General features: G+C 34.1%; 24 protein-coding genes, 1 non-coding gene and 2 pseudogenes across 47 annotated transcripts; 13 read left to right on the top strand and 14 right to left on the bottom strand.

The window, feature by feature from the left end:
- Positions 1-20,121: 20,121 nt before the first annotated feature.
- On the top strand, positions 20,122-25,504 carry LOC108222665 (pyruvate dehydrogenase E1 component subunit alpha, mitochondrial). The gene is made up of 9 exons (XM_017396551.2): positions 20,122-20,436; positions 20,637-20,717; positions 20,796-20,870; positions 21,992-22,087; positions 22,720-22,791; positions 22,968-23,021; positions 23,141-23,206; positions 24,609-24,893; positions 25,242-25,504. The coding sequence occupies exons 1-8, from the start codon at positions 20,389-20,391 to the stop codon at positions 24,633-24,635; spliced, it is 519 nt and encodes a 172-aa protein (XP_017252040.2). The 5' UTR covers positions 20,122-20,388; the 3' UTR covers positions 24,636-24,893; positions 25,242-25,504.
- A 16,562-nt stretch (positions 25,505-42,066) lies between these two features.
- LOC108223434 (uncharacterized) lies at positions 42,067-51,638 on the bottom strand. 4 transcript variants are annotated; one of them, XM_017397701.2, is made up of 13 exons: positions 51,497-51,638; positions 49,960-50,099; positions 49,388-49,811; positions 49,236-49,307; positions 49,067-49,156; positions 48,662-48,786; positions 48,286-48,564; positions 45,726-45,859; positions 45,437-45,560; positions 44,589-44,681; positions 43,022-43,087; positions 42,851-42,939; positions 42,067-42,503 (listed from the first exon to the last, which is right to left on the bottom strand). In XM_017397701.2, exons 2-13 carry the CDS (start codon positions 50,080-50,082, stop codon positions 42,464-42,466), a joined length of 1,659 nt encoding a protein of 552 aa, XP_017253190.2. In that variant the 5' UTR covers positions 50,083-50,099; positions 51,497-51,638; the 3' UTR covers positions 42,067-42,463. The 4 variants fall into 4 exon arrangements, 3 of the variants coding, with proteins under 3 accessions (XP_017253190.2, XP_063949242.1, XP_063949241.1); XM_064093172.1 differs by lacking the exon at positions 44,589-44,681; XM_064093171.1 differs by lacking the exon at positions 51,497-51,638 and having other exon boundaries at positions 49,960-51,243.
- A 2,759-nt stretch (positions 51,639-54,397) lies between these two features.
- Positions 54,398-56,540, top strand: LOC108221141 (pleiotropic drug resistance protein 1-like; annotated as a pseudogene).
- An 11,795-nt stretch (positions 56,541-68,335) lies between these two features.
- Positions 68,336-77,739, top strand: LOC108222829 (pleiotropic drug resistance protein 1). Its single transcript, XM_017396755.2, has 24 exons — positions 68,336-68,811; positions 70,013-70,133; positions 71,219-71,307; positions 71,412-71,496; positions 71,582-71,741; positions 71,870-71,946; positions 72,404-72,457; positions 72,550-72,640; positions 72,732-73,033; positions 73,130-73,411; positions 73,498-73,814; positions 73,914-74,074; positions 74,159-74,262; positions 74,351-74,507; positions 74,584-74,655; positions 74,772-74,878; positions 74,992-75,324; positions 75,548-75,838; positions 75,930-76,013; positions 76,103-76,236; positions 76,323-76,550; positions 76,631-76,802; positions 76,889-77,143; positions 77,267-77,739. Exons 1-24 carry the CDS (start codon positions 68,444-68,446, stop codon positions 77,528-77,530), a joined length of 4,308 nt encoding a protein of 1,435 aa, XP_017252244.2. The 5' UTR covers positions 68,336-68,443; the 3' UTR covers positions 77,531-77,739.
- A 479-nt stretch (positions 77,740-78,218) lies between these two features.
- Positions 78,219-91,149, bottom strand: LOC135152659 (uncharacterized). Its single transcript, XM_064093190.1, has 3 exons — positions 91,099-91,149; positions 80,977-81,836; positions 78,219-78,225 (listed from the first exon to the last, which is right to left on the bottom strand). Exons 1-3 carry the CDS (start codon positions 91,147-91,149, stop codon positions 78,219-78,221), a joined length of 918 nt encoding a protein of 305 aa, XP_063949260.1.
- Positions 90,611-93,221, top strand: LOC135146794 (pleiotropic drug resistance protein 1-like). Its single transcript, XM_064094124.1, has 5 exons — positions 90,611-91,256; positions 91,369-91,514; positions 91,636-91,712; positions 92,550-92,756; positions 92,853-93,221. Exons 3-5 carry the CDS (start codon positions 91,638-91,640, stop codon positions 92,862-92,864), a joined length of 294 nt encoding a protein of 97 aa, XP_063950194.1. The 5' UTR covers positions 90,611-91,256; positions 91,369-91,514; positions 91,636-91,637; the 3' UTR covers positions 92,865-93,221.
- Positions 93,015-93,916, top strand: LOC108221140 (pleiotropic drug resistance protein 1-like; annotated as a pseudogene).
- LOC135146797 (pleiotropic drug resistance protein TUR2-like) lies at positions 93,761-95,736 on the top strand. The gene is made up of 6 exons (XM_064094123.1): positions 93,761-93,912; positions 94,014-94,173; positions 94,788-94,859; positions 94,942-95,048; positions 95,175-95,372; positions 95,555-95,736. The coding sequence occupies exons 2-5, from the start codon at positions 94,053-94,055 to the stop codon at positions 95,199-95,201; spliced, it is 327 nt and encodes a 108-aa protein (XP_063950193.1). The 5' UTR covers positions 93,761-93,912; positions 94,014-94,052; the 3' UTR covers positions 95,202-95,372; positions 95,555-95,736.
- A 749-nt stretch (positions 95,737-96,485) lies between these two features.
- On the top strand, positions 96,486-98,195 carry LOC108220965 (probable 2-oxoglutarate-dependent dioxygenase AOP1). Its single transcript, XM_017394868.2, has 3 exons — positions 96,486-97,069; positions 97,162-97,483; positions 97,662-98,195. The coding sequence occupies exons 1-3, from the start codon at positions 96,699-96,701 to the stop codon at positions 97,914-97,916; spliced, it is 948 nt and encodes a 315-aa protein (XP_017250357.1). The 5' UTR covers positions 96,486-96,698; the 3' UTR covers positions 97,917-98,195.
- A 4,501-nt stretch (positions 98,196-102,696) lies between these two features.
- LOC108222298 (probable 2-oxoglutarate-dependent dioxygenase AOP1) lies at positions 102,697-105,069 on the top strand. The gene is made up of 3 exons (XM_017396218.2): positions 102,697-103,133; positions 103,650-103,971; positions 104,643-105,069. The coding sequence occupies exons 1-3, from the start codon at positions 102,748-102,750 to the stop codon at positions 104,886-104,888; spliced, it is 954 nt and encodes a 317-aa protein (XP_017251707.2). The 5' UTR covers positions 102,697-102,747; the 3' UTR covers positions 104,889-105,069.
- A 2,650-nt stretch (positions 105,070-107,719) lies between these two features.
- On the top strand, positions 107,720-109,740 carry LOC108220956 (probable 2-oxoglutarate-dependent dioxygenase AOP1). The gene is made up of 3 exons (XM_017394855.2): positions 107,720-108,142; positions 108,235-108,556; positions 109,115-109,740. The coding sequence occupies exons 1-3, from the start codon at positions 107,769-107,771 to the stop codon at positions 109,361-109,363; spliced, it is 945 nt and encodes a 314-aa protein (XP_017250344.1). The 5' UTR covers positions 107,720-107,768; the 3' UTR covers positions 109,364-109,740.
- A 191-nt stretch (positions 109,741-109,931) lies between these two features.
- LOC108222193 (gibberellin 3-beta-dioxygenase 1) lies at positions 109,932-112,089 on the bottom strand. The gene is made up of 2 exons (XM_017396098.2): positions 111,463-112,089; positions 109,932-110,649 (listed from the first exon to the last, which is right to left on the bottom strand). The coding sequence occupies exons 1-2, from the start codon at positions 111,954-111,956 to the stop codon at positions 110,076-110,078; spliced, it is 1,068 nt and encodes a 355-aa protein (XP_017251587.1). The 5' UTR covers positions 111,957-112,089; the 3' UTR covers positions 109,932-110,075.
- Positions 112,090-115,880: 3,791 nt separating this feature from the next.
- LOC135153022 (uncharacterized) lies at positions 115,881-117,690 on the bottom strand. The gene is made up of 6 exons (XM_064094618.1): positions 117,546-117,690; positions 117,313-117,459; positions 116,587-116,664; positions 116,358-116,486; positions 116,177-116,260; positions 115,881-116,058 (listed from the first exon to the last, which is right to left on the bottom strand). Exons 1-6 carry the CDS (start codon positions 117,661-117,663, stop codon positions 115,976-115,978), a joined length of 639 nt encoding a protein of 212 aa, XP_063950688.1. The 5' UTR covers positions 117,664-117,690; the 3' UTR covers positions 115,881-115,975.
- A 1,375-nt stretch (positions 117,691-119,065) lies between these two features.
- On the bottom strand, positions 119,066-124,426 carry LOC108219765 (aromatic aminotransferase ISS1). The gene is made up of 9 exons (XM_017393273.2): positions 123,992-124,426; positions 123,803-123,850; positions 122,977-123,105; positions 122,698-122,757; positions 121,894-122,050; positions 120,887-120,993; positions 120,738-120,796; positions 120,370-120,478; positions 119,066-119,805 (listed from the first exon to the last, which is right to left on the bottom strand). Exons 1-9 carry the CDS (start codon positions 124,052-124,054, stop codon positions 119,353-119,355), a joined length of 1,185 nt encoding a protein of 394 aa, XP_017248762.1. The 5' UTR covers positions 124,055-124,426; the 3' UTR covers positions 119,066-119,352.
- Positions 124,427-128,211: 3,785 nt separating this feature from the next.
- LOC108222038 (auxin-responsive protein IAA1) lies at positions 128,212-129,349 on the bottom strand. The gene is made up of 2 exons (XM_017395921.2): positions 128,833-129,349; positions 128,212-128,539 (listed from the first exon to the last, which is right to left on the bottom strand). Exons 1-2 carry the CDS (start codon positions 129,273-129,275, stop codon positions 128,464-128,466), a joined length of 519 nt encoding a protein of 172 aa, XP_017251410.1. The 5' UTR covers positions 129,276-129,349; the 3' UTR covers positions 128,212-128,463.
- Positions 129,350-134,994: 5,645 nt separating this feature from the next.
- On the bottom strand, positions 134,995-137,002 carry LOC108220830 (auxin-induced protein IAA6). Its single transcript, XM_017394694.2, has 3 exons — positions 136,403-137,002; positions 135,487-135,580; positions 134,995-135,222 (listed from the first exon to the last, which is right to left on the bottom strand). The coding sequence occupies exons 1-3, from the start codon at positions 136,800-136,802 to the stop codon at positions 135,147-135,149; spliced, it is 570 nt and encodes a 189-aa protein (XP_017250183.1). The 5' UTR covers positions 136,803-137,002; the 3' UTR covers positions 134,995-135,146.
- A 5,308-nt stretch (positions 137,003-142,310) lies between these two features.
- On the bottom strand, positions 142,311-156,431 carry LOC108223443 (N-terminal acetyltransferase A complex auxiliary subunit NAA15). Its single transcript, XM_017397715.2, has 26 exons — positions 156,176-156,431; positions 155,163-155,241; positions 154,126-154,208; positions 153,887-154,036; positions 153,189-153,304; positions 151,938-152,043; positions 150,946-151,017; positions 150,753-150,868; positions 149,404-149,536; positions 148,679-148,756; positions 148,546-148,599; positions 148,363-148,433; positions 147,431-147,485; positions 147,216-147,311; positions 146,464-146,592; positions 146,246-146,328; positions 145,909-146,139; positions 145,557-145,689; positions 145,370-145,474; positions 145,126-145,257; positions 144,266-144,322; positions 143,773-143,870; positions 143,614-143,672; positions 143,418-143,529; positions 143,210-143,298; positions 142,311-143,004 (listed from the first exon to the last, which is right to left on the bottom strand). The coding sequence occupies exons 1-26, from the start codon at positions 156,224-156,226 to the stop codon at positions 142,802-142,804; spliced, it is 2,691 nt and encodes an 896-aa protein (XP_017253204.1). The 5' UTR covers positions 156,227-156,431; the 3' UTR covers positions 142,311-142,801.
- A 3,619-nt stretch (positions 156,432-160,050) lies between these two features.
- LOC108221139 (uncharacterized) lies at positions 160,051-161,055 on the top strand. Its single transcript, XM_017395037.1, has one exon. The coding sequence runs from the start codon at positions 160,051-160,053 to the stop codon at positions 161,053-161,055; it is 1,005 nt and encodes a 334-aa protein (XP_017250526.1).
- Positions 161,056-165,189: 4,134 nt separating this feature from the next.
- Positions 165,190-175,327, top strand: LOC108222949 (SUPPRESSOR OF ABI3-5). 6 transcript variants are annotated; one of them, XM_017396942.2, is made up of 16 exons: positions 165,190-165,377; positions 166,117-166,189; positions 166,267-166,307; positions 166,552-167,308; positions 167,402-167,473; positions 167,583-167,675; positions 167,754-167,833; positions 168,479-168,632; positions 170,783-170,867; positions 170,943-171,034; positions 171,115-171,183; positions 171,989-172,159; positions 172,828-173,017; positions 173,216-174,169; positions 174,519-174,706; positions 174,976-175,327. In XM_017396942.2, the coding sequence occupies exons 2-16, from the start codon at positions 166,142-166,144 to the stop codon at positions 175,153-175,155; spliced, it is 3,174 nt and encodes a 1,057-aa protein (XP_017252431.1). In that variant the 5' UTR covers positions 165,190-165,377; positions 166,117-166,141; the 3' UTR covers positions 175,156-175,327. The 6 variants fall into 6 exon arrangements, 5 of the variants coding, with proteins under 5 accessions (XP_017252431.1, XP_017252432.1, XP_017252429.1 ...); XR_010292077.1 differs by having other exon boundaries at positions 165,217-165,377; positions 174,293-174,706; XM_017396943.2 differs by having other exon boundaries at positions 165,236-165,377; positions 166,552-167,305; positions 168,476-168,632.
- A 1,480-nt stretch (positions 175,328-176,807) lies between these two features.
- On the bottom strand, positions 176,808-180,465 carry LOC108220135 (DNA-repair protein XRCC1). Of its 2 annotated transcripts, none has more exons than XM_017393813.2 (8): positions 180,352-180,465; positions 179,911-180,064; positions 179,635-179,823; positions 179,137-179,248; positions 178,607-178,692; positions 178,357-178,470; positions 177,588-177,674; positions 176,808-177,252 (listed from the first exon to the last, which is right to left on the bottom strand). In XM_017393813.2, exons 2-8 carry the CDS (start codon positions 180,061-180,063, stop codon positions 176,908-176,910), a joined length of 1,086 nt encoding a protein of 361 aa, XP_017249302.1. In that variant the 5' UTR covers position 180,064; positions 180,352-180,465; the 3' UTR covers positions 176,808-176,907. The 2 variants fall into 2 exon arrangements, with proteins under 2 accessions (XP_017249302.1, XP_017249304.1); XM_017393815.2 differs by having other exon boundaries at positions 178,655-178,692.
- A 1,083-nt stretch (positions 180,466-181,548) lies between these two features.
- LOC108220297 (uncharacterized) lies at positions 181,549-187,166 on the bottom strand. 2 transcript variants are annotated; one of them, XM_017394030.2, is made up of 5 exons: positions 186,918-187,166; positions 185,320-186,459; positions 183,960-184,723; positions 182,891-182,947; positions 181,549-182,163 (listed from the first exon to the last, which is right to left on the bottom strand). In XM_017394030.2, the coding sequence occupies exons 2-5, from the start codon at positions 186,257-186,259 to the stop codon at positions 181,918-181,920; spliced, it is 2,007 nt and encodes a 668-aa protein (XP_017249519.1). In that variant the 5' UTR covers positions 186,260-186,459; positions 186,918-187,166; the 3' UTR covers positions 181,549-181,917. The 2 variants fall into 2 exon arrangements, with proteins under 2 accessions (XP_017249519.1, XP_017249520.1); XM_017394031.2 differs by having other exon boundaries at positions 185,320-186,356; positions 186,918-187,116.
- Positions 187,167-187,980: 814 nt separating this feature from the next.
- LOC108223321 (protein MLN51 homolog) lies at positions 187,981-195,875 on the bottom strand. Of its 8 annotated transcripts, none has more exons than XM_017397510.2 (11): positions 195,266-195,874; positions 193,889-193,994; positions 193,533-193,801; positions 192,626-193,449; positions 192,326-192,434; positions 191,825-191,950; positions 190,354-190,409; positions 190,220-190,265; positions 189,948-190,104; positions 188,550-188,619; positions 187,981-188,273 (listed from the first exon to the last, which is right to left on the bottom strand). In XM_017397510.2, the coding sequence occupies exons 1-9, from the start codon at positions 195,733-195,735 to the stop codon at positions 190,077-190,079; spliced, it is 2,034 nt and encodes a 677-aa protein (XP_017252999.1). In that variant the 5' UTR covers positions 195,736-195,874; the 3' UTR covers positions 187,981-188,273; positions 188,550-188,619; positions 189,948-190,076. The 8 variants fall into 8 exon arrangements, with proteins under 8 accessions (XP_017252999.1, XP_063949428.1, XP_063949429.1 ...); XM_064093358.1 differs by having other exon boundaries at positions 188,550-188,612; XM_017397507.2 differs by having other exon boundaries at positions 188,134-188,273; positions 193,880-193,994; positions 195,266-195,875.
- Positions 195,876-197,495: 1,620 nt separating this feature from the next.
- Positions 197,496-197,910, top strand: LOC108223151 (uncharacterized). The gene is made up of 2 exons (XR_010292089.1): positions 197,496-197,639; positions 197,755-197,910. It is a non-coding gene; the product is annotated as an uncharacterized LOC108223151 (transcript).
- A 994-nt stretch (positions 197,911-198,904) lies between these two features.
- Positions 198,905-212,608, bottom strand: LOC108223150 (coatomer subunit beta'-2). Of its 4 annotated transcripts, none has more exons than XM_017397262.2 (25): positions 212,467-212,608; positions 212,359-212,379; positions 212,193-212,254; positions 211,127-211,181; positions 210,895-210,931; positions 210,472-210,797; positions 210,261-210,392; positions 210,032-210,180; positions 209,414-209,482; positions 208,637-208,787; positions 208,463-208,528; positions 207,946-208,134; positions 207,508-207,648; positions 207,319-207,393; positions 207,022-207,198; positions 206,831-206,922; positions 206,632-206,748; positions 206,226-206,340; positions 206,034-206,105; positions 205,456-205,652; positions 205,288-205,381; positions 202,543-202,649; positions 201,168-201,297; positions 200,124-200,317; positions 198,905-199,044 (listed from the first exon to the last, which is right to left on the bottom strand). In XM_017397262.2, exons 1-24 carry the CDS (start codon positions 212,467-212,469, stop codon positions 200,168-200,170), a joined length of 2,727 nt encoding a protein of 908 aa, XP_017252751.1. In that variant the 5' UTR covers positions 212,470-212,608; the 3' UTR covers positions 198,905-199,044; positions 200,124-200,167. The 4 variants fall into 4 exon arrangements, with proteins under 4 accessions (XP_017252751.1, XP_017252750.1, XP_017252753.1 ...); XM_017397261.2 differs by having other exon boundaries at positions 198,922-199,061; XM_017397264.2 differs by lacking the exon at positions 212,467-212,608 and having other exon boundaries at positions 198,922-199,061; positions 210,895-210,975; positions 212,359-212,380.
- Positions 212,609-214,675: 2,067 nt separating this feature from the next.
- Positions 214,676-228,447, top strand: LOC108220001 (regulator of telomere elongation helicase 1 homolog). 3 transcript variants are annotated; one of them, XM_017393628.2, is made up of 23 exons: positions 214,676-214,923; positions 215,810-216,042; positions 218,296-218,444; positions 219,005-219,086; positions 219,177-219,324; positions 219,665-219,821; positions 220,124-220,300; positions 220,426-220,553; positions 220,637-220,682; positions 221,616-221,757; positions 221,833-221,987; positions 222,172-222,263; positions 222,345-222,449; positions 222,553-222,621; positions 222,714-222,800; positions 222,986-223,051; positions 223,161-223,276; positions 224,130-224,187; positions 224,267-224,384; positions 225,353-225,420; positions 225,517-226,059; positions 226,874-227,019; positions 228,056-228,447. In XM_017393628.2, exons 1-23 carry the CDS (start codon positions 214,822-214,824, stop codon positions 228,111-228,113), a joined length of 3,045 nt encoding a protein of 1,014 aa, XP_017249117.1. In that variant the 5' UTR covers positions 214,676-214,821; the 3' UTR covers positions 228,114-228,447. The 3 variants fall into 3 exon arrangements, with proteins under 3 accessions (XP_017249117.1, XP_063950496.1, XP_017249118.1); XM_064094426.1 differs by having other exon boundaries at positions 214,690-214,923; positions 220,441-220,553; positions 228,056-228,260; XM_017393629.2 differs by lacking the exons at positions 214,676-214,923; positions 215,810-216,042 and having other exon boundaries at positions 218,392-218,444; positions 219,005-219,091; positions 228,056-228,260.
- Positions 228,448-231,678: 3,231 nt separating this feature from the next.
- Positions 231,679-232,625, bottom strand: LOC108221137 (transcription repressor OFP14). Its single transcript, XM_017395036.1, has one exon. It carries the CDS (start codon positions 232,534-232,536, stop codon positions 231,679-231,681), a length of 858 nt encoding a protein of 285 aa, XP_017250525.1. The 5' UTR covers positions 232,537-232,625.
- A 710-nt stretch (positions 232,626-233,335) lies between these two features.
- LOC108220494 (uncharacterized) lies at positions 233,336-236,382 on the bottom strand. Its single transcript, XM_017394278.2, has 3 exons — positions 235,750-236,382; positions 233,823-233,894; positions 233,336-233,639 (listed from the first exon to the last, which is right to left on the bottom strand). The coding sequence occupies exons 1-3, from the start codon at positions 236,323-236,325 to the stop codon at positions 233,637-233,639; spliced, it is 651 nt and encodes a 216-aa protein (XP_017249767.1). The 5' UTR covers positions 236,326-236,382; the 3' UTR covers positions 233,336-233,636.
- Between the last annotated feature and the right edge of the window lie 5,815 nt (positions 236,383-242,197).

Genomic DNA, 242,197 nt, shown 5'->3' with positions numbered 1-242,197 from the left:
AACACTACAACACCTACCACGCATTTAAATCTCTGGAATGTCCCCCAATTTTAAAGAATTAAATAACTACCACATGCTTGTTTACTCGAGAAAATCACACAAGTGTAGAATATAATCTACGGCTCATTATAAACTAAATACACAATAAAAATATTATCAACCGGTTACTACGACGATGCTCTGCACCCAAGGACTTCTCACACGGGGTGACAAAATCATCATCTCTTTCGCTCTCGTCCCCTCTCTTTCGCCTATCAGCAACAATCATTTCGTTCCTTATATCCAGCTTTGGTAACGTTAACGTCCTCGAATCCAAATTGTTAATACCTCTACTTCCTACCCTTGAATCTTTCAATGCTATGTTCTGCCCAACAAGATGGCTTATGCTGTTATTATTGCCATCATCATCCAAGATTACAAACACCAGTGCTTTCTTCTTCCAGTTATAAACCCAAGGACTTTCTATCAACCGGTTAGTACGACGACGCTCTGCACCCAAACACACACAAATATTATCAACCATACACAACATGGAAAGTTTTAATAGATCACCATATCTACCATATGCAGGATAACAAAATCAAACGGACACAAGCATAGATCCCAGTCAATTACAAAACATACACCAGATAATCTTCTTGCACTGCGTAATTCATATTCAAAACAAACATTTTACTTCCCACTGGATATTAAAAAACTTAATTATCCCACACTATAAACAAGTTTTAGATCGATAAACACTACAGTACCTCTATACCACAGCTACCACACATTTAAATCTCTGAAATGTCCCCCAATTTTAAAGAATTAAATAACTACAACAACAATGTAAAATACTATCACTTGTCTCCAATATCCTACTGCGATCAGCTCCTAAACCTCCTCTCTTGTTTTGGTTCCCAGAATTTTTCTCTACGCGCATCTTAGTCATACTCTTAATATTTTCATCTTCAACTAAATTTATAAACACAGGCTGCCTCTTAGGCCAGTTAAACACCCAAGGACTTTCAATAAGCCTGCTACTACGCCTTCTGCCTGCACTCAAGAGACACAATGAGGAAAATATACATGTTTTATGCAGGACATTGTAGAATATTACGCGGTACATACAAGCAAGCGAGGAATCTACACAATAAAATACCTACTTACAAAAAAATTAATGACTCAGGGACTTAATCAATTCTTTCTTATGTCTCCTACGCTAATATTCCACATCATGTGCAGTACTTGATTAATTTAAAGGTGCAAGACTCTGCACTATAATGCATCACTCTGCAGGGCCATACTCTGCGTCAAATTTAATGGTGCGAGACTCTGCAATGTAATTACCTATTGCTTTTAAACTGAAAATGGATGCCCTGGTTAGAGTTTAGAAGTTTATTTTCAGTTCTTAATAAATATAATTACAACAACAATTCAAAGATGTACACAAAATATACTGGTGTCCCCTAAGACCCTGGTTAGAAAATATATATAAACTAGACTACTATTATTACTACACTTGACATTTTTCCAAACTTTAACCTTTAGGTCAAGCAGATCAAATAGCACTTTTGTTAAAGGTGCTACTAATTCCGCACATCATGCATATTATTCTGCCTAATGGCTAAATATGCTAAACAACATTACACTTTAAAAAACCCATAAATTGCATGAATTTAAAGGACCCTACTTCGTTTCCAGTGGGAAACTCATAAAATCCCCATTCCAAGACTTGAAAAACTTTCGTCCCTCACATATTGATCATGCAGACATACAACTAAAATTTTCTTACAATTCCATTCTGGCAAGAGTTTCACACAAATCACAATGCATAATAGTCAACAAATTGAAATGCTTTAAAAATGCAGGACCTCACAATATAACAAATACATTTGTTCCGCACATTTACAAACTAAGCGATTAACCAGGAAGCCCTTTCATCACAACAATGAACACCCAACACCGTCATGCAATCCCTTGTATTACCAAACCCCCAAAAATCCCCAATCAAACAAATTTATTGCAGTGGGTATCACAGTTAGAGATAAAGCAACACATATCCTACTCAGAACTAACTCCAAAACCGACATGCAGAACACAATCAAACATTACACTAAGAGAAGGAAGATGTGCAGTACCTGGACTGAACTTTGACTTGCTCGTCATTTGTTCCGCAGTGATTTATACAAGACAAGTCTACACCAATTCCAAATCCTCTAAAGATCAGATAGAAACCCAGATCCTGCGCATGAATCGTAACGGTAGATTACTAGGAGAGTTGATTGTGGGATTTGATATACTTCTCAATTCGGAAACTGCGGAACCGTAAAAACCCCAGTTTCTATTTTCCTTTTTTGTTTTAAAAACTGTCAAAGAATATGTAAGCGCCGCTCTAATATGGGCCGCTGGATTTGTTTTCATCCGATGGTTGTAAGAGGGGTCTCCAAGACTCCACCTTTTTTAATCCCCACAGAACTCCACTCTATATATATATATATATATATAATCTAGTTTTTTTTAAAGATAATTTAGAATAGTTTACAATATTCAATCAAAAAATAATTAATTTAATAGGTAAAACTAAAAAATGAATAAATAATTAGATACGAGAAATCATATTTTTTTTATTTGTATCACATTTACATATACAATTGTGCAATGTTTTATCAGATATCACAAGCAATCATCAATCAATATACTTATATAAAATAGAAGTGATGGGCGTTAAAGGTGGAGAGCTCCCTATATTTTTCTAATTTTTTGAAATTTCTGAATTATAAATATCAAAAACAAAAATTGTCTTTTTTTAGTTTCGCTATATTGGAAAAAAGTTCATGGTTATCTTTTTTTGATTTAAAAATATTGGAAGGAAGTTTTAATTAGTATCTAATATATTAAAAAAAAAGTTTCAAAGTTGCCCTTTTTTCGAGCTTATTAAGAAAAGAAATTCTTAAATAGTAGTAAGATAATATTGTAGTGAACTTAATGGAATGAAGTTTTCAAATGGTAGAAATTGCAATATTGAGAAATTCAAAATATTTTTATAGATTCGGATTTATCGGAAGAAAATTTTTTTAGGTGACGCCTATCAAATAACTATTTTTCTTCTATGTTTCTTAATTTTGAATTTTAAATCTTGGAAAAAAAACTACTTTTTACTGATTAAAAATGTTGGAAGAAAATTTATCGATAATATTGTAATATATTTATTTCAAAAAGTTTCAGATTTGTAGGAATTACAATATAGAAAAATCGGAACTACTTAATAAGTTTTGAATTTATTCAAAAAAAGTTTATAATGAATAGAAGAGTCAAAGTAAGTCAACAGTAAAAACTAAAAAAACATTAATAATTATAAATTATATATTTCATATTTTATTTTAAATTCCCGATATATAATATAATTAACGAGTGTAGTTTATTCAAGTTTGATTATAATCTCAAATTTAGTATAATATTACATAATGATACAATTATCCACTAAAAATATATGAATATATTAAATTATGTGATTTATTCATATAATGATCTAATTTGTAATATATTATTTTCAATAACCTATTTTATATAATATAATAAGATATTCAATTGATATACTTATAAAAAAAATGAGGGGCGTTTACGTGACGTCTCTTATGTTTATTTTCTAAATTAAATATATATATATCCATTTTAGGGATGTCCAATCAACCTCTATAAATTGAAGTCAGATATTATAAATTTCAATAAAAACAGATTTTTTTTTTAGTTCTTCTCTAATTTCCAATACAATAATGAGTTATATTATATTAAAATAATTTCACAGTTAATGAATTTTTGAGCATGAGAAACTTTAGAACAAGAGTATTTGAAACAATCAATGATGGTGTATTCTAAACTATTATAATTTGTATACACATAAATTTCACCTCTTTAACGCAAAGTGTAATATAATATTTTATCATACAAATATTTATTTCAAAAATATGTTTTGATTGTTTAACTGATCATTATATTATTACATGATAAATTATGTTTTATTGCACAAATAAATTTGTTTATATGGGACAAAAAAAGAATAAATATGAAACAAGATGAAGACAACAATAAAGCCGGAAGAAATACAAGTGATGAAATCGGGTACACATTTTGCATTACACTATATGTCGGAAACAGAATATTTTATTATAATATAAATCATTTCTACGTATTATAATATTTCAATATTTTTTATAGTCCAATTCTGTACTTTTATGTTAATAAATATTATAATATAATATTTAATTTTATTAAAATATTATCTTTTAATTGTTTATATATTTTAAAAGTCACTGCAAAGAACGGCTTCTCGACTAATATATATATATATATCTGCTAATAATAAACGGAGAAATTAAATGTATACAATTGTATAGCCCACTTTTACAACTAACAAATCGTGATCGTTACTTGGGTGAGATCTACGGTACTTGGTGCGTACATCAATGACTTAAAGTCACTGAAACTGTGACTTGATATCACAAATGTCCTTTCCATAATCCCTTTTCCTATCATACCCTTGCCGCATTAATAATAACAGTGAGTTCAAGTCCCTGATGGTGCACACATTAGTAACAGCAGTGAGTTAAAGTCCCTGATGTTATTTACATTTTTACTCAATAATCCAACCTTACGCATGTTAATGTCTAAATGTATCAGTGATATTATATGAATTTCAGAAAAAAAATAACTCTATTTGTATTGAAATTTTTGCAGTCGAGTAATGGTTTGTTTGACTTGTACTAATATCGAGTATTTTATCATGTATTGTTATTTACATTTTAAAAAAAATATTGTTCGATGATCCAACCGTACGGATGTGAAGATTTATATATTTTGATGCTATTAAAAAGTTTCAGGAAAAAATTATTGTATTTGGATTGAGATTTCAGCAGTCAACTAGTGGTTTGACTTGTAATAGTACGAGTGTTTTATCATATATTGTTGTTTACATTTTTTGAAAAATATTCATCGATGATCCGATCATACGCAATTGAAGATTTATATATTTTGATGATATTAAATAAGTTTTAGAAAAAAAAAATTATTTGAATGGAGAGTTTAGCAATCAACTAGTGGTTTGACTTGCACTAGTACTAATGTTTTTATCATGTATTATTGTTTTCATTTTTTCGAAAATATTTCTCGATGATCCAACCGTACGGATGTGAAGATTTATATATTTTGATGATTTTAAAAAAGTTTCAGAAAAAAATAATTTTATTTGGATGAAGAATTTAGCAGTCAACTGGTGGTTTGAATTGTACTAGTATCTAATGTTTTATCAAGTATTGGTGTTTTCATTTTTTTGAAAATATTTGTCGATGATCCGACCGTACGACAGTGAATATTTATATATAATGATGATATTTAAAAAGTTTCAGAAAAAAATAATTTATTTGGGCGGAGAGTTTAGCAGTCAACTAGTAGTTTGACTTGTACCAGAAAACAATGTTTTATCATGTATTGGTATTTTCATGGGAAAATAGATTTTTTTGCCACTCAACTTATAGTGTTTTTAGAAACTTACCACCCAACTAATTTTTTTATTTTTTTAGTCACTAATGTTAGGTTTGGTTTTATTTATAACCACCAACTTAGGTTTGGATTTGATTACCAGCATTATGATAATTTTTTTGTCACTAAACTTATTGCGTTTTTAGAAACTAACCACTAAACTATAATTTTTTTTATTTTACTCACTAGTGTTAGATTTAGCTCTTTTTTTTGTCACTGAAGTTAGGTTCAGATTTGATTATTAGCATTACATTTTATGTGTATCATTATTAAAATATAGTGGTAGTCGGTAATATTTTGATGATTTGATATATGTTTGTATTTTTATATGTAGTACTTTTTATGTCTTCAAGGTCGCTTACCTTGGATGATAAGAATTTTACACGCATTATATGGCCTTTAAAAGATGTTGTTTCATATATAACTTTATTTTTTTCTTCCGAATGAAAATTCAGCGTTTGAATTTTTACACACAAAAATAAGTTATGAAACTATGTTTTATAAGAATCTTAAATACATGCTAAGCACTAGAGAAATTTTGTAAACTGATGAGAGGGACGGAGGGAGTAATAATAATATAAAATGATGCATTATATATAGAGGACAATCATCGAAAATTAAGTTTTCCTCTCTATTTATTTATCTCGAAAATTGTAATAAGATTAAAGTTATTAAAATTTTTGAAGATAAATTTAAGAAAGATCTTAGACTGAGCTAGTCCATTGAAAGTTTAATAGCGAAAGATGATGCGTCATATCACTCAATTACATTTTATCGGTGAATTGTTTGAAGTCATTGATTTCATATTCATGATTTATTGAATTTTTAGAATCTAATTACTATTATTCCTGATTTTAATTTTTCATCGGCTCATTTTATATTATTATTGCTATATATAAGGATATAAACATACGACACATCATCAAAATATTAGATACTATCACTATGTATAAATGATGATACAAAAAATTATCATAATGCTAGTAATCAAATCCAAACCTAAGCTGGTGGCTAAAAACAAAACCAAACCTAACATTAGTGACTAAAAGAATAAAAAAATTAGTTGGGTGGTAAGTTTCTAAAAACACTATAAGTTGAGTGGCAAAAAAATCTATTTTCCCTATTTTCATTTGACTTCTACTAGTAACTAGTGTTTTATGATGTATTGATGTTACTATTTTTAAAACAATATTTTTCGATGATCCAAACGCACGGATGTCAAGTTCTATATATTTTGAAGATATTAAAAAAAATTAGTGAAAAACAATTTTTTTCGTCTGAGATTTTAACAGTCAACTAGTGGTTTGACTTGTACTTGTAACTAGTATTTTATCATGTATTGTTGTTTCAATTTTTTTGAAAATATTTCTCGATGATCCAACTGTACGGATGTCCAGGTCTATATATTTAGATGATATGAAAAAAAGTGTCAAAAAAAATATATTTTTTTCAGTTGAGAATTTGACAGTCAACTAGTGGTTTGACTTGTACTAGTAAGTAGTGTTTTGTCATGTATTGTTGTCTTCTTTTTTTGAAAATATTTCTGCACGATCCAACCGTACGGATGTCAAGATCTTTATGGCTTAGTGATATTACAGGAATTTTATAAAAAAATGTTTTTATATGGACTGAGATGTTAACAGTCAACTAGTCAATTAAAATTCTACTAGTAACTAGTGTTTTATGATATATTGATGTTACTATTTTTATGAAAATATTTTTCGATGATCCAACCGCACGGATGTCAAGTTCTATATATTTTTATGATATTAAAAAAAATTCAGTAAAAAACAACTTATTATCGTCTGAGATTTTTTTAACAGTCAACTAGTAATTTGACTTGTACTTGTAACTTGTGTTTTATCATGTATTATTGTTTCCTTTTGTTTGAAAATATTTGTTGACGATCCAACCATACGGATGTTAAAGTCTATATATTTTGATGATATTAAAAAAATTTCAGAATAAAATTACTGTTTTTCTATATATTTTGATGTCCAGTTTTGGGAAGTTACTGTCACGATTTCATCAGTGAATAAAATTATTACTATTATTATTATTTTAAATAAATGATCGAAAGTTGTCAAACTAAAATTTTCTATGTCGGTTTATATATAACAGTATAAAAGTATGTGACTGGTTAGAAAAAAGGAAACTGATTATTTATTAATGACTATAATAATTTATTTAATTTTATTAAATACAATTGTCTAAATATTTTTGAAAAAAAGTAGATGTCTTTGTTGGAGAAAAAAAAAGTGCCCGCAAGGCTAGTTCAGCTGGTTAAAAGAGGGGACTTGTATCCTCTTGGTCACTGGTCTGACTTCCAAAGAGAGCAGAATTTGTGATTATGCCTCCTAAATTAGATGATTTAGTTGACTTTGTGCACGTAATTTAAGATGCATTGACCATCTAGTTCCAAACTTTATTTTTTTAATTTTTTTTGTATGTGAAAATTTCATATTTAAATTCCTATTTGCAAAAATAAAATTTTAAAAATAAGCAATGTAGCTATGCGGTCAATGGATTTTAAAGTGCGAGCCTGACAATTTTGAAATTGGATAATTCAAAAATATTTAAATTTGAATTTTATAAAATCCGGTTCCAACCCGACTCGTTGCCATCCATGTAGTAACATAGTGGATAATTAAGAAATGGAAAAGAAAAAAAATAAGTCAATGGTAATTAGGAAATGAGGAAAAAAAGTAAGTGATGAAGGAACAATCAAGAAACGGGGAAAAAAGAGAATAAGCGGAGGATTGATTAATAAATAGGGAGGTGATAGAATGAGTGGGGTTGTTAATTAATTGGAAGTAAAAATAAAGCTGAAAATGACAATAATGACCTTGGTTATGATTAAGATTAACTACGATCAGACTTAAGTCAATGGCATAGTTGGTCAATTGGAAGATGGGTTACTTCACGAATTAGATAAATATTGATGTTCACACTTTCAGTCGCTTCCGCTCCTCTATCTCATGATGCTAGTTACTAGGGTGAGGAAAAAACCGAATACAAACCAAAACCGGTAAAACCTATCAGAAACTGAATCGCATAAAACTGATCTGAACCCTGAAAATTTTAAAACCGAACAGATTATAATGGATGCGGTTCCGGTTTTAAGGGAAAAACGAACCGAACCGATTATTAAAAAATAATAAATAATATTTATTTATATAATTTTATAAGAAAGATATATAGACTAAATTAATATCTCATAGTATACTATGGTTATCAACTATTATATTAATTGTATATCGTAGAATAGTATATTAATAGTGGAGCATAAATTACAAATCTCATAAGTTTAAACATATAAGTATGATTGTCAGAGTGAATAAAGCGCAAATAAATATCTTAGTTATTATAAGTATGGTATCATTAAATTAATTTATATGATTAGGCTTTTGTTTATATTATCATTCATTGTATGCAATTGAATATATTATAAATAATTTTTTGTTCAAGCAATAGTTAAAATTTCTCCTCAACCATTAATCTAGTTAGCTAATTTATTTATTAAATTGAAAGTATATTTCTTAATTTAATTTTTTGAGGTTTTAAAACCAAAATCGCACTGATTAAAATCAAATCGGAGTTTCAAAATCAAAATCGCCGGTTCAATTGCGGTTTTCAATTTTTAAAATGAAGAACCTTCGGTTTCGGTTCCGATTTTACCAAAAACCGCGTCAAACCGAGGTATGCTCTCCCCTTTTTGTTACTCATATATGTATGTGGAAGTTGGCCTTCTGTTACAGAAATGCGTAAGTCGACTTTATTAATTGCAAGGCGTAGTCAATACTCAATAGTCGTAGCACTTTGTACGTGATCTGTGAGGTCACTGTAGGCCTGTCAATGGAGCGGATCTCCGACCCGATCCGATCTTGAGGTGTATTACTAAGTTTAATTAGTTAATAATTTTGGGAAATTAACCACTTCATTGATTTAACACTTTTATTTCTTAATCTATTATTAAAATTTTATCTTTTACTATTCTGAAAAACATTCCCCTTTCACATATCTGCATGAAAAGGACACTTGTTGCTTTTCTAATTCTCTTGATGTGTGGTTGTGACTTGACTTTGATTTCTGGGGAGAAATACAGAATCATAAAAGCTGAAATTTATTTACCCCAGCTACCTTCCGCTGTCTCCTTCGGCCGAGGTGTAACATTAAATTTATCTTTTAATTTGAGAAAGCCATTCGCTTTCACCTCAAATATCAAACCTCTCTCGCTATTCCCTTTTCTCATTAGATTCTTTACAATTTTCTTTTTTTAATATCTAATTCAATTCTTTTAATTTCAAAACTTATCAAAAATATTCAATTGATTCCACTACTTCTCAACTTTTCCTTTATTTTCGCATCACTTTTAATTTCTTTTCACACTATTTTTACTCCACTAACTCAATTTTATACATTAAAAATCAATGGCTCACACCACTTCACCCAGTTTTTTTTTTCCATACTATTTTATACTCCCTCCGTCCCAATGAATAATATACGTTGGAATTGGACACGGAGACAAAAAAAAGTGTACGAAAGCGGTAAAATTAGATGAAAAGTGGGTAAAATGGTGAGACCCATTTATTTTTAACAATAGATTTGTGATAGTGGAAAAAAGTAGTGGGTGTAATAGTGTTTTTATTATTATAGAATAGAGATAGTGGGAGAAAATAGTAGGTGTAATAGCATTTTATATTATAAAAAATTGTTAATTTGAGAATGTATAGAAATGATGTGACATCCAAAAGGAAAACTGTACTGAAATGAGTGGGACGGAGGGAGTACATATTTCTTAACCTTCATGCCCAAACAAAGGTAAAGAATTGGATGGGACGGAGGGAATATAATTTTTATTCTAATACTCCCTTTGTCCCCCTCATTCCTTTACGTTACTTTTTGACACGTTTTTCCACGCTCATTTAAAGTATAGTTCTATAATATATTTTTTTCCCACTGAATAAAGTTTGATTTTTTAACTTTTATTCAAGAAAAGAAAATTTTCAAAAAAGAATTATGAAACTATATTTTATAAGAGTCTCAAAATGCGTGCAAACATTGTACGTAATCTACTGAGGGGGATGGAGAGAGTATATTTGTGTGTATTAGGGCAAACTCAGCAGTGATTCAAAAATCCAAATTTGGGGCAGATTACCCCAAATTCTCCTCGAGCATTGATCCAAATTTGGATCACTTATTTTATTATGAAATAATGATTCTTTTATTTCTATATCTTTCGTTTATCGGATTTAAATTAATTTGTGATTATTATTATTTAATGAATAATAGTTTATAATTAATAATTAATAAAATTAATGTTTTAGTAAAAACTTAGAATAATAGGAAAGCAAATTTCATTGAAATTAAAAAAGAGTACATTACATGCATAAAATAAAAAGTACATTACATGCATAAAATAAAATTACAATACCGTGAAATGACTAGAACACTGTACAATAAATATAAATTTTGATTTAATCAAATAGATTATTTCTGTTTCCTCCGAGATAATCAAAATATTGTCGTAGCTATTCATATCATTTTGAGCTTCTTTCTTTATTATGAAATCAACAAGCACATTATTTTGTTTAAATACTTTGATCGAAGTTAAAAATAATTAAATTAATACAATATAAATAGTTAATAATGATTAAACATTAAATTTAAGATTATATAATTTAATTTAAATTTATGTATTTAATATACAAAAAGTATTTTGGATCAGAAATTAGATCACGCTGCTGGAGTTGGTCAGAAATTTAGATCGTGTTGATGATCCAAATTTAAATTTTTGAATCACTAAGGGCAAACCCAGCAGTGATCCCAAAAGTGGACATAGACATGTAGTGTCGTATCTTAAAAATTAAGAGTCTGTTAAGACATGAGTTAATTAATTTGCGCATATTTTTAGATTGTGATTCACTGTTATGTAGGGACGGACGTAAGATCATAAAAAAATACGTACTCTTTATATTCTGATTTTGTCCCAGAAAATTTTCAACCTATAAATCTTACGTATAATTGTTTACTAGTAATTAGCGCAGATAAATTACAAGTCAAAACATGTCCGCATTACTCAGAATCATATTCAAGAGGGTTCAAAAACTCATAAGAATTAATTGATAATTAAGTATATAACTAAATTAATTAATCTTGTAAGCGGTTGGATGAGATGAATTAAATTTTTATAAATGCGTGCGAGGAAAAAGAAATAAATTGATTTGCCAGAAGTTGCTGATCAAAAGTTAGATTAGGAAATCTAGTGCTATGTAATATAGAGTCGATTTAGTATTAAATAATAATAATAATATTTATTATTAATATATTTCCTTTGCTTTTCAAAAAAATAAAATAATAATAATAATATAGAGTCGATTTAGTAAAAATACCACGAATAATTGATCAACCAATTATTAGGGAAATATGCATTTATCAACTTCTTTATCAAATTCCAATTATAATTTTAGTACAAATATTTTTAGAAAAAATTAAAAGCAAATATTGATATAAAAATATAAATAAAAGAGTTGATTAATGAGCAAAAGACCATTCTCAATGAGCAAAATTTAAATAAAAATTTCCTCATTTCCCCTCAATTTAAGATTTTATTTGAAATCGAGTTTGGTCGAGACAAACACATAGAGCAAGTCTAATGGTGATGCTAAAATGTATATACCTGTTACTATAATTTGAAACCAAAAATGGTTTTTGGAATTAAAATAGAATTTATAGTCCAATGGGTAGATTCAAAATAGAATCAATTAGATGTATATTTAATTAAACTTCAACTACCCTCCCATAAATATACATAACATCTACATATAGCATTTCATTGGAGTTGCATTTTTTCCTTGGATGCTATATTATAGCAATAACAACATCTGTACTTGGTTCCATATTTAGCACCAAGTATAGCATTTTGCATCTAAATATAGCATCCCATTGGAGTTGCATTTTTTCCTTTGGGTGCTATATTGGCAATAGCACCCACTTTAGCTCCCCCATTGGACTTGCTCTAGGGGTCGTTTGGGTGTGCTTAAAATAAGTGCTTCTTGCTTAAAATAAATAAGTGGAGTAAAAGTTAGAAGCATAATAAGACTTATCTATGTATATTATAAATCCTGAACAGTGCCACGTCATCAATGCCACATATTTCAAAAAAAGTCCACCTCAATGCCACATATTTTAGATTTTGCCATGTCATTATACTTTCCCTTATTTATTTAACCATATCAGAATAATCAATCACATATCTTTGAATTCCTAAAATTGAGCGTAATCAATGATTGACAATTATATTAAATTTTTAATGGTAATGCAATAACTACATTCCATAATCATAGCATTTTTTGAATGTTAAATTTGTACGGAACTAATTAAAATTGAAGAAGATAATTATATTGAATATACTGCCACAATTGTTAAGCTTATCATGTATCACATAACTACGCTTTAATTATATTAACTTATATATAAATAAATGAAATGTTTAAAAATTGAAATTGAAATTTATAATTATATTTTTATTTAACATTTAATATCCGAAAGTCGTCTAAAATTTAGCTATGTTACAAATATGTTGCTTTTTAATTTTCGGAATAATATATATTACATTTTCTAACATAGTGATATAAGTGTTATAAAAAGTATTTTTATATTAGTATTACGTCATTAATCAGTATGTATTAATCATTTTATGTAGGCCAACTTAATCATAGTAGATATGTACTATTACTTAGAGACAGCAATCGGGTCGATCGAAACGGGTTTCGCAAATTCCAAAATCGAATCCAAACTATATTATAATTCCTGAACAATGTCAAATCATCAATGTCACATATTTCAAAAAAAAGTCCAAATCAATGGCATCTATTTTAAATTTTTCCATATCATATAATATTTCATATTTATTTTAGACCAATCAGATGTCCTAAGATTACAATTATGTTGCTTTTTAATTTTCGGAATAATATATATTACATTTTCTAACATAGTGATATAAGTATTATAAAAATTATTTTTATAATAATATTACGTCATTAATTAGTATGTATTAATCATTTTATGTAGGTCAACTTAATCAAATTAGATATGTACTATTACTTAGAGACAGCAATCGGGTCGATCGAAATGGGTTTCGTAAATTCCAAAATCGAATCCAAACTATATTATAAATCCTGAACAATGCCAAATCATCAATGTCACATATTTCAAAAAAAAAGTCCAAGTCAATGGCATCTATTTTAAATTTTGCCATGTCATATAATATTCCATATTTATTTAGACCAATCAGATGTCCTAAGATTCCTAAAATTGTGCATAATCAATGGGTCGGTCAAAACGGGTTTCACAAATATCAAAATCGAACCCAAATTATTATATTATAAATCCTGAACAGTGCCAAATCATCAATGCCACATATTTCAAAAAAAGCCGACGACAATAACACCTATTTTAAATTTTGACGTGTCATATCATATTCCATATTTATTTTAGACCAATCACATGTCCTAAAAATCTTAAAATTGGACGTAATCAATGATTGACAATTATATTAAATTTTAAATGATAATGCAATAATTACATTCCATAGATCATAGCATTTTTTGAATTTTGAATTTGTACACAACTAATCAAAATTGAAGAAGATAATTATATTGAATATACTGTCACAATTGTTAAGTTTATCATGTATCATATAACTAAGCGTTAATTATATTAATTTATATATAAATAAAGTGTTTAAAAATTCAAATTAAAATTTATAATTATATTTTTATTTAATATTTAATATCCGGGAGTCGTCTAATATTTAGCTATGTCACAAATATGTCAATTTTTAATTTTGGGAATAATATATATTAAAGTTTCTAACATAGTGATATAGATATTATAAAAAGTATTTTTTATCAATTTTAATATTACGTCATTAATAGTACGTATTAAACATTTTATGTAGGTCACCTTGATCATAGTAGATATGTATCACTGTTACAGATAGCAATCGGGTCGGTCGAAATTGGTTTCACAAATACCAAAATCGAACCCAAACTTTGAAAAATTCAAGAATTTTAAACCTGAACTTGAAGGATATTACACGAGTAATTATTATTTATTCAACAAATAATATTAAATATATATAAAATATTAAATATAAATATTTTAATTTTGTTTTAATTTTATTATATATTAAATAATAAATATATTATGAAATATATTATGTATATATGTATGTATGTATGTATGTATGTATGTATGTATGTATGTATATTCGAGTTCGGATTTGAAATGAGTTCCGGGTTTTCAGGTCGGGTTCGAATCAAATCCGATCTTGGCCCGAAAATTATTCGGGTTTAAAAACAAATTTTTATCCGAAATCCTATAATTTGGGTTTGGTAAAACACAATCCGCTCGGTACGAGTTAGGCTCCGGTTGGGTGGAATCATGACTGCCCAATCCCTCATGAAACAATAATGTAGTATAACTATCATTATAGTGGATAGTCATTCAAATCTATTTATTCGATTTGACGTATAATTTTGATGTTCTTATTAACATAATGTTTTGTTTGATATATAATTTTAGTTTAATATTCTTTGACATATAATTTCACTTGAATTTTCTTGATATATAATAAACTTAAGTATAAGAGAGTTATGTGTAATATAATTTTTTTCTTCCTACTTTATACTTTATTTGAAAATTCAAATATAATTATTTATTAAATGTATTTGTGAAATAATAATAACAAAATTTAATAAAAATTTGAAGCCCGTGCGCGGAGCGCGGGCAAAAACACTAGTAAGTGATTAAAGTGTTTGGAAAATAAGTAGAAGCCCTGAAACAAAAAGTAGGATTCCTAGCTTTTTATAAGCGTTTCTTGACTTATTACACAAACGGTACGAATAAGTGCTTCTAACTTATAATCCAGAAGCTGGACTTATACTTCCTCTCCCTCTCATTTCTTTACAGTTGCTATTCTGGGATGTCCCTCTAATTTATTTACGTTACTATAAATAGTAAGTTTTTCTCATCATTACACCCACTATCTACCCCTACTATCTCATATTTAACAATAAAAACTACTATTACACCCACTACCACTATCTCAAATCTATTATTAAATATTGATAGGTCTCATCACTTTACCCACTTTTCATCTATCTTTACTCATTTATCATACATTGTCTTGGTCTCCGTGTCCCCCTCCAATGTAAACAATTGAGAGGAACGGAAGGAGTAAGTCTTTACCAAACACCCACTAAACTTTCTTCAGAGTTACTTAATTTAATATATATATATATATATATATATATATATATATTTTGACAAGCAGACAAATTATATTAGAATCTCGGAACATCTTACACCAATGGCACAATAAGTCCACCCCAAAAAGGCACAACGCCTACCTAAAACAGAGGTAATGAAAGAGACCGCAAGAAAAACCATATGAGACCAGCCTGAATTTAAATGCTTAAAAAACTAGAAGCAACCTAACTAGACCAAAAGAAGAACAATACGAACTGGCTCGAACTGGGGGATCAAACACTGACAGCCCTACGGCCTCTCTGAACATTAATTTATATACGTACTCTAAATATGACAAATGAATATTAAATTATTTTAGTCATCTTTAACTATTAGATGAACTTTTATGTTAGATTGGGTCCTGGTCCCCAGCAACTGACTGCTGGAGGACCGCTATCTGGCATATGATTTTTTCACCGTTAGATCTTGTCATGGACGGCCTGGATTAGAAATCAAATTTTACATGTCTAGCGGTTTTTAAGCGCTAGGCGCTCTACGTCTAGCTGTTAAAAAGCGCTAGACGGTGAGAGATTTTTTATGCGTCTAGCGCTTAAAATTCGCTGGTAGGACATGACTCATTTCGGCATTTCATCAAACATCTTAGCCGCAACAAATAAAACAAGCATCATCCTAGTTAATTCATGATTCCTCTATCTCTTTTGCCGTGATTACACAATGTTTAAAGACCCACAACAATGCATATTAAACCATCCAAATCATACAATGAAAATCATTTATCAAAATCATGATCTTATAAAAAATAAAGCTCGACAAAAGGCTGTATTCCATTGAGTAGTGTTAATGGATCGCACAAACCAGTTGGAAAGTTAAAATCACAGAGTTTCGCATTGTAAACATAGGGAGTATTTTGATCCTGTGATGTGTTGTTTTTGGCCCGTTGTGTTTAAAGTATGTCTGTTATCAAGCGCTTTTTAAGCGCTGGACGCATAAAAAGACTCTCACCGTCTAGCGCTTTTTAACAGCTAGACGTGTAGCGTCTAGCGCTTAAAAACCGCTAGACATATAAAATCTGATTTCTAATCCAGGCCGTCCATGACAAGATCTAACGGTGAAAAAATCATATGCCAGATAACGGTCTCCCAGCAGTCATTTGCTGGGGACCAGGACCCTAAATTTAGAATGTGTTTTTAAATATAACTAGATATATGTGTTTGATTTAAAAAATAAATTAAGACCACAAATAATTAAAAAATGAAAGAATTAAGACAAGAAAATTACTTTAATACTAAACAAACACCCGTTTTATCATATTATTTTAGCATAATTTGAAAAAAAAAAGGTTTTATTATTTCAGTTGGATTATAGTGGACAAGATCGTACCGTTGATATAAATATATATTTATTACTATGCAAAGTTCGTACTTTCTGCAATTTGTGTACTTGTATTATTAATTGTACATAACGTGTACTTGAAGTTTTTGATTTCGTGGGATTCGTGTACTGCCACGGACTGCTGTCACTTTCATTTAACTTCTATTAGTATTAGTATAATATTAGTATAATATTAGTATAATAGTATTGGACAAGATTGTCAATTGGGGGCAATACGCCCAAACCAAGTTATTGCATATATTTAGTGGTGCTGAAATTAAGAGGAAAAATTCACATTTTGTTGAACAAAATTGATTGGGAAAAAGAAAAACGATTAATAAAATTCCTAATAATAAGTTATTTTTTTCATTAAACTTTGACATTTACAAATGAAGGACTAGTAGATTAGTGCGAAATTTTATATAGTTGCACTTTATAATATTTGTGTATTAAATTAAATACACAAATTAAGTTTATATAATAATCTAAAATATCAAGAATAATAAGAAAATAAGAATTGTATGTTATAAAATGAATAGTTGTACATAATATTATTTTGTATATTAATACATTTATAATTACAAAATTTTAATATTATCAACAAAAGTTTAAAATATCATTTTTATTAAATACTAAAATCATACAAAATAATAATAATATAATAATAGCAAATCTTAACGGTGTTTAAAAAGTAACAGTAATACACAATTAATACAGGGATGAAAATTTCAGGCACATAGCGTGCATAATTGATACTAGTTCATAGGATACACAATGTGCATATAGCCTAAATCTCAGGTACACGTATATAACTCTTATTATATATTCCAAGCATCACACTGTTCATCTTCTCCAACATTTCTCAGCAGCTCAACATTTCCCTTGTAAAACCCTATCTAGCTGTCTCTTAAAACCTCAACCAACAAACATGGTTTCACCATTTTCTGGCTCCACAGATTTAGGAAAACTCATCAAAGACTCTACCGTGAAGATGGATCTTGATGGTTCAATATGGACAGGTTTTGTGATCGGTTCAGTCCGTAACCGAACACTTGTCTTGTCGGTGGCTCATGATTTTTTGCGTGCTGGACAATGGTTAACTGTGGACGAGATTCAAAAGAGGGTGAAGGTGTATTTTCACAACGATTCATTTGCCTATCCAGCTATAGTTGCTCGTTATTTGGAGCGTTCAGACATGGTTGTGCTTATCGTTCATGGGAAAACAGCTACTTCGAAACTGACATTCCCTCCTCGTTCGAGAAATCGTGAGTTATTAACTGAGTCCGAGTTATTAGGGACTCGTGGTCATCCGAAGGATGGGCAGGAATGGACCTTCGTCCACGGCTTGTGAACAATAGAAGGCCTAAAAAGGTGATGAAAATGTACGATGAAAATATGATTTATTTTGAGATTAGGGGGGATATGGGTGTCGGTTACTCTGGTGCACCCGTGGTTAATTGCGGGGGATTTGTAGTAGGAATGGTCACCGGAGGAATGACCGAAGTGCATCATGTCATGGGCACCGGGCCTTTCGTTCGATATGCCGGACCTCATATGGACGAAATTATATCGGAAAATCCTGAAGCTGTTCGGAACCAAATGCTTGACGAATATACTTGCCAGATTTTTATGTATGTTTACTTGTATTTAACAATGGTTTTGTTAGGTACCTGCATAAAGATGTAGTTTCTTACTTTCTAGACTATGCTCAGTTGATGTATGATACCTTCTTTAATCAAATGTGCAACATATTATCTAGTGTAATTTGAGCCATCTGTTACAACAATTCCATCAGTGATGTAAGAAGTGAAAGACATTTATCTGACCAGAAAATTAGCCAGAGTAAAAAAGTGATACTGTTTACAAAATGCTCCTCTCTAAAAGTAGTTAGCTGCTTGGTTTTGAATTCCTTGTTTGATAGTAGCAAATTGCATTCGAAGCTTAAAAAACTTATTAATATCACGATCATCTGGTGAATTTTGGTTTTACAAATTTGCATGAATCTTGTTAATCTAGTATAAGGATGACCTTGAACTTCTGAACTTATATTTAGTTTACTGTTGATGTGACTGTCATTGATTTGATTGACGATTTGAGATGCCTATATCTACCAATCTACATTTGTAAGAGAAGTGCATATGTTTTGATTAGCTCTAATGTTTGTGATCTTTTCTAATGTTTGATTTTGTTTTTTAGGTTGATTCTGCCTTGACTGGTCCAGTCATCGTTGATGATGTTATCTATAAAAATCTTGATGATGATGTTAGTCGTCTATTTCCATCAGAAGAGTTGATATTTCGTCGTCTTACATTCGAAAGATCTATGGGTTTAGTTCAGTCAGAAGCTTTCCTAACAAGAGAAGAATGTAAAAAACTGTCAATGAGAAAGAGCCCAAAAAATCTGGTTCATCTTCGAAATCTAGAAAGAGAGGGAATCAGAAAGGAAAATCTTCCAACATGTCACCTGTAAATGGTAATGGCTCTTGTTCTTCTGTTATGTATGTATACAGCTATAATTTATGTCATTGGGTTGAAGATAACACCCCGTTGCCAGGCTGGTTTTTTTTATTTTCTATTAACGGAGGATGCAAATATCTTTTTCTTTCTTGCATTTAGCTTTGCAAAATGCTCGCCTTTGTCGTAATCAGTAAATAGATATGTACAACGCATGGTCCCTTTTGTCGATTATTGTTCAATCAATCAACATAACTACGAGGTTCTACATGTTCCAAAGGTGGATATGTTTTTAAATAAAACTTCAATATATTGTTCCTGCAACATTTGTATATACTGATAGTAGATACTAATTTAAGTGTATCATTTATCAAATTTATAATATTATATCTCAAAACCAGTTCTGTCGGTGTCCACCTCCGTATCGAGTAAGTACCTAATTGTAAGAAATTCTCTTTAACTAATTAATTTTGGACTAGGGGATAGGCTGTCTTTGGAAAAAGATTTGATATCCACCCTTCAGTTGCTTCCGATCCCCTCTTTTCTTATATGGGAAAAAGAAGTTGAGTGAACATCTATGCCAACACAAATAAGTGTTTCTATTTGTTGCCCATAAATGTTACTGCTAAATATCTGTCATCTGATTTGGAAGTATTTTCACATTTTGTATTTCTTTGCTTTGTTTAATAATGTTATTTAAGAAAACAGTGCTCCGGAAATTGATCACGACTATTTGGCGAGTTCCTATCACACTGGAACAGTTTCTGGGCTTATGTTGATATCTTCCTTCCTCGAAACCGTGTCGTTTAGTGGAGGAAAGGTGAGGATCAGTTTGAATTGTTTTTTTGTCTATGTCATCACATATAAACAATAATTTAAGTATGTAACTGCTTGAGAGTTATAAGAATCTCAGACGACCACCTAAACTTCGAAAAATTGTGCGTATAGGGTTCATTTCTACGAGGGAGTTTTATTTTCTGGTTACCAATGATTTGATTTTGAGATGCCTTGTTGTGGTAGGTGAAAGCAGCTGTAATTGGTCTTGGAGCAGGGTTGCTTCCTATGTTTCTTCATCAGAGCCTTCAATGTTTAAGCATTGAGGTATTTCCCGGCCATATTGCTTTTTCATAAATATTGTGTTATGTGATTTATTATATATGTATTTTCTAATGTTTTCAGGTAGTTGAATTAGATGCTGTTATCCTTGATCTTGCTAGAGATTACTTCGGTTACAAAGAAAGTGATCACAAGAAGGTATTTTCTTGAATTTGTACATCTTTATCTGGATGTTACTAGAAAATTAAATTTTGTGGCCATGAAAGTTTAGTTAGAGTAATAGAATGAAGAAACAGTTGCTTATTTTAAGCTTTAAAAAATCATTAAGAAACATATAGGCATGTATTTTAGTATTCAACGCGCTGGTTTTGTTGTTGACTAGTCCGATAACTAAATTATGTAAATCGGACATATGGCTTTTGGTTGTACTGTGTTTGACATGACAGTTATTCTGTGCGTGATCCTTTGACTAGAGTGAGAACACTCTGACCAGCTTAGAGACGATTTCATTGCCATACTCGGCGCAAGTAAAAATATGAGAACAAAAAAAGGGGATATGTAAATTATTTTACAAAATCATGTTTAACTTAAGTTTTATGGTTATCTTTTGCTACCAAAAGAATTTCTTCACAGATAATTTATTTTGTGTCCTTTTAGGCATCTCAAATAATAGGATAAAATCTCCATGTTCCTAATGTTTAATAGTTTGACACTCCAATCTCCGACAAGTCAAGAGACTCAACTAAGTGACTAGCAGTTTGGATTAAGGCAGAAAATTTCATATTCCAAATAGCCCCCCTTACATTTTGGGTTCTCATTCAATAAAACCTTTTCACTGAAATTTAGTCCATCAAGGCTTAGTATTAGATTATGTAATAACTTAACTGAATGATGAATGTTTTGTAAATTGGAATAAAATAATAGAATATCATAAATGTTGTTTTGTTTTTTATTCTATAGGTTATGTTGTTCACCCAAACAGACACACATATTTATCATCATTTTGGAACTTATCCCTAGCGGACTGCTCGCCTGGCCAAACTGTCAATTGACTCGCCTTTCCTTGCTTCCACCCTCATAAGTTGCATATATGTTGAAATTGACACTGTAATACTGTAGAAAGATGATTAATATCTGTGAAGGGGCATTTGATAATGTGAGCTGAACCTGTTCTTAAACATAGTGGCTTTTCAGCATTCTCCTTTATGCACTTGCTGCTCACATGTCAGTATGAGTGTATTGATTTTTGTGTAATATTGAATCATGTCACATGTCAGTATATGAGTGTATTGATTTTTATCCTCTGTCTCTCCATCCAGATCCTTGAAATGGATACTTATAGGAACCATGATCACTTTATGTCCGATCCTGGCAGCACATATCGTACACGTGATGAGATCAGTGGTATTCGACAGGTTAATATGCTCCAAAAATATCTCCTTGATGTTTTTATTATGCCATGTTCGTTTATTATGCAAAAAACAATTGTTCGGGGGGTATAGGGACTAAGTGATGTTTGTATAGGGTGATAAATTTCTTGGTCCACAGACATTGCTACCTTAGGACTAGACCCGAATACCTTGGCAGCTAACTTAAATGTCATGCAACAAGACATGTATCGGTTTCCTTGCTAGGTCTGAGCGTGATGTTGGAAAATTAAACATTTAAGCCCTATGCCTTAGTTTTGATCTGGCATTATTGAAAGAAATTGAGGCCTTAGGATCTAAATTATTAGATTAGCCATTTCATGCAGGGATGAAGAATGTGTACCACTGGGAACAATGTTTTAATCAGTTTTCAAGGTTAATGTGTATATATCTTGAGTATTAAAAATGAATGTCTGAGAAGTTTATTTTCTTGAAACATAAGTGGCCATGTGATTATGGATGTAGTTAAAAATGTGAATATGCAAGTTACTTTTTTCCTTGTTTGGCACAATGGCTGGCTTTGGACGCTTGGTGTTAGGGTTATTTAGTCAACAAAATATTTACCATTTTTCTTAAAACTCAACCGCTCATGCTTTTTGAATGTTATATATTACCTGCAGGAGCGTGATCCAATTGAAAGAATACGAAAGCTAATACTAGCTCATGACATAGCTACTGAGAAAGAGTTGGAGGTAATTATGGATGTTTAGTTAGAATCTCTTCCATCACAAATCACCTTATTTTTTATATCTAGCTACCAGACTTGCTGTAATGTTCATGATCATAGTTTTGAGCTGTGCACTGCTGCCTTTGCAATATCAAAAGTACTGTATGATGAACTCACATGTACATTCGGTTACTTATTCAGGATATTGAGAAGGAAAAGCGAAAAGAAGTTGACGAAGCTATTGCTCAAGCCAAGGTATAAATCATGGTTTCTTCCTGTATTCTTGAGGTTATTCTGAACTTATTTTAACAGTCCTGGTGGCTTGTCGGACTCAAATACTAGTATTAACTTTCTATTGTTCTATGTGGTTGAAGGAAAGCCCTATGCCGGATCCTTCCGAGCTATTCACCAATGTCTGCGTGAAAGGTTTTGGAATTGAGGTATAATTTTATCATATTGGTTACGAAAATTATATGTTTTGTCTCTCATTCTTTCCTCCACCCATCATCTATTGTCTTCTGCACCTCTTAGTCTTTTACTAGTACATTTTGTGCTGAAGTCGTGTTGATCTGGGTGTGTTTATGAATAAATCTTATCCCTCACAAGACTTCTTAGATAATTCCCTTATATCTTTTTTTTTTCTCCATAATTTTCTCTGCTATAATACAAAAAAGCTCAGGAGCTGTAGAGAATTTTTTTGTCCCAAAAGTTGTTGCTTCTTTTTTTTAACAAAAACCTCTGGAGCTCAGTGTAATATTTGGCGAATCAAACAATTCGGCTACAGTCTTCTTATAATCTTGAATGTGAACTCCAATGATAAATTATTACTCCCTTTTCGTCCCCATTTACATGTCCATTTTGCTTTTCGAGGAGTCAAATTGACCAATTTTTGATTAGACATTACAAATTATCTACTTGTTATTTTTAAAATCTGAAAGTTGTATATTAAAGTAGACTAAATATACTTTCTAATGGTATAATTTTTATTATTTTTCTCAATTATCTAATACATGTAAAATTCAGTCAAAATATAGTCAATTTGACTGGTCAAAAGTCAAAATGGACATGTAAAAGGGGACGGAGGGAATAGTTTATTACAAAGTTGACCCCCAAATTTAAGCAAATAGACACAACCGCCTAAAGTTTCCGGGTAATGTTCTCATCAATATTGTTATTAAATATAGACCTCTTGAAATAGAAATGGATCAATCATGAGTTTACCACAAGTTTGATCAATTATGTATTGATTATTTGATTCCATGCTACTTAGGAAGAATGTGAAGTTTACAATGATTCAAATACATTGCAATGATACTGATCCAGACACCTCCATTCTACATGATTATATATCACACTGGCACTTTTAATTCTGGCAAAAAGTTCTTTATGCGATGTAATACTACTTGGTGCCCGTCTGGGAAGAGCCTTTAAGTGGCTTTTTTATGTGAAAGAATACATAATATTTCGGAACCCTGCAAACATTTGTGAGCTTTCTGATCCACTAGCTAATAGCATAGTGTATACAGCTTGGGAAGAGCCTTTAAGTGGCTTTTTTATGTTAAAAAAAACATAATATTTCAGAACCCTGCAAACATTTGTGAGCTTGCTGATCCACTAGCTAATAGCATAGTGTATACGGCCTTGTGTAGGGTGTTGCACCCAGCACACCTGATAATTTTCCTTTGGATGTGTGTTATATTTTCCAAAAAATTAATTGGTATGAACATAAATTATATAATCAATCAACAATGTAAAACAAGAAATCTTTAAAAAACAATATGGAACCATAATTCTGGGTAATCAGCAGTTTGTAGCTTATACTCTCAGTATTGCTTTTTGCAGAGGTTGTGGTATGGATTACATGCTTAAAGTATCAAGGGGGTGTTTGGTCAGGGGTTTATGGGCTTGGTAAACGGGAATGGGCTTCCCATTCCATAACATTGTGTTTGGATTAAATTTTTAAGAGAGGAGAATGGGAACCCATACCTGTTAACACACACCTGGCCTCTACCCCGGGTTACCAAAATAGAATCGCAGTCCTCTCCGTCTCTCCTCTCCATCTCTCCCAATCTCTCTCCACACTCCGTCTCTACATCAGATTGCTCGATAGTCAAAGCTGATTCCAAGGTAACTATTTGCACAAAACTCTCATCATATCTATACACTCATCAGAAATATATGCATATATTTGTGTAAATTGGCTCACCATTTATGCCAGTCATTTATGCAATTTATGAGTCTGTGTGTGCTGTGTGTTCATGAAAACTGGTATCAAAGTGTTTGATTAAATGTCTAAGTGATAATATTATAGCTGAATTGAACAAGTTATGTTCTTCAATGTTTTGATTTGAGTTAACCAGTTCATAATGTGTTTTTATTGATTAAAATATCACTTTGTTACGTGGGTCATTGTCCAATTATTCACGACAAACTTTTTAAATGCTAATATGTCTTTTCCTGAATTTTTATGTATAGTATGAATACTGGAAGAGGGTAGAACAAGAGGAATTGGAGTGATGAGGAGGATCGTGCACTCATTGAAACTCTTCAAGAAGTGGCTATTGATATAAATTGGAAGAGTGAGAAGGGATGGCGGGATGGTTACTTGGTCCGGGTTGAAGAGTTGATTTTAAATATTTATATTCAATGATTTTTTAATACTCCCTCCATCCCAATTTAGATGAGCCTTTTGCTCATTTCACACATATTAAGAAGTATTAAATGGTTGTTTCTTTTTCTATTTTTGCCCATATTTATTACGTTGACTTCTTATTATATATTAGCTAGTGGCACATTGAAATAATAAATATGAGAGGATAAAGATGTAAGATGGTTGATAAATATGCATTGAAAAGGGAGCTATTTTGGGATAAATTTTTTTTTCCAAAAGGCTCGTCTAATTTGGGATGGAGGGAGTAGAAATTTTTTATTTTAACCAAAAAATAATAATTTCATTCTCATTCCCATTCCAGAGTAATCCAAACAGTTTCATTTTGTTAATGGATTCCGATTCCAGCGCAATCCAAACAACTTCGGTAACCTCATTCCCAAATCCGATTCCCATTCCCATCAGCAATCCAAACGGCCCCTAATATTTATCAACGATTATTTCGAAATTTATCAAAAAATTGTGTTTTCTTAAAATTCGTTATGGTTTTATAATATATTAGCCCATATATATTAAGTAATTTGTTACGTAATTAAAGATAAATTATTAAATTTTAAGTTTTAGATTGTTGATTGATTTCAATTACAAATATAATTTTAACAAATCATATTATTATATGTCTTTACAGTAATTTCCTACAAAGATAAATTTTTTATGTTTTCATAAAACATTTTAGAAAATACTGTATATTTAATTTAAAGAAAAGGATTTTACATCAAATAATTCTTCCCGCCTTTCGTATAAATATGTACAAGTACTAATGTACGAAAAGTATAAAACCCATATCTTCGGTATTAATTAGTGAATAAATTTTTATTATTCATTTAAGAAAATACTGGTAAACAGTATCTCTATCAAATTTTTACCAATGTCGTGAGGTAAAATATCTTCAAAATAAATCACATGTGCGAATATTTTTAATTTCAAGACAAAAATGATATTAAATTAATTATACATGATATTTGTTAGGCTTGGTTTGTTTATATATATATATATGTATGTATGTATATATGTGTGTGTGTGTATGTATGTATATTAATATTTTCTACTCCCTCTCCCCCTTCTTATTTGACTTTTTATGATCAAATTAACTAAGAGGGGTGTATTGGATTGAGATTTTAAAGCATTTTTTTACATTCATGAAATCCGAGGGTATTCGATTGGGATTGTTTGAAATCCATTCAAATCTTGAGGTATTCAATTGGGATTTTAAATTATGCTACAAAATCTGGTGGTATTCGATTGGGATTTTAAATTATGCTTTAAAATCCGATGGTATTTAATTGGGATTGTTTAAAATCCATTAAAATCTGATGGTATTCAAATGCTGATGGATTTTTTTGGATGTCATAAAATGATGGATTTTGTGGCATTCTTTAGTGTATTTTAAGTTTTTTGAAATCCCACCAAAATCAATGGGATTTTGAAGCATTCTCGTTAAATCCTATCAACTCTGCGACATTTGATCAAGAATCCGCACAAAATCAAAATCACATACAATCCATTAAAATCCATAAACTAAAAACAATCGATTAAAATCCCAATCGAATACACCCCCGTAAATTTTGACTGATAATGAGTAATTGTTCTTATATGATCTCTAAAAATTAAAAAATACATCTCAGAATAGAATAAATATAGATTTGAATAATATATTTTTATAATTCTTTTTCATTATTTAAATATATAAAATTTCAGTCAAAGTTTTGTCACTTTAACTACAAAAAGCAGTGTTATGAAATGCGTATTAAGCGGACGCTTAAGCGGAAGCGGGAGAAAGACGCACTGATTAGTGCTAAATCAGGTCATTGTGCGTTTTAATAGATTAAGCGGGTCAAAACCCGATTAAGCGGGCTTTGACCGATTAAGCGCCGCAGTGTTTAAAAAACACACTGAGCGGCTAATTCCCCAAAAGACAAAAACATTACAGAATTGATAAGATCAAGGAGCATCGACCGAAAGCTAGAATTAGTGACCCGCTTTAAAAACCGCTTATGTTAGGAATCAATAATTTTTGATGATAACATAAACATTTTGTAACATGTCTTACTTAGAACCTTTATCAAATTTCAGTTGTAATTGTTATGTTTCTTGTCTTTGGGAATTATCAACGGATGGGTAGAATAGGATGGCTAATTGTAAATATCCAATGCCATGTAATTTTATCTAAGTGAAGGATATTCAACTGATGAGATGTAACTATTCAACTGATGAAGACTGGATGATGTTTCAACTGATGAAAATCAAGCATTCAACTGAAGACAAAGTGTTCAACTGATGATGCTGAGGAATTCAACTGATGAGACTGGAACAGCATTCAACTGATGAAGTTTGTAATTCATTCAACTGATGAGCCGGGCATTCAACTGATGAAGTCAAGAGCAGTTGAAAGTAACCAGAACTTTCAACTGATGAAGCAAAGAGCAGTTGAAAGTGACTAGAGCTTAAGTCTGACAAATCACATGGATCGAATTACACTAAAATAGACATGGAAGCCTAATTAGGAAAATAAAGAAGAAGCAGAAACATACTTATCTCATGCAGTGCAATCTGGATCAAATCAAGATGATGGTCAAAGATGAAGACATCTCAGAAAGCATGCATAAGACAAAGTTGTGCAGCATTGTTTTTAGATTAGAGTGCATTTTGTAATCTAGCTAAAAGCTTTGTAAAACTTGGAGTATATAACCAAGTTAGTAGCATCAGTTGAACTTGTTCAAATTACTTGAGAGAAAAATCTGAGAGTTAGAACTTGTTGAGTGATGAACCAGCAGCTGTGCGAATTGTAAACAATCCACAGATTCTTCTATATAAAATCTCACGGGTGGATCATTCAATCCACCCGTATTTTTAATACTTGGTGTTTTTCTGTTTACTGTGTTTTTAGTGTATCATTCTTGAATCTTTTAAATTTGTAAAAGATTGTATTCAACCCCCCCCTTCTACAATCTTTCTCATAGTTGGTGTAAAATAACAATTGGTATCAGAGCGAGGTTCCCAACAAACAGGGAAAAAGATCAACACTGCTAGAGAAAGATGGGAAAGAAGGATGCTGGAGTGAAGATTCCTGTTCTTGACAAAGACAACTATTTTCACTGGAAAGTGAGAATGCATCTGCATCTGTTGTCCATTGATGAAAGCTATGTGAACTGCATTGAAAAAGGACCTCATGTCCCCATGAAGGTCTGCACAAGTATGGGAGCTGATGGTGAAGACATGGTAGGTAAGATGATTCCAAAACCTATCCATGAATATTCTCAAGAAGATACTGAAGAAGTGCACAAGGACAAGAAAACCATGAACCTTCTGTTCAATGGTTTGGATCAAGAAATGATTGACAGTGTTATTAGCTGCACAAGTGCTAAAGAAGTTTGGGACACCATCAGGACCATCTGTGAAGGAAATGAGCAAGTGAGAGAGAACAAAATGCAGCTTCTGATTCAGCAATATGAGTCATTCCATTTCAAGGCTGGTGAAAGTTTGAGTGATACATTTAACAGATTTCAAAAACTGTTAAATGGTCTAAAGCTCTTTGGAAGAGTATATCAAGTTAAGGATTCAAACTTGAAATTCTTAAGAGCTCTTCCCAAAGAATGGAAACCCATGACAGTCTCTCTCAGAAATACACAAGAGTTTAAAGACTATACTCTAGAGAGACTGTATGGAACCTTAAAGACTTATGAGCTTGAAATGGAGCAAGATGAAGAGATTGAGAAAAGCCAAAAGAAAGGGCATTCATCTGTGGCTCTAGTTGCATCTCTGGAGGATACTGTCAAGGACAAGGGAAAGTCTCAAGTTGAAGAAACTGAGAAGTTGGTCAAAGAGGAGAGCTCAGAGTCAAGCAAAGGAAGAAGAAAGGAGAAAGAAGTAGCTGATTCTGGTGAAGAAAGTGATGGAATTGATGAACATCTAGCCTTCCTGTCAAGAAGATTCTCCAAACTGAAATTCAAAAAGAATTTTAATTCAGCAAAATCTTTTAAAGGCAATCCCAAGTCTGATAGAAGCATGGTTGATAGATCAAAATTCAAGTGCTTCAACTGTGGGAATGCAGGTCACTTTGCAAATGAGTGCAGAAAGCCTAAAGTTGAGAAGAAGTCAAGTGAAAACATTGACTACAAAAAGAAATATTATGAACTTCTCAAACAAAAGGAAAGAGCATTCATCACAAAGGATGATTGGGCAGCTGGAGATGATTCTGATGAAGAGGAGGAGTTTGTCAATCTAGCTCTAATGGCCAACTCCACAGATCAAGAAGAAAACACTGGAAGCAGTAGTCAGGTATTCACTACAAACCTAGTTGAGTTAACTAAAGATGAATGCAATGCTACCATTAATGAAATGTCTACTGAACTGTATCATTTGCATGTTTCTTTAAAATCTCTTACTAAGGAAAACAGTAGAATTAAGGAAGCTAACACCTTTCTTAGTGATAGAAACAGTGCCTTAGAAGCTCAATTTATTGAATTTGAGAAGATGAAGATTGAGTGTCAGACAGCCAAGGATGATCTCTTGGTTGTTCTGAAGAGAGAAGAGATCATAAGAAAGCAGCTTGATAAGGAACAAGAGATCATTGCCAAATGGAAATCTGGTAGAGATGTTTCCACCAATATCATTAACATGCAAGGCAGAGAAACCTTTGTGGAGAATGAATGGAAGAAGAATAAGAAAGTGCTTGAGATATCTGAGAACAGTTCAGGTGATGAGAATACTGATGATGATCATCAGTTGAAAGGCAAAGTCTCAACTGATAAGAGTCATCAGTTGAACAAAAACTCATCAGTTGACAAGAGTGTTCTCAAGAAGCTTAACAAGAAATATGGTCCTGTTAAAAAGAATTTTGTTAAAGGTGAGAATAGTTCTTCTGAGACCAGTAATAGTGTTAATAACACTCTTAATTCCAGTAACAAGAACAAGAAGAAGTTGGATACTAGTGAGCATAAATCTGAGGAGACTAAAAAGAAGAAAGGAAATAGAAATGGCAAAATAGGAGTTAACAAGCACACCAATTACACTCCCAATGCTAGTGCTCTTAGGAAAACCTGCAGTAAGTGTGGTAGTGTAAATCATTTATCTGCTAATTGTAAAACTGTGATTGCTCCTAATTTGTCTTTGCCTATTCCTATGACATCTGTTCCTCACATGAATTTATCTGCTATGAATATGATGCCTGGTTTATTGCCTCACAATCCTTATTCTCAGCCTAACATGCCATATATGTTCAATCCTTATTTCAATGCCTTTAACATGCCTCAATTTCATTCAAATTTGCATGGAATGAACAATGTATGCATGCCTCAAAGGCCTGTGTTTGGAAACAAAGTTGATATTCCAGTTTCTCAACCAAAACCAAAGATTGAACCTATTCAATCCAAGGAAAAGGTTGAGAAGGTGGAAAAGGCTGCTAAGACTAACAAATCTGGACCCAAAGCAATTTGGGTACCAAAATCAACTTGATCTGTTTGTGAAATGTGTGCAGGGAAACCACAAGAAGAATTTGTGGTACTTGGATAGTGGATGCTCCAGGCACATGACTGGTGATTCCTCCCTGCTCACAAAGTTTGTGGAGAAAGCTGGCCCTAGCATTACCTTTGGAGATGACAGCAAAGGATATACTATGGGATATGGCTTGATTGCAAGAGAGAATGTCATCATTGATGAAGTTGCATTGGTGTCTGGTCTTAAGCACAACTTGCTTAGCATCAGTCAGCTCTGTGACAAAGGTTACAAAGTAAATTTCACTTCTGCAGCCTGTGTTGTCACCAAAGGAGATGACAACAATGTGGTTCTGATTGGACAAAGAAAAGGAAATGTGTATGTAGCTGACTTCAATTCTGTCAAGTCTGAATCTATCACTTGCCTTCTCAGCAAAGCAAGCTCAGATGACAGTTGGCTATGGCATAAGAGATTGTCTCATCTAAATTTCAAAACCTTGAATGAGTTAGTAAAGAAGGACTTGGTAAGAGGTCTACCAAAGCTGGAATTCTCAAAAGATGGACTTTGTGGAGCCTGTCAGCTAGGAAAGCAAAAGAGAAGCTCTTTCAAAAGCAAAACTCTTTCATCAATTGTGAAGCCCCTTCAGCTCTTGCATATGGATTTGTTTGGACCAGTTAACATCATGTCTATTTCAAAGAAGAAATATTGCCTAGTGATTGTTGATGATTTTTCAAAATTCACTTGGACTTTCTTTCTGCATTCTAAGGATGAAGCTGGGAAAATCATCATCAATCATATCAAGGCATTAAACAACAATCCAGATGTCAAAGTTGGAAGGATAAGAAGTGACAATGGGACAGAATTCAAGAACTCTGTGATGAAAGAATTTTGTGAAGAAGAGGGAATTACTCATGAGTTCTCTGCACCAAGAACTCCACAACAAAATGGTGTTGTTGAAAGGAAAAATAGAACTCTTATTGAGGCTGCAAGAACCATGATTAATGAAGCTCAACTTCCAACCTATTTTTGGGCTGAAGCTGTGAACACTGCTTGCTTCACTCAAAACATTTCACTAATTACCAAACCTCATAATCTAACTCCCTTTCAACTCTTCAAAGGAAAGAAGCCAACAATTAGCTTTCTTCATGTATTTGGATGCAAGTGTTATGTTCTAAGAAATCAAGGTGAAAATCTTGGAAAATTTGAGGCCAAGGCAGATGAAGCTATTTTTGTTGGATACTCTGATGGAAAATCATTTAGAGTATATAATCTGAGAACCAACATTGTTATGGAATCAATCCATGTGGTTTTTGATGATAAGAAGATTCAAGGATTCTCAGATGAAGGATTTCATGATAATCTCAGATTTGAAAATGAAGGTGAAGGTGATCTGTATGACAGTGATGATGATGATGACATTATTCAAAATGTTGGAATTAATCCTGGAATTAATATTCCAACTGATGACTCTCTAGTGCAAGGAACAACTGCAACTGGAAATTCAACTGAAGCATCAGTTGAAACTACATTGGAGGGATCAGTTGAAACACCTCAAGGATCATCAGTTGAAAGAATGTCTCAAAGTTTCAATCAGTCTAGAAATAATGAGATGTCAAATTTAGGGGGAGCTTTCCAACATGGAAACCTGAACTTCAACAATGAAGCCACATCATCAAGACAATCACTTCCCCCACAAAGAAAGTGGACAAGGGATCACTCTTTTGAGCTAATTATTGGAGATGCAAATGCATCTGTACAAACAAGAAGAGCAACTCAAGATGAGTGTTTGTACAGTGCATTCCTTTCACAGGATGAACCTAAAGTCATAGAAGATGCTCTCAAAGATGCTGATTGGGTTCTTGCTATGCAAGAAGAATTAAATCAATTTGAGAGAAACAATGTTTGGAAGCTGGTACCCAAACCTAAAAACAGAACTATTGTAGGAACAAGGTGGGTATTCAGAAACAAGGTGGATGAGAATGGAGTTGTCACCAGAAACAAGGCAAGGCTTGTTGCTAAAGGGTACTCTCAATCTGAAGGAATTGATTTTGATGAGACCTTTGCACCAGTTGCAAGACTGGAAGCAATAAGAATCTTCCTGGCCTATGCTGCTCATGCAAATTTTAAAGTTTATCAAATGGATGTCAAGAGTGCTTTTCTAAATGGTGAACTGGAAGAGGAGGTATATGTCAGTCAGCCTCCTGGTTTTGAAGATCCAGAATTTCCAGAGTATGTTTACTTTTTATTAAAAGCACTCTATGGACTAAAGCAAGCACCAAGGGCATGGTATGACACTCTGTCTCAATTCTTGTTAGATAATCATTTTTCTAGAGGAACTGTGGATAAAACACTATTTTACAGGAATGTAAATGGTGCCTTTATTCTGGTTCAAATCTATGTAGATGACATAATTTTTGGTTCTACAGATGAGAAACTTTGCAAAAAGTTTGCTAATCTAATGAAAAGTCAGTATGAAATGAGCATGATGGGAGAGCTCACCTACTTTCTTGGTTTACAAGTTAAACAAGTAAAGGAAGGTATATTCATAAATCAAACTAAGTACATTTATGATCTACTTAAAAAGTTTGATTTATTGGATTGCAAAGAAGCTAAGACTCCCATGCCAACAGCCACTAAATTAGAATTAAGTCCCAATGAGAAATCTGTGGACATCTCTAATTATAGAGGCATGGTTGGTTCGCTTTTATATTTGACAGCTAGTAGACCAGATATTATGTTTTCTACATGTCTCTGTGCTAGATTTCAATCTGATCCTAAAGAATCACATCTTATTGCTATAAAAAGAATATTCAGATATCTTAAGGGAACACCAAATCTTGGTATTTGGTACCCTAAAGACTCTGGATTTGATCTAATTGGATATTCAGATGCTGATTTTGCAGGATGCAAAATTGATAGAAAAAGTACAACTGGCACCTGTCAATTTCTTGGTGACAGATTGATTTCTTGGTTTAGCAAAAAGCAAAACTCTGTATCAACCTCTACAGCTGAGGCTGAGTACATTGCAGCTGGAAGCTGTTGTGCACAATTATTGTGGATGAGAAATCAATTACTTGATTATGGATTAAATCTCTCAAAAATCCCAATATTTTGTGACAACACCAGTGCTATTGCTATAACTGAAAATCCAGTACAACACTCAAGAACCAAGCACATTGACATCAAATACCACTTCATAAGAGAACATGTGATGGCTGGTACTGTTGAAATGCATTTTGTTCCAAGTGAAGAACAGATTGCAGATATTTTCACAAAGCCTCTTGATGAATCCACATTCACAAGGTTGGTAAGTAAATTAGGTATGTTAAATTTCTCCTAATTTAGAGTGAATTTTTCTGTATTTGGCAGCCAGAATTTGATTAATTTTGATTTATCAAAATTGAATTAATTATAATTCTGGATAAAGTCTATAATATTTCAACTGATGAACTAGTGAAATTGTTTCAACTGATGCTTGAAACAATATCCTCTTGCGTTGTTTTTCATTCAACTGATGACACCAGTTGAAGACGCCTTCAACTGATCTTCATCAGTTGAATAGGAAGTTTAAAGAGGCGCTTATCTCATCCGTTGAAAGCATTATCAGATCTGAGCCGTTGAAATTTCTTTTGTCTCTCACTTACTTTATACACACGATCGTGTGTGTAATTTTTGTAGAGATAAATAAGAGTAATTTCTTCTCAACGGTAATTTCTCAGCCAATCACAGCAATTTTCTGAGAAAGTATTTAAGTGTTTTAATCTATTTTCATTTCTTTTCATCTTACTCTTTCGAATTCTCAAAGCTCTCTTCTCTCTCTGTGCAAAAACAAGTTCTAATTCTTCTTCAAGCTTTCTCTGTAACTGCAATGGCACCAATGAAGAAGTACACTGCACCAAGTGGGTTTATCTATGAGAAGAACAACTTTGCGTCATTTGTGGATACCAAGGCTGTGGAGGAGAAGGAGTATCACAGGATGATGGAGTTCATCAAGTCAAGTCAGCTCTCTTATGCTATGACTGAAGCTCCCATCATCTACCATGAAATAGTTGAGGAAATGTGGACCTCTGCAGAGTTTAATAGTGAGCATGAAACTCTAACTTTCTCTGTCAATAATAAAACTTACTCTGTTAATGCTGATGTTATGAAAGCATGCTTTAAGATTCCTGAAAATACTGTTTTATCTTTGCCTAGTGATAATCAGTTGGTTAATTTACTTTATGCCATGAATTATGTTTTGCCAACTGATGCCTTAGGTAAAATAGAAAGAAGGGGTCTTAGGAGAGAATGGAGTTACTTATGTGATGCATTTATTAAAGCATTTTCTGGTAAAATTAGTAATTTTAATGCCCTTACTTCCCAGATCTTACAAATGCTTTACATGTACCTGACTAATGAATATTTCAACTTTGGTGGTTTGATGATCCAAGAAATTGGGGAGAAACTAGGTGATAAAACTGATAGACCTAGGAATATATATTATGTCAGATTTCTTATGATGCTAGCTAATCATCTCAATGATAAGCTAGTTATTACTAACAAGGAAGCCAAGCTTCCCAGTTTTGTGCAGGAAAAGAGAGTCTTTAAAGACCTCTTTAGGATGAATTTATACCCCTCCTTGGAGGTGGTGTACCTGCCAACAATGGAGGCTGGAAAGCACAAAGAGGTACATGGCTTTCCTACTACTCTCTCTCAACCCTCAACTTCTTTGCTTTCTGCTATCAGGGCTGTTGAAGAGGCCCATCAACAGCCTACACAAGTAGCAAAACCCTCTAAAACCAAGTCTTCTAAAGCAACCTCAGATGCCTCCCAAAAGGCATCTGTTGTAAAAACTAAGAAACACAAGCCTGAGGGGAGTGTGATTGGAGGAAGTGAGGGGGAGGGAAAGGGTGATCATCAAAGAAACCCTAAGGATAAGGATGGAGAGGTGAGTGCTAACCAGCCTAGCCACTCTGCAGTCTCCCAAAAGACTGTAGATGTTAATATGGATTTAAGCACATCCCTAGCAGCATCCTCCCAAAAGGATGTTGTTATTGAAAACAGTCCTCAGCCAAGGACACAGTCAAAAAGGGGGAGGGACACCACTTCTTCACCAATAAAAGCCTATGGGAGAAAGAAGCTAAGAAGTGACAAACTGAAGCACTCTGCACACACACAGGCATCCATTCTGGATTTTATGCCTTTAACTTCTCAAAGTCAGATTGATGTGACTCCAATAAATGTGGAGTCACAGCCCCCTTCTTCATCTCAACCAATCACCCATATTCATGATCTTACCATCTCTACTGCTCAAACACAATCCCCAACCTCCTCTGTGGATGTGGAATTAATTCACACCACACTTGTAAATTCTCCATCTTTGGATTTCATGGAGAAGCCCCCATCTGAGATTGATCATCATCATTTTGATGATTTGTTGGATCTTTCTCTTCCAATTCCTTCTTTTGTGAAAGTGTGCTCTGTGGATATACCATTAAAATCAATCACCACAGACTCAACTATCACAGCCTCTAAACCTATTTCTTCATTTTCTTCAACTGATCTCCCTCATCAGTTGACAAGTGTTTGTCCTTCAACTGATCTGCTTAACAGCTCTCATCAGTTGAATGCATCCCCTACTCATGTTTCAACTGATGTCTCTCATCAGTTGACAACTGCTGCTACTTCAATTACTTTACCTTCTTCTACAGCAGTTGATCACATGGTAGCACAAACACTTTTAGGATTGAGTGGAGTGAGCTATGGAGTGGAGAGGCAGCCTAGTGAGCTGGCAAAAGGAGAGGGTGTGGAGAGTCTGGCACTTTCTTCTAGCCAGGAAAAAGGAGAGGATAAGAGTGACCCTTTAGTAAGGGTAAGTGAGGGAGAGGTGAGTTGTGTGGTGAGCCAAGGGGAGCCCTTGATGCAAGAAAAGAGAGAAATTGAGAGAAATGCAGGTGTCAGTGAAGGGTTTAGTGAACAAGAGTTTCAAGCTGAATACAGATCCATATTGGATGGTGTTTCACTAGACCCTGAGACTTTTACTCATGGAATGTCTTCCATTCAAGATTTTGCCAGATTGGACAATCAAGCAGCTGAGAGGCACCTTAATCTAATTCACACTACATCTTCTATGCTTAGAGCAAAGGAGGCATTTACAGCTCTGCCTGCCAATGCTGGAGATGATTTTCAATATGATGATAGTGATGAAGACCTCAATGATGCTCTTGAGGAATCCCTTGGTGAACAACCTACCACTTCTCTACCTTCATGGCTCTCCATGCAGTCTGCAAATGCAATGGTTGTCAGCATGGAGCTGGAAAGGCAAGCCTCCACCATTCTTCAATCACAACCTGGAAGCTCATCCTCCTCTCAAGCCATCTCTGCCACCATTGCCAGTCAAGCTTTGGAAAACCTCAAGCTTCACAAATATCAATCTCTCCACTTTCAGAAAGAGATAGAGCATCTCAATTGTCTCATTGCCTCTGTTAAGACTGATCTGACCAAACAAATTGATGAAAAGCTTCCAGCTCAGGTCAAATCAGCTATTTCTGGTTCTGAGCAAAAACAACTGCAATTGGAAAAGCAAGTAGAAGCTCTGGAAGGCAATGTCTATATCTTAAACTCTAGGATGGATGAGATGTTGCAGCATCAAAGAATTCAGACTGGACTCCTTCAACATCTTCTTCTTGCCTCTGGTGCTTCTCTTCCCAGTCCATCCCTTACACTTGCTGCTAACAAAAAGGGGGAGAAAGAATTACCAACTCCTGCAGAATTAATCAGTCAAATTCCTCCTCCTTTCCACACTGAAAGGGAAAAGCAAAAGATTGAAAGGATGAAAGAATTGGACTCCATTGCAAAGAGAGTGGCTCAATTGGGCAAGAAATCATCTACATCTTCTACAGCCACCACAGCTCAAATCTCTTTTCCAACCACAACCACTATTCTCAGGGTAATCACACCTGAGATTGTTATTCCCTCCAAGACAGAAAAGGGTGAGCCATCATTTTTGAATGAGTTCAAGCCAATTCTGTTTCCAAACAATTGTGGTTACTCCAGGCCTGGAAAAGACTCAAGCTCAATCTACTTTCCACTAGCCAGGCCTGACAAAAATGAATACAAGCTTTTGGGCCAAGAAATCAAAAGTTATAAAGATTGTGCAGATGTGGCCTTAAAGGCTCATTTTGCCATCATCCACAGAGAAGGCCAGAAGCTGTTTATTGGAACTGGCCATCCTCACTACTCATTTGCAAAAGCTGAAGAGGTGGCCAGAGAATGTGAAAAAGAGGAGTTTGAATCCCAACTCTCCTTGAACCAGATAGAGGTGGATGAAAGGTATGCTATTGAGCTGGAAGAGGAGTTGGCAGCTGAGTTTTTAAATGAGAAAGGATTGTCTCTTGAATCTTCTCCCAAGAAAAAGAGAGTCAAATCTAAAACTAAGATGCCTGAGGCAGCCAAGAGAAGAGAAGAAGTGCCAGAAAAGCCTATCTCAAAGCCTTCTTCTCCAATCAAGGATACCACAGTAGTACATCCAGATGTCAACTTCCATGATGAGCCAATAATGCCAAAGGAGGAGCCAATTGACTTGGAAGATATTCCAATTCCAGCTTTTCTTGTCCAAGAATCTTCCAAGCCAAAGAAGAAGGTCAAGTCTGTGGCTAAGAGGATGGCTAACCCTCCTAAACCTCCAAAAGAACCTGAAAATCCTGATGACTATCTGATCATTGCTAACATTGAAGAAATTTCTGAGTTGGAGTTGGAGCTGGATGATCTTCAAGAAGTAAGAGGAATAGAAGCAACTTCAAAGTTACCTGAAAGATTGGTATTCTCTTACAAAAACAAGGGTGATGTCATCTGGCCTCTTCACAGAGTTCTGAATTCTGAGGGATTCAGTTCTCTAACAAAAATATATGGATCTATGAAGAGGACTGGAGGATTTACACCACCTGCAAAGCAAATGGTACTAAAGAGAATCCTTGAGATCAGGAAGGAATGGAACTCAGATGCTAGTCTACAAAGAAGGCTGAAAATTCCTTACACTGGAAAGAAAATTCATCATGAACCTACTCCAGTCATGGAATTTAGGGACAATCAAGGTGTTAGGAGATTTTTCAGACCTAAAGATCAACTCAAGGTTGCTAGCTTAAATACTCTGAAGACTCTCCAATCCAAACTCAACAGACAAGATAGTGATGAAGAATGGTTCTACAGGATCTTTCAGAAGCAAATCAATATTCTTGAAGAAAAACTTAAGTCCAGAAGAAGAAGATCTTCTAGGAACAAGTAACTGCTCAGTCTAGAGGAGCATAATCATCTGTAATCTTTTCTAACTCTTGTATTTAAATTCTGCATTTTATTTTATTAATGTTTTTGTTATCATCAAGTGTAGAATTTATGTCTGCATCTTCTCCAGTCATAAATTGGGGGAGATTGTTAGGAATCAATAATTTTTGATGATAACATAAACATTTTGTAACATGTCTTACTTAGAACCTTTATCAAATTTCAGTTGTAATTGTTATGTTTCTTGTCTTTGGGAATTATCAACGGATGGGTAGAATAGGATGGCTAATTGTAAATATCCAATGCCATGTAATTTTATCTAAGTGAAGGATATTCAACTGATGAGATGTAACTATTCAACTGATGAAGACTGGATGATGTTTCAACTGATGAAAATCAAGCATTCAACTGAAGACAAAGTGTTCAACTGATGATGCTGAGGAATTCAACTGATGAGACTGGAACAGCATTCAACTGATGAAGTTTGTAATTCATTCAACTGATGAGCCGGGCATTCAACTGATGAAGTCAAGAGCAGTTGAAAGTAACCAGAACTTTCAACTGATGAAGCAAAGAGCAGTTGAAAGTGACTAGAGCTTAAGTCTGACAAATCACATGGATCGAATTACACTAAAATAGACATGGAAGCCTAATTAGGAAAATAAAGAAGAAGCAGAAACATACTTATCTCATGCAGTGCAATCTGGATCAAATCAAGATGATGGTCAAAGATGAAGACATCTCAGAAAGCATGCATAAGACAAAGTTGTGCAGCATTGTTTTTAGATTAGAGTGCATTTTGTAATCTAGCTAAAAGCTTTGTAAAACTTGGAGTATATAACCAAGTTAGTAGCATCAGTTGAACTTGTTCAAATTACTTGAGAGAAAAATCTGAGAGTTAGAACTTGTTGAGTGATGAACCAGCAGCTGTGCGAATTGTAAACAATCCACAGATTCTTCTATATAAAATCTCACGGGTGGATCATTCAATCCACCCGTATTTTTAATACTTGGTGTTTTTCTGTTTACTGTGTTTTTAGTGTATCATTCTTGAATCTTTTAAATTTGTAAAAGATTGTATTCAACCCCCCCCTTCTACAATCTTTCTCATAGTTGGTGTAAAATAACAGCTTAAACGCCCGTTTTAACGCTTAAGCACTAAAAGGTAGGGCTGAGTATTCGGTAAAAACCGAACCGAATTACCGAATACCGAAATAACCGAAATACCGAATAAGCTCAAAAACCATAACCGAATAGTGAACCGAATTTAATTCGGTTATTTTACCGAACCGAATTTTTTATTTCGGTTAAAACCGAATACCGAAATAAAAAACCGAAATTTTATAACAGCGAGCAAAAATCACAAAAATAATGGAAAAAATTCACAAAAATAATGGAGAAAAATATCACTACATCATTTAAAGTTTTAAACCAGTACATCAATAGCATCATTCCAGTAAGTTTAGACTTTGGTACATTAAACTTGGAGCAAATAAAATACAAGTGGAAAACAATTCAGCAAAAACAAGTCAGGCATATATATATATTAAGATCTATTATCTATTAATCTGAAGTCAGGCATATATATATATATTTTTTAGTAAACAGCAAAATACAAGTCTGAAGTCTGAGTTAGTTTTAGTTTAAAATGGTATATATTTTAAGTTCTATTATCTATTAATCTATAAAAAAATAAATGTTTATGTGTATAATATATATATATATATATATATATATATTTATTTATTTATTTATTTTATTTTTTTATTTTAAATATTTCGGTTTTTTCGGTTAATTCGGTAAAAAAACCGAAATACCGAAATAGCCAGAAAACCATAACCGAATTAGGTACCGAAATATTTCGTTCGGTAATTTCGGTTCGGTATTCGGTTAACCGAACCGAATACTCAATCCTACTAAAAGGTCATCCCACCGCTTAGCTCCGACTTGCGCTTTTCACAACACTGACAAAAAATGAAGACAAAAGAATAGAAATGGAGTTACTACTTATAAACAAAACGCCACCATAATTTCACCTCGTCAAACTTCGCCATTGCATGGTTGCAACTTTACACTGTTTCAACTAAATCATCGGAAGAATAACAACATTCATTTCTAAAATTTGAAGTGTTAGAAGCTGAATTCAACTATTTTGAAGGTTAGACCTTGTGCAGATAGTTGGGAGACTGATAAAATGAAGACCAGTAAGGATTCCAATTAATATAACTTGTTTACAGTGAGTATTAAAGTACACATTAACAACACCATGCCCAGAAGAAAATTTTGAAATAATAATTTGGCCTAAACAGCGTATACACCCCCATTTCAACTTTATTCTCACCCTCGACCTCCTTCACTTCCACATCTTTGTATAAAATCCAAAATATAAAGTGCTCAGAACTGCAAACAAGTAGAAGTAGTAATTTAGTTTATCCCTGTTCAAGTTATTGCTTTTAAACCATCCACCACGTTCACTATCACCGTGCTTAAGAAGTAGCTGACTGAAAACCACATGAAGGCGGTGCCCAATGACTTTATTCCAGCTGAACTCTCCGAATAGAAGAAGTCTAGCAACCCTACCAATGTATATTAGTCAGCCACTCCGAATACACGGTACTGGAACCGAAACCATAAGTCCACAACACATTCATGGGGCACTGTTGGGAGAGTCCATCATGACTACTCTAGTACGCCGTCTCAAATCTACACTGAACTTCACAAATTCATTACAACTGCAATTCGTGCTAAGATTTATAATGACATCATATCTAGATGAATGTGCTAACTAGCGCGCACAAGATCGTGAAATCAAGAAAAGATCATAAAAACCAGCCACAGTAACTATCGAAGACGGGGGTTTAATTTGGTAAATGATACAAACAAATATGAATCAAAGCAATGAAATCGCTTCCTCGGATATACAGCAAAGTTTCTTGTAGATGAATCCAGCATAAACAGATTCAAATATAGAAGTTAAGGGTTAAGGCTTAATATGTCGCAAGCCAAGATTCAAATACTCTTATAAACATATCAGTTGAGTGAAAAAGGATTTAAATACATATCTTACCAACAAAATAATCTCACGGATTGATAAACTAATTCAATAATAAAATCATGTTTTTTCCCGAGCACGAAACACCCCAAGTGCATTAAAAGTTGTTTATAAGTCTTGCATGCAGCAAGCAGTCCAAATCCAACAAATGCGAAACTCATCTGCAATTTGCCTCTTCGACTTTTTACAGCTTCATCAACAGAAAGCCAATACCACAGATACTTCAATAATTTAATATATGTAGTCTTCTTCCGGCATAGGCAGCCAGGGATTTCTTTGATCAGTTTAACAGTTGTCCCAATCATCAGAAACAAGTAGCGGCCAACTAAGCAATAATGGAAGCAAATTTTACAATACAGATTAGAAAATTGTTTGCTGAAGTCCAAAAGTGAATTTAAAAAAAAAAAATCAATACCCAACATTGCAATTCTCCGTCTGATCTCATGTTATCATGAAATGAAACAAGCACATGCATCATGCAAGATAATATTACAATGCGATAGTGACAAAATACTAAAGGAATGTTCTGTTCGAACAAGATAAGTTCAAAAAATATATATATATAATCATACTGATATTAGTTTAACTTTTAAGACACACTTATGCAACATACCATTCTTTTGATCACTTAAAAATATTGGCAATTACAAAACATTGATTATAGTAAATTACCAGCTAGAGAATCTCTTGTCATCAACCGATATGTTGTTGGCCTCAATAATTATATCATCAGTAGGACGATCAAATGGATTTATGACGGCCTGATGCAAATTCAATGATGTCACCTTCACATTTAATACAAAGGTAAACTCAAAGAAAAAAAAAATACAATTTTATGCTCACCATTAAACGATGACCTGATTCACAAGCAGTCGCTGCTCGCGATGCCTCAGACAATAATTGGGAATACTGCAAAAGATAGAGAAAAGCATATTAATCACCGACCTGAAGCTTAAAACTTCAGAAGCCCAATGGTGATAATACAGATGAAATTAGGGGGAAAAAAATGGACAATTGGTTCTAAATCAAGAACAAAAGATGGGTAGTCATCCTTGTCACAGCATCTTATAACATAAAATCTGGAAAAGAAGATAAAAAGATATTAGGTTGGTGAATTGAAACTTGGATATAACATTAGCTATAGGCATTTTAGCATTAGCATTAGGGCACAAGTTCTATTTTAACACCAAATGTCACTTTCCGGTCTAAAATATAGCAACAACTATAGCGATTTGGCATAGGCATTAGCATAGGACTTTCTCTTATAAACTCAAAATTAGTCTCCCCTTTCCCCGTTACTCATATATAACATCAAGCTAGTGGTCCGCCTGTCCACGAAGTTGTTTCTCTTTTTCTTGCCCGTGTGAGGAGACTGGGGAAAGTCGAGCTTTAATCCTATTATCATATATAAAACTGAAAGAAGGCTACTAATGTCTTAATTTTGCCACTTCTGTATCTAATTTCTTTGGAGTCTGGAAGGAGGGGAAAAACTTCATCGCTCACGGTTTCTCTTTTTCGACTTTCACCACCCTCTCTGTCGTACAATTCATGAAGAACAGTTATTAAGACCCTCAATTCCTTTTTTTCCCATCGTGCATAACTCTTGGCATATCATAGGCAGTTCCAGCAACATAGGATTATTTTCACATCAGGACCGTAACTTGGGATTAATTCGCATCACTACAAAGCCAATAATACTATTTTACGAACATCACTACAAATTTTTGGAATATTCAAGTTAAAAATAACAATCAAGCTTAAGAATGAAAATTTATGCAACCACGTGTTCCTAGATTACTTAGGCCCACATGGTATGGTACACAAGATCTTCATTGAATACTTATCAGCCAAATTTGGTCAACTCACATTAAGTTAAGAATCAAGGTAAGACAACTAACACATCGACTTTTTTTAAACAACCGAAAGTCTGGAGCTGTACTGGATATTGGTTGCTCATTCTGCCAACTCTTTTGTAAGAGGTGAAAGAAAAACCAATTGATAAGAGCTGGAAAAAGCTTGACTCTCTTGTTTCACCGCGCGTTGAAATAATGTGGAGAGACTCCAATGAGACCACCACCCATTCTGTTAACAATTTAAATAATACTTCCTCTGTTTTTCCCAGAATGAGCTTGACAAAAATTAAACTTGCGAAAACCAATTGACTTGTTAAGTTCCTTACAAAAGATTACTACTACCTCCCTTGATGCTGAAATTCGCGAAGGCAGTAAAGGAGCAAATGAAATCTGACAAGAGCCTGAAATTGGGCTTATAAATGACTAGTGACTCAGCAAGTAGGTGTGGGTACTAGAGGTTAAAATTGTAAAAGTGGAATAAAGTATAATTAGAAAGAACAAAAGGAATGAACTTTGGGGAATGTGTCAAAGAAAAAGGCATTTCATATACAACGTACCTGCTTGACAGTTTCTATTTTAGTTCCATTCAGAGTAGCAACTTTGTCTCCTGACTTCACATTATTTTTATAAGCAACTGATCCTTCATGGACCTGATCACGTTTAGCACGTTACTTCGCACACATACAATTGTAATAATAGTGATCATGCAAAATATTTTGAAAAGATTAAAACTTTATAACAATCAAAGTGTGGAACTTTACTAGAATTACCTCACTTTTCCTATGTACTACCCATTTTCCACCCCAACAGTGAGAACCCAAGTTACCCGAACTCGGATACGGGGAGTGGGGACAAATTTAAGGGTCAGATTTTTAGTTTTATAAAATTTAGGTTTTGTGTATATGTATCCGAATTGGACACGGGCCTGGGAATTCAACATATAACCTGAAAAAAGTGAAAATTATACATTTTTTTTATTTATTTCACATTTTCAAAAATAGTTTCATTACCAATAGAACATTTACAACATGTAGATAGTTATATAAATACATAACTTTCACAAGACAAGTTGCGACAACTTGTCACATGAAGGATCTGCCTCAAATTCCATACCCACGCCAATGTCATGCCCGGTTGACATGCGTACGAGGGAGACTCCAGGTAACGAGGATAAGAAACCTTATATTTTAATTAATGTCTTGCTCACAATCCCTCCATTTTCTATCAAGTGCATCAGATGGCATAGCAGAAATCCTCATCGTGTCTGGAGCTAATTTTCACATAGTTTCTTGTAAACACTAAAAAAGAAATCCTATGGAGCTCACTGATTACATGACTTTAACTAGAATATAATCAAGAGCCTACAACAACATTTGGATTTTAGTGCATGTATTCAATAAGTTACCTCTTTGACAGAAACAGATAAATCTCGATTGGATGCATCTAGTTCCTTTCCTGGATTTGATACTAGTTTCCGGTATTCTTTCACATCAATCACTCTGATTCCAAACCAAGGTCGCAGAACAGTACTACATTTAAAGAAAACGGAAAAAAAATAGTAAACAAGTAAATAGTGATAAAAATCATTTACAAACAGATAGTTATCCTTGACATGTAAATATATAAACATAGGAGAGTCTTTTAAAGAGACTCCACTTCAACAATGGCAGAAGTGACTAATTTGAGTGTCTTACCTAAAGGACTTCCACATCTCCAAGCAAGATAGGATAGTGGGAGTAGGAAGTGCTTGAGCACAGCGATAATGACCAAAAAAATTAATCCCAACCACATATCCCTCATCATTGACAAGTGGTCCACCTTCACCAATCTAATCAAAACATTTGAAATGAGAAAGATAAGGAGGCAAAAATTACCAACTAAAATTTAACTACAACGTAATTTAAGTGAGACAACATGCTAAACATTTTCACCAGTAACATCGAATACAAAACAGCCAAGAGGACTGAGAGTCTGAGACCCCCACCTAGAAATAAAGATAAGGAATTTAAGTAGATATCATTTTTTTATGAAAGTAGATATTATATTATCATATGAAAGTCAAATCCTTAAATTTATGAGCAATGTGACAAACGATGAAGGAAAAAATAACACTTAAATGCAATTCTAAATCTGTGAGAATATAAATATACATATACATATACATATATATACATATATATATATATATATATATATATATAGAGAGAGAGAGAGAGAGAGAAGTTCTATAGACCACTATTTCTTCGGAGACATCAGAGACCATATACGTTCGGTAATCAAAATATTACAAAACTTATTATTGTGTCAGACCGCTTGTGATACGATAATTCTAAAACTACTAGTTGCTATACCAGAAGTCCAAATTTTTTACAACATGTGTATGTCCGTAAATTTGACCAACTCCGTTTGATTTTTTAAGGACATTTCAGTCTTTTCAAAGATTGCATCCAATTTATCCCCAATTCAACATAATTCACCCGAATCAACAAAAAAAAAGGCCAATAAAACACCCTATTCTTCTGTTACAATCCATGTGTAAGTTCTCCTTTTGTTTTTGATTTGCAAGATTCAAATCATGATGAACTTGTCATACGAACTTCCCAGGAATTGAAAGAAAAATCAACGAAACTAAATATTTAGAATCATATATTTGAAGCAATCCAACCTCAAAGATGAAGGTATTCAAAAGGACCATTTGGATTGAAGCTCACTCTTTCATTTTTTTTGTAGTTTCTCTCTTTAAAGGTATATGGGTTCTTCAAATTTCACATTTAAAATGATATGGAGATGTGAGTTGCTTGTGGTGGTGAATTGTGCATCAATGCTAAAAATAGAATGAGGTGAGAATTCAGATAATTTATAATCGTATATTTATTTACTGTTATTATATGTATACATGTGTATATAAACAATATACATGTAGAAATGGAAAGGGAGATGACTTGCAATATTATTGAAGTAGTAATCCGGTTTCCTCCGGTAGGAAAAGAAGAGTGTATGGGTGCAATTAATGATAGTATATAGATGATTCATGACCAGTGGGATTGTACTACTAGAAGTCTAGAAGTTACAGTGAGAAAGATGAATTGCGTATTTGGAATTATAATGGTGAACGGCAAGGTGGGTTTGAGGTGGGTTTAGAGAGAAAGAATGGATAATGTCATGATATTTTAAATTAATATATGTTTTATCTGTATTTAGTTGTTGTAATAATGCACAAACATAAATGCCCTTGAGCCATGGTAACAGTGTTAGACCTATTTGACAGAAATACACGAAATGTAATTATATAAGAAGTGAAGTATAGTAAGCGTTAGTTCTGTAAATCTAATATCCTAAGTGGTCTGACACCAAAATAATAAGTATACAAAATGTTCTTTATATTCTATAAATATCACTATTTCATTAAAAATGTTAAAGTTTATTTATGTTCAACAAGAAACATGCATGTTCCGCAAGCTGAGCATATGTTCTGCAAGCTAAACATGGTTTTGTAGAATAATATGTTTTGTAATATTCTCCTTGCAGAATATATAGAATTTTCAAGATTTTTTTATATAATAATGATCTTTGTAGAGCATGATTCTCAAAACAATACATTTTGTAATGTTTCTATGCAATAATTTATTTACTGAACATAAGTGCTCTCCAATCTCCATAGAACTTAACTCTCTCTCGGGAAACATCTCATGGAAGAATTCGACAAATCTTCATACATGTTGACTTTTTATTTTGTGGACAAGCAACTTAATTAGGTCTTCAAATAAGCTTAAATTTGAATGATTTTTTATGTGGTTAAGTACTAAACATTATAGAAGATGCAACAATGATCGTACCGAAGTAAACAAGCTATGCAATGTTAGTAAGCATAATTCAAATCACAAGGCAAATTATTATAAATATATTTATAATTGCATATGGTTATTTATATGAAGATAAAAAATAAAGCACTACCAGTCGATCTCTATGGTTCGTCAAATGACACATACATATAGTACACCAAATGACACATACATATAGTACAATTTATATAATTTTCCCACCCAAACACTTTCACAACATACATCTTGTTTCCACAAATCACCTTATTTGATTCTCATCACTTAAAGAGCAGACATAATAAACTAAGCCCCAGAAACATCATCTTGATATATCATTAATGTTAATAATTAAATTACATGTTATTGATGAGCTAATGACAATTTTATTCAACAAAGGTTATCCTACATGGGACAGAAGGAACAAAGAGGTTACCTCAGGGATGCCACAATTAGTTGCTGAAAGCTCATAACACCCAAAAGATGGAGGATACTCAGATAGCTTTCCCCTATCGCCATACAAGGTGAAGGTTAACAAAGAACGACCAAATGAGATCACATTCATCCCATCAACAATGCCCGCTTGCCTAGATCTCAAATCTACTACTTCCGGTTCCACTACGGGCTTAACTTTCAGAGTAAGAAGATTGTAGTAGTAGTCGACGTGATCTTCTTTAGCAAGAAGCAGAGTTCCATCTGCCATCCTTACAATTAGCTGAATGAAAAAGTAAAACATGTGATTTCATCAAGTGCGTAATGAACACAACTCGTACAACAAAAATCAAAACAAACCAATCCATTATCTAACTCACATGAAATTCAACTTCAGAACCCTTTGGATAATAAAGGAGTTTTGCAGAAGTCAATATAATTGCTTCTTTCTCACTTGAACTCCAATGTATTATGAGGCCTGAGCAATCAAATTTAATTTTCGAGCCTAATTGAAAGTAGGTTTTTAGTCAAGCAAATATACAATTGTTAGATATATGGATTTGAAAATGAATTGACTGGCTTAGTACTGTCTATATTTAGACATTAAAAAGAAAAAAGTCCATGAAACCTCGAGATAGTGCTAAATAGTATATCTTGCTTGCTTCACCAGAAGACACAGTAATAAACAAGTACATCCTCAGTATGACATGGTTAAATTACACAAAAAAGGTCATTTTTAGAGAAAATATATAGAAAAGGTGTGCCACCATTGATATTTTAGTTACCGTAGAAAGAGGAAACAGCTACAACCGAAGGTGCAATCTTGGAAGCTATGACCTCCAAATCTTCATTGTCGAAAGCAGTGTTAAAAGTACCTGTGAGAAATCATGACATTAAAGGAGTGATAACTGAAAAGTGCACAAAGGAATGATAAATGGAAAATTCAAATCCGACCTACTCCAAAACGTTTCATTTCCTGATGTATATCTTGTGGAGAAGCTATATAATCCCGAAAACTAAAAATTTCTGCAGTAGAATAATAAAATACAGTTACTAAATATAGTTGAAAAGGTAACTAAAAACGAAGCAAGGGGAGTAGTATATACCTCGTAAAACAGGAGTTTGAGCAAATCCAGCGTCTAAAGATAAAATCTCCCTATGTTCAGGAAACCGAGGACATAGCTGAGGTGGCTTGGGTTTATATCTAGTACCGTATGTAGGATCACAAATGGAGGAGCTAGATTGGCCAGATTGGCTACCATTGTCTACATGATTCCAGATACAGTAGCCAGATCGGCCACCATTGTATGTAGGATCATGGATAAAGTAGCCAGATTGGCCACCATTGTCTATAGGATCGCAGATGGAGTAACGAGATTGGCCACCATTGTCTGTAGGATCGCAGATGGAGTAGCCAGATTGGCCACCATTGTCTGTAGGATCGCAGATGGAGTAGCCAGATTGGTCACCATTGTATGTAGGATTGCAGATGGAGTAGTCAGATTGGCCACCATTGTATGTAGGATCGTTCTTCATGGTTATAATTAAGAGTTAATTGTGAATTATTAACACACGATTGGGGATAATTCTCGTAAAGTAATAAAATTAATCTTCCGAATTACCAGCAAATTATTGAGGACAAATATGTTAGAGTAATAATATTAAACAAAAAAAGTACCTGTTGTTTCAAGCTTGTGATTTCTCTGAGGAGGATTCCGTAATCAGCTTTGAGTTTTTGGTATGCTTCAGCAATAGCCTTGTTCTTCTCCCTCTTCCTTTGGGACTTTGTTTTACCCCCCATTGTTTCACAACTTTAAACTGGTTTCACAAATTGATCACAATCGAATATTAAGATATATACACACACACACACATACATGTGTAAAATCAAGGTAGAGAAAACAGGCTTAACAGTTCAGCATTTATGAAATCTTAACCAAAAGTTCTTTTCAGGGAAATCAGTTCTATAAAACACCAGTTGATAAGATATCGTTGAGCGTATGTAAGTGTACACATGTCAGAATAATGATTTAATTGAAAGGGTTTTGCATGCTCGGAATAGTATAATGCAATTCATGCAACTAATATACTTGTATAAAATACAAGTCAAATAGGACAGAGTAATTTAAAATCTCAAAACAACCATTTTTAGAGTTTCTCAGTTCATCTTTTCTAATCAGGAAAATGAAAACAATATTTGTTAAAATCTTTCGAAGGTTAGAAAAACCCGTGTGCGAACAAAATATTTATCGAGTGAAGAGAAATAAAATATTTTTGGTTATAAAGAGATGTAGAATAGAATACTTGCAGTAGTTACAGGAGAAAAATAATAATTCATAATTGTGTACACACACACACACACACACACATATATATATATACTCAATTATTATGTACACATAATATTCATAATTTAAACACATAATCACATCCTTGGCATGCTTTAATATATATACATACAAGATAAATATATATTCAGAAACATAATTCAAATCTCTAACTAAGTCCGAATTTCAATAATAAAATGAATATAAATTCGGACAACATTTGCCCTGGAATAGAGTAATCCCGATATCCCAAGTCACAACACAACCATTTTTTGTTTCAGGATAACATTTATATTTGTCAAAATGTCAATCTGTCACAACGTCAATATTATAACTGAGAATGTTATTCAATAACAATAAATATATGCGATAATCGACGACATCACATTGTAACTATGATCATTTCCGGATTTTAATTTATACACACTCACGACAAGGCTATAATCAATTGGAATCTGGAGTTTAAAAAATTGGCTTGCGGCTCGCAGTTTTTAGATAGTCAAGTTTCCGGAATTGATCCTTATAATAATACACACTACAGAAATAAAAGTAGATAATTGCTGATAATAATAATAATAATAATCAATTATAAGCAATTACTACCGTTAATTGCTTATAATAATAATAATAATATTAATAATGATAATAATAATAATAGAAATAAAACCAATATTATTTTTGCTTTTTCTTTCCCGAAAACTCAAGCCCGGCAGCCTCCTCCTCGGACCGCCAGTCGCAACCCACACCCGGTAACCACCGCTGCCACAGAATCCGGTCAGCCCTCGCTGCCGAAACCACTCCGGCCACCGCTAAATCAGCCCATCACTTTCAATCCCAATCACAAACAAACAGTACATATACATATAAGCATATAAACTCGATCCTCACCGGTTGAAATGATTGAAACCCTAGATTGCTCTATTTTCCTTTTGGACCGACGGCCATGTAGGTTTTGTAACAGATTTTTGCAGAGATAAAACGATTTTATCGGACTATGTATATTAAACAAATCAAGTCCCCTGCTGTTTAAATAAAAAGCTTTTAGCAATAGAAAGAATTTAGGGATTTTTTTTTTATATTAAAACACAAGAATATCAAAAATCAAAAATTTTCTAAAAATCCCAAATGGCCAAATGGACTATATCTGCACAAACTAATATTTTTAAGAGCAAGTCCAATGCTAGATGCTATATATCTATTGCTATTGCTATAATATAGCATCAAAAAGTGTTTTTTGGTGTTAAAATAGAACTTGCACTCCAATGCTAAGTTCTATAACTAGTTTCAAATTTAACCAACTCATTAACTTTTACCTAACTTTTATATAGAACCAACTCATTGACTTTTACCTAACTCATTAACTCATTAACTAGTTTCCAATTTCTAGCTATCAATGATGTGGCAACATGGATGGATCCATCCTTGGTTTCAAATATAGAACCAAAGATGCATCTATGCATGGATGCATCCAAATATAGCACCCCTTTGGAGTTGAGTTTTTTTACTTTTGATGCTATAATATAGCAATAGAACCAAGTATAGCATTGCATTGGAGTTGCTCTAAGGGAAAACATATTTTTATGCCACCCAACTTTTTGTGTTTTTAGAAATTTGTCACTCAACTAAATTTCTTTTCCTTTTAATCACCAATGTTATGTTTGGATTTTATTTTAGTCATCAATTTAGGTTCAGATTTGATTACTAGCATTAAAATAACTAGTTGAGAAACCGCGAGTTGCGGCGGCCTATAAAAATTATATTAATGATTTAATATTAATATTTATAGAATAAAATAATTTTGTGGTTGTCTATAAAAAGTATATTAATGTTTCAAAATTAATATTTGTAGGATGAAATAAATTTATATTATAAAAATCTAGTTGTAAAACCAATACTGATATATAAAATTGCAAAATTGGACTATAATTCAAGGTGAAAAAATGAAAATAAATTTATACACGTCATAAACAATTTAAAGTATGACGAATCTTAATTTTTTTTTTTGAAAAGTAATCATGTTTTTACATTGTCACTTTCCTCCAATATTATAAAAGAATAACCAACAAACATACATCACTAATAGTTTATTTGTTGATATCAACCATCAATATAATGTCAATATTATATTCTTTTCCCGTGTTTGGATTTGTCGACTCCAATATAACGATCTATACCTACCTTTGCTTCCAACAACCTTTGTTTTTTTAATACTGTATAAACAGCCTTCACTTATCGTTGTAGAAGAACGGCACCTCCGAGTTAGAAATCGAGCAAGAGAAAGATAGTTCTAATTTTTGATATTTTTCAGAAAATTAGAAAAATAGAACGGAGCGATGTGAGAGGCGCCACCTACATGCCCCTCGCTTTTCCTTTAAAAATCGAGTAAGAGAACTATCACCAGAAAGAGGTATGTTTGTGGTATTGTAAAAGGAGGTTGTGTTTAGATGATCCAAAACCCTACGTTCTAAACGGGTATTTATAGGTGCAGAGAGACTTGTTTGCTACTCTTTCCCATAATTAGATAATTTGAACAAAATCAGATTAAAATTTTCAAGCTACCATATTCCATAAATAATCTGTCTTTCCCATAATTAAATAATCTGAAACAAAATCAGATTAAAACTTTCAAGCTATTATATTTCATAAATAATCTTAAACAAAATCAGTATCTGAAACTTGCTTCTAATATATCCGAAACTAAAAAAGGTAGTTCTAATTTTTGATATTTTTCATCCGAAAATTCCAGAAACTTTCAAGATATTATATTCCATAAATAATCTGAAACAAAATCAGATTCTGAAACTTGCTTATAATATACCCGAAACTAAAAAAGGTAGTTCTAATTTTTGATATTTTTCATCTGAAAATTCCAGAAAATTAGAAAAATAAAACGGAGCGATGTGAGAGGCGCCACCTAGACGCCCCTCGCTTCTCCTTTATATAAGTATATTGATGATTGATTTTTTTAGTATTATTAAAATATTAAAATATAGTGGTAGTATATAATATTTTAATGATTTAATATATGTCTGTATCTTTATATGTAGTACTTTTTATGTCACCAAGATTGTTTACCTTTGGTGATAAAAATTTTACGGCTTCTAAAAGATGTAGTTTCATAAATAATTTTTTTTTTCCCAAATAAAAAAAATCAGCATTTGAATTTACACACAAAAAAGAAAATCACAAAAATAAGTTATGAAACTATGTTTTATAAGAGTTTTAAAATATGTGCAAAGCAGTATAAAATACCGTAAACTACCGTGAGGGACGGAGGGAGTAATAATAACATAAAAATATAAAATGATGCATTATAGAGCAAAATTATCGAATATTCAGTTTTCATCTCTCTATTTATTTATCTTAAAAATTGTAATAAGATAAAGTTATTAAAATTTATGAAGATAAATTTAAGAGAGATCTTAGACTTAACTAGTCATATGAAATTTTAATAGTGAAAGATAATGCATTATATCACTCAATTAAATTTTAGGGTTGGTGGTTTGGGGTTAAGTTTTAGGGTTTGGGGTTTAGGGGTTAGGGTTTGGGGTTTAGGCTTAAGGGTTTAGGGGTTGAGGGTTTAAACTTTAAGGTTTAAGGTTTTGTTTTTTGGTAAATGAGGGCGGCACCTCATATGACCAGGACCGCTTGATATTCATTGAACGGATCAAAATTTAGTCAGTTAACAGGTTCCTAGGAACCAAAACCCATTGGTTTAAGCTAAGTACTTTGGTTTTAAATAATAGTCCAGACTTTATGCACGTATTTAAGGGTGTATTGATCGGATAATTACATGCACTTGAGAGAATATCTTGAAAGTGAAACTAGACAATTATCTTGAAACGGAAGGACGGATAATTAGTTTGTAGTGAATCATGATTAGTGATTGTTATTCATCTTGAGAGATTCTTTGTTAGGCAATGTTGGAAACTCTGCACTTACTTCCAAACCGGAAAAAACGCCTAACTATCCTTGAAGATGTTAGCGGGATCATTAAACCTTGCAGGTTAATTTTAAAATTTTAGCATGAAGCCTTGCAATCTCGTAATGTTTTGAATTCTTTTGAGAATTTGTTTCATACATATGATGTCATTTGTAGGATGACATTGCTTTTAGGCCCTCCTAGTTCAGGGAAGACCACATGACTGCTCGCTTTGGCCGGGAAGCTTGATCCTGCCCTTGAGGTCGAATCTGGACTTTTTTTATTATACATTAGATATTACTGATCTTCAATATGGTAGATAAAATTTACATTGCACAATACAGTTTTCTGGAAGGGTGACGTACAACGGCCACAGAATGAATGAGTTTGTGCCTCAAAGAACAGCTGCCTATATTAGTCAGTACGATGTTCATATAGGAGAAATGACTGTAAGAGAAACCTTGGAACTTTCTGCTAGATTTCAGGGAGTCGGATCACGCTATGGTTAGTTGACATACGATCTCCTGTATTCTCAGTGCTAATGTACTACGTGTAACACCAGGACGTGACCATGTATATCTGCCCGTGGCCTGATTTTCTCATTTTATAAATGGTTGTAAATTTTTATGCAGAAATGTTGGCTGAGCTGTCAAGAAGAGAGAAGGATGCAATTATTAAGCCTGGTCCTGATCTTGATATCTTTATGAAGGTAATGACATATATGTGATGTAAAAATGTACCGAAACAAGCTATCAAAAGTTTATAAATTGCAAAGCCATTCTCTTTGAGGACATTATTGATATGTACAAAGATAACCAGTGACCTCTACTCTCTATATTAATAACTAAAACCGTTCTATCTTTATCAGACATGTAAAAGAATTATGCATCCCCTTTATCACAGCAATACCTAGTATCTATCACTCTATAATCAGAAAATCTAAAACGAATTGCTTATATATAAGATGTGCTGATGCCTAATCCCAACTATGCAAACGCAGTCACATTACTCTGTGATCTTATCAGTGTTTGACAATTTATTCTTACTACTTAACGAATAACGATACATAATGAATCCCTTCAACAATAACGGATCTGCATGTGCTTATATTATATACAATCTATAGAAATTTTATTCTTTAATTGATCAAATTTTGTTTTTGTTTCCTTCAGGCTGTTGCAACAAAAGGTCTAGAGACCAATGTGGTGATAGAATATGTTATGAAGGTAGCACAACTAACAGAAAAACAGAATTGCCACCACCTCATAGCTAGTAAGAGAAAATTGGATGAACATATGCTCCTCTTGATTGTAGGTTTTAGGCCTTGATATTTGTGCAGATACTCTGGTAGGAGACCAAATGATCAGGGGGATATCTGGAGGACAAAGAAAGCGTGTTACAACTGGTTCATAACTTATATTCTGCCACTAATTTATTTAATGTTTTTCTTGTTGAATATTTTTGCGACAATTACATATAAAACTGATCAATTACAGATGAGATGTTAGTTGGACCAGCTAGGGCACTTTTTATGGATGAAATATCTACGGGCTTGGATAGTTCAACAACTTATCAAATGGTAAAATCGCTCCGACATAGTGTCCACATTCTCCAGGGAACTGCTCTTATATCTCTCCTCCAGCCAGCCCCTGAAGCATATGATTTGTTTGATGATATTATGCTCCTGTCAGATGGATATATTGTGTATCAAGGCCCACGTGAAAATGTGCTTGAGTTTTTTGAGACAATGGGTTTCAAGTGCCCAGAGAGAAAAGGCGTGGCAGACTTCTTGCAAGAAGTAAAGATCTGTGTTCATAACCTTCCACCACTTGTTAAGCTCATATATAAAATATAAGCATTATTAATCTGATTGGAAGTTTTGCAAAATATACGGGTGACATCAAAGAAAGATCAGAAGCAGTACTGGTTTCACAATGATGAGCCCTACAGATTTGTTACAGCAAAAGAGTTCTATGATGCTTATCAGTCATTTCCTCTGCTTTTTTAAACAGAGGCACACAAACCAATTTTTATATTTATTAAGGTGTTTATTTGAATACTTTTACATAGCTACCCCTTATAAAGTCAAACTAAACTATTATTTGTATTGCATAGAAAATATAAGCTGCATTAATGAGGGTTAAAATTGAAATTCACCTACCAAATAGTATATGAAAACAAGAAAAAATCACTTATTTTGGAACAACAATCAAATTCTAAAAAGGCAGTTAAAATGAGACGGAGGGAGTAGGACTTAAACTACAAGATGAACTTGCAAAGCCATATGAAAAAGGTAAAAGTCACCCTGCTGGCTCTAACTGCTAGAGAAATTTTACTAATAAAGTGGAACTCATTTGTGTACATATTCAAAACATTCCAAGTGAGTTTTTCGATCTTAGCTGAAATACTAAAGTTGGTTGTAGTATTATTGATTGTCTTTAGTGATCTCTTTCATCTCTTTCTATATATATATAAATATATATAGAGTCATGCTCCAATGAGAACCAATCTTATGGTGAAATATGAAATCTAATCTCATCCACTTATCTAAATACATTATATTCATCTTTCACCATTCATTTAATATTTTAATATTTTATCATCTTTTAATTCAACTACCTATCACCTTCAACCACCGTTGACCACCACCACCTCCGGCGACCACCAGAAAATCACCGCCGGCAAACATAAAATCACCACTGGAAAACTAAAAATCACCGTCAGAAAACCAAAAATCAACGCCTGAAAATGAAAATCACCACACTTCCACCATCTACAAACCACCACCACCACCCCCAAATCCGAAAAACCACCAACTATAAAATAAAATCACCATCGGAAAATCACTAATTTCAGACCACCACCATCACCATCTACAAACCCCCAAATATGAAAAATCATTAATTACAATCAATTGACCCCTCAATCTGATAATCACCAGCGTCGTTTTGATGATTCCAATGGCGGCGATTACAATTCTACCTTCGTTGACTCACATGCGACTACGGCACCGGAAAACTAGAGTGTTCGAGATCCGTCCTTACACCTCCAACGATCTGGATGAGTTCACTCGATCTTGACGGCTCTGACGATCTAGACTTCTTCGACTGGTGGAGGAGGGCGACGTGGCTTGGGGCTAGAGATGAGAGAGAGAGGGAGGGAGGAGCAAATCTGGTGTTGCGGAAGTGGTGGCCGGGGCTGCTAGTGCATGGTGGTGGTGGCCACGACTACGATGACGGGAGGAGATGAAGAGATTGGAGAAGAAAGGAGCGGGGAAGGAGGACAAGTGGGGCTGAGACAGATGCTATCAATTTATATTCAGTTATACTCAATTGTTTTCAAAACAAACGATGATTGAAAGAATATTTAACTAACTAAATTAACACTACTAAAAAGGCACGAAAATATTATGTTAAAAGTCCAGGGCAATCAGGTACACCATGCTTACACAATGACTGGCTTCTAAAGTTCTAAGCTAAAGCAACTAAAGTGATCATGCAACTAGATTTTGTTAATCTCTCTCAAGTATCAACACTCTCGAAACATGATTATACATATATTCACTTTTAGTAATTCAATTGATCAAGTAATTAAAACAATGTTAATCTATCTCGAGTATTAACGTTTACAGACTCAAATTCAATTCTGCTAACCATATGTGTGCCTCTAGTAGTATATCTCTCGATCATACTCCTATTCGCATAGAATCAATTCATGATATCGGCCGATTACACAACTCAATATTAAAGCATATCAATTAGAATTAACCAATCAATCAAATCAATATGAAATCATGCCAAGATCATAGTGCAAACATGACTTCCCCTTAAACCCTAGAACACACTACTCAATAATAATTAAACAAGTAAAACAATCAAGACAATCAAAAGACATAATAAAACGAACAAGGAAAGAAGAACACTAGTGAGAAGAAAATCTTTAACCTTCAATGTTGTCACATTCATGAAAGTTATGTTTCTTCCATTAGTCTCTCTAACCCTAATTCTAATTTAAAAGTATACAATGATTAAAAACTAATCCTCTTTCTCATAATAAAAATTCTTTTTATAATATTTTCCTAATATACAAATAAACTCCAAAACCAAGTAGGATTTTGTCTCAAAAATTCGTAGCTTTCCTTGCTGCTATGTTTTTGGGCTTTTCTGATTGGACTTTGCTTGATGAGCCACTTATAAAATAAAGAAAATTTCAAGGGCTTCGCGTGGGCTGTAAGAACGTCCAACTCCGACATCCGGAACTCAAAATATGGCCCAAACAATGTAGAAATTGGGTAGAACCCAATAAATCCGAATTTCAATAAAAATTAGCTCCAAAATAGCTAATTTATCTTCAAATCCTTCTCACATGGAATTATTTATTTCCCACAATAAAACATGATAATATATTAAATAAATATCCAAATCAGTGCACAATATAATTATATATGAGAATAAAATTATATAGAATATATATAAAAATATATTCTATCAATATCGGATCGCGCTCAAGAGAGAACCAGTCCTTAAAATGGAACCATGGAACCACTAAGATTCTGCTGCAGAACTCTAAATTTTAAATAGATTTTTAGGATCTAAATCTAAATACATGTTTTTTTCATGTTTTTTCATCGTTGTGTGTGTTCAAAAATAATTTTAAAATATAATACATAGACATTGAGATTTTTTGCATGTGAAGTTCTGTTGCTGAATCTTAGCAACAACTAGAAATAAGGTAAGGTTCTATGGGTTCTCTCTCTAATGGTTCTCTCTTGAACATGATATATATATATACATATATATATATATATATATATATATATATATATATATATTATAATATCTATTATAAAAATCAGATCGGTTCAATTTTTTTCCAGATCTGTTCTTAACTATAACCGCAACCGAAGAATCGGTTTCGGGTTCAATTTTTAAATTTTCGATTTCGGTTTTATATATTGGGTTTTTAGCGGTTTTTAACGGTTCAGATTTATTCGATTTTTTTGCTCATCCATAGTCTTTGTATTTTATGTAAGTAATAGTGATTGGCTATTTATGTATGATAGTCAATGACACGTAAGAGAGAGATGTATTCTTTATTGAATATTATACTTACTATCGGTTTAGTCGTGTCTAGTCCAAAACTCTTTCAATCATGAAATTATTGGGTGTTGGCCCTGACTATCACTATATCCATCATTAATATCCTAAATATCAAGATCCAGAAAAATGGCCCCCATATATCATTTAGTAACGTTACTGCTGTAGCGTTTTGATTATTTATCAAAAAAGCTACATAGTCTAGCGTTCTGTTAGGTTATTCTAACATAACGCTACATCGTGTAGCGTCTAATTAGGTTAACCCTGATAGACGCAACATGGTGTAGCGTTTTGATGGGGTTAAAATAGCAAAACGCTACATGATCCAGCGTTTTCATTCCAAGATTGAAAACGCTAGATTATCAGGCGTCACTCACTGGTATTTGGGGCCAATTTTTCCAACTTTGTTATTTTGGGCATTACTTCAAGAATATTTGAGACTTGGGACCATTTTTCAAAATTATTTGTCATAGATATTGTTTTTAAGTTTTCAATGAGGTGATCTTCGTTCTAAGACACAGGCCTAGACTAGCTAACGAAAAGTTAATCGTCTTTGCATCGCGAGGAAGAGGAAAGAACTAAGACCTAAGGAGTAAGGATTAAGGACCATAAAAGCCTAGAAGTTTAAAAACTACACTAGGGTTTCTACAATGACTAGGAGGAAGTGACGGGGAGTCACGTTCCAAGACAAGTCACAGTCACGTAGATTTGTATACATTTATAGTGAGATAGTAACGGGGAGTTACGTACCAAGATACATATTTGTAGGATTGTCAAAGACTTCTCCGCCTGCTGTAAGGAGTACTTTTCTTTTGTAGTGCAAATCTCGGGTGCGGGGAGGAGTTCGGAGATTGGACAAGGGTGAGCGAACCAGGATAAAATCTATCATGTGATATTTCGCTTGCTTTGCTGTTTACTTCCGCACAGACTAACTGCTTAATTACGCTCTTAATAAAAGCTTTTCAAAAAGAAGGATAAATTTCTTGTTACCCTTTACCAAATTTTAAATTGATGATTAAGCTATTCAACCCATTTTAGCTTAGTTAACTTTAAATCAAAACTTAACACTCATCTTTTTAAAATTCTCACCTTTTAAAATAGATATTATTTGTGGCTAAGCATGAAGAGAGAGCTCCAATTAAATAATTAATTAAGAATGTGATGATATTATAGTAAAAAAGCGACCCCATCCTTCAACCTAACTAACAGAAAATTAAAGATATTAGATATATAATGTGCCTTTTTGGCTACAAAATTTAAGTGCTTCTTTTTACGAGAAGTCAACTTCTACTTTTCTTGAACCGTTTGTGTAAAAGGTCAAAAGTACTTTAAAAAAGTTGAGAATGCCACTACACCATAAAAGGGCTATAGCAACGCCAAGTCTGAATTTTGCTCATAAATCGTTGCTATTTCTTATCAAATTTTGACAGATCTATAGTTGTTGCAATATTTTTATAATATACTACAAATGAGTGTAATTTTTCGAAAAATTTAAAACAATTGCAATGGGTTTCTAAAGTTGTTGCAATAGAGTTCAAAATTTTGGACCCAAAATTTCCCGGGTTCAAAAAAAAAGCGTGGTTTCCTTTTTTTTCTTTTGCCGGGCTTTCCACCCCAGTCAACACACATACATTATTGTACTAACACTTTGACTTGTAATAATATTACATACATACATTATTACAAGCAGCTCATCAAGGAGAAAGAGACGATCGAGAAGGATGAGAGAGAAAGAGGGGATTCAAGCAGCTAGGTCATCTGGGAGATTCAAGCTAGAGAAAGTATCAAGCTCGAAGATTCAAGCTCAGACAACAGAAGCTCGTAGCTAGCAGGTAAATAACTGAACTGTATAAGTCGATTATCTTCCCCAAATCAATTATACACCTTCAATCGATGTTTATTTGTTAGTAAATCGAAATGGGTGTTTCAATTAGTGCTTGTTTGTTGAAATGGATTCGGTAAAATGACCGAATTAAATTCGGTTCACTATTCGGTTATGGTTTTTGAGCTTATTTGGTATTTCGGTTATTTCGGTATTCGGTAATTCGGTTCGGTTTTTACCGAATACTCAGCCCTACTTATAAGTGATTAAAGTATTTGGAAAATAAGTAGAAGTCGTGAAACAAAAGCTAACATGTTGTTGTCCTTTGAGAAGAATGCCTCACATACCTCACTGCATTTCTCACTTTATCAATATATTCATTGTACACTTGCAAGCCATCTTGAACAATCAAATTTAAAATATGTGCTACACATCTCATATGAAGGTTTTCACAATCTAAGATTGAAGTAGACCAAGTAGACATTTATTCTTTCAATTTTAACAATGCAACATCATTAGAGCTAGCATTATCAACCGTGCAAGTTAACACCCTAGTAATATCCCAATCCCTTAAGCAGAACTCAATTGCCAACCCGATTGATTCACCTTCATGACTATTAATTGGACAAAAATTTAGTATTCTTTTATGTATTATCCAATTTTTGTCTATAAAGTGACCCGTCAAGCACATGTAATTAATTTTTTGATTAGATGTCCATCTATCCGTTGTAAGACAAATACGTTGGGTTGGATCACACAATGCACTCATTAAAGCATCTCTCCTACTAACATACATACTAAAGCAATCACGTGCAATCTTGAATCTTGAAGGAATACGAAACACAGGACAGACACCCTTCATAAAATCTTGAAATCCCATATTATCCCCAAACTTAAATGGCAACTCATCAACAATTGTCATTTTGGTGTACAACTCATTACAAAAATCTTTGTCGTGTGTCCAATTTTGAATTGAAACCCCATCACTCTTACTAGCTTGAAATGAAATTTTAGCTTGATTAGAAAGAAGATTGTATACTTTACAATGTCTCACATGAGTTGCTAAACCACTTGTACCATTTGATGTATCCCCGCTATAGTCTCTTTTACAAAACTTGTACCTTGCCCTTAATTCACCAAGTTCATTCTGAATTTTGTCATAATGCTTCCAAACTTCACTCCTCGGTTTCATTGCTTTGCGTTTCTTGTGAGTTGAAGCTGCACTGTCCACGGGAGGGTCATTGCTTGTCCCTCTAGTAGGTTCAATAGTTTGCATATCATTCTCTCCTTCCATTTTACTGCATAAACAGAGTGCTTCAGTGCTATGTGTATGTGTTATATAAAACAGAGTACTCACTGTGAGTCAAATAAAATAGAGTGCTGCAACTGCTGCCTATACTTAATAAACCTGTCTAAAATCTAGATCAACACTTTAACACAACAAATTAAGACCAACCCATGAATCACTAAAAGATCAAGAACTGAAATGAAAGGTGAATCAACTTATTTCCCCAAAAATCAGAGATGTAGTGCAATCGAATTGACAACATACCTTAATCGAAGATGAAGAAGATGTTGGTGAGTGCTGGTGAAGAAGAATCGAAGTTGCTAGTGAGTGACTGAGTGCTGGAGTGGTGAGTTGAGTCGGTAGTCGGGCTTCGGGGTGAGCTTTAATTGAACTACCCAGTACCCGACTAGGTTAGTCTGAGTTAGTTTAAGTTTTAAAATGGTACATATATCACATATAAGATATTAAGATCTATTAAAGAATAAATGTTTATGTGTATTATATAATATACATATTTATTTATTTATTTTAAATATTTCGGTTATCGGTTTTTCCGAAATTCCGAAATAGCCAGAGGACCATTATTGAATTAGGTACCGAAATATTTCGGTTCGGTTAACCGAACCGAAATGTTTCAGTAATTTCAGTTCGGTAACCGAACCGAATGCTCAGTCCTAAGTTACTTTTAACTTCTACTTCACTTTTTTTTTTACTTTAAGTAAGAAACATTTACTTTAAATAATATAATTTAAATAAGCTCTTTCAATATCATAAAATTTTCAAGCCAATGCATAGATTCTCATATATTACTGTTAAAGTGGAAATCCCAACGTTTCGGAGAAAAAAGATTTCTTTAATGATATAATTTAGTTTAAAATTCATTGTTGCAGTAATATGTATTTTGGTATATTAAACGTTATAATCGATATTCATTATAGGTTTGCCAAGTGACACACCGGGCCATGGGTCATGAAAGTGTATAATGGTATTTAATCAAACATTTCCATTTCTACGGATTTAATTTCTTAAGCAATTCATGAATGGTTGAATTTGGAAAATAACAAAAAGTAAGGTCGGCGCGTCTAGAAGGAGGCGCAAGTCCATTATTCAAAGTACATACGTTTCTATATATATATATATATATATATACCAACAATTCAGAGAGGCTCCTTGTATAGAGTTACATAGTGCGCCACTATAAATCATCAATTTTATTATAAATAAATTCTGTTATAGAATACATATAAAACGTGATTTTAATATAGAATACTATAAAATATATCTATTTTAAATAATTTAACACTTAAAATTTGATAAAAAAAGTATATTTTTGAAACTGACTCTACAACCGAATAATTCTGGATGATTATTATTCTGTTATAAAATCATGTTAAGATATTGCATAATTTTAGATGATCTGTGGAATAAAAAAAATTGTATAACTTCGTTTTCGGTTTAATAATCAAAATTTGCAATTATATTTCATAAAAAAATATAATAGAATATATATTATGTATATAGAGGGTTACTCCAGTGAGAACTTCTTAAAATGAGAACCGTGAGAACTTCCTTAATTTATCATATTTTGACTAATCTAAACATCAAACTAGTGGGTACCCAATATAAAAAATGTATATAAAACTAGTATCTACCTAGCTAGTCAAAAAAAAAAAATCGAAAAAAAAATCCACTGCCACGTCATCAATGATTTTTTTTTTTCCGGCTAGCTAGGTGGAGACCTTAATGATATACATTTTTTGTGAAGGTGCCCCTGGCGGGGCCCTTCAAATGAATGAGATTTTGATAAATTAAAAAAGTTCTCACGGTTCTCATTTTAAGAAAGTTCTCATTTGATATATTTATAATGGTGTGCTACATAACTTCATATAAGAGGGTATGCTATGGAGTGCTACCCATCCATATATATATATATATATATATATATATATATATATATATATATATATATATATATATATATATATATATATATATATATAGGGTAGCACTCCATAGCATACCCTCTTATATGGAGTTACGTAGCACACCATTATAAATATATACATAATATATATTCTATTATATTTTTTATGAAATATAATTGCAAATTTTGATTATTAAACCAAAAATGAAGTTATACAATTTTTTTTATTCCAAAGATCATCTAAAATTATGCAATATCTAAACATGATTCTATAACAGAATAATAATCATCCAGAATTATTCTGTTGTAGAATCAGTTTCGAAAATATACTTTTTTAATCAAATTTTAAGTGTTAAATTACCTAAAATAGATTTATTTTATAGTATTCTATATTAGAATCACGTTTTATATGTATTCTATAACAGAATTTATAATAAAATTGATGATTTATAGTGGCGCACTATGTAACTCCATATAAGGAGTCCCTCTTTGGAATGTTGGCCTATATATATATATATATATATATATATATATATATATATTATAATTTCTTAAAAATTAAAAAATAATTAGTTTAAATAGACTTTAAAGAAATTTAGATAAGTGATCCAAAAAGTTATACAAGAAAATAACTATGAGAAATTCTAGAGCTCGATCTCAAACAAATTTCTCAAAAGTTGAATGGTCGGGGGCATCTCCAATCATATAAAATCCATAGCTAAAAATCATTACTATGTATTATAAATAAAAGCTTTGTAAAAAAAAAAAAAAAAAAACTCCAGTGACTACTTTCCGTTATCTATAAATATAGTTTACCTGTTGTTGTTGGCTAAACTATGTAAAAACCTATACGAATATATAATGTCATTTATCGGTGATATATTCTATTTATAATAATTTAACATAATAATAATATATAATTTGTAAAAAATAATTTATCAAGATAGTCAATATCATCAAGTACAATATTTTACGGATTTAACGAATTTCGCACAATACCCTACATATCTGATATAGTTTAGAGATGTTCTCGATTTCTAGTTGAACTTTTATATATAGCCTTAAACCGTGCAAAGCACGGGCGGCTATATAATTTTAAACTAATTATTAATTATTATATAATGGTAATATATATTAATGATAGTAAATTTATATATATATTATAATTTCTTAAAAATTAAAAAATAATTATATTAAATAAACTTTAAAGAAATTTAGATAAGTGATCCAAAAAATTAAACAAGAAAATAACTATGAGAAATTCTAGAGCTCGATCTCAAACAAATTTCTCAAAAATTGAATGATCGGGGGCATCTCCAATCATATAAAATCCATAGCTAAAAATCATTACTATGTATTATAAATAAAAGCTTTGTAAAAAAAAAATAACTCCAGTGACTACATTCCGTTATCTATAAATATAGTTTACCTGTTGTTGTTGGCTAAACTATGTAAAAACCTATAAGAATATATAATGTCATTTATCGGTGATATATTCTATTTATAATAATTTAACATAATAATAATATATAATTTGTAAAAAATAATTTATCAATATAGTCAATATCATCAAGTACAATATTTTACAGATTTAACGAATTTCGCACAATACCCTACATATCTGATATAGTTTAGAGATGTTCTCGATTTCTAGTTGAACTTTTATATATACTAGCCTTAAACCGTGCAAAGCACGGGCGGCTATATAATTTTAAACTAATTATTAATTATTATATAATAGTAATATATATTAATGATAGTAAATTTACTTTTTTAATTAATTATAAATTATATTTAAAAAAAATAATGATGAATTTTTTATTTTGTAGTATATCAAACTATTTAGAGATGTAAGATTACGAGAACTCCTTACAGTAGCATACATTTAGTTATAAAGGGAATAACCAAACCAACATGACCAAACCAAATTTTTGTACGACGGACAAATCATACCGATGTTGGCTTATTATAATATAAATATAGATAATATTGATAATTGACTCGGCTTACATATAACAATCTCATGAATTAAAACATGTAACTTATTTTTTGATAATTATTTTCTTATCTCTAACAATAGTTATTATAATATAACTCCCGTAATCCAGACCCATGGTTACATTTGTTTTTCGTTCAGCACATCGTATAATATTCGCAGTAGATCGACATGCATACACGCAGTCCTCGTAAGTACCAAGTGAGCGAATTCACAAATTTATTAATTCTTCTTTTCTATTTGTTTTCTACGTTCCGCTTTCAAATGGTCTTATAATTTTTTAGCATAAATAAATTCTAAAGAGTTTGGATAAGTATATGAGATTGGGACTCGGTTTCGGCTACAGTTTGAACTTGATTTGGCCACAATTTTTAAACCCGGATCATTTAAGTTCGAACTCAATTAAATAGTTCAGGTTCCGACTCAAGCCTAAATTTTATTAATCCATATAATTTAAGTTTAATCTGAAAATGACCGACAAGCTTGAAAATGTTCAAATACAGCCAAGCAAGAACTATAATCACAAACATTTTCGTATAATAAATCGGAAACTGATTTAAAATTAAATAATAAAAAACCGACTTAAAATTACAAATTGGTATAATATATTTTTCTAACAACTTATCTTATTTTATGATTCTTTTAACAAAAATCAAATTAATGACTCAAATAAACTATTTATCAACTTCATCTTCTTTATTATTCTTTTAATAAGTCATAATTAGATATAATATAAATTTATTCAGACAAATAATTTGATGAGACACGCATTTATCACATTAAATTATTATAAGTTATTATCTCTGTTCTAAAAGTCGGTGACTAATCACGATTAATCATCGATTAATCTATGTTCCGTAGCTCGCCGAACTCATTAAATCTCTGATTTATCACCGATCAATCTGATTAATTCCCGATCAATTCAATTAATCTCCAATTAATCTTTGTTTCGTAACTTCACCAATTAAGTCTGATTGCCGCTTTTTACAACACGGGTTATTATAAATTAATATTTTAATCTACCAAAGCAAGTAACTCCGCCCCTTGACCAATGACCAGGGTGAAACTAGTGATTTGTTAATGTCTAGAGATGTGGGCTTAACTTTATTAGATTACTGACCCACTGCCAATAATACATGCTGACAAAACCTTCTAGAATATACAAACTACCAACCGGCTACTGCATGCATTTCAGAAGAACCAGGTGATCAGTCCAAATAAAGAAAAAATCTCACCCCACCTGTTTTTTCGGATGTTCTTAAAAAATATCTTCTCTATATAATTGTATTTCAATAATTTACAATCACACAATTCATAAATTATTTAATATTTACTAACTCTATTTTTGTACGTGGTTGGAATTGAAACTAAACTTCCATTTCCTATAAAAAGTATTAAGTATAAAAAGATCATACAAAATGGGACGGAACGAATATTTAGTTTACATTGAGAAATTAATTAATTTCATATGGGAGCAAAGCGATATTCCCTCCCTTTATATATATATAAGGGACGAGGATATGTCACGCACCTTAATGTTTTTATAAAAATAATTATATAAGTTATTTTTAGATTTCTTTTTTGAAAATAAATTATAGAACTATTAAAGGTATAGAATTAAATAGTTTTGGATTACTATTTACCAAGAATATCAGTTATAAATACACATGTTGAAGAAGCTACTCATGTATTTGCTGCATGCAAGATAATTAACAACTCTCATATGTATAATATATACAGTATATTTTAGTTTGCTAGGGCTGAAATATTAAGGAGAAATCAGAAAAATGGACGGGAGTAATCTATACAACTTAAGCAACAGTGTAAGAAACAGCTTGAGCAGAAGAGAAGGGCTGGGGAGTCTAAGAGCTAGCAGCTCATCAGTGTGGAGAAACAGCGGAAAAGAAGTGTTCAACACATCAGGCCGCCATGAAGATGATGAGGAAGCTCTCAAATGGGCTTCTCTGGAGAGGCTTCCGACGTTCGATAGACTGCGAAAAGGCCTGCTTTTCGGATCACAGGGTGCTGGAGCTAGTGAAGTTGATGTTTATGATCTGGGGTACAAGGAGAGGAAGAGGATTCTGGATAGGTTGCTCAATGTTGCTGATGAGGATAACGAGAAGTTGCTGTTGGCGCTCAGGGAAAGAGTTGATAGGTATATATATATTCTCAGTGACACTTTAATTTTTTTTATCAGAACTAAGTTCATGCTTCTTTTATCCAAACTGATAATCCAGTCGTAAGTTCGAAGTTTGATTCGATTTATAAACGAGTTGATCTTGAATACAATATCACAGGTCGATTTATAAATGATTTTGATGAACATGATCATGGTGTAGTTCGAATAGATTGTTCGTGAGTAAATTTGTTAATGTGTTTGTCCTGTAGTTCGTGAACTACTAGTAAACTCGATCGTGAATAAGTTGAATAAATTCGTGAATAAATTGATTGGTCAGTAGTTCGTAAATAAATTGAATAATAATTAAGTTTGTTTATATATTCACATTCAAATTATTTACTAAAATATAATTATTGTCATTATTATTTGAACTATATTATATAATATGGGTCATTGTTGAAGATAGAACCATTAGAGATAGAAAAATAGAACCTTAACTTATTTCTAGTATTAGTTAGGGTCATGCAAAAAATGTCAATATCTATATATTATATGTAAAAATTATTTTTGAACACACACAATATTGAAAAAACATGTATTTAAATTTAGATTCTAAAAATTTATTTAAAATTTAGAGTTCTACAACAGAAGTTTAGTGATTTTCTAATTCTATTTTAGGGACTGCTTCACTCTTGAGAGCGACCTTATATAATAATATATTAATATTAATATATGATTAGTATTTTATTTCAAATAGATACAACATATATCAGTAGTAATTAGTAATCGACTTAGTTGTATTATTAAAATGATTAGTATATAAATATTTATATAATATACTTTTTAATGAGAAGTAGAATAATGTTTATGACTTATTTGTGGCTATAAATCGTAAATATACTAATTGAAAAACTCGTAAATAACACTAATAATTTATTTATGAGTATCAATGAAGAAATTGATATATATGTTCAATAACTACGCGAAGCCGCGAAAAATAATCTTTTTAATGAACAATCTCAAACAAGTCTTTTGATTTAATTGAAATCCAAGCTCAATTTTGAATTTGACATTTTTTTGACAAACGATACATAATTTTTGTGTAGTTGTAAATATCTTCAAACTAAAACCTCCGGTGAAATGAACTTAGATACCCTATTCCTATTCAGGAAGTCGAGAAATCAAATGAATAATATACAGTTGTTTAATATCAGAACTGATTCAACTAAACATGCAGAGTTGGAATTGATCTGCCCCAAATCGAAGTTAAATTCGAGCATTTAAAGGTTCAGACAGAAGCTCACGTAGGAAGCAGAGCTTTGCCTTCTTTGATCAACTTCAATCTCAGTGTGGGCGAGGTAAGTCCCCGCTCCCCATATGCTTCTTGTTCTTACCGTATTTGTATTCATATGTAAATTAGTCTAGGATACTGGTCCCTGGTAATCGGAAGCTGTTAACCGGTTTATGGATTTTGGGCATTCGGTTGATATCCAGTGACCAAAATTATATTAAATTTTTAAATATGTTCGGCGTTTTTTAACCGGGACGGTGACTCATCCACCACTTTTTAAATGCTAGTGGCCAAAATTATAATAACTACTCCCTCTGTCCCATTTAATTATATACGTTTCTTTTTAACTGCTCGACACGCACTTCAATGCTCTTGTAAAATATAGTTCTATAACTTATTTTTAAAATTTTCTTTTTCTGAATAAAAATATAACATTCAAACTTTTATTCAGAAAAGAAAAATCTTAAAAATAAGTTATAGAACTATGTAAAACAGGAGCATTAAAGTCCGTGCCGCGTCCCCGTCCCCCAATGTATACAACTCAGGGGGACGGAGGGAGTAGTATTTAAGCCCGACTTGCTGGGCCTTTGCATGTTCTATTTTATTTACAGATAGAAGTTTTTAATTCAAAGCACAGTATAGTGTCACTTTTTAAATGCTAGTGGCCAAAATTATAATAATCTTTCTTAACATGTCCAACTTTCAGGGATTCGTCCCGCGCTTTTTAAACGCTAGACGGGGTTATTTTACCCGTCCAGCGATTAAAAAGCGGTGAACATATTAAATTTTTTTATTATAATCCTTATTGCTTGATATTTATTGAACGGATCAAAATTTAGCCAGTTAACAGGTTCCTAGGAACCAAGACCCATTAGTTTAAGCTAAGTATTTCGGTTTTAAAATTAATAGTCTAGTTTTGACTTTATGCGCATATTTTAAGGTGTATTGATCGGATAATCACATGCACTTTAAATTAAGTACGTAAAATTTAAATTGGACAATTGTTTTGAAACGGAAGAACGGATACTTAGTTTAGCAGGTAAAAGTAAAACTGGACAATTATCTTGAAACAGAAGGACGGATAATTAGTTTATAGTGAAGCATGATTAATGATTGTTATTCATCTTGAGAGATTTTTTGGATGTTTGTTAGGCAATGTTGGAAACTCTGCACTTACTTCCAAACAGGAGAAAACGCCTAACTATCCTTGAAGATGTTAGCGGGATCATCAAACCTTGCAGGTCAATTTTTATATCTTAGCATGAAGCCTTGCAATCTCGTAATGTTTTGATTTATTTTGAGATTTTATTTAATTCATATTGATTGCATGTGATGTCATTTGTAGGATGACATTGCTTTTAGGCCCTCCTAGTTCAGGGAAGACCACATTACTGCTCGCTTTGGCCGGGAAGCTTGATCCTGCCCTTGAGGTCGAATCTGGACTTTTTTTTGTTATACATTAGATATTATACTGATCTTCAATATGGTAGATAAAGTTTACATTGCACAATACAGTTTTCTGGAAGGGTGACGTACAATGGCCACAGAATGAATGAGTTTGTGCCTCAAAGAACAGCTGCCTATATTAGTCAGTACGATGTTCATATAGGAGAAATGACTGTAAGAGAAACCTTGGAATTTTCTGCTAGATGTCAGGGAGTCGGATCACGCTATGGTTAGTTGACGTATATTCTCCTGTATTCTCAGTGCTAATGTAGTACGTGTAACACCAGGACGGGACCAGGTATATCTGCCTGTGGCCTGATTTTCTCATGTTATAAATGGTTGTAAATTTCTATGCAGAAATGCTGGCTGAGCTGTCAAGAAGAGAGAAGGATGCAAATATTAAACCTGATCCTGATCTTGATATCTTTATGAAGGTAATGACAGATATGTGATGTAAAAATGTGCCGAAACAAGCTATCAAAATTTTATAAATTGCAAAGCCAGTCTCTTTGAGGACATAAATGATATGTAGAAAGATAACCAGTGACCTCTGCACTCTATATTAATAACTAGAACGTTTCTATTTTTATCAGACATGTAAAAGAATTTAGCATCCCCTTTATCACAGAAATACCTAGTATCTATCACTCTATAATCAGAAAATTTAAAACGAATTGCTTATATATAAGAGGTGTCTGATGTCTAATCCCAACTATGCAAATGCAGTCACATTACTCTGTGATCTTATTAGTGTTTGACAATTTATTGTTACTACTTCATGATACATAAAGAATTTCTTCAACAATCACGGATCTGCATGTGCTTATATTATATACAAACTGTAGAAATTCTATTCTTTAATTGATCAAATTTTGTTTTTGTTTCCTTCAGGCTGTTGCAACAAAAGGTCAAGAGACCAATGTGGTGACTGAATATGTTATGAAGGTACGCAGCACAACTAACAGAAAAGCGGCATTGCCACCACCTCATAGCTAGTAAGAGAAAATTGGATGAACATATGCTCCTCTTGATTGCAGGTTTTAGGCCTTGATATTTGTGCAGATACTCTGGTAGGAGACCAAATGATCAGGGGGATATCTGGAGGACAAAGAAAGCGTGTTACAACAGGTTCATAACTTATATTCTGGCACTAATTTATTTAATGTTTTTCTTGTTGAATATTTTTGCGACAATTACATATAAAACTGATCAATTACAGGTGAGATGTTAGTTGGACCAGCTAGGGCACTTTTTATGGATGAAATATCTACGGGCTTGGATAGTTCAACAACTTATCAAATTGTAAAATCGCTCCGACATAGTGTCCACATTCTCCAAGGAACTGCTCTTATATCTCTCCTCCAGCCAGCCCCTGAAGCATATGATTTGTTTGATGATATTATGCTCCTGTCAGATGGATATATTGTGTATCAAGGCCCGCGTGAAAATGTGCTTGAGTTTTTTGAGACAATGGGTTTCAAGTGCCCAGAGAGAAAAGGCGTGGCAGACTTCTTGCAAGAAGTAAAGATCTGTGCTCATAACCTTCTACCACTTGTTAAGGTCATATATAAAATATAAGCATTATTAATCTGAGTGGAAGTTTTGCAAAATATACAGGTGACATCAAAGAAAGATCAGAAGCAGTACTGGTTTCACAGAGACGAGCCTTACAGATTTGTTACAGCAAAAGAGTTCTATGATGCTTATCAGTCATTTCATGTAGGACTTAAACTACAAGCTGAACTTGCAAAGCCATATGAAAAAAGTAAAAGTCACCCTGCTGCTTTGACAACTGACAAGTATGGAGTCAGCAAGAGGGAGCTATTTAAAGCTCTAACTGACAGAGAAATTTTGCTAATAAAGAGGAACTCATTTGTGTACATATTCAAAACATTCCAAGTGAGTTTTTCGATCTTAGCTTAAATACTAAAGTTGGTTGTAGTATTATATGATTGTCTTTAGTGATCTCTTTCATCTCTTTCTAGCTTACCACACTAGCAATCATTTGCATGACACTGTTCTTAAGAACTGAACTGGATCACGATACAATCACGGATGGAACCTTATACATGGGTTCCTTCTTTTTTGGTGTGGTTCTGATGATGTTCAATGGAATGGCTGAGCTTGCCATGACAATAGCAAAGCTTCCTGTGTTTTACAAGCAAAGAGATCTTCTCTTTTTTCCAACATGGTCATATTCTCTTCCTGTGTGGATTGTTAAAATTCCGAGTTCAATTCTCGAGGCTGCAGTTTGGACATGCCTCACATACTATGTCATCGGATATGATCCTAATGTTGGGAGGTAATAATTTAAAGAAGTTACATGCTTGTTCTTTTTCAGAGACTTGCAACTATTGTTTCTTCTGCATGTGATGCTAAAACTCATTTTGTCTAATTGCAGATTTGTCAAACAATTCGTATTAAACTTTCTAATCAATCAGATGGCTTCAGGATTATTTCGGCTTATGGCAGCTTTGGGCAGGAACATGATTCTTGCAATGAATTTTGGGGGATTTGCCGTACTTATACTTTTTGCATTAGGTGGATTTGTCCTAGCACGGGGTATAGTATTTATTTGAACGACTAGATCTATTATTCTTATATTATAAAATTGCTTATACATGCTTATGTTGAATGATGCAACAGATGATGTGGCTAAGATGTGGATATGGGGTTACTATACATCACCAATAATGTACGCGATGAACGCGATTACTGTGAATGAATTTCTCGGGCATCAGTGGAGCAAAGTTAATATTAAGTTGATATTATGTGTGTTTGTTGTTTTTACATTATCTTATCTGACTTCTGAAATCATTTTGTTTTTGCATTCCGAAGTTAACTCCCAACTCAACTGAGACAGTAGGAGTTGCAGTTTTGAAGTCTCGAGGTTTCTTCCCATATTCATACTGGTACTGGATTGGAGCGGGGGCGTTAATTGGATTTACTTTGATATTCAACTTCCTTGTGACAATGGCACTTTCCTATATGGACCGTTAGTATTTAGTATTTTAATTTTCAAAGTTACTTATTAAGTTGAAAGGATATTTACCTATTTCATAATTCTGCAGCATTGGGAAAACCTCAACCTCTTATTCCAGATGAGGATGATACTAATGAAGCCACGGAATTATCAACCAGAGGTAAAACCATTGGAAGTGCGAAATTTTATGAGGGATAATTATTCATTTCATAAACACATTTGTAAGTTTACCAAACATACTATGTAAAATGTTTATCTGAACTTTTAATATCGCAGAAATTAATGTTGAGGCCAGTCAGTCCAAGAAAAAAGGAATGGTTCTTCCATTTGAACCGTATGCCATTACGTTTGATGATGTCAAATATTCTGTTGATATGCCTCAGGTATATAACATAATTTATTTCTAGATTTGTTGTTGAAATAGTCTAGAGTTTGTGAAGTTTTTTTCTAGTAGCAACTTTATAAGCCTGATTGGTAACAATACGACTTTTCGAAGGAAATGAAAGAGCAAGGGGTTGGTGAAGATAAGTTGTTGCTTCTGAAAAGTGTTAGTGGAGCATTTAGGCCAGGTGTTCTCACAGCACTAATGGGGGTCAGCGGTGCTGGTAAAACAACTTTGATGGACGTACTTGCTGGTCGAAAAACTGGTGGCTATATTGAAGGCAACATTACAATTTCTGGGTTTCCAAAAAAGCAAGAAACTTTTGCTCGGATTGCTGGATATTGTGAGCAAAATGATATCCACTCACCTCATGTTACTCTGTATGAATCATTGCTCTACTCGGCCTGGCTGCGGTTGCCAACAGAAATTACTGCAAATACCAGAAAGGTTAGTATTTTTGAATCATTATGGTGCATCTCTGTTCAAACACGAATGGAGGAGATCCTTGTTAAGAGTTTCGTACATGTGGTAGTTTCCGGTGACTGTACTACCTAGGGATTTCATTTTATCCTACTGATTGTTAGAGCCTTAGAGGTTATTATCATGGTGTGGCATTATAGAACTGCTATGGTTGGTAAAGAAGTTGAACCTTTAAGATGTAATTTTGCAGATGTTTGTTGATGAGGTTCTGGAACTTGTTGAAATAAACAATATAAGGAATGCTCTAGTTGGGTTGCCGGGGGTAAATGGACTGTCAATTGAACAACGTAAGAGGTTAACCATTGCAGTTGAGCTGGTGGCGAACCCTTCCATCATATTCATGGATGAGCCAACCTCGGGGTTAGATGCAAGAGCTGCCGCTATAGTGATGAGAACTGTGAGAAATACTGTTGACACTGGACGAACAGTTGTTTGCACCATCCATCAACCTAGTATTGACATATTTGAAGCTTTTGATGAGGTAAAAAATTATCAGCAAATGTATAAAATTAATTGGCATTATATTTTGTTATATTCTATTTAAACGCTAAACTGTATAAACACTGTGACAGCTTTTTCTTTTGAAACGTGGAGGACGAGAGATATATGTTGGACCAGTGGGTCGACAGTCTTGCGAGTTAATCAAATACTTTGAGGTGATATTAGAAACATAATATACAAGCTATATATACACACTTACTCCTAATTATCAATGTGTCTCCTATAACATGACTTTTTCTAATAGGACATTGATGGAATAAGTAAAATAAAAGATGGATATAATCCTGCTACTTGGATGTTGGAAGTTACAAGTCCAGCACAAGAGATGGCCCTGGGGATTGATTTCACTGAAGTGTACAGAAATTCAGATCTCTTTAGGTAGATTCGGAAGCGACAAGTTTGTAGGTTTTGATACCTTCGCTTTAGATTTCTTTCTCATTTAACTAATGCATACTTTGATACAGGAGAAACAAGGCTCTGATTGCAGAACTAAGTGTTCCTCCCCCCGGTGCAAAGGATCTCTATTTTCCTAGCCAATATTCTCAAACGTTTATCAACCAGTGTCTGGCTTGCTTATGGAAACAAAGATGCTCATACTGGCGAAACACAGCATATATTGCTGTGAGACTTATATTTGCTACAGTTGCAGGATTGTCGCTTGGATCAATGTTCTGGGATCTTGGTTCGAAAATGTAAGTTACAAACATAAATTATACTCCATGTCTTGAGCATATCTTGTATGTCATCTTATATGGTAATTAATTTATTGCAGGCGTACAAGACTTGATCTCTTTAATGCAATGGGTTCCATGTACGCTGCTTGCCTCTTTCTTGGTGTCCAAAATTCAGCCTCGGCGCAGCCAGTAGTGGATGTTGAGCGAACAGTATTTTATAGAGAAAGAGCAGCGGGAATGTATTCAGCTGTGGCGTATGCCTTCGCACAGGTAATTTGTTGTCTGCACAAACAAACTAAGACGACAGATCCTGTTCATATCTTATTCGTTTATCAGAGTCTGTTCTCATATTGCAGGTTTTGGTCGAAGTACCTTATGTCCTTTCCCAAACTCTAATATATTGTCTCATAGTCTATTCAATGATTGGGTTTGACTGGACAGTTGCAAAGTTTTGTTGGTATTTGTTCTTCACATTCTTCACGTTGTTATACTTTGCCTACTTTGGCATGATGACCGTGGCTGTAACTCCCAATGCTGACATTGCTGCTGTTATTGCTGCGGCATTCTACGGCTTGTGGAATCTATTTTCAGGATTTATCATGCCACGACCTGTAAGTTTTATGAACAGCCTATTTTCCTCCAAGATGGTGTGCGTGAGATAATTATATTATTTTTGATAACAAGTGTGTTCTAAATTCACTTTTTTTTTTTTTTTAAATTTCCCGACAACTTAGGCCATGCCTGATTGGTGGAAATGGTTTTCTTGGATCTGCCCGGTTGCTTGGACTCTTTATGGTTTGATTGGATCACAATTCGGAGACATTGACGACAAGATCCTTGAGGATGTGCACCAGAACGTTAAAGATTTTGTAGACGATTATTTTGGATTTAAACACGATCATGTTGGGCTAGCTGCATTTGCTGTCGTCACAGTTGCAGTTCTTTTTGCATTAGTCTTTGCTGTATCTGTAAAGTCCTTAAACTTTCAGAAACGGTAACATATATATCTCTTTCATATCCTTTTACTTTATATCAGAAAATGTTGAATGGAGCATTGTGGATGCTACCTTATATCTCAGACATTAACAGCTATGCAGAGGTTTGTAATCATCAGCAAATGTATTTCTTTGTTTTGGGAACTTAAATATTTGTAAATGTACGAGTTTTGTCATCATCAGCATATAATGCAGTCGCTGGATTTTCAATATTTTCGGGCTTGTTTGTTTTCAAGAAGCTGAAGCTGCTTCTGGCTTTTTAAGAAGTTGAGAATGTTAGCTTCTCTCTCAGAGCTTCTGCTTCTTTTCGAAACAGTTTAATAACTTATTTACTTCTCACTTCCAATCCACTTTTTCTAAATGCAAATGAAAGTTACTTCATTCCCATTTATTTTGTTAAATTATGTGCTATATATGTTATTCTTCACTTCTAGCAAGAGTGTATAATGATTGTTGTTAAATTTATGTGCTATGTTATTCTTCACTTCTAGCAAGAGTGTATAATAATTGTTATTATATCCTCAAACTAAAATAATTTTCAGCCAAATCACTTATTTATAGGGCATTAATTTTAGTTAAACCAAAAAAAACCGGCTCGGCTTGAACTTGTATACAATCCAGACTCAAAAACACAATTTGAAAATGCTATATGTTAGGTCCTATATTTTCACTATATAGAATGATATAGTGATCACAATCTGTAACACAATAAGACAATATAAGAGATCGAAAGCAATAAACTCTTATATTCACAAAGCTTTAATAGTTACAAAAACTCTCTCAGTGATTTATATTGTATCACTAAGAGCTGCTAGGGTTCTTAACAATGTACTCGATAACTCAACTCATATAGAGTAACCCTAATCTGTGTTTATATAGACACAGTTACAAAATCAATCTCTGATTTGATATCCTATAAATCAGCTAATAAATCTATCAATCAAAGATTGCTCCAGTTTTCTGTTTAGTTTCCATAGTCAGCAAATCACTCCTCAGCATCTATCCTTCCTTGAAGTATATCCGCTTCTGAGCTCTTTCCACGTGTAAACTCTGTCGAGTCTTGACTATGTAAACTCTGATCAGACTTTATTAAACTCTGTCAGACTTTACTAAACTCTGTCAGACTTTACTTAACTCTGATCAGCTTCTAGCTTAAACTCTGATGATTCCTGTTCTAAAACAAACTTTAAGAACATTAGTAGTAATCATCAATTATATCTAACAATCTCCCCCAACTTGTGCATAAATAAATTATGTGCAAGTTAACAGATAATTGATGATGTCAAAACATTTAAGTCAAATGCAACAGAGTTTAACTATATAACAGAAAACTTTTAAAACTTACAGATACTTTATTCCTTAGCTGCATAGACACCATTTGCTGTCTTCAGATACTCTCTGAGGAGTTCTTTTTCAGCATCATCAAGCACTGTAATCATTTGTCTCTTGATCTCCCTCAATTCTGGATCTGAAACTCCAGTTTGGTAAATTGCAGCTCTGAGATCATAGATCTTGTTCTTCTTCAAGTCTCTATCCAGCCTTATATTGTAAGCTTTATCAGACTCTTCATTGAATGCAAGAGTTCTGATTCCAGCTATTGTCACTATCTTTGCTGAATTTTTCTTCATCTCAACCAGCTTTCCCTGATGGTCAAAGTATTTAGGAATGAAAGGTCCAGCATTTTTATTTCCTGTAATACCCATCTTTCTTCTGATTTGATCTTTAAGCAGGTTGGAGATGTGTTGTCCTGACTTGTTTTTCACTTGAAATATGTGTGATACATATCTCAATTCCTCCCAGTGTTTAGCATAGAGATCTGCTTCAAGTACTCTAAACACTGTTCCATCAGACATGAAGTAGATAAGAATATTATCTCCTCTGTCATTCTTTACCAACTGAACTGAATCAAGTTTTTCCATTTTGTCTTGCAATACTCCAGTCTTGGGAGCACAGAGAGATGAGGGGTCATCTGGTCTTGATCCTATACTCTGATCAAATTTTTCATACTTGGATCCCAGCCCTCCTTTATCTCTTCCTACCTTTTGATGAGAAAATGGTTTAATTGAGCCTTTTTCAAAACTTATTTCAGTCATCAGAGTAGGCTTTGCAAATCCAGCCAGTGGTGTAGTTGTTGGTTTGAACACAGCTTGAGCTTTGTCAGAGACTGTGTCTTTCATTGTTTCATTATTGACTTGAGCTGTGTCAGAGGTCAATTTTCCTTGTTGTGATTCTGCAACATGAGCTTTGTCAGAGATTGCAGCTTCTGTTTTCTTTTCCTGTACAACTTGATCCTTGTCAGAGGTTGTAGACTTCTTCTTATCCCAGCCTTTCTCCAGATTTTCATCTACTTTGCTTTTTCCTTTAGTTGTATATTCATCTTCAGAGAATACCTTTTTGACTGGTAAACTCTGATCAGCAACAGTAGCTTCTTTGATCAGTATCCCTTTTTCCTTTGGTCTGGCAGTTGATTTTGCAGGCTTTTGGATTTTTCCTGACTTTATTGCTTCAGCATGTTCTTTCTTTAGTTCTTCTTCTTCTGCAGCAATCAACTCTAAGTCCAAATTGGCTTCTGGATTTTCTTGTTCAAAAATTAACTTAGCAAGTTCTTCATCAGTCATTGGTTGATCTGATCCAGCCACTGGTCTCTGCTTTGACCCAGATGTGACATTGTGTGTTGGGACTGGAACAGACTTTGAACTTTGCTTAGGTTTTGACCTGTCAGAGTTTGAAACTCTTCCACCAGTTCCTGCCTGAAATCTCTTGTGCTTTGTGAAGTCATCAGCATCATCATCATCATCCTTTTTCTTCCTTTTCAGAGTTTGTCAGAGTTTGAAACTCTTCCACCAGTTCCTGCCTGAAATCTCTTGTGCTTTGTGAAGTCATCAGCATCATCATCATCATCCTTTTTCTTCCTTTTCAGAGTTTGAGTAGTAGACTTGCATTTGACTTGAGCTACTCTCTCCCCCTTTTTGGCATCATCCTCATCAGGAATCAGAATTGATGTGATCAGAGAAAGTGATGTTTGGATAGCTTCCAGCTGCTTTGACATCTTTTCTTGATTTGATTCAATCAAGGTCATCCTCTGGTCCAGAGATTCATTTGCAGTGACCAGCTTCTGTACACTTTCTTTTATAGGATTGATGGTCCTTTTCTTTTCCAGTTCATTGGTCTCCTTGACCTTTGCCACCTCTGTTCTTAGACCATCTATTGATTTAGATGTCTGGGCATGAGCAGGATGAAATGTCTTTAGATAGAGAATTGTGCCTTTGAGGCTTGACATAACATCAGAGTTTGTAATTTTCTTCTCTGCCATAGCTAAGAACTCTTCAGCTTTAGGTGTTTCCAAGGAATGCTGGTGGCTCAACCAGAGTTTATCCCAGACTTCACTTGGTGGATCAACCTGAAGATCCCTTGGGAGTGGCTCAGAGGCTGTATTCAGAGTTTGTAGCCTGGCATTGAACTGGCTAGTAGACTCCCATTTTTGTTGTGTCAGAGGGACTTCAGCATCTTCATCCTTGTCAGTATCTGAACTGGCATCATCCTCAGTATCAGAGTTTGCTTTTTCATCTTCAAGAACAGGATTAGCAACTTTCTCCACAGTATCTTGAGCAGATTTTCCTTGGGCTTCAGACTGGGATTTGATAGGTTCTTCACCAGTCTGAGCAAGAGACTGCAGAGCTTCCACAGCTACCTTGTCTGATTCATCAACTACATCAGACCTGTAGTTTTCTGGAGCTGTATCATGAACAATGGCATTCTCAGGTATTTTCATTGGAGAATGAGGAATTGGAGTAGAATGGCCATGATCAGATATTGGAGATTTAGAATCAGAAGTTTTTGCTCCAGCTTCATTTGTAGCTTGTGCATCACACTCTATTTCTTCATCTACTGCAGATGCTGTAGGAGTTGCTTTAGGAGATGTTGTAGGAGATACTGTAGGAGATATCAGAGGAACAGCTTGAAGAGGGTCCACCATCAGAGGTTGAGATGAATCATCAGGAATTGAACTGGATGGTGCTTGCTCTTCTTGAATGGTGAAATCAGTAATTTCAGATTCTGGAATCTTGGCCCTCTTTGGCTTGTGTGCCCTTCTTTTGAATCTAGCTGGTTTTGGACTGGGCTGAGCAGGTTCATTTGTTGTTGTAGGAATAGGTTCAGAATTCACATCTTGTGCAGGTTCAAGATCATCAAATTCATATGCTGCAACAAGTCTCCTCCTTCTTTTCTGCTTTGGTGTAGAAGCAGCTTCGGTATTCACTGGAACATCAGAGTTTGGAGCTTCAGAGTTTGTTGGTTTATCAGACTTTGTCTGTAGAACTTGTGTATCAACAGAGGTTCTGGTTTGTGTTGTAGAGGGTTGGTCATCAGATTTTGTTGATTTGGATGGTTTTGTAGTTGATGATCTGGATTTTCTGGTGACTGTGGGAGAGGTTGGATGTTGTGGTTGAGGTTGTTGAGGCTGTGGTAGTGGTTCCTGAGGATGATTCAGCCTTGCTCTGAATGGAGCTGGGATTTGCAGAGGCCTGAGAACTGGTCTCTTCTCATCTTTAGATATGAGATCCTTAAAAGCCCTTTTATGAAGTTTAAAGGGTTTGATCTCATCTGCAGCATCAAACTCCACTTCTCCAACAGTGGCATTAAACAATAATTGGCAAAATCGGGAAAAATATATAGTCTGACGATTTTCATGCATTCTTTCACCAATATTTCTAATCACTAATCTACCAAAATCGAAATTAGTAGAATAGATCAGAGAATACCCGATCTGCAGCATGTCCATTGGAATAGCATCCCAGTTTGTAGATTTCTTCTGGAAAGCTCTGGTAATACAATCGAAGAAGAAACTCCACTCCTTTCTGAGTCCTGGACGCTTCAACTGACCCAGTTTGTCCAGAGATTCGTAGTACCCCAATTCAAGCATCATTGTTCTGAGATTTGCATCTCCATTTGTAATGTACGCAGAGTGTTCTGGCAAGTTGAGTGCCTGACGAACTGTTGCTGGAGTAACTGCATACTCCTCCCCGTCATAGGAAAACACAATTGATGGTGATCCATCTGCACCACCATTGTCATATGTACCCGACCTCCAAAAGCTGATGATTTGGCTTCCTGAAAGTCTTGCAGGAGCGGTGAGAGCTGTACCGATGACACTCTGTGCCAAGAATCGCTGAAAGGGATGATAATCCCTTGGGGCTTCAGCAGTATCAAGAATGGCTGCATAGTTGTTGGGAACAAATTCAACACCTGCCAAGATAAACGCTGTAGTGGCCATTATATCAGAGATTGTGTTTGAGAAAATGTGTGTGAGAAGATTTGAATATTAGAGAGAAGAGAGCAAGAGTGTGTTGAGAGAGTATGTGTAAGTGAAGAAGTGAATAAGTGTATTAGTGAATGATAAGAAATAAAATCTGAAGTGAAAAACTCTTCAGATTTTGTTTCACTGAACACGCATGAGCTGTTTGTTCACTTGGACACCTGTCACAATACAACTGGTTTGATGAAAGTTAGTGGGATGGAGAAACGATATTAGTAATCATGAGTGCAGTAAAACACGCGCAGTAATAAAGGCTGATTACACGTTTTCCTATTAAAATGTTTTTCATGTAAACCCACTAACAATACACCCGTTTGAAAATACTCTCTTCACATTCTCTGAATATTTGAACTCCTGAAATGTACAAGATTTTTAAAAAAATCAAGAACAATTCACTCAGATTTTAAACTCTGAGATTTAAATCATAGAAAATAAATTTCTAAATACCTCAGAATAAAAACATAATTGTCAGAATATTCATCAATAAATCAGAGTTTGTTCTAAAATCCATAGCTCAATAATGTGCTTGTGAAATCTGTGTGTGGACATGTGAGATCAGAGAATATAAAATTTCACAATTTCGTAATTATAAGGTAGACAAAAATAATTTATGCAAACTCTCAAAATTTAGACTGGGACATACTCTGATGAAAACAATAAAATAATATAACCCCCTTTTTTTTTTTTTTTTTTTTTTTTTTTTTTTTTTTTTTTTTTTTTTTTTTCTTCCAGGACGCTTCTCAGTGTAAGTGAGGCACGACCTTTAAATATAATATGGCATTGGTATTTCTCCAGTAATCAGAGAATGTGACTGGTCACCATAGATTATAAAATCTTAGCAATTACTTAATACCAGCAAATGTTTGGTTCTTCCCAGTCACTGTCATCTAAGATCTCAAAGGAGTACCATGCTTATTCTTCAGGGGGTTTTGGCTCAAGGTAACAAAACATCAGAGTTTATAATCACTGTCTAATATATGAGAGAAAATTCAAATTAATCAGTCTCACTTATAATTAAGATATGTGAAGTAGTAGAGTCTCAATGATATCAGCATGCATAGTGTGAACTAATGCAGCACAAAATTGAGATCAGGATTAAGGAACTTAGCTGAGATTCATGATTACTCATTCTGAACATGCTTCATGGTATCTTCATAGGTGATTTGTCTCAGAGAAGATAAAAATGAGATCATTTATCAAGATTTAGAGTTTTATAAGCATCAGAGAATACTATCAGAGAATGTTATCAGAGTAAAGCAATCAGAGTATAACATCAGAGAATGTCATCAGATTTTAACAATCAGATTATATCATGGCAAATGTGTGAGTAATACATATGGTAAATTTGACAATTTAAATTGTAAAGATCTAACCAATATGTTTACTCAGTTCCTGATATCATTCCTAGCTCATTCACCAGCCTAGTAAAAGTTGCTTCACTTAATGGTTTGGTGAAAATGTCTGCTAGCTGCTGTTCAGTAGGAACAAAGTGAAGTTCAATTGTTCCTTCCTCCACATGTTCCCTTATAAAATGATATCTTATACTGATGTGCTTTGTCAGAGAATGTTGAACTGGGTTTCCTGTCATAGCAATAGCACTTTGGTTATCACAATAAATAGGAATTTTAGAGAAGGATAACCCATAGTCCAACAGTTGATTCTTCATCCAAAGAATTTGAGCACAACAGCTGCCTGCAGCAATATACTCTGATTCTGCTGTTGATGTTGAGATGGACTTCTGCTTCTTACTGTACCAAGAAACTAGTCTTCCACCCAGAAATTGACAACTTCCACTTGTGCTTTTCCTGTCAATTTTGCAACCTGCAAAATCTGCATCAGAGTATCCAATTAGATTAAAATCTGATTCTCTAGGATACCATAATCCCAATGATGTTGTTCCCTTGAGATATCTGAATATCCTTTTTACTGCAATCAGATGAGGCTCTCTTGGATCTGCCTGAAATCTTGCACATAGACATGTGGCATACATAATGTCTGGTCTACTTGCAGTCAAATAAAGCAATGATCCAATCATTCCTCTATAGTTTGTGATGTCCACTGATGCACCAGTATCTTTTTCTAGTTTGGTTGCTGTTGCCATAGGAGTAGTTGCAGCTGAACTGTCTTGCATACCAAATTTCTTCAAAAGATTTTTGGTATACTTGGCTTGATTTATAAAAATCCCATCTTCAGTCTGTTCAACTTGTAAGCCCAGAAAATAACTGAGTTCCCCCATCATGCTCATTTGGTACCTAGACTGCATGAGCTTGGCAAATCTTTGACAGAGTTTAGCATTAGTGGAGCCAAAGATAATATCATCAACATAGATTTGAACTAAAAGCAGATCATTACCATGATTCAAATAAAACAGAGTTTTATCTATGGTACCTCTAGTAAATCCACTTTCAAGAAGAAATTGAGCTAGAGTTTCATACCATGCCCTTGGAGCCTGCTTTAGTCCATAAAGTGCTTTGTCCAACCTGTAGACATAGTCTGGATGTTTTGGATCCACAAAGCCTGGAGGTTGTTCAACATATACCTCTTCATCCAGTTTCCCATTTAGAAAAGCACTTTTGACATCCATCTGAAATACTTTGAATTTCTTGTGTGCAGCATAGGCCAGAAAGATTCTAATTGCCTCCAATCTTGCAACTGGAGCAAATGTCTCATCATAATCAATACCTTCCTGTTGTGAATACCCTTTTGCCACAAGCCTTGCTTTATTCCTTGTAATGACACCCTCACTGTCAGTTTTGTTTCTGAACACCCATTTTGCACCAACTATGGATCTGTCTTTAGGTCTTGGTACTAGGGTCCAGACTTTATTTCTCTCAAATTCATTTAACTCTTCTTGCATTGCTTGAATCCAATCAGCATCTTGAAGAGCTTCCTCCACCTTTTTGGGTTCTGTTTGTGACAGAAAGCAATGATGTAAACTCTCATTGGCTGTAGCTGTCCTTGTTTGTACACCTGCTTCTGGATTTCCAATAATTAAATCAGGTGTATGAGATTTTGTCCACTTCCTAGCATGTGGAAGTTGACCATTTTCATCATTGGATCCTCCCCCTTGATCCATACTCTCCTGATTCTGCTGATTATTCTCTGTAGCTCCCCCTGCAATTGTGCTATCAGAGTTTGAATCAGCATTCTCTGATGAGTTTGAGTTAGTATTCTCTGATGAGTCTTGAGTAGAGTCTGAAACATTTTGATGCTCCCCCTCAGCAAGTGCTTCACCATCATGAACTTGTAAGTTTTCATCAGAGTTTACTGTATTCTGTTCACAGTCAGAGTTTGACTGATCATCAGAGTTTGTTGAATCAGAGAAAATTTCTTCATTTTCAAAATGCAGTTCTTCATGATTATCCATATCTGTTAGACCCATTATTCTTTTGTCATCAAATGACACATGTATGGATTCCATGATCACCTTGGTTCTCAGATTATAGACTCTGAAGGCCTTTGTTATGATAGGATAACCTACAAAAATGCCTTCATCAGCTTTTAAATCAAACTTGGTAAGCTGTTCTGGATGAGTCTTCAATACAAAGCATTTGCACCCAAATATGTGAAAGTACTTCAGATTTGGCTTCTTTTTCTTCACCATCTCATATGGAGTTTTGCCATGCTTATTAATCAAGGTTGCATTTTGAGTGAAACAAGCTGTTTGAACAGCTTCTGCCCAGAAATAAGTAGGCAATTTAGCCTCATCAAGCATAGTTCTGGCAGCTTCTATAAGAGTCCTGTTCTTTCTCTCAACTACACCATTTTGCTGTGGTGTACCAGGTGCAGAGAATTGTTGCACTACACCTCTTTCTTTGCAGAACTCCTCCATTGTTGAATTTCTGAACTCAGTTCCATTATCACTTCTAATGATTTTCACTTTGTCATCAGATCCATGATCCAGTTGTGTCACATGATCCATCAGATGCAAGGCTGTTTCATCTTTAGAGTGAAGAAAATATACCCAGGTGTATCTGGTATACTCATCAACAATGACAAGAGCATATTTCTTCCTTGCAATGGATGGTACATTGACTGGTCCAAATAGATCAACATGTAGAAGATGATATGGTTTGTTTATTGAGAATTCAGTCTTACTCTTGAAAGATGTCTTTCTCTGCTTGGCTTTTTGACATGAATCACACAATCCATCAGATGTTAGTAGTGATTCAGGGAGTCCTCTCACAAGCTTTTTCTTTATAAGCTCATTTATTGAATTGAAATTTAGATGTGAGAGCTTCTTGTGCCACTTCCAACTTTCTTCTGCAGAGATTCTTGTAGATAAGCAAATTGCTTTTCCCTCAGAGTTTGTAGGCAGGTGAATTTCATAAATATTTCCATGTCTGTGTGCAATCACTGCCACCTTGCCTGTAGACTTACTTACTATCTCACTGTGTTCTTCATAGAAATCAACATGATACCCTTTGTCACAGATCTGACTGACAGAGAGTAAATTGTGCTTTAGCCCTTGAACAAGAGCTACATTTGATATGATGACATTTCCAAGATTGATATTGCCATATCCCAGAGTCCTTCCTATGTTGCCATCTCCATAAGAAACACTTGGGCCAGCTTTCTCCACAAACTCTGATAGCAGGGTCTTATTTCCAGTCATGTGTCCTGAACATCCACTGTCCAAGACTAGGATATTCTTCCTGTTGCCCTGCAATCACAAAGACCACTAGATGTTAGTTTTAAGGACCCAGACTTGCTTGGATCCCTTGGCCTTATTAAGTTTGTTAGCTTTTGCAGCGGTGTTATTATCAGAGTTTGAGCTAACAGACTTTGCAACAGAGTTTGTACTGGAAACAGAGTTTGTACTTGCAGAGTTTTTATTTACCTTTAAAGAAGGTTTCAATTGATAATAATCATAATACAAACTATGATATTCTTTGCAAGTATAAATAGAATGCCATAAACTACCACAATGAAAACATGGATCTTGTGGTTTATATCTAATACTACTTTTTCTAACTCCAGACTTTGTAGGTAAAGAGTTAATGTCCTTGTTCTTCCTGCAAAAATTAGCAAGATGATTAGTATTACCACAGTTATGGCATGTCTTCCTAGGTGCATTTGGAACAGGCATGTAGTTATTACTCTTGTCTATGCCAATCTTGCCATTTCTGTTTTTCCTAGGCTCCTTGTTTTTGTCATCAGACTTTACCTCTTTAAGCTTATGTTTAAGCTGTTTCTGAGTCATCAGTCCTATGTTAACCTGTTTGAGCTTTTCAGATTTTAAATTGTTGTTAATCTCTGATTTTGGTCTACTCTGTTTAGACTTAGAGGATTCAGCAACAAATTTAACAGGTTTAACCTTAGGTTTTTGAGTTTTGACAAACTCTGTTTTTGATGACTCAGCTTCTGAGTTATCAGTGTAACCTAGTCCCTTTTTCCAATTTCCACTACCTAAGATATCCTGAGTAGTTTTGCCTGAACTAGTCCATGTCTTAATAATCTCCCTCTCCTTAGCAAGTTCTGATTGAAGAGATGCATACCTTTTTAATAATTCATCTTTGACAATGACAGCATCATCTCTTTCTTTCTGAACTTCTAGCATTTGAACTAATTCTTTTTCTAAAAAATCATTCCTTTTCTTTACACTCAGAGTTTCAGATTTTAATCTTTCATTTTCTAAAGTCTGATCTCTAAAGCTAGTGTGCAAAGTTTTAAGAAATAATCTTAACTCAGTTATATCTTCAGTATCAAAGGCAAGTGTAGAATGAGGTACCTTTGCAGTAGATTCAGAGTTGTTGTCAGTGTTTGCCATTAGAGCATAGTTGACTTCTTCTTCTGAATCAGATGTATCTGTCCAGTTTCCTTTCTTGGTGATAAAGGCCTTTTCTTTTTCCTTTTTGGCCTTCTTGCATTCAGATGCAAAGTGACCCTTTTCACCACAGTTGAAACAGGTATACTTGTCAGCTTTTCCAGCTTTCCCTTCTTTGCCCTCATTCTTCTTAAAGTTTTTCTTGTCATAAACTCTGTCAGAGTTTCTGTCTTTCCTTGAAAAACTTTTGCCTTTGTTGAACTTTTTGTAGGCCAACTTCTTGAAGCTCTTCACCATCAATGCTGCTAACTGCATCATCTCATCATCACTTTCTTCAGAGTCTGAGGGAACATCAGAGTTTGAGTCATCAGAGTTTGATGTCTCAATGTCAGACTTTGTGACATGAGCTTTTCCCTTGCTCTTAGCAGCTTCCTCTTGAACTTTCAGAGCAACAGACTTTGATTTTCCTCCATGTCGTTTGCTCCTCTGTTCCATCTCAAGTTCATGAGTCTTCAGTCTTCCATAAACATCATCAAGAGACATTTCTCCAAGATCAAGATTGTCTCTTATTGTAGTGACTTTCAAATCCCATTTTTCAGGAAGAGCTAGAAGGAATTTGAGGTTTGAGTCTTCAAGATCATATTCCTTGTCCACCAGAGATAAGTCATTCAGCAGTTTGACAAATCTGTCATACAGATCTGTCAGGGACTCACCAGATTTTGAGTCAAAGTGTTCATACTCCTGTGTAAGGATTGTTTTTCTGTTTTTCTTAATGGCCTGAGTTCCTTGACATCTGGTTTCCAGAGCATCCCAGATTTGTTTAGCAGTTTTGCACCCAATCACCCTATTAGACATTGCATTATCAAGGGCACTATGCAACAGATGCTTCACCTTTGCATCTTTACTGATAGATGAGATGTCCTCTGGAGTATAATCTTTCTTCTCTTTTGGAACCATCTTTTGAGGTTCATCTGCAACCCCAACAGAGAGCTTGGTGGGCATATGTGGTCCATCATAAATCCTGTCAAGGTATTCTGGATCGACAGAGTCTAAGAATATGATCATTCTTTCTTTCCAGACTGGATATTCAGATGCCTTAAGGGTTGGGACTCTAAAGGATGAAGCTTGTGATTTTTCAGACATGATTGTGTTTAAGATCTCACTGTAGTAATCTTAACAGAGCTCGCTCTGATACCACTTGTTAGGTCCTATATTTTCACTATATAGAATGATATAGTGATCACAATCTGTAACACAATAAGACAATATAAGAGATCGAAAGCAATAAACTCTTATATTCACAAAGCTTTAATAGTTACAAAAACTCTCTCAGTGATTTATATTGTATCACTAAGAGCTGCTAGGGTTCTTAACAATGTACTCGATAACTCAACTCATATAGAGTAACCCTAATCTGTGTTTATATAGACACAGTTACAAAATCAATCTCTGATTTGATATCCTATAAATCAGCTAATAAATCTATCAATCAAAGATTGCTCCAGTTTTCTGTTTAGTTTCCATAGTCAGCAAATCACTCCTCAGCATCTATCCTTCCTTGAAGTATATCCGCTTCTGAGCTCTTTCCACGTGTAAACTCTGTCGAGTCTTGACTATGTAAACTCTGATCAGACTTTATTAAACTCTGTCAGACTTTACTAAACTCTGTCAGACTTTACTTAACTCTGATCAGCTTCTAGCTTAAACTCTGATGATTCCTGTTCTAAAACAAACTTTAAGAACATTAGTAGTAATCATCAATTATATCTAACACTATACACTAACCATAAAACCCTTACCATAACAAATTTTACAGATCTACTTGTTCATTAATTAAATATTAAATTTCATAAAGCCCTTGCCATAAACAATGTCTTAGATAACACAAAAAAAATAATAGAAAATGTCTGGAAAGTCACTATTTAAGTGTCAAATAGGCTTCAATATCATTTTCTGAAAAAATGGCATCAACTGTCACTTCAAAACACGACTTGAAGTTGTATTTTGATTTTTTTGAGAAAAACACAATTTGAAGTTGCGTTCTCAATTAGAAAACATGACTTAAAGTTGCATTTTTGTTAACACAATATGAAATTATGTTTTGAATTGACAGTTGAGGCATTTTTTCGGAAAATGACAATAGATACCTTTTACTGCTAAACAGTGACATTTGGCCGAACACCAAAAAATACAGAAGGGTTTTTCAAATGTCAGCAATTATATACCACAATGCATTCACAACTAGCTTCCTACATACATATATGTGCTTCTGTCTGCAAGTACTATTCATGCTGAAGATTCTTCTGATTTTTGCTAGGCAATGTTAGAAACTGCTAGGGGATTTGGTTCATGATCAATGAGTCCGGTTAACGGGAATCAGAATCTCATACTCATACATTATCTTTGGATTAACAAATTTTTTGGGTGGGATGGGAAGCTCATTCGCTCTTGGAGGTAAATCATTCCTTCCGCACTCCTCCCTTGGGTTACCCTTTCCCCTACCCCATTCCCATGTCCCTCGCGCCCATTCCCGATTCTCATTTCCGCCAACTATCCAAACACCCCCTTACACCCCCTTAGCTTACTTCCAAACAAAAAAAGGGCCTAACTATTCTTGAAGATGTTAGTGGAATCATCAAGCCTTGCAAGTAAATAGAATGCAACTTATCTGTTCTTATCTTTTCTTGTTGAATATTTTCAATTATCTTGATTTTTAGATTTTCAATGTGATTGATCAAATTGTGCATTATGCTATACTAGTTTGGTGACATACAATGGCCATAGAATGAACGAGTTCGTGCCTGAAAGAACTGCTGACTATATTAGTCAAGATGATATTTATATCGGAGAAATGAGAGAAACCTTGGAATTTTCTGCTAAATGTCAGGGTGTTGGATAGCATTATGGTTAGTTTAAGTAGACTCTTTTGTATTCTCTGTGTTTATTTACTATGTTTAACATGTGGACCATACATTTGATTATGAGCTGAGGTGCTTCATATTATAGATTGTTGTTAATGTGTCGCAGAAATGTTGGCTGAGCTGTCAAGACGTGAGAAAAATGCAAATATTAAGCCTGATCCTGATCTTGTTATCTTCATGAAGGTAATGGCATAGTTATGTACTACAGATGTGCTTCAATATGGGTAATCGAATTGTGTGTATGCCATGAAGCTCTCTGATCTAGGACAAATACCTGAAATGTATAGAGATGAACATTAAATTTTGAGGTTTGGAATCTATAGTGATTATTATAAATTTCCTCCATTTTTCTTTATTTTCGAAAGAGATGAGGATATTAAAAAATGGAACTATAAGCTTCCTTCATCATAAGTTCACAACATAAAAGTCAAGTATTTTTCAAAGTGGTGGCTGAACTTCATTGATGCAGTGTAGCAATTTGGTGCCTGAATTTCAATTTTGCAACACGGGGGCCAAATTTTCAAATTCGCCACAGAAGGGTGGTTGCTTAAACACTAAATAATGGTGACCATAAATTGCATTCCTTTTACAAAGAAGTGGCCAACGTTTACTTTTTGGAACATGAAAGTAAATTCCGGAAACCAAATTGAGAATTTGAGAATTCAGCAACTAAAGGGCTACACTACGTAAAATTTAGCTTTGCAATTTTCTTGCAAAAGTCCAGTGTCTGGAAAACTAAAAACTTTGGACAGAATAACTAAAACATAGGAGTTTCTGGCAAAAAAAAAAAACATAGGAGAGGTGTCTGATGCTTAATAGCAACTCTGTGAATGCAATGTAAATAGAACTTTGAGAACTTTGTTATCTTATCAGCGTGTAAAGTTTTATAGTGATTATTTAACTGTACGATGCAACTCCCTTTTTAAATTATGAATTGGGAAAGGTTAACTCATATAGGGTGTTCCTACAGTTAAACATCTTACTTTTCGATTGATAATTGTCTGTAATTGTTTCATTCAGGCTGTTGCAACGAAAGGCCAAGAGTCTAATGTGGTCACCGACTATGTTTTAAAGGTATATCTAACCAGTGGTCAGCAGCACCACCTCATTGTAAGTACCCAAAAATATAAAAAAATTTCCCGTTGCTTGCATTTAGGGCTTGATACTTTGGTTGGAAACCAGATGATCAGAGGTATATCTGGAGGACAAAAAAGCGTGTTACAACAGGTTAAAACCTTTTAGTCCTGGTACAAAGCTGTAAGGTGTTACTTCTTTATATTTGAATTTCTGTGTAATAATTACATATAATCTGGTCAAGTACAGGCGAGATGTTAGTTGGACCAGCAAGGGCCCTTTTTATGGATGAAATATCTACTGGCTTGGACAGTTCTACAACTTATCAAATTGTGAAATTGCTTTGAAATAGTGTGCACATTCTCTAAGGAACTGCTCTCATATCTCTCCTCCAGCCAGCGCCTGGAGCGTATGCTTTATTTGACGAGTTATTCTCCTATTGATGGTTATATTGTGTATCAAGGTCCACGTGAAAATGTGCTTGAGTTTTTTGAGACTATGGATTTCAAGTGCCGAGAGAGAAAAGGCATGGCAGACTTCTTGCAAGAAGTGATCTGTGGTCATTACCTTCTGCTACATGCAAAAGTCATACGTAAGCGTGATGAGTCATTGTTAAAATTTCATGAAATATACAGGTTACGTCAAGAAAAGATCAGAAGCAGTACACAGAGATAAGCCTTACAGATTTATTACAGCTAAAGAATTCTATGAGGCTTATCAATCATGCCATGTTGGACTTCGACTAAGTGATGAGCTTGCAAAACCAAATGATAAGAGCAAAAGCCACCCTGCAGCTTTGACTACTGATAGGTATGGCTTTACTCATTAGCAAGATGGAGCTTTTCAAAGCTCTGCTTACAAGAGAAATTGTGGTAATGAAGAGGAACTCATTTGTGCACAAATTCAAATCATTCCAAGTGAGTTTGAGTTTTCTATACCTCTGCTGAATTATATAATTGCTTGTATTGGTTTTCTCTAATTGTCATTCATGCTCGCTTTTTAATTTTCATCTAGCTTACGGCACATGCAATCATTAGCTTGACACTGTTCTTTAGAACTGAAATGGATAAAGAGACTAAGACGGATGGAACCTTATACGTGGGTTCTCTCTTTTTTGACGTGGTTCTGAAAATGTGCAATGGAATGTCTGAGATGGCCATGACAGTAGTGAAGCTTCCTGTCTTCTACAAGCGAAGAGATGTTCTCTTTTTCCTGACATGGATCATCAAAATCCCAGTTTCACTTTTTGATGCCGGACTTTGATCAGCCCGGCCTACTATGTCATCGAATATGATCCATATGTTGGAAGGTAATCAATCTTAAGGAGTTAAATGTTTGTTCTTTTACAAAGACTTTACTCGGTTGTTTCTTCTGCCTATGATGCTGAAAGTCATTTCATCTACATTGCAGATTATAAAACATTTCCTGATATTATTTCTAGCCAATCAGATGGCTTCAGCATTATTCCACCTTATGGCGACTTTGGGCAGGACCTTGATTCTTGCAATGAATTATGGGGGATTTGCATTACTTGTACTTCTTGCATTATCTGGCTTTGTTCTGGCACGAGGTATAACAAATTATTAGAATGAGAAACACAGTTATTCTTATTTCATAAATTGACCGATTATTGTGCTTAGACTTTATAATGCTGCAGATGATGTGGCTGATAAGTTTTATAGATTTATGCAACAGTCATGAGAGAAGAGAGAATAGAGAGAAAATCTGAAAATTATTTCATTCAAGATACTTCAACATTACACTTATATCTTCTATATATATATTAAAACTGAAGCCTAATAAACTTGTCTCTATCTTCCAATAATGCCCCTAGTATATTCAGAAATGACTAGATAGTCACTTCATATTTATTCCTCTAATAGTGGCAAAAGTGTGGATATGGGCTATTACGCATCACCAATGATGTACGCGTAAAATGCAATTGGAGTGAATGAATTTCTTGGGCATCAATGGAACAAAGTAATTATAAATATATGTTATATGAGTTATTAGTTTTTCTTTCAATCATTGATCTGACTTTCAATATCATCTTTTATGCTGAAGTTAACTCCTAACAAAACTGAGACAATAGGAGTTACAAATTTGAAGTCCTGAGGTTTCTTAAATTTAAGAGTTGGTTCATAAATGGGAAGTTATGTAACAGTGTGCTGCTTAATTCTACAGCTTTAGGAAAATCTCAACCTGTAATCCCTGACAAAGTTGATAATGACAAAACCACAGAATTATCTCCCAGAGGTAGATATATCCCTCCCGTTATAATATGTCGAAGCTACTTGAAACACATTATGAACTGTTCAGTTAAATTTGAGTATTGCAGAAACTACTGCCGAGGCCAGTCAGCATAAGAAAAAAGGAATGGTTCTTTCATTTGAACCGTATGCTATTACTTTTGATGATATCAAAGATTCGGTTGATAAGCCACTGGTATGTTAAGTAGTTCAGTTCTATGTTCGTGGTTGAAATTGTCAAGTGCAAAAATGTCAAAAAAAAATAAATAGCAGCAACCTCACGGCTCACGAGCTTAATTGGCCTCAATTTGACTTGTCAAAGGAAATGAAAGAGCAACGGGATTGGTGAATATAGATTGTTGCTTCTGAAGGGTGTGAGTGGAGCTTTTATGCCTGGTGTCTCAGATTATATTCACGGACGAGCCAACTTCATGCAAGAGCTGAGGCTATAGTGACGAGAACCGTGAGGAATACTGTAGACACTGGAAGAACAGCGTTGTTTACACTATCCATCAACCAGGTATCGAGATATTTGAAGCATTTGATGAGGTGAAAAAAGTACTTGCGCATATAATGCAGCAGCATTTGTTATATGATTATATCCTTTTTCAGACACTAAAACGGTAAAACACATATATATGCTCCAAGCCACAAAATGTTACTAATCATTTATTTGTGTTCCCGTCTTATAATTTGATACAGGAGAAACAAAGCCCTTATTGCACAATTGGGTGTTCCTTCCCCTGGTGCAAAGGAACTCTCTTTTACGTTCATCAACCAATGCTTGGCTTGCCTGTGGAAACAATATGCTCATACTGGCGAAACACATCATATGTTATAGAGAAAGAGCAGCTGGAATGTATTCAGCTCTGTCATATGCCTTAACACAGGTACTTTCCTGTCTCAACAAACTAAGCGTAGGTTCATTTTTTTATTCGTAAAACAGGCTTGTTATTGTATTGCAGATTTTGGTAGAAATACCTTATGTTCTTACCCAATCTATACTACATGGCCTCATAGTCTATGCAATGCTTGGCTTTGATTGGACAGTTGCTAGATTTTCTTAGTATTTGTTCTTCAGGTTCTTCACCTTGTTATACTTTGCCTACCTTGGCATTTTGTATAACTATATATTTTGTTAGTAAATACTCTAGTTTGCATATTTTTTAAGTTTTATGTTTTGTAGAGATTTAGATTGCGTTTGGAATTCTAAAGTAGGTACAAAACTGTTTGGTAAATATCGAAAGTAGCAGTTAAACGTAGACTTGTCATATTGTTGTCATTCGCGTTCATAATTGATGTTGATTTTACTTGAAAAATATTGTAACTTGTTAGAATATTTTATTTTAACAAGTGCAACCCAGAAAATGTTTTTTTATATTTTTAGGTTTACTTGGCTCTTTGCAGATCATTATGGTTGCAGTATTAGCTGTATATATGATTATTGTGTATGGACCACGTGTGTTAAAATATAAACCAAATATATAATTTCAAAATTTGTGACCATAATTCATAGAGTATGTCATTTCATGATTTTTATATGCATACATTAACATCCAAATTTCAGTTCACCCTGTGTCCTCCTGGTCTTCTTTTTCAAATATTGTTTATTGATCCCTTATTAATAAATCTCAAGGTGAGCGAGAATCGAACCCATAGTTCAGGAGCGTACAAGTCCTTTACCTCCCAGCCTTCTTTAAGTAAAGACCATCATGGATTATATACAATAATCCTGTTAAGAAGCAAATGGTTGGAGATACAATTTTCCACTTAATTAATTAGAGCTGCACTCTTCCTTAATCAAACTGTCCATTTCATAATAAACCAGAGCAAGACTAACCAAATTATGGGCTCCCAAACATTAATGTCCAAGCTCTTCATTGTAGATTTCACCGAGCTAAACCCTACTGCGGCTTCTTGGACCTCTACATGTCAAGATATTAGGCAATCTCTGGAGAATCATGGATGTTTTATCGCATTGAGTGACAAGGTTTCATCTGAGCTCGACAAAGCAATCTTTTGTGCAGCAGATGAGCTGTTTGACCTTCCTGTTGGTACTAAAATGCAGAACATGAATGACAAGCCGTATCATGGCTATGTCGGGCAAATCCCATTTGTTCCTCTTCATGAAGGATTAGGGATTGATTATTCGACAACTGAAGAAGGTGTTACAAATTTCACTACTCTGATGTGGCCAAAAGGAAATGATTCCTTCCGGTAAATTAATAGTTCATTAGCATTCTTTCTTCATATTGTAGTAATTCTCTAATTTTTGTTAATTAGTTTTGTTTAAATTTTGATTTTGTTAGTGAAAGTTCATTGGCGTTTTCAAAGGCAGTGGCGGAAATTGATAGAATGGTAATAAGAATGTTGTTCGAAAGCTATGGTGTCGAAAAGTATGCAGAGTCTCATGTTGAATCAACAACTTACCTTCTTAGGTACTTGAAATATAGAGCTCCGGAGGTGAATGAGACTACTATGGCTTTCCCCTCTCACACAGACAAGAGTTTCTTAACCATACTTCATCAGAATCAAGTCTCGGGTTTAGAAATTCAAACCAGAGATGGCAATTGGATTTCTGTTGAGTTCCCTCCCTCTGCCTTTGTTGTCATGGCTGGTGATGCATGCAAGGTACTTAATTGTTAAATAATATTATAAACCTTAATGAGCTGTTGATTTAACATGGTATTAGACTGAGCATGATTGGATAGCCCAAGTGATTAAGGTTTATCCTATGTTGTCCCAGGTCGATGCTTGTTAAAAATTTATATTCATTGCTGATTACTAATCTGTCGATGTTCATATGTAGGCCTGGAGTAACAACCAAGTACTGTCTCCGAATCATAAAGTGACCATGAGCCTGAGCGGAAACAAAACACGGTACAATGTTGCACTGTTTTCATTTCTCAACGACATGAAATTGGTGGAAGTGCCAGAAGAGTTTGTGGATGAAGAACATGCCTTGCAGTTCAAGCCCTTTGTGCATGTTGATTTGCTCAAGTTCTACGACACTGATCATGGCCGTCGATCGCAAAACATTCTCAAGGACTTTTGTGGTGTGTGATGAAATTCTCAATGCTGGTTATGAGATATGATTAAGATCCATGAAGGCTCAGCACAATCTGAAGTTCTGTCTATATTTAAGTTATTGTTTTTGTTTTTGTGTGGGAAGTGGGGGTTTGTAATTGTTGTGGAATGCGCAATTGCTAATAAGATGCATTCTTAATATTCAGATGCAGGGGATAAGTTGTATTGGTTTGTGATTGTATTGTAATTGTGAATGATTGTAAAATGTTTGAGTTTATTATTAATAATCGAGATAACTGAAGTTTGTAAATTTTAATTTTGGTTCAAACTCGCGTGAGTATTAATATTTATGTGTTTGATTACATAATTTCGTAACTACCCGATTTTCCGTTAAAAATTATCATTAACATTATCTGTTTGTATTTTACTCTTATAATCTTGATTTTCTTATATTATTTTTCAGATTAAGTCATTTATCTCTTAAAAACATGAAAATTATTTTATTTTTTTTACGTTTACTCAAACACATTTCAGATAAATATTTTTCATATTTTTAAACTTTTTTTCTAAAATTATTATTCGTATGGAGGAAAAAACATTTTTATTTTTTTAAAAAATAATAACTTTTTTATGAAAAATAAGATAACACAGATCGAGTCATAAAAATGACTCTACAACTACAGTAAGGATTAGAAACTGAATAATTTCTCCGTCTCAGTTTCTTTTGAGAGAATATATTTGTTTCAAAATATTTGTCTCTCCCGTTTTCCAAAATAATGTTTTAAGTAATTTTTCTTAAAATTCTTTTAAATCACCATTTTCAATATTTAACTAGTATGTATATCCATAACACATTTTAATTTAATACAACTATCAAGGATAGATAAAAAATCAACCGATTGATCCGAAATAACGCGAAATTAGAATTTCATTTCTAATAACTTCAATTTTCAGTTTTATTCAATTTTATATAATTTTAATTTTACCCAAAATCGACATAATTGCTAAAACGAACACGACCCGTTACTCGAAATTGACACAGGGACCAGGAGCATTAAGTAGCGGCAAAATGAGAAGTCGCCCAACCAAAATCAGGTCCACACTAAAATTTAACAATAATTCAAATATACTGACTGATTCTGGAAGTCACAATTCTATCGAATTTTAATGTATATAATTATCGTAGACGAAAATGACTGAAAAGAGACAATTTCTAATGATTTCGCATCTGACAATTTCTATATATATAAATATAAATGTATGTTGATCATCCATGACCATGACTAGGATCGTTAATTTATTAGCCAATAATCACATAGTATGTGGTCCGTGATTAGAGCAACTCCAGCAGCTAGGGGTGTCAAACGGATAATTCGGATACGGATCTACCTGTATCCGGATCCGGATCCGAATCCGAAAATTCATATCCGTATCCGTATCCGAATCCGAAATTTTTTAAAGGATGATATCCGAATCCGGATCCGACGGATACTATCCGGATTCGGATAATATCCGGATCCGAATCTGATTTTTAATCAGAATTTTTATTTTTCTATTAAAATTTCTAAAAAATCATAAAAAATAGTAAAAATAAAAAAATAATTTTTAAAAAATGAGTAAAAAATTTAAAATCATTAAAGAAGGTTTATATTAATTCAAAATTTAATTCTTATTAATCTTTCAATATAAATTTGTTGTCTTTAAAATATTAAACTCAAATAAAATTATGATATATGTCTATAATATTTTAAAATTATACAAAATTTATATAAATATATTATTTTATGTATACATATATAAATACACACATTATATAGTTATTGAATAATATTAATAATATTTAATATTTAATATCATATATATTTAATTTCGGATGCGGATATCATCGGATACGAATATGCCTATATCCGTATCCGTATCCGGAATTGTCGGATTCGGATGCGGATAATATCCGCTTTGTCTCGGATACGGATAATATCCGCTTTATCTCGGATACGAATGCGGATTTTTCGGACGGATATCGGATTTTTCGGACTTTTTTGACAGCCCTACCAGCAGCTTCCCTATTTGGAGTCTTAAATCAAAATATGAGGAATATGGGAAAATAATCCATTCCAACAGTATCCTAGTAATTCCCTAAATCACTAAGATCCACTAACCATGCCTTATCTTTAGGTAACCTCTCTCCTCTCCTAAGAGCATCTCCAACCATCTAAAACCCTTGGCTAAAAAGTGAGGTGGCATACTTAAAATAAAAAAATTTAGCCAACAGCTCCAAAAACCCAACTCCAACCATGCTCAGCTGTTGTCTATAAATTTAGCCAACCTCCTATGGATGGCTAAATTTGTCGAACCTCTACAGGTCTGTAAGAAAATCTGTAGGAAGATTGTACATCATTTATTACCATATTGAACTGATATATTCTATTTTAACAATTTAAAATATTAATAACATACTATTTTTAAATTATAGCCAACCAATATAGCCAATACCATTGAAACAAAATGTCTTACAGGTTCAGCAAATTTTACATAATGTCTTACAGGTCCAATTTAGCCAACGATTATAGACAACGCCGTTGGAGATGCTCTAACTCTTATTTTATAATAAATTTTGAATACAAACATGTTCTCTCTCTTCACCTATTGCAATAATGGCAACTTTTAATAATAAAATAGTATATAAGGAATGAATATAAGGAATATTGTTGGAGGTGAGAATAGCTATTATTATCTTAAGTCACTAGGATCCAATATTTTATATTATATTTAAGGAATGGGCTAAGATGCTGCTGAAGATGCTCTTAGGGGACCATTAGAAAGAGATTTACACTGATTTAGTACATACTCCATACTCGTAATCATGCAAGCAAATATATACTAGTTAAATATATAAGCAAATTAAAGGTAATACAAATTGGGACCAGCTCCCAGCTTCTGACAGGTTTAAGCTGTTTTTTTTAATATTGTCGAATCGTACGGTCTTTGTTATTTTATATGTATCGTATCGGCATCTACGCTATATCGAATAAGACTTGATGAGCTAAACTAACGAGCAACTACTTGACGATAAAGTGATAAACTGACAAGCAATCATGCACAGGATCAAATGACAATTATCGAATTCATTTCAGTGTTAACTATTTGCAATTCCGTTGTAGACATTTTGTCGTCTCATGACGAGAGTTTTTTTGGTGGTGACACGCGATTGCAATTTACAATTTATTTGAATCGATCGTTAGATGTTGTATGATTTTTTATTATTAGATTAACACTTTCATTTCAGAAAAAAAAGTAGTGACAAAATAATTTTTGGTTGCTAATAGTTTTTTCATCATTTTTTCTCGTGATTATTCTGGATTAAAAATGAACTTAATTATTATCAACGAAATTTTCTGTTACAAGAAATTCTTGGATGATCATATTACATTTATTATAATTACAACAATTTAGCCTGATTATTTGCGAAAATTTACATATTTTAGCAATATAAACGAGAACCAGTCTAAAATGTGAGATCGATTCGACAATGCTAATCTTGATTTGGAGGAATCTTTTGTTTTTCATTTAATTAATAAATAATATTACGTGTACAAACTAAGGAAATTTTCAAGAAAATCAGCAGAAAGAGACGCTTTGTGTTGATTTCGCACTTGTCTTCGAGTATATGAATTTATATTGCTAATCAGTCATCCATGACGATCCTTAATTAATTAGTCAGAGACGCTTTGTGTTGATTTCGCACTTGTCTTCGAGTATATGAATTTATGTTGCTAATCAGTCATCCATGACGATCCTTAATTAATTAGTCAGTATGTCACAAGAATCATATAATTTGTATGTGGTCCTTAATTAATTAGGGGACCATTAGAAAGAGGTTTACACTGATTGAGTACACAATCACGCATGCAAATATATAATTAAAATAAGCAAAGTTAGTACAGATTTGGACCAGCTTCCAACTTCTAAACAAGTTTAAGCTGTTTTTATATTATTATTATTAGTGGCTATTTAATATTTAATCCTATCAGCATCTACACTATCTTTTTGATTAAGACTTGATGAACTAGTTTAATGAGCAACCGTACCCTGTTACTGTGCAGTGTGCATGCATCGAATGAGGATTATAATACTTGCCAAAATATAAAGGAAAAACAATTTATGCAATTTCTGATTTTGACAGGGTTTTTTATACTGAATATTCCATCTTCCGTTACTAAGACATTATCTCATCGTCATGATAATTATGATAAATTACTTAAATTTGTTGTATCTAGCACAATATCTCATCATTTTGATAGTGACGGTCACTTAAATTTGTATCGCACCTCTATCATGTATGATAATCATTAAAATTTGTATCGCATTATATATAGGAATATGAGAAATGAAAATTTTTATCGGATTGTCGGAGTACACACATCGTATTCGTCCTTGACATATGAACTAGTGACGATGATGATGAGTTTCTTGCATTTTATGTAAAGTGGAGAATAATTATAGGAAAAACCAATTTTGATCGTTTATTCTGATCGAAACTATTCATTTTCGATTGACAACAGATCGAAAATATACTAGTCGAAAATAATATACTTAATTTCGATTTTGGGTTTTAAGATCGGGTTTTCCAAGTCGATACAAGATATATCTTCGATTATGTATTTTTGACGAATTCTTTTATGATTATATTCGATCAAAAATAAACTCGAAATATATTTTTGAAAATAATCGTTTTTTCTTGTGGCACTAGTTGTCCTAGTTTGGTTCACCTTAAGATACACTAATATTATAATCCGTGTTCTTAAATGTTGCATTGCAGTGAATTAGTTAAGAAAGTGTCAAGCAAATCATCAAACCAGCTCGCAATAATGAATTCCTCCCCTTTAACAAAACAGCCCAATCTTCCCTGTATAGATTTTTCACAAGAAAACACAAAGCAAGGCTCAACTTCTTGGTTAGCAACAAGCAAAAATGTGGTGAGTGCACTTGAAGAATATGGTTGTTTCCTTGCAACATACAATGACAATTTCTCACCAGACCTTCACAATGCAATATTCGAATCAACCAAACAGTTATTTGATCTCCCACTCGAAACCAAACTGCGAAACACATCCAAGACACCTTCCCATGGCTATGTTGGCCAAGAGCCTGTGGTTCCTCTGTACGAAGGCTTAGGTATCGAAAACGCGACCACTCTGCAGGGAGCTCATGCTTTCACTAATCTCATGTGGCCCTCCGGAAATGCAACTTTCTGGTAAGAGTTTCCATCATTGACACAGGTCGGCTTTTGGGTAAGGCGATCAAGGCGAACGCCTGGGTCATCGGCCACTGTCCCAAAGACACCAATAAATCTATGTATATGTAGTATATAATGATAAATTTATGCATTTATATATTTACATGCATTTGAATTGATTGTGTTGTTAATCCTAAAACAATATTTATGATTATGTCGTTGTATATTGATTTGAATGTATGTAAATTTTTTCTTTACGATCTTGAAAAATATGAACACCATTTTTAAATTTCGTCTAGGACACCCAAATCTCTAGGGCGGGTCCTAACAAATGGTCTATACAACACAAATATTCAAAATAGTGATTAAAATGAGTCATTTTTATAATCAGCGACTCACTTGATACATCGGGACACAAGTAGTGATGACTTTGATAATTAACCAGTTTCATTGATCCCTAATTTTTTTTCTTTAAATTACAAAATCAGTACTCTAGCGCTGATCTGACGAGAAATTTGTTCTTGTTGTGGCTAGTGAAACAGCACGTTTGTTTACTGAAGTTGTTGCTGAATTGGATCAAATAGTAATGAGAATGGTTTCTCAGAGCTATGGAATTGAGAAGCACTATGAACGTCTTCTGGAATCAACCTCTTATCTTTTTCGACTCATAAAATATCGACAACGCCACGAGAAGGAAACCTCTTTAGGAATCGTGCCTCATACAGACAAGAGCTTCATGTCAATTCTGCATCAGCATCAAGTTCCAGGTCTGGAGATTAAATCAACAAATGATCAATGGATTCTTGTCGATCCTTCCCCTTCATCTTTTATCGTCATGGCAGGCGATGCATGCATGGTACGTTTGAAATTTCGCAAACTTATACTCCTTCTTGTCTCATTTAATTTTATATGTTTTTCTTCACTTCTCGACATAAATTTCAATTACGTAACTTCTTGTTAAGATTTTCTTTCTTTAATAAGAATTCAGCTAAAAAAAATTTTAAAAAAAGGTTACAGCAGGATCATTAAAGTGCTTGTCGTGTTCCCGTCCTCCTATGTATACAACTCATTGGACAGAGCAAGTATTGTTTCCCTATATTTACGAACATTAGTCAAAACAAGTTTTCGAAAATTATACTCCCTTTGTCCCTCTCATTTCTTTACAGTTACTATTTTGGGATGTCCCTCTCATTTCTTTACGTTACTATAAATAGTAAGTTTTTTTTATCATTACACCCACTATCTTCCCCTACTATATATCTCATATTTAACAATAAAAACTACTATTACACCCACTACTTTCCTCCACTATCTCAAATCTATTATTAAATATTGATAGGTCCCACCACTTTACCCACTTTCCATCTCACTTTACTCATTTTTTATACATTGTCTTGGTCTCCGTGTCCCCCTCCAAGGTAAAGAATTCAGGGGGACGGAGGGAGTATATAAAAAATCGAAAATGTTAAGAAGGTTTTGTCGGTTTATGATCAAGATTATTTACGAGTTGCTCCCAAAATATTGTAGGCATGGACAAATGGGAGAATAGAAGCTCCCCAGCATAGAGTGATAATGAAGGGAACTGAAGAGAGGTATTCGCTTGGGGTATTTACATTCATAAGGGATGAGATTATTCACACCCCGGAAGAGCTAGCGGATGAAGAACATGAGATTCAGTTTCAGCCGTTCGATCATTACAAGTACATCGATTTCTATTACACTGACGAAGGAAAGAAATCAAAGTGTCCTATCAAGTCATACTGTGGGGTTTGAAATTGGCTTTCACGTCGATTAAGTGTAACATTTGTACGATGTGTGTGAGTGAAATGTGTGGTGAAAATGTGGAATTAACGTATTTTCAATTCAAGGTTTATGTGTATGTTTTTAATGATGCTTTTAGATATGTAATTGTAATATTATTTAGTGAATAAATTTCTCAAAATTATCTTATAAAGTTTCGGGGATTAATATATCAAAACTATTTTTCTTTTTACAGTTTTTTGTAATTTTACTATATATTGAATATATTTATTAAAATATGATTTGTAAAATCAACTAAATACAACTTTTACCTAAAAAGGTGAAATTACTTTCGGTTTCCATTCTATAAGAGATGTTGATATTTGATTGTATTGGATGCATTTGATTACAAGATCGCAAGTTTGTAAAAAAAATCAAAAAAAATCAGAAAATGACAAAAATCTAAATAGCAAAAGTTGATAATGTAGCGGATGAGATAGTATAAAACTAAAAGACAAATGAAACAAAATAAGAACCATGATAAGTCATCACAGAAATTCGTCACCTAAATTCTTATTCGAAAATTTTGAGTCATAGAAAAAATCTAGTCAAAATTCAATTCCGTCCACAAATCTTATCTATATTTTTTGTTTGCCAAATTACCCGGAGTCATGGTTTTAATTTATTTGAATGAATCTTCAAACAACCTCGAAATCGCTATGATTTATTTATTTATTTTTGGAGAAATTGTTGTAATTCATTTATTTTTTTCAAAAAAGTGGTTAATTTAATAATATAATGTCATACATCATCTACAAAACAATCCAATTTTAACTGATAAAAGGGATCATATCACTGATTAATCTAACTTTTACAGAAACACAATCAAATGATTATTAAAATTGATATATATATATATATATATATATATATATATATATATATATATATATATATGTATGTATGTATTTCATCACTACATGTTTGAACCATCAACACTAATTGCAATCCTGTATAAATTTTTATCACAATTTCAAACTCTTGAAAATCCAACCGGTGTAAAGTCCTAGATATTGAAGTCACACCAAAACACACAAAAAAACACTCAAAGCCCTCACATAAAGCATCATCAAAATCCAAATAAATTTAAAACAAAACTTATCCTGAATTATTTTATTAAAAAAACAAAACAATATCTAAAAATACGTATACAGGAAGGAGTGTCTTTTAAAAAGCAAGAAGAAAAATGGAAGTCCCCACGAAGGCTAGTAAAAAAAAAGAAAGGGTGAAAGATTATTATTTTTCGTTAAATTTGGAGGGACACCTAATTTATTGATGGGAAGTATATAATATTTATAGAGATGAGAATATGATTATGCACAGAGACTTGAGATTAGAATTTACTAACGTTAAATAATAAAATTTAATTGTCAAAAATTAGAATTTACTAACGTTATATAATCCACACGACAAATATGACTCGTACTGACAATCATTGTTCAAGATGCTCGTTTCATAGTCGCTATATTGACAACTTTCATTAATGATACCCATTTTTTAAGTTGATCAAAAATGCTCTTAATTAATCAAAAAACATGTAGTTAGGACCACTTGATGCTAGTTATCACATTATATCATTTAATTATCAAAAGAAAATCACATTATATAATTCGACAACTGAATCAATAATTATGTTTAAAATTGAAGTAAGATCACAGGTTTGGAGTTCACTTGATTTTAAGATAGCGAGAGATCATTAATTACGTTAGTCTAAATCATTATGAGGACCACTTAATTTATTAATTATTTGATTAGTCCATGACTTCACAAATAGAGACATCTTAATTCGTACTTAAGCTTAGCAATTTGTCTAATTAGGACCACCAATAAATTATTAGGACCACTTTAATTAGCCACTATATTTAGTTTAAGACTTCCTGAAAGAGACTATTAAATTAACACATAACTTTGAAATTTGTATAGTTAGGACCACTTGATTGGCCAGTAAAATTTACAGAGTAGGAAAAAACAACTAATTATCGACTAATCACGAGATCAGAACCATCTTAATTAGTTAAGATTAATTTTTGTAACAGGACCACTTGAGCTTGTACAAGTCAGTATTACAATACTCCATATTACAAACCGACGAATATTACTAGATTTTGTGACAAATTTCACGATCTCATAGTCATAGTTTATTATATATATCAATTTATTTTGCATGATAATCGTTTCTTAATTTTGCTGCTTAAGCTTTTTTGTTTTGTAGTTGATACATAGCATTTTGTGATAAGTTTTTGGCGGTTTAAACTGTTGATTGTGCATCCGACTTGGCCTCTTTTAAGGAATAATCGGGCAGTTCTTACTCATTTTTTATAAAAAATTTATTGTTAGATAGATATTTTAAGATTATATAAGATGTAATTTTATAATTTAATCTTAATAATTAAAATTTTTATTTAGAATAAAATTAAAAATAATTTATGAAATCATATTTCATAAGAGTCTTAAATGCATGCCGGACCTTCTATATTAAACATATACAATTAGATCGTTTTCATGCAAAATTAGTAATTTTATTAATTACGAGTAAAATGTAATGTGATAGCTAAACTATAACTACATTTGGTTGACTGAATTTCAAATTTATAATTAAGTATATGTTAAAAAATAGTACTTGAGGACCACTTTTTGCGATATTCTGCTCAGCCAATTTTTCTGGGTAAAAAATATATCTAACAAATATTTGGCAAATTTGAAGTTTCGATCATAAAAATGTTAAACCGCGTTAAATATCTGTAATTTACCTTTTAATTATTTGTTCACATGCAATAATTAAATTCCATGAAGCTATATACCTATTTGTACGCGCATAACGTTTTAAACAGCTTAGATTTGTAACTCGAATTAATGGGATCTCAAAATCTTCTCGCTCTGCCTCTCATTAATTTTTCCGGGCATGAACTGAAACCAGGCACTTTCCTATGGGACTCAATAAAATCTCAAGTCCATCAAGCTCTCCAAGAATTCGGGTGTTTCGAAGCCTCATTCGATAAAGTCCCGTCTGAGCTTCGAAAATCTCTGTTCACCGCATTGCAGGAGCTCTTTGATCTCCCTTTACAAACCAAAATACGAAACTCCTCCAAAATCCCTTTTCACGGCTACGTTGGACAGTACCCCATGGTTCCCCTTTACGAGAGCATGGGTATCGAAGGTGCCCCCTCTCTCGAAGAATCGCGAAAATTCAGTAACGTTTTGTGGCCTCAGGGGAACCCTGCATTCTGGTAGGTCTCTATAATTCATGTTACAGTCCTTTCGATTGTGTTTTCTGTCGCTAGTGTACTGACGTTTATTGAAATAATGAAAATTCTGTCAGCGAGACTGTACAATCGTTCTCGGAGCAGCTATCTGAGCTAGATCAGATGGTTAGGACAATGGTGTTAGAGAGCCTGGGCTTGAAAAAGTACTTAGATGAACATTTGGACTCCACGAAATATCTTCTTCGAGTTATGAAATACAAAGGACCCGAAACAGCTGAGGCGAAGCTTGGTTTAACTTCTCACACTGATAAAAATATTGTAACGATACTCTATCAGAATCAGGTCTGTGGATTGCAGGTGCAAACTAGAGACGGCGAATGGATCACTGTCAAGCCTTCGCCTGATTCGTTCATAGTCATGATCGGTGACTCTTTTCACGTAAATCATTCTCGTACCTTAAATTTGATTAAAATCTCTATCTGTTACTCCCTCCGTCCCATTTTATATGAATCATTTTCCTTTTTTGATGTACCAAAAGAATGAATTTTTCGTTGGTTATTACAACCACACATTCATAAACTACACTTATTTACTCCCTCCGTCCCATTTTAGTTGTCACATTTGGTTTTGTGCCGGTCAAATTGACCAAAGTTTGACTGAAATTTATTAATATTTTATCAATTGAAAAAATAAAAAAAATATGTCACCGAAAATAACTTTTAATCTACTTTAAGATGTAATTTTCAGTTTTTTAAAATGATAAAAAAGTGACTTGTAATCTTTGGTCAAAAATTAGTCAATTTGACCAACAAAAAAGGAAATGTGACAACTAAAATGGGACGGAGGGAGTAACATTCCTTGACTCTTTTTATGTGGTTAAGATTAAGTCAAACATTCATTTCTTAAAAACTGTGCTAGTCAAAGATGCTCATACAAACTGGGACAGAGGGAATATACTTTTATGATGTTTATTAAATTTAAAATGATTTTATGAAGGCTTGGAGCAACGGGAGAGTATATTCCGCTTATCACAGGGTGATGATGAGTGGATCGGAGCCACGATACTCGGTTGGATTGTTTTCAGTACCGAAAGAGGGGTACATAATAAAAGCCCCGGAAGAGTTGGTGGACGAAGAACATCCTTTGCTGTTTAAGCCATTTGATCATGTGAAGTTTCTTGGCTTTTACTATACAGAAGCTGGCCAGAAATGTGAATCTGCTCTTAAAACTTACTGTGGTGTTTGATTCTCGGCTGGCTTCCAACGCGCGTAGGGCCGATGCGAAACAACTTGAGTGTGTTTTATAAAGTATCTTGTACTCGTTTGTGTGTGTTTATTCATCTAGCATCGTCCGTTAGTTTGTAGGCCGTTAGACCCTACCTATCGATTGTTTGTAACCATCTTTCAAAAATATTAGAATGAGTCGTTTTTCGCTGATAAATGTCTTCGAGCGGAAAAAGTCGCTCGTAGATGGTTGCATCAATGGTTTGTCGGACCGGCACTGGTTTGTATTTGTAGTACCTGGTTTGCTTTTGTTTTCAGTGCTTGGGTTGTTTGTACTTTGATGGAACATATTTCACTGTTGAGTTTGATATATAAGCACTAAATTTAAATTATTATAAAGATTTATGAGCAGTATTTTTGAATTATTTGATGTAGTGTCAAAAATGTCTAGTAAAAGTTCCCACAACTATGATAATCTTTGCTTTCGTTAGCAGACAACTTGCCCAGAATAATAATGGATGACTACCTGATTCGAAATGCTCTAGAAATTACGAAATTTGAACAATAAAATTAAGAAATTAATTAAACAAGATCAAAACGTGCAGTCTTATATTAATTTGTTCTTGCTGAGAAACGGTCTGTCAATACTAACGACTAGATAATGATATAATATCAAGGAGCGGGATACGGTCTGTCAATACTAACGACTAGATAATGACATAATATTAACGAGCTCAGTGGCGAAGAGCTGAAAGGGCCTCATAAAAGAGTTTAGCTTTCATTCCAAGATATTCGGTCCAAGTCACTGGCCTATAAAGAGGAGGATGATAACGATCCACCAGTTTCGACAAAGGAGAAATCTCAGCATTATTTGGAGGACCAAACAGATAGGCCATGGACAAGCGGTGCTGATCACGGTTCACGACAACGCGATGGAGCACAGAAGGGTATGAGCCATTGGAGAGTATGTGGAGCAAGTCACCTATGTTAACTACTAATGCACCTTGGACAGGAGGGACCGTGACCCACCCGAACCCCTCCCTGAACACTTGCAAGCCACTCTGGTTGGTTTGGTGGAGAATGGTAAGAAGACTAGAGTCTGTATGATCCACTATGCCTATGGCACGACTCGGGTCGGGACAGATCGGGTATGAGTTCAGCTGCAAGACACCTCCACAGGGTCCGAATTCTCCATCCGGGCCTGCCCATTGGATATCTTCTTTGGTTATGCCAAGTGACTCCAGCACTATCCACATAAGCTTTCCAGCTAATTTTTTCATTTCCTGCTGGTATTCTTCTGTGGCATCACTACAATTATAGAAAGAAAACAAATTAAATAGAAAAAATTAAAAAAAAAAAAAAGCTGGTTTGATTTTATGTGAATGCAATATCTCCATATCTTGTCCTGGTCCACAGGTTACTAATAATTCATTCCTTGCTTTTTTTGGACAAGGCAACTAGTAAATATATAAAATCTTTTCACCTTTATATATTAGATAGATAGGATCTACTGCATAGCTATCTATATCTGTGTACCCTACCATCACAACGTTTGTGTGGCCTTGTTTTGTTTCAAATTAGTACACATTACACACTGCAGACACCCCCTCCAAACAAGCTTAGCTCAGTATCCATATCAGTATCAGCCTGAGTCAGAATATCGGTTAGGCTAATTAGTCCTGGTTGGGATGTCCGGAAATTACACCTTTTGACCCGAGTATCAATGTGCCTGTTTGGCTATTGCCACTTCAGGCTTCTTTCGACGAGAAGTCGGCTTCTACTTTTCTTGACCCTTTTAGTAAAAAACCAGAAGCACTTATAAGAAGCTGAGAATGCTAGCTTTTGTTTCAGTACTTCTACTTTTTTCCCAAACAGTTTAATCACTTATAAGTCGTAATTTACTTCCCACTTCTAGTCCAATTCTTTACTTTGAGCAAAAAACACTTTTTTTTTAAGTTTACCCAAACGATCTCAGTATCAGTATCGAGTTCTGATGATCTAACTAAAAGTTATATTTTGGTATAATAATTTGTGACACGGGTTAAGTATATTTACAAGAATGCGGGCTGTTTTACTTGAATATATGCATGCATTACAAGATGCGAAAAAGGAGAAGAATACCAGAAAGCAGTGTAATCCTCTGGCCAAAGTTTGCGAGCATGTTGAACGGGAGAACCAACAATGGTAAACCCCTCAGACCACATACGTTTCGGAAATAGGGACGAGATTCGAATAGGACCATATCCCACAGCTCCATCTTCGCATCGCTGAGCCTTGAGCTTCTGTTCGAAAGGAAGATTGAAGAGGCTCTTCGCCGCATCCTCCATGCGGTCCACAACTCGGTTCGACACTCCGTGGTTTATAATCTGGAAAGCTCCCCATGTTTTGCATGCATGAACCACATGCTTAAGGCCATTCACTAGATCATTTAAATCAATAACCGGTGGCAATTTAGAATGACTTTTTTCACGGCTTAAGGAGTAGTCGTGTGGCTCGGAATAAGGCCATGCATGAGAATCGGGTAAGTCTTGAAACGAGTTCAAGTCGAGGCTCTGGTTGTGGTGGTGGTGGAATGGTTGAGGAGTTTCGAAGCCATCGGCGAGTTTGTGAGGCATGAAGGAAGCTGAGAATGTGTGAATGAAAGAAGGTTTTGTACTTGGTTGCTTGGTTTTGAAAGATTTTGGGGTGCTGATAGTGTTGGCTAGAAGGTAGGATATTCTAAACAAAATTATGACGAGGAAATAACTAGATAGGATACGGAGGGTTTATATAGGGTGAGATGTAGAGGGGGCAAAGTGACTGGATCTACGTCAGTACTTCCTCCGTATCTTATTACTTTTCGTGTTTATCTTGATACGTTTGTCAACACACACTTTTTATCGTTAATATTTCATATTAATATTAAATATAAAGTATTTATTGTAATACGAATCCAACAAGATCACTCGTATGACTATATTTGGTCCTATAGATTTGACGTAAATTAATCATTTGTCTCATGTTATGAACAGTCCCGACATTTCAAACGAGCAAAGTTTAAAGAAACATATGGGTAGTTGATTTTTAGAATCCCTGTAATTACCAATTTAATCAATTAATCATATAATTATTATAAAAAAATTTAACAAATTTATTTTCGTAAATTTGACAAATTCACAGATTTCACCACCTCTCAACAAAGCAACGAGGGGTTGCTCGGGTACATAATTTAACGTGCGAAAGTGTCGGAAAGAGTGTTGATAAGGAGACAAGAAATGAAATGAAAAGAAGTTTGAGGTTAATTGTCATTAGACAAGAGAATATTCCACATTTACATAACCAACTAACCAAGCCAAACAATATCCCTAAACAATTAAACATGCACTATCGTCTTGTCTTAATTCTCATAGACACAAACAAATTCTCTAATTTCGCATCTTAAGCTCAAGGAATTTTCTGTCCCTATGTAGGGCAATTATGGTACCCTAATCACATGCTAATACAATAATTACCTGTCACTTCTCTATAAAACAAAATGCTCAATTAAGGTCGCCTAGAGCCTTTATTTGTACTACTCTTTTGAATTCGCATCGGATCTTATGTGAAGCTCAAAAAGCCACGCACAACGTTTGATCAACAATGAGATATTTTCAACTCCCTCCGTCCCAAAATACTTTCCTCGTTTATTTTTATCATGTTTGCCAACACACATTTTTTATCGTTAATATCTTTAGTTTCGTATTAGTACTAAATATAAAAAGGGTTTGTCTAGTGTGTGCCTATGGGCGGAAATTTTTGCATTTAGATCATTTTGATTGGTGTGGTTGGTGTATTTGCAGGGGTCCACCATTATAAAGAAATAGGAGCCCGTCAAAATGTTTAAAACATAAAAATTTTCGCGCTTAGCATGTGCCCATGGGTACACAATAAAAAAACAATATAAAGCTTCACCGTATTAAAATACTCATAAATACGAAGCCAACAAGTCATGACTATATTTAGTTTTATAGATTAGACGTAAATTTGTAATTCTGTCTCATGTCATGAATAGTCCCGACATTTCAAACGGGAAAAGCTTTTTGACAGGGAGGAAGTATCATATATTTTATGTGATATTTGTGTTGGAAATTTGTCATTTTGAGCACCAATTTGAGTGAGGCTCGGCTACGTGCTCGTGGCAGGTTATGCTTGGATTATGTTCTCCTCCGAGAGAGCTTTCCAATGCATGTTTATTCACTCAAAACGACTAAGGAATGGATGAGTTATGATGATCCAAAGTTGTTTCCTTGGTAGTGGAAAAATTGGAATAAAAAGCTTGAATCCCACATAGATTCAATAAAGAGCCTTTAAAGGCTTTATATAGCAAAACACTTTGGTAGTGTCCAAATGTGTTACTAGTGTTATGCTCCACCACCTACGTGCGCGCAGGGGGGGTGCAAATCGTGGGATTTCGAGGGAAATTTCGTGGCTTCGCAAGCCTCGGGCTTTTCCGCGTGTGCGACCTGCGGACACGAATGCAGCAAAATCTGGGCCCGAAGAATTACGGACTAGTTTTCGGATTAATTGTTTGGTTTTAAATTAATTCGATTTGATTTCGGATTTAATTTATAACCGTGTAAATTAATTAACGCGTTTTAATTAATTACAAAGCGTAGCGCACAAGTCTTGCATTGCCTATATATATTCATTATAGTTTAGGGTTTGCACTCACGAAAAAATACACAGCCTCTCACGTCCAAAACCCTAGCCGCGTCGGTGATAGTTTTCAACCTTGTTCTAGTTCGTCGAAGGTGCTTCTCGCATCGTTAATCCGTTTTATCCTGGGAGGCGATCGTTCATCACATACGGTGAGGGCGAAATACGCTTTAAGGAGACAGTTGCGCACTGGACTCGGATTCTCTTACATATATCCTTCGTTTCGATTCTGTCTCCTACGCTTTGCACACATAAACACTCTTTGATTTTTGCACAGATTGTATAACAATCTTAAAGCGTAGTTTTTATTCTGTTTTACATCTGTGGTTGATCTGATTTGGTTTGTTTGCGTGTTGATTCACAGTATAATGGAGAATGTTAACAATGCTATCCCCACGAGCGGTACGGCTGTTGATCCCAACGCACTGGTTAATCCAGATGGGGGTCAGACGCAGCAGTCGCAGGCTAACCCCAACGCACTGGTTAATCCAGATGGGGGTGTGCCATCTGGTTCTGGACCTACGCCTGCGGGCTCTGGTTCTGGACCTACACCTGCGGGCTTCGGCTTCGGGACTACGCCTCCGGGCTACGGTTCTGGGACTACGCCTCCGGGCTATGGTCCTGCGGGACAGATGATTTTTGGTCAGTTCAGTGTTCCACTTACACATTGTCCGGCAGGACATGTTCCTCAGCCGAATGGGACTGCTGTGCATACAGCGCCTGTTGCGCCCTTTGTGCCACCTATGCCTCATGTGCCTACTTCTCACACTGAAAGGCCGGAAAAGTTCAACGGAACGAACTTCAAACAGTGGCAGCAGAAGATGTTGTTCTACCTGACAACACTGATATTAAGTTGTTTTCTTATGATTTCGGGGTCTATTGGCAATGTTCATCGTAAAGTAGAATCGTAAATGATGAACAACTAGTTATAGAACCTCGATTCAAATCAATTCGTTACGAGATTCAACGGAATCTGTTGATTAAAATATAAAATTAATCTTAATCCACAGAGAACCTCCGGCTATAATTTTTAATTTTTAAAAATCAAAATTTTCAGTTATGAATACAACTTCATCTAAAAATCGTACCAAACCGTCTCTCTCTCTCTCTTACTCTCCATAAATATTAACGAAAGTATCATATCGATATCATTTAATGTTGCAGCTCCTCTGGACATCCCGAGCTCTTACAAGCCGAGTTAGAGAGTATCATAATAATAATAAAAAATTAACATACGACCTGCAATGCCATATTTCTTTGAAATAATTGGAACATCAGTTAATAACATGCTACCAGCACCGAGGTCCGAGTTTTAGCAGAGTAATTACTTAAATATGCAGGCAAAACATCAATTCCATTAAAAAGATAACAAAAATTACACACATTTTGTGTTAATTTGATTTATTTTAACGAAACGAGATATATCATGTATGAGATATATGAACTATGAAGTATGTTTAATATCATTTTTAAATTAAATCGAAGAAAAGATGACGTGTAATGTAATTGTCTAGAAAAAATATGTTTTCTTTTCCTTTTCCCGAATACAAAAATTAGATATAAAAAACTCATCGACATATTTAGACTTCAAGTACCACAAATTTAGTTGGTGTGGCCCCCAAAGGGCTCAAAACTACATGCATTATAAGCGATGTCAAATTGATGTACATTCTGTCGACCAAGAATAAAATAGATATTCTCTGTTTGAAATACAAAATGCTTAATTTTTTGACATGAATTTATAAAAAATTTGATCGTATAATTTAATATTATTTTTAATTAAATATATGATTAATATTATATTCAGAACTTTAAAATAATGATTTCTGACTATATGACCAAAAATTTAAAAATATGTATCAGTGAACGACCTATATTTCAAAATAACTGAAAAATAAATGTATACAAGTTAGCGAGGCATAAAATGTGTGCCGCCTATTTTCACCTCCCTAGAATTTATCTACTTGCTAAAATTATGTAAAAAAACTAATGCCAGAACCAGTGCTAGAAAATTCTTCATGTTGTTGGATGCTCCATTAGAACCTGCAGCCCAAAAAAAAAAAAGATACAGTGTTATCAGGTGTTTTTAGCACAAATTGTACGCAGAAAAAATACTCAACAAAACAGGGCCATATGCTTCGTGTTCCTTCGTAGTTCGTACCGTTTATTGGCGAGCCGGAACTAGTACTGGGTGGCGGTGGAGGCGGGCCTAATCCCAGGTTCTTACAATCTGCACCCAAGTAGCCTGAAAACAGAACCCGATATTCGAGTTTCAGTAAAGACATGTATACGTCGTGTACTTAAAATTTTACGTAAATGTAATGGAAAATAAGGCAACTTACATTGCTCAAAACAAGCAAAGGAAGGGTTATTAAACAAATTGGCAAACCCTTCGTTGCATTGGCAGGAGTGACTGTTGCTAGTTTCGTTAGCCACGCAGGATCCAGTGCCACACCACACAAGATTACAAGCTGCACAATATTAATTATTCATCATTTTTTTCTCGTATTGTGTAAAACATAGTGCCTTTCGATTAAATATTTAGTAGATAAAAAAATGATAAATATTTACGGTTTGAAGCGTTGAAGGGTGGGAGTGGAGGGGATGGCGGTAGTGGCGCTCCGTTTCCACATTGAAAGTCCACTGTGCCTGCAAGAGGGGGGGGGGGGGGGGGAGAGTTTATAAATCAATTACTATGAGAGAGATGAGAGAGAGAGGGAGGGAGGGAGGGGAGAGAGAGAGAGAGACAGAGGGAGAGAGAGCGAGAGAGCGGGAGAGAGGGAGAGAGCGGGAGAGAGGGAGAGAGAGAGGAGAGAGAGAGAGAGAGGAGAGAGAGAGAGAGAGAGAGAGAGAGAGCGAGAGGAGAGAGAGAGAGAGAGAGCGAGAGAGAGAGAGAGAGAGAGAGAGAGAGAGAGAGAGAGAGAGAGAGAGAGAGAGATGAAATTCAAAAATCAAAAATTCAGACATCTAATTTTCAGAGAGAGAGAGAGATGAAAATCAATAATGCAGACATCTAATTTTCAGAGAGATTGGGCTTAAAATGAGTGGTTGTATGACAAATAGTGAAAACCAAGAACAAGCAGCAATGAAAATATGAACCACATTGCGACACTGGCCTGACACAAAAAACTAATAGTACAAAACAGAAAACTTAAGCAACCATATGATCATCAATTCAAAAACACAACTTTCATTTCTCTGCATTTACCTATTTTTCTGTACTAATTTCCTCAAAAAACTCACTGAACAAATTTCAGAAAAATTATACTACAGAGACAGAGCTAGAAATGGACTTACAATTCGGAAGAGCACAAGAAGGGAACGCAAAAGAAACAGCAGGAATCTGCTTCCAACCAGGATTACAATCACATTCGATCCCGAGCAGCGTCTCATTCGAACCTCTGCATGTTCCCTCTCCGCAGTTCACTATCGCGCATGCTAGACCTGCATATAAGACCGCAGCAGCTAGCATTACTCGAAAGAAACCTCTGTAGGGTGCGGCTCAAATGAGAACCTGAAAAACTTTATACCTTGGAGAGGTGCTAGCAAATTTTGAGAAGTAGTAGTGATAATGTTAATGCAGCAGAAGCAGAGGAGGAAGAGTTTGAAAGTTGAAGACAGAGAGAATTTCAAAATGCAACTTCCCATGACTTCTGAGACTTGCTAGTAATTGTCGTAGCTGTTGTTACATTTATACTATACGGCTAAAGCCTAAAGGGAAATGGATCTCCCGTCTTTTCATTAATCTCAAATAAAGAATTGAATTATAATTACGGGTTTTCGAGATAAACAAGATAAACGACCTCTTCGTTCATTGATATACTCCCTCCGTCTCAATTTACACGTTCATTTTGCTTTTTGAGAAGTCAAAATTGACTAATTTTTGACCAACTATTAAAAAATATTTATTTGTTATGACAAAAAGTTACGTATTAAAATATACTAGATTTACTTTTCGATGATATTTTTTCTAAAAAAAATTATAATTATATAATACATATAAATTTCGGTCAAAATTTAGTCAATTTGACTAGTCTAAGAGTCAAAAGGAACATGTACATTGAGACGGAGGAAGCACGTTGCTTCGTGTTCCCGGGTGATTTTAAAATTTTGAGTGTTGAGGAAAATTGATGGCAATTACAATACACAATGTACGAAAAATGGGTATGGAAACGTTGGTTAGTCCATCAAAGAATAACAATGCCGTACATATCAAATTGGCCTGACATGTTCTTCGCTGATGCTTTTTTGTAATTTCTGCCACTCGAAAAATTACTAAAAATCATAATATTTTTTGTTTTCGGATTTGGAACGGTCTAGTTTTATTCTACAAGAGCGAAATTGTGTATATCTCAGTTTCATTTTCGGAATTGAAATGGTCTAGTGTCGTTTCAGAATAAATAAGTGAAATTGCGTACATCTTAACTCTCTTGACCGGCCAAACTCCGCGGAGTTGGTTTATTTCAGAAGGGAAAGGAAATGACGCAACAATTTTCTTTGAAGATATAATCAGATTTTCCATCTTTACTGCTAAAAACTGAAAAGAAATTAATGCGAGCAACTGGGGTAGAATTGCTAGCATTCTAAAGATAGAACTTTCTTCGCGGTGATCGGATCCTCTGGGATAGATTATGCAAAGTATTACTGTCTGCTATAATCTGACAAATACGGAACGGACGGAAATAGCAAAGAGGTGTTTAACGACCATCTGTGAATACAAAACAAATCTGAAAATGACATGATGATCGTTATTCTAACGTATAATTTTACTACGAGCCTTTTGTGCTGAAGAACGACGTCAAAGACAATATACTCTTTAACTTATTCCTTCAGGAATCAGTCCCTCTAATAGTCTAATAGTATAAACAATAGTACTGCATAGTGATCTAAGAAGCAAAGGCTCGCAAACCTGTTATATGTCTTTCCTGCTATCTTACGTTGCATCGTGACAGACACTAGTTCGATTGTCTCCACTGCTTCCCTCTGTTTGAAGAGCCACTTCATTACTGTCAACATCAGCAGATTCTAAATAACAGTTAGAGACTAGCAGTTTAAACTAAACAGACCCAGTTTCACTTCAAAAGGGTGTGAATCACAAAAGTCGACAGCAATTCCAATCTTTTCACAAGTTCACAATTCCACAATTGTTGTATAGAGAGGGCTCACATTACTTATGGAGCTTCTTTTTTTCTCTATAAAAACACGGCAGGAAGTATTTCCCTTTCCGAATAGATTTCTGCAGTAACAGCAGTTTATGAAATAGCAATATACTAGTTTGTAGTACCACAATCTGGTGAATATATATTTCAATATCTATGTTAATTGTTGGACGAACAATCACTCCAACATTCCACTAGTTACCAGCTCTTCTAATCCTTTCTTGAGCCTTTTTGAAGCAAGCAAGCAGTCATTCTCCAGCAGTCCTCCAAATGAGATCCTGACATGTCCAGGACAACCACACGCACTTCCTGGAATCAAAACAACCCCGTGTTTTCGAGCTAGCCATCGAACAACTTCAAAATCTTCAGTGTGTTTCTCAGGAAGCTTCGCCCACAAGTATATTGCACCTTCTCCTCCTTTAACAGCACCTTCTCCTAAGGGAGCCAATGCTTCTTGAATAATTGTTCTATTCTTGACAAGTTCTTTCACCTGATCAGTGACCCATTCTGGTCCCACTTCTAATGAAAAAAGTGCAAGCCGTTGTGAGATTATAGAAGCACAAATGGGTATGTTGTCCTGGACTTTGAGAAGTTGAGCTGCAAATCCTTCTACTTCCGAAGGATATGCTATCTGCATAATGAACATATATATCACTATAATTAGTCTCAAATCATAATCTAAGATAATCATATATGCTGATACAAAAACTGATGAAATTCTCAGTAGAAGGTGTGAAGCAGGCAAATTTGCGTGACGAACAAAAAGGGGTTTTTAGCACTAGGTTTTGGCCACTAATAGATTACAAATGTACATGTTAAAAGTAAAATGACTAATAGGCGAACCCCGATTAACTACAACCCAAAAATATATTGTAAATACTTTAATCAAGTATACACACTGGCCAAGAAGTGCAATATACTTTTTGAAGAGAAAAGAGCAGGAAACGTATAGCTAGTAGGGTGAATGATATGGTTCAGTTTATTAATCTTGTAATTCAAGTAACATCAAAATGCTGAAACAAAATTCAGCAAACAGATGTAATTTCTTACATTTTGGGAGATATTAATTACAATATTTGATATAACTAGGTAAGCATATCCACTACTTTTTGAAGCTCCACCATCCCCAATTAAGATGAAGACGGTACATTTGATAAAACCACATTACTTTCAAAATTTTAACAGCATGACTTACATATCCAACACGCCATCCCATCATGCCATAAGCCTTAGAGAAGGAAAATATGTTGACAATATGATTGCCCTCCACACATGAGTGCTTTCGACCATCAAACATAAAGTACCTGAATGTGCAATAGGTAAGCCTTCTTTAATGAAGAACATGTAAATATATAATGAAAATTATATATTCTGCTAGAACTTTCATATATAACACACTATAAATGATTCAGGTGTAAAGAACTATTAGTCATATTATATGAATGCAATGGGACTGAATCTTCCGATATGGATTAAGATTAGCTTCTCAGAGTTAAATAATAATAATTGTATCACTAAGAGGATACACTTTTGAATAGATTTCTGGCAAAAAAGAATTCTTACTCGTATGTGTTATCCACCAAAAGCCAAGATCCAGCATCTCTGCAGATATCTGATAGCCTCTACTTGAGTAAGAAAAGAAAAACACATAAGAGAATTGAGATGGCAAAAATCCAAGATTAAAGATCTTCAGAATGAGAAGACAGACAGACCTTGAGCAGGGCATCTGGAATGTAGGTTCCAGATGGGTTTCCTGGGTTCACAACAGTAACAAGCTTGGGTGTTGGTTTAGTTTCCTGTAGAATCCTTTTCAACCAGTCTGGAAACCAAGATACAACAATAAGCATGATATTATGAAAGTGAGCGTCTGCCTATTTTGAGAGGAAATATGATACTGAAGAAAGATCTCTCATACCAACATTGAGCATTTTGGGTATTACAAGATACTCAATTTAACACCCATGCAAAAGTACAAAACTTGACAGAATACACACACAAACATCCCATTTGAGATTACTGACAGAAAAATTTTAATTTCTCTATGCACACTTGCATATTTATATGATGTCAAGTCTCAACTAAATGATATATGCACAAAATGCATTAAAGAATCACGTAATATACAGAGAGCATGTCATTCATCTGGAACCCTAAGGTATATAAACCAAGATGTTCTTGGTGAACTGCAACTCATGTATCTCCAACCTCGAATCAACCTTTAATTATCTACCTTAATGAAGATTACACAGCAATGACATATACATGTGTGTGTGTGTGTGTGTGTGTGTGTGTGTAAGGAAAGAGAATAGAAACTCCTGACACATTCACCTTAAGAGTGAAAATTTGCCAAAACACTGCTAAATCCTTAAAATACAAGATCTTACTTTCCATTGTGGAAAGCTGAACCTAGTATGGAGGGGCTGAAAATGAAAGCAAAAGTACATCATAGAAACTTAAGTAAAATACTATTATTAAGAACTCTACAGTTGGAACTAGATATAACTTGAAATAAAATAATGAAAATCTTCCCTATGAAACAGATTTAACAAGAACCTGGCTGTCTAATGCACAAGGTAAATGACAGGCCATGAAGATAATTTAACATTCAAAACCCCCTAATACACATAAATCAACTAAAAATTCGTTGACACTAAAATCGCTTTTCAGAAGCTCTAGTTTTAAGAGTATTGCATAATAAACATGCTATCAACCTTCTCACCTGCATCTGGGTGAAGCGTCTCTGGATTACCAGGACCAACAAGAATATTAGTAACACCTGTCATCTGGAATGACATGTATGCATTGAAATAATAGGGTGCAAACATAACTACAGAATCCCCAGCATCGCACAATGTCAGAACGATATTTACAAATGCCTGCAGGATCGATTTTGGCATGATTAGTCGAAAGCAGGCCAAAAACATTTATTACACACACTAATAGATATAATGTATTAGCAGCAGTGCAGATAGAACTGAAAATGTAAACCACGGAGTATTAAGTTATTAACCATAAGGTCAGCGAAACGTCCCACTTCAAGTTAGTGCTTATCACTAAACTTGCATCGGCATATATGAAGTAGAGGTTTAATTGAACAACAGAGGAAGGAAGGACATACAAGGGAATAAAAATTATATAGAAAAGGAAGACTCCTAGTGACAAAAATTGTGCTTATACACTGTTTTCAAAATAAAAGGTTTGGTGCAAAATGATCTTTTTTAGTGACTTGAAGAATGTACCAAAAAGCAACACAATATATAAAGCCTAATTATATCAAAACCGGATGCAAGAACCTTATTACCCAGAAGTGCGCAGAGCGATTTTTTGTTGCTTATATCTGCTAGTCAGATCTAGAAAAATGTTTCATTTCTTCTCTTTCCTTTTCTGATGATATTAGAGAATGTCCTCCCACAATAACATTGTGAGTGGGTACTGGGTAACAGGTACTTTTCTGATGATATTATGCTCCTTAGTAATTTAGAACTAATTCCATTATAAAACATGAAAATCTACCAGCTATTACCTGATTCGCACCAGCAGTAACCATCACAGAAGATTTGCAAAGCTGATTTTCTTCACGCAACTGCATAAGAAATTAAAAAAACAAATCAACAGCTTTTTAGACATTTCGACGGACCAGAACAACCAAATGGTAAGCCTAAATCAACTATCTTTTTATAAAACATAAACCTTGATGGTATACAATTAAGGTTTTTGTCGTATAATATAAAAAGCCACCGAGCGGTTAATTTCTACAATACACAAATATATATCTAACCAAGAAATGTATATAATTGCAAACCTTTTTAACCAATGCTTCCCTGAGCTCAGGTAGACCTTCATCCGCACCATATCGACTAACTGAAGGTTCCCAAACAATCTCTTTCACTTTTTCTAATGCTGGCTTAGGTGGTAGCCAATGCACAACCCCCTAGACAATAAAATATTCTAAAGTAAGAAATTGCCAGCATCCTGAGACCCAATAAATAAGTACATACGCAAATGCAAAAAGGGTGATAGACTAATAGATAGCAGCTTATAATGCATATAATAGAAACACACAAATCCAATACAAAAAATCATCAACTGGACCCATCTTCCACATTTATTTGTGCCCAAGACATCAGTTCCTTTTAGAAATAGCATATTAAGGAAATGTACCACCGAGCATCAGGTCTAACACAATTGTAACTGCTATTTCTAATCATGAGTATATGAGTATATATATCAACATTGATCTAACCAAAATTATGATTGCAGAACACCGTCCTCAAGTACATTATGAGCCTACTTAGCACTATTCAGAGATAAGTGGTTCAGTGACCTTCCAGTGGTCAATCCTTCTGATTAGAATCTTAAGCAGTTAAAAGCCCGATAAGTAAAAGACCTTCTAGCTTAAGCGAATGATTAATTGGCACTCCAAAGCGCAAACAGTGAAAGTTTTCGACTTTCAGAATATATTACAATTGCAACCCGCAGATATGACTGGTATCAGAGGCATTGTCAATAACAAACTCACATAAGCCTCAACAGACTAATCCTATATAAATGTTAATACATACAATCTTTCCTAATGAAAAACCCAACTACATATATAAAGTTTGTAGCTTTGTGGACAATAAACAAACCTGAGCCAGGGACATCACATCTTTTGAACCACGGATCAATTCTTGTATCTGCAACCACAAATAAAACCAAAATTGGGGGTTTTAAATAAAAGAGACAAACAAAAACACAACCTCCCCCTTTCCGGGATGCCAAGAGTTCAAACCTTATCAAAGACAAGACGGAAAAATACACAGAATTAAAAATTATACCTGAACCATAACAGGTGTTTCAGTCTGCACAACCCTCCTAGCAAGCATCCCATAAGAACCCATCTCCCAATTCTTGATTCTCAATCTCAGATACAATTCCAACACCAACCCACCTAATAAAAGCTCAAAAAAACAAAAGGGCTTATTTCTTTTTTTTCACCTACCCTTTTAAAACAAGGTGGGTGTTACACAACAAAACCTCCAAAACTGCTTGTCAAAATAAAATAAAAAAGCAAGACTTTAAGCTGTAAAAAGCCGTTTGGTAAAAAGAACATTAAATTTATGAGAGCAGAGGATTAAGCTGGAGAAAGAAGCGTGGAAAGATGGAAATGCTTTGTATGTAATGATTTGGACAGGAAGTATTGTGTGTCTGTAATTGTAGGCTTGTAAGTATATGCGGGTCTGCGTAGATTATGTTTTGTTTATTGCTTTCTGTGCTTTTGTCTTTATGTTCACCGTTTTGTTTGTAAGTACTTGGATCATGTTTGACCTCAAGAACGCCACTCCTCGCTCTCCTTTTTCCATTTTCTTTTAAATTATACACGCTTCTTATCTTTAATAAATCCGATGTTCGGATATTTTTATTCTTAATAAATTTCGAAAGAACGTAAATGTGCATTTTTCTAGATTTTTGGTTACATGTAAATTTTAAAAAAAATATAAATATAACAAATTTTCTAGTGTGCCACGACAACTAGTATTTTTTAGATATCTATTTGTTACTGTATAATCTAATCAATAATGATTGTCTATGCACAAAAATCTCAATCAATACAATTCATCCACGTAAAAAAAATAGTTGTTAATATATATTCATGACACACACTATAAACTAAATATAAAAAATATTGTAATTGTTTTAAATGTTATACGCATATGGAGGATTGTAAAGTTCCTCATTGGTGATTAATTTATATTTTATAATTTAGAGGGTTTGGTTCATGGTTAATAAGCTCGGTTAATGAGAATCTAAACATCATATCCATATATTATGTTTCGATTACCAAAATTTTATGCGGCATGAAACCTCATTGAAGTTAATTATTTTTTCCACGCCTCTTGATTTACCCTTCCATGTACCATCATTTGCATTTTCGATTCTCATTCTAACCAACCATCCCAACATCGTCTTAGTCAATGTAAAGTATCATTCTTAGAATTTATCTTGTAAAGTTATGATACCATGTACAGTAACGTATATTATAGTTAAATAGATATTATAACAAAGAGTATTTTCAGCCATAATGTTTATGATGATTATTCAAAATAATATATATTATATTTTAATTCATAGAGAATCAAAAAATCTTCTATTTTAATAATATTCTCGATCTTTTTCACAATCTCTGTAATATATAAAATGAAACGAAAATACAAAAGTGCTAAGAACATCTCATTGTCCAATGAGACTGGCTATATGACGATGGACCTCCAAGATATTATGTAAAATTTGCTAAACATGTCATATATTTTAATTCGATAGCATCAACTATATTGATTGACTATATTTTAAAAATAGTATTTTATTATTATTTGGAGTTATTATAAATAGAATGTATTGTTTTAATATGATAATCGATGACATGACATTTGCTATAAATCTTGTTGGACAAATATAATCATTAATAAGTCTGATTTAATAATTATAAAGAAAGAGAGAGCATGGTTGAAATGTGATATTTTCAATAAATTATCTTACTTTCTATTTTTGATATATCGATTATTTTTTGGCGAAAAGAATTTCATCGTCAAACTTATTATTATTTTATTTTAACGTAGAACCCGCAGCCGCTACCTTTCGAGTGCGCACTAGGACCCACCACGAGCTCATCCAAGAGGCATAATTACACATTCTCCACCCTCCTGTGAGCAAGAGGATACAAGTATCCTCTTTAACCAGCTGAACCAACCTTGCGGCCCGTCAAAGTTATTTTTTAGTGCATATTTTATCGGAGTTTGAGTGATATATTGTAAAATTTGGGTAGTGTTTTTTCAATTTATGCATAACTTTTTGAAATTTTGAGATTCTAATAAACTACTAGAAAATATAAGAATATTAATGAATAATTCTATAAAATTCATCATTTAATGAATTCGGAAAATCGATCAAATTTTGAATATCAATAAATATTAGTGAATATAATTAAATAATCTTACGGGGTTGTATTCGATTGAGATTTTAATGAATTGTTTTTAGTCTATGGATTTTAATGGATTGTGTGTGATTTTGATTTTGTGCGGATTTTTGATAAAATGTCGCAGAGTTTATAGGATTTAAGCACAATGCTTCAAAATCCCATTGATTTTGGTGGGATTTCAAAAAATTTAAAATACACTGAAGAATGTCACAAAATCCATCATTTTGTGAAATGCAAAAAAATTCATTAGCATTTGAATACCATCAAATTTTAATGGATTTTAAACAATCCCAATTGAATACCATCGGATTTTAAAGCATAATTTAAAATCTCAATTGAATACCACCGGATTTTGTAGCATAATTTAAAATCCCAATTGAATACCTCAAGATTTTAATGGATTTCAAACAATCCCAATCGAATACTCTCGGATTTCATGAATGCAAAAAAATGCTTTAAAATCCTAATCCAATACACCCCTCTTAGTTAAGTATTACTAGATTTTTATTCACAATTTAAAATCCTTAAATATCACCATTTTTTAGAATAATTTAATTTTAATTAAATATTTTAATATATTTTCTAAAATCTAGCTAAATACATGAAAATTTTTATTTAAAAAACAAATGCATGATAATCAAAATTTCATGAAAATTCATAAAATATGAATGGAATACGCCTCTTTGGGCCGACAATTATCAGAATCTCGATGCAGTGTCCACTGTCCAGTCCAGATCTACTCGCGAGGGAAGCTTAAGGAAGTTTAATAGTGATGAAGTGGTGTATATAAGCAAATGGAACAAGTGTCCAACTCATAAATGACCTCAATGTTACAGGCCTAAGCCCAAGATTTATCAGGACGGATTAGATATTCCTTTGTATAGGCCGGAGAAATCTGCCGAATTTTGTACACTGGTGTTGTATGGCAGCGCCCACGCTTGAAATAGAATCATAGAACCGCTAAGTCCGCAGAACCTTATAGTTTTCACTGATTTTCACGATCGAAATCTAAATACATATTTTCTTGCATCGTTGTGTGTGCTCAAAAATAATTTCAAAATATAATACATAAATAATACATTTTTGTCATGTGCAGTTCTACTGCAGAACCCTAACTCATGCTAGAAATAAGGTAGTAGTTCTAAGGGTTCTCTCCCTAATGGTTCTCTTTAGAACATGACCCATAGAAGTCACGTTCAACAGGGAACCATTAGGTATAGAACCCTTAGAATCATTAGCTTATTTCTAGTATTAGTTACGGTTCTGCACTAGAACTGCGCATGAAAAAATGTTTTATTTATGTATTATATTTTGAAATTATACACACATAACGATACAAAAAAACATGTATATAGATTTGAATCCTGAAAATCTATGTAAAAAATAGGGTTCTGCAGTAGAATCTTAGTAGTTCTATTTTAAGTATCGGTTATCTCTTAAGCGCGACCTTTGTAATTAGATTGTAATAGAGTTTGGGACTTAATTAATCTAGTTTCAAAAAACTATTAAAAATGTTTCCAATTTAATAATTGTCGCCGTTTAAAATATAAATAACGGGTTTTCTAGGTTATGTCATGGGCATATGCTAAACGTGGAATTTTATAATTTTGATTTATTTTTATTGGCTCTTATATCTTAATAATGATGGATCTCATACATATACAACCACCACACCAGTCAAAATCTCTTAAGCATATAAAATTTCGCGCTTAACATGTGCCAATGGGCACACACTAGACAAACCTTATAAATAATTATTATCAAGTGCATTAAAATTGAGCACTTAAGTTGTCTCTTCTTGAAAATAAGAGATTGTGATTTATTATTTATTCGACTCGGTTATTGATATAGATGTCGTGTGACCTTTTCCTTATTAGATTACCATCTTTATCTAGGAAGCAAAAAGCGCGGTAAGTATCAAACATAACTTAATTCGGTACAAAATACTTTAGAAGATGCTTCCCATTTCTTAAGACTTTTCTTTTGTGCTTTCCATTTCCGAAGAAACTACTCAGAGATTAATTAACTTGGATGCATGAAAACATGAATTGAAGCAGCCACCTATAATTTGGTACCACCACATAAAAATGCAAATAATCAATGTGCATAAAAAATTTCAAGTATCCATTTACAATATATTCACCTATAATACAGTCTGATCTATACTCGTATAGCTAGCCCTGATCTATATCCAAATACACATCCTTTGCATTTCATCGATCATCAAGAAGTTTTGGACTTCGGAGCATCTGAAAATCTCTCGAACTCTTTGAATAGAAGATGTCGATGTATCTGCAATCTTCGAACACATTCCGAAAAAATACCAGATTTGATTCAGCAACTCGAACTCGATCCAATATAAAGCGTTCCTGTCATCAACCTTAGCCTCTTGCATGATTGAGAAAACATTCTGAAATATATCAAAACAGAAAAAATGGTCAGCTCAATATATAATAATATAAAAATATGTATATATTTCTCGCTCTTTTTATCAGATGCCCATGATCAAGGTGGATCTAAAAAGAGTCACCTAAATTTTTTTATATTTTTTCACCAATATAAATTTGAAATATTATCGAAGTGTCATGTAAAATTAAAAATATATAAATATTTTCTGAAAATTTGGCTGGTTTTCCGAAATTTAAATCTTAGATCCGTCCCTATCCTGATTAATGAAAATGAAGAAGAGATGTGACGACTTACTTCCATGGAACATCACCAAGCAACATCCAATCTCCATCTCTATCTTCATAAGTTGGCACATACTCAACTTTTCCATTAAAAACATCCACCAGCTTCTTCTCATCCACCAAATCTCTCACAACAAAACAACCAAACAAATCTTGCAATGCACGCAACAGCTCATCATAGCTCCCATAGCTCTGCAAATCGACTTTTCGCAGAAACGGAGTCCCATCCACCGCTACTTTCACGTACTTACAGCTCCTCATCACAATCTTCCGATGCTCTTTCACCGGCGGCCACCCCACCACTGCCGAATCCTTCTTACTTTTCTTGCTTACACTCTCGCCACTCATCGTTTCCTCCGAAAACGCTCGCTTCGTGCCCCTTGACTCCCCGGGCAAGCCTAGAGTCAGCTCCGTCTCTTCGTAATTGATAGCTGAAGTAATCGACTCTCGTGACATAATCAAAATTCTGTATTACAAAATATTATATACGACCTGATAGACCCGAACGCGTTTAGAAAGTGCAATGTAAGAGTGTATATTTATAGGAACAAGTTTGAAGGGCTGGCTGGGAGATATGATGACAAATGTGGACACGTAAAGATGAAGGGGCGGCTGAGATGCCTCCATGTCACCCGGTATAATTCATGATGAGAGCTTAAACTAAGCGTGTGTAATTAATATCTGTGGATCCGGGTGGTCGGTTCGATTCGGGCCTACCACTATATTTTTTCCTCGATTTTATGATCGATGCGTGTCGGAATGATTTGTTATTGTTTCATGACTTTAAGCGAATCTGTGGGTGGTTTTGTTTATTACTCCCTCCGTCTTAGCCAATACTTTACGTTTGGTTTGGGCACCATTGATTTTTAATGTATAAAAAGGAGATAGTGGAGTAAAAGTAGTGTGAAAGGGAGTAAAAGTATTGTGAAAAGGAAGGAAAAGTTGGGAAGTGGTGGGACCCATTAACTATTTTTGGTAAGTTTTGAAATGTAAAAAATTGGATTGGACATCCCAAAAATGAAACTGTAAAGAATCTGGTGGGACGGGGGGAGTACTATTAGCGGAAGTTACCGTGAGTGAAAGAGGTCGGAATTTGCAATTGAGTTTCTGTGTAAAATCGAAAGTTCGATGATGACGGAATGAGACTTTTGTTTATATAATGATAAAATTAAAGTAAAAGTTTATAAAAAATTCGAAGCTTTTTATTATAATATCGTGGATCTTGTTTACTAACTATCACATGTCATGATGATATTTTAGATATATTACTCCCTCTGTTTCTTTAAACTTTTTCCTTTTATGTCGGCACTGTTCATGGCATCAGACAAATTACTTATTTACGTCTAATCTATAATGCTAAATGTAGTTATGAGTGATTTGTTGGATTCGTATTTACGAGTACTTTAATACGGTGAAGTTTTTATATTTAATAATAATATGAAATTAAAGATATTAATGATTAAAAGTATGTATTGGCAAACGTGATAAAGACAAACAGGAAAAGTATTTAGGGACGGAGGGAGTATTAAAATAAATATTTTATCTGTAAAAATACTGGCATATTTTAACAAATTTTTATGATTTGTTCAGCTAATTGTTGAGTTTGATCCTTTGACTATTTTACTCTTCATAAAACAAAGGGTTTAAAGAAATCTTCTGAGTCAAATTAGTTGCATACTTACTCCTTCTGTCCCTCTCATTTCTTTACAGTTACTATTTTGGGATGTTCTTCTCATTTCTTTACGTTACTATAAATAGTAAATTTTTCTCATCATTACACCCACTATATTCTCCTACTATCTCATATTTAACAATAAAAACTACTATTACACCCACTACTTTCCTCCACTATCTCAAATCTATTATTAAATATTGATAGGTCCCACCACTTTACCCACTTTTCATCTAACTTTACTCATTTTTTATACATTGTCTTGGTCTCCGTGTCCCCCTCCAATGTAAACAATTGAGGGGGACGGAGGGAGTACATGTTATAGGGGGAGCATTTTTATGATGATAGAGTTTCTGCGAAAAATATTATATCGGAAAAAAAATGTGATTTAAAAGAATGTAATTAAATAACTTAAACATTAAGAATATATTCTAACAGTACTTTAAGGCTTTCACATATTGTCAAAAATAACAAAGATACAATGAGAAATTTATCATCGTGCATTTGGCTGAAACATTTTTTTCCTTAACTTATTTATTTCTAATTTATAAGCTGGAAACAAAAAGTTAGAAACAAATAAACCAATAAGAATATGAACACCAGCAACTTTCAGTTAATTACTTGGAAAATATGCGATCATCATTTTAAAAGTTGATTAGTAATTTTTAATTTTTATAATAATGACTTTAATTACACGTAAAATTTATAAATGTTGACATATCCATTAAATCAAATAAATTAAAAATTATTTTTTATTTAAAACCAATTCGATCTTTTCGAACTTATATCAAGGAATCACAACCAAATCCACTCCTTTCTTTTCTTTATTCTCATACGGAAATGATGATTTCTTTTACGTTTTAATTTCACACTAAATTCATACACGACTTCTAACCATAAATGTTCCCCTAAAACAAGTGGTATCCAATGTTATCTTCCGACCTGGTAAATATCTTGATACAATCTAATATATTAAAAATATAATATCGATCGGATTTTCAAATTAGAATATTATGAAGTGAACTAAAGAGGGACAAAACAAATCAAAGGGGACCAAGCTTGAGTTAGAAGATAAGTAGGTGAGGGAGCACCACATGAACGATCAAAATTCATGTGCCATCCGTGTGTCGAAGAGGGCTGGGAGTGGGTCCCACATGTCGGGTTTGATATGGTACATATTCAAGTGTTGTGGGCTCCACGTGGATCTTAAATTTCATGCATGTGATCATGTTGGCTTGTCGGCCCAATCTCATTACATGTTTCTTGACTTTAAGCCCTTTCCTACCGACACGTGGCTTTGGCTGTCCCGTTTTTCTACCTACACTGTTTCTTACTCCCTCTGTCCCTCTCATTTCTTTACAGTTACTATTTTGGGATGTCCCTCTCATTTCTTTACGTTACTATAAATAGTAAGTTTTTCCCATCATTACATCCACTATCCTCCCCACTATCTCATACTCCCTCCGTCCCACCAGATTCTTTACAGTTTCCTTTTTGAGTCGTCCCATCCAATTCTTTACATTTCAAAACTTACCAAAAATAGTCAATGGGTCCCACCACTACCCAACTTTTTCTCCCTTTTCACACTACTTTTACTTCCTTTTCACACTACTTTTACTCCACTATCTCCCTTTTATACATTAAAAATTAGTGGGTCCCACCATTTCACCCACTTTTCTTTCTTTTTTCACTACTTTATACATATTTCTTAACCTCCGTGCCCAAACCAAACGTAAAGAATTGGCTGGGACGGAGGGAGTATTTAACAATAAAAACTACTCCCTCCGTCCCCTTTTACTTGTCCCTTTTGGAAAAAAAAACGCATATTAAGAAAATGTTACTTGGATATCTTGTTTTCATACATATCCCTAATAAATGTAATGAATTAGATAGAGTTGTGTGTATATATATGCTAGTCAAACATTGGAAGTTGTTACTTTTTGAAAAAACATACAAAAAGTTGCTTTGAAAAGAGAAGTGGACAAGTAATTTGGGACAAATTTTTTTTTCAAAGTGGACATGTAAAAGGGGACGGAGGGAGTACTATTACACCCACTACTTTCCTCCACTATCTCAAATCTATTACTCCCTCCGTCCAGTCAATAGTATATATTGGGGGACGGGGGCGCGGCACGGACTTTAATGCTTCAATATAGTATAGTTCTGTAAATTATTTTTAAGATTTTCTTTTTTTGTATAAAAGTATAACATTTATATTTTTATACAAAAAAAGAAAATCTTAAAAATAAGTTGTGGAACTATGTTTTATAAGAGCCTTAAAAAGCGTGTCGAGCAGTGAAAAAGAAACGTATACAATTGACTGGGACAGAGGGAGTATTAAATATTGATGGGTCCCACCACTTTACCCACTTTTCATTTAACTTTACTCATTTTTCATACATTGTCTTGGTGTCCGTGTCCCCCTCCAATGTAAACAATTGAGGGGGACGGAGGGAATATTAAAGTCGTCGATTCTTTAATTGTTTCTATCTAGAAGAGTGGTATATAAAAATAAGAATTAATTATTCTGTAAATTTTAAAATACATGTTATAACCAGTTTTGAAGAATTAACATCTTGAAATTGAAAATGTATTGTTAAAATTAAAACAGTCAGACCTAATATATTAAATTTGAAAATTAGACTCTATTGATTATGGGAAGAGTATCTTCAACGACGTTGACCATAATTGCTGCTAAATTGGACGTGCAAGATATCATGTAAAATTTGTTGAATCCGTAAGATATTGTGCTTCAATGGTATTGGTTATATTGATTGGTTATAATTTAAAAACAATATGTTATTAATACTTAGATTATTATAAATAGAATATATTAGATATATTAGTTTAATATGATAATAAATGATATGTAATCTTCCAACATATTATATTTGTACGTAGAGGTTCGATAAATTTAACCAACCATACGAGGTCCGACAAATTTAGCCGACATAATTATAGATAATGTTTAGTATGGTTATGTAGTGTCATTTATTGAAAGCGTTAATTATAATTTTTATTTTTGATAAGCCGCTAAGCTTTTAACTAAGGGATTTTTATGGTTGAAAACTAAGAGATTTTTATGGTTGAAGATGCTCTCAACGGTTACATACACAGTTAGGAAAACAAATAAAATTCGGCCAAATTAAAATTTTATAATATATTCTCAATAACATAATTTAAGATAATGATAAATTTGTTAGAGATGCTCTCAACGAGTTATTTTTTTTTTTTTGAAATCAACGGTTGGATACACAGGTGTAAAGTATCGTCTAAACCAGAACTATAAAGCTAAATCTGCTACTTTGCACTCAAGAAACTCTCCGTAATTAACCTTATAAAACTACTCTACTCCACAACGATCAACCCGCATCTTGTCGGCTTCGATTAGGTAGTTTAGTTAGTTGTAAACACCCAATTAATTAATCAAGTCCATGGAAAACTTAAATGCATGTATAATCTGAAAGGGAATCTGAACCTACACCAAAATAAGTTCAATGTGCTAAATGATCAAGTGTGCTGAATCAGTTTTATTTGGTAGTTAGATACATCCATATCCATGTACATGGAAATCATTTTTCCAGAAGCACCAACTACCAAGAATATGAGAACATGCATGTGTGATCATTGATCAATTCAACGAATTTTTAGTCTCTAATATAATCTTATTACAATACTATAATTAATTAACCTGCAGTATAGTATTAGCTTAAATTCAGTTCATGTACCAGCAGATCAAGTGAACGTGTGATTTGGGTTCGGTTGAACTAGAGGTTGTTAATTAACTGAAATATTATTTATCTATCTGGTCACACATGCAGTATATTATACGTACCCAAGGTGTGTATAAGATTCAAATAATTAACTTCCGATAAATAAAATGAATGAGAAACTGTGGGTTCGGTGTTTAAAAAACCTTAATTTATTCAAATGATCATAAACTCTTTTGTTACAGTAAGATATATAGATCAAATGCATGCTACTAAATGTGAGGAATTTTATTTTATTATTATAAAAAGAGATTATTGCTTAATTGATTAACCCTGTTTACTTAGAACTATTAATCTTGACAATGATTTATTATTATTTTTGAACATTTTACATGATCGCTAGGTTAAATCTAAAAAAGATTATAGGTTATGGTTTATAAGTTATAAAATGTTTGGTTGATATATATATAAGACTTATAAATTATTTGAGTGTTGGATAGTTTCAGTTAGAATATTTAATAATTTAATTATAAACAAACTTGGTGTTGCTAAAAAAAGTAAAAATAGAAATTGCAAAGAAAAAACTTAGTTTCTTTAATTTATTACTTCTTTTTGTGAATATTTCTATATTTCACAAAATGGGTCACAAAAAGTATAAACACCCTTTTGTATCAGAAAAAGAAAAAAAAAACCCTGCATCTAGTTACCAAAACAAGCACTTCATGATCAAGCTTCCAATCAAGTAACTAACTCATAGAACAAATCATGATAAAAAAAAAAAAAGAATTAAAGATACAACAACTTAATTGTGATATTGGTCAAGTTTGCAATCAAACAAAAAAAAAATCTGTAGAATACTTGAGTATTGTTGATTAAGCATTACATATATCAATAAAACAAAATTAATTAACTGATGCAAAACCCCCATGGTTCGCTTCAGAAGCTCTAAACATGGAGTCCAATGCCCTTAGCGTCGGCATTCTTCATAATCCTTAATCTCTTGCATGATTCGGTAAACATCCTGTTTAATACACATGAAAAACAGTTAATTAAATTTTACAAAACAAATTATATTAAGAACTAGGTATATTATCAGTTTATTCAATTAGTTGCTTTATTCACTACATTTTTTTCTCACTAAGCAAATTTATAATAAAATTTCCGATTATCATATATATCATATATATAATTTAATAATTATAATTTTCGGAATGAACGGACAAATGGACAATTATAAATTTAATTTAGTAGGTTTGCAGGTGAGAAAATTATGAGTAATACTTACTCCCAGGGAACATCCCCGACAAGCATCCAGTCCCCATCTTTGTCTTCATAAATAGTAACGTATTCATTATTCTCAGCATCCTTCAATTTCTCACCTGCCATACCAAAAAAATAAGAAAAAACTATTAAATACTCGTGACCTATTAAATTTGCAAGTCAAGACATAACAAGGTAGGAAGTTGAAAATATTAATTTTGTTACTTTTTTCTGAAAATTTAAATTTAAAAAAAATATATATGTCATTTAGAAGATAATTTATATTATTCTATTATTCTATTAATTATTTTAATACCTAATAAATTATAGATATCAAAAGATTTATCCAACAGACAGAAATTAAAGATTATCCTATAGTCCTATACCTCTAACTACCTTATCGTTTGTATTCATTTCAAGTTAAGCCAGGGGCTAGCTAAACTGGGATCTTAATTAAATAATTAGAGCCTAAAATGCATGAACTAATATGAAAAGTATAGCTATACTAATGACCTCTTGTTTCATTAGCACCATTTTGACTTGTGTTTCTCAAAGTTTCGCATATATTATTTTTCTCAGACACATGATTTGTTAGGAGAGGAACTTGTTCCAGACACGTTTTACACGAGATCAAAGTTCGATTCCCTCCAACACATAAACTGTACTTTTGGGAGACAAATTTGTCCAGCATTATATCCACAATTAAATTTCTTATAATATTAGTTGAAGTATTGAACTCTGTATATTGGATCTGGATTTCTAATCATCTATACATTAATTTATACATGAAACTCTAGGGTAATTAAACTGTTTCCGTGAGTGTACGTGCATGGAGACATGCACTACTCAAGAAACGAGGACCGTACTCGTCGGTCGATTTTAGCCGGTCGGTTTTGTTGCAACGCATATTACATAAATAATCACAAAGTATAGATGATTACCAGCCTCACTGTGGTCAAAGCTGTGGAAGAGCTTCTGAAGAGCCCTGGTCAGCTCAGAATACTCCCCAAAAGGCCCCAAATCGATCTTACGCAGTATAGGCGCCCCGTCCATGCTCACTTTCACGTACGTCTTCGAGCCTTTCTCGCGGCCATTGAAACTGTTCTTCCTTCTATAAGAACACACCGGTGGCCACCCAACAACAACTTGATTACCACTCCCTTTACCACCACTCTCAACCTTCTGCGTTTTTTCTTCGGTAGTAGTACTACTAGATCCATCTTCTTCTCCATCAATCTCCCAAAACGCTCTCTTTTTCTCAGCCGCCTTGCTTTTGCCCCCCATGCATGGAAGTCCCAGCCTCAGCTCCGTTATCTCCAGCCCTAGGCCCGGAGTTCCCATTTTCCAGACTGTTAACGTACCCGATTTACAGGAACCAGAGTTTATCAGTTTACGTACCCGATTTATAGGGATCAGAGTGATACGGAGGATTTTAGGTTTTTGGTAGAAAATGAGTGGGAGCTTAAGCTAGGTAGCTAGCATTTTATATATGAGACGTGGAAGCAAAGACAGGTCAAGAGGGGCAAAGTGGTCGTTAGGTCGAGTTACAAGAGTGGGGAACTATGTGTCGAACATGAGAAAATAGTATCGGAAGCCGACAATATAAAATTATTATATTGCGAGTAGAATAAAGATTGATCGTAAGGCTAATGATATTTGATGAGTAATTTAAAAGATGGGTGGGCTCAATTATGTACGTATGATGCTTTGAATCAGAACATGCCATGTGATCTTATCTTTCGTTAAGGGGTGACATTGTGTGGCCTGCAAACACGCTTTGCATTTGTTCGGCATTTTCTTCGAGTCGAACAAGATGTTAAACACATTTGTAGATTAGAACTCCAATGTTGAAATTTATTGGCTTACAAGTGGGATATATAGTTCTACGAGTCTTTGATTATATAGAAGACTTCATATATTTGAAGATGTCACCGAAAACAACATTTAAGACGGTTGAAAATTCTGACCAAATTTTGATTTTTTTAAAAATTTCGATTTTTAAAAATTCTGACAAAATTATGTCAAAGTATCTTCGGTTTTGTTTAACCCGTTTGTATAAAAAGGATATAATTATTTATAAGAAGAAGTTGATGATGTTAGTTTTTCTTTCACGGTTTCTATTTTTTTTAAAATAATTTAATAACTAATAAGTCTTAACTAGTTTCTCACTTCTTCACTTCTTTAGTTTAAGCAAGAATTCATCTCTTTTAAGTTAATCCAAATGACTCTCATATTTGTTTATCCAATACAACGAGCCTGTGTGACAGTTTATTTAAAAAATAAGTCTTTATTTTAAAAAAAGAATTAAATATAAATGTTAAATAGGTGTTTTATATTATCTGACAAGAAAAAGGACTTATTTCATAAAAAAAATAGAATTTTATTTATTTTTCTCTAGAAATAAGTTTTTATTTTGAAAAATAAAATTAAACAAACAACCTCAATAATAACTTCATAGTATATACACATATCTTTAAAATTCAGGATTATTTGTCAGATAATGCCCCTAAATATGTTTATAGATTTTAGATAAGTTAATCAAATACGTATTATAAATTAATATAAATTCACAATAATCCGATTTAGTTTTTTAAATTACATTTCGCTACGGTGTCCAAGTATAAATGTGATTGTGTGGTTAAAGATATCAAAATCAAGAATCAGGTAACAAGGCTGGCAATCAAAGTCTCGTCAGATCAATGCGATCCTGAACATCTCCAGCTTATCGATTATTAATTTTTCATCACATAATTAACCTCGTCTTGTAAAATCAATAAAGATCACATGATCATCAGCCCGATTCTAGCTAGTTGTGATTGTTTGCTACTTTGCTTTCACTATCGTAATGATTATCTATTCTATAAATAATTAAGATACATAATCATCATACAAATCCTTAATTAGTTAGCATGTTTACACTTTACACATGAAATTAGGTGAGCATTAGAATAGGTTTGACCCACATTTATAATCATATATTATTCGCTCAAGCTGTGATACTGTGCGTCTATTCCAGACATGGAACTTGATTGCTCGGAGCTGTGCCGTGAATCCGTGATATGCTATTATATATAATAGACTTAATTACCAAAAAAACTATTAAACTTATGTGATTTTTTCATTTTAACCATAAAACTGTTTTTGTTGCAGAATAATGCAACTAAGTATACAAAATCAATTTGATTTTGATGAATCTCTAACCATAGTTTCATGGCTGACATGAATGCCGCATACAGCACAACACATCAAATTTTTTAATTTAATTTTAAAATTTTACATAATTTTTTATACATACATAAAAAGTCAGCTATATTTACATTTTTTTTGTGCTTAAAAATTCAAGTGATAAATTTTTATTTAGAAAAAATAATAAAATAATTTATGAAACTAATTTTTTAAGAAGTATTATAATGCATGTCAAACTCTCGTTACGAGATCACCAAAATATTGCAAACTACCACAATATTTTAATAATGCTAAAAAGAATAATATAGTGTTAATAATCAAATCCAAATCTAACATGAGTGACAAAATAAATCCGAACCTAACATCAGTGACAAAAAAATCATAGTTTAGTGCTAATTTTCTAAATACACAATAAGTTTGGTGGCGAAAAAATCTATTTTTTCTTAAATAAAATTATCAATTCGATATAAATTAATATAAATCGCATGATAAATAATCGATATACAGTACCTGATAGACGGTGGTTTCAAAAAATCACACTAACATCGTCGCCTTCGAACATAAATTTTAGTACGCTCTGTGTTTGTGTGGATTGTGAATTAGGATTTTGACCCTTAATGAGATAGTAAAAATATTAATAAAACCCATGTACTAAATAATTTAATTAGTAACTTGATAATATACGTGGCACCCATCTTAATTTTAACTTAACCATGGTTATGATTGGGTTTTTAAAATAAAATTTTTTAAAGTTACTTGCATTATTCTGCAACAAATATACTATTGTGGTTAAATTGAAAAAAACATGATAGTTATATAGTTTTTTTGGTAATTAAGTCTATATAATACAATAATTTTAATAGTTGAGTATTATGGTAGAAATCGAAAATCGAAACTCAACAGTTAATTGAATAATTTGAAATTTATCAAGGATTTATGATATAAATTTTTGGTAAATTATAGAATTTTAGTCAAATTAAAATATAATAATTAAATTGTATTTTATCAAAATTAATCGGGATCTTTAAAACACTGACGAGTCAAATTTCTTGAAAATACAATCAGAACTGTTTTAGAACCGGTCCCGGTACTCTAGAGTTCAACTAGCTAGATAAGAGGCCTCTGTGGAGAGGAGAAAAAAACTAGATAAAAGGGCATTGACAATATCTTTCGTTTGCAAATCCACACATGAGAAGATCAATTTATTCGCATTAAAATGATGCTAAAGATTCTTTTTCCTTCAGAAATCACGTTAGACACGGTATGTAAAGGTTAATATAGGTATATTCGCATTGCCAATTTGCCATTTAATTAGATTAACAATTAGACTAAACAAATCTCTAAAAGTGTAACTATTACCGTTATAGGTACATAACTAAACCTCACTTGATACTCTATTATATGTTGGGAATATATAACACAGGTATGTATAGATTCAATAGATTCAATAAACGTATTCTATCTTCACTATGATTAACAATTTAATTAATACTCCCCGATCTTTATGTCCCCTGAAAAAAGGTCATTTGGTATTCTTGATTACTCATTTTTTAAATGATTTTAAGAATATCATTCAAAATTTGTTCTTAAATTATCACGACATTATTTGACAGGATGAAATATATATATATATATATATAAACAAATTTAGTTTAAAACAATTATAAAATAATTATGCTCTTATAACCTTACAATTGAGTTTCCGTTCTCAAACATTCTCAAGATGAGACAGAATCGAACGAACTCATGATCTGGGACAACAGAGGATAAACCCTAAACGATTGACCTATCTGATAACGATTGGTCTATCGATCGTCTCAGAATGTTTTGTTTTTAAAATAAATGTTTTTTGTGTAAATCACATATCATTGTACATATATAATACCGTTTCTCTTCATTCTTATTACAATTTACACGCATGAATTACCTTTGTCTTGTGCTGGAAACTGGATTATAAAATAATAAATGTAGGTACTTTTTGCTGCACATATTGGTGAGCTTCAATTAATTTAGTCACGCATCTAGAATTCTAGATGTGTAGCAACGGCATGCACAGCCCACGGCGTCGTCTTGTCCCCGGCATACTGATGGACCTGACCCGACCTGTTTACTTCTTTCATTAATTCACAGGGAAAATATTTCAAGGCAGTACTGTAATGCTGTCCTCGGAAGTCTGTATAAATTATAGGACGATACCGTATTTTGTGCGTTCCTCGACATGCATTTAATTCCCGATAAATTATGAATCGGAGATATTTATTTATTAGTATATTTACTGAAAATGAATAACTTATTGTATATACTCAAGTAATTGTTCGAAATTATTCTTAAAAAATTGGTATTATCACAGAAAGTATCAGTAAGAAAAAGTGGCAAGCACGTAAATCAAATGATTATTTAATAATATTATTGCTAAGTGTATTAGTTAAAATATAATACTTTCTCTGATTATTTACGTGCAAACAATCGACCGACCTATTTAAAATCAAAGAGAATATAAACATAATAGTTTGATTTGATGAGATGATATTGAAATAGATAACTCATTCGAGTTAATTGCAATTGGCACCCCTTTGGTTTCGGCTTATTGCACATTGCACCTAATAGTTTTGAAAAATACACTTTGCATCCCCAGACTTTTAACCCGTAGACACTTTACACCCTTTCCGTTAAATTCTGCCGTTACCGTTAACTTTTGCAGGGGCATTTTGGGAAATTTAATTATATTTAATTAAAATCAGATCTTTATTTAAATTTTTTGACCATCTAAACGATATTTTTCGGATAAACTTAAAGAACGAAAGTTGTAGAGAATAAAAAGGATCTTCTTAGAACTATAAGATTCAAAATTTTCGTAATTCTTTTTATAATTATTTTTAAAAAATTCAAAAATTAGCAATCTTGTAAAAATGAACAATCGTTTTTAAATAATTATTTAAATTTTGAACCTTATTGTTCTAAAAAGATCTTTTTATTCTCTACAACTTTCGTTCTTTAAGTTTTTCCGAAAAATATCGTTTAGATGGTCAGAAAATTTAAATAAAAGTCTGATTTTAATTAAAGATAATTAAATTTCCCAAAATGCCCCTACAAAAGTTAACGGTAACGGCAGAAATTAACGGAAAGGGTGCAAAGTGTCTACGGGTTAAAAGTCTGGGGCTGCAAAGTGTATTTTCCAAAACTATTAGGTGCAATGTGCAATAAGTCGAAACCAAAGGGGTGCCAATTGCAATTAACTCAACTCATTCCGAGAGTAATTCTGCACAAAATATTGAGAAGCTAAATTTTTTAAGACCAATAACTATTATCAGTTCGTCGCTAACCGCAAACATCAAATATAAAATACAGCCTAGACGAGGTATTCAAAGAAAAAAAGGGTCTCGTTTTTTGAGACCCCAACGTGAATACCTCAGTCGAAAATCAGAAATTCAACAAAATTGACATAAACAAATTTAGTGTGACACCTTACAAAAAAAAAATAGTGTGAAAAATATCAAATGAACATATATACACTTGAAAGCTCCTGTAATAAAAAAAAAACAGATATTCCTTTCTTTTACATAACAATGGGAAATTTTTATCTGAGAAAAAAATTAAGTTATTGGTCGAACAGGAGGTATACGCGACCATCAGCCAACTTAATAAATAAACAAAAAATACCGATGAAAGATAAAAAAAATCATATATATTGTATACAGTATACTCTTCCAAAATTTCACTTTAAACCCATGGTACATTATAAATGCCGATGAAATGGACTAGTACAACACGTTCTTGAGATGGATGATCTAGTATATTGTAATTTGCTCTATGCTTACAGGAAGGATGCAAAGACGAGCAACTTCTGCTGTGCTCCCAGTATAAACCCGTTACATAACCTTCGACAGAATCACACCAGGCGCTGAGCCGAAGGTTTAAATATAAGAACTAGGAGCAATGAGGAAGCAATTATACACATTTGCAAAGAAATTTCAACTTCCGTGGATGGACAATCTAGTAAAAAAATATAATTTGGAAAAACTGAACCTTCTCAACTGCATTAAGATGAATTCACAGACATTGAAGAGTTGCTTATATCCTTTTGCTTGGAGTGCCAATCCACAACGCAAAAATTGGTTTCCTCCTGCAAGTTAGTACGGTCGGCTTTTTTTAGATTAAATGACCAGATTCTTAAGTGCCTCTACGTTTTCTAGTGTGCCATTTGAAGAAAGAGGCATTGCGCTTTGATCAGCTTCTTGGTGATTAATACTCCCATATACTGGATCGTCTTGTACGTTGTTGCGAGTAACAACAGAACTCTTACAACCTTCAAAATATGTAGAGTATGGGAAGTACTCACTACATCGAACTTTCCATCCTACAATATCAGAAAAAACATTATTACTATTGATCTATATAAGAGAGCTTTATAAGCTTTGCATATCGCTCATCTCAAATAACTCGACATGACATGGCCCACTGCCACATGCATGGGAACTTAAGAGGCTCATTTCCTTTCCAAATCAACTAGACCTCTAGCATTACTTGTTTAGGGAAATGTGGACGTGGCACCAGTCACTTACTAGATGCAACTTCGTGATCATCTGACACTTTTCCTAGAATTTTGTGCACCGCTATGCAGTCTTTGAGCTTCCATTCGTAAAATCCAGTCCTGATACAGAACAAATATATGGCATCGCTTATAACCAAACGTTGATCAAGTACAAGCAAGAACAAAACGAAAAATGTAACGGTAGATATAGATTAAAAAGCTTTTAATTTGATGCATACTTTGATACCAACTTGTTGGTTGAATCTTCAATTAATTTGATGGCCTCAGCTTTCTTGTTTGGTTCTATAAAATAAAGCATTTCTGCTGCTGCTGCTCTATGCATCAAGGAATCTGCAAACAATTACAAGCATATTGATGTCAGAGTGAGGTGTGTAGTGCTCACAAAAATTGAATTAAGAGAAATATTTAGTTGACCTTTATGTTTCTCAAGGAAAAGATAGTTTGCCTCTATAAGAGATTTGCCTTGCAATTGACTGCAAACACACAAGAAATAGAATGTTTAGTAATTTCCCATGCGTGTTGTAGCTAAACTAAACATTAACAAAGTATCAAATAACAAACATCAATATGAACCTGAAACTGGGTTGCTCTGCATCTAAGACACTCCGTATAAGCTTCTCGGCGTCCGTAGCTGGAGCAGGCATAGAAGCCACCTTGTGGAAGAATCTTATCTGCATTAAATGCTTTGTTTCAAATCATTTGTGAAGAACAATTTACTTGGCAAAACCTAATTGTGTAGAAGGTTTGCTAGCACAGTTCTAGCAGATTGGAGGCAGCAAAACACTAAGGAAGTCACTGCTTCCTTTATAAGAATTTAAACTTTTCAGGAGATTTTAATTAGGGGAGTTTGTTTTAGTATTCTTAAGAACCAGTGCATATCCCAAATATAAAGTACCAAAAATAAATAGGCATGTATTTTAAAGATAATACAAAGAGAAGGTACTTTCCTGAGAGACTAAACATTACTTTCATAGAACTAGAAATTTATACAACAAAAACCTTCATTATAGGCGCACTCAAATATAAAGAACAACATGCCAAGCATTACATCAAGGGAAATGATTACCAAGCAACAATGTGAATCTCGGTTTTCGGCATCCAATCGAAATAGCTGCTTTAGAGCCTATTGAAATATCATAAAAAGATTAAAAAGATAGCATCAGTATTCCAACCATGAAGCCAGTTAAAAAGCCTCTCTGCCTCAAAAATATAGCAACATATCCAGAAAAAAATCATTTCACAAAACAAAATAATGGAGAATGGCGGAATTAGTAAGGCTGCATTGTTAATACTCCCTCCATTTCAATTTACATGTTCAGTTTTAAGCAAAAAAATTGTTTCAATTTAGTTGTCCACTACAACTTTCAATGCAAAATTATAATTCCAAAGTCAATTCTACTTCACATATCTCTTATTTATATTTACTAGATCAACCTCATTCCACATATTATGGTCATTTAATGTAATTAATTTATAAACATTCACTTTTCTTAAACTATGTGAATTTTTGAAAGTGGACATCTAATTTGAAACGGAGGGAGTACTACTCAATTGTACATTACTAAAAAAATGAAAAATAAATTCTTTAAACAAGAGAACATAAAAAAAACTGTTTTTGTGTGTGTGTGTGCAAGTTCACGGGCAACAGGCATAGTAAGCAGGTAATATTATGCTGCGTGCCTTCAACAAAACCAATTCCTTAAAATAACAACTCAATCTAAAGATAAATTGGTAACGTGAGAAATCCACAAATATTTGTCAACTCCACAACCAGGTCGCCCAAAATACTTGCACGCCTATACTATAAACAATAAGAGTGGTACATGATTGAAGATAACAACTATTATGTGTAATTACCAATCATGTTTATTATTATTAGAGCCAGAAGGTACAAAGTAATCAATTCTACAGTTGGACGAATTTTACCTGCAGGGCAAGCAAAATCTTATGCCTTCTCATATGCACTTCAAAAGATAGCAGATGTGTCTCTAAGGAATCAGGTGAGTGCCTCTGGAGCAGTTTCAAATATTTTGTAGCTTCCAGTAAAGGATCCTCAACCTACATCATTATTATTCCCAACTCAATTCAGAACCACTAGACAAGTAGACATAATATACAGATCTTTCAAAATTTCGGATTCTAGAAAAAATAGAGAAGGGTGTGGATAGACCTGCAACAGTTTTTCTCCATAAGGATCTGAATCAACTGGTTTAACAACCCGTTTTCCTGATTTCGAGACATTGACACTGGATTCCTCATTTTTAACTTCTGCCTCCTAATAAAACCATGATTTTAGAATACAGAATGAACAGAAGAAGAATATAACTCCCTGACAGGCAAGAAACAAATTGAAGTACTTTCTTAGTTCGGGCTACCGCCTTTCTCTGTTTTTGCCTAATCTTCTTTTTTTGAGAAGCGGGTAATTTCGCCATTTCATCATCTTCTTCGACTGCAGACTTTGGAGGAGAATCATACAGCATGACATAGCATCTGCAACTCAATAATAAAGAACATATAAACAACAGAGGATGAAATACGAAATAGTTGTGACTAAAAGATGCGCTAAGTGACTCTACTGTCTATGTAAAAATCAATTACTCTGGGTAGAACGCTCATGCAGACTTTACTAAGATATTTACAGGTAAATAACAAGAAGAACTCATAATCGGGAAGTAAAATATCAATAGAGAAAATTAGAAGAGAGAGCACCTAACAGCCCCAGCCGCAGCCTTGCGAAAATAAGGATGTGAGTGGAGGCGATCTTGAAATTTCAACATATCAATATAAGCTCGCAATGTCATCTTCCTTAAGCAGTAAGAGTGAAAATCAAACTGATCTTCTGTGATGTCCGCATAATGCTTCTCGACAGCCAAAAATTTCTTTAGAGCTCTGCCAAGTTCTCCTTGGCGGAAGTAACTTTCTCCAGATGCAAGCTCATACCTTCAAAAATTTGGTTTAACACTCAAATTTAACAGCTACAAGCCAGATTGAGCTTTTAACAACTGACACGCCATATTTTAGGCATCGGAATTAAACAGACACATACCACATGCACTGCATATCATGTAGGTTGTTGTGCTGCTCTCCATCTTTTGTAAACAATACAGCAGTCTTTTCTGCCATGGAAACCTTAAAAAAGTTTTGATGCAAAAGTTATTTAATTTCAGAGAAATTTGCAAGATGAGGACTAGATTACTGAGGATCAACTTTCCTATCACATGAAAAAATACAATTTTAAGATAGAGAAATTAGCAGCTTTAGAACCTGATCAGCTTGCAGCATACGTTTAACACAATCACTATTTGCACAACGATCAGCAAGATCCATACATCTAGCTTCATCTGCCAATGCTGCAGCAGCTGCTAAATCACCTCCATGCTTTAATATCCGGCTCTGACATTATTAACACAGAAAAAAAGTATTTTCAATCATACAACAAAGTAAACCCCAGGGATCAACTCAACCCGGGATCATGTAACACCCCACCACTACCACCACTCACACAAAAATATATATATATATATATATATATATATATAAGAGTTAAGTTCTATGGAGTACATATAAACATTGGAGTATTGGAGTACAAATTATAATTTTTTAGTTTAATAATAAAAAATATCTCTGATTATCCAAATTTATATATAATTTATCATTTATAAGTAGTATTAAACATAATTATCAATTAATCAATAATATCTTTCAACTTTAACAAGCATTAAGATTGTTGTTCTGCTTATAAGTTATATTGCAGAACATAATGTCCTACGATTTATAAAAGTAATTGTTCTATCTTTTGATTACAATGTTTATGTTGTAGAACATAATCTGCATGTTGTCCGATGTTTACAAATATTGTAGAACACAAAAAATGAAGATTTTGGATGACTAGATTATATTGTATGAATCTTGTACTCCAATACTCCAATATTTTTTGTACTCCATAGAACTTGACTCTATATATATATATATATATATATATATATATATATATATATATACTGGTATGATCAGACCTTGATCGAGTACAAATCGATAACTGTTGGAGTGTGTTCAATAGCTTCATCTATTTTAGCAAGAGCAATGTCATACTGCCCTTGTCTATCATAATTCTGCAGTAAAAGGAAGAAAACAATAGCTACTGTGAAATCAAGAACGAACTTATAGACTAAGCAAATAATACTGATAAACAATGAAAGTACACCAGTTTTACAAATTTATGGCATCAAACCTGAGCAAGATAGAACAAAGTCCACATAAGTGTGGAAGGGGGCTCTTTATCCACTCTGCAAGATAACAATACAAGCAATTATCAGCAGACGTGACAAGCAAATCAACATGATTTTGACTAGTTTGAAAAGAAACTCATTGATCTTGCTGCATATCTAACACTGTAAACAATATAATTAATAATGTCAAACCATGCTCACTGAAAGTTCTGTCATTACACTCTGATAACTTAATACTGCAGGATGCTAATGAAATGTAGCTCGTACAAAAGTTATGATAGAGTTCAACTTGCGCTGATCACCAATGCTCTCATATATTTTATTAGTAGCTAAGTAACGAAAAAGCTAGTGCCCAATGATACAGAAACAGGAAGTCAAAGACCAAGACCATTTGAAAGCCAACTGACAATCTAACTAGTTAGCCAGTACCCAATAATGACATTGCAGTTTCTCCATCGTGAAAACATTAGGAGATGCCACATTAGTATATAACCTGAAAACTGCATCCTTACCTGACTGCTAACCAGTGTACCTATTAAACTCATCAGTTATCTCATAATTTTGTACAATTGAGTATAGCTCACTAACACATCAAACATTATCCATGAACATCTAAGCACAGAAATAAAGTTACGAAAAGAAAGGGGCGACTTCACCATATAGATGAGTTTTACCAAAAAAAGTGAGTGTCCCTTCAGATATTTACTTGGCATAGATACACTAGTGACAGTGCACAGAATAAGAAAATAAAGAAATTAAGATACATGGAGTTGTAGACTAATCTTCACGATAGGTCACAAAGTAAAAAGACCAAATCAAGAGAAAAATATGGTGGAAACTGAGGTGTATTTAGTATTACAGACAAAAGATAAATGACAGTGAGGAAAACATGGTTAAGGACCTTAAGGTAAAAAGTTTGAGATGGTAATTTTACCTTCCAGGAAATGCTCCATTCGTCTTGAGGGAGCGCTCAATCTCAAGGGCCAATTCCTCTAAAATATCAGCCTGTATAAATGTCAGCTTTGTGATTGGGTGATAATTCATTAATCGGGAGACGCAGATAAAGGGAGAACTGTTACCAACATTACATAGGATCTTAATAAGAGCTTGTACAAACCTTTTCAGGGTGATCATATAGCGGAGAAAGATCGGAGAATAGTGATGGAACTCCCTAAGTGGAATATCAAAGATACACATAAGTCTGGCGCTGAAAACAGGATATCAACCAAATGAATCAGAAAGTATAGTACCTTCGCTAAAAGAGGCCGGATATAATTATCAGCTGCCTCACGGAACTTTTCAGCTTTCAGAAAGTCGAGTGGTATCCTCTGGAAAAAAGAAAAAAGGAATAGTTCAATACAAGTATACAACATAGACATATTCTTTTGATCCATACTCTGGTCAAGACGTCTCAAAAAGGAGGAAAGAAAAGGAAATAAGAGAGCATCTCCAGCCTCCAGGTAGATCAAACAGAATGCAGAAATAACAAAATTTAGATGAAGGCATGTATATTGTAACACAACATAGGGAAAACAAAAAATTTATTGAACACCAAAATCAAGATCCATGTAAAACACAGAGTTCATATCAAGCTAGTTACAATGAAGAAAACTATAGTAACACTGAACTGAACAAGAACAAAATATCCTGATAAGAATACAAAACAAAAGCTAGGAGGCATAGCACTGTCGCTAGTCAATTAAGATATGCCAGTCATGGTCTAACACCGTTGATTCACTTGTATTCTTAAACCAGACAGAAGTTTATATTGTGTGATATGCACCATTGCAGGACACGGTGAAGAAAGGATGTATGCATATGCAGTGATTTTCCAAAAACAACTAGCAACATCAACTAAGAAGATTTCAACCAACTAGATTTCCACCAACTAGATATAAAATCATTAGGCAATTTATACACAAGTTTGTAGTAACTAAGTAAAATCAAATTTGGGAAGTAACAAATCAAGCTACACCTTAACAGCAGAAGACCAAGTGTATTGCAGCCCAAGTGACTTGTACAAAGCCTCCAACTGCTCAATCTCACTAGACGAATATTCAGCATTCTCTGAATATAATCCTAAACACTTTTGCAGACCTTCATAGTACCTGAAGAATTCAGAAGAGAACAAAGGAAAAAAAAGGAAATGTGAGACTACAGCAGATATAGCACCTTTAAAATAAGATATATAACTCCAATACAAGTAAAAGTATATGACCGTAAAATTTTGTGTGCAATTCATATTTGCTAAGATAACTTCAAAAAAACACAACTGAAAATCCACCAGATCACCTAGCATAAGTAAAAAATAGCATTAACATTTAAAGACGATAGACAATACATGTGTCCTAACACAAGAATTCCAATTACCCTTCCCAGTTAACTCAAAACATGTTCAAGACTTTTAAGGACAAGAAAAAATCTTAATTACCGAAATACAAGTTTTGTTTGGCTTGAATGGACTGCGACTGTAATTTTAAGGGCGTCTAGAATTAAAGCCCTCGAATTGAAGGCTGGGTTCAATTCAGATAATTTTATTTTCAGAATCAGTCAAAAAGTATAATGTATTCATTTGAAATTGTTCCAATACATTCTTAAACATAGAAACATACTATGCATCAAGTCACCTAAAGCATCTTGAAGTAACCTTTGTATTGGGAACTCAAAAAATCAAATCTTAAATTTGATTAACAACTTAGAGATCTTCATTTCATTAAAATGAAAAAAATGGAAATAAAGGAAAAAGACATTGACACACCATGAAGATGTATAGCTATTGAAGATAACAGCAAGAGCATCTCCAACAGTGTAGGCTAAAATAATTTAAAATACTGATTATTTAGAATTTGCTGAATATGTAAGGTATTGTGCCTCAATGGAATTGGCTTTAGTGGTTGGCCATATCTTAATACGGTAATTTATCATTATTTCAAGTTTTAACATATATATAATTTTTTTTATTATGGTAATTATGTGCGTCGATGGTGTGAAAACACTTCTTGATGTTGAATTCCAAGAACCAGCGAGATGTTCGCCCTCCGAACCGGACATGAAGGTCTACCTTCATCTGGGTCTCTAGAGCTTCCACAAATATAGCCAATAATTGAGATAGGCTATAATTTCAGACAAGGGGAACGCCCCATTGGAGTGTAGCATTTTCTACTTATTCTCTATACATTTTAATTTTGGCATGCCAAAGAGTTTAGCTAAGATTTTTCTAGCGTTGAAGATGATCTAATACAGATAAACTTTAATTAGGCACATAGTGGCTTTAAGTTGCATAATCGTGCAATTCTGTCAACAAGCAAATTTATTTTATATTACCCATAATTGTCAGGATTCATTGAAAGCAACGCCCTGTACAACTTTTCACCCTCTTCCAACTGACCAAGCTTCACAAGAAGAGAAACCTCCACTTCCTTGTATGACAACTTATCAACCTGAAAAGACGTGCACCAATCCACATGTAATCCCCAAGTTGAAAGTAAGATAATACTGCAAGTGATAATACACTTACAATTTTGTAATTCTTTTTATGCAACTCTTGCAGAGCTTTCTCAACCATGTCGCACTCCTCTAGTAAGGATACCTGGAAAGTATTGAATTTACATAAGTACGAGCATAATATACAACTATATAGTTCTAATATCTGCAACTGTTTTACAGTATATTGTTCCTGTGATAAAAATTTAAGATGGCATATTTAACAATAAAATCCTTGGGCACTGATGAAGAGGGATATGTGACACATGCGAAGTTCAAGTCCCTATGTCCTCAAATGAAGAGGAAATAGATATGATAGAAGGGAGGAAGGGAGAAACTTGAATATATAGCAGTAGGATCATCAACTGTGGGGGTAAAGCATATCTACCGCTGAAAAACAAAGCACTAATATTTATTGAACCTAATTGTTTGAACAAGACATGCTTAAATCATTCATGACTTCAGTATATAGATTCGAACAAGTCCATCGTAAAGTTTGAAGTGAAATGCATATAATCCGTGACAAATTTGCAGAAAAGGGCACAGATACAAAAGACCGACAATATCTTTACTAATTTATGACTACAAATATATTTAACATATTAGAGCATCTCCAATGGGCTCTTCAAACAAGCTCTTAACTCTAAATTTAAAGAGGATGTGAAAAATTAGAGCAACAATAGGCTCCTAGTGGCTCTTTAAAAATCTAAGAGCTTCCTCTCTCTCCTCTCTTTTAAAGAGCATCTAGGTTCTCTTAACTTATTATACTTGAATTTAATATTAACTTCCTTCTATTTCTATTCACTTCTCTCTCATTCTCTCTACCTTTTCTCTCAAATAATAATAAAATATGAATAAAGAGCAAGTATAAAGAGTAGGATTGTAGTTGTCACGATATCCAATGTATTAACTTGTTAGGAGTCATATATTATATTTTTTTTGAAGAATGATTTATGAGCACCATTGGAGATTCTCTTAAAACAAAATGACAAAAAAAAATCTAAAATTGCCTGTCAAGTAACTTGCCTTGTATAACAGCATTTCCCCATGCTCCAACCGTTCATTTTCTGGAGGATAATCATTCTCCAGAGTCCCTTCATATGCTTCAAGAATATCAATTGCTTTTGATGCACTGCATAGAAAATAACAATTAGTCCTCGGTTCTGCAAAACCATAAAAAAATCAAGTAAAAAAACAAAAAATTCTGGCATTAAACTTGGCATACAGCAATTTCAGATAACTGTAAGCAAAGACAGAATATGAGCAGCAAGTACACAGTCCACACCCAGTATGCTCGACATGTCAGGACAGTATCATCAGGTGAGTTATTAAGAGCTTCAGATGCTGGAATTTTAAAGAGAGAAACGGCACATGAATTTGTCTGTGTTTGTGTCTGTGTGTGTGTGTGAGAGAGAGAGAGAGAGGTGAGTGTGGTATTCTTGAACAGGAGAACCATTTCTCTTATTTAAATTATTTTTGATGAGAGCAAGCACAACTAAGTATTTACGAGACATAAGCTTGACTATTCTTTTAGAATGTAGAACAAAGGCTTCACATAGTTAATCTATCAAAGTATATTGACTTTTACTCTACGTTGTCCAGGACTATTGATATAAACTAAGATGCTAATGTTGTGTTTGGTTGGGGAGAATGGAATGGAATGAGTAAAATTACTTGAAGCTAATAGAGATAGGAGAAAAGTTTTGAAAAAAAAATTGGGTGCAAAATTGCTATGATAAAATTTGATAAGAAATTGGGGGGTAGGACTTGGGAGAGAATGGAGCATTCCATCTCAAATTGAAGGTGTGATCTCTAGCATATGATCATAGTTCATTTTTCATTCCATTCCTTCCGGAATCATTCATCCCACCAAACACAACGTATAGTACTTTAAAAAAAATGTTAGGAAGCATGATATGGCACTACATAAATGGGTCTGATATTTTCAAAACAAATACATGGAAAAACCAACTATCATGCATTCAAACACAACTTAAAATGTCTCCATTTGGATATGACTTGATCAATTTCAACATATACAGAAGGCTAGCCAACAAGTTTGTCATGGAGCCATTCTTGAGTTGATTACATATACAACTATAAAGTTTATTATAGCAAGAAAAAATGGTTTGCACAAAATATCTATTTGCTAATAAAAATGTAAATAAGTGGCCATACTGATTGAAATGCAATCATTTTAAGGCAAACATGTAATTTCCAAAGAACAATGAAAGCATTATTTGTTTCAAATTGATAAATGTTGTAGAACACATTTACTTTAAGTTCAAATGATGGGCTACAGCAAAGCCAATCCAGTTCATTCGATGATTTGGTTTCAATGTCAATAGCTGCTGCCTAGTTTCCACAAAACCTGCTAGATCTCTTATCTGAGCCTGCATAGAGGAAAAGTTTTGCCATAAGGCAACAATTTAAAAAAACTGATAACTTGTAAATAGAGCAGATAAAATCATAGAACACGAGACCTTTTAAGAAAAAATAGCTAGCTATTAGTATTGCAACTTATAACATGTGACTAACAGGGCATGGTCAAGTCATGAATTAATCATTCCCAAGGAAAACTAAAATGCAAAAGTTTATTTTAATAAATTGAGAAACTAAACAAGCTTTGCGGAGAGATGTTATGTCACAGATGAGTGATACTAATGCTGGTGGTTTGATGGATACTGTTTGGCACCTTATGACTTTAATTGCTTGAAGTTTGTTGTACTCCAATGCTTGCATAGAAAAATAATTAATTATCCATCAAATTCAAATACTTTTACATACATTCTTGCATAGTCTATATTTCACTAATTGACAGTAGACTGGGAATTTGTTTCCCAAACTTATCTTCTCAGTTCTCATGGTTCAAGCATTTAAGATGTGATGTCATTAAATCTCCAAAGAACTTGGCACATTATAAATAGGGTTAAATTGCCATATGTCCACATACAATACATCAGAATGCAGCATACCTGTAGAAGGGACAGGTCTCTCAGTATTTCTATGTTGTCAGGATCAATCCTTAATGCATTTCGGTAGCATTTAACTGCCTCCCTATACTCTCTGTCAGAACGGTATAGAAGGCCATAAACATGCCAGCAAACATGACTTTTTAAGTCATTCTGTGTTCAAAACAATGCAGAAATTGAGCTTCAAAAACAATTGGCGTTACAAGTAGAATTAATGTAAAAAACCGAGGAAAGACCCTAACCTTCAGCCCAAGTCGGACAAGTTCATAAGCTTCTGACTTTCGGTCCATGCAATTCAAAGTCAGTCCCTTCATTGACAAAGTTTCTGGCAAACCATACAGCGAGACAAAAACAAATAAGACGTCAATCATTACAGATCAAAAGCCAGCAGCAACAAGTTCTATGTCATATATATACACATAAGAGCAATCAGTCAAATTTGCCAGATAGTTACTAAACTCCTAGACCACTTGCTTGCAAAACTGAGCCATGTACCACGTACAAACTTCCCAGGATGAATATTCCTTTGTTTTCCCAATACCACTTTTTATTGAGCTGCTCGAAGCAGGAGTTATTTTACACAGGTACACCAATGCAATAATTTACATCACAGGTGCAAACATTTGGTGTTTACTGCACACACATTAAATAGCAAGGTCTCAGTTTGTCATTTAGCACTGTTATTAACCTCACTTTCTGCAGGCATTAGACAAAACCACTGAAGTACTACCCTTGACTGGGAGGTTTGACATAGGTTTTTCAAGTATTCCTTCTCTACAAAACAGCAGTTCATACTAACCTTTGAAAACCTCATCAGAGAACAAGATCTGAGATTCTTCGCATTAATAATAAATACATGTTCTTGGCATAAAGCACATTAAGAATAAATCTTCATATTTCTTAGATTTTTATGTTATCATGCCCTTTTCTTAGGTAGATAGGTTTTCGTAACTTCAGTTGGACCTTTACACTGAGCAAAGCATTTCAAATTTATGCTTCAGCAGAAGTAGATCTCATCACTCCCTCTGGATCCATTTATTTTCAGGCACTATTATACTCCTTAAAACACTAGGTATAGTTTAGCCCTTCTTCAGCTGAAACTTATGATATCAGCTAAAAGGTTAAAAAAAAATAGTACATATTCTAAAAATTAGTACATGTGTCCCTACATATATGATATTAGTACATGTACTTAAACGCACTTATATTCTTAGATCCCTTGGTTTTCCATTGCTTCATAATGTGCTATGTACTTAAATATATTGCATAGAGAACTTACCTCCATGATTTGGAAACTTCTTCAGTATAGTATCCGCAGCCTTTAATCCTTTTTTGTATTGTTTTGTTTCATATGATTTCTGTAACAATAGCAGCAGTAACCATTAAGTATTAACCTCAACAATAATATTTGCTGTAAAACTAGTACAAATATAGTAAATCAGTGAATTTTTTCACACAATCAGTACTTCGTCAAATACAAGGATAAAGACGAGAAACTGGGAAACAAAGGCTTACCCATAACATATTAATATTACCAGTCTAACAATATTATCTGAAAGAACATATCTAACTCTTTTTTTCTGCAGTAACATTCAGCTCAATAAATAAAACACATGTGCTCAGCCTAATTCCAAGGTTGAGAAACAAACTCTTATATGGTACAATGTCTACATTGGCTTACACATAATATATACCAGTCCAACAACATGATACGAAAGAAAATACCTAACTCTAGTTTCATCATTTACAGTCAGCTCAAAAATACTCAAAAACAAACGTGCTCAACCTAATTCCAATATTGACATGCAAACTCCTGCCCTATCAGCATAATTCCCATATCATGCCTACATATCATCACCACAACACTGTACTTTTATCTACTAATAAAGCTTCAATCTTTTTCAAATAAAGCTTTGAATTTGACCATTGTCCTCAACTTCGAAGGTCGTTAAACAGATAACGTATCGCACTTAACTTCAGAACAGACCAATTAGGTAACCAGCAGTCCTTATTACTTATCTTAACCAATTATACCTTTTCTATCAAACTTAAACAAATGGGTACTCATCAAAATTCAAGAAATCACAATACCCAATACCTAATTCATCATAAAAATCCAATGCATATCAACCCACAATTAAAAAAAAAAAAAAAACCCAAGAATAGGGCACCTATTACACGAATGAATACCACGGTAATTAATCATCAACTGCACACACTACAACACATAAAATCAACTAAAATTGAAAAGGGTCTAAATATATACACACAAAACATCATAAAGATACTTACAACAATGAGTTTGAAGAGATTAGCCTCTTTAGGAGGAAGTGAAGCCCCCATTCTTGAACTTCAATAAGCTTCTGGGCTAGTTATTAAATTATTAGATTAAAAAAAGCAGAGAGATTTAGATATATGAGATATAGATATAGAGACGGGTGTATGTATAGTCGGCGGTGATGGGGTTTCTTGTGGTGGCGTCTATTTGATGCTGCTGCTGCTGCAACCCTACTATGGGAAGTAAACGAAGCTCAATTTTAGTGTTCACAATTTTTATTTATTTATTGACAATTGATGATTTGTTTATTGTTTGTTTGTTATGCGGCTAAATTTCTAAATCAGAATATTTAGTTGAAATAATACAATTACAATTTTTCTAAAAACATAATTTTAAGTCTTTTATACATTGACTTTAGTAATTACCTAAATTATTATAAATAAGTTGTGTTATGAAGTAAACATAAATAGTGTCATTAATTTTTATGTTATCATAAAATGACAATCTTTATCTTTTACTAGATTATTAATTATTAATTAATGATTAATGATTAATTATTAATAATTTGATTATTGAATGATCAAAAGTAGGGACACTTTTTTTTTTGAAAATGAGTATAAATCACCTCTGGTAAGAGGATCAAGATATATCACTCTTGCAAGGGATATCAAAAATTATATAGGTGTGGTTTTTTTATCACAAATATTTTCTCATGATAAATTGTATCTGAATACAATAGCATCTGCAAGAAGTTGTTTTCGTTCAAGAAAGTTTACCATCTAACTCTTGGACATGCAGAAATGGCCGGGGACACCTGGACAATAAAGTTTTAATGTTCGATAAGAAAACACTCATCATAAGAGGTCCCGCTATCAATATATTTTTATTACACATATGAAGATGAAGATTTTAGTTATACTATACTTTTATTATAATAAGCTAACATTAGTATAATTTGTAATCCAAGATTTTAATTATATTTTTTGGTTTGGCTCTCTCTCTTAGACTACAAGTCTGCAACATGTGAAGGCCTATTACTATTACATTGCTAAACAGTTTCAAATACTAAAGACACTCGAAACAATACATTGTCATATAATATTTCATAAAAAAATTATAATAATGTTAAAATTAATATTATAAATATACAATTTTGAATATCTTTTTTTAGCAAGAACATAACTCCTTTTAACTTACGTAACCCTTTCTAATTTAAATTTGTTACACGAAAAATATCTTTTTTTTCATACATATGAAGATATATGAAATATGAAAAATCTGAGTTTAAATTAATTGAATAATAAATTATCACATTAATAATAGAAAAATATTTATAAATAGATAATAAATTGTAAAAGCTGAATTTTTGTGAGAAAATATAAACTATTGATTAATATAACTTAATTAAAATTCAATTCATTAATATTAAAATTCTGATAAAATAATGTTAAAATTCTGATGAAATAATATTAAAATTTGATCTTGACTTTTCGAGTCCATCAATATGATCGAACATCAAACCGGCCATGATTATAAAACATGTGAGAATAAAAAAAATGTGAAATATGTATTAAAAATATTTGTATTAATTTTATGGACCATGACTCTTAAAACAAATGGAACTAAAGTACTTGTGATAGACTCAACTAACCGATATAGAGATTGTATTTATAGACAAGAAAAAAAGTATCATTCATCAGAGTCATGACCGTGTATGATAAATAAGATATGGACAATTTAGTCGCCAAGCCTTCAAACAAATCCTTACTGTTCTTGAAAAAATTATCGCCTACTTACATTGTGATCATTGCCATGATATATCCCCAGAAATAAACAACACATAGCAGAGCCTCCACAGACAAGTTGTGCTCAACTTCGACCAGCACCTCACTTTGTCGGAGAAGCTATATGTGTTCAGTATAAAGAGGTTATCGAGAAAACAGAGAATTTGAGTTTGAGAAGAGTTGTCTATATCTCACACCTTCTGATTTCTTCCGCTATTCATAGTGATGGATATGAAAGTGTAACCGCTGCAGATTTGTATAGTGGTTTTAACTTAACTATTATAGAATATTTAAATTAATTCCCAGCTCTTACATAACGTGTGTGTGTGTTAATTCTCTTATAACTAATTCTCAACTAATTCTGATTTAAACTTAATTTTTCAGCTGAAATAATATTAAATCAACAATTAATTTAATAAATAAATGGTAAAAATTCTTTGCTAGGTCGCCTCGTGTACGAGACGCCAAGACATTCGTCTAAATAGCCCTTCAATCAGACTAGACCCGAGACGTGGCGTGGCGTGGCGAGGCGGCAGCGGCAGCGCGTGTAAGCGCGCATGAGGCACATAGCAACACCATACTCTCTCACATGCCTTAATAGTTGTACACTATCTTGCACATCATGCATGATAAAGTCACTCCCATTTCTTTATTATTTCAATGTGGGACAAGTCCCGATTACTCTTTTTAAACTCTTTTATATTCTCTACTATAACTCAATTTCTTTATTGATCACACTAAGACAATCCTTAAATTCAAACATGAGTATTCAAGTTCTCGTTGCAAAGAACAACCTCCAATCATTAGAATTCGGAAATTATATCAAGAGTATAATATACCCTAAACTCCCATTTTTCTAACAACATGTCTATTCCATTTCATAATGAATTGTGGTTCAGTAATTTACTAATCTCTATTATGATATTCTAATGAATCTTATTACGTATAGGATTTTAGATTTGCTAATGGTGATGTCTAGTGTGGGTTGTGATGACTATTTGGATGTGTATCTAAAATCTATAGTGTCAATCAGTTTCATAATACAAAATTTAAATCTTATTTGGGACTTATCGTACTAGCACACAACATGATTCAGATATGTGATATATTTGTAAGGAGAATGAGAGTACAACAACAACGAGTAATTTTATTGTGTGTAAATTTGGATATAAGAATTATGTTACAGGGTTAATTATCTAGTTGGTCACTGGAGTGGGCTTAATGTATCAAGTTAGTCACTGAACTAAAAACGGTATCTAGATGGTCACTAAAGTCACCATAAATATCAAACAGGTACCTCGAAATATGGGTTCAAGAAGTAAAAATTACGTTATTGGGTTTATTTTTAATTAAGACAAAGAAAATAATTATATAATAAAATTAAATAATAAATAAACTTGATAAAATCTAATATATTATCATAAATACTGGAAATCATAACCTTTTAGTTAGTTATGGTAACATTTAATAATAATGTGTAAAACTCTATAAATAATATTTTTAATGTTTGAACTCATATTTAGATGTACTTGTTTAATATTTACGGTTACTTTAGTGACCATCTTGATACCGTTTTCATTTCAGGAACGAACTTGATACATTAAACCCACTTCAGTGAGTTAACTCGATAATTAACCCTATAACATAATTCTAATATCAAGTTACTCTGATTTCTTTTTTTCTCAATTAATATAATAGGCTCACGAAAAAAAATATATAATGGGAGCAAAGAATTTTGTAAGAGCAAAGAAATATTTTCTGAGTAAGAACATAATTTTTAGTTAAAATTTTAACATGAAGTTAAAAAAATTATATTCTGTTATAAATAGTGATTGACATGTGGTCAATGTTCTAATAGTTGAGCTATGGCATAGACATGAAGAATTACTGCATTGCATTTATTACTTGTTACTTTTCCTTTGCTATAAATAGGATACAAGCTGAATGAAGAAAATGCACCGAGCATTACAAATCCATCAGCTCTTGAATTCTCTCTGCTATCTTTCTGCTCTATTTATTATTATAGCATCAGCTCTCCAATATAGAAGCTAGTATATTACAACACGTTATCAGCACGAAGCCCTGCCGGAACTGAGAAGATTATAATGACAAATCTTACAAACTTGTCGTTCGTTGCATTGGACATTTCTGGGGAGAATTATTTATCGTGGGTACAAGATGTAAAGTTGCATTTGGGTTCAAAGAAATTAAGCGACACAATAAAAGCAGCAAACACATCCACGATCGAAGAAAACTTTACCTCTATTATTTTCCTCCGACACCACATGCATGAAGATTTAAAATCTGAGTACCTAGAAGTTGAGGATCCCTTTATTTTATGGGAAAATCTAAAGGATAGGTTCGATCATCAGAAACTAGTTTATCTACCAGCGGCTGAAAATGATTGGGCTAATCTAAGACTTCAGGATTTTAAGAGTGTTCGGGCATATAGCTCTGCCCTATTCAAAATAAGTTCTAGGCTCATTATGTGTGGTGAGGTTGTTACTGAGAAAAGAAAGATCGACAAAACACTATCTACTTTTCATCCCAATAATATCAACTTAGCCGAGATGTACAGGGAGCGGAAGTTTACCAAATTTGGGGATCTCCTTTCAACCCTCCTTGTTGCCGAGCAGAATCATGAATTGGTGATTAAGAATCATCAATCCCGTCCAACGGGATCTGCCCCTTTACCAGAAGTAAATAACACGACATTCCAGCAGAATGTACGTGGAAAAGGGCATAGAGGTGGACGAGGCCATGGTCGTTACCGTGGACGAGGCCGTGGTCGTGGGCATTTTCGTCCTTATAATAGCTCTAGTCACCAGAAGTGGCAACCTGAAACACATAGCAAAAGAAAGGCACCACAAGGAGGGAAAACTGACAATTTATGTCACAAGTGTGGAATGGAAGGGCATTGGTCACGTAATTGTTATATCCCACAACATCTTGTTGATTTATATCAGTCATCTAAAATATCAAAAGGAAAAATGGTGGAAACCAATTTCGCCAACAACTTAGATGATTCCCTTATAATATCAACTGGGGGAATAAGTGTTAATGGTCCTAATGAGTCTAACGAAACTCCCATGTGGGAGGCTGAGGATTAGTTTCATAAAATTATTAGCAACTGGAGGAATGAGCATTAATGGTCCGAATTACTATAGTTACTAGTGTGTACTGTGTGCTTTATTTGAACTATGTAATGTGTTATATGTTCTTATTAAATAAATTATATTTCTTAATTATATACAGAATGGATTCCGAAGATATATGCATTGCTGATTGTGGTACAACTCATACGATTCTACAGAATCGAAAATACTTTAGCCATATAACCAAAACCGAAGCTCAAGTTGGAACGATTTCTGGCGTATCTAATATAATCGAAGGTTTTGGAAAAGCTAGTTTCGTCTTACCTAATGGTACACACATACATATTCCAAATGCATTATTTTCTAGTAGGTCCACTAGAAATCTCCTTAGTTTTAAGGATATCAGATTTAACAATTTTCACATCGAAACCACTTCTGAGGATGGTAAAGAATATCTTCTTATTACTTCTGCTAATTCTAGCAACAAGAAAATCTTAGAAAAATTTCACTCACTTTCTTCAGGATTATATATGATGAAAATCAGAACCATTGAGTCACACAATGTCATTGCTTCCAAACTCATAGATCCAAAATCATTTACACTTTGGCATGAAAGGTTAGGTCATCCGGGAGTCTCTATGATGCGTCGTATTATAGAGAATTCTACTGGACATCCACTTAGAGATCTTAAAGTTCTTTCTAAAAATGACCTTCCATGTTCAGCATGTTCTTTAGGAAAACTTATTACCCAGCCATCTCCTACTAAAGTTAAGCTTGAAAGTCCAAGTTTTCTAGAAAGGATCCAGGGCGACATATGTGGACCGATCCACCCATCATCTGGTCCATTTAGGTACTTCATGGTACTAATAGATGCCTCAACTAGATGGTCTCATGTTTGTCTTCTCTCAACTCGTAATGATGCTTTTGCAAAATTACTTGCCCAGATAATCAAGTTGCGAGCTCAATTCCCAGACCATTGTATTAAGTCAATTCGTTTAGATAATGCCGGCGAGTTTACATCTGCAACCTTTGTCGACTATTGCATGTCTATAGGAATTTCAGTTGAGCACCCAGTTCCTCATGTACATACACAAAATGGGTTAGCCGAGTCCTTTATCAAAAGACTTCAACTTATTGCAAGACCATTGTTATTGAAAGCCAAATTACCTACATCTATTTGGGGTCATGCAATACTTCATGCTGCTAATCTTATTAGGATTAGACCAACTGCCTATAATCAACATTCTCCACTACAGTTGGTACTTGGTCAAATCCCTAATATTTCTCACTTCAAAATCTTCGGAAGTGCTGTATATGTACCGATTGCTCCACCACAGAGATCGAAGATGGGAGCTCAAAGAAGAATAGGTATTTATGTTGGTTTTGATTCAACATCTATAATTAGATATCTTGAACCACTAACTGGAGACTTATTTACTGCACGATACGCAGATTGTCATTTTGACGAATCTTTGTTTCCTCCCTTAGGGGGAGATAAACATGTGAATAAGATTACTCCTGACATAACATGGAATGCATCGGGGTTACATTTTCTAGATCCACGTACCGGTCAATGCGAAATTGAAGTTAAAAGAATCATCCATATGCAAAATATCGCAAACCAAATGCCTGACGCATTTAACGATTCTAGAAATGTAATAAAATCTCATATACCTGCAGTAAATACTCCAGCTAGAGTAGATATACCAATTCAAAAATCAAGTACAAATGAATTGGTTACAGATTCAAAGCCACGCCTGAAGCGTGGTAGACCGGTCGGTGCAAAAGATGTTGCACCAAGAAAAAGAAAGACAAAGAAAATTGCCCCTGAAGTGGCACATGCTCCAGAAGAAGCAAATACCCCTGAAGTGGTATTATCTCCTGAAGAGATTCCCGTCCCTGAAGATTCGGGATTAAACAATCATGAAATTTCAATAAATTATGTGCATGATATGAAATTATGGGATCGAAGTAAAGCCATAATCGATGATGTATTTGTGTATTCAGCGGCATTGGATGTCGACATAAATTCTGATCCTGAACCACAAAGTGTGGATGAATGCCGTCGAAGAAAAGACTGGCTAAAATGGAAAGACGCAATTCAAACAGAATTAAATTCATTGCGCAAAAGAGAAGTATTTGGACCTGTTGTCCAAACACCAATCGGTGTGAACCCTGTTGGAAATAAATGGGTATTCATAAGAAAAAGAAATGAAAAGAATGAAATTGTGAGATATAAAGCCCGACTTGTTGCACAAGGGTTTTCTCAAAGGCCTGGCATTGATTATAATGAGACATACTCGCCAGTAATGGATGGAATTACTTTTCGTTTTATATTAGGTATGGCATCGAAAGAAAAATTGGAAACACGTCTTATGGACGTTGTTACTGCATACCTATATGGATCACTTGATAGTGATATTTTTATGAAAATCCCAGAAGGATTAAAAATGGATGAGTTCAAGAAACCTCGTCATATATACTCCATTAAACTTCAACGATCATTGTATGGATTGAAACAATCTGGTCGTATGTGGTATAACAGACTTAGTCGTTATTTACAAAAGAATGGGTATATTAGTAATCAAATCTGTCCATGTGTTTTTATCAAAAAATCACAATTTGGCTTTGTGATTATTGCTGTATATGTGGATGATTTAAATCTTGTAGGAACAACTACAGAGGTTGATGAAGCTGTCATATATCTAAAGACAGAGTTTGAAATGAAAGATCTTGGGAAGACAAAGTATTGTCTTGGTATACAAGTCGAGCACTTGTCATCAGGAATTTTCCTCCATCAATCTACATATACAGAAAAGGTCTTGAACAGATTTTACATGGATAAATCTCATCCGTTGACTACTCCAATGGTGGTAAGATCTTTAGAACCAGATAAAGATCCATTTCGACCACAAGAAGATGATGAAGAGGTTCTTGGTCCTGAAATCCCATATCTTGGAGCAATTGGTGCACTTATGTATCTTGCGAATAATACAAGGCCGGATATTGCCTTTGCTGTGAATTTATTGGCTAGATTTAGCTCTGCTCCGATGGCCAGACATTGGAATGGGATCAAGCATATATTTCGTTATCTTCGTGGAACAATTGATTTCGGGTTATTCTTTCCGGAAAATTCGACATCTCAGTTGATTGGATATGCAGACGCTGGATATCTGTCAGATCCTCATTTTGGCAAATCACAAACTGGATATGTATTCACATATTGCGGTACGGCCATTTCCTGGAAATCCACAAAGCAAACTACAGTGGCGACCTCAACAAATCACTCAGAACTAATTGCAATTCACGAAGCCAGTAGAGAATGTGTTTGGTTGCGATCTATTATCAAGAATATTCAAGAATCGTGTGGATTATCGGACATCACGAGAAGTCCTACTATTATGTTTGAGGATAACACTGCATGCATTGATCAACTCAAAGAGGGATATATCAAAGGAGACAGGACGAAGCACATTTCACCAAAATTCTTTTATACTCATGAGCTTCAAAAGAATGGTGAAATTGATGTACAACAAATTCAATCATGTGACAACCTTGCAGACTTATTCACAAAATCGTTACCGAATTCAACATTTGCAAAGCTGCGACGTAACATTGGAATGCGTCGACTCAAGGATTTGTTGCAGCAAAACTTCAGTGATTGATGTTTTCATCCAAGGGGAGATTGTACTCTTTTTCCTTCGTTAAAGTTTTTATCCCACTGGGTTTTTCTTTGACAAGGTTTTAATGAGGCAATCTATGATCCACACCACCATGACAATCAAAGGGGAGTGTTATAAATAGTGATTGACATGTGGTCAATGTTCTAATAGTTGAGCTATGGCATAGACATGAAGAATTACTGCATTGCATTTATTACTTGTTACTTTTCCTTTGCTATAAATAGGATACAAGCTGAATGAAGAAAATGCACCGAGCATTACAAATCCATCAGCTCTTGAATTCTCTCTGCTATCTTTCTGCTCTATTTATTATTATAGCATCAGCTCTCCAATATAGAAGCTAGTATATTACAACATATTCCTTTTTAGTCTCGTTTTAGTTGTTTTACACAGCATTTTATGATGGTCATAAAATTGAATTTTTATTTCTGAATACAAGAAAAATAATTCTTTCTAATCGATAAGTAAAAGGGTTAGTATAAATCATAAATAGATTTGAACACGAGCTCTACAATCTATACATTAGTGGCATGTTATAAACACAATTGCTTTCAGCTTTCATGTATTGGGAATTTGGGGATAGTTTGAGTCTATTCCACTGCTGTGAAGACACGAACACATCAATCAATCTCGGTGCAGATCTAATCGGGTCGGGTCAGTCTTCATCTCCGAACCCTAGTTTGAATATCTATTCGCACGCCTCTTTTATATGTATTTGCCTGCAAATTCATGTATTTATGTGTGCTGTTCCCCTTTTGATTTGCTTAAAAATTCAATATTTTAAACTGAATTTGATTTTTTTTAATTTGGGGATTTTGTATTTGTTCGTGTGATTTGTGTGCCCAATAGCTGTTTGATTGGTTAATAAGCTTGTTTGTTGATGTTTGTAATGAGCTTCGGGGTTTGATGAATTGTGGTAGTTGTTTAGTGTGTAGGTTATGTGGAAGAGTTTTCGTGTTTTGTGGAATTTGGAGTGTTGGGTGTCTCAGTGTTTGTTGTTTTTAGCTTTCGATTCGTGGGTAAAAAAAGTGGATTGTGGTGATGAATTTGTTGGAGACTCGCTTTGGCTGATCGTTGTGGTGCGTTTTTGTTTGTCTATTGATGGTGCATTTGTGTATCATATCTTGTTGCTTTAATTTCAAGCCCTGTTCCATTTATGAGCAAGAGTGTGTGCCAATTGTGTACAATATGTTGTCTGCAGTCCTCACCTTGTTTTGGCAAAACACACACTTTTTTTTGGCAATGTTTGGAACTCGATAATCACAAAAATTCCTTCTCTTCTGCATTGTTCATTTCGGAGATCTCTCATGGCCTCCATTATTTTATTTGCCATTGCTGACTGTATCATCTGCCATGTTCTTCGGTAAATCATTGTTCTCCCCCCTGAATTTAGGACGCCCAGGATAGAGGAGGATAAAATGGATCATGGTCGCTACGGTCGTCAGCAAGGATGGGAAAATAACAGCGTAATTGTGGAATCGATTTGTCTACCTTGTAATATGCTTATTACTTGCTGACATAGCTTATTCTCTTGAATCCACAGGCTTTGGAAGGTTATGGTGCAGTACATGATCCAAACTTCCGGTGAGTGAAACTCGTGGCTATCATAGTGGTTATAAGTATGCCTTAATATGGTTCCCGTTCCCTTAGTTAAATTCTTACTTATAGCTTTTTTATAGATTAATAGTTGCTTCTCTATAGACAATATGTTGTTATAAAAAATGTCTCTGTGCTTCCACATATTAGGCATTGGGTCCCATATTATTTACACACTAGTTTATCATCTTTTTGTTCTCCTATTTGGCCTTGTCTTATATTCCTTTTACAGGGCGGGTTCTTATGATGATAGGAGGTATGTTGACGATAGATATCCTAGAGATACCATCTACCCAAGAAATTCCTTTCACCGGGATATACTTGAGAGAGATAGTTATCCACCTCCATCTTCAGTTGGTGCCTGGACACAAACAAGAGGGAGAAGTTATGAGGAAGACTATCCAATTGATAAGAACTCTAGGCGGCATGAAAAGCCATATGTTGACTCATATCAAGACCTGGATTCCTTTCATGATTCAGACAAATACAATGATATAGACACATTCCAGGATTACGATAAATTGCGGGAAGGTTATCGCGGCGTAGACAATTACCGGGATCAAGGGATCGATAGGTCTGGGAGATATAGGGGACGTGATCGTGAAGAGTATGCGCTGGATGATTATGATTACAGACCTCGCGTATCTCGTCAGAGCAGGGAAGATAGCCGTGAAAGAGACTATGGACGGCATAGTTATGACTCTGATTATGATAGAGGTAGTAGAAGAGATAGTAACTGGAGAAGGCACACCTCTCGTGACCGTGATCGCGACAGAAGTGTTCTGAGTAGGGAGAGAGATTCCAGTCCATACGGAGGGCATGAGCGTTCTCGGTCTCGTGGACATGATGACCGATTAAGGTCAAGGTCTCCTCGAAGTAGAAGTTACAGTCGTAGTCATCGAGAAGATAGCTATGATGATGCTCGACATGAGAGGACTGATAAACAGAAGGACCGTGATGAGAAACGACAACATGATTATAATTATGTGGTATTACATACTCTTTATTTTGAGTTTCACGTATTCAATATTATCTCACTTTCGGTCGTGTCAGGATTTTGCATGACGGAAGTTCTTTTGTAGGCTCCATCTGCTACTGTTGTTGTGAAAGGTCTCTCACAGAAGACAACTGAGGAAGATTTGTACCAGATCCTTGTAAGTTCTGCTGCATCCATTTGATTTTGGCAGTTTAGCTTAAACATCTGTTTAATATATTTGCTTTCCGTTGCTTGATGTGACTTCTTTTCATCATATTCAATGTCAGGCTGAATGGGGTCCCCTTCGCCATGTTCGGGTTATTAAAGAGAGAAATTCTGGCACATCTCGTGGATTTGCTTTTATAGATTTTCCGTCCTTGGTAACAATTCTGTCTATTAATGCTGCATACTTTCTGTTCTGTGAAAAGAAATAATAGATGCCTCTTCTTGTACAACAGGGTGCTGCACGCACAATGATGGATCGGCTTGGAAATGATGGTCTTGTTGTGGACGGCAGGAAGCTGTTTTTTGAGTACAGGTACAAAAGATATGCTCATATTTGGTAGCAACAGTTGAACAGGATTTTTTTTTTTTATCTACATAGTTTATGCTATGTGCTCTGGTTAATATCCTTAAATCCTTGTAATATGTTTAGGATGTTCCTCGTGCATCATATATGTATAATATTTGAAAGCTAGGATCGGTATTGTAAGGAAAACCATATTTTAATTTTCTCTATATTGTCCAACCTGCTTTGACTAGTTCCATAATTTTACTTACGGATCTGATATTGGGTTTGCTTTATCATTTTCTGAACATTTTCATTTTCGAAAATTTAATCTACTGCAGTTTCTCTGTCTTCTTCTTTCTTGCAATTTGCTGACTAGTTGGTAAATTACTAGATACTGGTTTCTTACCTTCAACTGTGTTAGAGGGTGTATATTTGCGTATCATAAGAAAATTAGAACTAGTGTTGTTTAAAAAGCACTAAAACAGGTACTTTCTCTGGAAGACAAGTACTTACTGTCTAATAAAACATGGCAACAAACACCCTTTTGAACTCTCTTTCAATATTATACTTCCATGCCAAAAGAATTCTACAGCATTCTTGCCTGTAGAGCTTCATCTTGACATCTACAGTTGCAAGTATTTTTATTGCAAATTTTAACTTCTGTTGCAGTAGCAAGCCAACTGGAGGGGCTAATGGACCATCTTTCGGATCAGATAGCGCATCAAGATCAGGTCATGCAAACCATAAAAGTATCACAGTACCGTCAGACTGGATGTGCACCATATGTGGCTGTGTAAATTTTGCGCGGCGGACATCTTGCTTTCAGGTTCATTTCATGTTCTTTTATATTACTAAAATCCTTATTACATAATCACTGTTGGACAACTTTTCATTCTACATATTGTATAAATAGGAGCATCACTTTCCCTTTTTTACTTCTCAACAAGGATACTCAATTGTTATTTACTTATTTAATAGATACCATCATGTCATTCCCTGTCTATGTCGTGGTTTAGACTTTTTAATACACTACTTTTAGATAGAAAGTAGGAGGGTTAAATATCACTTTGGTCACTGAAGTGAGCTTCATGTATCAATTCTTTCATCAATTTAAACGAGGTCTCATCTGTACCATTCTAGTAATAGGTAATGACACTCCCGTTAAATTGACTTGCTGACCTGACAGAAATCTTAACGGTGCTGACTTGGCTCCCATCTGGCACTTATACTTGAGATGTTTGCGGCTGAAACTGGTAGTCAAAAGGAAGAATAAGCAGAATCCAGAAACATCTAACCGAACAGTACTTTACTTACATTGATTGATAACGCAGCATCCAGTTTAGCCTCCAGAAGACTTGAAAATGATTACTTAATTTGGATAGTAAACAAAGTTATGGAAACTACTCCATGCTCCATGGTGAACAACTGACCATTCTCGTATTATTTACTGTTTTTCTAAATCACAATCGCTACGATAAGTTAACTTTTAAATTTTAATATGAAAACTTAAAAGTGCTAATTTTCTTACCAGTTTAATTTTATCATCAAAATTTCAATTCGTAGAAAAGTATATAATTATTTTAAAAATTAATTTTTAATTTATATTACTAATTTATTTATATCCTAATAGATTATAAATGTAAATAAATTCATCCAAACATATATATTTTATTTTATTTTTCACTGACAATTAAAAAATAACTTATTTAAGTTAAACCGCTTAATATTGATCATATTTTGATAATTATGTATATGTGTTTTTTGAATTTATATGGAAATATGAAAATTTTAATTTTATCTAAAATATCATGTTAAGAGTTAAATATAAAATACTTAATTTTGAATTATTAAAATATATTTAAAATAATTGATAAAAGGGTACTTCTATATTATCTATGCTATTCTCCTTCATCCCCGAACCCAAATCCCCTCACTTCTTCTTCTACAAAACCCCCTTCCGTTCCGACATCAACATTCCTTGGCAACCCCTCACCACCCTTTACAACCACATCCTTGAAACTTTTCCAACACCACCATTCTTTTCCACCCCTCCATTCAAACTCTCCCCACTCTCGGCGACCACATCCTTTAAAACTTTTTCCGACACCATCACCATTCCCTTCCACCACTCCATTCAAACCCTCCTCACTCTTCAAAATCATATCTTTAAAACTCTTTTATTCACCCCATGCAATTGTAATTATTTTGATTTTCTATTAAAAGTTGTATGTGCACACTGGACTGCCACTTTAACCACAGTCATTGGCCAGGTGGGAGCCAAGTCAGCAACGTTAAGAATTCTGTTAGGTCAACAAGTCAACTTAACGGGAGTGTCATTACTTATTACTAGAATGATACAAATGAGACCTCGTTTAAATTGATGAAAGAATTGATACATGGGGCTCACTTCAGTGACCAAAGTGATATTTAACCCGAAAGTAGGATGAATTGAGGTGGCAGAGACATGCTACTTATTTGATTGCTAATATGCAAGTAGCATTAGGAGCTTCTTGCCTTAAACTTTCCCTTAACCCACTTTTTGCTGAAACATATCTGCTATCTTATATATTAGTTAGAATGCAATATTTTTATAAACGGTATCTATTTTTGATCTTTCATTGCTTAAAAGCTAGGTCATATGCTTCGGTAAGCATATTGCCCTTATTCTAGTTTAGAATGTACAGTCTTTGTAATTTGTTACTAATGTTTTGAACTTTTCTTAGTTCTTTGAGTTAAAGTATGACTTGCTCGATGAACAGTAAATATTGCATTTGCAAATATTAGTTAGGGTTTTTATCAATTTGTGTTTATTTGAAATAGGAAACTCGTCATTCCTCACTGCTTGTGGTTATACTTAGTTTTACTTCATTACTATATCATATTCTTCCTGTATACTATAAGCTCATCCTGTTCACCTTGAAAGCTTTAGTGGGACATCTTTATAATGAATAACTAATTTTTTATTTGTAATACAAGTGTAATGAAGCAAGAACAGACGATGCTCCTCCAGCAGATATGAATTCATCGAATCATGCTCCCCTTGGTAGGAGAGGAGATACAGGTTAGTTTTTGGTGTGGTTTCACATTGGATAATAGAAGCATTTATGAAGCAGTTTCATGAGGTGGTAATTGTCAGGTCCTACTCATGTTCTTGTTGTTCGCGGATTGGATGAAAATGCTGATGAAGATATGCTTCGATATGAATTTTCAAAACATGCTCCAATCAAGGTAAAAATATTTTGGCACACAATAATGCTGCCATCCCTTTTCTCATGTATGCAAATATGTACTCAGATTTGAAATCTCAGGATCTTCGGCTTGTCAGAGACAAATTTACTCATGTATCAAAGGGATATGCGTTTGTTCATTTTCATTCGGTATGTTCACTTGCCAAGCATTCTGTTTTTTGTACTGTCCATGCATTCTTGTGAAAATTTGTAGTTTATGGATCATGACCGTGAAGACAAACGACTCTTTGGTTTTAACTGCCATACCCATGTCCACCCACACAGGTCTTCTTATTACGTTTGAGATCCTTGGTCTGAAATGCTTAACTTGGACTAACTGAAATAGTCTTAATCGAGGCAAATGTGTGGTAGAGTCTCTAATATTTTTGTAAAGTGACATTACTCACAAAAAAAGATGGAAGAAGGATGGACAAAAAAGTAGAGTAGAAACCTGATTTGCAAAGTTTTTCAATGTTGTGTTTCATTTGACTTTTCTGGTAAATGTTTGCTGCAAAATTGAAGTAATATACTGTTCATTTATAAATTTTGCTGTGTCCCCCATACCCTGTCTAACTTGGGATAGAGTCTCTGCATCCCCCCTTTTCCGAAATTTCGTGTCTGGCAGTCAGATAATTTATGTGCAACAATAGGTACCAAATCTGAGTAACATAGAATGAAGGTGCCTTAAATTATGATTCTTAACATTATAGGCACAACTAAGCTACAGAGATATTATATTGCATTTTGCTTTGTATTAGAGAGTTGTTTTTTTTTGTTAATCTTGACCTATTACCATGAATGGTTTCTGTTCTAACATTCTGTTTTGGGCATACGTTGCTGTAATTTCCCCTTGATTTCTTTATACTGGTTTATATTATTTCTAATCTCAGGATTTGTTTTTTAGTTTTTTGCTTTCGCTGATAGTGAGCAAAACTGACAATATCTTTTGTTCAAGGTTGATGATGCTACTAAAGCTCTTGAAGCCACTAGTGGAACAACTTTAGAGAAAAATGGCCAGATCCTCCGAGTAGCATATGCAAAGAGCATAATTGGACCAGGATCAGGACCTTCACAGTCCAGCAGTCTTGCTGCTGCTGCAATTGAGGCTGCCACCTTTGCTCAACAGGTAACATTTTGTTCCCCCATCAAAAATTAATGTAATAATTCTGTGACTTCCAAATTCTTGTATGTCATTGTGAAGTAGATGTAATTCTGTGGCCGTATTTGGCCAAAGGCCTAGTCAGGAAACTAAACATAGTTAAGGTATATATAGTCTGTTTCTAAAATCTGTAGCAGGATATGAGGGATTAACGAGTTATCCACTTTCTAGGGTGGTAATCATCTCCTCTACGGGGCTCTTAGTTTATTTTGCAGATTTCATATGACTTTGTTATAGATTTGAATTCTGAAAGAGGATCTTGTTGGCAATTGGGCTAAAGATGCACCAAAAATGTCAAGATCAAATAAAGTATAAAGGGCGTTGGTATTGAGATGCCCTCTTCTGCCAAAGATAGATCAGATGTCTTGAAAATGACATCTTTTAATCACCATCATATGCAAGAGAGTTAAGCCTGGACTCCCTCAGCAACAGCTTTAGCCACAGCCACTTGTGCACATTATCGTACACTAATACCGAACTTGTCAAGGAAATTTTAATGCAGTGCCGACCTCGGGATTTATGTTATACTATAATCCTATTAATTCTGGGCTATATATACAGAAGGCATATGTGTTACTGGTCACTTGCCAGATTGTGCTTAAATTGGCTTATTAATTTTATCCTCTGGTTCTTAGTATGATGCTGTTGGCTGGGCTCCGAAAGAATATAATCCAGATGAAAAACAATCTACTGGCGGGCAGGAACAATCTGGTGAGGTAGCAGTTCAGAGGGATTCTTCAGCTCCGCAGTCTGGCTTCGTGTGGGATGAATCATCTGGCTATTATTATGACGCTTCTTCTGGATTCTATTATGATGGAAATACAGGTTTGAGTCTCGATATTATGAGTAATGAGTTGTGATCAAATTTCTTTTTCTCCTCAATTTTTTCTTGGCAGTTGTCACAGTAATCTGCTATATTCTTCGAAGTGTCTTTATATGTTGGGCATTATGCCCTGTGAAGATTCGCTCTTTGTTTCTACTTTATTTATCCCGACTTCTTTGGTTTGTATCCAAATTTCACAGGTTTATACTATGATGGCAACAATGGTATCTGGTATTCCTATGATCAACATACTCAGCAATATATTCCCTGTACGGACCAAACTGATAAAACAGCTGGACTTGGAGCCGATCTTTCTAAGGCTGCAGACAGTTCTAACAATAGAAAAGTAGTTATCTCTGCTCCAGCTGCTACAGTAACTTCAAGCGAGAAGCCTACCTCGTTGCCAGATGCTGTCCAGGCTGCTGCGGCAGCAGCACTAGCTGCAGAGAAGAAAGAGAAGGAGAAGCAGAAAGAGATACGACTTGCTTCAAAAAGTAGCATTTTGGCTAGCAAGAAAAAGATGAGCAATGTTTTAACGATGTGGAAACAGAGGAGTCATGAAGGGCAAGCACCACGTTTGGCTCTTGATGACAAGCAAAATCTATCGGCAGAAGAAAAAGTAAATGCTATCGGGTCATCAAGTAAAGGCAAGCCAAAGACAGAGGCAGTGACCATGAAAGAGAGTGCGATGAATACTTCAGGAATTTCCACGAGCACGACCGGTCAGTCTACTGGTCCGGATTCTCAAGAGAGGCCTAAGCCAATTACTTCAGGGGGTACTATAAGGGGGGTAATTAGAGGCTCTGGGAGAGGGGTGGTGAAATCCGATACTTCTTATTCAGGGCCATCAGGCATTACTTCAACATCTTTGTCTGCTTCAGTAGGTGCTGTGAATTCATCTTCACCTGCAAGTATCGATTTGTCTGGATCTGCTGTACCTTTTAGAACAGATGCATCTGCATTGGGTTCTTATACTCCACCTGTAGCTGCTGGGAGCAGTAAGAGGAGGTTCTCCGAAATGCCAGTGCAACCAGCTTTTTCACAGAAGGAACAAAGTCAGACCACCTACAGGGATCGTGCAGCTGAGCGCAGGAGCTTATACGGGTCATCTGCTTTTGGAAACAATCAATATGACCCTGAAACAGGGGACTCAGGTAAGCATTATCAATAATGTGCAATTGGCTGTCATTCCCCTTGGTTCTATCATCTTTGTGCAAATAGTACACTATCTCCGAAAGTAAAATCCTAGACTTTTTCTTTCCATTGGATTGTCTCAGCATATTACCTTGGGCAACTTCCGTTTTTGTACAAGTGATTGTGATCTGAAAAGATTAAGTTGTGTTACGGGACTTAAAATGAATTGCCTGTAGCTTTTATACTTGCTGTTCCTGATGCTACTCAACGATAAAAAAGAGGAGATTGCTAGTGGTCCATATGTTAACCTATTATGAAATGTCTACTGACTTGTGAGGAACACTGTTTTATCATTTGTGAATACTAAAGATCGAGATTCAGCATTCAAAAGGGGTGTGACGGATTCAATGCCCTTCCCCCCTGGTGTTGGAGGACGAGGTGCTGCTGATGGGAATTATAATGTTCAGAGCTATGAGGTGATTACTGCTGAGAAAGCTATTGACGAGAGTAATGTTGGCAACAGGATGCTTCGGAACATGGGATGGCAAGAAGGCTTGGTAACATATTTAACTCTTGAACTCTATTATACTTACTGTTTCGTGAAACTAAACCATCTCATTCCTCAACAACAACAAAAAAAAGAGTCACTCATAAGTTAAACTAACAAATGTTAGCAAAATTTCTTTTGGGCTTGAATAGTATGACTGGTTGTGCTCTAGTGTAACCGAAGCTTGGTAAGATACAAATTCCATGTTTAGTAGTATCTGACTTTGCATATGTTTGGGCAATTTTTGCTTTTTTGTTTGTGTGTGTGTTTACTATAAAGGGATTGGGTAAGGATGGGAGCGGCATGATTGAGCCTGTTCAAGCCCAGTCGGTTGAGAAAAGAGCAGGGTTGGGGAGTCAGCCGAAGAAGTTGGATCCTAGCCTTGAAGTTCAAGCTGGAGATAGCTATCGGACTCTTATACAGAAGAAAGCTCTTGCTAGGTTTAGAGAAATGTCATAGGGAAGTTTCATATCAAGAGGTTAATTCAAACTATCCTATCCTTGTCATAAGAGTGATTAGTCTAGATGCATCTGAATATGAAAAAGTAGTCTGCAGTGTGAATTTTTTTCAAAACATTGTTTCACAATTTTATATTATTAGTCTTTTATCGCCAAAATTTGTCTTCAACTTCCATACTGAATTTCAAAAATAGGCACATATGGGTTGAGTTCTACGAAGATCGCTATTGAATTGGAGACCTGAAGACCATATTTGTTCTGCTCGCATAACATATTGTCTGCAAATTATGTTGTGTCCATGTTTGCTGATAAGAACATATATGGTCTTCAATTAAATTGTGTTCTCCATAGAATTGCCCCTCTATATATTGCTCTGTGTAAATGGTTATCGGCAGCAATCTTGTAAGCATGAAAACAGTGATATAATGAACTCCGTATGATACACATATGGACAGGATCTTACACAGTTTTGCATCATTGGTGTCTTTTGGAAAAATGTTTACTTGTAGAAGAAAGTGTCGCAGATGCTAACAGGGTATGTTGAAGATGCTTTTGCCTTGAGCATGAGAAGACCAGCACTCTGACTCTTGACACTTCAAACTCATCTCCAACCCTTTTTAGCTCAATCTTCATCTCCTCTTTCAAGACATTTTTTCTGGATGGAAATACCTTCACGCACTATTTTAACAGTCAACCTCTGTAGGGTAACACGATCCAGAATGAAATATTCGTTCACAGATTGGGTTGGGGTGGTAAAATCCAACACGATCAAAATCCTGACACGAATCTCGAAAAATACGAAGTAGGGTAGGGAATTTATATTTCGGGGTGGATAATTTTTTACCTGAAATTTTTACCCCTATACTAGGTATCCAAACACTTAAATAAAAGAGCTAATTATAGGATGCATCTCTTTAATTCGGGCCATTTACATCTTATTACCTAAATTTTAGATAATTACAAAATGTATACCTTAACATATTTCATCCGAACACTTAGATAAAAGAGCTAATTATAGGATGCATCTCTTTAATTCGGGCCATTTACATCTTATTACCTAAATTACCTAAATTTTAGATAATTACAAAATGTATACCTTAATATATTTTGGAACCTCACGGTAAATTCTGAACTCTTTTGGCCCATTTCTGTCCGTTCAAATCTATCACAGTGAAAATTAAAAGAGTGAAATAGACTTTATAATTAATAATTAAGTAAAATATAATGTTATAGGCTCTTTAGTCTATTTTACCCTTTTAATTTAATATAGTGATAAGTTAAAATAGACGAAAATTTATGAAAAGGATCTAACATGTAACGCTAACATATAAAGAGAATAATTAAAGGAGCCGAAATAAAGAAATACGTTTTACAATTAACTCTAAAATTAAAGCCTATTGTTTTAGTTGTTTGTAAATTATATAGATGCCACAACTTCAATATTTTAGAAATATTAAAACCCCGGCCTGTTGCATTGTATTAATAATATCCTAAATTTATTGAGTTTATACATTTTTTGATTAATGTACTTCTTTTCAATATAATTACATGTATATTTGTAGGTACGATTCTCATTAAATTGGACTTTCTATTGTTAAAAATTCTAACAAATCAGAACCGACTTGTAGGTTATATAAACAAAATTTAGCCATGTATCAAACCAGCGGTTTCAGTGGTAGCCATCCATATTCATAAAGAGAGCAAACTTGAAACACCAGGTTTACAATGTAGGTTGATACAAAAGCTTTAATGTTCAGAATTTACTGAGAGCTGAAGCTACAGAGTTGTATGCTTTATCTATGTCCTCTTCCGTCATCTCAATTGTTTCATCACTGTCATAGTCGGCACTTCTAGTGGGGGTGTCATTCCGTTCTTTGCCTGTTCTCTTGGTTTCACCAGTCTTCAGCTTTTTCTTGTTAGGAGATGAATCATTTAAAATTTTGAGTTCCTTCTCGTAAATGTCTTTGCAGGCCAGTGCTTGCTTGTATAGATGTTTTTTGGGAAGTGAATCTGGCTTATCTTGAGAACGTTCAAGCTTAGCCAGTTCCTCTACCACTTGAGGTACAAAGCTCCACTGCTCGGATATATCTTGGATTTCCTAGGAGAGGGCAAATATTTTGCAAATAAAACATCTGCAGTTACTTGACAAGAACCAATGAACCATAATCTCTTACTTCGACCAATATGGCCCACACTCCTCTTTCAAAATTTATCAACAAGAAAGATAGCAAAAGATGCCCATGACAATAACATTTAAGGGAAATTTTTACCCAGATGAGAAAGACAGCTTTTGACTGTACAGCTTCAGCTAATATAAATATGTAATGACAGCTTTTGTTTCCGTAAGCAGAGTCTATCATCAGTACATTCTCAAATCAATCTTTGCATGTGTATTAGATATGTAACGAAAATCTGTGTGTAGATAATTTATACCTGATCTTGCTTCAGAGAATCTATAGCGTCTTGTAAACAAGTCAGAATCCCTTCAGCAGCTATCTTCTTTATATCGCTTGGATCTGGCTGTTAACAGCACACAAGAAACTTGTTCACAGCTGAACAATTCAGACCATACACGATACTCCCTCCGTCCCTTTTTAGTTGTCACATTTCTATTTTTGTAGGGCAAATTGACTAATTTTTGACCAAAGATTATAAGTCACTCTATCATTATTTTAAAAAATTGAAAATTACATCATAAAGTATATTAAAAGTTATTTCCGGTGACATATCTTTTTTATTTTTTCACTTGATAAAATATTAATAAATTTCAGTCAAACTTTGGTCAATTTGACCAGCACAAACCCAAAAGTGACAACTGAAAAGGGACGGAGGGAGTAATAATTAATAAATCTTGCAAAGATCCCACTAGGACATCCTTGAACCCTGACTGCTCTGAATGATATATGATAATTATCCAGAGAAAAGCGTGTTAAAGAGACATACTTACAATACCATTCAAATGTAGGCAAATTACAGTAGAACCATTGTCTACACATTTTAAAAATAGAGGAAGTTATGGAGTAAATCTTTTGTGATTGGAATACAGAATAACAAGAGAACAGTAAGATTTCATGGTGTGAGCACAACACATGAATGGTGCAGCCATTACTAAAAAGATTGTTAGCACAGGAGCCAAGACTTCTATTTTTTTTAACAGATTGGTAGCACAAGATTGGCAAGTAAGAAGAGCAATGCAATTTACCTTTTCATCTTGACTCTCCAACCAGGATATGGTTTTGCTAAAATCATCTGCAGCCCATTTCTTCACTTTAGAAGGTACAAAGTACTCATGCTCAGTACTAGAAGCTACACCATGCTTCAGAGTGAGCGGGAAGATGTGAGCAATAAATAAAACATAGTTTATTCTAAAGATGACTAACATATATGTTGAACCCTATAAACATTGAAGATAGAAGAATGCACATGCAAACATTTTGATTATCTAAAAGAACCTTCACAGACGATTTAGGACTGGGCTTCGAATATGCATCCTTTTTTACCTGCTTCTGGGATTTTTTAGATGTTGATGGTTCTTGATCTGCACAAAGAACATGTAATCATACTTCCAAACTAGATTTGGTAAAAAATTATAACTCATACTGCTGCACATAACAAAAAAAGTGTGCCTTCCTAGTTTCAGATTTAAAGCTGTATCTAAGTTATACCCATCTAATTAAAAAAAACTCATCGACTTACACCTGATAGGATGTTAAAAAAAAATTTAGGTGATTCAAAAACTTCATGCAGCTGTATGTTTTCGAAAATAATTTAGTAAAATATCTAAGCTCAAGTATGTGTATGGCATGTATATCTGATCACAGAAGAATATATTTTGTTTTCTTATGTCAGAAGAGAAGAAAGAAAAGAATATATTACAGTATCAAGTTTATCATATAGAGGCAACAGCTTATCTCATTAACTTAGCGGTTGGATAAAAAAGTCTTAAACATTCAATTTAACAGAAATTTACAAAAATACAGACCTTGGATGGTTTTGGAAGCTATAATTTGTTTCCTCCAAGGCTTACCAGCATGCATAAGGTAACTGTCAATATCAACAAGTTTCTTCTTGTCGTAACATTCTGATATCCACTCCTATGACAGCCGATTACAAAATTATCAGACGTTACACTATGAAGACTACTTTGGTAGAATATCCGATGACACACTGCACAAATATAAGTAAAATCTGCCCTCCTGGACTAGAAATAAATCCCTTATAACTGTTTGGATATAAACTAAAGCATAATAACAAGATACAGAGTTCAATTTTATAACACAGTTATAGACCTTCTAGATATAATTAGTAGTGATGAATTCCTATGCCACAATACCCAAACCATATTAAACATGTAGGAAATTTTGCTTCTTTGAGTAGCACATATTTTTACAACAAAACTTAACCCAATAAATATTGGACATATCATCAAGGAAGGATCAAGGAATAAACACTACAACAAATAAATTCCAAGGGGTCAAACCTTTGAAACGATAGTTCCACAATCTGACTCAACTTGCCGAAACTTTGGCGTATTAGGAAACGCACACACCAACAATGTGCAATTCGAATTCCAGTCACCTTGATACTCTGCTCCCATTTCCATAGCTCGAGACCGCAATACACCCCGCTCCGGATTAATAAACCCCGACAGTACAAAAACTACCCCTTCCTGCACACATAATCGACAAACATTGACCACTATCCTAACAAAACTAAAAAACCCAGAACTTCATCTGCTATGCTAATTTTACGATACCAGTAGCTTGGAAAACTCATTATCCTCCTTGCCCCCTTTAGCCTGTTTCTGGTTTTCACCACCATTTTTCTGGTCTTCCCTCGCACTCATCCACGACGGAAGGTTCCTCTTTTTGTTACCCCCCTTACCAGGGCTTGCACTTGGATCAGACATTCTGTCACACACACAAATTACATACACACAAAAACATAGTTACATTACACAAACATATCAAATCAGATAACAAATAAAAATACAAACTTCATCATAAAACTCAAACCCCATATCAAAGATTCAATCTTTATCAGAAAACAGTGTCATCACAGTCCAGATTATACGTGAATTGCATGGCAAATATCAAGATTTTATGATAATTAGGGTTTTAGTTAACCTGATGAATGCAATTACATAAACTAAGAGCTACTAATTATTCAAATAGGGGTTTAAGAATTAAGATCTTGCCTGTAATGTCTCCGTGGAGTTGAAGAAATCAAGAACAATGTCCAGCCTGATTAAACTCCTTTTGCAATTCACACACACTATATACTTTGCTTCAGTCAAAAAATAATTTCTTTTATTATACCTTTTTTTTTTTTTGGAATAATTTTTTTATTATACCTATTTATGAGATGTGGGATGCGGATACTCTAAATTGTGTATTTAATTTAATTTTGATCATGGTAGAGATTTAAGTCGCGATACGTATGATAAAGGTTATTTTTGTAAAAATTTAGTTAGTATAAATCTTTAATTATTTATCAATATATTGGATATAAGCAGTGTTACAGAAATCGAGAATCGGATCGGAGATTAATCGGAAGGATTAATCGGTGTGAAAATCGGATTTATTTTAATATTAACATATTATTTAATATTTAGTTATTATTATATTAGCTATTTAGTAACTAATATATTTACTATATTGATAAACTTTATAATTACTCATATTTAAAGTAATATAGTATTTTAATTCTAATAATTTATCATATATACTTCAATTAATAAAATATATAAGGATTAATCGGGTTTCAAAAATCGGATCGGTGGCCGACCTTGCAGGGGATTAATCGGTTAAATCGGGAATTTTTAAAACACTGTATATAAGAGAGTAAAGAATTAAAAGAAAATAAAAAATAGGACACCGGAAGATATTGACAGAAAGTTGTGTATGAATTCAGTCAATGAGCTACGAAGGAGCTATTTATAGTTGATGGTTCGGAGAAAAAGAAGACTTAGTGAGGAAGCTATTCAAGTTTTCTTTAATAGGTATTGCCGTATTGGCGTATTACAAATCTTCTTTTCAAAATTTATTAATCTTCGCAAATAAGTTTTGCAAAGTCTTTCTTAACAAGCTATGCAAGTCTTTCTTGAGGGTTATTTATTTGCCAACTAAATATTATTTTATCTTCTTTCACAATATTTTTTGTATGATAATTAAATTTAAATGTATAATATATAATAATTATGTTTACAATAAATTAATAAAGTATATATAAATTTGAAAAGGATCGGTTATCATGTAGAAAAAGTTGAGAAGCATTTTTTTATTTTAAGCAAGAAGCGTTTATTTTAAACTCACCCAACGGCCCCAATAACTTGTCTCGCGTCTCCTGAATAACAAGCGAGCTTCAATTATTCGAATCAACGGTACAGGCGCAATTCAGTAACGAAAACTTTAAACTGATTAACTTGAACTGAGTACACTATAGACAGAGGACTTGACGCTGTTCAGAGTACCTGTGCTTCTATCAAAAATGCCCAAGAAAAAAAAAAACTATCAACGAAATTTATGTACACCAGGAGAAAAAATTAACAAACATGGTCATCTCCTTTGCTGCAACCCGTGCTACAAGTCACCAGAACTATTGAGCAGTCGGAACTCTGAAGATGATCAATTTTGAGAAAAAGACTAACCGGGTGATTACTGGAGATTATTTGGGACTTTGGGTTGACAGAAAAATGCTGCTTCTTATAGCTAGCTCACAAAACCTAGCCTTAAAAGAATCAAATAAAAATAAGTGGCTGGTGTTACTTTACTCTCAGAGTCTTGAACAGGACTTGTGCAAGCATTTTGTACATGTGCTTTTTCAAGTACATCTTCTCTACTTTCTGTCGTCCTCTGATTCCCATCTCCCGCCTTGCAGAAGGATTCTGAAGCAGATACTGAAGATTATTGGAAAGAATGCGAGACCCTGGACGCCCCAGAGGATGAAGAAGGCCAGTTAAATTGTGTTCAACAATCTCCTTTGTTCCTCCAGCATCTGTACCAAGTACCTGCATAGGGGTGAATGTGAAACACAGCTCGTAGATCTCCCTCTATGTATTTATCAGATAGATGTTGCAGGTCACCCCCATGGGGTGCATCTAAACAAGTAAACATTCATAGACTCATCGTTACAATGAACATTTTCTGATCAAATTTGTAGCCCCTTGAATCATTAAAGATAGTTTGCCTTGTGCTTTTACAGTAATTGGTTAATTAGTTGTCATATTTACGGGATAGTAAAAAGTCTCTAGACTTTGATGACAAACAAATCAACAACTTTTTCACTGTTTAATTGTTCATATACCTTTCTTCAGTGTTGGCCAGAATTTTTTCTTAGTCCTCAAAGTATGAAAGAAAAAGGGGGCTAGGTTATATTACCACAATATTTTTTACTGAAAAAGATATCACATTTCAATACTGACTTTCTTTTATCAGTTGCAATATCGAGTTGGAACACTAATTCAGAAACAAACTTATGTGGTAGACAAGTGAATCAACAACCTCCTCAATCTCACTGTATCATTGTTAGAACTCACAAGAGGCAGCACGTATAAATGTGAACATGTACATTGAAGTATAAGATCATACATGATAAAGACAGTACCATTTTTTGAAAAGCATAAAGCTTACGTTGATTAATACAAGCCGGTGACATTTATCTAAAACTAAAACTAGTAAACAGGTAAATTACCCCAAACATTAAAGTAAACAAATTTATAAAAAGGAAACAAGTACCGGAAGACCAAATGCCATAGCCTCAATTGTGACTCTTCCAAATGTCTCTCCTAGTCCCTGTACACAGATCGAATACAATTGAGATTTAAAATATAAACATTAATCATGAGATGAGACAGAAAAGAAGGACTGAACAAATTAGATATATTAGAAAAAGGATAGTAATGTCGTGTCAAAATTGACTACAAAAAAGGTTCCGAGCAATATTTTGGAAGGTATAATTAAATATTGTTATTTTTAACTAGGTAGAGTCACTCACAGCTCAACATCAGTGCCCATGTTCTATTTTGAGAATTAAGATACCAACATGTTCAAAATTTGCCTAATTTGTAGCGGAAAACTACCATGTGCCCATGTCATCATTTGCAGATGCCTGTACAGTGGCATATAAAATATGTGTCGAGCATAAAAAGGACAACTGAAACAACAATGTGACAAAAACCACTTTCATTATTTCTCCACAACCTACTCCCCAGCGGGTACTCTGCTTCCACAACTATGATAGCTAATCATACTATCTCCCTACTTCTTGCACCAAAGGTATTCATAGCTTTGAGGTCTTGCTAAGGTGAAAGGTCACTTATAATTTTCGGCCCCAAAGACTATTGACTGAAAGTATTAAAGTTACCTCTTAACAAAAAGTTAAAAGAAAAGCTCTAAAGTATTAGCACGAGAAAGTATTCAAATTAAAAGATTAAAAGTTTTCTTAACAAAAAGTTTATATACTGAAAAGAAAAGCTCTAAAATTCAAATTAAAAGAGTCGATATTAAGAACATATTGAACACCTCCAGAAGATATGTGCAATAACTGACTCTTTTTTGTAAGAAAATATATACGGTCCATTATATGACAATGTGAATTTGCATAACAAACCCCGACAACAGATGCTGTATATTTTAACCTGGAGCACTTCCACAGGGAAATCTAGTTAGTATGAGTCAGTTATACCACCATACAAGTGCAAATGAATTGATACTTGATGATGGAATTATATTTCACTAGCCAAAAGCATCTGCAGTGATAGCTATAATAAGCTTCCTATTGTTTAGAATTCTGAAAGAAGTTCACCTGAGAGTTTATAACATATACATCTGCAGCTGCATAAAGAGAGGCAACACGTGTAGTTGCTGCAGTCCAGAGGACTGACTTCGATAAGTTTGGCTGATGAACTAAGAACTTGAGTATTGCTTTAACATAACGCACTTTATTGCTCTTAGATCCAACAGAACCAATCAGGACCTTAAGATTCTCTTCGTTCTTGTATACACTATCAGAAAACAGTTTCTTTATATTGCCAATATTTCCCAGACGATAAGTTTCAGAGTTATTCACCGAGTGATAATATTCATCCTTCTCAGCTAAACCATCTACAGAAACATCTTTTGGAGATGGTTTTTGGTCGATCATGTAACGTGCTGCTTCAAGAAGCAAGAAATGGCCCTTCCCAGGATTAATACTGCTTAATGACATTACAAGCATATCATCATCTGTCAATCCCATCTCATCTCTGACCGACTTTCGCAGTAGCTTTCTTTTATCTAGCATATTCTCTATGCTAAAAGCTGGAGTATTTAGTGAACAAGCAATCCCTGCTGCAAAAGCCAGTTCATCATTAACAGAAAGTGTAACTAGTGCAGGCCGCAACATCAACTTAATATTTTCTTCTGCGCACCATGCGAGCCATTGTTTAGACTGCAATTTGGAAAGAAAAATCAGCATTCTCACACGGTCGAGGACACTCTTTGAACGATCAAAGTACTCACGCCTGTTTTCCATTATCCACCAAACAATTTGCCGTGAAGCAGAAGCAGGGGAATGGTCAAGATATTTCTCTGAATCCACAATTAAAAGAGTGGTCATGAAACTATTAATTGAAATCAATAACAATAAAATAAGCGAATATGTTATGTGAAACAATAATCAATTCAAAAGAAGTATCAGGAGTCAGGACAGATACTTAAAAAATCGTGCTCTATGTAAACCATCGGCTACAATATACACAAGCACACACATTTATATTAATCAATTTATACCTGTTTGCAATTCATCTAGTGCAATACTTATAGACTTCCCCCTCAGTGTGCGCGTCCAGCTTATAAAACCTTTTACTAGGATAGTCTAAAGGTAACTAAAAATTCTTCGCTTATAGTTTTATTTTGCACTAGATACTGGAGAATGAGTATAAAGATTTTCTTTTAAATTAGAATTAAGAGGATATGATCAGAGACCTAAGACTTTTCTATTACAGATCAACGAGGTCTTCCGTCTGAAATCTGACTAAAGAACAGGGTGAGGATGCTACATGCTCCACCCGGGGGGGCTATTGGAGTATATAAATTTATTCCTAAGCAGAGCTATAGCTTAAAAATTTAATATAATTATCTGGTTCTTAAATGAGTTGAAGGATAAACTATGGAAAAACGCTTACCTATCCATGATGCACAGACTGCTGATCCTGCAATGACGAGATCTGCCTTCAGCGCTTTCTTGAAGCTAACTCTTTCTTTATCCTCTACAATTTTAATCCTTCTTCTAGCAAGCTCAGGCATCAAACCACCCTTTTTACTAAGAACAACAGCAGATACTGTTGCCCCACAGCTAAGAAGCTCAGTCGCCAATTCCAACATTGAGAGAGGAGCTCCAGTCATAGAAAGCTCATGAAATATCAAAACAAACTTTTTAGACCAAACAAGACGTTGAAATTCACTCCTCCTGTCACAGGTTCCTGACCGCTGTTCAGGACTCCACTCCAATATACTATCCTCTAGAGAACCAAATGGACCAACAAGAAACCCGTAAGAAGAGTTGCTCATAGGAATGTCTTCCTCCTGCATTTCTTGCACCTCCTGCACCTCAATATTATTGTTTTCTGTATGTTGAGGTTTTACTTTCTTACCAAGAGCCCCCCTACGTGAACTACGTCTAAGTCTCTTGACCTTGTTCCTCTTCTTCAAAAGTACTGTCAGGGGAGATAAAGTATCTTTCCCCTTCTTTGTCAAAACCACATCCAATTTTACTGCATCAGCATTATTTCTACTAATATTAGATTTAACTAATATAGTACCTTCATCTACAATCAATCCCCGATGATGAACATGTTCAGATTCAGGATCTTCATCAGTATTTAAACTCTCATTGCCAAAAATTCCCTCCTTGTTGTCCCCATGAGCCCACCTTGACTGGTAATAAAACCCAGCATAAGCCCAAAGCGTAATTAAAAGCAGCCACAGCACAATCCGATTGCTCCGAAACCAGCTAGCACTGAAGGCACTACTAGTTCGACCTTCCTTTCCCGGTGTTCGGCCAGAGCTTATTTTCCGAAATGAAGGAGAATTCCTAGGACTTGATCTTCCTGATAATGACTTCATCTGTTTCCCTAAATTTCATGCAAATCTAATATATTCGAATTCACACTCTCTGTTGCTAACTTGAAAAGAACTTGAAAACCAACAAGGATCTGCATATCTGTAAAACAGATATTCTGAAAAACTACACAAACTCCAAAATTCATGCGATGAACCTCTCACTGAAACAAAATACTATTTGTGCAGATGTATACATTTCAGACCTACACAATAAGATAACCACTCATTTAAGCAAAACTCGGTAAATTCAAAATTACGATCGCTAAATTGGTGAATTTACTATCACTAACAATGAATCTAATTAAACCTATAGATTCTCAATTAACAATAAAATAAAAACGCAGTTAAGCTAAACCAGGCAAATTCATAGTCTACTAAGTCTAAATCGGTAACTTTACTCTCGCTAACAACTTATCTAATAAGATCTACAGATTCTCAACCAAGCATGAATGTTAGTAGGTAACTAAATTAAATTACAAATTCACGACGAAGTCAAAAGAATTCAATGGATTCTCAATCAGAATTGAAAATATAACTTAACTTGACGAATAATTACACCGGGATGGAACACAAACTATCGAGACAATCAGTATTAATATTCAACAAAGATAAGCTGAGTAGCGAATGATATTATAAAAGTGTATCGATCAGTGTCGCTTACTTGTTCACTTAGATCGCCGTGACTGAGAAGATGCGAGTAACGGTCTATGGTTGCAATGTGAACTCGCTCTCTAATCACAAAGCTTCCATTGATTCGTAGTTATGTAGAGAGAGAGAGAGAGTTGATTTGAGAAATAGTTGAAACTTGAAAGCTGTAACTGACAAGTTGACACGGGAGAGAGAGAGAGAGAGAGAGAGAGAGAGAGAGCGCGCGCGCGCTACGCTGCGCTGGTTTTAATCTTTTTATTTTGACCCGCGCGGTGATCTGCTGTTTTTTAACTTTTTAGGTTTCTGGCGGGTAAAATAGCCACTGTAATTATTGAATTTTACCTCTGCGACCAGTTATATACTTTATATTATGTTCTATATTTATATTTGTATAATATTTGTGTTATAAAAAGAAGTTAATCTCATCGCTCTAATAGTGTTTGAGAAATTTTAATTTAATAAATTATAATAAGTGACCTCGAATCTCCTAAATCGCATCATAATAATCATAATCACTGGTGAGATTGTCTAAAAGTAAAGAATTTGTACATTTTATGTGGGTTAATCTACACCTATACAAATATGTTAAAAAAAAATCTAAAAAACAAACCATTCTATATTTCACCGCAAACAATTTATAGTATGCTACAATGGCACAATGTGATGTGCTACAAATCACTTAGCTGGGGACAAAAAATTAGAAGTTGGGCAATTTTCACTAGCTACCACCTGGAGAACAGAGAAACATGCATGGTTAAATTTGTTATCGACAAAAACAGAAGTAAGATTTGGCATGAATATTATGCGACTAGCAAGCGATTGAAACAGGAAAGAAAGAGAACTCTATTCCTGAAACCAAAGATCAAAGGTCCACACTAAGCTATATTATATAAAACAAGTACAAGTTACCCTGAGGCTGAGCACCTATCAGATTTTAACTACCAAATCAGACCAGACCATATATGCTGATTTCGCTGAATATCAAACCAAACCAAATTAAATGGTTAGACCAGGTCGGTAACAGTTCTATTAAACCTGATAACCCGATATTTAAATATAAGTGTACCAAACAGTCCTGCGTAAAGGCAGAATTAAGCTGCTATGAAAATATATTGAGTACTAGAAAATGGAAAAGAAGACACTCCGGGAAATAGTTTCCAGTGTAACAAAAATATGTCAAATTCAATACACACTGCTTAGTGCCCCAATTTAAGTAAATTACATAACATTTAAAAGATATGAAATCTGATGCCCAAAACAAAACGCACAGAAACAATAGAGCATATTCACTGCAGCAGCAGACCAGCAGATTCCAAAAGAAATAGCTATGCATTCTCCTCCTAGTCCAACTCCATAGCAGCATCCCAATCTGAAACAAGAGAAAAGTTTAATTACTAGTAAATAGCATGGTGTATATAATTTAAGAAACATGATATGGTACTATAATTAAATGTCGAGGAACAGGATAACCATGGTATTGTTTTACATCCGGACAAAATAAGTCACTTTAATCAGCATTGATATAAAAGAGTAACGGAATTTGTTCTACAAACTGCTATTTGATATAACAAATGTGGAAGTACCAGATATAACGTAACTTGATGCATTTTAGAGCAATAATTCAGTCGATGCAATTACAAGATACCTTCAGCAAACTCTTCATAATTCTCCCATTCCAATAGCATATCAAGTAGGTGCATTGATTCTTCTGGAGACTTAAACCAATTTTGCGCACAAATTAGACAATCAAGGGTTTTGAGATAGACATATTTAAGATAAACATACATAAATATAAGACACGTCATATCATACTATATATATAAATATATTAATTTATATTTGTAAAGATCAGGGTCGGTCTTAGTGGTCGGTATAAAAATGAAAACCAGATTGAACCGTAAAATAACAGTTGGTATCTAAATCAAATCAAACCACTTTAGAAAACCGGGAAAAAATGGTTTGGTCCGGTCCGGTGTGATCGGTTTGGATATTTTTTGCTCAGCCCTATGTTAACTTATATCAGAAGATCCAAGCAGAAGAGAAAAAATGTTCTTCTAGGACCGGTAGCCAAACTCCAAATACTAACCCAGTATCTTCAATTTACCATAATTCCAACCCCCCCCCCCCCCCCCCCCCCCCAAAAAAAAAAAAAAAAAAAAACCTGGGCAGGGAAATTCTTACGCAGTTTGACTAAGTTATTTTCACAAAAAGAAATCTTATAACAGAACATCTTTCACATTGCCGAGAAAGTGAAAGAATCGGTGATAGATATGTATTGCGGCAGGAAACATCTGCCTTGACTAAAGCTAGTGGTATAAATACTGTGAATACCGTTATAAAGCAAAAGAAAACAAAGCAATACAGTGGTGCAAACATCTCTGAATGACATTTCTGAAATAAATTAGTGCGGGTTGGGGTTGGGGAGTAGACATTTAATTACAGAGCCAGAGCAAAGTGCAAACATCACAAATTGTTGTTCTGAAGATAAATAAGTGTGGGTCTGGGTTGAGGAGTAGACTATCAAAAGTCAAAACCTTCAATGTAGATACATAGATTAAAATTGTGGATTACTAGTGCGTGTTTGTAAGTCGGGAAAGGCTATATTATAATGTAAATTTGTTGATACCGAAGAGTAGGCGAAAGAATTTGACTATCATGTAATGGTAGCAATGCATTATATGCTACTTATAGCATTGGACTGTAGAATTGCAAGCCGATGATGGAATCTAAGAGGTTTAATTTTTATGAGCAAAAACTTAAATTCCAGATTGATATCTGATTAGTGATATCCAATTAAATAAACTCAGAAGTGCATGCAACAATATATTAAAAATCCCAGCAGGTTCAAACTACAACACTGATATACAGAAATTGTCCCTCTAAATGTGTTGTACTACATACACTACTATAGATGACCTGTATACATAGGAAAGATCTAAGAAAATAAACCACAATCAAAATAGTGAAATTATCATTTGCTTCAAACAAAAATAAAATAATGCCAGGAAAAAACAAATCAGTTAATGCCCTTCTCTGTGATTACCTATGATATCATGAAAATTACAACAGCCCAAAGTAATCCAGAAAGGATGCTGAAGATCACAAAGGGACAGAAGCAATGGTGCATTGTGACCAATTTGAAAAGGTTCCACCTTCCAACTATCCACATCCATCACTGGTCAAACTTCATCTCTGTATATCTGTAGAAAATATATATAAAGATATTTTAAGGGGCAATGCTAAATTAAATGACTACAATGCGAAATGTATACTGAAAATGCGGAAATCTTGGTAAGAAACGCCACAAGAACTTGCCTGCGAGGTTTGTTTTGTCTTTGCCCAAACTCATCAGTTGCAAGCTCTGCAAAGGAAGAAGTTATAGCACAGTTAAATATTTATATTACTCAAAAACAATTCAATAAAATATGCACAAAGGTATAGGTTGATACCTTGTTTCTGAGAAGACATTAAACCATTAGATGGCTTATTCATATTGTTTTCTTTGCTGCAGAAGAACATAAAGAGAAATTATATAGAGAAAATAAGCAGAAAGAATTGACGAGATAGTAACAAACAAAATGATTGATCAAATTCGGGTTAAACCTAAGTCCAATTCTGCCATATAAAGAAGAAATCCTGCTATATAAAGTAGGTGAAGTAGTAGGACTACAATAACCTTTTCTAAATTTCAAAAAATAAAAAAAAAATACCATTTGCTGGACTACATAACAACACTAACATGATACTCTGTTACTCAGGTAAAATGGATCTACACCATTAGAATAAAATTGATGACAATCAATTTTGATATGTCAACCATAATTCAATTTGGGCCAGTAACAAACAAAAATTCCATGATGTATTATATTTGGCACTAACCCTCATGATTGTACGATATTCATAAAATCTAGTACTCACCAGTGTTCTAAAAATATGCAAAAAAAAAAAAACGGAATTGGACATAAATTAAAATTAATTCGTCACATAGAGCTTATAGTTTGAATGTTATATGCTTTATCAGTAAGTAATTAGTCAATTATTCAAAAAAAATCTTCAGCGTTATTAAACTTTTATATATTTATACTGTTCAACTCTGTCAAAAAGTAAGTTGACTTAAAACATATTCTAATAAACAAACACTCAGACCTAACAAAACCAAATGCCACAAAATCCTAATCATAACCCATCCTCTTTGTGGCCTTCTTAATGCACCTAAACATGGATAGCCTGCTTATAATGAAATTTCACACAGAAATTGAAAATAATGGTGATTCTTTTTCATTATAAATTTGTCAAGGAATCGTTCCTTTTTCTCGATTGTTGTTCCACCTCCCAACTATCCTAGTCCCTCATTGAAGTTTCTTTACACATATTTCTGCTAGATCCATACATTTGACTTAATTTCTTAAGCTCAACTCTTCAAAAAAATTTCCTATCAATGCACAATTAATTGCTTAATTCATCCAAAACAAACATCCCCGCTAATGTTCATAACTTCATATCAGATAGTAGCATATAGCTTCCACTTAAGAGGGAAAGCTTAATGCACTTTCCAAAACACTTATAGTCAAAAGGAAACTACACGAGAATAGTGTATCAGATTACAGGGAAGAAGACAAAAGGGTAAACAAAAATCAAAGTAATAATTGATTAAGAATAATGCTGTATTTGAGTGCCGCCTGTGCTGTTAATGTATTCCTACGCTCAGATACCAACTCAGGTAGTCAGGTTCATTCTATGTTGTGTATTTAATGATTATTTTCTACATTTAACTAGACTCTAACCGATGTATATATAATGTTAAAACTACTTGTGCTACACATAGATCACATTTTTTCAGTTATCAAGAAGATAACCACATTAGCATGGAAATGAAAAGATTATACAGTTAGAGTCAGAAAATCTAAGTACAACACCAACCTTGAAGCACCATTCACAGAAGATACTTGGCCAGAAGGACGAGACTGATAGGTACCATCAACGGAAAGATAGGGGGAATTATATGAAGCACCTAAAGCCCCTGCAGGCCCTGCCAAAACTGGAAGCCTGCATTCACAAATATAATATAAGAAACTGCTCTTCAAATAATTATGAAGCCTGCAGAGTGATATAGAATATTAAAATTGGATGTGAATGATAAATCAAACTAATGATTTTCACAAACCGGTAAAGATAGATTTCAGAAGCAATAACAGACTAGGGCACTTTGTCATCAGCTTAAAGACCAGCAAAAAAAATAGTGATATGATTGATTTAATGTAATTCAGTAGCCTGACAGAGTGACCGATTATTATATGAAAAAACTATTTAAAAGTAGCAACACAAAATCAACTAACTATTTGATTGTTGACATCATCGTTACATCTATAAGTTTAAACAAAGATATCCAGCTCCAGAAACATTTCAAAAGATTAAACATACCATGTCATCTCAGAATTCCCCGACCCAGGATTATTCACATATCCCGGGAATGCCATACCAACAGCAGGAACCCCCATTCCACCTGGATGTTGACCACCAAATTGCATAACTGCAATTCAATTCCACCAAATAAGAGAGTTTACTAAAATAAATCTAGTGCTAATATAATTTAGAAGGGCCCACAGATGTCAACTGATAACTAATTTAAATTTATAACCATATGTTGACCAAGAGAAATACTATTACCGACTCTGTTCCACTAACAAATTATCAAAAACTTGGTATCAGAAGCAGTACTACCTGGCAAGAAAGTTGGCATGCCAGGAAAGTTAACATCACCATGGCTGCTAGGCAAGCCTCCAGAAGCTCCAATAACCTGAGCCCCACCGTAGGAGAAAGACCCCCTTCCATTAACTTCAACACTCTTTCCTTTGCCAATCAACGCGGTATTTGATTTACTTGATTCCTGAGAAGACCTGGTTTCTTTAAATTCAAAAGAATTAGTTGTGAGAGCTGAATCTGGTGATAAGTAAGCTTGAGTCCGCTGCCCCAACTGACGCCCAGAAGCTTGAAAGGAACCCTGATGTGTTTGAGCAGGAACTTGCTGGCCATTGCGATGTTGAGTTGGGTAAGGGACTCTTTCGATGTGATTATGAGGAGTTGATTGATATGCCATCTTCTCCATGGGAGTTTGTACTCTGCCCTGAACTCGTGAATGAGGATATTGTGAAGAATTAGTCCACGGGGACACTGACACTTGCAATTGTGAGCTATTCAATGGCTTCCCAGTCTGTGCAGGGGCATGATCGTCAATATAAAGCTTGTTCATGCCAACATCAGCTAAGTTCTTATCACGCATCGTGCTGGATGAAGACATGGAAAAACTCTCATCAGAAACAGATGACTGCAGGTTCCGGTGGAGTGGTGCAGCTGGACCATCCCTTTTCTGAGTCAAACTGATTTCTTTCTTCGAAGAAGCTGAGGGATAAAATGGGGGAGAGGCAGAATTCAGGCTGGAGGACACGTGTCTTTTAGCTGAGTTTTGGTCAGATTCTCCAGTTGACGGGCGTTCTGATACTTTTGTAGTTGTAGCATGGTGACCTTTATCTGCCGACTTTGCATGTCTATTAAGATGACAAAGCACAATTAATTTACAATAATATCTCAGCGCACAGTAAATCACATCTTAATAAAAATTTCTACTCACATTTTTTTTTGTATTGGAACCTCATTCCAATAAGATTGATATCTTCTAGGGCCTCTCCCTCTTACACCCTTAGGTGCATTGTTCTGGTTCTTGGGTGCAGTGTCCGGGTTCTTGGGAGCACTGTTCTGCAGCCGACTGTTCTGATTGTTGGGCACATTGTTCTGATTATCATTGTTAAACATTTTAGGCCTGTTATCTCGTGCATAACTACGTTCTTCTCCTTGAACTTTGCCTCGGCTCCGATTACGTCCTCTAGATGCCTTCCTCCCCTGTAAAAATACAAAGAACATATCAGAACATCATAAAAAAATATCTTCTAAACATAAATTGAGAATGAAGACACTAACACCATCCACCTCTTCACGGCGCCTTTCTTGAGTAGTTATCTCCTCGAAGAACTTGTCATGTCCCCATTTTCTATCATCCCTTGATTCCCACAAATTTCTTCCACCAAGGTTCCGCCTGACAGTTATATGTAATAAATCAAAAACCAGAACAGAAGTAATTATATATGTAATTGCAAAAAGTAACATATATACAACCATATTGCATAAATTACCTATAATTCTACACAAAAACTTTTCAATTATATAATTATAGGTAAAGAAATAAATTACCTATGATCCTGCACAAAAACTTTTTAATTATATAATTATATGTAAAGAAAAATATGGACAAATTAAGACATCCTCAAATGTAATAGATGCAGAATATCACAAAAATAATTAAATACCAAATAATCTGTATTGTAGTTGGGATGTAAATGTCTCGTGGAAAGATGTCAGGAATAGCATAGACCGGTGTAGCAGGGATTCGTCACTTGGATGAGGAACCTCGTATCCCAAGTGCAGGGATGCGGGAGTGGGCGCATATCAACGTTTTTCAGCTGTAGGATTCGCTGGGGTGCGCGGGGAAGCAGGAAGGGGGCGGAGGGGTAATATATGTAATTTTACATAGGCATAGAGTAATAGGGTCAAAGCTGCAAATTTATCCGTTGGATAACATATAGTCGAGCATCTCAAATTCAACCTACCTAATGCTTTGTTCCTGGTTTTGATATATTTATCATCGAACTTCAAATCGCTTAAATCAACCTAGGCAGCTAATATCATTATGTAAGTAGATATACAAGGAAACATATTAATAAGCATTGGTCACTTGATTGGATTAGATATTAATCGCGCCACAAATTCTCATGTGTATACTATATATGGAACTGGAGTTCTCCATTCTGATTGCCAAGATTAAACCACCACATTTCCTTTAAGTCCAGATCATATAGAATTGTTAAATCCTCAATACCATTAAGTTCGCTAATTGAGTAGGGGTGAATAAAGGCTGTATGTTTAAAAAGAGAAGCTGTACATCAGTAATAAAAGGTCAGAGAATAAAGGGGAATGCAAGGACATTACGAGCTTATGTTAGTCGGTGATCTAAGGGGAGATAATGTAACTAAGAAGTAGAATCTAAGCCATTCTAGGTTAACACGATCCCTATTGATTATCCAAATCTCTATTCCTGCAGAACTCCTTAAACAAACCCACCCCCTCCATCTTGCCCTATATAAATTAACTTTCCATTACTATCCTACCAGCAGAAACCACTTACTATACATATTCCTAACGCCAGTAATATAATCATAAAACAAAAGCATGCACCCAATTCAGCAATTCTACATACATGCATTCAACAAAATCAATATAACTCATCACAATTAAACCCTGAACCCATACCTATGTCGACCACCACCACGACCAGACCCATCACGAAACCGATCATCATGCATATAAAAAGCACCAGCAGTCGGCACAGCGAACGGCTCATTCTCCTTCTTCTTCTCCTCCCCAACCACCTCTTCCCCTTCCACCGGCCGTTTATCCCCCGAAAACTCCGGTTCACCTTCTTCAACACCTCCAGCAACCTTCACCTCACTCTCTCCAATCTCCACCTCCACCTCATCATCTCTCTCCACCTCTTCCTCATCAAACTCACCACTCCCCTCACTCTCCTCATAATACTCCTCAACAGCACCTTCAGATTCACTCTCCACCACTCTCTCCTCGTCTCTCTCCTCATCTCTCCCATCTCTCTCGTCTCTCTCGTCTTCATCGTCACTCGCTTCTCTCCGACGCGCAATCAAAGACATCTTAGACTCCTCTGGATCACTCTCGTACTCCAATTCATCTTCAACAACACTCGCCATCAAGCTGTAAACAATAGACCCTAGCTTTTGTGTAGAGATTGAGAGCGAGAGAGTGAAATTAGGGTTTTGAATTGCTTGATTTTGTGTGACAAGAAAAAAGAACCCTAAATTATTTAGTACTCTGGATTAGGAACACGAGAGATTATATAGAGATATTTTTATATATCAAAAGTATTTTTAAAATTCATATATGCATACGCATTTATTATTAACTAGTTTACTCATTATTATACTCCTTAAACTGTTGAACATATAGATTCATTTTTATATTTGAAAAAGTAGAACAAAAAATTATGATATTACTAATTAATCAGAAAAAGCACCATATTTTTTCTCAGGAAAAAATACCATATTTTTATTGGCGATCAAATAAAAAACACTTTTAAAATAAAAACTAAAAACCGATACGAGTTGGTGATATTCTCAATACAATTTATTGATATTCTCTTTAAAATTTAATAATATATGTTGCAAAAATTGGTAAAAATCTCCAAAAGTCAGCAAAACCTCCAGATCTGTACTTGTTATCGATTCTGGGAGTAATAACGACGGTGGAGATAGCAGAGTAGATGGACATGGAAGGGCGTGAGCATAGAGAGGATGGGACGAGACAAAAACAGGACGGCGGAGGAGGCGGGGCGACAACAGAGGCGGCTGAGACGATGGAGGAGGTAGACAACGGGATGAGCTGTGGTTTCAGGAGCGTAACTTCGTTGGAGTCGTGGAAGATAACTGGGGTTGCAATTAAAAGGCGAAGATGGGAGGAAAGATTGGAGAAGAAGGTGGAGGTATTGGTTATATATGCCTTAAAATTTAGTGATATTTGAGGTGGGTTTTTAGTTTTTAAAATGAAGATGTTTCTATATTAGATAGGGTAAGACTCTATTTTTATTTATATGTTAGATAAAAATAAAATAAATAATCATAACATTATATAAAGCAATTTAAAAGATTTATTAATTGATCTTTAGATGAGTGCAAATGGGGGCGCGCGTAAGGCCCAAAAATAAGGATATTGGGTGAGGATGTGGATGAATTGGGGTGGGCCGACTTGGGCTACAAAATTAGGCAATTCTTGGGTTGGACTTTGTTAGATCTACTCTACTTGATTTCCTTTGATTTTTTATAGACCATGCTCAAAATAACAGATCCAAACTTATCTTATCTTGATCTTAGGAATTAGAATAATAAAATGATAACTCATTTTAGTATCATGTGGTTTCGGGAGAATTGATCACGGAGCATGATATCAAAGCGGCGTTCAAGAGAAAATTATGTTCCAAATATGGGCTTTCGATTTAGGGAGAGTGTTAGAATAACAAATGATCCGAGGGATTATAGTTTGTTGGAACCAAACAGAAGAAGCAACAGCTAGAGACAAACTAGCTCTGCTTATACTAATGTTGTCTAACTTGGCCCGTGAAAAGCCAACTGGCTAGCCTGGATAAAACAAACCAATGGTTGCATGTGATTTTTCCAATCATATCTAGCATTCTTTTCTATAAAAGCAGCCCTCTATCTTCACTGTTGAACCAGTTCAAATACTTAGTTGTAGCTGGCTCAATTGAAGAACAGATCAATGGAGGGAGGGAAATTAAGATCAGTAGTTCTAGTAATGGCAGTGACAGCTGCTCTGTTAGCCGTGGGACGAGCGGGCGACACGGGCTCTTTCAAGGACTGTTACATAAAATGCTATGTGTTCTGCATAATTGAGCCTTCTCAGACTCTTTGTTCCTGCACTACTCAGTGCTTCAAGAACTGCATTCTCCCTGGTGGTGACAGTAATGTGGCTTCTGTCCAACGCAGAGTTGATCGCGTCGATGATTCTAATCAAAACCACGCCTTCTGTAAGCTTGGTTGTGCCTCGTCTCTGTGCTCCAATATCAGTACCAACAAAAATCCCAGTAAGTTATTACTATGATCAGTAAATATCAGTTCATCTACTTATCATTTTGGCCAAGGCCTTCTTGTTATGAATATTGTATTAACTTGTGTCGGATTTTGGGTCGTGTCTATCAGATGCCGATAATATGGAAAAGTGTGTGGGATCTTGTTCTCAGAAGTGCGACAACACCTACTCATCAAATACATCATCCCCTTGATCAAACTAGGGAGGTTTTGCTCTGCTACTCTAAGGATTGTTATGCCTCTTTGTTTCTCTTCCTTGATTTGTGGTATTCATGTTTCTCAGATTTGATTTTTGTCGTAATTAAATATATTGATGAACTAAACGGATGCTCCTGTAAATTCCACTTGCTTATGCTTATAAGTGAGAAGTAATTTATAAATGAAAATTAATTTTTAATTTATGTGTTTGAATGAATTTTTTGGATATTTACCGTTATCTGATATAAAAATTATTAAAATTATTCATATAATAATAACTTATTATAAAATACTGTTTAAAGTGGCAACTTACAAACGATAAAAATAAGTTATTTCTTATTTGTGATTTCTAAGTCCAGCCTCACACCTCTTAAAGTTGAGAGCCAAAAGAGGTGGTAAAATTAAAGAATAATAATTTGGGATATCCATGCGACCACCCGTGAACTGTAAAAAGACTAAACAACATCACAGCTTAGGGGTCTTTGTAGAGTAAATGTTCACATGCTGTGTTATGAGTTACTAAAGGACCCACAAATTTCACAAGACGAATAAGCTTTAATCCTGTTTTTGAAGAATGAAACATACTATCTTCTTTTTTGACGAAGAACCATACTATCTAAATGGCATCATAATCATCGTAGAGGGTTGCCTCACTCCAAAAATTTGTACATTTCACACAATTGACAGTTCTGAATCCGGAAAAGTTCAACTAACCTGGTCGATAACAAGTAAAAGTAGTAAAAAGAATCAGTATAGCCATGAAAACGTTCTTAACCCGAGTCATTCCATTCCCTTTTCAGGGTTCTATGATGTAAATCGCGCAAGTGCTTACAAAAATTTCCTTACACTCAATTTAACGAGAAAATTATACATGAGAAACTCAACAACTTTCTGCTTAACTTGGTACATTTGTCAACCAACTGCTAAACAGGCCTGCAAAAATGCAATCCAAACATTCCTATAGGTACTATTGACCCGATACCTAAAGACGACTACACCTATACAAAATGTTGATAAAAGCTATATAACAATAAGCACGTCCCTATAAACTAATTCTATATTCGCTGCAATCAATTACAAGTGATCTAGTTACTGATGTTGTAAGTACTCTATATCATGCTACTCTGGCAAAATGCGATGTGCTACAAATCACTTCACTGGGATCAAACAATAATCGGAAATTTTAGCCAGCTGCAGAAAAACCTGGAGAACAGAGATACCTGTATGCTTAAACTTTATTATTGAAGAAAACAAAAGTGAGATGAGTCATGAATATTCTGAGAATAGCAGCAAATGAGGAAACAAAGACAACTAAATCCCTAACACCAAAGATCAACAGTAAGCAGTATAATATAAAACAATTACAAGCTAACCTATATAAAAAGATCGAAGCAGAGGAGAGAAAAATCCAATATCTTCATTTACCAGGACCCCCCCCCCCCCCCCTCCCACACACAAAAACACACACACACACACACACACACACACACACAACCAGACCGTGAAATTCTTAGTCTGATTTAGATAAGTTATTCACACAAACATCTTACAAGAGAACAATTTATAAAGTCGAGTAAGTAAAAAGAATAGTTGATATATAGTATGCACTATGCAGCAGGAACCATCTGCCCTGACTAAAGCTAACAGTCTAAATACTGTGGAACCGTAATAGAGCGAGAGTGAAGAGGGCAACACAATGGTGGACACATCTTTAAATGCCGTTTCTAAGATAATTAAGTGGGGCTGGGTTTGTGGAGTAGACATTCAATCTATGTTACCCCAATTCTTCATTTTGCCTCAAGTACCCGTGACAGACACTCAACAGTCAACACTCGAACATAGTTATGGACACTCCTTATTTCAGGCAAAAAAATACATATAATTTTTTTAAAATATTTAAAGTCCGACTCTCAGACACATGTCCATATTGGACACTTTTAGCCGAGTCCGGGTAAAATAGCATTCAATTATAAAGCCAGAGTAAACACAGTGAGTGCAAAGTGCAAACATGTCAGATTCTTCTTCCTAAGATAAATAAGTGTAGGTTTGGGAGTAGACTTTCAAAAGTCAAAAAATATCATATAGATACATGGATCAAAACTATGATTTATTAGTGTGTGCATCGAGACAAGCTATATTATCACATAAACTTGTTGATACTGAAGGGCAGGCGAAAGAATTCGACTAGATCTTTTAATCATAGTAATGCCTTTTATGCTGCTTATATCACTGGACTGTAGAAATGCAAGTTGATGATGAAATCTTAGATATTTAATTTTTACCAGCAATAAATTTAAAAGGGCTGTCACACGCCCAACCAATTGCTTTAGGCTGACGGTTTCCCAGTCGTACCCAAATCTTCATCAGCTTCGTTACCATTGACAAGTACCACGCCATCTGTAGAGTCAGGATCCACCACAACAGCTTCATCTTGACCCTCTTGCTTATTTTGTATTTTTCCGTTCTGTTCTGCCAGCTGAGCAACCATATAAGAAAAAAACAGGCTTCAGTCTCAATCTAGAACTATAATATCAAATTTCAAATAAAAAACAATCAAACCAAGAAAGCCAGATGGTTTCAAGTATAACATAAGAAAATGACAGACCATTTTTCATCTCATTTTGTCCAAAATTAACAAAATCCTTCATTTAAAACTGTAAAATGTCGTGGCATTTTAAGTTTAGCCTTGCATCCAGACTTAAATAATACAGTAGGCAGAGAGAATCTGTAACAAGACTCCAACAGACCCAGTTCCTACCCCTCCTATTCCTCCCACATGGAATATTATACACCATGTGAAAGTATGAACAAAATCTTCTTTAAAAGATCTCCTTTTAAAATGTATATTAAATTTTGGAACATGTGAAATTTATGAAAGCAAAAACCCAATGGTATTAATCAGCAATTCTTTCTAATAGGTGACACCAGCCCTGGGCCAAGAGCCAACCTTCACATTTTACAGGAGGGGCCTGAGAAGAACTAGTAAGGGGCACAGAAGCAGTGGTAAATGATCCATGTGAGCATCCTCTATAATTTCAGCCAAGCACCCAAAACAATCCGAACATTATTGTTTCGGCATAGAAAAGGTTCATCTAAACTATACGAGAATTATTCTTTCATTAAGCATAAAAAAGGTTCATTTAAACCATACGAGACTAGGGGTGAATTAATCATGGTTATAGTCAGTCCACGTACAAGAATCTAATAAACAAAAGGTCCAAAGCATGACTCAGACGAATGACATTGAAATATTGGTGTATTTACAGTCACTGGACCCTGATATGAGATACATGCAATATATGTATGAAGACACATGCCCTGTATACCTCATAATCCGAGCCTCCATTTTCAAGTGTTTCCTCATGGTCCATTTGCATGTTTCTAAAAGCTTCCACGAGACTGGCATTGGATCGGTTGGCAAGGTTCATATACTCTGCTGCTGGAGGATAATTACTCCTGCAAAGCAATTAGGAGAAAGTACATGTATACCTCATCATTCAATTGTCATAAATAATAACTAATAAAATATGTTCAGCTATAATATTGCTCTAAGTATATATATACTATACTATTACAGAAGAAACATTAAGAGTTTAGGTCTCGGCATTTGGGCCTATTTGCGGGCCATTTTATTTTATACTCGCTCTGTCCCAGCAAATTCTTTACGTTACTTTTGGCACGCATTTTGAGGCTCCTATAAAGTATAGTTCTATAATATATTTTTTTAAAAAAATCCCCCGAAAAAAGTTTGACATTTAAACTTTTATTCAAAAAAAATAAATTAAAAAAACATTATGGAACTATACTTTATAGGAGTTTCAAAATGTGTGCAAACAGTGAACGTAAGCAACCTGCTGGGACGGAGGGAGTAGCATGTTTTAATGAGTCATTTTGATTATAACTAATACACATTTTCACATTCTCATTAAAACATATATCTAGCGCATATTTCTTTATAAGCCTTTTAACAGGCTTAATTATTAGAATCTTATATAATATATCAACAAATATACCTGTTTAATATACCCAATTAAAAATATATTGAGCCAAACACGTTTATTAATTATTTAAAATCTACCTTAAATTGAAAAACACATATCATTCTATCATAAATGTATCTTTAAAATAAAATCAAAAATAGGCTATTGTTTCATAGAGAACCATCTTTATATAGAGTCCCGTAGTGAACCCTTTGTTTCTTACTTTAAAATCTCATTAACAATTTTAAGATTAGTCATACTTGAACATAAAATTTGTATGACTTACTAATCATACATATAACATGCACAAACAATTTATACATACAATCCAAGCAAAAAAATTGATTTTTAAATCTGGTTCTACTCTAGAACCACTTTGGACGAATATGATTCCACTGTTAAACTAGTTTTATGATTAATTTTCAACATTTTATGGAGGAAAAATGACAACTTTATTTTTCGGTTTATGTATTTGATGAATAATGAGATTGATACATGTAATTTGTGAGCAAACATAGGTGTTCTCTACTAGACTCTATATAAGGTGGTTCTCCATGGAGTGTGACTAAAAGACAAAATATATTATAAGCCACCAACCCACGGGCTACAAGCTAGTTTATTATAAAAGTGACAAGGATGCAAGAACCATAATGATAACTAATCAAAAAAAAGGGGACTTCAGTCAACATAAATTAATAAAGCAAGAGAGAGTGGGTAATACCTTGTATCTGCAACTTTTGATTCAACACCAAGTGCAACTTGCCAGTCCTCAAAGAGGTTCGGGTACTCTTCAGGATCAGCCAAAGATTCCGCAGCTTTCAGGTTAACCTGATGTTTACAGCTTAGCAGGTCAAAATTATAAATACTTGATACAACAAAAGAATGATGCTTTCTAAAGTTTTATCACATACAAAGGCATACTGCTAGAATACCAAACTTGTTTTCATTATGATAGTTTTGCCAATCATTTTTTACCAAAAGGAATAGTAATTATATGTATAAGCCATGCTTTAGCACCCACGCAAAAGAGAGAGTAGGACAAAGAGGTCTTGCTTATGTGAGTTATATATATACGTAATAGTCTTCAAAGCATTGCCATGCCACTGAACAAAGAGGAGCAAATTTTAGGTACAGCTAAAAGTTATATTTACTCCCTCCATCCAAATCATATGAATGGTTTACAATTAGGCTTCCAACAGTACTCTGCATTAATTTTTTGAGTTTTCACTTTTATATAAAATTTTGGTGTCTATTATTCAAAAATCAAAAGAGAAAAGATACCAAAGTATTTAATGTATAAGATACTTATTTCAAATGCATAATTTTTGCATACCAGATTACCAGCCATTTGAATCGGAAAGGAGGAAGTATTGAAGACCAATTTAGGTCCAGTTATATCAGGTATAAACTCAAGACTAATTCAGGGCCATTTATATCATGTATAAACTGAAACAACAAGGTAAATGTCCCAAACGTTAGTAATATTGTTAGCAGTTTTTACAGCACGTACATGCATCCTTCTTTTGCCTCCATTTTTTTGGGTAATTTTTAAATATATAGAGAGAGAGAGGCTTGATGCTCCTGAGTACGTACTCACCTAAGTTACACAAGTACAAAGGCATTTTAATGTGAACGCCAGGGGGCGATTATGTAATTTGAAGGATTTGTTTAAATAATTACAACATTACAATAATTTATACTATGTACTAATATAAGAGAAAAATGCTCCTAAGTACGTACTGAGGAGAGTTATATGAGTACATAGTATAAATTAATGGGAAATTTGTAATTATCTAAACAAATCCTTCAAATTACATAGTGGTCCCATGCATTCACAATTAAAAGCCTTTTTACTCGCCTAACTTAGGTGACTATGTACTTAGGAGCATCAATCAATCAATCTCTCTCTCTCTCTCTCTCTCTCTCTCTCTCTCTCTCTCTCTCTCTATATATATATATATATATATATATATATATATATATAGGGTCCTACTCCAATAGAAACCACTAGAATAGAAACTAAATGGAAACCAATGCGATTAAATAGAATGGTGCGGGTTTTGGGACCGGGATGGACCCAGAGATGGGCCTAGACGGGGTCTAAGTGGGGCCTAATAGGGCCGAGTCGGGGCCTAGTGGGACCATGGCGGGGTCAAGGTTTGGCTCTTTAAGACTGTCTGGAGCATGTCCAGGGCCTGTGAGGAGCCTTGGCGAGGCCCTAGCGGGCCCGGGGTGGATTGAGTGGGGGTGAGGGTGGGCCCTAGGTGGGTGATGACATATAGGGGGTGGGTGATGACATATAGGGGGTGAGTGACATGTGTGTGTGTGTCTATATATATATATATAGAGAGAGAGAGAGAGTCACACTCTATGGAGAACCACCTTATATAGAGTCTACTAGAGAACATCTATATATACACATAAAATTTTTATATCAATCTCATTATTCGTAAAATATATAATTAGTGAATCAAAAAATAAAGTTTCATCATTTTTTCTCCCAAAAAACGTTGAAAATTAATCATATTATACAAAATGGTTCTACAGTAGAACCATATTCATCCAGAGTGATTCTATAGTAGAACCAAATTTAAAAATCAATTTTTTTTACTTAGATTGTATGTGTTAAATTGTTTATACATGTTATGTATGATTAGTATTCTACATTAGAATCAAAATTTATGCATAAGTATGTCTAATTTTAAAATTATTAATGAAATTTTAAAGTAAAATCAAATGGTTCTCCACGGGACTCCATATAAGATGGTTCTCCATGGAACAATAGCCTATATATATATGCCATTGTTCCATAGAGAAGCATCTTATATGGAGTCTCGTGGAGAACCATTTGATTCTACATTAAAATTTTCATAGATAATTTTAAAATTAATCATACTTATACATAAAATTTGAATCTAATGTATAATTGTAATCATACATAACGTGCACAAACAATTTAACACTTATAACTTAAGTAAAAATTGTTATTTTTGAATTTGGTTCTGCTACAGAACCACTCTAGACAAATTTGGTTCTACAGTAGAACCATTTGAAATATTATGATTAATTTTTGATGATTTTGTTGGAGTAAGATAATAAAACTTTATTTTCTGATATGTTAATTAAAAATTTGATGAATGATGTGACTAATACATGTATTTTATGTGTATGGAGAGGTGTTCTCTATTGGACTCTATATAAGGTGGTTCTCCATAGAGTGTAAATATATATATAGCCTTAGAATTCTGTTTTATCGCTATCTAATATCTATGCATGCAAGCACACACTCAACACACTACATGTACATCAGCTAGCACTTATAAAGCTCAATAAAACGTGCAAAAAGGAACTAATTAATCACTCGCTTTTGCAATTTAACTAACACTTGTATCCATGATTCAACTGAAATAAGTTTAACCAACAGGAAACTCTCAAGTGTGGATAAATAAAGAACATAGAAAGACACCTTATTGAGATCTTTTCTCCAAAGTGCAACTATTTCTGAAACCTTGCTAGGTAAATAAGATCTTGCCATTAAAGCAGCCTCAGGTATTCGGTTGCTGCAAAGGAGATACATCCAAGATTAGCACTCTCACGACAGCACAATGAATTTCATGGATTTGTTTATGCCTACCTCTCAATTAACAGCTCCAGGCACTCTTCAACTTTACCTAACATAAACAGACAAAGAAAAGCGACATTGTTTCTCCCTTGCTCTTTAGCAAGCAATGCAAGTTTTAAGATTTCCTCAGCATCTCCTAAAGAAGAATACAGTAGTAACAATCCACTTAAGTCTTTTGCATGCTTTAAACATTCCTCAGCCATCTCCAACTGTAGCAATTAATAGTGAACGAGTCAATAGAAGAAATGATGGGATAGACTACATAGGTAGAGTTACTGAGAAAATTCCATAATTCTAACATAATGTTACACATCATTCTTTTGTTGATCACAAAAGAGAAAAGTTCCATAACAGAGAGGCCCCTTGTGCATGGTGGTAGGTAAACATCATTTAATAAACTTTCCAAGCACAGGAAAACACAAAGTAAGGATCCACTACGATCATATAGGACGCTTGGCTACATTCAATGAAGTGAAAATTGTAACAAGAATACAAGTATACATCATGCTGACAATAGCAAATGTAATCTAGCTTTAATATACAAGGCGAACCAATAAAAGACACATTAAGTCGAAGGTATCAGGATATACCATTCCAGTGGACATAGCTAATGCACCCAACTGTTTCCACTTGGACTCGCTCTGTGCTACACCAGCAATTTCCTGCAGAGTGCAGATGATATAAGTTGATAATCAGATATATTCACACAAACTCATTACGTCATCAGTTCCTTAAAGCATAGTAACATATACAATTTTTGAGCTTACACTTGACAGTATTACCTGAGCAATTTGTAGCTTACCGAGCTGAATAGCTAGCTCAAATCTGTAATCGGAGTCTGTGGCAACTTCTAGAGCATCTTCTACCATCCCACGCGATTCCAGGAACCGAGCCACGCTAAACATAAATTGCATGACATAAGCGCTAAGTTATTTTTTAGAAAACTTGTAGGAGGATCTTCATGTTTGCTAGTTAGCTCAAACCACAATAAGAGGGAAAGAAAACTGAGAGTTCGAACTTTAACTTTGCAAACCGAACTGGAATACAGGAGTACAATATATTGCTTAGACCATGTATTCTCTCTTTTTCTCAAATAGAGAAGATTGCCACTATGAAGAGAAATATATTGTTAGTGGAGCAGGCACACTCTAATCACCCTGTTCAAGAGTTGGCACACATCAAATATACCTATTAAGTTGCTCTTTTGGGATAGAAGATAGAAGTTCACTTGCTCGTTTCAGTTCATCACGCATCACAAGTGTCTTATACTTAATCAAGCTAAGAAGCAAGGTGTAACCAATCACACTGAGAGGAATATGGAAAGTAACTTGTTAGTACAATATTGCAGAAAACAAAAGCAGTCAATGCCTAGCTGCCAATTTCTCACTTGAACTCTTTATCAATAAGATACACTCTACTTTGACTGGCAAGATAGCCTAATAGGTACATAGGTCGATCCAGATGAAACATCGTGGTTACCTGCAGATTGAATTTCAATGAACAAGGTTCCAACGTGAACTGAATATAAAAAGTTAAATTTAACAAGCAGTACAAGTTCAAGCTTATATGATGCCCTACCTCACCACCAACACAGTAGTTTAGCCTCCATGAGGAATTATTGTACATGAAACAATCCCCAACCCAAATTCCAGTTCTGACTCGTTCATTTATCTCATAGAGAAGCTCAAATGCATCTTCTACCCCTCGTTCATCTGCAGATTTTCCACTCTCTAAATGCGCAGAAACTACATCACGCTGCCAATTTTAGAATTGAGTAGATTTATCATAACAATGTGACAAAAACTCATAGAAAGAAGGGTAGACTAAATTTGATATATATTGCAACTAGCAGAAAGAACAGATGATGGTCCTTACGTTGTACTTTAAAATGTAAAATGATGCATCACTGGAAATAGCCACTAGGTCCCCACTAGCCGCCCAGTAGAGATTCTGGAAAAGGTTTACATTAGAACAGAAAAACTCAGACTGACTTCTTACCCGATAGCAATTAGCATAACCATATAAAAATTTAAGAGGGAGAGTTAAGGGATAGCCATTGCTTACTTTGACATTTACATCAATACGTCGAATCAACCTGCACTCAGCCCAATCATAAAAGCATATAAAATCATTTGAGAACATTGCCAGTAAGGGCCCCCCATATATACGCTCAGCAGAAAATGTTGGACGGATGCTCTTCTTTTCCTGAAAAATTACTTTATTATCATTAAATTGTCCCAAAAATGTGATATAAAAAAACACTTTCACATACACAACTTGACTTGTTTTTTTCGAAAAACTCATTCACTGGTTTTTTCAGTTTTTTCAAAGGAGCCGCTGTTAAAGAGAGGCAAAAATCTGATTCAAAAAACCATCCCATTATTTTCATTTAATAGATAGCTGATAAAGTTAGCAGGAGATGGAAGGGCAAAAGAAGACCACTGCGCAAGAAAAACAAAATAGTTAAAGATGTTATATATAAAGATGAACTATTTTGCAAACCTGGAAGTTTTTATTGAAGATTTTAATTCTAGACGTACTTTCCCTAGCAGCATATTCTCCATCAGTAGACCAAACAATCTCCAGGGCAGAACCAAATGATCTATTTCGCCAGGCTAATGCTGTATACATGATATATTCACCATCTCCGCAGACCACAACATATCTTCCATTGGGGTTATGCTTCAAGCTCTGGATAGCAAAAGATAATAGCAAGTATTATTGGATTTGATCATAATTTCAGGGTACTGGAACATACATTTCAGCATTTGTCAGGTTGTCATTATATGGTGATAGTCTAGAGTCAAAAATTGAAATTAGATCATCCCTTTCCATTTGCGACATGAAATGATATCGGGCAAATAAAGCGGAAAAGAAACTCTGGAAAATTATAAATGGTACTCTCAAGATACCTAAAAGCGCCTTGTTGTAATCAAAAGATACGAGGAAAAAACAACTATGGTAATGAAAACAAAGATGAAAATGGTAAAAAGTTTCTATTAGCTCAATGGTAACTCACTTGTGGGTAAAGATCACAGGTACCCAACTCTTTAACTGCCAAGTGCAATCTTTCTCCATCAGTACCCTAACAAACCAAGTAAAAGTACTACAAAAATTATATGGAAGCTAGTTCAGATCAGCCATTATTGAATTTGCCCTACAGAACAAAGAAAAGATATTGACCAACGCAGACCTCATACTCTGCTCCCACACTTTTAATATTAACAGTTTGAATCTCATTATGCTTAGCCCATATAACTTTTCCACTGTTGTCCATACTAGCAACAGGTTCATCTCGACCAATTTTAACCATAATGGTTCCTTCATCATACCCAATTAACACCCTGAAAGCACGGTACAAAAGAACATATTGTTTCAGGAGAATGAGTATAATAAAATCATGAAAAAACCAAACTATTCTCTCACAATCTTGACATACTACATATAGAACATTTAACTTAAGTTTCCTTGAACAAGCTGCAAAGAATGAGAGCGGAATCGCACCATTTTTATCTATTAACATGGACTCGGAAAAATTTTCACTTAATACTCCACTAGCTGTTTTTTCTAAAACTGAAAAGCAAACATCAGGCCCAATTGCAAGGCTGTGCAACATTATCCTATACTTTAAGTAACATTAGCATACAAAAGTTATGAAAAACAAAAAATGCCATGTGTCAGGATCTCATATAGACCTTTATGGACTTGGCCCGTAGATGGACCTTATGAGCTATTAGCATATCTTTTCTGCCACAAACAATTCCTCAGTTGATCTTATACATATGAAGTTATGAACTGCTTTTAGGAACAGGTTTTGCAATATTCAAATGACGATGTGTGGTATCAGTCAGCTGCCAGCTAGATAGCTATGATTATGATTATTACAGCCACCACTGCTTGCATAACTAGTTGCATAATAGATACCATCTAAACAATAATATCTGAGCATAAAGTTGAAAATTCTACTGACCTTCTAGAACCTTTCATGTATCCAATAGCCCAAACTCTTTCAAGGCCATAGTTCAGTGCGTTCTCGAGCCTGCAAGAAAATATTTTAGCCTAAATTGATTGTTATACTACTGAACAGAGCGGAGAACGCAATCCTAATTCCTAGATGTTGTAGAAAGAACGGAAAAATTCATATTTTATTACTTATAAAAACAATCAGGGTATACAATAATAAAGTTAGGTTCAAATCATTTAACTCTAACTTCACGTGCTTGTATGCAACCAATCAAAAAACCAAATGCATGCATACATATACTGAACACATCTATAACATATCATAAACACCCTTGACAATCAAGAGTCTAAAGGACTGGTCAGAATACATTACATAGCAGGCATCCATAAATTTTCACTTCCTTTTTCAAGATTATTCATGGCGTCATGCTTGTTAGTCAAACAGTATAATTTTGGAGGCAGCACAAGACTACAATAACAAATTTGCTAGATTGGAGTTGTGCAGAAAGAATATGAATCATAAAGCAAAAAAAATAGCTGTATCGAAATGAAGAATGCTCTCCGGTGGCAAAAAGTATCATCTCAAGCCTAAAATATTATGATAAATTGTAGTGAGTCTAGTTACCTGTAAGTTGTTGAATGCCATATACGGACAGTGCCATCCTCAGAACCGGTTATTATAATGGGAAGTTCAGGATGAAAACATACTGCTGAGATATTGTGTGTGTGTCCTTCAAGAGTCTGGACACAACTTTTTGTCTGGTAATCCCATACCTATTTCATAGGAGTTAAGACACGTATTTCAACATTACACATTTTTATGTAGGGAAAAGGAGGAGGGGGCAGTAGAACACCTTGGCAGTATGATCATCAGACCCAGTTATGAGATAAGGTTTATCACCACCAGTGAAATAATCTACGCAATTGACACCTTTCAGATGGGCATCCAACGTGAAATTTGGGTCAGGCGAGCCAAGATTCCATATCTACAAGAGAAGACAATGTTGAAATTCGAAAGCCAGCATTTTAAGATATTTGGTTTTACAATCAGGTCAGATAAAATACCTTTATGGTACGATCTAGGGATGCACTGGCAAAGGTATTGGTGTCTTTCGGATTAATTGTCACTTGCATGACATAATGGGAATGACCTTCAAAAATTTGAGTACAGTTCCACCCATTCTCCCAGTCCCACAGCTTTATAAGCATGTCATCTGCTGAAGAAAGTATGTATGGAAGAGTAGGATGAACAGCCACACACCGGATATAATCTGTGTGCGCCTCAAAGACTTTAACTTTATCCATGGTATTGTAATTGTATACACGAATATGCATATCATCTGCTCCAGCTACAACCCATTGCTTGCGTGGTATGAATTTAGCTGACCTAACTGCAAGCAGAAAAAGTAGTATACATTACATCATTGCCAGTGTCCTCATCAAGAGAGAAGAATTTTTTTACAGATATTGCAGGTGTTAACTATATACCTGGTAAATCTGTCACTTCGAAAGATTTTGCCATTGTCTACAATAGCAAGATGAGTATTATTGAAGATTTGCCATAATAATCTAAGAATATGCAACAACCAAAATACACTGTGTATAAAAGTTGTTTAACATTTGAAACCTTAAATTTAAAAGCCCTAAGGAAAAAGGAACTGTATTTGTTCCGTAATGGGCACAAACTCATGATAGTCACCATAGCAAAATTATCCAATACCTGTGATTGGTAGTTCCATATACAAACAGTACCCGTGTATAGACTTGTCAGGACCCTGTTGCACCCACAGTAATACACAGAATATAAGTAAACCAAACAGCTTCAATAAACTACTGCCTACCAGTCTGGATTCACAAATTTTAGCTTCAACTACCTGCACTTACGGTATTGTGTGTTGGTCCTTTTACCAAAAAAAAACCCAAAACATGGCATTTGAATGAGGTAGCCCTCTTAACCACAATACCACATAGGATCCCTACAACTAGGGCGTATTTCTGCTGATACGGGATATGCATATACAAAAAGCATATTAACTTGTCATGCATTTGTATTACCTATTACCTCAGATTTCTTACTTTTTCCGTCAATACGCATTTGAAGATGCTTATAATTTTGTAAAATTTACATGGCAATCTGCACCAGGGGTGAAAAGTATCTCCATGATGTGCAACATGCAACACAAGATATGCACATATGTAAGACTGAGAAGTGTTTGTACATTGCATAGTGGTGTCACACTTAACTCGCATAGGGCCCTGTATGGAAGTTAGAGGTTTGGGCCAAATTAGAGGTTTTACTAGATGGATCATCTAATATTGGTGATTGATACTTGATACTTAGCGGATTGAAATAGCGGCTTGGACTCAATGAGCTAATTTTGAAAAAGCTAGCAAGAGCTTTTTCAGTTAGAAGGTCGTCATATGCACAAAAAGCTAATTTGACAACTATGTACCAAACATTTTCATTCAAAACAGTTAATGCAATCCGCTAATCAGAACATCTAATTCAAATTGCTAGTCAAAACAGCTAATTCAATGCGCTAATTGCCAAAGAGGGTCATATTCACCGCAAGTTTCACCCTCCAACTTCTTTTTTCACGTGATTAAACTCGTACAAAACCCCTAACTCTAATCTGGTGAAACATACTCAAAATATGATCATTAAATTAATTTCTCAACTGTTTTCTCGAAAACTCTACTTTGCCAGCCACAACTCAAATTTTTACAAACATTCGGTAAAAAAGCAACTGCATAAAATGACAAGGAAAGGTGAGTGTATTACTAACCATGGCTCGGTCGGGTGGAGATCGACAGACTTGACCCTGTCTGACCTATTAGCAACTTTCCTCTAAACCACACCAACAACAACAACAAACAACTCAACATAATTGCTCATAAGTCATAAAAACAATCACACTATCACAGAATCAAAAATAGAAATATAAAAGGTACCTTAATTTCAAGTCCGAGAGGCTGTCAATCAAAAAACAAAAATGAAAAAGTTATACTTGGAAGCATGATGAGATAATGAAACAATTAAGATGAAGAGAGGGAACTGACCATTATGAGAGATTGGAGTGGATATTGGTGGCCCGAGATGAGAGATTGAAGTTGCGGATTCAATATGAAAGCCCGGATGATGTTGCGCTGGAACTCAGAGTTGTGTTAAGTGCTGTCTGTAAACTGGAAGACCGGTGGAAGTACGAGGGAGACCGGTGTTTTAAGGTTTCGGTGTTGTGCGGGTGGGAGTGGGGCGCTGTTTTTTTTCCGCTCAATTATTGGATTCAGATTTTAAAAGGTTTTTTTTTCCATTTTTAAAATATATTTTTCATTTTTAAAATCCGCGGGTATCCGATTGAGGGCCGAGGGTATTCGATTTTAAATCCATTAAAATCTTGATGTATTTAATCGGAATTTTAAAATATACTACAAAATCTGGTGTCATTCAATTAAGATTTTAAATTATATTTTAAAATCCGATGGTACATTAAAATCTAATGATATTCACATAAAATGATGGATTTTTGTGGGATTCTTCAGTGTATTTTTAAAAAGGGTGTATTGGATTGGGATTTTAAAACATTTTTTTGCATTCATGAAATCCGGGGGTATTCAATTGGGATTGTTTGAACTCCATTAAAATCTTGAGTTATTTAGTTCGAATTTTGAATTATGCTACAAAATCTGTTTGTATTCAATTGGGATTTTAAATTATACTTTAAAATCCGATGATATTCAATTGAAATTGTTTAAAATCCATTAAAATCTGATGGATGTTTTTGGATTATATTTCATAAAGGGATGAATTTTGGGCATCCTCAGTGTATTTTAAGTTTTTTGAAATCCCACTAAAATCAATGGGATTTTGAAGCATTGTACTTAAATCATATAAACTCTGCAACATTTTACAAAATCAAAATCACATACAATCCATTAAAATCCACAGACTAAAAACAATACATTAAAATCCCAATCAAATACACCCCCGTAAACTTTATTGAAATCCCACCAAAAATCGTGAGATTTTGACATTTTATCAAGAATCCGCACAAAATCAAATCACAAACAATCCATTAAAATTCATAAACTAAAAACAATCTATTAAAATCTCAGTCGAATGCACCCGTCTCCGTCCATTAGCGTTTGGCCATTGCATTTTCCAAAACTTGCAGTAATAAGTATATGTATTCAATAATTAATTCAAAAAATAATAATTAAAATTTATGGGATTATACTACATATGAGTTTTAAAAACACAATCTAGATCGTGTATCTAAAATATTAATAATATAAAAGGACCCTGACTAACTTTTAACTTATATTATAATATATTTTATGAAAAAATTGATGTTATGTGCATGTAATTTATATGATACATATCGATATGTCATATAAATAATGGTTATTAACACTAATAATATACAATATACATATATATGTATACACACACACACAAGATAAAAAAATTAATATCAGACATAGTGTAACATTGATTGGGAAAAAAGTATTGTATGGCTTATAAATGTCCCGGGTTCTCTATAGACGCGGTTAATAAAAAGGCGTGAGTATTTCTGCTTCTTAAGAATTTAAATTATTTATCATTATTGTTATTTTGTTATTATTTTTCTTAGAAAAAGATAATCTAATATATATAATCTAATAATCTAATGATTATTTGAGTAAATGACAAAGTGGTGACTGTAGTTTTTCAGATTTCACAAAATGTTGGTTGGATTTCCACCACTTTATCGTTTATTCTTTTATTTGTTGGAGTTAATGGAGGAAAATTAACGAAAGTTCACGGCCGCCACCTTATTAAAAGGCGGAAATAAATTCCGGCCACCATTACGTAATTTTTAAAATCCAGCCCCATCTTGTAAATTTTGAAAATCTACGGCCACCACTTCATCGTTTACTCAAATTATTATTGACTTATATTTGAGGCGCTATAACAAATACATACACAAACAATATAATTATAAATAATATACATATGTATACAATATAAATTTATAATAATTACTGATATATTTATGTATGTTATTATACCACATATATTGCCGTATGGTTTGAACCACATTAGTAGAATGTCAAACCACAACCGCACCGCATAGTTGGTGAAAAACTCAAATCATAATTGCACCAAAAAACCTAAAAAACACTTTTTGTGTTACGGTTTAAACCGTTTTTTAATAGCACTAAATAGATAAATAAATAATAAGCAAATTTCATTTTTAAATAAGAAACACAAACGCCACTAAAAATCCCCGGGACAGAACGAAACACAAATGGCGGGAAGCAAAAGCGTGTCGCGGACACTGCTGAGTATTTCTAGGGTTTGTTACTAACCAACCACTCCATAGTCCCTGCTCTCCGTCAACGATTCAATTCACCTGACTTCCATTGAATACAAAGATGCCGACATACAAAATCAGAGGCATGGACGTCGAGTTCCCGTTCCAAGCCTACGATTGTCAGCTCGTTTACATGGAGAAAGTCATCCAATCGCTTCAAAGTGTACGATAAATTCTCGCAATTATCTCCATTTCGATGTTTTCGATTAATTCACTCGCTATTTAGGTGTCGACAAGTAAAACCTAGTCTCGACTCGTAATTTCAATGTTTTCGATTAGTTCACTTGCTATTTAGGTATCTGCTTCGTAATCTGTGTTTTGATAGTTAAATTACTGGACTCGTAACTAGAACCTTGTCTCGACTAATCGAATGCCACGGTTTTGGATTGTATTCTCGAAGTTGATATTATCTGGTTGACATAGATTATAGTTTTTTTAATTAACAATTGTATATGCTTCAAAATTTGTGTTTCGGTGGTTGATTGACTCGGTTTGTACCTTAAACCTAGTTCTGACTAACGGAATGCCATGGATTTGGATTGTATTAGCAAATTGATATTATCTGGTGATGCTTGACATACATTACAGTTTATCTTTTTTAATTAACAATTGTATTGGTTTTGTAATTTGTGTTTCGGTAGCTGATTGACTCGTTTTGTAAATGAAACCTAGTTTTGACTAACGAAATGCCATGGATTTGGTTTGTGTTTGCACATTTGATATTGGTTGGTGATGGTTGACATACATTTTAGTTTATGATAGTTAATTTAGCAGCGTGATTTAGCTTAACTAGTAAAAGGAGGGGACTATATTTTGTGTTATGATTTGGTTTTTGATGTTAGAATTTATTGTGTAATGTTTTTTAGGCATATTGCTTCAGATTCTGTTTTATTCCTGAATTATACTAGTCTGGTAGCCAGTAGCCACCATCCACATATTGTATAAATGTACTTTGTAGTAATAATCGTGTTATTACGCTTCATTTCTTCATCACTACTGTTGTTTTATAATATATTCTTATATGGGTGCACATGCTTTTGACATTCCAGAGGTGTAATGCACTGTTGGAGAGCCCTACCGGAACTGGAAAAACCTTGTGCCTTCTTTGTGCTACATTGGCATGGAGGAAGAGTTTAGGTGGATTTTCAACGGGCAAGAGTTCTAGAAGAGGTGATATGTCATCACAGTCTGATAGCCCAAAGTTACCCACAATAATATACACCTCACGCACACACAGCCAGCTTCGGCAGGTGATTAAAGAATTGAAGAGAAGCCATTACAGGTAAGAGTTATGAACAAAGTCTTTCCAATTGATCTTTTCCCCCTATTTCAATAATTACGATCACCCTCTAGGTTCTACATCATGATATCGTGTATGTTCTTATAGATACTTGCTTTTATAAAATTAAATATTAGTAGTGAAAAGCAAGGTCATGTCCCAAATAGATATGGCTGACTTTAACAAGTAAAAGGGGGATGGCTTAGAAATTTAACGAGAATAAAATAAAGAATTAGTCTATATAAACTGAAGGTTCCTTATCTTTCTTTACTTTCTCTCTATTTACCCTTTTACTGATAAATAATAAAATAATCCTTAATACAACCTTGGGATTTTTTATGCCACTTAAATTGAGCATTGAAAAGACCACCAATTTAGCCCAGGCACACATGCACACATTTTGTGATTCTTCACAATTGCGAAGAATCAACATTTTAATAATCCTTTGTGCCAAAATAGATTATAGCCATCCATGGAGGAGAGAATATGACTAATAATAATCTAATAATGAAGTTGTAATCCTAGACGTCTCTCTCTGCGAGTCTCAGTCGCTCTAGCAAATCCAATCTTCATATATCACCAACCATGTTATTGATACTTTGATAAACAGAATAAGTCTATGTCTGGCAATTACTGCCTAGAGTTAGAGACTTAACGACTAAGAGTTTCTGATTGCTATCAATAATATTCGTTCTTCAGAATTTTGTCCAAGGCGTGACTAAGCCTTATTGTAAAACTGCTCCAACCTCAGCTCATTGATCATGAGGCGTGACCTCTCCTCATTAAAAGACATCTGCTGAATCTTCAGAGCTTGATCAAGTGTTCAATTTTTTAGAATTTCCTTCATCCCATGCCACAAAAATACAAAACCTAACTATAAGATACAGCCAAGTATTTCCAACTACAAAATGCAAAGAAACCTGTTAGAGAAACTACTTACTGAAATTCTCATTTTTTATTAATTATCAATCAACTTTACATATTGTTATCTACTAAATAGCAGTGTTATGAAAAGCGCAAATAGGCTCTAGGCGGTGGAAGGACCTTCTAGCGCTTAAGCGGTAAAGCGGACGCTTAAGCGGAATCTTAAGCGGGCCAATAAGCGGATTAATAAAATATAATTAAATATTTAATTTTAATATTAATATATTCAAAAATAATGTTATATTGTGGTAAGAATTTAAATTTTTAATAATATATATATTTTTAATTTTTTAATATAATTATAGTTATATTATATAAAAAAAATATTTTAAAACTGAAAAATTAGCAAGTCAAAATCATTTTGACCGCTTAAGTACCGTTTAATCCGCTTAACGACCGCTTAATAGTCCGCTTAATTTTCAAAAACGCTTCAGAACCCGCTTAATACAAAATCGAGACGTTTTAGGGCCGATTCCGCTTAGGCGGCCGTTTAAGCGGCCGCTTAATGCGCTTTTTAAAACACTGCTAAATAGTAAACAATTGCCTGTAAGTACTGGTCATCTCATTGTCATCATTTGGGTAAGTGATTGTTTTTCTGTTACTGATGTGCATTTACAGACTCTGGCTCTTCTGTGTTTTTGATTATGAAACAAGTTTCTTCTGACCTCTCTCTGTTTGATTGGGGAAAAGAAATACTCTGGGAGAGATTAGTTTCTTTACACACCCATCTTCCTTGTTTGGGTTGAGGAAAGAAATACTACTTTAGAGATGCATAGTACATTCTGTTCCATTTATAGCTGCGACTTCCTTCTTGAGTAACTAGAAAATTAAAAGTTGGTCGTGGGCCTCACAGACTTGCATTCACATCCAAATACCATTTAGTTTTATAAATGTTAAACGTATATATAGTCCTAGTAGGATGTCCGTGGGTGCTTTAATTTGTAGCATGGGATCCTGTTCTGATTATTGATGTCTGGAACATGTAAGTTTTTTGCTACAACATGTCAAAACATAATTAATATAGTGCTTTTTTTGCTAGTTTTGCTCCATGGTAGTATGTTGATTTCTGTTTTTTGTTTGCTAATTTGTTTTACTCCATATATACTTGTAATATTTTACGATTTGCTATTATTTAAATATAATATTGGTGGACTTGATGGCCATGTACTTGTCTCAGTTTCCTGTTGTAAGATCTATTATCCTTATGTAGTACTAGTGACTTTTAAATGAAAGCTGGGGACTGAATATACTGGGTGGTATATGTTATTTCTTGTAGGGAATCTTTTCTGTATTTCTTGTATAGTTATATAACCTGCTATAACTTAATTGCAGGCCGAAAATGGTCGTGTTAGGATCTCGTGAGCAGTTGTGCATTCACGAAGAAGTTAGTTCACTTCGTGGAAGAGCACAAACGAATGCTTGCCATTCACTTTGTAAAAAGCGTCAGAAAAGATATTGTGCCCATTTTCCCCGTGTTGCAGGTATATATTTTAGATGATGGGTAGATAATGTCTTTTTCTTTTACTGTAGTACTAGTAAAAAATATATAGGTAGGAGAAGGGGTCTCGCCTAAGATACTTTATGTCGTTCATTTGTATTAAAGGAAGCAATCTATCTTGCACGATCTGACATTGATTTACTCAAAGTCAAAATATGTGATGCTATTTATAAAATATAGGAGTATTAATTGACTTTTTTTTGAATTATTAGATCACTAAAGGTCTTACATGTGAAAGTATGCAGTACATCATCTAGGTGACTAGGTATTATTTTATGTTCAACTGTATTGATCTTCTTCTGCCCTGTGTTTGAGTATTGGCATGCTTTGAAGCGAAGTTGAGCATCTATGTATTTACTTGCTCATACATATAAACTATTAAGTTCTAAGGAGTTTAATGTTCTATCACTCTTTGGCATTGCAAAAGCTGTGTGCATGCTAGACATAGTATATCACTAATGTATAAAGGGCGGAGAAGCATAGATATAATTTTAATAATGTTTTCGCTGCATATAGTTTTTGCTTACCCTTTTTGCATTGTAGAATTCATGACAAATAATCCGGATTTGGGAGAAGAGCCTATTGACATTGAGGACTTGGTGAACTATGGAAAAACCTCTGGAGCGTAAGGTTTTTCCTGTCACTGTTTTTATTTATTTACGCTGTTATTCATTGATGTGCTTACAGTGGGTTCTAATCTTGGACCAATATTTAGGTGCCCTTATTACATGTCACGAGATCTTCACAAGGTTGTTGACATATTGTTTGCACCTTATAATTATCTTATTGATCCCGGGAACAGAAGATCTTTAAACATCGAGTGGAACAATGCTATCCTTATATTTGATGAAGCTCACAACTTGGTAAGTATAGGTTCATTCGAGATATATAGTTCATTTTTTATAAAATGTTGTGTAAAGTAAAATATTTGTAAGTGAATAACATCGTCAAATGAATCTCTTTTTACAAACCTAACATAATAACGACCATGTATTTTAATCTCAATAAGTGAATAAAATTCTACGGTCCCAAGGATATTCATATATTCAGGTTAACCTCTGGTTGGTGTTTTTTTGACCATTCAACCATGCACAATGAAAAATTATATTTATGAGTTGGTAAATGTTATACGCGCATTTAGTTTTATGACCTGTTTCAGTGTGATATTATATTTATCCAGCTCATTTGTCTACAATATATCAGGAAAGTTTATGTGCGGATGCTGCCTCTTTTGATTTGTCTTCTGGGCTTCTGACAGCTTGCATTTCTGAAGCAAAGAATTGTGTGGACCTCTCTGTTGCAAGGAGGGATAAATCAAACGACACTTCATGCAATCCTGACAATTTTGCTATTCTTAAAGGTAATGAATAGCGGGATCTTTCCATACTATAAAAGAATGATGATATCAAGTTCTTCCATTCCGCACATTCACTAAGATTATATTTTATCACTCCCTTTAATGCAATAACGACCCAGCTGCTATTGTAAAACTACCCTGTTTTCCAGTATAATGTTCACAGTAACATAAAACGAGTGAGGGCTTCCACAGAGAATCTATGTTGTATTTGAAAACATGACCGGCTCTTCATATATTATAATTTGAAGAAAAAAATCAGATCCTATCAACTAATGTATTTTTTACTCAAATATTATGGATTACAGCACTTCTTCTGAAGCTTGAAAAGCGGATCTCGGAAATTGATATCAATTCCAAAGAAGTGGGTTTCACAAAGCCTGGACCATACATTTATGAGCTCCTTGCTGATCTAAATGTCACACATAAGACTTCCTCCATGCTTATTGATATAATAGAGGAAGCAGCTCTGCTTCTTGAGGAAGGTGATTGCTATCTACTTTCATGTTCCATCTTCTTTGTGTAAACTTGCTCTTCCTTCGATTTTTCTCGTGCGCTTCAAATTTATATCTGAGCTTTTAATAAAGAATCTATCCCCTCTTTGCTTCAGATACAAGTACAACAGACAGAGGAGGCCAGAACAAGACAAAGGGAGCTGTCTGTAGGTTAGAGAGTATTGGCAACATACTCAAATTAATCTTTAAAGACGGTGGTACCTCTCATGCCAACTACTACCGTGTGAGTTGGGCAATATTGAGTTTGCTGCTTCGTGTAATATGTTATTTTCTTAAATGTAGTTTTCTAACCTGATTTGCAATCAGGTTCATGTTCAGGATGTGCAGTCCACTGCTTCAGAATCTTTTGGAGGTAATTTTTTTTTTTCTTTGGTACATGGATGATATTTAATTTTTTATTTAAGTATACAACAGCTATCATTTAGTGATTTCTCCCTACACCTTAAGTTTTGGTAAGGATTGGTCATCTAACATGGTATCAGACCTTGGTTATTAATATTCCCACTGTTTTAATATGGGCATTTTGTTTCCCTCATGGTGGTTTTTGTGAGGTTGTTCATACTAAAACAAATACCATCTGCACTACTTTGTGAATGCCTTGAGATGATTTGTAGATATAATCTTGGTGGCCAGCACTTGGTGACTTGTGGAACCGAAACTAAGAAATCAAGAACTAAGCACAAGTAAACTCGAGTATACAAATGACACGGAGTTAATTTAATGCAAGATTAGTTAATAATGTCACTCTCCTGCACTAGTATAGTTTATATCAAGATACATCTTACCCATGATATTATATAATGTAAATGAATACCTGTCTGTCTTTCATATACAAGTAATTACATTTTTCAGTGTTGTAGATATCATACCAAGATGAAGAAACTAGTAAGATGGAGTGGTTCCAAAGTTTTGCAGGAAATAACTATATTGGGGATCTTGATATGAAAATTCGATATCCGCTATTCAGATGTACTTTTAGATATATCATCCGTAGAAACATGCTAGGACTTCCGATTTACAGGAAAAATAGTCCTTAATATGTTTAGTGGATATTTCACTTTCTTTAGATCAATTCCTGACTTTTGCATGTGTCACCTAGTTCTGGTATTTATAATTTTATTTAAATATACCATGAACAATGAAGTAATGAATATTGCAGAGGATTAACTTTTCTTTTAATAAATTTATTATAATTTTTCTGATAAATCCCACAAATAGGTTGGTTGTATAATCAAAACTGTGGAGTTTAAATTCACAAGCATTTTCATATTTTTTGGTGTTACAGGCAAGCCATCTAGAACCCTAAGTTGGTGGTGCTTCAATCCTGGAATTGCAATGGAAGAGTTCTCAAAATTGGGTGTGGGATCTATCATTTTAACATCTGGCACGTTATCTCCTATGGATTCATTTGCTGAAGAACTGAAGTTGTAAGTACTTTAAGTGCAGTATGTACTTGATATTTTGTTTGTGTTATAACTTGTAGTACTCTACTCTTATTGTAGAGATTTCCCGATACGCTTAGAGAATCCACATGTAATATCAGAAAGTCAGATTTGGGCTGGTGTTGTACCTGTGGGTCCATCTGGTTATTCATTTAACTCTTCCTATCGGAGTCGCGATTCTCCAGAATACAAGTTGGAACTTGGCAATGCTATTGGTAGGCAGTTTAATTGGTGTTGGGATCTATAATCTTCATAGACACATATAAATATATATGTATTTATCATTAACAGTATATGCTACTATGAACTGAGGCACCTCAAAGTCACATTACTTTTAGGTTTTACCTAATATAATATTTATGCGGGGTTGATGATTTCACTGGCTTTTGACTTTCTCAGTCAATTTTGCTCGAATTGTACCCGACGGGCTGCTAATATTCTTTCCGTCTTACTACCTCATGGACCTATTGATTGGGTATTGGAAGAATACTGTAAGTTACCCAAATCTACTGATGAAGCTTTGCCATCTGTTTGCATTCAGTGTGTAACAGACCATGCTCCATATCCTGCAGAATAATCCGAACTCCACTAACTCTACTATCTGGGAACGAATCTGCAAACACAAGCTTCCTGTTATTGAACCTAGACAAGCTTCATTGTTTCCTACAGCAATTGATGTGAGTGCCATGTACTTATACTGCAGATACAGTCCCTATTAATTCCTGACCATTTCAACATTGCTATCACTTCAAACCTTAAACATCACTGGTTTTTGTGCAGGATTATATGGCTAAATTAAAGGACACATCATGTTCTGGTTCAATATTTTTTGCGGTGTGCCGTGGTAAGGTATGTTTTTGGTAAAACCGACTGCACTTTATTTATTTATATGTTTATTCTTAATATAACTACAATGAAATGTATAATATATGATCTAACAGGTTAGCGAAGGTTTGGACTTTGCTGACCATGCTGGGAGAGCCGTGGTTGTCCTTGGTATGCCATTTGCAACACTAACTGATCCTAAGGTTCGTTTCAGAAATTCTTTCCTTAAATCCTTTTAAGAATTCAGTCTATACAACACTATTTGATCTATCACGTAAAAGAAAATTGGAAAAGATACATTAGAATCATCTTTGATTAATTTTTGTGATTCTGAGTGTGTGTCGTTAGGGGCATTGCTTAATGATATAAGCTTTTATGATTTGGACAGGTTCGTCTAAAACGTGAATTTTTGGATGAGAAGGCATTGGCAGTGCCACTGCGGACAGGAAGTAAGGTAGGACTCAGTTAGTCAGATATCTATTGAAAGCATATTGATTATCAGCAGTTCTAGGTTACCTTGGAAATTCACATGTTTATGGAAACTGTATGTCTTTTGATCATAGCTTTTGACTGGAGAAGAATGGTATAGTCAGCAAGCATCACGCGCTATTAATCAGGCAGTTGGTCGTGTCATTCGTCATCGCCATGATTACGGAGCGATAATTTTTTGTGATGAAAGGTCTTTGTTACATAGCTCCCCTCTTATATTTTGTCAAATCGCTGCTTCTTAAGTTGATAATAAATTTTGCAACTAGTTATGATGTAGTTATCCATGTTGTTCTATGTAGTTCCTTGAGACATTTAGGGGTCATACAATAGTATATCTTTAGTTGTTAGCACCTTTCACTCAATGATGCAATAAGATGTCTAGTGTTACTGGGTTTTAAGCTTCTACACTGAATAAGAACTGATAGTTATACTGTTTAATACTGTAGTTAGCTGACCGTTCGATGTTCTACCGAATAATAAAATTACACAGTAATTGTTTCTATATATAATCAGTAATTTTTATTAGATGTTCTACTGTATAATAAAACTATACAGTAAACTACTTCATTTAAAGATGTCATATTATATAAGCACTTTGTATGTTTTCCACTGACATTCTACAAATTGTTAATAACTAGACAGAATCACTATGTATATAGCATAGATATACATACAGGAGCTTAAGCAAACATGTGGTTTGCACTGTGTAACTACAAATTAATATAAAATATTGAAAGAAAAAAAGGAAAAGATAAGAAAATAAGAAGAGAAGAAAATGTGTAAGAGTGAGAAGATTAAGAAAATATGGGGCCAAGTGACATGGCAAAAAAAAAAAGGCCATATAGACACCAAACACGCCATATTGACGCCATATCCCAAAGTTTTGCTTGCTGGCAAAAGACATTGCTGCTTACATTTTAAATCTCTTAATGCTGTGTTTTGTGTTTTGTCTGCAGTTATTTCGATAGGTATATAGTCATAAATAATTCTCTCAGAAGCTAATTTTTGTCATCTCGTCTCATTACACTATGTGTCATACGCAGGTTCACATATACAAATCGTCAGTCCCAAATATCAGTCTGGATCCAGCCTCATATCAAGGTTCATATTCAAATTTTACTTCACAATATGTGCGATGAAGAATTGAAGACTCTGCTCATGCATGTCCTTATTTGTGCAGTGTTACTCCAAGTTCGGAGATGTTGTTTTCACATTGACTAGGTTTTTCAGAGACGGCAAAAGTCGTAAATCTACACTGTTGCAGAACTCGCATACTGAAGATCATCTATCCAGTAAAGGTATTAAATTCATTCCCTTCTTTTGAAATTCCTAGTTAAGAGTGTTTAATTATCCTCATATACATTATCACGGGGTTATCGTTTTATTCTTATGTTTCCGAATCATTAAAAACATAATGGCTGTAGTCTGTAGATAGCTAGATATATTTAAAGGCTATTGGCCATAAATGTATAATGTAAATGTTATGCATCTTGGCCTATGTTACTCTAACTCGGGTATGAAGTGTCGGACACGACACATATCTGAGGGTTGGATTCTAAAAATCTTAAAATTGGGGACACATAAACACTGTCCTAATTTTTGGACACGGCATAATACATTAAATGGCAAGTAGATATGTTGACAAAAAGTAACTATCAAGTATAATCAAACACAAATTTGTAAGAAATTTTGCAATCTTCTTTGCTTGTTTTTTATTTTTTTTCTGGTTTGCGTTGTATATTCAACTTAAATGTTGTCTTTTAGTTGGTCAAAGTGTCCACATTTCAGTCAAAGGATCCGACACAGAATAAGTGTCATGTCCGAGTGTCCTCAGTCAAAGGATCTGAAACGGGATAACTGTCGTGTCCGAGTGTCAGACACGGGTACGACTACCTAAATAGAAGGGTCGGAGTAACATAGATCTTGGCAGGAATGCAAATAGTAAATAATTTTTTGTCTCTGTGGTTTAACTATTGTTTTAAGAACAGAACCGGGGGGGGGGGGGGGGGGGGGGTTATCAGGCAGGGTAGGAAGATTAAGCTTAATTTTTTTACCACTGGACTATCCTTTGATCTTGATAGCTTTTTAATATTTGGTTTGGGAAGTTGTTTGATTCTGTTGAACAGTAACTGCGCCTTTCTTTGTGTGTGTGTGTGGTGCCTTTGCGCTTCTATTCTCTTGTCCATTGGAAGCATATCTTACCACCATATTTTTTGTTATAGTTTGAAAATTCAGAAAGTAATTTTAAGTACTATACTTTTCGCAGAGAATGTAAAAAGGCAGGATAACCTCAAGCCCATGGACAAACTTTTCAACAGTTTTCTTGTGCCTATGGTAAATGATAATAAAACATTTTGATCATTCTCAGATTTGGACTATTTATATGTTTGTATTATTTATTTCCACTTGGTTTGCATATTGCTTCTGCAGGGTACAACAAAGGATCCTACTTGCTCGGAGCCATCAACTAGTTTGACTGAATCTAAGACTCAAAACTTTTCAGCTCAGATCAGGGTAATACCCCCTGCTAATCGCTGCAGAGATTATACATCTACCATGAAATATTCGAGTAATCCTTTTCAGATTGAGAACAAAAATTCAGCTGCTGCCAAGAGAAATTTGGATAACAGCGAGCAGATGGTAGTTGATTTGACCGAAGATGGATTTCAAGATGAAAAACAAGGGAAAGGAATAATTGCTTCGTGCTCTTTAAAGAAAACTAAATTAGTAAAAACAGAGGATGATCTCTGTCAGCGTACTAATTTCCAGGAGAATCAATCTTCCGTCAGTATTTCAGCGAAACACAATCCTTCAACTAAGCAAGAGAGATCGGGAAATACCGAGATCATGCAAAGTACCCGAGACGCAAAAAAAGGGAATTTGCAGTCACGTATTCACAACAACCTAGGTGCTGTTTCCAGTTCTGCACCTGCTGATGATGAGGAAAAAAGAGGATCTACTTTTCTCAGCCAGGTGAATTACATTAGTAGATGAGCTATGTCGACAAGAAGCTTAATCTATATCTACGTACTTTTTATGTTAACTTGTGCTCTTGCTTGTAAAATTAAATTTACACAAAGTCAGTCTGGTACGAAATTATTTGTATATCATGCATGTATCCTATTTTTTTAAAATTAAGATGCTTTCGTACTTGTTTAATCAAACTAAAATTGAGTCAAGCTTGTCCTATTTGAGTTTCTGTCAATGTTGAATGTCCTGTGCAGAATTCGAGCTTCAAACCCCATCTCGAGCTTATAACTTTGGTCGAGCCTATCGAACCTTGGTCGAGCCATAATTCTGCACAGAACATTGACGGAAACTCAAATAGGATAAGTCTGACTCAAGCTCAGTTTGATTAAACAAGTAGAATGCATCTTGATTTCAAGTAATTAAGGATACATGCATGATATTCAAATAATTTCGTACCAGGGGACTTTGTTCAGGCTCACATATTAGTTGATCTCAAGCCTGACATTGTTTGACATGGCTCAGTTAAACCCCTTCTGCTGAGAAAAATACTTGTTCTTATTTGAGTATATTAGCTGGGTGAAATCATGTACACATGTTAAGGGATAATTTTGGTTGTTATTGAATGCACACTTGTAGATCTTTCTGGTTAATGTTTTCCTTTTCCCTATAGAAAGTTTATAATTTCTAAGAAACTTAGCCTTCTCTTTCTTTTATAGATTATTATAGTACGAAACTGCAAATTCCAATAATCATGGTAAATAACCTTTTTGGAGTTAAGGAATGAGTAACTGAGCCAAGTAGTCCATAAACTATACAGGTCAAAGAGGCGCTTACTGATGCAGAATACAATGATTTTGTGGGTTTAATGAGAGCACTCAAGTCTAAAGCAGAGAAGGCCAGCCATGTTTTGCAATCAATTGCAAAATTATTTTCTACTCCAGATAGACTTCCTCTTCTTCGAAGGTATGGATATTGGTTCTCTGTCATCATGTTTGCCTTTTCCCTTGGATGTTTGGCTTACTTTGAAAAAAGTTGGTTGTTACCTCTAATTTTCGAGTGAGCTGGAAATAGAAGTAACTTCAAATAATATTTGTTCGGAAAGCTCATTTGATAATGTTTGATTTGCAAGTTATATGTGAGTTTAAATTTCAAGTCGTAAGTAAAACGGACCAAACAAGTTGATTTTAACTTGAGTTAACAAACAGGCTCTTACTTTGTGGTCATTTCAAAATTTCGGCACTTGGTGGATGTATAGGTTAGAGATATGTCTCAAGTCTTTGCCATTGTAAAATTTAAATACTGTCATTTATATCCCGGTACTCATGGTACAATTTATGCTAACTCTTCACCCTCAAATTATTTGTCTTCTCACTAATTTGTATGAATAAAATTAGTAGACATCATAACTGCAAGTATCTTGATAAATGTTTGAATTTTAACTTGCAAGGGTTGATGGAGTTCAAAATTTCATTTCTCTCTCCATGGACTATTGCATATTTACCTGTTGCTTGGATGTATATATTGCTACTTTGTATGTCGCATATATTAGATTAAAGTTTATAAATTTGGTTATTAAGGACACTAGCTGGTACAGATATAACTGAACAACTGGAATTTCATAAAGATGTGTATATTAAGTCACTACTTTTAGTAGGTCATCCCGCCATTACTCAAATTGTATTGTCTTGTTTCTAGTGATTTTGTTACTCCCTCCGCCCCCCTCAGTAGTTTACATGCACTGTTTGCACGCATTTCGAGACTCCTATAAAGTATAGTTTCATAACATTTTTTTAATATTTTCTTTTTTTGAATAAAAGTTTAAACATCAAACTTTTATTCAGAGAAAAAAATTTAAAAAAATATATTATGTAACTATACTTAGTGTGGAAAAACGTGTCAAAAAGTAACGTAAAGAAATGAGAGGGACAGAGGGATTAGTGTTTAGTACTTGACCTTATGCTTGATAGGTTCTAAATTTTCTATCTCGATATAAATTCAGATTCAAGGATTATGTCCCTGCCAAATATCAACATTTATACGAGCGGTATCTGGAGTAGATGTCAGAAGTCAGAACTATAAAGGAGGGCCTCCTTATAATTGCGGTGGCTATCTTTCCCATATTGTTCACTTTTAAGTGCATGTTCACTGAGCATGGATTTTTTTCCCGCATCCAAATTTGGAGCATTTTTCTGAGGCTGGCTGTCAAAGATTACCTCGCTGCAAACCTTTTGTATGATACAAAATAGGAGTTTATAGAACCTTTGATATTTTAGATTTTCTTTGTCAATATATACTCATCATGCTATAAGTCCACAATAATGTATACAGTTTGTAACTTTTATTATTTTGGTAATAAAGGACTTTGGGTGCCCCTAAATTATTTTGATTTTATGTATGACCTCAAACTGTTGATACTGTCCAAAATTAGGGTTGTGTTCACTTGGAGTGAATGGGATGAAAGGAGAATGGAATGAATTTTGTACTCAAAAATGATGTTGATCAAAGAAAATGTATACAATTTTCATTCCTTCAATCATTCCATTCTTACTATTTCAACTAGAATTCTATTCCACATGTTTTGGAAGGAATGCTCATTCCATCTCTACATCATATTTCTTTACAATCTTTATCACAAAAAAATTGAACTCATTCATATTTAGTCACTATAAGCTCATACTTTTTTCTTTCTCTATAAAATTTGTATATAATTTTTCATTCCATTCTCCCCTCATTCCATTCCATCCAAGTGAACACAGCCTAGGAGTTTTTAGAACCTCTGATATTTTAGATTGTTTAAGGCTTTGAGCTGGGTCAACTCCTCAACTTGCATAATTTGTGAGTTCCGAGTTTTCTGAGCAATACAGGTCTGAGCTTGAATAAAAATATGAATCTGCAATAAAAACATCAAGCAAAAACTGAAAAAGAAACTGCTTTCACATGTGTCTGCCACAGAATGCGAAACAGAGCCTAAATCTATATTTCTCTCAATCAAATATAAAATTCTCTAGATTTAGGGAAATCCCCACATCAGTTAATCTCTTTATTTTTTTCTTGTTTTTTCAATAATTCTCATCTAGGTTAGAATTCATTTGTCTTCCCAAATAGAAAGTTATAAAATTCATTCGTCATAGATGAAAAGTCACAAATTAGTTAATCTCTTTTTTTTTTTTTTTTTCATGTATAAAAATTTGATATGTTTTGGCGTATCTGTTGTCCAGGATGTCAGGTACGTGGAATTTTTGATGATCACAATTAGGGGTGCCCATAATTTGACAAAACCGATTAAACCGACCCAACCCGTCACTATTTTTAGCCGACCCAACTCGATATTATTAAACCGAACTTTAAATAAGTTAAACATAAAAAAAAACCGAATTAAATGGGTTGAGTTGGGGTTTTGATAATTTTAACCCATTCCAACCCGACATATATTATGCACTAATAAGCCATACTATTAGTTTACTAAATGACTTAGAAATTAATTTTTTTTTGATATTAATATGTATATATTCAAATTATGAAATATATTTAATATAATGATATTTTATTTATATGTAATGTAATTTAGTTTGTTAGATTTGTAGTGTATTGGGATGTGCATATGTGATGATCAATTTTATATTTAATATAATGATGTTTTATTTATACTAGCCTTAAACCCGTGCAAAGCACGGGCGGTTATATAATTTAAATTTATTATATATAATTTAAATTTAATATATATTAATGATAGTAAATTTACTTTTTTTATTTATTAAATAATTATAAATTATATTTAAGAGAATAATGGTGGAATTTTTATGTTGTAGTATATCAAACTGTTTAGAGATGTAAGACTATGAGAACTCTACATGCAGCAGGCTTTTAGTTATAAAGTGAATCACCAAACCAAGTTGACCAAACCAAAATTTTGTACGGACTACAAATTATAGCCATGTTGGCTTATTATAGTATAGTATATAGTATAGTATAGATGTAATGTAAGTTAGTTTCTTAGATTTGCATACTAGAAGTTGCACGTGATTTTGATTCTTCGACTTCTAAGTTATTTTATCACCGACCAACAAATAAATAATCAACCCGACCAAACTGAATAACCCGAACCAACCCAATCCGACTTTAATAAAATTTGCGACGAGTTCAAATTATATAAAACCGACCTAATTGGGTTGGGTTAGCTAGCAACCCGCCCAAACCGACCCGTGGGCACCCTTAATCGCAATGAAAACGGGTAGATTCACGTGTATCATTTTTAAAATACTGCTTAATTATATTATGAAGGATGTATTAATAAATAATATAATCTGTTTTATATTTATTTGACTTAATTTATTTTATTGACAGACATATAATTTTTTACTATTGAGTTAATTCTGTTCGAAAAAAGTTCGAGCCTCATCGCATCAAAACTTTATAGTGTCTCTTCCTTTTCTAGCCACCGTCGGAGGTTCCATCGATTTTCAACGATGAAAAACTTTGAATCAGTTAATTGCTCTTGATTTGTTCTTATTTTCTCAATAATACTCCCCAACGGATATGTACTTGGATATTAGATCTACTCGATTTTCAAGATTTTAATTTGGTGATGAATCAATTGGGATGAGTCAATGACGAGTTAGCGACTGCGATTCAGTTTTAGCCATTTCCGGTATCTACATATATTTATATTCGGTAAGGTAAGGATCGTGTGAATTGATCCCATGACAATGGTATGAGTTCAAAATCTTTGTTCTTATTGTTTTTAAATGTATTTGTCTTATGTCCTTTGTTATTGGTTATATTTTCGTAATTGAATTTTGTGTCTCGTTTATTACTAAATTTATAAGACTTTATATCGTAAATTGTGTTTTGTACATGTTTTATCTTTAGTTTGAATTTTTGTATTCCTCTTGAGGGAGTTCCATGGTTGATGGCTTTTTATCGTATATTGCGATTTTGGTTGTCGTTATTTTAACGATTGTGTCATTTTAGATGACTTTGTTTTGGTGCCTAGCATAATCTTTCATGCTTGTTTCTTTCTTTCTTCCTCCTTTTTTCCTCTCCGCCTTATTTTCTTCCTTTCCGCGGATTTTTGTCCTTCATCTGGGTTTTCTTCTCAGTCATTAAAGTTTTATTGGCTAAATTTCCGGGGCCATCTCTGCATGACCTTCGGTTAGTCGATAGACTTTTTTAAATGAAAGTTCTCCTTTCTTCTTAGTTCCGCGGATTTTGTTTTCTTTCGAGTGTTTTTTTTCAGGTATCATAAATTTTTATCTAATTTCTTGTGGGGCTTTTTGACATGCCCTTTGGTTAGATGAAAGTTTTTATGTATGAAAAAAGCTCTTCCGATTCTTTCGGTATTGTATTTCGATACAATTGATCACTGACGTGAAAGTCTTATGACAAAAAAAAAAACAAAAACTTTATAGTGTCTAAATACTCGTTCGAATTTCTTTTGAGCCTCCAGTTACTAGGTTCAACCCAAGAAGGCTCACACAGCATTCAAGAAACAAGATACACATCTTGCAATTTATTTATTTACGTTACATTTGCTTATGTTACATGCAAATATTGCATGAGAAATATCACCGTATTAAACACCATTAATCAACCCATTTTCCCCACATGCCTAAAATGTCAAAGCTATACCTCCCTTCCTTTCCTCTTGTCATCCTGAGGTTTCTTGACATCCGGGAATCTTGCCGGAACTTCGCCGGAAGGCCCGGAATTGTCTTCTACTTTGACGGAATTCTCCCTCAAGAGCACAATCAGATCAACAAATGCACTTAAAATGTACTTATGAGACTTGTTGTCATTCAAGTTTAAGTAACATAGCAAAAGCTCCTCCAAGAATTCCCAATCTACTTTTCCATTATGATGTAGTCTAGCCTCGATCATTTCTTGCATGGAGCTCTTAAAATCAACACAAGGGCTCGAAGAATATCGCAAAACCGCAATAAAATCTTCGGCCCCCATTTTTTTCTTTTCACTACATTCCGATGTCGAACCATCGAATATCGTATTCCCGGGCCCCGGCCCCTCGATGCCCTCGGACACAGCCAGGCTTGTCCGAGGGTCATCGATAACCGAGCCCGAGGAGGCCGGGGCCACAAAAAACCTGTGAGAGCTACAAAGATCATGACTCGGTGGATTGTCATACTTAGGGGAGTCACAAGAGACTCTCCCTTCATTTTCTTGGTCATGCTCTTCACCTTGATCCAACTCCTTAGCATACAATGACCTAAAATTTTCGATCAAAAATTTATCGATATCGGATAATGTAGCTGACCCATCATCATGATCTTGATCCTCGGTATCACTAAAATGGTACTTTTGTTTCTCAGGATCAATAGTGAAAGAAGGAGTTTTAGGGTGTTTGCAGCCTCTAAGAATCCAGCTAGTGGAAGAAGTGAGTGATTTTGATGGCAATTTGAGGTGTGAGGTTGGTTTTTTGATCTTGGAGATGTAATCTTGAATTGTTTTGTGAAATTGTCTAGGCATTTTGTACACTTAATTTTGGTGAATGCATGGTTTGTATTTTTATAAGTAAGAATGAATTAGCAAGGAAGGAAAGAAAGTAAGTTATGATATTTTATTACTATAATAATTGTGAATATTGAAAACGTTGAGCTACAGAAGGTGGTGAATTTATTGCAGTATGAAGATGTTACAAGTTCATAAAATTTCTGGTTATGGGTTTTCTTTTCCATCTGTATTTTTGGTTGTGTATGAGTCTATGGGCTGGGAAGTGATGGTCTATGGGTCAGCCATTGATTTAAAGTACTCAATAGTCGAGATTGAATGTCTCATTTAATGCTAGATTGATATGGTCCAGTCCAAGACAATGATTTGTCAAGATGAATGTCATTTAATGGCAGACTATGGTCAGGCCCAATCCAAAGAAACATATAAAATATAGGAGACGTGTATCTCGTTTTGTTTTTGTCAACATTTTTCTACTGTTGTAATAACTCTTAATTATATTTTTTTGATTATAGCATAAGTGTATATATGAGGAAAAATTGCTCGTTGACTTGATTTGATAATTTAAATATTTGATAATCAAATTAACCAATTCTTTTTTAGTTTGTCCAACTTTAACTTTCAATAATCAAATAACCAAAGTCTGACTCCCTTTTTGACAGACCTTTATAAATATTAAAAAATTATATCATTCACATATAATCTATTTTAAGATACAATTTGCAGTTTTTAGAATAATAAAAAAATGTTCTTTAATTTTGGTGAAAAAGGTCAATTTTATCAATAAAAGTCAAAAATGGACAACCAGGCATATATCTACGACCGAAGGGACCAACTCCTACATGATCTTGTTTTAATTTAAAATAAAGAAATAAATGTATTGTATTTTGGAGATAATTTGTACATTAACGAAGGGATTAGTGAATTGGCTTTGACCATCATCTAGTTGTCATCTTCCGCACGTAAACTGATACTGTGATTCTACTACATAAATACAATGGTTTCCATGATAAAACGAGCATAGGTACAGTAGGGGACAAGGAACTTAAATTACACATTCATGAATTGCTCGACAGTTGTGGGGCTTGCGAGCTTCTGTTAGGTGAATTCGGCATGGCTCACTGTTAAAGAAGAATAACAATGTTAGTAGAAAAAGATTAAACTAATTGTTTTCATCTGGCAAGTATAGAAACACCCAAGAGTATGACAGCAAACGGGTTATATTGGGAAGCCGAAATAGTAACACTGGTTTTTCAAGTAGTTTAAGATGCAAAACGCCTGCAGTAAGAAAGAAAATGCCTGACCTGAGGGTAACAGTTTTGCCGATCAATTGTATGGTCGGTGGTGTTTATGTCAACTTCGCATGACACTTTTGTCTGTGGGGGAACAATGTCACTGTTAGCCGGGTGATGCACACAAAAATGCGTCATATAAAAGTAGCATGCTGATTGAATTTACAGCTTTATCTAGGTTGGTCCAAATCACATCACAATATCACATAAACATTTAGCGAGACCAATAGACCATATGAAAAAAATTGATTGACATTTAAACATTACAAGACATCTATAAATCATCAACACATAAAATATTTGTGTCGCTCATTCATCACCAAGAGGCAATAAACCACTAGTTTTTAAGTTATATACACGCATAATTACTTTAATATCACATTGCTGATTTCTTACTTCTTAGTAAGGTCATTTTGCAAGTATAGACCAATATAAGGTAATAACTTAAAAGGTGGAGACTTTCTCCATAATATTTTCCCATGTACATCTATGTCCTTTTGCCAAGGCTCCAACACCTTGTAAGGCCTTTAAATTTCAAAGTTTGTCTACCTATAACGCAAAATTCTACTTAAAGCATGCTCCCAACTCAAAATATTTGAAAACATTCTAATTAACATGTCTAAAAACAATAACTTACAAAAATTTCCCGAAAAGGTAAGCCGCACTAGTACAATCTATACAATAAACTCATTTCAGTAAAGGTAACTCAAATCAAACACGGACTCACAGTAGTCAAATTATCTTAACAGTCACACTAATTGTTCAAATAATTTCTATTCATCCCATTAACTTCCTACATCACAGGGGACTGAGGCTCACACAAGTCAACTCACCATAAAAAAACGTTTAAAATAAAAAATCAACAAAGTTGCAACTCACAACTATTAACTTGAGCTTAACCTAATTTCCAGATATAGTCACATAGCTAATGCGGCAGATCAGAGTTTAACTAGCTACATGTCATTATCCTCACTCGTCACACCTTTCTATATAATGACAATGTTCCTCTTATGTAAACAACAAAATATATATCAGCATATATAAGCCAGATAATTCACTATAATCAAGTGTATCAAATTTTAAAACGTATTTATGGCTTATTCTTTTCCTCTCTTTTGTCCACGTTCCAACTTTAACCTTCAAATATTTTTACCTTTAAGCAGGGTATTATAAGTTAAAAGGTTGATGGCACTGAATATTCTAATAAAGTCACTCGACCATGGCCGTTCTCATCTATCCAAATCTTATCAACATGCTCTTATCCACAAAGTGTTCGATATCACTACTCGTTAATATTGTCCTTTTATATCTAACCATGTCACCTCTCATAACCTTACAATTAATTAACTTGTATACCCCAAAGAACACAGACAGGACATATAGTAAAACATTCTTATTCTAAACAATTTTAAAGTTAAATCGAAATGACTACTTTATACTTCAAAAATATTCCAAGCATAGCCAACTAGCTTATTAAGCTAACCAAAGGGCTAGAAAACCCTGGCACCAATTTCTAACCATCAACACAACTTGCAGGCAATTACCACTTATGATTTACCAATCCTAATCCTAATCAATTACAGCTCCCTGTTCTAAATTCATCATAATGTTTTTCAATTATTTTTTATCATCATAATATTTCAATGTCAATCGCAGCTTATATTCGACATATCATTCTTATATTGAAGATTTCCTCATCAATCTAATTTCATAAGCGTCCACCAAAAATATACTACTAAACACAATCTGCTTCTAAATTTTAGCTCCTTCAATACTCATCGCACTTCAGTACTTCACCTCAGCACATCTCTACTCATAACTAGTATCAATCACTTTGAAAACTTAAACTTAACAATTTTCCTTAAATTAATCAACAAAACAATCAAATTCAAATCATCACATAAACAACACGAGAAAAAACTCAATTCATACTTCTCACCTTAAGTGGAAGCTCGAAGAAGAAGAATCCAAGCCGGCCTTCAACTTCCGTAACCGTATCGATAGGAATCACACCTCTCGCCATATCCTCAATCAACAAAATCGCATCCGACAAAACTTCAATTCCATCAAACCGCAGCGTTGCATTCACATACGACGCGCCTCTCGCCCTAATGTCTCCTCCCTCCGACTCCACAAACCCTAACTGACTCCCTCTATACATAATCGACACCAGCAACGAGTCATAAACCAAGGAATACACGTCACGATTGCGCACCTTGACTGTGAGATCGAGCGCGATGTCGAGCGAGACGCGCGGGAAGGCATGGGCGTTGAATTCCGAGAGACGGAGACGAACGACGGAGAGATCGGGATCGGACGGCCAGAGGACGTACACGGCAGCGGAGATGAGGAGGAGCGCGGCAGCGGAGGTGAAAATCCGGCGGTAGTTGAGGCGGTGAGGGACGGGGATGTAGATTGGCAAAACGACGTAGTTTTGAAGGTTAGGGTTAGGGTTTGTGGATTGGGGGAGAGGTTGGTAGTAAGCTGAGGAGTCCTCGAGTTTTCCAGGCGACATTGTCGGGGTGTCGAGGAAGAGCTGTTAGGTAGAAATTAGTCAAAAAAATTTCGAACATGTTATTTATTTGCCTGAATCTATCTGCGGGGTAAAACAATCATTGTCATCTTTAATTGTAATACTGCTCCCTCCGTTTTAATTTGCAAGTCTCTTTTACTTTTGCGAGAGTCAAATTAACTAATTTTTGACTAATTATTAAAAAATATTTATTTATAAAAAGTTATATATTAAATAGATTTGATTTATCTTTTGATGATATTTTTTTAATTTTTTTTCAATTATATGATATCTATAAATTTCAGTCAAAGTACAGTCAATTTGACTAGTCAAAAGTAAAAAAAAACTTATAAATTGAGACAGAGGTAGTATATTTTATGTCTTAATTTATTTAATTGTTATTATCAATAGTTAGTTTTGTATGAATAGTGATTAGTAACTTCATTTGTTCGATCAATAAATCAATATAACGACACTCCTTTTGTTTTTTATTATTTGATACTTTAACTTTTGACACACATTTTAAAGTCATTTGACCGGATAGTTAAAAATATTAATTTTCCAATTTTTTTTCAGAATAAAAATATATAATCAAAATTTTAATTCACAAAAAATTCAATCAAAATAATATTTTTAACTGCCCGGTCAAAACACTTAAAAATATGTGTCGATGGTTAAAGCATCAAGTAATGAAAAATAGTGGGAGTACATGTGTTCTTTGTCAAAACACTATGTCTAATCTAATCATCAAGTATTATATATCCTGAAACATTTTTTTGTCACAGGACTATCATGTCAGTGAATTGTACCGAAATACAGTATTGAAGGATCGAAAGAGTTTTTTTTCATACATGAAAATTTTTCATCTAATCAGAGGTCATGTCGAAATATCCCACAAGAAATAAGATAAAATTTCGATGTTTGAAAACACTCGAAAAAAAAGCAAAATCCGCGGAACTAAGAAGAAAGGAGAAATTTTATTCAAAAAACTCTACCGACTAACCAAAAGTCATGTAGAGATGGCTCCGGAAATTTAATTAATAAAACTTTAATGACAGAAAAGAAAACCCAAATGAAAGAAAAAAATCAGCGGAAAGAAAGAAGATAAAGAGGGTGAGAAAAAAAAGGAGGAAAGAAAGAAAGAATCAAACACGAAAGATTATGCCAGACACCGAAACAAAGTCATCTAAAATGATACAATCATTAATTAACGATAAAATATATCGCAATATACGATAAAAAACCCATCAACTATGGCACTGAACACAATAATTAAAACTAAAGATACAACAAGTCAATTAGCAAAAAAAAATAAATAAAAAATACAACAAGTCTATAACACAATTTGCAATATAAAGTCTTATCACAAAATTCAATTATGAAATATATAACCAATAACAAAAGACATAAAAGACAAATACATATAAAAACACTAAAACAAAAGATTTTGAACTCATACTATTATCGTGTGGTCAATTCACACCACTTTTAACCTACCGAATATTTTGAACTCATACCATTATCGCGGGGACTATTCACACCACCCTTAACTTACCGAATAAAAATATATGTAGACACTTGATATGGCTAAAACTGAATCATAGTCGCTTAACTCGTCATTGACTCATCCCAATTGATTAATCTCCAAATCAAAATCTTGAGAATCGAGTATATCTAATATCTAGAAACAAATCCAGTGGGGAGTATTATTGAGAAAACGAGACAAATCAAGAGAAATTAATTGATTTGAAGTTTTTCATCGGTGAAAACCGCTGAAATCTCCGACGACGGATAGAATAAGAAGAGAGAGAGTTTAAGAGTTTTTGTAGGAGGCTAAGGTTTGAAATCATATCGTCTGAGAGACTGAGACATTAAATGCATTATAAATAATTAAATATGTGGATCAAATTAATTGGTCTTTGTTAAAAACTCCTTTAAATTTAAATAATTACAAATAAAATAGGAAATTATTATTAATGATGGAGTTGAAAAAGAACATATACATGTCTATTTTGTTTTAGACAATAAAAACATTCCCGTATCAACAAAAAACAATTATTATTTTTAGGATATTTATCACTCATACTATGTTTTAACATAATGATTGCAGTAATACGGTCCCCTGTACTTGTTACATACTACGTCTATTCTAAAAATAAATTACATAATTACGTTTTCTTTAAAAGCAAATTGAAAGCTTGCATAGTATATTTGCGCTTCCCCTTCTCGCTTTGTCTCTCCCTCCGCTTCCTCCTTTCTTCCTGGTACGTACTCATCTCTCTCATTCTCTCTCCCTCGTTCATCTCCTCGCTCTCTTTGTTCTTTCTCTCTCCCCTTCCTCCCTTCCTCTCTCTCGATTTCTCTCTCCTAGCTCTCTACTCCTTCGATTTCAGTTGGTGATAGACTCGACGGGTAAACGCTGTCGGTGGTGACGATGCCGACTGGGATTGTGCAAAGTTACGATGGCGGGGTGTCGCAGCCACGGGGAAAAAGGGGGAGAAAGCTGATGGAATGATCGGGGTTTGACTTTTGAGAAGGGATACAATCGAAGCAAGTGATCGGGGTTGTGCAAAGTTACGATGGCGGGATGTGTTTTTTGTTTGCAAATGATGGGTCGATTAAGGAATAAGAGTGTTTATGTGTTGAGGAGGTGGAGTATAGCAACCGAACTCGTGTTTATGCTTATTTTAGTTGTTGCTTTTGAGTTGATTTCTAATTTGTTGTTTTAGTTGTTTTTTAAGTTGCAATGTTGATATTATTATTGACCGCGAAGGGGTATTCATTTTTATGCCTTTGCAACCAGTTGCAACTTATTATGCAAATAAATATAATTTTTAAAATTGCATTTTTGACTGCATATATGATTGCTAGCAGTTGCAGATATGGTTGCATATGCAATCACCTTATTTTTGTAAATATTTTTTAGAGTATAGTATTTTTACAATTTGTTTTAGAAAGTGACACTATTTTTACAAAAAAAAATTTTAAACTTGGTTAGCCATATTTTTTATGCATATACTCTAAATAAAATCTTAAACCACCGAATCTTGATCAATAATCATATTGCGATCAATATTTGGTGTCTAGTTTAAACCGTTGTGATGTTTTTATTAACTAATGTTAATTTAGCTCATATTCTCAATATTTTTTTAAATTTGAATATTAATTCATAACAATATTACATTCTATTATATAAAATCATATTTTTATATACGCAAAAATTGATGTGAGGATGATAAATAATGTTAGATATATAATATGATATTAATATTTCTACTTTTATTATAGTAAATATATGTGTAATTTTGAATTTGGCCCAACTGATAAATGTGGTTTTATAAAATTATTGTTCCATTTAAAAAAAAATCTATTATCATCCTTAACTCAAATTCACTTAATTGAGTGATAAAATTAATTCAGTGATAACAGATTAACAAAAGAAGTATAGCTTGATTTTGACATGTTTGTGATTTGAAGAGCTTTTAGATGAAAAACACTCTTACTAATACAAGTCAAGCACATTAGACTATATATATACCCCCAACCCGTGGTGTAGCTACACAGCCTTTCTACTTAAAGAAAGGAATATGGAGAAAATTACCAACTTTGAACTCAATAGATAATAAGTATGAAGCAAAGTAATATTTTTAAAAGCTTCTTTTAGAATATAATATTATTGAAGAGGTGGGAGTATGATTTGATATTAAATTTCATTGAAAATGTTATATCCAATATTATTTTAAAAAATATTGATGGATGTAATAATAGAGGTGTAATTCGAGTCGCGCGGCTCACGAGATCGTCCGACTCGAACTCATTTAACTTGTCTCGGCTCGACTCGACTTGTTAAACGAGCCGAAATCGGGCAAAGGTTCCGGCTCGTTTAATTAAATGAACCGGCTCGACTCGACTCGACTCATGAAAATAAACGAGTCGAGTTCGACAGAGGTTTGGACTCAATTAGCTAAACGAGCCGGCTCGTCTCGTCTCGATTAAACTTGGCTCGTATTAGGCTTGGTTCGAAACTCAGCTTACTCGACTCGAATTACAACCCCATATAATTACAAAGATTAAAAATTAATATCCAAGGGTATGTGATAAATAAATTATAATAATATGTTCATGTTTTAAAAAACACGATGATATACGATACAATCCAAAAAGTCATGACAATATGCTGACAAACAAAAATAATATGAATAACATAGAAACAAATGATAAACGTGTGTTAATAACATTATATAAAAAATATTCATAAAAAACACGATAATATGCCGACAAATCAGTAAGAAAAGGCGTATGACAATATGCTGCCAAATAAAATAGATTTGTAGTATTCGAAAAACACGTGAATCAAGATATCCATCATGTTTCTTCACACGGAATCCGTTACTATCGTATACATATTGTCGTTATCTTATAACAAAACCTAAGAAACACGTCAATATACCGACACATAGTAATAAAAAGAGTATGATAATATGCCCGACGAATAAAGAAATATCCGTAATATTAGGAGAACATGAGAATCTATACATGTAACATGTTCTTCAACATGATTTCATTAATATTATATAAATAGTATCCTAATCTTATAACATAATTTTTTTAATTCTTGATTGGTCTATGTAAATCTGATCTACACGCGAACAACTTGAGTTTTGATAAAAGTGCTAATATTGATACTAAAGATGACTAAAAATTATAAAACATGACTCGTCGATTGAGGACTAAAATCATTTGCAACCAATAATTAATTTCAGAGTATTGGGAAAACACACACTTGTTTAGTATTCCTTATTACACAACAGTACAATACAGTCCTTTATTTTGATATTACAATACAAAGAAATAAGAATATAAAAAAACACAGTTACTGCGAGGCCGGGGAGGATTCATCAATCTAACATATGATTTTTAAGGCTTTCACTATGGTCTGAAGTGCAAAGCTAACTCTCTGAAGGAGTTTCCCTCAAGCCACCCCGAGAAAGTCTCCGGCTGCATAAGGTTGCCACTGTACTTAACACCGCCGTTATAGTGGGAATTGGTTCCGGCAAAAGTAATGCTATAAATCTTACTATTGATCCAAGCACCAATATCATGAACATATCCTGCAAAAGTGCACAACACAACTGAGGTCAAACACAATATACTTAAATCTACATGGATTTTTACTACTATATAATACTCGCTACTATGAATTATTGTACCATTTCAAAATGGCTGGTATTTTGAAGAAGAGCCCTTATTATGCGAGGAGAGTTAGATAGAGTAGTCTTGTATTTAAAGACAAATGAACGGTGTAGATGAATTTACACAACTTTACAGCTAATGTGAGCTCATACAAGAGATACCTCCAAAGAGATGATGAAAAGATAGCTATTTATTAATCAAAGTGTATTTGCATGGTTTGTTGGATGCATTCCAAAGTAATAGACACCTGTACTTCTTCTTTGGCTTTTTCGTTTTTAAATACGTTTAGCTTTGAAACGGCAACAAAGCTTTACATTCATATACATACAATGTATATCGTATATGTTAGTGCATATAGAATATGTGGTGTATATGAATTTGGATATGCATGTAATGTAGAAATACAAACAAAACTACATAGTTTTGGATAGGCATGCAATGTAGATATACAAACAAAACTTATTTACCTCAAGACTCAGCATAAACAATTTTGTTTAGCTAGGTGTTAAAAAATAAGTGGCCTCAATTAAGTTAAAATAAGTGGATTTATATCTATAATTTAACAACACAAAATGACTTTGATGCTAATAAATATTAGAGTCTTTCGTTCAAAGACCCGAAATCTATTCTCTTTTTCCTTTTTAAACCTATTTAATGATGTGGTAAATACAAAACACTTTAT

The sequence above is a fragment of the Daucus carota genome, chromosome 5 (genome assembly GCF_001625215.2).
Source record: "Daucus carota subsp. sativus chromosome 5, DH1 v3.0, whole genome shotgun sequence".
Classification (NCBI taxonomy): Eukaryota; Viridiplantae; Streptophyta; class Magnoliopsida; order Apiales; family Apiaceae; genus Daucus; species Daucus carota.
Note: the sequence above shows the minus strand (reverse complement) of the source record. Positions and strands in the feature narration are given on the sequence as shown.

Bases quoted from the DNA above. Each gene is read 5' to 3' on its own strand.
- LOC108222949 (XM_017396940.2), top strand. From the start codon at position 166,142: ATGGATCATGGTCGCTACGGTCGTCAGCAAGGATGGGAAAATAACAGC. The intron at 167,676-167,753 runs GTAACAATTCTG...CTTGTACAACAG, and splicing joins TTATAGATTTTCCGTCCTTG to GGTGCTGCACGCACAATGAT. The intron at 173,018-173,215 runs GTTTGAGTCTCG...CAAATTTCACAG, and splicing joins CTATTATGATGGAAATACAG to GTTTATACTATGATGGCAAC.
- LOC108222298 (XM_017396218.2), top strand. From the start codon at position 102,748: ATGAATTCCTCCCCTTTAACAAAACAGCCCAATCTTCCCTGTATAGAT. The intron at 103,134-103,649 runs GTAAGAGTTTCC...TGTTGTGGCTAG, and splicing joins TCCGGAAATGCAACTTTCTG to TGAAACAGCACGTTTGTTTA. The intron at 103,972-104,642 runs GTACGTTTGAAA...AAAATATTGTAG, and splicing joins TGGCAGGCGATGCATGCATG to GCATGGACAAATGGGAGAAT.
- LOC108222829 (XM_017396755.2), top strand. From the start codon at position 68,444: ATGGACGGGAGTAATCTATACAACTTAAGCAACAGTGTAAGAAACAGC. The intron at 74,879-74,991 runs GTATATAACATA...GACTTTTCGAAG, and splicing joins ATTCTGTTGATATGCCTCAG to GAAATGAAAGAGCAAGGGGT. The intron at 75,839-75,929 runs GTAAAAAATTAT...ACACTGTGACAG, and splicing joins TATTTGAAGCTTTTGATGAG to CTTTTTCTTTTGAAACGTGG.
- LOC108220965 (XM_017394868.2), top strand. From the start codon at position 96,699: ATGGGCTCCCAAACATTAATGTCCAAGCTCTTCATTGTAGATTTCACC. The intron at 97,070-97,161 runs GTAAATTAATAG...TGATTTTGTTAG, and splicing joins AAAGGAAATGATTCCTTCCG to TGAAAGTTCATTGGCGTTTT. The intron at 97,484-97,661 runs GTACTTAATTGT...GTTCATATGTAG, and splicing joins TGGCTGGTGATGCATGCAAG to GCCTGGAGTAACAACCAAGT.
- LOC135152659 (XM_064093190.1), bottom strand. From the start codon at position 91,149: ATGAGAATCGGGAATGGGCGCGAGGGACATGGGAATGGGGTAGGGGAA. The intron at 81,837-91,098 runs GTAACCCAAGGG...CAAGTTCTACAG, and splicing joins GGAATGGGGTAGGGGAAAGG to ACAAAGTCTGATAAACCAAC.
- LOC108220135 (XM_017393813.2), bottom strand. From the start codon at position 180,063: ATGTCTGATCCAAGTGCAAGCCCTGGTAAGGGGGGTAACAAAAAGAGG. The intron at 179,249-179,634 runs GTTTGACCCCTT...CGGCTGTCATAG, and splicing joins GTGGAACTATCGTTTCAAAG to GAGTGGATATCAGAATGTTA. The intron at 178,693-179,136 runs GTCTGTATTTTT...TTCTTTGTGCAG, and splicing joins AGCTTCCAAAACCATCCAAG to ATCAAGAACCATCAACATCT.
- LOC135146794 (XM_064094124.1), top strand. From the start codon at position 91,638: ATGTTGGCTGAGCTGTCAAGACGTGAGAAAAATGCAAATATTAAGCCT. The intron at 91,713-92,549 runs GTAATGGCATAG...TGTTTCATTCAG, and splicing joins ATCTTGTTATCTTCATGAAG to GCTGTTGCAACGAAAGGCCA.
- LOC135146797 (XM_064094123.1), top strand. From the start codon at position 94,053: ATGGCTTCAGCATTATTCCACCTTATGGCGACTTTGGGCAGGACCTTG. The intron at 94,860-94,941 runs GTAGATATATCC...TGAGTATTGCAG, and splicing joins CACAGAATTATCTCCCAGAG to AAACTACTGCCGAGGCCAGT. The intron at 95,049-95,174 runs GTATGTTAAGTA...GACTTGTCAAAG, and splicing joins ATTCGGTTGATAAGCCACTG to GAAATGAAAGAGCAACGGGA.
- LOC108221139 (XM_017395037.1), top strand. From the start codon at position 160,051: ATGACAAATCTTACAAACTTGTCGTTCGTTGCATTGGACATTTCTGGG.
- LOC108219765 (XM_017393273.2), bottom strand. From the start codon at position 124,054: ATGGGTTCTTATGGGATGCTTGCTAGGAGGGTTGTGCAGACTGAAACA. The intron at 123,851-123,991 runs GTATAATTTTTA...TTGTGGTTGCAG, and splicing joins AAACACCTGTTATGGTTCAG to ATACAAGAATTGATCCGTGG. The intron at 120,479-120,737 runs GTAAGAATTCTT...TTGCACATTCAG, and splicing joins TTGGTGGATAACACATACGA to GTACTTTATGTTTGATGGTC.
- LOC108223321 (XM_017397507.2), bottom strand. From the start codon at position 195,735: ATGGCGAGTGTTGTTGAAGATGAATTGGAGTACGAGAGTGATCCAGAG. The intron at 193,802-193,879 runs GTTAGTGTCTTC...GTATTTTTACAG, and splicing joins GCCGTGAAGAGGTGGATGGT to GGGAGGAAGGCATCTAGAGG. The intron at 190,410-191,824 runs GTTGGTGTTGTA...GTTCTTCTGCAG, and splicing joins TCTGTGAATGGTGCTTCAAG to CAAAGAAAACAATATGAATA.
- LOC108220494 (XM_017394278.2), bottom strand. From the start codon at position 236,325: ATGTCGCCTGGAAAACTCGAGGACTCCTCAGCTTACTACCAACCTCTC. The intron at 233,895-235,749 runs GTGAGAAGTATG...GTTCCCCCACAG, and splicing joins TCTTCGAGCTTCCACTTAAG to ACAAAAGTGTCATGCGAAGT.
- LOC108223443 (XM_017397715.2), bottom strand. From the start codon at position 156,226: ATGGGGGCTTCACTTCCTCCTAAAGAGGCTAATCTCTTCAAACTCATT. The intron at 150,869-150,945 runs GTAAGTGTATTA...ACGTCTTTTCAG, and splicing joins ATAAAAAGAATTACAAAATT to GTTGATAAGTTGTCATACAA. The intron at 146,329-146,463 runs GTTCTAAAGCTG...AACTTTTTTAAG, and splicing joins GTATGCTGCAAGCTGATCAG to GTTTCCATGGCAGAAAAGAC.
- LOC108220001 (XM_017393628.2), top strand. From the start codon at position 214,822: ATGCCGACATACAAAATCAGAGGCATGGACGTCGAGTTCCCGTTCCAA. The intron at 222,801-222,985 runs GTTCGTTTCAGA...TGATTTGGACAG, and splicing joins CAACACTAACTGATCCTAAG to GTTCGTCTAAAACGTGAATT. The intron at 224,188-224,266 runs GTTCATATTCAA...TTATTTGTGCAG, and splicing joins GGATCCAGCCTCATATCAAG to TGTTACTCCAAGTTCGGAGA.
- LOC108222193 (XM_017396098.2), bottom strand. From the start codon at position 111,956: ATGCCTCACAAACTCGCCGATGGCTTCGAAACTCCTCAACCATTCCAC. The intron at 110,650-111,462 runs GTATTCTTCTCC...CTATAATTGTAG, and splicing joins GAGGATTACACTGCTTTCTG to TGATGCCACAGAAGAATACC.
- LOC108220956 (XM_017394855.2), top strand. From the start codon at position 107,769: ATGGGATCTCAAAATCTTCTCGCTCTGCCTCTCATTAATTTTTCCGGG. The intron at 108,143-108,234 runs GTAGGTCTCTAT...AAATTCTGTCAG, and splicing joins CAGGGGAACCCTGCATTCTG to CGAGACTGTACAATCGTTCT. The intron at 108,557-109,114 runs GTAAATCATTCT...GATTTTATGAAG, and splicing joins TGATCGGTGACTCTTTTCAC to GCTTGGAGCAACGGGAGAGT.
- LOC108223434 (XM_017397701.2), bottom strand. From the start codon at position 50,082: ATGGGGGGTAAAACAAAGTCCCAAAGGAAGAGGGAGAAGAACAAGGCT. The intron at 44,682-45,436 runs GTAACTTATTGA...AAACGTGATCAG, and splicing joins TATCTGTTTCTGTCAAAGAG to GTCCATGAAGGATCAGTTGC. The intron at 42,504-42,850 runs GTAATTTACTAT...ATTATTGCTTAG, and splicing joins GACAAGAGATTCTCTAGCTG to TTGGCCGCTACTTGTTTCTG.
- LOC135153022 (XM_064094618.1), bottom strand. From the start codon at position 117,663: ATGGGAAGTTGCATTTTGAAATTCTCTCTGTCTTCAACTTTCAAACTC. The intron at 116,665-117,312 runs GTAAGTCCATTT...CCCCTCTTGCAG, and splicing joins TTCTTGTGCTCTTCCGAATT to GCACAGTGGACTTTCAATGT. The intron at 116,487-116,586 runs GTAAATATTTAT...AATATTGTGCAG, and splicing joins ACCCTTCAACGCTTCAAACC to CTTGTAATCTTGTGTGGTGT.
- LOC108223150 (XM_017397262.2), bottom strand. The intron at 211,182-212,192 runs GTTAGTAATACA...TGGGTGCAACAG, and splicing joins CTCCACCCGACCGAGCCATG to GGTCCTGACAAGTCTATACA. The intron at 209,483-210,031 runs GTAACTAGACTC...ATTTTCTTGCAG, and splicing joins TGGCATTCAACAACTTACAG to GCTCGAGAACGCACTGAACT.
- LOC108220297 (XM_017394030.2), bottom strand. From the start codon at position 186,259: ATGAAGTCATTATCAGGAAGATCAAGTCCTAGGAATTCTCCTTCATTT. The intron at 184,724-185,319 runs GTAAGCGTTTTT...TTGTGGATTCAG, and splicing joins AGTCTGTGCATCATGGATAG to AGAAATATCTTGACCATTCC. The intron at 182,948-183,959 runs GTGAACTTCTTT...ATCTGTGTACAG, and splicing joins TATATGTTATAAACTCTCAG to GGACTAGGAGAGACATTTGG.
- LOC108222038 (XM_017395921.2), bottom strand. From the start codon at position 129,275: ATGTCACGAGAGTCGATTACTTCAGCTATCAATTACGAAGAGACGGAG. The intron at 128,540-128,832 runs GTAAGTCGTCAC...GATATATTTCAG, and splicing joins CTTGGTGATGTTCCATGGAA to AATGTTTTCTCAATCATGCA.
- LOC108221137 (XM_017395036.1), bottom strand. From the start codon at position 232,536: ATGCCTAGACAATTTCACAAAACAATTCAAGATTACATCTCCAAGATC.
- LOC108222665 (XM_017396551.2), top strand. From the start codon at position 20,389: ATGTTGATATCTTCCTTCCTCGAAACCGTGTCGTTTAGTGGAGGAAAG. The intron at 20,871-21,991 runs GTATTTTCTTGA...CTCTCCATCCAG, and splicing joins AAGAAAGTGATCACAAGAAG to ATCCTTGAAATGGATACTTA. The intron at 22,088-22,719 runs GTTAATATGCTC...TATTACCTGCAG, and splicing joins AGATCAGTGGTATTCGACAG to GAGCGTGATCCAATTGAAAG.
- LOC108220830 (XM_017394694.2), bottom strand. From the start codon at position 136,802: ATGGGAACTCCGGGCCTAGGGCTGGAGATAACGGAGCTGAGGCTGGGA. The intron at 135,581-136,402 runs GTAATCATCTAT...TTGGTATGGCAG, and splicing joins CTTTGACCACAGTGAGGCTG to GTGAGAAATTGAAGGATGCT. The intron at 135,223-135,486 runs GTAAGTATTACT...TGTATTAAACAG, and splicing joins GTCGGGGATGTTCCCTGGGA to GATGTTTACCGAATCATGCA.